The sequence below is a fragment of the Vipera ursinii genome, assembly GCF_947247035.1.
Source record: "Vipera ursinii genome assembly, chromosome: 2".
NCBI classification, from domain to species: domain Eukaryota; kingdom Metazoa; phylum Chordata; class Lepidosauria; order Squamata; family Viperidae; genus Vipera; species Vipera ursinii.
The window spans coordinates 207,055,471-207,343,828 of record NC_139513.1 but is presented as its reverse complement, the minus strand read 5'-3'; the positions used below and the strand labels follow the sequence as shown (position 1 = coordinate 207,343,828).

The following is a 288,358-nucleotide window of genomic DNA, read 5'->3' as shown; positions in this document are numbered from 1 at the left end:
CCTTTTCGTGAATCCACAAACTTTCCATTAAGACTCGCCAGGCTGTTAACATTTTTGGAGGTGCTCGAGGAGGTTCGTGGAGCCATTCTCCAATTTTTCTCCAAGTCCCTGTTTTCAACGAGCCCTTTTCCGGATAAGCCGGAGTATTTTCCCAAATATATTCCATTAAAGCAATCAACTCCTTTCTTGAAACTGCTGGTAATTGTTTGCCACTACTTTTATTGAAAAGTTTTAACATACAATTTTTCTTTAAGAATCCCCCCTCCCCCTCCCTCCTCCCTCCCCCCTACCTCTCCCCCCTCCCCCCCTCCCCCCCCCGACTTCCCAGAGCTAAATACAAGGTATATATAAAAAAACAATCATAAACAACCATATACTAACAACCATAAACTCTAGAATCCATCACTCTCTAGCTTATATAAGATAAGACAAACCTTAGTAATATTAAATATATATAAAGAAACTAAAGTAGAAAAAGAAAAAAAGAAAGAAGACTTATTCAAATGCTACATGAAACTTCTTGACCCTATACTTGTTCTGGATAAACTCAATCCATTTTCTCCATTCCATAATATAACGTCCTTGCGAGTGATCTTTCAAATAGGCCGAAACCTTCGCCATCTCTGCCAGGTCGGAGACCTTTAAAGTCCACTCTTCTATGGTCGGCAGTTCCTCTTTCTTCCAATACTGACCTATCAAAAGTCTTGCTGCCGTAATTAAATTTAACATCAACTTAGTGTCCACAACCATAGCATCCGTAATTATTCCCAACAAAAAGAGTTGCAGACAAAACTTTATCCTTTGCTTAAAAATCTTCTGCATATTCCACCAAATTTTTATCCAAAAAACCTTGATCTTTTTACAAGTCCACCATACATGAAAATATGTTGCATCTTCATCTCCACATCTCCAGCATTTTGGCTGATAATTCGGATACATACTTGCAAGCTTTTTAGGATCTAAATGCCATCTATAAAACATTGTGTAAAAATTCTCTCTTAGATTTTGAGCTTGTGTAAATTTTACGTTCCTCACCCAAATCCTTTCCCACGTATCCATTGTAATAACTTCTTGGATATTTTGGGCCCATTTAATCATACAATCTTTAACAAGCTCTGTTTCTGAGTCAATTTCTATCAATGCAAGATATATCCGTTTGATATGTGCTGGACCCTGATTTCTAATTTGCTTTATCAAATTTTCATCAGTCATTGTAAAACCAATTTTCTGGTCTTCTTTCCACCTGGCCCGTAGCTGAATATATTGAAACCAAGTTTGAACAACCTTCTCTTCTCGCAAGAGGCTATATGATTTCAAACACCAGACATTTCTTTCCAAGCTCAGAATCTCCTTGTACGTAGTCACATCCTGTTTGAAACCAGCATGTATATTTTCTATTGCGTGTTTTGGAATTGCCCACAGTGGTATCTTGCAATCTAGCTTATGTCTATACTTCTTCCAAACTCTCAACAATGCCTGTCTTAGAATATGCACTCTAAACACATTGTCTGCCTTCTTGTCATACAACAAATATGCATGCCAGCCAAACAACAAATCGTGGCCCTCAAGATTTAATAATCTCTCTTGTGTCAAATTAATCCAATCACTTATTCCTACTAATGCAGCAGCTTCATAATATAGTTTAAGATTGGGCATTTTAAGACCACCTCTCTCACGAGTATCCTGCATAATCTTAAGTTTAACTCGTGGCCTTTTCCCTGCCCAAACAAATTTATTGATACCTCGCTGCCATTCCTCCAAATTAGAATCTTTCTTAAGAATCGGTATCATTTGAAATAAAAATAAAAAATTAGGCAGGACATTCATTTTCACTGCTGAGATCTGTCCCAACAAAGACAATTGCAATTTTTCCCAACTCTCCAATTCTTTTTGAATTTTCCCCCATAGTTTTTCATAATTATTTTTATATAACTTTGTATTAGAGGGCGACAAAAGCACCCCCAAATATTTAACCCTTTTAACAATCTCAAATCCAGTTAATCCTTCTAAGAGAGCCTTTTGCGAAACTGTCATATTTTTGGCCAGAATTTTGGTTTTCTGTATATTAACTTTAAATCCAGAAACCTTCCCGTATTGTGTTATTATCTCCATCAGGTCCACAACAGAGTTCTCTGGCTGGGTCACTGTAACAACCAGATCATCTGCGAATGCTCTCAATCTATAATCCTGATCTCTAATTTGTATACCCTTAATTTTTTCCGAATTCCGTATTTTAACCAATAATATCTCTAATGTTAACACAAATAACAAGGGAGATAACGGACACCCTTGCCTTGTGCCCTTCTCAATATTACATGCTTCTGTCAGACTATTATTAACTATAATTCGGGCAGTTTGTTTTTGATATAATGCCCTAATCAGTTGTAAAAAATTTTCCCCAAAATCCATTTTGTCTAAAACTTTCATCAAAAATTGCCAATTCAATTGATCAAAAGCTTTTTCAGCATCTAGAAAAATTAGCGCCGCAGGGATCTGGTTGTTCCTTTCCAAAAACTCTAACACATCAACTATATGCCTCACATTATTTTTCATTTGCCTACCACTAATAAACCCCGTTTGGTCCCCATGAATCACCTGTTGCAGAACCCTCATCAGTCTATTAGCCAACACCTTAGCAAATATCTTGTAATCTGTATTTAAAAGCGATATCGGTCTATAATTTTTAACTTGAGTAGCATCTTGGTCTTCCTTCGGAATCAAGGAAATAAAAGCTGTTCTCCAAGACGGTGGCACCTTTCCCCCCCTCTGAATTGTCTGGAACAGTTCCTTTAACGGTTTCATCATCTCTAATTGTAAATTTTTGTAATAAGCCGCAGACAAACCATCCGTACCTGGTGCTTTATCCACCTTCAATTCCTTAATTGCTATAAAAATTTCTTCTTCTGTAATTAATTGATTAATCCCCTCTTTTTGTACTTGCGTAAGAACCGGGATGCTAGCATTCTCCAAATATATATCAATGTCTTTTTCATTAATCTTCTCCTTAGCATATAATTTAGAATAAAAATCCACAAAAGCATCCTTGATAAGGTCCTGTTGAAACACAACCCTTCCTTTATGCTCAATTTTGTCTATATTAGAAGCCCTTTGCTTTTTCCTCAATCTATAAGCTAACCATCTACCTGGTTTGTTAGCATTGCAAAAGGTATTATGCCTGGCAAACCGCAAATTGGTTGCCACTTGGTCAGCCATTAATTTATCAAATTGTCCTCTTAACAATTTAATAGCCTCCTTAGTCTTCACATCCTCTGAATTCAAAATCAAAGCCTTTTCTTTTTCCTTTATTTCATTCTCCAGTTCTTTCCTCCTAGCTTCCACAGCACGTCTATGTTTATTATTCATATATATCAACACCCCTCTCATATAGGCCTTACTAGCATCCCAAACCATGTCCATAGAGGTGCCCTTATTCATATTAATTTCAAAAAAATCCTTCATCCGCTGTTTGCATTCTTCCACATTTCTCTGATTTCTAAACAAATTCTCATTTACGCGCCACGAGCGCCTATCTCTATTCTCCTTATCAATCTCTAACCAAACTGGGCTATGATCAGAAATAGTTCTTGCACAAATCTTCACCTTCTTAGTCCTTAAAAAAAAATCATTAGTCAACAAAATAAAATCGATCCTGGAAAAAGATTGATGTCTGTCAGAAAAAAAAGTATAATCCTTTTCCTGCAAATGTCTCTCGCGCCAAATATCTCGCAGTTCCAAGTCATCCTTCATTTCAAAAAAGGATTTAGGCAGTCTAGCGTGACTTGGGACGCGCTTAAAAGCTCCAGCCTTGTCCATCTGTACATCCAAAACACCATTCCAATCCCCCATAAAAATAAAAGATTTATAATCCAACTGGGTAAGCTTTGTATGAAGTAAACTAAAAAAGTCAGCTTGTTGTTGATTAGGAGCATATAATCCGACTAAAAGCGTCTTTTTACCTTCTAGCAGCAACTCTATCATAACGTATCTTCCATGCTTATCTGCTTCAATTAAGTCTGCTGTTAAAGCACTTTTAACATAAACAACCACTTCATTTTTCTTATTCATTGCAGAAGCAACAAATTGCGTACCCAACCTTGAGTTCGATAAATACTTTTGATCCACAACCCTAATATGCATTTCTTGCAAACATATAACATCTATCTTGAATTGTTTTAAATATTGAAAAACTTTCTTCCTCTTCTGTGGTGAATTTAGTCCATTAACGTTCCAAGTTAAAAATTTAGTTGCCATGCATATCATCCCAAAGCTCTTGGAGCACTGCTTTGATAGGACTATCTTTTTTAGGTCGTGCCCCTCCCACTGCTTGGCTGTAAGTACGTTGTGGAAGTTCCATAGACTTCTGCTGATCTTGTTCTTTTATTTTTTTTTTGATCGTTTTAAAGCAGCACGCGTCACCCTCTGCTCTCTAGGATCATCCAAAGAAGTTGTAGCTTGATCTCCTCCAGCACCGTTCTCCTCTGTCTGTCCATCTTCAGCCTCTTGATGTTCTCCTTCTCCAGATCCCTTTGCAGCTTCCAGAAGTGATAATGGGGTTCCTTTTAAAACATTATTGTAAAAATCACGCGCCTAGATCACAGTAACCAGACGGTACCTTTTACCTTCATGCATCACCATCAACCCAACTGGAATCTCCCATCTGAACCTTATATCTCGTTGCTTGAGCTCTTGCACAAGAAATGTAAAATCCTTCCTTCTCCTTAAAATCTTTGGAGGGATTTCTTTTAGAACCAAAACTTCTTGATCAGCAATCACAACTTTAGTATCATAGGCAGCTTGTATAACTTCATCTCTAATTTCCCTCTTTGCAAAATAAACCACCACATCTCTAGGCAGCTTTCTCTGTCTAGCAATCCATGAATTCACACGAAACACTTTATCCATGCCTCCCTTTATTTCAGATGCTGGCTGATTCAATACCACTTCCAGAGCCTCAGAAATCAGCTGCTTTAGATCTTCCTTAATATTCTCTTTTAAGCCTCTGATTCTAACAGCAAACTGCATCTGGTAATATTGAGCAAGACTCAGTTCTCTGTCCATTTTGTCTCTTAAATCTTCATTCTCCAATACTTTTGCTTCTAATATGGCATTCTTTTGAGTCAAATCTTCCACTTTTTTTTTGCCACTACTTTTGAGTAAAATATTAGAAGTTCTGACTATTTCCTCAAGCTCTTTCAGGTGCGCTGCCTGTTGCTTAGAAAATTTGTTCCCCATACTCACGAATGGATCGTCGTCGTGTGCACAGCCTATTCCAGGCGATGAGTATGGAGACCGTCAGAGACGTATCCACTCGCAGCAGATCACGTCGGGATGCTGGGAACCCGTTGCTTGAAGCAGCCGGGTTGCTGGGAACCTGTTGCTGGGAACCTGCTGCTAGTGAACAGCCAGGTTGAGCACGGCCACCATCGGGTGAATGAGGATGGACGACTGAAGACGTATTCTGCAGAATCACGTCGGGGTCACCAGTTGTGGGTTTTTTCGCACCCTGCGGGCTCCTCATGAACTTGCCGATGAATGAAGACACGTGTCTGAGCTTTCTCGGGATGAGGGCCCAGACCGAAGTCCCAAGCTCTCTTTTATTGAGATACCAGCAACGCATAAGCAACAAGCAATTAGCAACAAACAATTATCTAAGCGTTCAGCTATCCATGAAAACCGTTATCTTAAGGTTGCGAATGGTTACATCTCAGCCATGCACTAAGCAATTATCTCAAGGTTATAAATCAGCTACATATCTGTATGGAATGTCTTTGTTCTTCTAACTATCTTGTATGTGTTACTTTCTTGTACGTGTTCCAACGGGTGTCAGTCTACACGTAGCAAGGTCATCTGATTTTTGGTAAAACACAACTTATGAACAGAAACGAAACTTATCTCTGCCCTGAGCCAGACCTGCGCCATTTTATGTGAGCCTAAGGTGGAAATATGACAGGTTTCCTACAGGCTTTTATACCACCTTTGGGCTTTGTACTTGAAGTTCTTCCTGTTCTTGTGTCATGAACTTTGACTTGAGGTTCAGCGTGCCCATTTGGTATTCTAATGGTGGTGGATTAATCCTATTATGTCCTAAAGGATATGACTTTAGATTTTGGGTGGGGAATGTAAATTTTAGGGGTCTTTGTCTTCCTAATCCCATCAGCAAAAACCTTCTAGGCCGTAGTTTTCCTCAATGAAATTCCAAATCTGCATTTCTAAAAGCTGATTTCTGCTCGGGGCAGAGAGGCATGGGGGGAGGGATGGTTTGTGCCTAAGTTTTTTTCTATTATTCCTTTGGAGCAAATATACTTTTCTGGCTTTTTAATATTCTCCAAAATATTTCTTTCCTGGTGGGGGGATGCTGTCTTCTACACTAAGAATTAAGAATATAAGAAGATTACAAAAGTTTGTTCTTCTGCCTTACAACTGTTTCTCAGAAGCTCAAAAATATAGTTTGCTTTAGATTGGCTGTAGACTATGCACCACCTAGCTGACAATTGTTTTCTAAGGATCTCTGGCACTTCAGAAATAATTTAAAAAATAAACCAAAGATGTCAAATACTGAACTCTGCGTCTAAATATGCTGTGCCGTTACTAAACCTGGCAAATCTGCCATTTGAATTCATGCCTTTCTCCAGTACTACCACAGCAGAGTACAACACATTGACAGGCACATTGATAGTGCACCATTGTGGAGGTGCAGAAAGCAGCCGAGATATGAATGTGCTGCTTGAAATTACTTCACTTTCTGGGTGAAATGATGTACAAAGTGGGCTAAATAAATTCAGAAAGAAATTATTTTCTCCATATGTGGGGAAAAATTCAAGGGAGAATAAGTCATATATTCCTCTTATTTTAGTTCAGTTGTTGTTCCCGTTTGGGGACATGAGTGAGAAGAAGGCTACCCAAGTAGTCCTTGTTTAACAACTGGTCTCTTAGCAATGTTTGAGGTCACAACCGAACCCGCAAAAGGTATTTATGACTTGGATTCAAAGGCTGCCATCTCCCCCATCTGCACTCATGCATTTGCATTGTGGGCACTCGGCAAGCAGACCACATTCACGGCTCTTTGCAGCATCCCACGATCGGGTGGCTACAATTTGCAATGCTATTGCTGACAACTGACTTCCAGTTTCTAGTAAAAAACGCCCATTGAGAACAATGGGTCCAGTTAACGACTGCAGCTTTCATTTAATGACCACTGCAAACACTGTTGTAGAATAGGTTTGGTCACATGATGACCTACTGAATCACCACTAAGACTTACCGCCTTAATTACAGGCTGGTATTAGGTGCCAAACGGTAATACACGGTTTTTTAAAATATATGAACGATTCTCAATAGATGTGCATCTACATCTGCAAAACCGCTTTTCAATACAGCTCTGCAGGTCAACCCCTCTGACTGACTTTTTCAGGAGAAGTGAGCGTGAATCCCACACTGCCCATTTCTCTCCATGCAAATGGCTTACAGCCACTGCAATCTGACCGCTTAGAGAGGGGCACCCATTTCATCTGGCACAGGGAAACACTTCTCACCCTCCCAAACAAAGGTACAGGTAATCCTCGACCTACGAGCACAGTTCAGCACGAAATTTCTGTTGTTAAGTGAGACATTTGTTAAGTGACTTTTGCCACATTTTACCACTTTTCTTGCCACAGCTGTTACGTGAATCACTCCAGTTCATAAGTTAGTAACCTGGTTGTTAAGTGAATCTGGCTTCCCCATTGACTTTGTTTGTCAGAAGGTCGCAAAAGGAGATCACATGACCTTGGAACACAGCAACGGTCGTACGTAGGAACTAGTTGCCAAGCATCTGAATTTTGATCACGTGACCATGGGGATGCTGCAATGGTCATAAGTGTGAAAAATGGTCGTAAGTCACTTTTTTTAGTATTGTCGTAACTGTAAATGGTCATTTAGTCTTGTAGGTCGAGGAGTATCTGTACTACTCCAGCTCACTCTTAACATAACCTTAGGTAATAAATGTAAAAGCTTGGCCTGTCAACTGAACAAAATGTAAAGGCAGCTATTATTTAGCAGCGAAGCAGAAAAGAAAGGGAAAATAAAGAGGATGAGGAAGAATTCTGTGGCAGGACAATTTAGAGAGGAATTGCATCAGGTCTCAACAACAGCAAACAGGTGTTTAAACAGACACAAACTGCGGGTTCCACGTCAAATTGTAGATCATATGAGGCTCCCTTGTAAACTGAGGACAAATACATTATCTCATTTTTAAATATAAACGATGCTTCGCTTCAATGCTTAGATGGCCTAGACATTGGTGTGGAACGTAGATCTTTCTCAAATTTATATTGTATTATTTTTTATTAGTCTTCAGATGAAGTGTCAATATATTTTGCTAATCCACGTATTATATGCAATTTGCTAAAGAAATAAACACACAAACGCAAACATAAACAGACAGACAGACAGAAAGAAAGATTTAAAGATTTGCTCCCAAATGGCAAATATCCAGAGTAACCATTCCTTCCAGTTACCTTGCCTTCTTTTGCCCTGCTACTTTATCACCACCATAATCCTATTCATACTTATTTAGGGAATTTTGTCTTTGCGCACAAGTGTCTTCACTGCAAACTTGTGTGGAAAGAATTGACAATACTAACTGTCTCAGCCCGAGAGGCGACTACGGCAGCACAAACCGCAGCGACTACAGACCTTCCTCAGCTCAGGCTGGATTTTTAGGCCCCAGGTTGGGAAAGGAGGCGGCCATTTCCTCTTGCCCAGAAATTCAGGGAGTGGGGATTGGATCTTAGCTTCATCAATCAAAGGACACTAACACTGGGTTCCTCCTCCTGGTCTATATTAGTATTTAGGTGTTTATATTCTTGGAGGGAAGGGATGTGAGAAATTTGGGAGCTGGGAGTGGAAGGACAGATGGGAGGAAAGCTCGGAGTCTAATCGCTTCAGAACTCTGAAGTCCATCCTTCAGAAATGCAGTCGTAAGGATATCTACGTTTCTTCCTGTTTGGGGCATTATATCAAAGTTAGATATTTTTATAAACTCAAAGAGGATACAAGGACACCATTTAAGATAAGAAAATAAATGAGAATTTCCCCAAATGGAGGAAGAAAAAGGATATCTATGTGAAACAATAGACATTTTGGAAGTAAACCTGCAAACCTAATAAAAAATAAGAATTTGTTCTCTTTCTGTGGAGCAGGTCGTTGAATCTTTCGCTATAACTGAAATATAAATTGTGAAGCTGGTTGCTTTGAACGTGGTGTTTATTTTTTCTTTTCGTTCCTCGTTGATGATATTTGGAAATTTAAAATACAATGCATTTGCTACTAGCAAGCCCATTCTTGAAGCAAGAAGAAATGCCTCCCTTTCTTAGGGCAGTGAATGCTTCACAATTTATTTAGAAGACATTAAAGTACAGCGTCTCTCTCCTGGTCATCACAAATCTGTAACTTTTTTCTCTTTGAGCCTGAAGTCACATTATCAGTACAGGTGGTCCTCAACCTGAGACTGCGATTGAGCCCCGAATTACAGTTGTATCTTGTTGCAGTTAAAAAGTGGAGACGTCGTGTGATTGGACCCAGCTTTTGAACATTTTCACAATAGATCTTAAGCAAATCCTGAAGTCATTAAGCGAACGCTGAAGGCTCAGAGTAACCCTTTGCAACAGGGCCGCTGGGGAGGTCATGCCTGAAGTCTGCCTGGCTTTGGAGAGAAAATATCTTCTGGGAAACCTGGCTTGACTGGCAACCTCAAGAAGAAGAGCCCCTTGGATTCCTGGAAAGACCTTTGGGGCTTGCCCTGGAAAGGTGACAACAAGTAATCCTCACCCCCATTGGTGTCCCTGGCACAATGAAGGGCTTGCACCTGTGAACCTCCTTCTGACGCTGCAGACCTCGCCGGCTTTGAGTGGTGCTCTGTGTAAAGAGTTCAGGGCCCCTTAAAGACCAATCTGAAAATGTATATTAGCAAAAAGAAAGGATATTTTCATCTAAGCAGACAGGATTGAGACCTACTAACAGGTCAGCAAGACATGCCAGCTTGTGCTGGCCGAAAGGCTCATGGAGGCCCAAATGGCCCAAGAGGCCCAGCAGAGAAGCAAGTTGGCTTCCAGGGCCCCTTGAAGAGAAGAACGAGGGGAGACATGATGGCAGGCCACAGGGAAGAGGGTGTGGATTCTCCATAGGAGCTGAAGGAAGGACACGGAGCAGTGGGTGGAAGCCCATCAGAAAGAGATCCAACCCTGGAAATAAGGAGGAATTTCTTCCCACTGAGAACCGTTAAGCAGGGGAACACTTTCTTTCTCAGAGTTGTGTGTGCTGCGTTGGGGAGATTTTCAAAGAAAGATTGGACAATCATTTGTCTGAGATGGTAGGAGGAGCCCTTCCTTGGGCAGGGAGCTGGATTAAAACTCCCATCCACCCTTGGATTGTAGGATGCCTTTGTGCTTTGTGCCACAATTATTGTGCTACTCTGTTGTTCATGAACAACTTCCCACATGAAAGGCAGAGACCAAAGGCCACCAAAGGAATCAGCCACTGGGCTAGCCAGACACTCCTAGACCTAGGTGAGCTGCCCACCTTGGGCAGCTTTAGAATGTGGCCCTTGTGTACCTGGTTGCCAAGGCAACCTGGTTGACAGTTTCCTTGAAAAGCCACCAACTGCGGCCCAACTGCCCATTCTCCCTTCGTGCAGTGAAAGGACCAACAGCTGCTTGGGGTCATGGCTGTACGACGGTTTTTTAGAGTAAGTGTGGCCATCTCAACTGCCAAGAAACTGGCAGTAGTAGGGGAGAAACTCACACTTCCCAAGTCTTCTGACTGGTACATGTCTCTCTCTCTTCTCTTCACAGAACATCTGGAAAAGATGTTCGTTGCTCTTCTGCTGCCTCAAGAGCAACGTAGAGGAGCTCCCTCAGCCTCCAGACAGGTACCACCTCCTTCTCCTCAATCCCTGGGCATGGTGGGGCACCATCGATGGACCGCAGGGTCCCTAAGAGCCTCTCCCCAAGAGGGCTTCTGATCCCCAAGGGGCTTGCAGAGGCAAAATGATGGGCAGGCTGAATGACCGGTCTTAGAAAGGAGAGCAGAGCTAGATGGAGATTCTTTGACATGTCACCTTCTTCTTTTGGTCAGGACTGTCGAGGCACAAAAGCAGGACGACCAGCAGGGAGAATGGAAGACACATCTTATTGTGTCTTATGGAGAAACAACTTCCTTCCCAGGGGTAAGGAGGGTTATGCGACATGGCCAGTCAGGGTCCGTGCCTCAAAAGCGGCAGGGAAAAGCCTGGAATTCTCACTTGGGAGAAGCTGGCCAGTCTAGCAAAGTCAAGAGGAGATTTTTGGATTAGTGGGAAGTCTTGATGGCTTGGAGGGGAAAGGAATGGGAAATACTAAGGAAGAGCCATTCTGAACTCTTTGTTACTCGCAGGGTTTGATGGGTGTTCCTGCCACCACCTGGAGCCCCAGGAAGGAAGAGGTGATGCCAGTTCTCATTTCCATGAGGTAGGTGTTCTCAGCTGTAGTACTCTGAAGCCCCCCCAAAGGGGATTGCACTAAAGCCCTTAAGAGAAGGGCTAGAAGAAGCGTTTGCGGAGGGGAGGCATCGAATAGCTAGTTTTGATAACTTTGGCTCTTCATTCGCTCCCCAGAAATGAGAACATATCGAAGTGGAGGCCGCAGCTGTCAAGCATTTCGGAGACCTGCACTGAGTCGGTAAGGCCAGACCAGCTGCTCCCCACGGTAATGGCACAAGCCCTTTCGCTGCGGATTTGTTGATATGCCTACAGATGTAATACTTGCATTGTTATTTCAGGATTCGTCGGAAGAATGCCGACCAAGGGACGTGCAGAAGGAAAGCAGTGCCTGCCTATCAAGGTAGGTAACACCCGGGAGGGTGAATCCTTTGCAGAGGGGAGGCATCTCTGCCCTCTGCCTCTGCTAATGGCAGAATGACTCAGGGCAACCCCTTTGGCAGGCCAATCCCCTTGGCAGGACAGCTGGAAGGGTTCTTAGAGCCTCCACGTGACCACTTTTTAAAAAAGAGTGGCCCGTGGCTCCTCTTGATCTTTGGCCCCTTCGTTTCTCTCCCCAGCAAGGAAGAGGAAGAGCACTGGAGGCTGCGTCTCTCCCCCATTGTGGAGACCTGCAGTGAATCGGTAAGGCCTGAACAGCTTCTACCCCGCTCAAAGAAGAAGGCCTTACTCTGAGGATTTGTGGAGATGCCGACAGAATCTTTCCATTGTTATTTCAGGACGAAGAAGACCTACCGGCCGAAGAGCAGCTCTCACCTATTGGGGAGAAGACGCGCACCTCGGAGGTAAGAAAGTCTTGGCAAAAGGGCTGACGGAGGCTCTCTTGCTGTTGGCACACAGAGCCAGAACGTACCCTGTTCATGAGCAATCTTATTGGGATTTAGCCTCGATACTGTCATTCGCAGTCTTCAATGGAATTCCAGGTGGGCTCTGGAAACAACAGCCTGGATGATTTCAACTCCATATCCGCCCTCTTGAATGAGGAGTCTGAGGGGAGCTGGGAGCAGGCTGCCGAAGCTTTGGAGGCCAGCCTTTCGTCCAGTGCGTGGGTAAGAAAGACAAAGCGTTTTCTCTTGGGGAGGGATAGAGTCCCTTTATTCAGGTCTCCTACAGTGAGTGAACTTTGCTGGAGGACTCGGGGCAGTGGGCCTCTGTTAGGAATTCTGAGTCTCTTTTCACTGATGGCTAAAGAGGAATCATTGTCATTCACAGGATTCTCCTGAAGAAGGGGAAGACACGCTGGACAATCTCAGCAGCCTGGAGGAGGACCTCAGTCTCTAATTAAAAGAGGTACCTATTTTAGCCCCTTTGTGGATCACTGCCTTCTCGTGTAGAAGTTTTACAAAGCTCAACGAAGCAGTGAGCTCTGCCGTGCAGGGTCACCCAACTCAGACAGGCCATAGTGCAGAGTGCTGGCACAACGTGGTCCACTGGAGAAGGAAATGGCAACCCTCTCCAGTGTCCTTGCTAGGAAAACCCCACAAAAAGTATCAAAAGTAACTCCAGAAAGAACAAAGTGTTTGTACTTTTATAGAAAGCGTGTGGTTCGAAGAAAATCCTTTGCTTTCTTCCCCAGATGGAGGTGATGCTGGGAACAATGGGGTCATGACTACGGGGTTGGGGTAGGAGACCTCCAAGGTCCCTTCCAACTCTTGTTATTCTGTTCTGTTATTCTTCCTGCATATAGATGGATGGCAATAGATGGCGGAATCAGCCCCAGCGGTGAAGCCCTGCGAGGAGCCACCTTGCCCCAAGGATTTTTTTGTGTTGTTGTGGTTGTTGTTCTTGTTTTTGTTCTACTTTTTATAGTTGTTCTTGTACTTCTTGTTGTTTTTCTTGTTATTGTTCAAAAATAAAACTAAAAAAGACTTTGTATACAGTAATTTAGTTTTGGCCTATTTTCATTACACTTTTGTTAAGAGTAGAGTGAACTGTTGAATAAATGCAGAATTTCAGAAAAATTCTTTGTCCTAGTTTGGTCCCATTTTTTTCCGCCATCTCTGGGGATACAGCAAATTAGTATTCAGTTACAATATTAGTGGATACCTGAGAATTCCAGACATTCCTCAGTTACATACAGGTAGTCAACTTGCCACAATTAATCCCCAAATTTATGTTACTAAATGGAACATTTGTTAAGTGACTATTGCCCCATTTTACGATTTTTCTTGCCACAGTTGTTAAGTAGATCACTGCAGTTCTTAAGACAGTAACACAGTTTTAAGAGAATCTGGCTTCCCCATTCCTTTTTCTTGCCAGAAGGATGCAAAAGCTGATCACATGACCCCAGGTCACTGTTACCATCATAAACATCAGTCAGATGCCAAGTATCTGAATATTGATCACTTGACCGTGGGGCTGCTGCAACAGACGTAACTGTGAAAAAAGATCACAAGGAATGTTACAGAACAATACCCACGTTACAGTGGCTAAGAGGCTATAATTTCTTGCAAGTCATGCTAGCTTGTTGCTACAATGCATACACTAGCAAAATATGTATATAAGATAAACAAATGGGACATCTAAAATGGCAGGGAAAGTGTATGTCCTAACCTGACACGAACAATTTCCATGCAGTGATTTCAATTAAACTGTAAATAAAATTATCACGTAAAGGCAACGTAGCATACGTTACTTTGATATTCTCCTCTCAGTAAACTTGTTAATCGGTACTACATTTTCAATTTAAAAAGAAGTATGCTTCAACTTTACTAATGTTGAAAGAGAAATCTTCATCAGGGTGCGGTGCAAGCTGGGAATAAACAAAATGGAGACTGTTTGAGAAAGAATCTTCTTGTTTATTCGAGAGCAGAAGCACAATGGCATGTGGCTCTAGAGCAGCTTGCAAAATGGAGCTGTGAGTGGTGGGCTTTTATACCACCTTTGGGCTTTGTACTTGAAGTTCTTCCTGTTCTTGTGTCATGAACTTTGACTTGAGGTTCAGCGTGCCCATTTGGTATTCTAATGGTGGTGGATTAATCCTATTATGTCCTAAAGCGGGGGTGTCAAACTCAATTTCATGGAGGGCCGCATCAGCATTGCGGTTGCCCTCAAGAGGCCGGGTGGATGTGGCCTGGGTGGGCGTGGCCTACTGGGTGGGCGTGGCTAGAGTGTGTATGGCCTGCTGGGTGGGCGTGGCCAGCTCTACATCGTTCGCATCAAGGGTGCCTATGGGGGCCTGGGCAGGAGTGGGACAGATCTGAGGGTCTCTGGCAGAAGGAGGGTCTCTGGGCCAGGGCCAAGGCAGTGGGGGCCGTTCCCTCACTGTTTCCAGGATGGCTTCACGGGCCGCATGAAACCACTTCACAGGCCGGATCCGGCCCCCGGGCCTTGTGTTTGACATGTCTGTCCTAAAGGATATGACTTTAGATTTTGGGTGGGGAATGTAAATTTTAGGGGTCTTTGTCTTCCTAATCCCATCAGCAAAAACCTTCTAAGCCGTAGTTTTCCTCAATGAAATTCCAAATCTGCATTTCTAAAAGCTGATTTCTGCTCGGGGCAGAGAGGCATGGGGGGAGGGATGGTTTGTGCCTAAGTTTTGTTCTATTATTCCTTTGGAGAAAATATACTTTTCTGGCTTTTTAATATTCTCCAAAATATTTCTTTCCTGGTGGGGGGATGCTGTCTTCTACACTAAGAATTAAGAATATAAGAAGATTACAAAAGTTTGTTCTTCTGCCTTACTCACAACTGTTTCTCAGAAGCTCAAAAATATAGTTTGCTTTAGATTGGCTGTAGACTATGCACCACCTAGCTGACAATTGTTTTCTAAGGATCTCTGGCACTTCAGAAATAATTTAAAAAATAAACCAAAGATGTCAAATACTGAACTCTGCGTCTAAACATGCTGTGCCGTTACTAAACCTGGGAAATCTGCCATTTGAATTCATGCCTTTCTCCAGTACTACTACAGCAGATTATAACACATTGACATATACATTGATAGTGCACTATTTTGGAGGTGCAGAAAGCAGCCGAGATATGAATGTGCAGCTTGAAATTACTTCACTTTCTGGGTGAAATGATGTACACAGTGGGCTAAATAAATTCAGAAAGAAATTATTTTCTCCATATGTGGGGAAAAATTCAAGGGAGAATAAGTCATATATTCCTCTTATTTTAGTTCAGTTGTTGTTCCCGTTTGGGGACATGAGTGAGAAGAAGGCTACCCAAGTAGTCCTTGTTCAACAACTGGTCTCTTAGCGATGTTTGAGGTCACAACCGAACCCGCAAAAGCACAAAAAGAGGAGATTAATCAATTGATTACAGAAGAAGAAATTCTTACAGCAATTAAGGAATTGAAGATGGATAAAGCGCCAGGTACGGATGGCTTGACTGCGGCTTACTACAAAAATTTACAATTAGAGTTGATAAAACCGTTAAAGGAATTGTTCCAGACAATTCAGAGAGGGGGAAAGGTGCCTCCGTCTTGGAGAACTGCTTTTATCTCTTTGATTCCGAAGGAAGATCAAGATGCTACTCAAGTAAAAAACTATAGACCGATATCACTTTTAAATACAGATTACAAGATATTTGCTAAGGTGTTGGCTAATAGATTGATGAGGGTTCTGCAACAGGTGATTCATGGGGACCAAACTGGGTTTATTAGTGGTAGGCAAATGAAAAATAACGTGAGGCATATAGTTGATGTGTTAGAGTTTTTGGAAAGGAACAACCAGATCCCTGCGGCGCTAATTTTTTTAGATGCTGAAAAAGCCTTTGATCAATTGAACTGGCAATTTTTGATGAAAGTTTTAGATAAAATGAATTTTGGGGATAAATTTTTGCAACCAATTAGGGCATTATATCAAAAACAAACTGCCCGAATAATAGTTAACAATAGCTTGACAGAAGCATGTAATATTGAGAAGGGCACAAGGCAAGGGTGTCCGTTATCGCCTTTGTTATTTGTGTTAACATTGGAGATATTATTGGTAAAAATACGGAACTCAGAAAGAATTAAGGGTATACAAATTAGAGATCAGGATTATAGATTGAGAGCGTTCACAGACAATCTGGTTGTTACAGTGACCCAGCCGGAGAACTCTGTTGTGGACCTGATGGAGATAATAATGCAATATGGGAAGGTTTCTGGATTTAAAGTTAATGCACAAAAAACTAAAATTCTGGCCAAAAATATGACAGTATCGCAAAAGGCTCTTTTAGAAGGATTAACTGGATTTGAGATTGTTAAAAGGGTCAAATATCTGGGGGTGCTTCTGTCGCCCTCTAATACAAAGTTATGTAAAAATAACTATGAAAAATTATGGGGAAAAATTCAAAAAGAAATGGAGAGTTGGGAAAAATTGCAATTGTCTTTGTTGGGGCGAATCGCAGCAGTGAAAATGAATGTCCTGCCTAAATTTTTATTCTTATTTCAAATGATACCGGTTCTTAAGAAAGATTCTAATCTGGAGGAATGGCAGCGAGGTATCAATAAATTTGTTTGGGCAGGGAAAAGGCCACGAGTTAAACTTAAGATTATGCAGGATACTCGTGAAAGAGGTGGTCTTAAAATGCCCAACCTTAAATTATATTATGAAGCTGCTGCGTTAGCAGGAATAAGTGATTGGATTAATTTGACACAAGAGAGATTATTAAATCTTGAGGGCCACGACTTGTTGTTTGGTTGGCATGCATATTTGTTGTATGATAAGAAGGTAGATAATGTGTTTAGAGTGCATATTTTAAGACAGGCATTGTTGAGAGTTTGGAAGAAGTATAGACATAAGTTAGACTGTAAGATACCATTGTGGGCAATTCCAAAACACGCAATAGAAAATATAAATGTTGGTTTTAAACATGATGTGACTACGTATAAGGAGATTTTAAGCTTGGAAAGAAATGTCTGGTGTCTGAAACCATATAGCCTCTTGCGAGATGAGAAGATGGTTTTACAATGACTGATGAAAATCTAATAAAGCAAATTAGAAATCAGGGTCCAGCACATATTAAACGGATATATCTTGCATTGATAGAAATTGACTCAGAAACAGAATTTGTTAAAGATTGTATGATAAAATGGGCCCAAAACATCCAAGAAGTTATTACAATGGACACATGGGAAAAGATTTGGGTGAGGAACGTAAAATTTACACAAGCTCAAAACCTAAGAGAGAACTTTTATAAAATGTTTTATAGATGGCATCTAGATCCTAAAAAGCTTGCAAGTATGTATCCGAATTATCAGCCCAAATGCTGGAGGTGTGGCGATGAAGATGCAACATATTTTCACATATGGTGGACTTGTAAAAAGGTTAAGGCCTTTTGGATAAAAATTTGGTGGAACATGCAAAAGATTTTCAAGCAAAGGATAAAGTTTTGTCCGCAACTTTTTTTGTTGGGAATAATTACAGATGCTACGGTTGTGGACACTAAGCTGATGTTGTATTTAATTACGGCAGCAAGACTCTTAATAGGCCAGTATTGGAAGAAGGAGGAACTGCCGACTATAGAAGAATGGACTTTAAAGGTTTCTGACCTGGCAGAGATGGCAAAGATTTCAGCTTATTTGAAAGATCACTCGCAAGAACGTTATATTATGGAGTGGAGAAAATGGATTGAGTATATCCAGAACAAATGTGGGAATAAAAAGTTTCATGTAGCATTTGAATAAGTCTTCCTTTCTTTTTTCTTTTTTCTTTTTTTTATATATTCAATATTAATAGTGTTTGTAGTTTTCCTATATGAGCAAGAGAGTGATAGATTTTAGAGTTTATGGTTGTTAGCATATGGATGTCTATGATTGTTTTTTTTTTTTTGTTTTTATACCTTGTACTTAGCTCTGGGAAGTCGGGGGGGTAGGGGGTGGGGGTAGGGAGGGAGGGGTAGGGGAGGAGAGGGGGGACTGTTAAAGATAAAATGTATGTTAAAACTTTTCAATAAAAAAAAAACCACACACAAACTGCGGGTTCCACGTCAAATTGTAGATCATATGAGGCTCCCTTGTAAACTGAGGACATATACATTATCTCATTTTTAAATATAAACGATGCTTCGCTTCAATGCTTAGATGGCCTAGACATTGGTGTGGAACGTAGATCTTTCTCAAATTTATATTGTATTATTTTTTATTAGTCTTCAGATGAAGTGATAATATATATTGCTAATCCACGTATTATATGCAATTTGCTAAAGAAAGAAACACACAAACGCAAACATAAACAGACAGACAGACAGACAGAAAGAAAGATTTAAAGATTTGCTCCCAAATGGCAAATATCCAGAGTAACCATTCCTTCCAGTTACCTTGCCTTCTTTGGCCCTGCTATTTTATCACCACCATAATCCTATTCATACTTATTTAGGGAATTTTGTCTTTGAGCACAAGTGTCTTCACTGCAAACTTGTGTGGAAAGAATTGACAATACTACCTGTCTCAGCCCAAGAGGCGACTACGGCAGCACAAACCGCAGGGACTACAGACCTTCCTCAGCTCAGGCTGGATTTTAGGCCCCAGGTTGGGAAAGGAGGCGGCCATTTCCTCTTGCCCAGAAATTCAGGGAGTGGGGATTGGATCTTAGCCTCATCAATCAAAGGACAGTAACACTGGGTTCCTCCTCCTGGTCTATATTAGTATTTAGGTGTTTATATTCTTGGAGGGAAGAGATGTGAGAAATTTGGGAGCTGGGAGTGGAAGGACAGATGGGAGGAAAGCTTGGAGTCTTAGCCCTAGGAAAACTACTAAGAGTTATACTGGTAGTTCTTGACTTATGACCGCAATTGAGCCAATGTTTCTGTTGCTAAGCGAGAGAGTTTTGCCCCTTTTACGACCTTTCTTGCTACAGCTGTTAAGTGAATCAAGTTGTGAAGTTAGTAACACGGTTGTTAAGTGAATCTGGTTTCCGCATTGATTTTTCTTTTCAAAAGATTGGTAAAGGGGATCACGTGACCTTTGGACACAGCAACGGCCATAAGTGAACCAATAGCCAAGCATCTGAATTTTGATCACACGATCATAGGATTGCTACAAGCATCGTAAGTGTGAAAAACGGTCATAAGTCACTTTATTTAGTGTCATTGTAACTTTCAACCTGTACTATGTGTACTAATCCTGCTTCCAATATTTTTCCTCAACCTTCCTTTGAAATTTCTCTAATCGCTTCAGAACTCTGAAGTCCATCCTTCAGAAATGCAGTCGTAAGGATATCTACGTTTCTTCCTGTTTGGGGCATTATATCAAAGTTAGATATTTTTATAAACTCAAAGAAGATACAAGGACACCATTTAAGATAAGAAAATAAATGAGAATTTCCCCAAATGGAGGAAGAAAAAGGATATCTATGTGAAACAATAGACGTTTTGGAAATAAACCTGCAAACCTGATAAAAAATAAGAATTTGTTCTCTTTCTGTGGAGCAGGTCGTTGAATCTTTCGCTATAACTGAAGTATAAATTGTGAAGCTGGTTGCTTTGAACCTGGTGTTTATTTTTTCTTTTCGTTCCTCGTTGATGATATTTGGAAATTTAAAATACAATGCATTTGCTACTAGCAAGCCCATTCTTGAAGCAAGAAGAAATGCCTCCCTTTCTTAGGGCAGTGAATGCTTCACAATTTATTTAGAAGACATTAAAGTACAGCGTCTCTCTTCTGGTCATCACAAATCTGTAACTTTTTTCTCTTTGAGCCTGAAGTCACATTATCAGTACAGGTGGTCCTCAACCTGAGACTGCGATTGAGCCCCGAATTACAGTTGTATCTTGTTGCAGTTAAAAAGTGGAGACGTCGTGTGATTGGACCCAGCTTTTGAACATTTTCACAATAGGTCTTAAGCAAATCCTGAAGTCATTAAGCGAACGCTGAAGGCTCAGAGTAACCCTTTGCAACAGGGCCGCTGGGGAGGTCATGCCTGAAGTCTGCCTGGCTTTGGAGAGAAAATATCTTCTGGGAAACCTGGCTTGACTGGCAACCTCAAGAAGAAGAGCCCCTTGGATTCCTGGAAAGACCTTTGGGGCTTGCCCTGGAGAGGTGACAACAAGTAATCCTCACCCCCATTGGTGTCCCTGGCACAATGAAGGGCTTGCACCTGTGAACCTCCTTCTGACGCTGCAGACCTCGCCGGCTTTGAGTGGCGCTCTGTGTAAAGAGTTCAGGGCCCCTTAAAGACCAATCTGAAAATGTATATTAGCAAAAAGAAAGGATATTTTCATCTAAGCAGACAGGATTGAGACCTACTAACAGGTCAGCAAGACATGCCAGCTTGTGCTGGCTGAAAGCGTCAAGGAGGCCCAAATGGCCCAAGAGGCCCAGCAGAGAAGCAAGTTGGCTTCCAGGGCCCCTTGAAGAGAAGAACGAGGGGAGACATGATGGCAGGCCACAGGGAAGAGGGTGTGGATTCTCCATAGGAGCTGAAGGAAGGACACGGAGCAGTGGGTGGAAGCCCATCAGAAAGAGATCCAACCCTGGAAATAAGGAGGAATTTCCTCCCACTGAGAACCATTAAGGAGGGGAACACTTTCTTTCTCAGAGTTGTGTGTGCTGCGTTGGGGAGATTTTCAAAGAAAGATTGGACAATCATTTGTCTGAGATGGTAGGAGGAGCCCTTCCTTGGGCAGGGAGCTGGATTAAAACTCCCATCCATCCTCGGATTGTAGGATGCCTTTGTGCTTTGTGCCACAATGATTGTGCTACTCTGTTGTTCATGAACAACTTCCCACATGAAAGGCAGAGACCAAAGGCCACCAAAGGAATCAGCCACTGGGCTAGCCAGACACTCCTAGACCCAGGTGAGATGCCCACCTTGGGCAGCTTTAGAATGTGGCCCTTGTGTACCTGGTTGCCGAGGCAACCTGGTTGACAGTTTCCTTGAAAAGCCACCAATTGCGGCCCAACTGCCCATTCTCCCTTTGTGCAGTGAAAGGACCAACAGCTGCTTGGGGTCATGGCTGTACGACGGTTTTGTAGAGTAAGTGTGGCCATCTCAACTGCCAAGAAACTGGCAGTAGTAGGGGAGAAACTCACACTTCCCAAGTCTTCTGACTGGCACATGTCTCTCTCTCTTCTCTTCACAGAACATCTGGAAGAGATGTTCGTTGCTCTTCTGCTGCCTCAAGAGCAACGTAGAGGAACTCCCTCAGCCTCCAGACAGGTACCACCCCTTTCTCCTCAAACCCTGGGCATGGTGGGGCACCATCGATGGACTGCAGGGTCCCTAAGAGCCTCTCCCCAAGAGGGCTTCCGGTCCCCAAGGGGCTTGCAGAGGCAAAATGATGGTCAGCTGAATGGCCGGTCTTAGAAAGGAGAGCAGAGCTAGATGGAGATTCTTTGACATGTCACCTTCTTCTTTTGGTCAGGACTGTCGAGGCACAAAAGCAGGACGACCAGCAGGGAGAATGGAAGACACATCTTATTGTGTCTCATGGAGAAACAACTTCCTTCCCAGGGGTAAGGAAGGTTATGCGAAATGGCCAGTCAGGGTCCGTGCCTCAAAAGCGGCTGGGAAAAGGCTGGAATTCTCACTTGGGAGAAGCTGGCCAGTCTAGCAAAGTCAAGAGGAGATTTTTGGATTAGTGGGAAGGTCTTGAGGGCTTGGAGGGGAAAGGAATGGGAGATACTAAGGAAGAGCCATTCTGAACTCTTTGTTACTCGCAGGGTTTGATGGGTGTTCCTGCCACCACCTGGAGCCCCAGGAAGGAAGAGGTGATGCCAGTTCTCATTTCCATGAGGTAGGTGTTCTCAGCTGTAGTACTCTGAAGCCCCCCCAAAGGGGATTGCACTAAAGCCCTTAAGAGAAGGGCTAGAAGAAACGTTTGCGGAGGGGAGGCATCGTATAGCTAGTTTTGATAACTTTGGCTCTTCGTTCGCTCCCCAGAAATGAGAACATATCGAAGTGGAGGCCGCGGCTGTCAAGCATTTCGGAGACCTGCACTGAGTCGGTAAGGCCAGACCAGCTCCTCCCCACGGTAATGGCAGAAACCCTTTCGCTGCGGATTTGTTGATATGCCTACAGATGTAATACTTGCATTGTTATTTCAGGATTCGTCGGAAGAATGCCGACCAAGGGACGTGCAGGAGGAAAGCAGTGCCTGCCTATCAAGGTAGGTAACACCCGGGAGGGTGAATTCTTTGCAGAGGGGAGGCATCTCTGCCCTCTGCCTCTGCTAAAGGCAGAATGACTCAGGGCAACCCCTTTGGCAGGCCAATCCCCTTGGCAGGACAGCTGGAAGGGTTCTTAGAGCCTCCACGTGACCACTTTTTAAAAAAGAGTGGCCCGTGGCTCCTCTTGATCTTTGGCCCCTTCGTTTCTCTCCCCAGCAAGGAAGAGGAAGAGCACTGGAGGCTGCATCTCTCCCCCATTGTGGAGACCTGCAGTGAATCGGTAAGGCCTGAACAGCTTCTACCCCGCTCAAAGAAGAAGGCCTTACTCTGAGGATTTGTGGAGATACCGACAGAATCTTTCCATTGTTATTTCAGGACGAAGAAGACCTACCGGCCGAAGAGCAGCTCTCACCTATTGGGGAGAAGACGCGCACCTCGGAGGTAAGAAAGTCTTGGCAAAAGGGCTGACGGAGGCTCTCTTGCTGTTGGCACACAGAGCCAGAACGTACACTGTTCATGAGCAATCTTATTGGGATTTAGCCTCGATACTGTCATTTGCAGTCTTCAATGGAATTCCAGGTGGGCTCTGGAAACAACAGCCAGGAGGATTTCAACTCCATATCCGCCCTCTTGAATGAGGAGTCTGAGGGGAGCTGGGAGCAGGCTGCCGAAGCTTTGGAGGCCAGCCTTTCGTCCAGTGCGTGGGTAAGAAAGACAAAGCGTTTTCTCTTGGGGAGGGATAGAGTCCCTTTATTCAGGTCTCCTACAGTGAGTGAACTTTGCTGGAGGACTCGGGGCAGTGGACCTCTGTTAGGAATTCTGAGTCTCTTTTCACTGATGGCTAAAGAGGAATCATTGTCATTCACAGGATTCTCCTGAAGAAGGGGAAGACACGCTGGACAATATCAGCAGCCTGGAGGAGGACCTCAGTCTCTAATTAAAAGAGGTACCTATTTTAGCCCCTTTGTGGATCACTGCCTTCTCGTGTAGAAGTTTTACAAAGCTCAACGAAGCAGTGAGCTCTGCCGTGCAGGGTCACCCAACTCAGACAGGCCATAGTGCAGAGTGCTGGCACAACGTGGTCCACTGGAGAAGGAAATGGCAACCCTCTCCAGTGTCCTTACTAGGAAAACCCCACAAAAAGTATCAAAAGTAACTCCAGAAAGAACAAAGTTGTTTGTACTTTTATAGAAAGCGTGTGGTTCGAAGAAAATCCTTTGATTTCTCCCCGAGATGGAGGTGATGCTGGGAACAATGGGGTCATGACTACGGGGTTGGGGTAGGAGACCTCCAAGGTCCCTTCCAACTCTTGTTATTCTGTTCTGTTATTCTTCCTGCATATAGATGGATGGCAATAGATGGCGGAATCAGCCCCAGCGGTGAAGCCCTGCGAGGAGCCACCTTCCCCCAAGGATTTTTTTGTGTTGTTGTGGTTGTTGTTCTTGTTTTTGTTCTACTTGTTATAGATGTTCTTGTATTTCTTGTTGTTTTTCTTTTTATTGTTCAAAAAATAAAACTAAAAGAGACTTTGAATACAGTAATTTAGTTTTGGCCTATTTTCATTACACCTTTGTTAAGAGTAGAGTGAACTGTTGAATAAATGCAGAATTTCAGAAAAATTCTTTGTCTCAGTTTGGTCCCATTTTTTTCCGCCATCTGTGGGGATACAGCGAATTAGTATTCAGTTACAATATTAGTGGATACCTGAGAATTCCAGACATTCCTCAGTTACATACAGGTAGTCAACTTGCCACAATTAATCCCCAAATTTATTTTACTAAATGGAACATTTGTTAAGTGACTATTGCCTCATTTTACGATTTTTCTTGCCACAGTTGTTAAGTAGATCACTGCAGTTGTTAAGACAGTAACACAGTTTTAAGAGAATCTGGCTTCCCCATTGATTTTCCTTGCCACAAGGACCCCAAAGCTGGTCCCATGACCCCAGGACTGCACCAGAAGCACAGCAGACAAATGAAGGCGATGCTGGGAACAATGGGTTCATGAGTACGGGGTTGGAGTAGGAGACCTCCAAGATCTCTTCCAACTTTTGTTATTCTGTTCTGTTATTCTACCTGCATATAGACGGACGGCGATGGACAGCGGAATCAGCCCCAGCGACGAAGCCCTGCGAGGAGCCACCTTCCCCTAAGGATTTTTGTGTGTTGTTGGGCTTGTTGTTCTTGTTATTCTTGTTGTTCTACTTGTTATAGTTGTTCCTGTACTTTTCATTGTTGTTCTTGTTATTGTTCAGATAATAAAACTAAAAAAAACTTTGTATACACTAATTTAGTTTAGACCTGTTTTCATTACACTTTTGTTAGGAATAGGGTAAACTTTTGAATAAATGCAGAATTTCCAAAAAAATCTTTGTCTCAGTTTGGTCCCGTTTTTTTCCACCGTCCGATGGGATGAACTGAATTAGTATTCAGTTACAATATTACTATTACCCCATTTTACGATTTTTCTTGCCACAGTTGTTAAGTAGATCACTGCAGTTGTTAAGACAGTAACACAGTTCTTAAGAGAATCTGGCTTCCCCATTCCTTTTGCTTGCCAGAAGGATGCAAAAGCTGATCACATGACCCCAGGTCACTGTTACCATCATAAACATCAATCAGATGCCAAGTATCTGAATATTGATCACTTGACCGTGGGGCTGCTGCAACAGACGTAACTGTGAAAAAAGATCACAAGGAATGTTACAGAACAATACCTAAGTTACAGTGGCTAAGAGGCTATAATTTCTTGCAAGTCATGCTAGCTCGTTGCTACAATGCATACACTAGCAAAATATGTATATAAGATAAACAAATGGGACAGCTAAAATGGCAGGGAAAGTGTATGTCCTAACCGGACATGAACAATTTCCATGCAGTGATTTCAATTAAACTGTAAATAAAATTATCACGTAAATGGCAACATAGCATACGTTGCTTTGATATTCTCCTCTCAGTAAACTTGTTAATCGGTACTACATTTTCAATTTAAAAAGAAGTGTGCTTCAACTTTACTAATGTTGAAAGAGAAATCTTCATCAGGGTGCGGTGCAAGCTGGTGTTCTGAACCAGCCCTCTTCTCGCAACCCCTATTCAAAAAGAAGAGTCTGGAGAGCGTCCAAGGCTAAAAGGCTTCTGCCAAGATTTAATTACGCAGTTAACAAAAACACTAGAGCTTGTCTTCTCAAGCGGAAAAGTTGCTTTCAGCAACCAGCCCCTCCCCAAACACTCCTTTTATAGAGAGCTCAGGGCGTGGTCTCCCTGTGCCTCCTCCCGAGGAGTCTCACAGCCTTTCTTTGTTTGTTCCTGCTCGACTGCCTCCTGCATCGGGCGTCCTTGAACAGGGCCAGCTGTGGGTCATCTTCCTCCGCACTCTCGGGCTCACGCAGCTGAGAAGAGGTCCCCGGCTGAGGACTCTGCAAAGCCTCCAAATCATCATCAGCCGGTTCGTTTCCCTCCTCCCCCACATCTGAGTCCTCCGATACATCGGAGCCGGCTGTCGGACCCACAGGCTGGCCCTGAGTCACAACAGCTGGGAATAAACAAAATGGAGAGTGTTTGAGAAAGAATCTTCTTGTTTATTCGAGAGCAGAAGCACAAGAGCATGTGGCTCTGGAGCAGCTTGCAAAATGGAGCTGTGAGTGGTGGGCTTTTATACCACCTTTGGGTTTTGTACTTGAAGTTCTTCCTGTTCCTGTGTCATGAACTTTGACTTGAGGTTCAGTGTGCTCATTTGGTATTCTAATGGTGGTGGATTAATCCTATTATGTCCTAAAGGACATGACTTTAGATTTTGGGTGGGGAATGTAAATTTTAGTGGTCTTTGTCTTCCTAATCCCATCAGCAAAAACCTTCTAAGCCGTAGTTTTCCTCAATGAAATTCCAAATCTGCATTTCTAAAAGCTGATTTCTGCTCGGGGCAGAGAGGCGTGGGGGGGAGGGATGGTTTGTGCCTAAGTTTTGTTCTATTATTCCTTTGGAGAAAATATACTTTTCTGGCTTTTTAATATTCTCCAAAATATTTCTTTCCTGGTGGGGGTATGTTGTCTTCTACGCTAAGAATTAAGAATATAAGATGATTACAAAAGTTTGTTCTTCTGCCTTACAACTGTTTCTCAGAAGCTCAAAAACATAGTTTGCTTTAGATTGGCTGTAGACTATGCAGCACCTAGCTGACAATTGTTTTCTAAGGATCTCTGGCACTTCAGAAATAATTTAAAAAATAAACCAAAGATGTCAAATACTGAACTCTGCGTCTAAACATGCTGTGCCGTTACTAAACCTGGCAAATCTGCCATTTGAATTCATGCCTTTCTCCAGTACTACCACAGCAGAGTACAACACATTGACAGACACATTGATAGTGCACCATTGTGGAGGTGCAGAAAGCAGCCCAGATATGAATGTGCAGCTTGAAATTTCTTCACTTTCTGAGTGAAATGATGTACACAGTGGGCTAAATAAATTCAGAAAGAAATTATTTTCTCCATATGTGGGGAAAAATTCAAGGGAGAATAAGTCATATATTCCTCTTATTTTAGTTCAGTTGTTGTTCCCGTTTGGGGACATGAGTGAGAAGAAGGCTACCCAAGTAGTCCTTGTTCAACAACTGGTCTCTTAGCGATGTTTGAGGTCACAACTGAACCCACAAAAGGTATTTATGACTTGGATTCAAAGGCTTGATGTCTGCCCTCTCCCCCATCTGCTCTCATGCATTTGCATTGTGGGAACTCGGCAAGCAGACCACATTCACAGCTCTTTGCAGCATCCCACGATCGGGTGGCTACAATTTGCAATGCTATTGCTGACAACTGACTTCCAGTTTCTAGTAAAAAACGCCCATTGAGAACAATGGGTCCAGTTAACAACTGCAGCTTTCATTTAATGACTACTGCAAACACTGTTGTAGAATAGGTTTGGTCACATGATGACCTACTGAATCACCAGTAAGACTTACCGCCTTAATTACAGGCTGGTATTAGGTGCCAAACGGTAATACACGGTTTTTTAAAATATATGAACGATTCTCAATAGATGTGCATCTACATCTGCAAAACCGCTTTTCAATACAGCTCTGCAGGTCAACCCCTCTGACTGACTTTCTCAGGAGAAGTGAGCGCGAATCCCACACTGCCCATTTCTCTCCATGCAAATGGCAGCCTTACAGCCACTGCAATCTGACCGCTTAGAGAGGGGCACCCATTTCATCTGGCACAGGGAAACACTTCTCACCCTCCCAAACAAAGGTACAGGTAATCCTCGACCTACGAGCACAGTTCAGCACGAAATTTCTGTTGTTAAGTGAGACATTTGATAAGTGACTTTTGCCACATTTTACCACTCTTCTTGCCACAGCTGTTATGTGAATCAGTCCAGTTCATAAGTTAGTAACCTGGTTGTTAAGTGAATCTGGCTTCCCCATTGACTTTATTTGTCAGAAGGTCGCAAAAGGAGATCACATGACCTTGGAACACAGCAACGGTCGTACGTAGGAACTAGTTGCCAAGCATCTGAATTTTGATCACGTGACCATGGGGATGCTGCAATGGTCATAAGTGTGAAAAATGGTCGTAAGTCACTTTTTTTAGTATTGTCGTAACTGTAAATGGTCATTAAGTCTTGTAGGTCGAGGAGTATCTGTACTACTCCAGCTCACTCTTGACATAACCTTAGGTAATAAATGTAAAAGCTTGGCCTGTCAACTGAACAAAATGTAAAGGCAGCTATTATTTAGCAGCGAAGCAGAAAAGAAAGGGAAAATAAAGAGGATGAGGAAGAATTATGTGGCAGGACAATTTAGAGAGGAATTGCATCAGGTCTCAACAACAGCAAACAGGTGTTTAAACAGACACAAACTGCGGGTTCCACGTCAAATTGTAGATCATATGAGGCTCCCTTGTAAACTGAGGACATATACATTATCTCATTTTTAAATATAAACGATGCTTCGCTTCAGTGCTTAGATGGCCTAGACATTGGTGTGGAACGTAGATCTTTCTCAAATTTATATTGTATTATTTTTGATTAGTCTTCAGATGAAGTGTTAATATATATTGCTAATCCACGTATTATATGCAATTTGCTAAAGAAAGAAACACACAAACACAAACATAAACAGACAGACAGACAGACAGAAAGAAAGATTTAAAGATTTGCTCCCAAATGGCAAATATCCAGAGTAACCATTCCTTCCAGTTACCTTGCCTTCTTTGGCCCTGCTATTTTATCACCACCATAATCCTATTCATACTTATTTAGGGAATTTTGTCTTTGAGCACAAGTGTCTTCACTGCAAACTTGTGTGGAAAGAATTGACAATACTACCTGTCTCAGCCCAAGAGGCGACTACGGCAGCACAAACCGCAGGGACTACAGACCTTCCTCAGCTCAGGCTGGATTTTAGGCCCCAGGTTGGGAAAGGAGGCGGCCATTTCCTCTTGCCCAGAAATTCAGGGAGTGGGGATTGGATCTTAGCCTCATCAATCAAAGGACAGTAACACTGGGTTCCTCCTCCTGGTCTATATTAGTATTTAGGTGTTTATATTCTTGGAGGGAAGAGATGTGAGAAATTTGGGAGCTGGGAGTGGAAGGACAGATGGGAGGAAAGCTTGGAGTCTTAGCCCTAGGAAAACTACTAAGAGTTATACTGGTAGTTCTTGACTTATGACCGCAATTGAGCCAATGTTTCTGTTGCTAAGCGAGAGAGTTTTGCCCCTTTTACGACCTTTCTTGCTACAGCTGTTAAGTGAATCAAGTTGTGAAGTTAGTAACACGGTTGTTAAGTGAATCTGGTTTCCGCATTGATTTTTCTTTTCAAAAGATTGGTAAAGGGGATCACGTGACCTTTGGACACAGCAACGGCCATAAGTGAACCAATAGCCAAGCATCTGAATTTTGATCACACGATCATAGGATTGCTACAAGCATCGTAAGTGTGAAAAACGGTCATAAGTCACTTTATTTAGTGTCATTGTAACTTTCAACCTGTACTATGTGTACTAATCCTGCTTCCAATATTTTTCCTCAACCTTCCTTTGAAATTTCTCTAATCGCTTCAGAACTCTGAAGTCCATCCTTCAGAAATGCAGTCGTAAGTATATCTACGTTTCTTCCTGTTTGGGGCATTATATCAAAGTTAGATATTTTTATAAACTCAAAGAAGATACAAGGACACCATTTAAGATAAGAAAATAAATGAGAATTTCCCCAAATGGAGGAAGAAAAAGGATATCTATGTGAAACAATAGACATTTTGGAAATAAACCTGCAAACCTGATAAAAAATAAGAATTTGTTCTCTTTCTGTGGAGCAGGTCGTTGAATCTTTTGCTATAACTGAAGTATAAATTGTGAAGCTGGTTGCTTTGAACCTGGTGTTTATTTTTTCTTTTCGTTCCTCGTTGATGATATTTGGAAATTTAAAATACAATGCATTTGCTACTAGCAAGCCCATTCTTGAAGCAAGAAGAAATGCCTCCCTTTCTTAGGGCAGTGAATGCTTCACAATTTATTTAGAAGACATTAAAGTACAGCGTCTCTCTTCTGGTCATCACAAATCTGTAACTTTTTTCTCTTTGAGCCTGAAGTCACATTATCAGTACAGGTGGTCCTCAACCTGAGACTGCGATTGAGCCCCGAATTACAGTTATATCTTGTTGCAGTTAAAAAGTGGAGACATCGTGTGATTGGACCCAGCTTTTGAACATTTTCACAATAGGTCTTAAGCAAATCCTGAAGTCATTAAGCGAACCCTGAAGGCTCAGAGTAACCCTTTGCAACAGGGCCGCTGGGGAGGTCATGCCTGAAGTCTGCCTGGCTTTCGAGAGAAAATATCTTCTGGGAAACCTGGCTTGACTGGCAACCTCAAGAAGAAGAGCCCCTTGGATTCCTGGAAAGACCTTTGGGGCTTGCCCTGGAGAGGTGACAACAAGTAATCCTCACCCCCATTGGTGTCTCTGGCACAATGAAGGGCTTGCACCTGTGAACCTCCTTCTGACGCTGCAGACCTCGCCGGCTTTGAGTGGCGCTCTGTGTAAAGAGTTCAGGGCCCCTTAAAGACCAATCTGAAAATGTATATTAGCAAAAAGAAAGGATATTTTCATCTAAGCAGACAGGATTGAGACCTACTAACAGGTCAGCAAGACATGCCAGCTTGTGCTGGCCGAAAGGCTCAAGGAGGCCCAAATGGCCCAAGAGGCCCAGCAGAGAAGCAATTGGCTTCCAGGGCCCCTTGAAGAGAAGAACGAGGGGAGACATGATGGCAGGCCACAGGGAAGAGGGTGTGGATTCTCCATAGGAGCTGAAGGAAGGACACGGAGCAGTGGGTGGAAGCCCATCAGAAAGAGATCCAACCCTGGAAATAAGGAGGAATTTCCTCCCACTGAGAACCGTTAAGCAGGGGAACACTTTCTTTCTCAGAGTTGTGTGTGCTGCGTTGGGGAGATTTTCAAAGAAAGATTGGACAATCATTTGTCTGAGATGGTAGGAGGAGCCCTTCCTTGGGCAGGGAGCTGGATTAAAACTCCCATCCATCCTCGGATTGTAGGATGCCTTTGTGCTTTGTGCCACAATGATTGTGCTACTCTGTTGTTCATGAACAACTTCCCACATGAAAGGCAGAGACCAAAGGCCACCAAAGGAATCAGCCACTGGGCTAGCCAGACACTCCTAGACCCAGGTGAGATGCCCACCTTGGGCAGCTTTAGAATGTGGCCCTTGTGTACCTGGTTGCCGAGGCAACCTGGTTGACAGTTTCCTTGAAAAGCCACCAATTGCGGCCCAACTGCCCATTCTCCCTTTGTGCAGTGAAAGGACCAACAGCTGCTTGGGGTCATGGCTGTACGACGGTTTTGTAGAGTAAGTGTGGCCATCTCAACTGCCAAGAAACTGGCAGTAGTAGGGGAGAAACTCACACTTCCCAAGTCTTCTGACTGGCACATGTCTCTCTCTCTTCTCTTCACAGAACATCTGGAAGAGATGTTCGTTGCTCTTCTGCTGCCTCAAGAGCAACGTAGAGGAACTCCCTCAGCCTCCAGACAGGTACCACCCCTTTCTCCTCAAACCCTGGGCATGGTGGGGCACCATCGATGGACTGCAGGGTCCCTAAGAGCCTCTCCCCAAGAGGGCTTCTGGTCCCCAAGGGGCTTGCAGAGGCAAAATGATGGTCAGCTGAATGGCCGGTCTTAGAAAGGAGAGCAGAGCTAGATGGAGATTCTTTGACATGTCACCTTCTTCTTTTGGTCAGGACTGTCGAGGCACAAAAGCAGGACGACCAGCAGGGAGAATGGAAGACACATCTTATTGTGTCTCATGGAGAAACAACTTCCTTCCCAGGGGTAAGGAAGGTTATGCGACATGGCCAGTCAGGGTCCGTGCCTCAAAAGCGGCTGGGAAAAGGCTGGAATTCTCACTTGGGAGAAGCTGGCCAGTCTAGCAAAGTCAAGAGGAGATTTTTGGATTAGTGGGAAGGTCTTGAGGGCTTGGAGGGGAAAGGAATGGGAGATACTAAGGAAGAGCCATTCTGAACTCTTTGTTACTCGCAGGGTTTGATGGGTGTTCCTGCCACCACCTGGAGCCCCAGGAAGGAAGAGGTGATGCCAGTTCTCATTTCCATGAGGTAGGTGTTCTCAGCTGTAGTACTCTGAAGCCCCCCCAAAGGGGATTGCACTAAAGCCCTTAAGAGAAGGGATAGAAGAAACGTTTGCGGAGTGGAGGCATCGTATAGCTAGTTTTGATAACTTTGGCTCTTCGTTCGCTCCCCAGAAATGAGAACATATCGAAGTGGAGGCCGCGGCTGTCAAGCATTTCGGAGACCTGCACTGAGTCGGTAAGGCCAGACCAGCTCCTCCCCACGGTAATGGCAGAAGCCCTTTCGCTGCGGATTTGTTGATATGCCTACAGATGTAATACTTGCATTGTTATTTCAGGATTCGTCGGAAGAATGCCGACCAAGGGACGTGCAGGAGGAAAGCAGTGCCTGCCTATCAAGGTAGGTAACACCCGGGAGGGTGAATCCTTTGCAGAGGGGAGGCATCTCTGCCCTCTGCCTCTTCTAAAGGCAGAATGACTCAGGGCAACCCCTTTGGCAGGCCAATCCCCTTGGCAGGACAGCTGGAAGGGTTCTTAGAGCCTCCACGTGACCACTTTTTAAAAAAGAGTGGCCCGTGGCTCCTCTTGATCTTTGGCCCCTTCGTTTCTCTCCCCAGCAAGGAAGAGGAAGAGCACTGGAGGCTGCGTCTCTCCCCCATTGTGGAGACCTGCAGTGAATCGGTAAGGCCTGAACAGCTTCTACCCCGCTCAAAGAAGAAGGCCTTACTCTGAGGATTTGTGGAGATACCGACAGAATCTTTCCATTGTTATTTCAGGACGAAGAAGACCTACCGGCCGAAGAGCAGCTCTCACCTATTGGGGAGAAGACGCGCACCTCGGAGGTAAGAAAGTCTTGGCAAAAGGGCTGACGGAGGCTCTCTTGCTGTTGGCACACAGAGCCAGAACGTACCCTGTTCATGAGCAATCTTATTGGGATTTAGCCTCGATACTGTCATTTGCAGTCTTCAATGGAATTCCAGGTGGGCTCTGGAAACAACAGCCTGGAGGATTTCAACTCCATATCCGCCCTCTTGAATGAGGAGTCTGAGGGGAGCTGGGAGCAGGCTGCCGAAGCTTTGGAGGCCAGCCTTTCGTCCAGTGCGTGGGTAAGAAAGACAAAGCGTTTTCTCTTGGGGAGGGATAGAGTCCCTTTATTCAGGTCTCCTACAGTGAGTGAACTTTGCTGGAGGACTCGGGGCAGTGGACCTCTGTTAGGAATTCTGAGTCTCTTTTCACTGATGGCTAAAGAGGAATCATTGTCATTCACAGGATTCTCCTGAAGAAGGGGAAGACACGCTGGACAATATCAGCAGCCTGGAGGAGGACCTCAGTCTCTAATTAAAAGAGGTACCTATTTTAGCCCCTTTGTGGCTCACTGCCTTCTCGTGTAGAAGTTTTACAAAGCTCAACGAAGCAGTGAGCTCTGCCGTGCAGGGTCACCCAACTCAGACAGGCCATAGTGCAGAGTGCTGGCACAACGTGGTCCACTGGAGAAGGAAATGGCAACCCTCTCCAGTGTCCTTACTAGGAAAACCCCACAAAAAGTATCAAAAGTAACTCCAGAAAGAACAAAGTTGTTTGTACTTTTATAGAAAGCGTGTGGTTCGAAGAAAATCCTTTGATTTCTCCCCGAGATGGAGGTGATGCTGGGAACAATGGGGTCATGACTACGGGGTTGGGGTAGGAGACCTCCAAGGTCCCTTCCAACTCTTGTTATTCTGTTCTGTTATTCTTCCTGCATATAGATGGATGGCAATAGATGGCGGAATCAGCCCCAGCGGTGAAGCCCTGCGAGGAGCCACCTTGCCCCAAGCATTTTTTTGTGTTGTTGTGGTTGTTGTTCTTTTTTTTGTTCTACTTGTTATAGTTGTTCTTGTACTTCTTGTTGTTTTTCTTGTTATTGTTCAAAAATAAAACTAAAAAAGACTTTGTATACAGTAATTTAGTTTTGGCCTATTTTCATTACACTTTTGTTAAGAGTAGAGTGAACTGTTGAATAAATGCAGAATTTCAGAAAAATTCTTTGTCCTAGTTTGGTCCCATTTTTTTCCGCCATCTGTGGGGATACAGCGAATTAGTATTCAGTTACAATATTAGTGGATACCTGAGAATTCCAGACATTCCTCAGTTACATACAGGTAGTCAACTTGCCACAATTAATCCCCAAATTTATGTTACTAAATGGAACATTTGTTAAGTGACTATTGCCCCATTTTACGATTTTTCTTGCCACAGTTGTTAAGTAGATCACTGCAGTTGTTAAGACAGTAACACAGTTTTAAGAGAATCTGGCTTCCCCATTCCTTTTGCTTGCCAGAAGGATGCAAAAGCTGATCACATGACCCCAGGTCACTGCTACCATCATAAACATGAGTCAGATGCCAAGTATCTGAATATTGATCACTTGACCGTGGGGCTGCTGCAACAGACGTAACTGTGAAAAAAAGATCACAAGGAATGTTACAGAACAATACCCACGTTACAGTGGCTAAGAGGCTATAATTTCTTGCAAGTCATGCTAGCTTGTTGCTACAATGCATACACTAGCAAAATATGTATATAAGATAAACAAATGGGACAGCTAAAATGGCAGGGAAAGTGTATGTCCTAACCGGACACGAACAATTTCCATGCAGTGATTTCAATTAAACTGTAAATAAAATTATCACGTAAATGGCAATGTAGCATACGTTACTTTGATATTCTCCTCTCAGTAAACTTGTTAATCGGTACTACATTTTCAATTTAAAAAGAAGTGTGCTTCAACTTTACTAATGTTGAAAGAGAAATCTTCATCAGGGTGCGGTGCAAGCTGGGAATAAACAAAATGGAGACTGTTTGAGAAAGAATCTTCTTGTTTATTCGAGAACAGAAGCACAATAGCATGTGGCTCTAGAGCAGCTTGCAAAATGGAGCTGTGAGTGGTGGGCTTTTATACCACCTTTGGGTTTTGTACTTGAAGTTCTTCCTGTTCTTGTGTCATGAACTTTGACTTGAGGTTCAGCGTGCCCATTTGGTATTCTAATGGTGGTGGATTAATCCTATTATGTCCTAAAGGATATGACTTTAGATTTTGGGTGGGGAATGTAAATTTTAGGGGTCTTTGTCTTCCTAATCCCATCAGCAAAAACCTTCTAGGCCGTAGTTTTCCTCAATGAAATTCCAAATCTGCATTTCTAAAAGCTGATTTCTGCTTGGGGCAGAGAGGCGTGGGGGGGAGGGATGGTTTGTGCCTAAGTTTTTTTCTATTATTCCTTTGGAGAAAATATACTTTTCTGGCTTTTTAATATTCTCCAAAATATTTCTTTCCTGGTGGGGGGATGCTGTCTTCTACACTAAGAATTAAGAATATAAGAAGATTACAAAAGTTTGTTCTTCTGCCTTACTCACAACTTTTTCTCAGAAGCTCAAAAATATAGTTTGCTTTAGATTGGCTGTAGACTATGCACCACCTAGCTGACAATTGTTTTCTAAGGATCTCTGGCACTTCAGAAATAATTTAAAAAATAAACCAAAGATGTCAAATACTGAACTCTGCGTCTAAACATGCTGTGCCATTACTAAACCTGGCAAATCTGCCATTTGAATTCATGCCTTTCTCCAGTAATACCACAGCAGATTACAACACATTGACAGACACATTGATAGTGCAGCATTGTGGAGGTGCAGAAAGCAGCCCAGATATGAATGTGCAGCTTGAAATTTCTTCACTTTCTGGGTGAAATGATGTACACAGTGGGCTAAATAAATTCAGAAAGAAATCATTTTCTCCATATGTGGGGAAAAATTCAAGGGAGAATAAGTCATATATTCCTCTTATTTTAGTTCAGTTGTTGTTCCCGTTTGGGGACATGAGTGAGAAGAAGGCTACCCAAGTAGTCCTTGTTTAACAACTGGTCTCTTAGCAATGTTTGAGGTCACAACCGAACCCGCAAAAGGTATTTATGACTTGGATTCAAAGGCTTGATGTCTGCCCTCTCCCCCATCTGCACTCATGCATTTGCATTGTGGGCACTCGGCAAGCAGACCACATTCACGGCTCTTTGCAGCATCCCACGATCGGCTGGCTACAATTTGCAATGCTTTTGCTGACAACTGACTTCCAGTTTCTAGTAAAAAACGCCCATTGAGAACAATGGGTCCAGTTAACGACTGCAGCTTTCATTTAATGACCACTGCAAACACTGTTGTAGAATAGGTTTGGTCACATGATGACCTACTGAATCACCAGTAAGACTTACCGCCTTAATTACAGGCTGGTATTAGGTGCCAAACGGTAATACGCGGTTTTTTTAAATATATGAACAATTCTCAATAGATGTGCATCTACATCGGCAAAACCGCTTTTCAATACAGCTCTGCAGGTCAACCCCTCTGACTGACTTTCTCAGGAGAAGTGAGCGCGAATCCCACACTGCCCATTTCTCTCCATGCAAATGGCGGCCTTACAGCCACTGCAATCTGACCGCTTAGAGAGGGGCACCCATTTCATCTGGCACAGGGAAACACTTCTCACCCTCCCAAACAAAGGTACAGGTAATCCTCGACCTACGAGCACAGTTCAGCACAAAATTTCTGTTGTTAAGTGAGACATTTGATAAGTGACTTTTGCCACATTATACCACTTTTCTTGCCACAGCTGTTACGTGAATCACTCCAGTTCATAAGTTAGTAACCTGGTTGTTAAGTGAATCTGGCTTCCCCATTGACTTTGTTTGTCAGAAGGTCGCAAAAGGAGATCACATGACCTTGGAACACAGCAACGGTCGTAAGTAGGAACTAGTTGCCAAGCATCTGAATTTTGATCTCGTGACCATGGGGATGCTGCAATGGTCATAAGTGTGAAAAATGGTCGTAAGTCACTTTTTTTAGTATTGTCGTAACTGTAAATGGTCATTAAGTGTTGTAGGTCGAGGAGTATCTGTACTACTCCAGCTCACTCTTGACATAACCTTAGGTAATAAATGTAAAAGCTTGGCCTGTCAACTGAACAAAATGTAAAGGCAGCTATTATTTAGCAGCGAAGCAGAAAAGAAAGGGAAAATAAACAGGATGAGGAAGAATTCTGTGGCAGGACAATTTAGAGAGGAATTGCATCAGGTCTCAACAACAGCAAACAGGTGTTTAAACAGACACAAACTGCGGGTTCCACGTCAAATTGTAGATCATATGAGGCTCCCTTCTAAACTGAGGACATATACATTATCTCATTTTTAAATATAAACGATGCTTCGCTTCAATGCTTAGATGGCCTAGACATTGGTGTGGAACGTAGATCTTTCTCAAATTTATATTGTATTATTTTTTATTAGTCTTCAGATGAAGTGTTAATATATATTGCTAATCCACGTATTATATGCAATTTGCTAAAGAAACACACAAACGCAAACATAAACAGACAGACAGACAGACAGAAAGAAAGATTTAAAGATTTGCTCCCAAATGGCAAATATCCAGAGTAACCATTCCTTCCAGTTACCTTGCCTTCTTTGGCCCTGCTATTTTATCACCACCATAATCCTATTCATACTTATTTAGGGAATTTTGTGTTTGAGCACAAGTGTCTTCACTGCAAACGTGTGTGGAAAGAATTGACAATACTACCTGTCTCAGCCCAAGAGGCGACTACGGCAGCACAAACCGCAGGGACTACAGACCTTCCTCAGCTCAGGCTGGATTTTTAGGCCCCAGGTTGGGAAAGGAGGCGGCCATTTCCTCTTGCCCAGAAATTCAGGGAGTGGGGATTGGATCTTAGCCTCATCAATCAAAGGACAGTAACACTGGGTTCCTCCTCCTGGTCTATATTAGTATTTAGGTGTTTATATTCTTGGAGGGAAGAGATGTGAGAAATTTGGGAGCTGGGAGTGGAAGGACAGATGGGAGGAAAGCTCGGAGTCATAGCCCTAGGAATACTACTAAGAGTTATATTGGTACTTCTTGACTTATGACCGCAATTGAGCCAATGTTTCTGCTGATAAGCGAGAGTTTTGCCCCTGTTACGACCTTTCTTGCTACAGCTGTTAAGTGGATCAATTTGTGAAGTTAGTAACACGGTTGTTAAGTGAATCTGGTTTCCGCATTGATTTTTCTTTTCAAAAGATTGGTAAACAGGATCACATGACCTTTGGACACAGCAACGGCCATAAGTGAACCAATAGCCAAGCATCTGAATTTTGATTACACGATCATAGGATTGCTACAAGCGTCGTAAGTGTGAAAAACGGTCATAAGTCACTTTATTTAGTGTCATTGTAACTTTCAACCTGTACTATGTGTACTTAATCCTGCTTCCAATATTTTTCCTCAACCTTCCTTTGAAATTTCTCTAATCGCTTCAGAACTCTGAAGTCCATCCTTCAGAAATGCAGTCGAAAGGATATCTACGTTTCTTCCTGTTTGGGGCATTATATCAAAGTTAGATATTTTTATAAACTCAAAGAAGATACAAGGACACCATTTAAAATAAGGAAATAAATGAGAATTTCTCCAAATGGAGGAAGAAAAAGGATATCTATGTGAAACAATAGACGTTTTGGAAGTAAACCTGCAAACCTGATAAAAAATAAGAATTTGTTCTCTTTCTGTGGAGCAGGTCGTTGAATCTTTCGCTATAACTGAAGTATAAATTGTGAAGCTGGTTGCTTTGAACCTGGTATTTATTTTTTCTTTTCGTTCCTCGTTTATGATATTTGGAAATTTAAAATACAATGCATTTGCTACTAGCAAGCCCATTCCTGAAGCAAGAAGAAATGTCTCCATTTATTAGGGCAGTGAATGCTTCACAATTTATTTAGAAGACATTAAAGTACAGCGTCTCTCTCCTGGTCATCACAAATCTGTAACTTTTTTCTCTTTGAGCCTGAAGTCACATTATCAGTACAGGTGGTCCTCAACCTGAGACTGCGATTGAGCCCTGAATTACAGTTGTATCTTGTTGCAGTTAAAAAGTGGAGACGTCGTGTGATTGGACCCAGCTTTTGAACATTTTCACAATAGGTCTTAAGCAAATCCTGAAGTCATTAAGCGAACGCTGAAGGCTCAGAGTAACCCTTTGCAACAGGGCCGCTGGGGAGGTCATGCCTGAAGTCTGCCTGGCTTTGGAGAGAAAATATCTTCTGGGAAACCTGGCTTGACTGGCAACCTCAAGAAGAGCCCCTTGGATTCCTGGAAAGACCTTTGGGGCTTGCCCTGGAGAGGTGACAACAAGTAATCCTCACCCCCATTGGTGTCTCTGGCACAATGAAGGGCTTGCACCTGTGAACCTCCTTCTGACGCTGCAGACCTCGCCGGCTTTGAGTGGCGCTCTGTGTAAAGAGTTCAGGGCCCCTTAAAGACCAATCTGAAAATGTATATTAGCAAAAAGAAAGGATATTTTCATCTAAGCAGACAGGATTGAGACCTACTAACAGGTCAGCAAGACATGCCAGCTTGTGCTGGCCGAAAGGCTCAAGGAGGCCCAAATGGCCCAAGAGGCCCAGCAGAGAAGCAATTGGCTTCCAGGGCCCCTTGAAGAGAAGAACGAGGGGAGACATGATGGCAGGCCACAGGGAAGAGGGTGTGGATTCTCCATAGGAGCTGAAGGAAGGACACGGAGCAGTGGGTGGAAGCCCATCAGAAAGTGATCCAACCCTGGAAATAAGGAGGAATTTCCTCCCACTGAGAACCGTTAAGCAGGGGAACACTTTCTTTCTCAGAGTTGTGTGTGCTGCGTTGGGGAGATTTTCAAAGAAAGATTGGACAATCATTTGTCTGAGATGGTAGGAGGAGCCCTTCCTTGGGCAGGGAGCTGGATTAAAACTCCCATCCATCCTCGGATTGTAGGATGCCTTTGTGCTTTGTGCCACAATGATTTTGCTACTCTGTTGTTCATGAACAACTTCCCACATGAAAGGCAGAGACCAAAGGCCACCAAAGGAATCAGCCACTGGGCTAGCCAGACACTCCTAGACCTAGGTGAGCTGCCCACCTTGGGCAGATTTAGAATGTGGCCCTTGTGTACCTGGTTCCCGAGGCAACCTGGTTGACAGTTTCCTTGATAAGCCACCAACTGCGGCCCAACTGCCCATTCTCCCTTCGTGCAGTGAAAGGACCAACAGCTGCTTGGGGTCATGGCTGTACGACGGTTTTTTAGAGTAAGTGTGGCCATCTCAACTGCCAAGAAACTGGCAGTAGTAGGGGAGAAACTCACACTTCCCAAGTCTTCTGACTGGTACATGTCTCTCTCTCTTCTCTTCACAGAACATCTGGAAAAGATGTTCGTTGCTCTTCTGCTGCCTCAAGAGCAACGTAGAGGAGATCCCTCAGCCTCCAGACAGGTACCACCTCCTTCTCCTCAAACCCTGGGCATGGTGGGGCACCATCGATGGACTGCAGGGTCCCTGAGAGCCTCTCCCCAAGAGGGCTTCTGGTCCCCAAGGGGCTTGCAGAGGCAAAATGATGGGCAGGCTGAATGGCCGGTCTTAGAAAAGGAGAGCAGAGCTAGATGGAGATTCTTTGACATGTCACCTTCTTCTTTTGGTCAGGACTGTTGAGGCACAAAAGCAGGACGACCAGCAGGGAGAATGGAAGACACATCTTATTGTGTCTTATGGAGAAACAACTTCCTTCCCAGGGGTAAGGAGGGTTATGCGACATGGCCAGTCAGGGTCCGTGCCTCAAAAGCGGCTGGGAAAAGGCTGGAATTCTCACTTGGGAGAAGCTGGCCAGTCTAGCAAAGTCAAGAGGATTAGTGGGAAGGTCTTGATGGCTTGGAGGGGAAAGGAATTTGAAATACTAAGGAAGAGCCATTCTGAACTCTTTGTTACTCGCAGGGTTTGATGGGTGTTCCTGCCACCACCTGGAGCCCCAGGAAGGAAGAGGTGATGCCAGTTCTCATTTCCATGAGGTAGGTGTTCTCAGCTGAAGTACTCTGAAGCCCCCCCAAAGGGGGTTGAACTAAAGCCCTTAAGACAAGGGCTAGAAGAAACGTTTGCGGAGGGGAGGCATCGAATAGCTAGTTTTGATAACTTTGGCTCTTCATTCGCTCCCCAGAAATGAGAACATATCAAAGTGGAGGCCGCAGCTGTCAAGCATTTCGGAGACCTGCACTGAGTCGGTAAGGCCAGACCAGCTCCTCCCCACGGTAATGGCAGAAGCCCTTTCGCTGCGGATTTGTTGATATGCCTACAGATGTAATACTTGCATTGTTATTTCAGGATTCGTCGGAAGAATGCCGACCAAGGGACGTGCAGGAGGAAAGCAGTGCCTGCCTATCAAGGTAGGTAACACCCGGGAGGGTGAATCCTTTGCAGAGGGGAGGCATCTCTGCCCTCTGCCTCTGCTAATGGCAGAATGACTCAGGGCAACCCCTTTGGCAGGCCAATCCCCTTGGCAGGACAGCTGGAAGGGTTCTTAGAGCCTCCACGTGACCACTTTTTAAAAAAGAGTGGCCCGTGGCTCCTCTTGATCTTTGGCCCCTTCGTTTCTCTCCCCAGCAAGGAAGAGGAAGAGCACTGGAGGCTGCGTCTCTCCCCCATTGTGGAGACCTGCAGTGAATCGGTAAGGCCTGAACAGCTTCTACCCCGCTCAAAGAAGAAGGCCTTACTCTGAGGATTTGTGGAGATGCCGACAGAATCTTTCCATTGTTATTTCAGGACGAAGAAGACCTACCGGCCGAAGAGCAGCTCTCACCTATTGGGGAGAAGACGCGCACCTCGGAGGTAAGAAAGTCTTGGCAAAAGGGCTGACGGAGGCTCTCTTGCTGTTGGCACACAGAGCCAGAATGTACCCTGTTCATGAGCAATCTTATTGGGATTTAGCCTCGATACTGTCATTCGCAGTCTTCAATGGAATTCCAGGTGGGCTCTGGAAACAACAGCCTGGATTATTTCGACTCCATATCCGCCCTCTTGAATGAGGAGTCTGAGGGGAGCTGGGAGCAGGCTGCCGAAGCTTTGGAGGCCAGCCTTTCGTCCAGTGCGTGGGTAAGAAAGACAAAGCGTTTTCTCTTGGGGAGGGATAGAGTCCCTTTATTCAGGTCTCCTACAGTGAGTGAACTTTGCTGGAGGACTCGGGGCAGTGGGCCTCTGTTAGGAATTCTGAGTCTCTTTTCACTGATGGCTAAAGAGGAATCATTGTCATTCACAGGATTCTCCTGAAGAAGGGGAAGACACGCTGGACAATATCAGCAGCCTGGAGGAGGACCTCAGTCTCTAATTAAAAGAGGTACCAATTTTAGCCCCTTTGTGGATCACTGCCTTCTCGTGTAGAAGTTTTACAAAGCTCAACGAAGCAGTGAGCTCTGCTGTGCAGGGTCACCCAACTCAGACAGGCCATAGTGCAGAGTGCTGGCACAACGTGGTCCACTGGAGAAGGAAATGGCAACCCTCTCCAGTGTCCTTACTAGGAAAACCCCACAAAAAGTATCAAAAGTAACTCCAGAAAGAACAAAGTGTTTGTACTTTTATAGAAAGCGTGTGGTTCGAAGAAAAGCCTTTGATTTCTCCCCGAGATGGAGGTGATGCTGGGAACAATGGGGTCATGACTACGGGGTTGGGGTAGGAGACCTCCAAGGTCCCTTCCAACTCATGTTATTCTGTTCTGTTATTCTTCCTGCATATAGATGGATGGCAATAGATGGCGGAATCAGCCCCAGCGGTGAAGCCCTGCGAGGAGCCACCTTCCCCCAAGGATTTTTTTGTGTTGTTGTGGTTGTTGTTCTTGTTTTTGTTCTACTTGTTATAGATGTTCTTGTACTTCTTGTTGTTTTTTCTTGTTATTGTTCAAAAAATAAAACTAAAAAAGACTTTGAATACAGTAATTTAGTTTTGGCCTATTTTCATTACACCTTTGTTAAGAGTAGAGTGAACTGTAGAATAAATGCAGAATTTCAGAAAAATTCTTTGTCTCAGTTTGGTCCCATTTTTTTCCGCCATCTGTGGGGATACAGCGAATTAGTATTCAGTTACAATATTAGTGGATACCTGAGAATTCCAGACATTCCTCAGTTACATACAGGTAGTCAACTTGCCACAATTAATCCCCAAATTTATGTTACTAAATGGAACATTTGTTAAGTGACTATTGCCCCATTTTACGATTTTTCTTGCCACAGTTGTTAAGTAGATCACTGCAGTTGTTAAGACAGTAACACAGTTTTAAGAGAATCTGGCTTCCCCATTGATTTTCCTTGCCACAAGGACCCCAAAGCTGGTCCCATGACCCCAGGACTGCACCAGAAGCACGGCAGACAAATGGAGGCGATGCTGGGAACAATGGGTTCATGAGTACGGGGTTGGAGTAGGAGACCTCCAAGATCTCTTCCAACTCTTGTTATTCTGTTCTGTTATTCTACCTGCATATAGACGGACGGCGATGGACAGCGGAATCAGCCCCAGCGACGAAGCCCTGCGAGGAGCCACCTTCCCCCAAGGATTTTTGTGTGTTGTTGGGCTTGTTGTTCTTGTTATTCTTGTTGTTCTACTTGTTATAGTTGTTCCTGTACTTTTCATTGTTGTTCTTGTTATTGTACAGATAATAAAACTAAAAAAAACTTTGTATACACTAATTTAGTTTAGACCTGTTTTCATTACACTTTTGTTAGGAATAGGGTAAACTTTTGAATAAATGCAGAATTTCAAAAAAAATCTTTGTCTCAGTTTGGTCCCGTTTTTTTCCACCGTCCGATGGGATGCACTGAATTAGTATTCAGTTACAATATTACTATTACCCCATTTTACGATTTTTCTTGCCACAGTTGTTAAGTAGATCACTGCAGTTGTTAAGACAGTAACACAGTTCTTAAGAGAATCTGGCTTCCCCATTCCTTTTGCTTGCCAGAAGGATGCAAAAGCTGATCACATGACCCCAGGTCACTGCTACCATCATAAACATCAGTCAGATGCCAAGTATCTGAATATTGATCACTTGACCGTGGGGCTGCTGCAACAGACGTAACTGTGAAAAAAAGATCACAAGGAATGTTACAGAACAATACCCACGTTACAGTGGCTAAGAGGCTATAATTTCTTGCAAGTCATGCTAGCTTGTTGCTACAATGCATACACTAGCAAAATATGTATATAAGATAAACAAATGGGACAGCTAAAATGGCAGGGAAAGTGTATGTCCTAACCGGACACGAACAATTTCCATGCAGTGATTTCAATTAAACTGTAAATAAAATTATCACGTAAATGGCAACGTAGCATACGTTACTTTGATATTCTCCTCTCAGTAAACTTGTTAATCGGTACTACATTTTCAATTTAAAAAGAAGTGTGCTTCAACTTTACTAATGTTGAAAGAGAAATCTTCATCAGGGTGCGGTGCAAGCTGGGAATAAACAAAATGGAGAGTGTTTGAGAAAGAATCTTCTTGTTTATTCGAGAGCAGAAGCACAAGAGCATGTGGCTCTGGAGCAGCTTGCAAAATGGAGCTGTGAGTGGTGGGCTTTTATACCACCTTTGGGTTTTGTACTTGAACTTCTTCCTGTTCCTGTGTCATGAACTTTGACTTGAGGTTCAGTGTGCTCATTTGGTATTCTAATGGTGGTGGATTAATCCTATTATGTCCTAAAGGACATGACTTTAGATTTTGGGTGGGGAATGTAAATTTTAGGGGTCTTTGTCTTCCTAATCCCATCAGCAAAAACCTTCTAAGCCGTAGTTTTCCTCAATGAAATTCCAAATCTGCATTTCTAAAAGCTGATTTCTGCTCGGGGCAGAGAGGCGTGGGGGGGAGGGATGGTTTGTGCCTAAGTTTTTTTCTATTATTCCTTTGGAGAAAATATACTTTTCTGGCTTTTTAATATTCTCCAAAATATTTCTTTCCTGGTGGGGGTATGTTGTCTTCTACGCTAAGAATTAAGAATATAAGATGATTACAAAAGTTTGTTCTTCTGCCTTACAACTGTTTCTCAGAAGCTCAAAAACATAGTTTGCTTTAGATTGGCTGTAGACTATGCACCACCTAGCTGACAATTGTTTTCTAAGGATCTTTGGCACTTCAGAAATAATTTAAAAAATAAACCAAAGATGTCAAATACTGAACTCTGCGTCTAAACATGCTGTGCCATTACTAAACCTGGCAAATCTGCCATTTGAATTCATGCCTTTCTCCAGTACTACCACAGCAGAGTACAACACATTGACAGACACATTGATAGTGCACCATTGTGGAGGTGCAGAAAGCAGCCCAGATATGAATGTGCAGCTTGAAATTACTTCACTTTCTGGGTGAAATGATGTACACAGTGGGCTAAATAAATTCAGAAAGAAATTATTTTCTCCATATGTGGGGAAAAATTCAAGGGAAAATAAGTCATATATTCCTCTTATTTTAGTTCAGTTGTTGTTCCCGTTTGGGGACACGAGTGAGAAGAAGGCTACCCAAGTAGTCCTTGTTCAACAACTGGTCTCTTAGCGATGTTTGAGGTCACAACTGAACCCGCAAAAGGTATTTATGACTTGGATTCAAAGGCTTGATGTCTGCCCTCTCCCCCATCTGCACTCATGCATTTGCATTGTGGGCACTCGGCAAGCAGACCACATTCACGGCTCTTTGCAGCATCCCACGATCGGGTGGCTACAATTTGCAATGCTATTGCTGACAACTGACTTCCAGTTTCTAGTAAAAAACGCCCATTGAGAACAATGGGTCCAGTTAACGACTGCAGCTTTCATTTAATGACCACTGCAAACACTGTTGTAGAATAGGTTTGGTCACATGATGACCTACTGAATCACCACTAAGACTTACCGCCTTAATTACAGGCTGGTATTAGGTGCCAAACGGTAATACACGGTTTTTTTAAATATATGAACGATTCTCAATAGATGTGCATCTACATCGGCAAAACCGCTTTTCAATACAGCTCTGCAGGTCAACCCCTCTGACTGACTTTCTCAGGAGAAGTGAGCGTGAATCCCACACTGCCCATTTCTCTCCATGCAAATGGCAGCCTTACAGCCACTGCAATCTGACCGCTTAGAGAGGGGCACCCATTTCATCTGGCATAGGGAAACACTTCTCACCCTCCCAAACAAAGGTACAGGTAATCCTCGACCTACGAGCACAGTTCAGCACAAAATTTCTGTTGTTAAGTGTGACATTTGATAAGTGACTTTTGCCACATTATACCACTTTTCTTGCCACAGCTGTTACGTGAATCACTCCAGTTCATAAGTTAGTAACCTGGTTGTTAAGTGAATCTGGCTTCCCCATTGACTTTGTTTGTCAGAAGGTCGCAAAAGGAGATCACATGACCTTGGAACACAGCAACGGTCGTAAGTAGGAACTAGTTGCCAAGCATCTGAATTTTGATCTCGTGACCATGGGGATGCTGCAATGGTCATAAGTGTGAAAAATGGTCGTAAGTCACTTTTTTTAGTATTGTCGTAACTGTAAATGGTCATTAAGTGTTGTAGGTCGAGGAGTATCTGTACTACTCCAGCTCACTCTTGACATAACCTTAGGTAATAAATGTAAAAGCTTGGCCTGTCAACTGAACAAAATGTAAAGGCAGCTATTATTTAGCAGCGAAGCAGAAAAGAAAGGGAAAATAAAGAGGATGAGGAAGAATTCTGTGGCAGGACAATTTAGAGAGGAATTGCATCAGGTCTCAACAACAGCAAACAGGTGTTTAAACAGACACAAACTGCGGGTTCCACGTCAAATTGTAGATCATATGAGGCTCCCTTCTAAACTGAGGACATATACATTATCTCATTTTTAAATATAAACGATGCTTCGCTTCAATGCTTAGATGGCCTAGACATTGGTGTGGAACGTAGATCTTTCTCAAATTTATATTGTATTATTTTTTATTAGTCTTCAGATGAAGTGTTAATATATATTGCTAATCCACGTATTATATGCAATTTGCTAAAGAAACACACAAACGCAAACATAAACAGACAGACAGACAGACAGAAAGAAAGATTTAAAGATTTGCTCCCAAATGGCAAATATCCAGAGTAACCATTCCTTCCAGTTACCTTGCCTTCTTTGGCCCTGCTATTTTATCACCACCATAATCCTATTCATACTTATTTAGGGAATTTTGTGTTTGAGCACAAGTGTCTTCACTGCAAACGTGTGTGGAAAGAATTGACAATACTACCTGTCTCAGCCCAAGAGGCGACTACGGCAGCACAAACCGCAGGGACTACAGACCTTCCTCAGCTCAGGCTGGATTTTAGGCCCCAGGTTGGGAAAGGAGGCGGCCATTTCCTCTTGCCCAGAAATTCAGGGAGTGGGGATTGGATCTTAGCCTCATCAATCAAAGGACAGTAACACTGGGTTCCTCCTCCTGGTCTATATTAGTATTTAGGTGTTTATATTCTTGGAGGGAAGAGATGTGAGAAATTTGGGAGCTGGGAGTGGAAGGACAGATGGGAGGAAAGCTCGGAGTCTTAGCCCTAGGAATACTACTAAGAGTTATATTGGTACTTCTTGACTTATGACCGCAATTGAGCCAATGTTTCTGCTGATAAGCGAGAGTTTTGCCCCTTTTACGACCTTTCTTGCTACAGCTGTTAAGTCAATCAAGTTGTGAAGTTAGTAACACGGTTGTTAAGTGAATCTGGTTTCCGCATTGATTTTTCTTTTCAAAAGATTGGTAAACAGGATCACATGACCTTTGGACACAGCAACGGCCATAAGTGAACCAATAGCCAAGCATCTGAATTTTGATTACACGATCATAGGATTGCTACAAGCGTCGTAAGTGTGAAAAACGGTCATAAGTCACTTTATTTAGTGTCATTGTAACTTTCAACCTGTACTATGTGTACTTAATCCTGCTTCCAATATTTTTCCTCAACCTTCCTTTGAAATTTCTCTAATCGCTTCAGAACTCTGAAGTCCATCCTTCAGAAATGCAGTCGAAAGGATATCTACGTTTCTTCCTGTTTGGGGCATTATATCAAAGTTAGATATTTTTATAAACTCAAAGAAGATACAAGGACACCATTTAAAATAAGGAATTAAATGAGAATTTCTCCAAATGGAGGAAGAAAAAGGATATCTATGTGAAACAATAGATGTTTTGGAAGTAAACCTGCAAACCTGATAAAAAATAAGAATTTGTTCTCTTTCTGTGGAGCAGGTCGTTGAATCTTTCGCTATAACTGAAGTATAAATTGTGAAGCTGGTTGCTTTGAACCTGGTATTTATTTTTTCTTTTCGTTCCTCGTTTATGATATTTGGAAATTTAAAATACAATGCATTTGCTACTAGCAAGCCCATTCCTGAAGCAAGAAGAAATGTCTCCATTTATTAGGGCAGTGAATGCTTCACAATTTATTTAGAAGACATTAAAGTACAGCGTCTCTCTCCTGGTCATCACAAATCTGTAACTTTTTTCTCTTTGAGCCTGAAGTCACATTATCAGTACAGGTGGTCCTCAACCTGAGACTGCGATTGAGCCCTGAATTACAGTTGTATCTTGTTGCAGTTAAAAAGTGGAGACGTCGTGTGATTGGACCCAGCTTTTGAACATTTTCACAATAGGTCTTAAGCAAATCCTGAAGTCATTAAGCGAACGCTGAAGGCTCAGAGTAACCCTTTGCAACAGGGCCGCTGGGGAGGTCATGCCTGAAGTCTGCCTGGCTTTGGAGAGAAAATATCTTCTGGGAAACCTGGCTTGACTGGCAACCTCAAGAAGAAGAGCCCCTTGGATTCCTGGAAAGACCTTTGGGGCTTGCCCTGGAAAGGTGACAAGTAATCTATCCATGCCCAAGATGGCGGACGTACTTGGCTGAGCTCCACGAAGAGCTCCAGCTATTTAGGCAATCCTAGGAGCCCTACAGAGGTGTTTTTACCCAATGTATTGGGGTTAAAACACGCTGACAGAAGGTTTTTATGTTGCCGCTTTTTCAGCAGCGGCAGAGCCCTCCGTATCAGAAATCAGCTCCGAGATTTCCAGCGACCTTCGGAACGGCCTCGACAGAGCCTGGAAGAGCCTGGAAGGCCCGGAAGAGCTGCAATTTATATAGCGACGATCAGCTGATTATCGGAGCCGATGGAGCTGCAGCTTAGAACGGCGCTTGAAATGCCGAAATATCGGAAGAATGACAACAACGTCTGGACCGGCTGGCGGGGAGGAGAAATGCCCCGGCCACTCCGACATGGGGATCCACAGCCCAGTGATGGAATGCAGGCAGTTTGAGCCGCAGACCGTTGGGCGACACAGCTCATCTTTACATCGTTCGCGCTCCGTGAGGCCAGCTAAACCAAATGGAAGATCTACGGGGATTTTAATTTTTCCCCCTACTTGCCCTAATAAATCCAGAGACACAGGGTTTGGTGAGCTGAATGTGGACCTGTTTAGTTCATTTAGTCCATTTAAACTAGCACTGACCTGCCAACTATACCTGGGAGCTCTGGTTTTATGGCTCCTTTACCATGACGGGGCATGCTGGACTCTAAGCTGTTGGTGCTCAGCCAGCCGATTTTGGTTCCACTTATCGCCTAACCCTCTCCTGATACGGAAAAGAATATGTGCAGCCGGAAGACCTTTCCATTTTATTATTCAGCTGGCTGTTATGCCTTTGACCAATAGCTGCTTAATTCCTCTGTCTGACATACCCCCAAAGGACTCAGAAAGACCCAGGTATAAAGTCACTGTGAGAGAGTGGCTTAGACTTTCCATCTGCTACCCCCCTAGATGTGAGAGACCTATGGGGGTATGCCTTACCCTGGGCGTATATTCCAAGCCGCTTCCCGGATCAGGCCTATGACCGTCGTGAGAGGACGGTGGCTGACCTGCTCCGGAGATTTAACCAGCTTGAGTGGCAGTGGAGCTGGTTTGACGGTCTGGATATCTGCCCACTTTCTGACTTTAAATCCTCCTGATCAATCATGGAATCGCCTATTGCTGGACCTTATGAACAATTATGGCTCGCCTTTGTTACGCTAGCACAGACTTATTCGCTCTCAGGGGTGCCCCCTCTTCCTGGGTGCGACCTGCCTATTTCTCTACTTCTCCTCTTGATGATGGACCCAATTATTGGGACCCCGAGAGATGGTTGGGCAGGGACAGGGACCTCCGATATAAATCCAATAAGAGATCCCTGGTTTATTTTTTAGCTAAATTTTTTGTGGGGTTAGGGAGAGGGGAGGGATTACAGGTTCGGCTGGATACTGGGGGTTGTCCACCAACCGCTATTCAGGCCAGGCCTGAGATTGATCACGCTGAGATGGAGCCTGGACTGGCTACCCCCGGGGCCCCGAAGCGGGGTGTGGGATTACCTATTCCCACGTTAGGGAATGGCAGTAGGTGTACAAACAGAGGGCCGCATCAACATCTGGGAGTGCGTCCCCGCTATCTTCAAGCGGTGATGTGCTCCGACCCTCTGGTTTTGGCCTGTGGTTCCGGGAGCGAAGATAATCAACCACCTGAGCTCAGGCTTATATATCTTAACGCCAGGTCCGTAGTTAATAAAGCTCCTCTCATCCGGGATTTGGTTGAGGGAGAATATGCGGATCTGGCTTGCATTACGGAGACCTGGTTAGGACCAGAGGGTGGTGTCCCTTTGGTGGATCTTTGCCCACCAGGTTTCCAGGTGCTACACAGGCCTCAGGCTCAGGGAAGAGGCGGGAGAGTGGCGGTAGTGGTGAGGGAGAACCTATATCCGCGGGAGGCCACTGTTGTCCAAATAGCCGGGTGTGAGTCTCTCCTCCTAAGATGTGGCCCTAAGGCTTAGTTGGGCTTGCTGCTGGTGTACCTTTCACCTAGTCGCATAGCGGCAGCCATGCCTGAGCTTCTTGTCATCCTCTCGGGACTGGTGGTTGAGTTCCCCAAATTTATGATCTTGGGTGACTTCAACCTACCATCCCTGGGGGGATCATCTGAGTTAGCTCGGGAGTTCATGGCTTCCATGACGGCCATGGACCTGACGCAGGTAATCCAGGGCCCAACTCATGCAGGGGGTCACACGCTCGATTTGATTTTCCTATCTGGACAGTGGTTAGATGATCTGGGTGGGGGTTCCCCAATTGTTACGCCCCTGTCATGGACTGATCATCATCTCCTGCGGCTGACCTTCCATTTCGCCACCCCCCGTCGTGGGGTTACTGAACCAACGAGATGGTACCGCCCCAGATGCCTAATGGACCCTGAGCGGTTCCAAACAGCACTTGGGTCCCCACCTGCCTCCTTTGCTCATAGCTCGGCCGACGCCATGGTGGAAGCCTGGGAAAAGGCAGCCACGGAAGCACTCAACCAAGTTGTACCCATGCGGCCCCTGACCCGGTGCAGATCCCAGTGGGCTCCATAGTTTTCTAAGGAGCTCCGGGAGATGAAACGTTGGAGACGGGGCCTAGAGAGCTGTTGGAGATCCAGCCGATCCGAATCCGACCGATCACGACTAAGGTCCTTTACGAGGTCTTATCTCGTGGCGTTGAGGAGGGCAAGGTCTAATTACTTTGCTACCCTTATCGCGTCCGCAGATAATCGCCCGACCGCCCTGTTTAGGGTGACCCGCTCCCTCCTTAATCAAGAGGTGAGGGAGGATCCCTTACAGGGTTGTGCCAAAGAATTTAGCCAACATCTGCTGGACAAAATCGCTCGGATCCGGACCGGTTTGGATTCCGACTGGGCAGAATCTGACGATGAGAACATGGACAGTCTTGTTGATGTTATCTGGGAAGAGTTCGATCCTGTGACTCTGGACGAGGTAGACAAGATCATGAGGAAACTGAGCTCCACTACGTCCTTGTTGGACCCGTGCCCCTCCTGGCTGGTTTATGCGGCTCGGGATGGGACACAAGGCTGGATCCATGCAGTGATAACTGCTTCATTGAAAGAGGGCAGTTTTCCCGCCGCCTTGAAAGAAGCGGTGGTGAGACCCCTCCTTAAAAAGCCTGTCCTGGACCCAGCTGTTTTAAACAACTTTCGCCCGGTCTCCAACCTTCGCTTTCTTGCGAAGGTTGTTGAGAGCGTAGTGGCGCATCAACTTCCTCTGTTCCTGGAAGATGCTGATTATCTAGACCCGTACCAATCGGGTTTCAGGCCCAGACACAGCACGGAGACGGCATTGGTCACTCTGATGAATGATCTCTGGCGAGCTCGGGACAGGGGTTGTTCCTCTGTCCTAGTCCTATTAGACCTCTCAGCGGCTTTTGATACCATCAACCATGGTATCTTACTGCAGCGTCTCAGGAGGTTGGGAGTGGGAGGCACTGTTTTTCAGTGGTTCTCCTCCTACCTTCTGGAACGTTCACAGTTGGTGTTCGCGGGTGGGCAGAGATCGACCCCAAGACCTCTCGTTTATGGAGTTCCTCAGGGGTCGGTCCTCTCACCTCTCCTGTTTAACATCTATATGAAGCCGCTAGGTGAGATCATCCGTGGTTTTGGAGTGGGGTATCATCAGTATGCTGATGATACCCAGCTTTTCATCTCGACCCCAAACCACCCCAGTGATGCCCTCGACGTGATGTCCCGTTGCCTGGAAGCGGTCCGGGTCTGGATGGGGAGGAACAGGCTTCAACTCAACCCTGACAAGACTGAGTGGCTGTACATACCGGCATCTCAGGAAATTCAGATTATTCCATCTCTTACTCTTGGGGGTGAGTTACTACCCCCCGTAGATAAGGCTCGCAATTTGGGTGTCCTCTTAGATTCACAGCTCTCCTTAGAAGATCATATAGGAGCTGTGACTAGAGGGGCCTTCGCCCAGGTTCGTCTGGTGCGCCAGTTGCGACCCTATCTGGACCTTGATGCCTTGTGTACAGTCACTCATGCACTTGTGACCTCTCGTTTAGACTACTGCAATGCTCTCTACATGGGGCTGCCCTTGAGGACCACGTAGAAGCTTTAGCTGGTACAGAATGCAGCCACGCGAGTTCTTTTGGGGGTCTCCCGATACTCCCATGTTACACCTCTGCTCCGTGAGCTGCATTGGCTTCCAGTTGCCTTCCGGGTGAGATTCAAGGTGCTGGTGATGACATACAAAGCCCTACATGGCATGGTTCCGGATTACCTACAGGAGCACCTACTGCCGGCGTCAACTTCCCTCCATCCTGTACGCTCCCACAGAGAGGGCCTCCTCAGGGTACCACCAGTCAGAGAATGTCGACTGGTGACCCCCAGGGGGAGAGCATTCTCAGTGGGCGCACCAGTCCTTTGGAACCGCTTACCGGCTGAACTACGGTTGGCCCCCGACCTTCGCTCCTTCCGGCGTGATCTAAAAACTTATCTATTCGAACAAGCCGGCCTGGTCTGATGAGTTTGGGGTTTTAACATTATTTTTAACTAACTTACTACATTGGGCACAATCATTTAACTTTAAATCTTGTATCCTGTATTCTTATTTTATTGCCCTGTACACCGCCCTGAGTCCTTCGGGAGAAGGGCGGTATATAAATCAAATAAATAAATAAATAAATAAATAAATAAGTAAATAAATAAATAAATAAATAAATAAATAAAATAAAATAAAATAAAATAATCCTCACCCCCATTGGTGTCCCTGGCACAATGAAGGGCTTGCACCTGTGAACCTCCTTCTGACACTGCAGACCTCGCCGGCTTTGAGTGGCGCTCTGTGTAAAGAGTTCAGGGCCCCTTAAAGACAAATCTGAAAATGTATATTAGCAAAATGAAAGGATATTTTCATCTAAGCAGACAGGATTGAGACCTACTAACAGGTCAGCAAGACATGCCAGCTTGTGCTGGCCCAAAGGCTCAAGGAAGCCCAAATGGCCCAAGAGGCCCAGCAGAGAAGCAAGTTGGCTTCCAGGGCCCCTTGAAGAGAAGAACGAGGGGAGACATGATGGCAGGCCACAGGGAAGAGGGTGTGGATTCTCCATAGGAGCTGAAGGAAGGACACGGAGCAGTGGGTGGAAGCCCATCAGAGAGAGATCCAACCCTGGAAATAAGGAGGAATTTCCTCCCACTGAGAACCGTTAAGCAGGGGAACACTTTCTTTCCCAGAGTTGTGTGTGCTGTGTTGGGGAGATTTTCAAATAAAGATTGGACAATCATTTGTCTGAGATGGTAGGAGGAGACCTTCCTTGGGCAGGGAGCTGGACTAAAAGTCCCATCCATCCTCGGATTGTAGGATTCCTCTGTGCTTTGTGCCACAATGATTGTGCTTTTTTGTTGTTCATGAACACACAACTACCCACATAAAAGGCAGAGACCAAAGGCCACCAAAGGAGTCAGCCACTGGGCTAGCTAGACGCTCCTAGACCCAGGTGAGTTGCCCTCCTTGGGCAGCTTTAGAATGTGGCCCTTGTTTACCTGGTTGCCGAGTCAACCAGTTGACAGTTTGCCTGAAAAGCCACTAACCGGGGCCCAACTGCCCATTCTCCCTTCGTGCAATGAAAGGAACAGCAGCTGCTTGGGGTCATGGCTGTACGACGGTTTTTTAGAGTAAGTGTGGACATCTCAACTGCCAAGAAACTGGCAGTAGTAGGGGAGAAAGTCATGCTTCCCAACTCTTCTGACTGACTCTGGCCTGTATCTCTTCTCTTCACAGAACATCTGGAAAAGATGTTCAGTGCTCTTCTGCTGCGTAAAGAGCAACGTAGAGGAGCTCCCTCAGCCTCCAGACAGGTACCCGTCCCTTCTCCTCAAACCCTGCGCACGGTGGGGCACCATTGATGGACTGCAGGGTCCCTAAGAGCCTCTCCCCAACCTCTTCCGGTCCCCAAGGGGCTTGCAGAGGCAAAATGATGGTCAGCTGAATGGCCGGCCTTAGAAAGGAGAGCAGAGCTAGATGGAGATTCTTTGACATGTCACCTTCTTCTTTTGGTCAGGACTGTTGAGGCACAAAAGCAGGACGACCAGCAGGGAGAATGGAAGACACATCTTATTGTGTCTTATGGAGAAACAACTTCCTTCCCAGGGGTAAGGAGGGTTATGCGACATGGCCAGTCAGGGTCCGTGCCTCAAAAGCGGCTGGGAAAAGGCTGGAATTCTCACTTGGGAGAAGCTGGCCAGTCTAGCAAAGTCAAGAGGAGATTTTTGGATTAGTGGGAAGGTCTTGATGGCTTGGAGGGGAAAGGAATTTGAAATACTAAGGAAGAGCCATTCTGAACTCTTTGTTACTCGCAGGGTTTGATGGGTGTTCCTGCCACCACCTGGAGCCCCAGGAAGGAAGAGGTGATGCCAGTTCTCATTTCCATGAGGTAGGTGTTCTCAGCTGAAGTACTCTGAAGCCCCCCCAAAGGGGGTTGCACTAAAGCCCTTAGGACAAGGGCTAGAAGAAACGTTTGCGGAGGGGAGGCATCGAATAGCTAGTTTTGATAACTTTGGCTCTTCATTCACTCCCCAGAAATGAGAACATATCAAAGTGGAGGCTGCGGCTGTCAAGCATTTTGGAGACCTGCACTGAATCGGTAAGGCCAGACCAGCTCCTCCCCACGGTAATGGCAGAAGCCCTTTCGCTGCGGATTTGTTGATATGCCTACAGATGTAATACTTGCACTGTTATTTCAGGATTCGTCGGAAGAATGCCGACCAAGGGACGTGCAGGAGGAAAGCAGTGCCTGCCTATCAAGGTAGGTAACACCCAGGAGGGTGAATCCTTTGCAGAGGGGAGGCATCTCTGCCCTCTGCCTCTGCTAACGGCAGAATGACTCAGGGCAACCCCTTTGGCAGGCCAATCCCCTTGGCAGGCCACCTGGAAGGGTTCTTAGAGCCTCCACGTGACCACTTTTTAAAAAAGAGTGGCCCGTGGCTTCTCTTGATCTTTGGCCCCTTCGTTTCTCTCCCCAGCAAGGAAGAGGAAGAGCACTGGAGGCCGCGACTCTCCCCCATTGTGGAGACCTGCAGTGAATCGGTAAGGCCTGAACAGCTTCTACCCCGCTCAAAGAAGAAGGCCTGGCTCTGAGGATTTGTGGAGATGCCGACAAAATCTTTCCATTGTTATTTCAGGACGAAGACGACCTACCGGCCGAAGAGCAGCTCTCACCTATTGGGGAGAAGACGCGCACCTCGGAGGTAAGAAAGTCTTGGCAAAAGGGCCGACGGAGGCTCTCTTGCTGTTGGCACACAGGGCCGGAACGTGCCCTGTCCTTCAGCAATCTTATTGGGATTTAGCCTCGATATTGTCATTCACAGTCTTCGATGGAAGTCCTGATGGGCTCCGGAAACAACAGCCTGGAGGATTTCGACTCCATATCCGCCCTCTTGAATGAGGAGTCTGAGGGGAGCTGGGAGCAGGCTGCTGAGGTTTCGGAGGCCAGCCTTTCGTCCAGTGCGTGGGTAAGAAAGACAAAGCGTTTTCTCTTGGGGAGGGATGGAGTCCCTCTATTCAGTTCTCCCAACCTGAGTGAACTGTGCTGGGGGGCTCTGGGCAATGGGCCTCTGTTAGGAATTCTGAGTCTCTTTTCACTAATGGCTAAAGAGGAATCATTGTCATTCACAGGATTCTCCCGAAGAAGGGGAAGACATGCTGGACAATCTCAGCAGCCTGGAGGAGGACTCCCCTGACCTCAGTCTCTAATTAAAAGAGGTACTTATTTTAGCTCCTTTGTGGATCACTGCCTTCTCGTGTAGACGTTTTACAAAGTTCTGCGGCTAGACAGCCCTGAGGCTTCTGGTTGGGAAAGCAGGAAGCTGCAGATGGTTAGTTTGGAGGAGGAACTGCTTTCTGCACTCATCCCAGAACAGGTAGGGCAGACAAAAGGCAGAAGCTGCAAAGGCCAGCTCTTTTACTCATGAGGAGGCAGTCTCGCCCTCCTTGATGGGCTGCACCAGAAGCACAGCAGACAAATGGAGGCGATGCTGGAAACAATGGGTTCATGAGTACGGGGTTGGAGTAGGAGACCTCCAAGGTCCCTTCCAACTCTTGTTATTCTGTTCTGTTATTCTACCTGCATATAGACGGACGGCAATGGACAGCGGAATCAGCCCCAGTGATGAAGCCCTGCGAGGAGCCACCTTCCCCCAAGGATTTTTGTGTGTTGTTGGGCTTGTTGTTCTTGTTATTCTTGTTGTTCTACTTGTTATAGTTGCTCCTGTACTTCTCGTTGTTGTTCTTGTTATTGTTCAGATAATAAAACTAAAAAAAACTTTGTATACACTAATTTAGTTTAGACCTGTTTTCATTACACTTTTGTTAGGAATAGGGTAAACTTTTGAATAAATGCAGAATTTCAAAAAAAATCTTTGTCTCAGTTTGGTCCCGTTTTTTTCCACCGTCCGATGGGATGCACTGAATTAGTATTCAGTTACAATATTACTATTACCCCATTTTACGATGTTTCTTGCCACAGTTGTTAAGTAGATCACTGCAGATGCAAAAGCTGATCAAATGACCCCAGGTCACTGCTACCATCATAAACATCACTCATATGCCAAGTATCTGAATATTGATCACTTGACCGTGGGGCTGCTGCAACAGACGTAACTGTGAAAAAAGATAACAAGGAATGTTACAGAACAATACCCAAGTTACAGTGGCTAAGAGGCTATAATTTCTTGCAAGTCATGCTAGCTCGTTGCTACAGTGCAGAGAGGCATGGGGGGAGGGATGGTTTGTGCCTAAGTTTTTTTCTATTATTCCTTTGGAGAAAATATACTTTTCTGGCTTTTTAATATTCTCCAAAATATTTCTTTCCTGGTGGGGGGATGCTGTCTTCTACACTAAGAATTAAGAATATAAGAAGATTACAAAAGTTTGTTCTTCTGCCTTACTCACAACTGTTTCTCAGAAGCTCAAAAATATAGTTTGCTTTAGATTGGCTGTAGACTATGCACCACCTAGCTGACAATTGTTTTCTAAGGATCTCTGGCACTTCAGAAATAATTTAAAAAATAAACCAAAGATGTCAAATACTGAACTCTGCGTCTAAACATGCTGTGCCGTTACTAAACCTGGCAAATCTGCCATTTGAATTCATGCCTTTCTCCAGTAATACCACAGCAGATTACAACACATTGACAGACACATTGATAGTGCAGCATTGTGGAGGTGCAGAAAGCAGCCCAGATATGAATGTGCAGCTTGAAATTTCTTCACTTTCTGGGTGAAATGATGTACACAGTGGGCTAAATAAATTCAGAAAGAAATTATTTTCTCCATATGTGGGGAAAAATTCAAGGGAGAATAAGTCATATATTCCTCTTATTTTAGTTCAGTTGTTGTTCCCGTTTGGGGACATGAGTGGAAAGAAGGCTACCCAAGTAGTCCTTGTTCAACAACTGGTCTCTTAGCGATGTTTGAGGTCACAACTGAACCCGCAAAAGGTATTTATGACTTGGATTCAAAGGCTTGATGTCTGCCCTCTCCCCCATCTGCACTCATGCATTTGCATTGTGGGCACTCGGCAAGCAGACCACATTCACGGCTCTTTGCAGCATCCCACAATCGGGTGGCTACAATTTGCAATGCTTTTGCTGACAACTGACTTCCAGTTTCTAGTAAAAAAACGCCCATTGAGAACAATGGGTCCAGTTAACGACTGCAGCTTTCATTTAATGACCACTGCAAACACTGTTGTAGAATAGGTTTGGTCACATGATGACCTAAGAGCCTTGGTGGAGCAGTGGGCTAATGCCTCCTTAAGTAACACCAGCTGCCTGCAATTAGTACAGATTCGCATCCCACCAGGCTCAAGGTTGACTCAGCCTTCCATCCTTCCGAGGTAGGTAAAATGAGGACCCAGATTGTTGGGGGCAATAAGCTGACTTTGTAATAATGCCGCTTGGGGTGTGTGTGAAAGCCCTAACAAGCAGGCATATACATAGAATGAAGGCTACTGCTAAGCTTGTAAGCTGCCCTGAGTCTTCGGAGAAGGGCGGGATATAAATGTAATAAAAATAAAATAAAATAAATAAATAAATACTGAATCACCAGTAAGACTTACCGCCTTAATTACAGGCTGGTATTAGGTGACAAACGGTAATACACGGTTTTTTTTAAATATATGAACGATTCTCAATAGATGTGCATCTACATCGGCAAAACCGCTTTTCAATACAGCTCTGCAGGTCAACCCCTCTGACTGACTTTCTCAGGAGAAGTGAGCGCGAATCCCACACTGCCCATTTCTCTCCATGCAAATGGCAGCCTTACAGCCACTGCAATCTGACCGCTTAGAGAGGGGCACCCATTTCATCTGGCACAGGGAAACACTTCTCACACTCCCAAACAAAGGTACAGGTAATCCTCGACCTACGAGCACAGTTCAGCACGAAATTTCTGTTGTTAAGTGAGACATTTGTTAAGTGACTTTTGCCACATTTTACCACTTTTCTTGCCACAGCTGTTACGTGAATCACTCCAGTTCATAAGTTAGTAACCTGGTTGTTAAGTGAATCTGGCTTCCCCATTGACTTTGTTTGTCAGAAGGTCGCAAAAGGAGATCACATGACCTTGGAACACAGCAACGGTCGTAAGTAGGAACTAGTTGCCAAGCATCTGAATTTTGATCACGTGACCATGGGGATGCTGCAATGGTCATAAGTGTGAAAAATGGTCACTTTTTTAGTATTGTCGTAACTGTAAATGGTCATTTAGTCTTGTAGGTCGAGGAGTATCTGTACTACTCCAGCTCACTCTTAACATAACCTTAGGTAATAAATGTAAAAGCTTGGCCTGTCAACTGAACAAAATGTAAAGGCAGCTATTATTTAGAAGCAAAGCAGAAAAGAAAGGGAAAATAAAGAGGATGAGGAAGAATTCTGTGGCAGGACAATTTAGAGAGGAATTGCATCAGGTCTCAACAACAGCAAACAGGTGCTTAAACACACACAAACTGCGGGTTCCACGTCAAATTGTAGATCATATGAGGCTCCCTTGTAAACTGAGGACATATACATTATCTCATTTTTAAATATAAACGATGCTTCGCTTCAGTGCTTAGATGGCCTAGACATTGGTGTGGAACGTAGATCTTTCTCAAATTTATATTGTATTATTTTTTATTAGTCTTCAGATGAAGTGTTAATATATATTGCTAATCCACGTATTATATGCAATTTGCTAAAGAAAGAAACACACAAACGCAAACATAAACAGACAGACAGACAGACAGAGAGAAAGATTTAAAGATTTGCTCCCAAATGGCAAATATCCAGAGTAACCATTCCTTCCAGTTACCTTGCCTTCTTTGGCCCTGCTATTTTATCACCACCATAATCCTATTCATACTTATTTAGGGAATTTTGTGTTTGCGCACAAGTGTCTTCACTGCAAACGTGTGTGGAAAGAATTGACAATACTACCTGTCTCAGCCCAAGAGGCGACTACGGCAGCACAAACCGCAGGGACTACAGACCTTCCTCAGCTCAGGCTGGATTTTTAGGCCCCAGGTTGGGAAAGGAGGCGGCCATTTCCTCTTGCCCAGAAATTCAGGGAGTGGGGATTGGATCTTAGCCTCATCAATCAAAGGACAGTAACACTGGGTTCCTCCTCCTGGTCTATATTAGTATTTAGGTGTTTATATTCTTGGAGGGAAGAGATGTGAGAAATTTGAGAGCTGGAAGTGGAAGGACAGATGGGAGGAAAGCTCGGAGTCTAATCGCTTCAGAACTCTGAAGTCCATCCTTCAGAAATGCAGTCGTAAGGATATCTACGTTTCTTCCTGTTTGGGGCATTATATCAAAGTTAGATATTTTTATAAACTCAAAGAGGATACAAGGACACCATTTAAGATAAGAAAATAAATGAGAATTTCCCAAATGGAGGAAGAAAAAGGATATCTATGTGAAACAATAGACGTTTTGGAAGTAAACCTGCAAACCTGATAAAAAATAAGAATTTGTTCTCTTTCTGTGGAGCAGGTCGTTGAATCTTTTGCTATAACTGAAGTATAAATTGTGAAGCTGGCTGCTTTGAACCTGGTGTTTATTTTTTCTTTTCGTTCCTCGTTGATGATATTTGGAAATTTAAAATACAATGCATTTGCTACTAGCAAGCCCATTCTTGAAGCAAGAAGAAATGCCTCCCTTTCTTAGGGCAGTGAATGCTTCACAATTTATTTAGAAGACATTAAAGTACAGCATCTCTCTCCTGGTCATCACAAATCTGTAACTTTTTTCTCTTTGAGCCTGAAGTCACATTATCAGTACAGGTGGTCCTCAACCTGAGACTGCGATTGAGCCCCGAATTACAGTTGTATCTTGTTGCAGTTAAAAAGTGGAGACGTCGTGTGATTGGACCCAGCTTTTGAACATTTTCACAATAGGTCTTAAGCAAATCCTGAAGTCATTAAGCGAACGCTGAAGGCTCAGAGTAACCCTTTGCAACAGGGCCGCTGGGGAGGTCATGCCTGAAGTCTGCCTGGCTTTGGAGAGAAAATATCTTCTGGGAAACCTGGCTTGACTGGCAACCTCAAGAAGAGCCCCTTGGATTCCTGGAAAGACCTTTGGGGCTTGCCCTGGAGAGGTGACAACAAGTAATCCTCACCCCCATTGGTGTCTCTGGCACAATGAAGGGCTTGCACCTGTGAACCTCCTTCTGACGCTGCAGACCTCGCCGGCTTTGAGTGGCGCTCTGTGTAAAGAGTTCAGGGCCCCTTAAAGACCAATCTGAAAATGTATATTAGCAAAAAGAAAGGATATTTTCATCTAAGCAGACAGGATTGAGACCTACTAACAGGTCAGCAAGACATGCCAGCTTGTGCTGGCCGAAAGGCTCAAGGAGGCCTAAATGGCCCAAGAGGCCCAGCAGAGAAGCAGTTGGCTTCCAGGGCCCCTTGAAGAGAAGAACGAGGGGAGACATGATGGCAGGCCACAGGGAAGAGGGTGTGGATTCTCCATAGGAGCTGAAGGAAGGACACGGAGCAGTGGGTGGAAGCCCATCAGAAAGAGATCCAACCCTGGAAATAAGGAGGAATTTCCTCCCACTGAGAACCGTTAAGCAGGGGAACACTTTCTTTCTCAGAGTTGTGTGTGCTGCGTTGGGGAGATTTTCAAAGAAAGATTGGACAATCATTTGTCTGAGATGGTAGGAGGAGACCTTCCTTGGGCAGGGAGCTGGATTAAAACTCCCATCCATCCTCGGATTGTAGGATGCCTTTGTGCTTTGTGCCACAATGATTGTGCTACTCTGTTGTTCATGAACAACTTCTCACATGAAAGGCAGAGACCAAAGGCCACCAAAGGAATCAGCCACTGGGCTAGCCAGACACTCCTAGACCTTGGTGAGCTGCCCACCTTGGGCAGATTTAGAATGTGGCCCTTGTGTACCTGGTTCCCGAGGCAACCTGGTTGACAGTTTCCTTGAAAAGCCACCAACTGCGGCCCAACTGCCCATTCTCCCTTCATGCAGTGAAAGGAGCAACAGCTGCTTGGGGTCATGGCTGTACGACGGTTTTGTAGAGTAAGTGTGGCCATCTCAACTGCCAAGAAACTGGCAGTAGTAGGGGAGAAACTCACACTTCCCAAGTCTTCTGACTGGCACATGTCTCTCTCTCTTCTCTTCACAGAACATCTGGAAAAGATGTTCGTTGCTCTTCTGCTGCCTCAAGAGCAATGTAGAGGAGCTCCCTCAGCCTCCAGACAGGTACCACCTCCTTCTCCTCAAACCCTGGGCATGGTGGGGCACCATCGATGGAGATTCTTTGACATGTCACCTTCTTCTTTTGGTCAGGACTGTCGAGGCACAAAAGCAGGACGACCAGCAGGGAGAATGGAAGACACATCTTATTGTGTCTTATGGAGAAACAACTTCCTTCCCAGGGGTAAGGAGTGTTATGCGACATGGCCAGTCAGGGTCCGTGCCTCAAAAGCGGCAGGGAAAAGGCTGGAATTCTCACTTGGGAGAAGCTGGCCAGTCTAGCAAAGTCAAGAGGAGATTTTTGGATTAGTGGGAAGGTCTTGATGGCTTGGAGGGGAAAGGAATGGGAAATACTAAGGAAGAGCCATTCTGAACTCTTTGTTACTCGCAGGGTTTGATGGGTGTTCCTGCCACCACCTGGAGCCCCAGGAAGGAAGAGGTGATGCCAGTTCTCATTTCCATGAGGTAGGTGTTCTCAGCTGTAGTACTCTGAAGCCCCCCCAAAGGGGGTTGCACTAAAGCCCTTAAGAGAAGGGCTAGAAGAAACGTTTGCGGAGGGGAGGCATCGAATAGCTAGTTTTGATAACTTTGGCTCTTCATTCGCTCCCCAGAAATGAGAACATATCAAAGTGGAGGCCGCGGCTGTCAAGCATTTTGGAAACCTGCACTGAGTCGGTAAGGCCAGACCAGCTCCTCCCACGGTAATGGCAGAAGTCCTTACGCTGCGGATTTGTTGATATGCCTACAGATGTAATACTTGCATTGTTATTTCAGGATTCGTCGGAAGAATACCGACCAAGGGACGTGCAGGAGGAAAGCAGTGCCTGCCTATCAAGGTAGGTAACACCCGGGAGGGTGAATCCTTTGCAGAGGGGAGGCATCTCTGCCCTCTGCCTCTGCTAACGGCAGAATGACTCAGGGCAACCTCTTTGGCAGGCCAATCCCCTTGGCAGGACAGCTGGAAGGGTTCTTAGAGCCTCCACATGACCACTTTTTTAAAAAGAGTGGCCCGTGGCTCCTCTTGATCTTTGGCCCCTTCGTTTCTCTCCCCAGCAAGGAAGAGGAAGAGCACTGGAGGCTGCGTCTCTCCCCCATTGTGGAGACCTGCAGTGAATCGGTAAGGCCTGAACAGCTTCTATCCCGCTCAAAGAAGAAGGCCTTACTCTGAGGATTTGTGGAGATGCCGACAGAATCTTTCCATTGTTATTTCAGGACAAAGAAGACCTACCGGACGAAGAGCAGCTCTCACCTATTGGGGAGAAGACGCGCACCTCGGAGGTAAGAAAGTCTTGGCAAAAGGGCTGATGGAGGCTCTCTTGCTGTTGGCATACAGAGCCAGAACGTACCCTGTTCATGAGCAATCTTATTGGGATTTAGCCTCGATACTGTCATTCGCAGTCTTCAATGGAATTCCAGGTGGGCTCTGGAAACAACAGCCTGGAGGATTTCGACTCCATATCCGCCCTCTTGAATGAGGAGTCTGAGGGGAGCTGGGAGCAGGCTGCCGAAGCTTTGGAGGCCAGCCTTTCGTCCAGTGCGTGGGTAAGAAAGACAAAGCGTTTTCTCTTGGGGAGGGATAGAGTCCCTTTATTCAGGTCTCCTACAGTGAGTGAACTTTGCTGGAGGACTCGGGGCAGTGGGCCTCTGTTAGGAATTCTGAGTCTCTTTTCACTGATGGCTAAAGAGGAATCATTGTCATTCACAGGATTCTCCTGAAGAAGGGGAAGACACGCTGGACAATATCAGCAGCCTGGAGGAGGACCTCAGTCTCTAATTAAAAGAGGTACCTATTTTAGCCCCTTTGTGGATCACTGCCTTCTCGTGTAGAAGTTTTACAAAGCTCAACGAAGCAGTGAGCTCTGCCGTGCAGGGTCACCCAACTCAGACAGGCCATAGTGCAGAGTGCTGGCACAACGTGGTCCACTGGAGAAGGAAATGGCAACCCTCTCCAGTGTCCTTACTAGGAAAACCCCACAAAAAGTATCAAAAGTAACTCCAGAAAGAACAAAGTTGTTTGTACTTTTATAGAAAGCGTGTGGTTCGAAGAAAATCCTTTGATTTCTCCCCGAGATGGAGGTGATGCTGGGAACAATGGGGTCATGACTACGGGGTTGGGGTAGGAGACCTCCAAGGTCCCTTCCAACTCTTGTTATTCTGTTCTGTTATTCTACCTGCATATAGACGGACGGCGATGGACAGCGGAATCAGCCCCAGCGACGAAGCCCTGTGAGGAGCCACCTTCCCCCAAGGATTTTTGTGTGTTCTTGGGCTTGTTGTTCTTGTTATTCTTGTTGTTCTACTTGTTATAGTTGTTCCTGTACTTCTCGTTGCTGTTCTTGTTATTGTTCAGATAATAAAACTAAAAAAAACTTTGTATACACTAATTTAGTTTAGACCTGTTTTCATTACACTTTTGTTAGGAATAGGGTAAACTTTTGAATAAATGCAGAATTTCAAAAACAATCTTTGTCTCAGTTTGGTCCCGTTTTTTTCCACCGTCCGATGGGATGCACTGAATTAGTATTCAGTTGTAATATTACTGTTACCCCATTTTACGACGTTTCTTGCCACAGTTGTTAAGTAGATCACTGCAATTGTTAAGACAGTAACACAGTTCTTAAGAGAATCTGGCTTCCCCATTCCTTTTGCTTGCCAGAAGGATGCAAAAGCTGATCACATGACCCCATGTCACTGCTACCATCATAAACATGAGTCAGATGCCAAGTATCTGAATATTGATCACTTGACCGTGGGGCTGCTGCAACGGACGTAACTGTGAAAAAAGATCACAAGGAATGTTACAGAACAATACCCAAGTTACAGTGGCTAAGAGGCTATAATTTCTTGCAAGTCATGCTAGCTTGTTGCTACAATGCATACACTAGCAAAATATGTATATAAGATAAACAAATGGGACAGCTAAAATGGCAGGGAAAGTGTATGTCCTAACCGGACACGAACAATTTCCATGCAGTGATTTCAATTAAACTGTAAATAAAATTATCACGTAAATGGCAACGTAGCATACGTTGCTTTGATACTCTCAGTAAACTTGTTAATCGGTACTACTTTTTCAATTTAAAAAGAAGTGTGCTTCAACTTTACTAATGTTGAAAGAGAAATCTTCATCGGTGCGGTGCAAGCTGGGAATAAACAAAATGGAGACTGTTTGAGAAAGAATCTTCTTGTTTATTCGAGAGCAGAAGCACAATAGCTTGTGGATCTGGAGCAGCTTGCAAAATGGAGCTGTGAGTGGTGGGCTTTTATACCACCTTTGGGTTTTGTACTTGAACTTCTTCCTGTTCCTGTGTCATGAACTTTGACCTGAGGTTCAGCGTGCCCATTTGGTATTCTAATGTCCTAAAGGATATGACTTTAGATTTTGGGTGGGGGATGTATATTTTAAGGGTCTTTATCTTTCTAATCCCATCAGCTCAAACCTCCTAAGCCGTAGTCTTCGTGAATGAAACTCCAAATCTCCATTTCTAAAAGCCGATTTCTGCTCAGGGCAGACAGACGTGGGGCGGGGGCGGGATGGTTTGTGCCTAAGTTTTTTTCTATTATTCCTTTGGAGAAAATATAGTTTTCTGCCTTTTTAATATTCCCCAAAATATGTCTTTCCTTGTGGGGTGTGCTGTCTTCCTACTCATGGGTCCGGAGTACCTTAGGGAGCACCTGCTGCCGGCATCAACATCCCTCCGCCCTGTGCGCTCCCACAGAGAGGGCCTCCTCAGGGTGCCACCGATCAGAGAATGTTGATTGGTGGCCCCCAGGGGGAGGTCCTTCTCTGTGGGTGCCCCGGAGCTATGGAATCGGTTGCCGGTTGAGCTCCGGATGGCGCCCGATCTTCGCTCCTTCTGTTGCGATCTGAAGACATTCTTATTTGAACAAGCCGGCCTGGCCTGATGGGGGATGGTTTGGGTTTTTTATTCTCATTTTATTATATGTATTTATTGTTTTTAGCTGGGCACATGTTTAATTCTCTTTTTAACTTTTGTATTTTTTTTAATTGAAAAGTTTTTCAATACATTTTATCTTTAACAATCCCTCCCCCCCTCCCCCCACCCAACCCTTCCTAACCCTCCCTAACCCTCCCCCCTCCCCTTCCCCCCCTCCCCCCTCCCCGACTTCCCAGAGCTAAATACAAGGTATAAAGGTAAAAACAATCATAAACAACCATATGTTAACAACAATAAACTATTAAGTCTATCGCACTCTAGCTTATGTAAAATGACTACAAGCAATACTAATATCACATCAAAACTTATACAAATGCTAAATGAAACTTTTTAGTCCCATACTTGTTCTGGATGTAATCAATCCACTTTTTCCACTCCATAATATAACGTTGTTGCGAATGGTCTTTCAAATAAGCCGAAATCTTTGCCATTTCCACCAGGTCAGAAACTTTTAGAGTCCATTCTTCTGTAGTCGGCAGTTTCTCCTTCTTCCAATATTGACCTACTAAAAGTCTTGCTGTCGTAATTAAGTTCAACATCAACTTAGTGTCCACAACAGTAGTATCAGTAATTATGCCCAATAAAAACAATTGCGGACAAAACTTTATCCTTTTCTTAAATATCTTCTGCATGTTCCACCAGATTTTAATCCAAAATGCTTTAACCTTTTTACAGGTCCACCATATGTGAAAGTACGTTGCGTCTTCGCCACCACACCTCCAACATTTAGGCTGATAGTTCGAATACATACTTGCAAGCTTTTTTGGATCTAAATGCACCTATAAAACATTTTATAAAAGTTCTCTCTTAAATTTTGAGCTTGCGTAAATTTTACGTTTCTCACCCAGATCTTTTCCCAAGTATCTATTGTAATAACTTCTTGAATATTCTGAGCCCATTTTATCATGCAATCTTTAACAAGTTCTGTTTCTGAGTCAATTTCTATCAATGCAAGATATATCCGTTTTATATGTGCTGGACCTGATTTCTAATTTGCTTTACCAGATTTTCATCAGTCATTGAAAAACCAATTTTCTGATCTTCTTTCCACCTGGCCTGTAGTTGAATTCCCAAGACTCATGGTCTTGGGCGACTTTAATCTACCGTCCCTGGGAGGATCGTCCGAACTGGCTCGGGAGTTCATGGCTTCCATGACGGCCATGGACCTGCTGCAAATAATTTCTGGGCCGACTCATGAGAGAGGCCACAACCCAGACTTGGTGTTCTTGTCTGGACGGTGGCGTGATGATGTCGGTGGGGGTGCCACAACTATTACGCCCCTGTCATGGACCGATCACCACCTCCTGCGGTAGACTTCCCCCTTGCCACCCCCCACCGTGGGTGCACGGTGCCAGTCAGATGGTACCGCCCTAGGCGCCTAATGGACCCTGATAAGTTCCAGGCAGCGCTTAGGGACTCGCATGCACCCCCTGCTCACAGCTCGGCAGAAGCCTTAGTGGAAGCCTGGGAAAAGGCAGCCACGGAGGCTCTGGACCGAGTTGTACCCTTGCGGCCTCTGACCCGGCGCAGATCCCAGCGAGCCCCATGGTTCACCGAGGAGCTCCGGGAGATGAAGCGTCGGAGACGGGGCCTAGAGAGCCGTTGGAGGTCCAGTCGATCCGAATCCGACCGATTGCGACTAAGAATCCTCACCAGGTCTTATCTCGCTGCGATAAGGGTGGCAAAATCCAACTACTTTTCCACCCTCATCGCGTCCGCAGATAATCGCCCGGCTGCCTTGTTCAGGGTGACTCGCTCCCTATTAAACCAAGAGGTGAGGGAGGAACCCTTGCAGGGTCGAGCCGAGGAATTTGGTCAATATCTGCTGGATAAAATCGCTCGGATTCGAACTGGTCTGGACTCCAACTGGGCTGAGATGGAAGAACAAGACATGGACAGTCTTGTCGACGTCATCTGGGAAGAATTTGATCCTGTAACTCCTAAGGAAGTGGACAGGATTATGAGAAGGTTGAGCTCCTCCACATGCTTACTGGACCCGTGCCCTTCCTGGCTGGCCTATACAGCTCGAGAGGCGACACGAGGCTGGTTCCTAGCGGTCATCTCTGCTTCTCTGAGTGAGGGTCACTTCCCCACCGCCTTGAAGGAGGCGGTGGTGAGACCTCTCCTCAAGAAGTCCACCTTGGACCCATCCTCTTTGAATAACTTTCGTCCAGTCTCCAATCTTCGCTTCCTTGCGAAGGTTGTTGAGAGCGTGGTGGCGCACCAACTTCCTCAGATCCTGGATGAAGCGGTTTATCTAGACCCGTACCAATCGGGTTTCAGGCCGGGCTACAGCACGGAGACGGCATTGGTCGCTCTGATGAATGATCTCTGGAGAGCCCGGGACAGGGGCCATTCCTCTGTCCTAGTCTTATTAGACCTCTCGGCGGCTTTCGATACCATCGACCATGGTATCTTGCTGCGACGCCTCAGGGGACTGGGAGTGGGAGGCACGGTTCTACGTTGGTTCTCCTCCTTTCTCCAGGGTCGCTCGCAGTCGGTGCTGACAGGGGGACAGAGGTCGACCCCGAGGCCTCTCGCTTGCGGAGTCCCTCAGGGGTCGGTCCTCTCGCCTCTCCTGTTCAACATCTACATGAAACCGCTGGGTGAGATCATTCGCAGTTTTGGAGTAGGGTACCATCAGTATGCTGATGACACCCAGCTTTTTATCTCAACTCCTAACAATATCAGTGATGCCCTAGACGTGATGTCCCGCTGCCTGAAAGCGGTCCGGGAATGGATGGGGAGAAACAGGCTTCAACTGAACCCGGACAAGACTGAATGGCTGTACGTACCGGCAAGCCAGGAGAGTCAGAACGTCCCACTGCTTAACATTGGGGACAAGTTACTTCCCCCGGCTGATAGGGCCCGCAACCTGGATGTCCTCCTAGACTCGCAGCTCTCCCTGGAAGACCACATTGGAGCTGTGACCAAGGGGGCCTTCTCCCGGGTTCGACTAGTTCGCCAACTACGGCCTTATCTAGACCTGGATTCCTTACGTACAGTCACCCATGCCCTTGTGACATCTCGCCTAGACTATTGTAACGCTCTCTACATGGGGCTGCCCTTGAGATCCACTCGGAAGCTTCAACTGGTGCAAAGTGCGGCGGCACGGACACTCTTGGGAGCCTCCCGATACTCCCATATCACACCTCTCCTCCGTGCGCTGCACTGGCTTCCGGTTGCCTTCCGTGTGAAGCTCAAGGTGCTAACAATGACATTCAAAGCCCTACATGGCATGGGTCCGGACTACCTACGGGAGCACCTTCTGCCGATGTCAGCACCCCACCGTCCTGTGCGCTCCCACAGAGAGGGCCTCCTCAGGGTGCCACCGCTCAAGGAATGTCGGCTGGTGGCCCCCAGGGGGAGGGCATTCTCAGTGGGTGCGCCAGCCCTCTGGAACACCTTACCTACCGAAATCCGGATGGCCCCTGACCTCCGTACCTTCCGTCGCGACTTAAAAACTTTTTTGTTCCAGCAGGCTGGCCTGGCATGATAGCGTTAATTGGGGTCCCAGTTTGTGTGCATTAGTGTTTCTTATTATTTTATTGTTCGGTCTGTATACCTTCCCTTCCTCTGTACACCGCCCCGAGTCCCTCGGGAGAAGGGCGGTTTATAAAAACTAATAAATAAATAAATAAATAAATATTGAAACCAGGTTGGAACAATCTTCTCTTCTCTTAAAAAGTTATACGGCTTCAAACACCATACGTTCCTCTCCAAACTTAAGATTTCCTTATATGTAGTCACATCATGTTTGAACCCAACATTTATGTTTTCTATTGCGTGTTTCAGTATTGCCCATAAAGGTATCTTGTAATTAACTTATTTCTATACTTTTTCCAGACTCACAACAAAGCATGTCTTAAAATATGCACCTTAAACACATTATCTACCTTCTTATCATACAATAAATATGCATGCCAACCAAATAACAAGTCATGGCCTTCAAGATTTAATAATCTCCCTTGTGTTAAATTAATCCAATCACTTATCGCTGACAACTCAGCAGTTTCATAGTATAGTTTAAAGTTGGGCATTTTAAGACCACCTCTTTCACGCGTATCCTGCATAATCTTAAATTTAACTCGTGGCCTTTTCCCTGCCCATACAAATTTATTGATACCCTTTTGCCATTCCTCCAAACTGGAGTCTTTTTTAAGAATGGGTATCATTTGAAATAAGAACAGAAATTTCGGCAAAACATTCATTTTCACTGCTGAGATTCTTCCCAGTAATGACAATTGTAACTTTTTCCAGCTGTCCAATTCTTTTTGAACTTTACCCCATAGCTTTTCATAATTATTTTTATATAACTTTGCATTTGAGGGTGACAGATAACCCCCCAAATATTTAACCCTTTTGACAATTTCAAATCCAGTTAACCCTTGTAAAACAGCCTTTTGTAATACTGTCATGTTTTTAGACAATATTTTAGTTTTTTGTATGTTAACCTTGAATCCAGAAACTTTCCCATATTGCATTATTATCTCCATCAGGTCCACAACAGAATTTTCTGGCTGGGTCACCGTAACAACCAGATCATCTGCAAACGCCCTCAATCTATAATCCTGATCTCTTATTTGAATTCCCTTAATTTTTTCTGAATTCCGTATTTTAATCAATAATATCTCCAATGTTAAAACAAATAATAGAGGTGATAACGGACACCCTTGCCTTGTGCCCTTTTCAATATTACATACTTCAGTCAGACTGTTATTTACTATTATACGGGCTGTTTGCTTTTGATATAATGCCCTAATTGGTTGTAAAAATTTATCCCCAAAATTCATTTTATCTAATACTTTCATCAAGAATTGCCAATCCAGGACTTCGGGTGGCAGCGCGGCGCCGAAGACAGCCTTCCCGGGCTGCCCGCGGCTCAGCTGTGTGTTTTTTCGCCCGAAACAGCGCCAATCAGCTGTTCGGGTGAATTTGAAGCCCCCTCCTCGGGAGAAGAGGAGGGGGTGAGGCCCCAGGTAGGGGTCGAGTTCTCCGGGGCCGCCTGAGCTTGGAGCTTGGGCGGCTGAAGGATTGAACTCCCCCGAAGCCTGGGTTGCTCCCAGCTGGCCAGCGTCTCTGCTCCGAACTTCTTGGAGCAGAGCCAGGCGTCTGCGAACCATCCCTGCCTGAAGAAAGGACTATGATTTAAAAGAGCAGGCAGAGCGGTACAAGAGGGAAAAGGTGAAGAGGATTATTTTACTATACTCTCGAGTTTGTTGGACTTTTTAAACTTTAAGTGAAAGTGCGTCATAATTGAGGAGTAAAAGATGGCGGCTAAACCTCCCCCTAAAACTCTTCGGAGTGGTGGATCCTCGCCGGTGCAACAATCATCACTACAGGCATTGCACCCTCCTGAAGTGCTGACATCGAAGGATTTGCGAGAGGCTTTGGAGAAACATGCCCAGGTACTTTTGGAATCAATTAATCAATCAATTGCTGACAAATTTGCACAGATGGAGGAGAAATTGGAGAAACTGGAGGAGAGAATGGAAGAGAGGATGGAACAGAAGTTCAGCGTGATGAAGGTAGACATTTTGTCTTCAGTGCATAAAGTGGCGGAATGTGTGGAAGATTTAGATGAAAAAATGGATGATCTGGCTCAAAGGAATGCAATATTAGAAGTAAAAGCACGGGAGAATGAGAATGCAAGAGACAAAATGGAAAGGGAGTTAAGCCTTGCCCAATATTACCAGATGCAGTTTGCTGTCAGAATCAGAGGTTTAAAAGAGAATATTAAAGAAGATTTAAAGCAGCTGATCTCTGAGGCTCTCGAAGTGGTATTGAACCAGCCAGCATCTGAAATAAGAGCAGCTATGGATAAAGTGTTCCGGGTGAATTCATGGATTGCCAGACAGAGAAAGTTGCCTAGAGATGTGGTGGTTTATTTTGCAAAAAGAGAAATTAGAGATCAAGTTATACAAGCTGCCTATGATGTTAAAGTTGTGATTGCTGAACAAGAAGTCTTGGTTTTAAAAGAAATTCCTCCAAGGATTTTAAGGGGAAGGAAGGACTATACATTTCTCGTGCATGAGCTCAAGCAAAGAGATATAAGGTTCAGATGGGAGATTCCAGATGGGCTGATGGTGATGCATGAAGGTAAAAGGTATCGGCTGATTACTGTGAAGCAAGCGCGTGATTTCTACAATAATGTCTTAAAAGCAACCCCATTAACACTTCTGGAAGCTGTAAAGGGACCTGGAGAAGGAGAACATCAAGAGGATGAAACAGAGGAAAATGGTGTTGGAGGAGATCAAGCTACAACTTCTTTGGATGATCCTAGAGAGCAAAGAGTAACGCGTGCTGCTTTAAAACGAGCAAAGAAAATAAAAGAACAAGATCAGCAAAAGTCCTCAGAATCTTCACAACGTACTCATAGCCAAGCTGTGGGAGGAGCACGGCCTAAAGAAGTTAGTCCTATCAAAGCTGTGGTCCAAGAGCTTGTGGAGGATATGCATGGCAACTAAATTTTTAACCTGGAATGTTAATGGATTAAATTCACCACAGAAGAGGAAGAAAGTTTTTCAATATTTAAAACAATTTAAGATAGATGTTATATGTCTGCAAGAAACGCATATTAGAGTTTTGGATCAAAAGTACTTATCGAACTCGAGGCTGGGTACGCAATTTGTTGCTTCTGCAGAGAACAAGAAAAATGGTGTGGTTGTTTATGTTAAAAGTGCCTTAACAGCAGACTTAATTGAAGCAGATAAGCATGGAAGATATGTTATGATTGAGCTGTTGTTAGAAGGTAAAAAGACGCTTTTAGTTGGATTATATGCACCTAACCAACAACAAGCTGACTTTTTTAGCTTACTTCACACAAAGCTTACCCAGTTGGATTATAAATCTTTTATTTTTATGGGGGACTGGAATGGTGTTTTGGATGTACAGTTGGATAAGGCTGGAGCTTTTAAGCGCATTCCAAGTCATGCTAGACTGCCTAAATCTTTTTTTGAAATGAAGGATGACCTGGAATTGCGAGATATTTGGCGTGAGAGACACTTGCAGGAGAAGGATTATACTTTTTTTTCTGACAGACACCAATCTTTTTCAAGGATTGATTTTATTTTGTTGACTAATGATTTTTTTTGAGAACTAAAAAGGTGAAGATTTGTGCAAGAACTATCTCTGACCACAGTCCACTTTGGTTGGAGATTGATAAGGAGAAAGGAGATAGGCGCTCGTGGCGCGTAAATGAGAACTTGTTTAGAAATCAGAGAAATGTGGAAGAATGCAAACAGCGGATGAAGGATTTTTTTGAGATTAATATGAATAAGGGTACCTCTATGGATATGGTTTGGGATGCTAGCAAGGCCTATATGAGAGGGGTGTAGATATATATGAATAATAGACATAGACGTGCAGTGGAAACTAGAAGGAAAGAACTGGAGAATGAAATAAAGGAAAAAGAAAAGGTTTTGATTTTGAACCCAGAGGATGTGAAGATCAAGGAGGATATTAGACTGCTAAGAGGACAATTTGATAAATTAATGGCTGATCAAGTGGCGACCAATCTGCGGTTTGCTAGGCATAATACTTTTTGTAACGCTAATAAACCAGGCAGATGGTTAGCTTATAGACTGAGGAAAAAACAAAGGGCCTCTAATATAGATAAGATTGAGTATAAAGGAAGGGTTGTGTTTCAACAGAATCTTATTAAGGATGCTTTTGTGGATTTTTATTCGAAATTATATACCAAAGAGGAAATTAGTGCAAAAGATATTGATATATACTTGGAGAATGCTAGCATCCCGGTTCTTACGCAAGTACAAAAAGAGGGGATTAATCAACTGATTACAGAAGAAGAAATTTTTATAGCAATTAAGGAACTGAAGGTGGATAAAGCACCAGGCACGGATGGCTTGACTGCGGCCTATTATAAAAATTTACAATTAGAGATGATAAAACCGTTAAAGGAACTGTTCCAGACAATCCAGAGGGGGGGAAAGGTGCCACCGTCTTGGAGAACAGCTTTTATCTCTTTGATTCCGAAGGAAGACCAGGATGCTACTCAAGTTAAAAATTTTAGACCGATATCGCTTTTAAATACAGATTATAAGATATTTGCTAAGGTTTTGGCTAATAGACTGATGAGGGTTCTGCAACAGGTGATTCATGGGGATCAAACGGGGTTTATTAGTGGTAGGCAAATGAAAAATAATGTGAGACATATAGTTGATGTGTTAGAGTTTTTGGAAAGGAACAACCAGATCTCTGCAGCGCTAATCTTTTTAGATGCTGAAAAGGCTTTTGATCAATTGAATTGGCAATTTTTGTTGAAAGTTTTAGACAAAATGGATTTTGGGGAAAATTTTTTACAACCGATTAGGGCATTATATCAAAAACAAACTGCCCGAATTATAGTTAATAATAGCCTGACAGCAGCATGTAATATTGAGAAGGGCACAAGGCAAGGGTGTCCGTTATCGCCCTTGTTATTTGTGTTAACTTTAGAGATATTATTGGTTAAAATTCAGAATTCGGAAAAAATTAAGGGGATACAAGTTGGAGATCAGGACTATAGATTGAGAGCATTTGCAGATGATCTGGTTGTTACAGTGACCCAGCCAGAGAACTCTGTTGTGGACCTGATGGAGATAATAACACAATATGGGAAGGTTTCTGGATTTAAAGTAAATATACAGAAAACCAAAATTTTGGCTAGAAATATGACAGTTTCACAGAAGGTTCTTTTAGAAGGATTAACTGGATTTGAGATTGTTAAAAGGGTTAAATATTTGGGGGTGATTCTATCACCCTCTAATACAAAGTTATATAAAAATAATTATGAAAAATTATGGGGGAAAATTCGAAAAGAATTGGAGAGTTGGGAAAAATTGCAATTGTCTTTGTTGGGACGGATTGCAGCAGTGAAAATGAATGTCCTGCCCAAATTTTTATTTTTATTTCAAATGATACCGATTTTTAAGAAAGATTCTAACTTGGAGGAATGGCAGCGTGGTATCAATAAATTTGTGTGGGCAGGGAAAAAGCCACGAGTTAAACTTAAGATTATGCAGGATACTCGTGAGAGAGGTGGCCTTAAATTGCCTAATTTTAAATTATATTATGAAGCTGCTGCATTAGTAGGAATAAGTGATTGGATTAATTTGACGCAACCGAGGTTATTAAATCTTGAGGGCCATGATTTGTTGTTTGGCTGGCATGCATATTTGTTGTATGATAAGAAGGTAGATACTGTGTTTAGGATGCATATTTTAAGACAGGCATTGCTGAGAGTTTGGAAGAAGTATAGACATAAGTTAAGCTGCAAGATACCATTGTGGGTAATTCCAAAACACGCAATAGAAAATATACATGCTGGTTTCAAACATGATGTGACTACATACAAGGAAATTTTAAGCTTGGAAAGGAATGTTTGGTGTTTGAAATCATATAGCCTCTTGCGAGAAGAGAAGGTTGTTCAAACTTGGTTTCAATATATTCAGTTACGGGCCAGGTGGAAAGAAGACCAGAAAAATGGATTTGCAATGACTGATGAAAACTTGATAAAGCAAATTAGAAATCAGGGACCAGCACATATTAAACGGATATATCTTGCATTGATAGAGATTGATTCAGAAACAGAGCTTGTTAAGGATTGTATGATAAAATGGGCCCAAAACATCCAGGAAGTTATCACAATGGACACGTGGGAAAAGATTTGGGTGAGGAACGTAAAATTTACTCAAGCTCAAAATCTAAGAGAGAACTTTTACAAAATGTTTTATAGATGGCATTTAGATCCTAAAAAGCTTGCAAGTATGTATCCGAATTATTAGCCTAAATGTTGGAGGTGCGGTGATGAAGACGCAACATATTTTCACATATGGTGGACTTGTAAAAAGGTTAAGGCTTTTTGGATAAAAGTCTGGTGGAACATGCAGAAGATTTTTAAACAGAGGTTAAAGTTTTGTCCGCAACTTTTTTTCTTGGGAATAATTACCGACGCTACAGTTGTGGACACCAAGTTGATGTTGAATTTAATTACGGCAGCAAGACTTTTGATAGGCCAATATTGGAAGAAAGAGGAACTGCCGACCATAGAAGAGTGGACTTTAAAGGTTTCCGACCTGGCAGAGATGGCGAAGATTTCGGCCTATTTGAAAGATCATTCGCAAGAACGTTATATTATGGAATGGAGAAAATGGATTGAGTTTATCCAGAACAAGTATAGGGTTAAGAAGTTTTATGTAGCATTCGAATAAGTCTTCTTTCGTTTTCTTTTTTCTTTTTCTATTTTAGTTTTTTTTATATATATTTAATATTGCTAAGGTTTGTTTTATCCTATATAAGTTAGAGAGTTATGGATTTTAGAATTTATAGTTGTTAGTATATGGTTGTTTATGATTGCTTTTTTTTATATATATACCTTGTATTTAGCTCTGGGAAGTCGGGGGGGAGGGGGGGAGGGGGGAGGGGGGGAGGGAGGGGGGGAGGGAGGGGGGGAGGGAGGGGGGGAGGGGGAGAGGGAGGGGGGTAGGGGGGAGGGGAAGGGGGCTTTTTAAAGGAAAACTGTATTTTAAAACTTTTCAATAAAAAAAAAAAGAATTGCCAATCCAGTTGATCAAAGGCTTTTTCAGCGTCCAGAAAGATCAGCGCTGCAGGGATCTGGTTGTTCCTTTCCAAAAATTCCAACAAGTCAACTATATGCCTCACGTTATTTTTCATTTGTCTACCACTAATAAACCCAGTTTGGTCACCATGAATTATCTGTTGCAGTACCCTCATTAATCTGTTAGCTAAGACCTTAGCAAATATCTTCTAGTCCGTATTCAAAAGTGATATTGGTCTATAATTTCTTGCTTGAGTGACATCCTGATCTTCCTTCGGGATCAAAGAAATAAAAGCAGTTTTCCAAGACGGAGGCACCCCTCCTCCCCTTTGAATTATCTGAAACAATTCCCTTAAAGGCTTTATCATCTCCGACTGTAAATTTTTATAATACACCGCAGTTAATCCATCCGTGCCTGGCGCTTTGCCCACTTTCAATTGTTTAATTGCCCAAAGAATTTCTTCCTCAGTTATCAATTGATTCATCTCTTCCTTTTGCTCTTGCGTAAGAACCGGAATATTAGCATTCCTCAAATATGCATCAATATCTGCTTCATTAATCTTATCTCTGGCATATAATTTAGAATAAAAATCAACAAAAGCTTCCTTAATAAGGTTCTGTTGATACACAACCTTACCCTTATGTTCTATTTTGTCTATATTAGAAGCCCTTTGCTTCTTCCTTAACATCTACCTGGTTTATTGGTATTACAAAAAGTATTATGTCTAGCAAACCGTAAGTTAGTTGCCACCTGATCAGCCATCAACTTATCAAACTGTCCCCTTAATAGGTTAATAACCTCTTTAATCTTCGCATCCGATGGATTCAAAATTAGGGCCTTTTCTTTTTCCCTGATTTCGTTCTCTAATTCTTTCCTCCTAAGTTCCAAATTATGTCTGTATTTATTATTCATATATATTAACACCCCTCTCATATAAGCCTTACTAGCATCCCAAACCATATCCATAGAAGTACCCTTATTCATATTAGTTTCAAAAAAGACCTTCATCTGTTTTTTACATTCTTCCACATTTTCCTGATTTCTAAACAGGTTCTCATTTAGACGCCAGGAGCGCCTATCTCTGTTATCCTTATTGATCTCTAACCAGACTGGACTATGGTCAGAAAAATCGTTAGTGATTAATATAAAGTCAATCCTGGAAAAAGATTGATGTCTATCAGAAAAAAAAGTATAATCCTTTTCTTGTGAATTTCTTTCTCTCCAGATGTCTCGCAACTCCAAATCATCCTTCATCTCAAAAAAGGATTTAGGCAATCTAGCATGACTTGGAGTACTCCTAAAAGAACTACTCTTGTCCATTTGTACATCCAATACACCATTCCAGTCTCCCATAAAAATAAAAGATTTATAATCCAACTGAGTGATCTTGCTGTGTAATAAACTGTAAAAATCTGCTTGTTGTTGATTAGGAGCGTATAGTCCAACCAAAAGCGTTTTTTTCCTTCTATCAGCAAATCTATTATAACATATCTTCCTTGTTTATCTGCTTCTATTAACTCCGCTGTCATAGTATTCTTGACATAAATAACCACTCCATTCTTCTTATTCATTGCAGAGGCAATAAATTGTGTACCCAGTCTAGAGTTCAATAAGTACTTTTGGTCCATAGCCCTAATATGTGTTTCTTGTAAGCAAATAACATCAGTCTTAAATTGTTTTAAATATTGAAAGATTTTCTTTCCCTTCTGTGGTGAATTTAAGCCATTAACATTCCAAGTTAAAAACTTTTGGAGCGCGTCTTCCAGAATCCCTTTGACGTTCTTAGGCCGCGCCCCTCCCACAGCTTCGCTATAGGTACGCTTTGGAGGTTCCATGACATTCCTCTGGTTCTGTTCTTGCTCTCGTCTCATTCGTCTCAAAGCAGCACGCATCATCCTCTGGTCTCTGGCATCTTCCGATGAAACTGTAATTTGATCCACTCCTGTAACTTTCTCATCTGTCTGCGTTGTTCCTTCAGCACCTTGAGGCTTTCCCTCGCCATTCTTCTTTGTAGATTCTAAAAGTGGTAAGGGGGTTGCTTTTAAGACATTACTGTAAAAATCACGTGCCTGCATCACTGTAATAAGACAATGTCTCGTGCCTTCATACATCACCACCATACCCACTGGTATCTCCCATCTAAACTTGATATCACGTCTCCTGAGCTCTTGTGCTAAAAAAGCAAAGTCCTTTCTTCTCCTTAAAATTCTCGGAGGGATCTCTTTTAAAACCAGGACTTCTTGCTCAGCAGCTACAAGCTTAGTATTGTAAGAAACTTGGATGATTTCATTCCTGATTGCTCTCTTTGTAAAATAAACAACCACATCTCTAGGTAATTTCCTTTGTCTTGCAATTCACGAATTAACACGAAAGATTTTATCTATGTCTCCCACAATTTCAGCTGTTGGCCGTCCCAGTACCCCTTCCAAAGCCTCAGAGACTATTTCCTTCAAATCTTCTTTAGGATTCTCTTTTAAGCCCCTGATCCTGATAGCAAACTCCATCTCATGGTACTGGACCAAGGTCAAGTCGCTGTCAATTTTATCCACCACATTTTCAGTCTCTGACATTTTTGCTTCTAATCTGAAATTGTTTTGACTAAGATCTTCCACTCTTTCGTCCAAGCGTTCAATACATATAGCCATGCCTTGAAGTGCAAGCAAGATGTCCGCCCTTATTTCTGTTAACTTCTCATCCAGCTTTTCATCCATAACTTCAATTAACTTTTCTGTCAGCTTCTCATCCAGCTTTTCATCTATAATTTCAGCTATTTGCTGTGAGTGCTTTTCCAAAGCATCTTGCAAATCTTTGACTGTCAGTGCAAGAGTAGGTGCAGGTGCAGGGGGCAATAAAGCTTGCAACGAAGATTGCTGCACCGGGGAAGCCCCCGCGCTCCTAAGAACTTTGGAAGATTTAGCCGCCATTTTCCCCCACTATTACTTGCTACGCACTTTCACTTTCAAAGTCTACAAAGTCCTTTGAGCTAAAGAACAAAAGTCCACTTTCACCTTGATCTCCTGTATCGCTCTGCCTGCATCCTCGCACTCCAAAATCCTTTCCTGCTGGCAGGGATGGTTGCTAACGCCTTGTTCTGCTCCCAAAAGCACGGAGCAGAAACACTGCGCAGCCCGGAGCAAACCCAGGCTTCGGGGGGGGCTCAATCCTTCAGCCGCCCGAACTTTAAGCTCAGGCGGCCCTGGAGAGCTCAACCCCTACCTGGGTACTCACCCCCTCCTCTTCTCCCGACGAGGGGGCTTCCGAACCGCCGAAACAGCTGATCGGCGCTGTTTTCGGCGGTTCTACAAAGCCACGGAGCGGACAGCCTGGAGATGGCTATCTTCGGCATCACCTCGCAACCCGGAAGTCCCTCTCTTTGTTGGTTTTAAACCCGCAAAAGCCCCAAACTCATTTAATTTCCTCTGAAAACATAAGCTGAAATATGTCAAGTTCCAGGGATCTATAGAGCAGTGATGAATGCCTCTAAAAGAAGTCCAAGCAGAAATAGATACATAGGTAGAACACATCCTCTGCATGGGAAATCTTGTAGATAGAGTCACATCAAAGTTATTAATGGTTTGATTACAAAAGAGCACGGGAAGTTTGTTTTAAGGTAGGCACTGCTCAAAGCCTGAGAAAGAGCCCTGATTGGATAGAGACTAAAAGACTATCAGGGCCACATCAGCTTCTCAAAGCAGCAGCTGAGCACCACTGTGACTCACAGCACATCACATGAAAAGCATGGTTGTTTTTCCAACTTCTGTCTCCTCAGCTTGCTCATAAAACTGACAATGTTTTTTTTCCCTATTTTTCATACTTTCCAAAATTCTTGCTCAGTGTGCAGGGAGAATGCGCCACCTGCTGGCCATTTCCAGGATAGATGATTAATCTTAGCCTTTTCCCATCAAAGAAAAATCTTTTATGTTTATGTTTATGTTTATTGGACTTATATACCGCCCTTCTCCCATAGGACTCAACAGGTAGTCCTTGACTCACGACCACAAAGGTTTTGTTGCAGAATAATAATAATAATAATAATAATAATAATAATAATAATAATAATAATAATAATAATAATAATAAAGTTGGAAGGGACCTTGGAGGTCATCTAGTCCAACCCCCTGCTCAGGCAGGAAACCTTATACCATTTCAGGCAAATGGCTGTCCAGTCTCTTCTTAAAAACCTCCAGTGTTGGAGCATTCACCACTTCTGGAGGCAGGTTGTTCCACTGGTTAACTGTTCTAACTGTCAGGAAGTTTCTCCTTAGTTCTAGGTTGCTTCTCTCCTTGACTAGTTTCCATCCGTTGCTTCTTGTCCTGCTTTCAGGTGCTTTGGAGAACAGCTTGACTCCCTCTTCTTTGTGGTAGCCCCTGAGATATTGGAACACTGCAATCATGTCACCCCTCACCCTTCACATTAAACTACACATACCCAATTCCAGCAACCGTTCCCTATATGTTTTAGCCTCCAGCCCCCTAATCATCTTTGTTGCTCTTCTCTGTACCCTTTCTAGAGTCTCGACATCTTTTTTACATTGTGGTGACCAAAACTGGATGCAGTATTCCAGGTGTGGCCTTACCAAAGCATTGTAAAGTGGTATTAGTACTTCACCTGATCTTGATTCTATCCCTCAGTTAATGCAGCCTAGCACTGTGTTGGCTTTTTTGGCAGCTGCAGCACACTGCTGGCTCATATTGAAGTGATTGTCTACTAAGACTCCGAGATCCCTCTCACAGTTACTACTATTGAGCAAGGTACCACCTATACTATACCTATGCATTTGATTTTTCCTTCCTAAGTGTAGAAGTAAGACATTTGTAAAGCAAGTTTTTCCCAATGTACAGCCTTTCTTGCCACAGCTGCTAAGTGAATTGTTAAGTTAGTAACAAGATTTTAATCGAATCTGAACTTCCCCATTGGCTTTGCTTATCAGAAGATTGCAAAAGGAGATGGTCACATGACCCTAGAACACTGCAACCGTCCTAAATAGGAGCCTGTTGCCAAGTGTCCGAATACTGATGACGTTGTAATGTATTGGGCTTTGTTTGACTTAAGTATATCACGTGGGGTTAATTGCTGGAAGGTTGCTCAAGCAGGGAAGCTGGCTAACAGCTCCCAGCTCCTCAGACAACCCGTCTCCAGTGCTGCCATTGGCTGCCTCTAGGGTGGGAATAGGTTGTTTTAAACCTATTGGCCGCCGCCTAGAGGCCAGGGTATAAATTGCTGCATTCGCAGCCCTGTTTCCCAGTTCAGTTCCTGCAATCAAATATGCAATGATCTTTGCTGAACTCACTCACCTCGTCTCGTCAATCAAGCATCGAACCCAGTATCTAACAGATGTAACCATGGGGATGCTGCAGTGGTCCTAAGTGTGAAAATGGACATGTTAACAGCATGTATGACCTGCACTTATGCAATTGTCCATTCAACCATTTTTTCATGCCCTTCTCCTACCTTGTAATTCCAATTTCCCAAAGAAAAAAAATAACATGAATATTGTTATGTATGCAGGAATCTGCATAGCAACAGCCATCAGGGGGCGTTGGCTTGGACAGTTTCGGCGGGAAACCTAGGGCCAACCCCATTGGCTGTTAGCTTACCTGGCCAGGTATATAAGGAGGCCAGGTAGCCCTCATTCCTCAGTTCACTTCCCCTTCCAATAAAGAGCTGAACTCACACACCGGCTGGCGTCTCTCTTGCGTCGGACCCACTACACAATAGTGGCGACGAAGGTGGGATTGCTGCTGACCAAGAGCTGAAGTCACTGGGGAAACGCTCCGCGAGCTGAAGGGAAAGGCATTTTTCCTTCTTCCCCCCACGACCGCCAGCCGAACCGGCAACGCCAAGCGCCACATCCACGACCAACTGCCGCCATGGCTAGAGACGGACAACCCTGCGGATTCAAGACCCGCCGCCCCGAAACCTGGACCTGTTACCTGGCTCACGTTGAACTGTGCATGCGGTTCAATCAGATATCGGAGGACGGTGCAAAGGCGGCCGCCCTGCTCTGCCTTGGGGGACCAGCGCTGCTGGAAGTCGCCGCGAACCTGTTCCCCCAGGAGGCCATCAACACCGTCGCGTACCGAGACCTTGTGGCCAGGCTCAACGCACATTTCAGGCCCCGGCGCTCCAAGGTGGCCGCACAGTCACAATTCGAGAAAAGGGACCAGCGCCCCGACGAGACCGGCGCCGACTTCCTCGCCGCCCTACGGGAAGCTGCCGTCACTTGCAGGTTCACAAATTTGGAGGAGCGACTACGGGACCGGCTGATTTGCGGCCTACGCGACAGGCGGTTGCAGGAGCGCCTGTTCGAAAGAGAGGAGGTCTCTCTCCAGGAAGCCGAGGACGCCATCCTAGCCCACGAAGCGGCCTGCGGGGCCGTCCAAGCCTGCCAGGGAACCCGGCCCGGCAACCAGGCAACCAGCATCCACCGGCAAGGGGCCACAGAGGAGGACGACCTGAGCATCGACCTCCTCCAGCGGAAGTCGACCCCCGACCAGCGAGCCAGACGCCCAGACAGGCCCAGGCCTCCCAGCAACACTGCTGTTCCCCAGAGGTGCACAGGGTGTGGTGGGAACCACATGCGCAGCCTCTGCAAGTTCCGGTCCGCCACGTGCCGGGCCTGCAAGAAAACAGGCCACATAGCCGCCATCTGCCGTAGCCGCCACCCCCGAGAGGAGATCCACGAGCTGCAGCCAGAGGAACCACCGTTCGAAGGTACTGGGGCCCCCACCAAAACAAAAATTGGCTATGTCGAGAGCCAGCTGGCCATTAACCACACGGGTAGCCGCCAGCTGCTCAAACCCAAAATTAGATTAACAATCTGTTTGCAAGGTGTCCCTTGCAGCATGGAGCTTGACTCCGGATCAGCGGTCTCGATTATTTCGGACGAGACCCTTAACCACATAATTAGCCGGAGCAAGCAACGGATTAAATTACGGCCTACTAAATTAACCCTGACCGATTTTCAGAATTCGCCGGTCAAGGTGAAGGGGGAGGCCACCATTTCAGTGGGGTTTAAGGGTCGCGAAGGGCACCTGGATGTTGTAGTGGTAGAGGGCCACAGAGCCAGCCTGGTCGGGCTGGACTGGTTTGAGGCCCTGGGATCTCAGTATCCGGGATCCATCGGATCCAGGGCGACTCCGTTGAGGCCCTGGATTGGGAGTTCGCCGACGTCTTCGACGGGTCACTAGGCAAGTACACCGGGGCCCCCATATCGTTCAAGCTTAACTCGAACGTCTCCCCCGTTAGGGTCCGGCCACGGCGAGTCCCGTTTGCGCTCAAACACAAAATCGAGCGCGAACTAGACAAGTTGGTGGCCCAGGGAATCTTAGAGCCTGTAGATGAAGGGGAGTGGGAAACCCCCATCATGACCCCCCTCAAATCCAACGGGGAAATAAGGATCTGCGCCGACTATAAGTGCTCGGTGAACCGCGCCCTAAACCCGCACGCTTACCTGGTTCCCGCGGTCAGCCACGTTCTCGCTTCCCTCCAAGGCGGCGCCATTTTTGCAAGGCTCGATCTTGCACAGGCGTACCAGCAACTCACGGTCACTAGGGAAACAGCTGACATCCAAACCATAGTAACCCATAGGGGGGCGTTCTGGGTGAACAGGCTGCAGTTTGGAGTCAGCGTTGCTCCCGGCATTTTCCAGGAGGTTATGGAAAAGACACTCAAGGGCATTCCAGGAGTCTGCCCCTATTTTGATGACATCCTGATCGCAGGAGCATCAGCAGAGGAACTGGCAGGGAGGCTTAGGGAAGTGCTGGCAAGGCTGCGCACAGCTGGCCTCAAACTCAAAAAGGAAAAATGCAGCATAGGCGTTCCTTCCACAGAATTTTTGGGGTTCAGAGTAGACGCCAGGGGAATCCACCCCCACAGAATCCAAGGTGAGGGCCATCAAACTAGCACCCACACCCAAGAACAAAGCAGAGCTTCAGGCATTCCTGGGTCTGCTGAATTTCTACCATACATTCCTCCCACACAAGGCAGCCATCGCTGAACCGCTCCACAGGCTGCTAGACAAACAGGCAACATGGGCCTGGACGGCCACCCATGATCAAAGCTTCAAGGCCCTGAAGGCATTGCTGTCGGACAAGTCCACAGTAACCCATTTCATCGAGTCCAAGCCCATTTGTATCGCCTGCGATGCATCCCCTTATGGTGTGGGCGCTGTCCTAAGCCACCTTGAGCCCAACGGGGCACAAGTCCCCATAGCATACTATTCTAGGACACTGTCTGGAGCAGAAAGAAACTACGCCCAAATAGACAAAGAAGCCCTGGCAATCGTGGCAGGAATCAAGAAATTCCACGATTACTTATATGGCAGGGAGTTCACTGTCTTCACGGACCACAAACCACTCCTGGGCCTGTTCACCACAGACAGGCAAACCCCCCAGATTCTGTCCCCCAGGATGCTCCGGTGGTCCATCTTCCTTGCAGCATACAATTGCAAGCTGGTACACAAGCCAGGGAAGGAGATGGGCCACGCAGACGGTCTAAGTAGGCTCCCCCTAGACACACACGACCCAGACCCAGCACCAGCCACACAGATCCTAGCCCTGCAGGAACTACCCGAGTGCCCAGTTCTTGCCAAGGACATTGCCAGCCACACAGCCACAGACAACATCATGGGCAGGGTGCACTCATGGGTTTGCACAGGGTGGCAGGACAAATCCCTGGGACCAGAGTTTCAGGCCTATTTCATTAGACGCGATGAAATCTCCACACACAAAGGGTGCCTCCTTTGGGGTAGCAGGGTCATCATTCTATCCGCACTACGCACCAGGGTATTGGACTCCTTACATGAAGGGCACCCGGGGGTGGTCAGGATGAAGGCACTGGCTAGGAGCTACCTCTGGTGGCCCGGGTTGGATAAGGAGGTTGAGGATCGGGTCAAGGCCTGTTATACGTGCCAGAGATCCAGGCCAGAAGTGCCACATGCACCAGTACACCAGTGGGAGGCCACACACACGCCATGGTCCCGCATTCACATTGACTATGCGGGGCCATTCCAGGGTCAACTATTTTTAGTAGTGGTGGACAGTCACTCCAAGTGGTTAGAGGTAGTCCCTGTCCCCAACATAACCTCGGGGAGGACAATCCAGGTGCTCAGAGCTCTCTTTGCCACACACGGCCTCCCCGACGTAATTATGTCTGATAATGGGCCTCAGTTTACTGCTGCTGATTTCCAGGCGTTCTTGAAGGCGAACTGGATTAGGCACGCCACCTCTGCGCCTTTCCATCCATCTATCAACGGGCAGGCCGAACGGATGGTAAGGACGACCAAAGACGCACTCCGGCGCATCATCAGCGGGGACTGGCACCACAGACTGGCCAAATTTTTACTAGCCCAACACACAACACCATGCGTGGCTACCGGCAAGAGCCCAGCAGAACTGCGATGGGGACGGCGCCTCATCACCAAGCTGGACCGCCTACACCCAGACCGGGTAGCAGCCGAAACCGGTAGGGCAACATCACCATCATCACCATCATCACCAGCATCACTACCATCACCATTGCCATCATCACCCACACACAGGGTCCTCAACCTGGGGGACCTGGTCTGGGCAAGGAACTATGGGGCTGGACATCCTTGGGTTCCGGGGACAGTGGTCGGGAAAACAGGACCCCTTTCGTACATTGTAGGGGTGGAGGGGGACAGACGCATAAGGCGACACATCGATCAGCTCAGAGGAAGAGTCCCTGAGCACGTCACACACACCCCTGAGCGCGTCACACACGTCCCTGAACTCAATGCACACGATCAACAGGAGGACCACACTCCAGGAGGGGTCAACCCAGCTGAGGACGTCACAGGGCAGGGACCAGAGGAGGAGGAATTCCTGATGCCGGCTCCTTGCAGCCCTGCACAAAGGCCTCAGGAACCCACGGTCCAAGCCCAGGGGCCAAGCACACCCAGACGATCCACCCGTCCACACAGGACACCAGCCTACCTGTCGGACTATGTGTGCAAGTGACCCTCACACAAGGACACCACTGTTTTTTTTATATATATACTCATAGTTATAGTAGTTGCATGTTGTTGTTGTTATGTGGGTCTTCTCTAAGGGGGGAGGGGTGTTATGTATGCAGGAATCTGCATAGCAACAGCCATCAGGGGGCATTGGCCTGGACAGTTTCGGCGGGAAACCTAGGGCCAACCCCATTGGCTGTTAGCTTACCTGGCCAGGTATATAAGGATGCCAGGTAGCCCTCATTCCTCAGTTCACTTCCCCTTCCAATAAAGAGCTGAACTCACACACCGGCTGGCGTCTCTCTTGCGTCGGACCCACTACACAATAAATATACTGTTGATTTTCTCCTTGAGCACTTTTTTTTATCCAAGTTCCAATGAATGCCAGTGTCACATCCTTAAAAATGGTGCTCATTGCTGTTTTTAAAAATTGATCAGGTGCCCAGGGAAGAAAATTCCTGATGCCTGGAGTAGGGATGTGAGTGCCGTGACGCGAAAATTAGGACAAAATAGCAATAAATTTCTAGATTTCTTTGCAGAATTGTACCATCTTACAATTGTACCATCTTACACACGGTGGCTCAGTGGGTTAGAACACTGAGCTTGTCGATCAGAAGGTCGGCAGTTTGGCGGGTCGAATCCCGAGTGCCGCATAACAGAGTGAGTACCTGATACTCGTCCCAGCTTCTGCCAACCTAGCAGTTCAAAAGCACGTAAAAATGCAAGTAGAAAAATAGGGACCACCACGGTGGGAAGGTAACAGCATTCCGTGCGCCTTTGGCATTTAGTCATGCTGGCCACATGACCACGGAGACATCCTTGGACAAGCGCTGGCTCTTCGGCTTTGAAACGGAGATGAGCACTGGCTCCTAGAGTCGGAAACGACTAGCACGCATGTGCAGGGGAAACTTTACCTTTACCTTACAGATGAAAATAACCAATAGGTTCACCAGAGGTGATTTATAGCTAGCCATTAGTGATACTAATAGCCCGAGAGGGCTCCAAAATTTGTCAAAGCGCCAAGGAGTGTAATATACAATAGCTAATGTACTTGGTTGGAAAGTGAGTGAACAAGAAAAAAAAGTACATTTTATAAAATCATTTTGAATGTGTACATATTCTTACTGTTCTACCAGAACATCCATAGGCCTGATTACCTCAGGAAGTAAAGTTGTATGATGTGGAACATTACTAAAACGATAATACATTTCAAAATAAGGAAGAAAAGAATAACTCAGTGAAAAATAAATGTTTTTCTTTAATAATCAAGTGATCATCAAAGTTCTGTAAACATTTCTGCTTAACTGCTTTCTACCAATTATTTCTTAAAATCGTACGTCAAAAACTACATTTTTAAAAAATTCTAATGACAAATGCATCTCAATTAGAAATTCCATGGATTGGAGAGTAGGTTGAAATATATTTTCCAATTTGCCCAACGTTTTCTTCCATGGAAGAGGCTTGTCTTTTCTCTTGCACTTTGCTTGTAAAATTCTTTTGTGTTTTTTTTTCTATTTTGAAATAATTTTACTTTTGAACAGAAAATGCATTTTTTGTTTTTTTGTTTTTTTTTACAGATCATTGAACACTAGGGGTAAGCTATTTGCAGCACAAAGCTACAAAACTTCTAATCTGAAAAACCCTCTGAAAGATATCCCATCATAATTTTAAGTGCAATCTGAGAAGCAGGGAGGCTACAAAATACTGTAGTTCTTGCTAAATGAAAATTTCACCAAATTTTGCTTCTTTGCAAAATATGAAAGTAGTAAAATTTTCCGAAAGTCATGAGAAATGGTAAAAAAAATCAAACATCCTAACTTTTTAGCTTTGCCCCATTAAACAACTCAGTAGAAATGAACACCTACTGAGTGGATGCAAATTACAAAAGTAAGGATAGATTCTATTGAAATAAAGGGAAAAGTCCTCTTGATTTCAAAAGAAAACAAATTCAACTTTACATGATTTTCGGAAATGTGTATTTCTGGTTTTAACCTGGGCCTCTAATATAAATGTTCCATTTTAGTTTTGAAAGAAGAGTTACTAAAGGTTCTTATTTAAAAAAATATTCAGTAATTCCCCATCCAAAAATAAATTCAGTGTCTTAACGTGAACTGAAACAGAAGATACACAGGTTTGCTATGGGTGTAAAATGGGTATGTGTGTAAACAAATATAACAAGCTTCAGGACTGAAAACTACATGAAGAAAACAAGATATCAAAACCCATTTTCTAAACGGGAAGGCAGGAGATGGTATTTTGCATATGGATTTCCTCCTCTTGAGCACTGAAGGATTGCTCCGTATTTTTGTGTCTTGTTTTTATTCTCTTCCAAATGATCAGGAGTCGTACCCATTAGATAAAAGCATTTGCAGAATTCGTTTGCAGAATGCATTGCTTTCCTGGGCGGTATTGATAGCAGTTGATAAATATCCAGTCTATCAAAAACATTTCCTTGGTGGTTCAGCTGGAGGTGAAAGTGCTGCTGCAGAAAAACATCGGGGAAAGGTTGAAAAAAGTTAAGCACAGTCAAACCAGTTGAAGCACAGAAATACAGAAAATAAGACAGAGTAACTAGGACAGTCATTTAGTTAAATGGAAATGTAGTTAACTCTGATATTTTGAGCAGCTTAGCTTTCTCAGCAGGAAAATTTGCCATGTTTGTTTGGCACATTGACAAATATATAATCTGTCTGAATGCCTTATAAAGTGGCAGAATATAATATTTCTGGTGATAAGGTTTTACAAGATTCACACAAGTAATAATTTTGAAAAAGTCAAACATACAGGCAGATCCTATTAAAAGAGTTTTTCATGAATATATACTTTTATAATACACTAGAAAAATCAATAGGTAAATCTTTACAGTTATTTATATTGCTCTTCAGGGTAGTCACATAATATTATAGTTTGATAGATTAGATAGATAAAATATAGATAGATATATAGATACAGATAGATATAGATATACAGTAGTATACTGCATATATTGTATATTATATATTGCACAGGTCAGAACGAGAACTGAGTAGTTATTTACAGACCCCTCACATCTTGGACATAAACTGCTTTGACTCTTCCCCTCGGGATGGCGCTACAGGGCACTGCATGTCAAAACAACAGGGGCAGGTTTTTCACTCAGACCATCAATCTGATCAGCACCTAATTCTCATAGTGCTGTCTAATGTCTATGTATAGTTGTGGTGGCACAGTGGTTAGAGTGCAGTATTGCAGGCTAACTCTGCTGGCTGCCAGCAGTTCGATCTTGACCGGCTCAAGATTGACTCAGCCTTCCATCCTTCCTAGGTTGGTAAAATAAGCACCCAGATTGTGGAGGCCATAGGCTGGCTCTGTAAACCGCTTAGCGAGGCTGTAAAGCACTATGAAGCGGTATATAAGACTAAGCGCTATTGTTATTGCTATAGTTACACATGTAGTATGGCTGTAGCATTATCATTTAGTCTTCTTATTATCTTCTTTACTCCACCCTATTATTGAGATGGTGATGATGATGATGATTCTATTGCTTTGCATGTAGACTGAGAGCTTCTGCACTGGAGACAAATTCCTTGTGTGTCTAATCACACTTGCCAAATAAAATGTTTTATTTTATTCTATTCTATAAAATATTAGCAACATTTACAAAAGTATTGAGGAAAAAATAGATAAAAGGAGCAGTGAAATCCAAGACAGTTAAAGATGTGAAAAAATGGCTTTCCAGTAATTCCATTGTTAATAAGCAGGCAAAAAAGCTTTTCAGTTTCCTACCTTTCCCCAACTATTCCCTAGATAAGAGATTCATTTTGCAGCAAGGAGACTTAGGACAGGGCTTTTCAACCTTTTCACCCATTGTGCCACTTTTAGAATATGGCAACATCCGAGTACCACCAGTCGCCTAGCAAGGTGTCAAAAACTTGATGACCAAAAAAAGTGATGAAGTACAGGTAGTCCTCGACTTACAACAGTTCACTTAGTGACTGTTCGAAGTTACAATGGCACTGAAAAAAGTGCCCCCCAAGCCACAGCCGAGCAAGACACCTGCCTGCCCGCCCGGTGGCGCTCTTCCTCCTGTCCAAAGTTTTCATTGTTGTGAACACTCCTGTTCAGGATTGGCAGTGGGGGTGGGGTAGGGGGTGCTTGGTTTTTATTTTCCCCCCCCTCTGCTGGGTGGTTGCAGGAGGTTTTGATCACTTCATATGACCCTGGGACACTGTCACCGTCATATAGGTGATGACCTATAAAGCCCTAAATGGCTTGGGTCCGGGATATCTGAGGGAACACCTGCTGCCGGCACCAAGCTCCCTTCGTCCAGTGCGCTCCCACAGGGAGGGTCTTCTCAGGGTGCCACCGGTAAGAGATTGCCGGCGGACGACACCCAAGGATAGGGCCTTCTCAGTGGGGGCGCCTGCCCTTTGGAACCAGCTGCAAGTGGAGCTGAGGACTGCCCCCGACCTCCGTTCATTCCGCCGGGACCTGAAGACCTGGCTCTTCGAGCTCTCTGGCCCAGGCTGAGGATTAATCTTATTTTAACTGGGGTTTTATTTATGCAGGGACAAATATAATTTTTTTAAAAATTTGTTTTTAACTTTTGTATCTTGGTTTTTTTATTCACCCTGTAAACCGCCCTGAGTCCTTCGGGAAAGGGCGGTATATAAATGCAATAAAATAAATAAATAAATAAATAAATAAATATGAATCAGTTGCCAAGCATCTGAATGTAAATCACAAGACCCTGGAGATGCTGCAACATTCCAGCTGATCGGTGCTTCTTCTGGGCTCTGACTGCTCTGAAGAAGCACTGATCATGGCACTTCCGCTGAGCCCTGACAGCCCTGCAGCTCCAGCCATCTCTCGCTCAGGCTTCTGCGGTGCTGCCACCGTTCAACTCATTCCCCTCCCCCGTTACCACTTTTCTAGGATGGTTGCAAACCACCTGCCAGGTGCCAATGTACCATAGATGGTACCCATACTACTGGTTGAAAAGCCCTGACTTAGTATTGTTCTTTCTTGTTTTTAATAATTTGAGTGGTGAAAAGCATCAGTGACATGGCCAATATACTACTCCTGAACATTTTTCTAAGGAAAATATATAAACCAGCTTTCGCATTTTTTGCTAACAGGATTTAATTATATGACTGCTGGAGAATTTTATCTTTATAAATCAATTATTGCTTATTTGATTGAATGCATTGTGAAAGGAATAACTGGTTGACTTTAAATAAACTATAATTTCAAGTAAGTCACGTAATGTTACCTACCATGCTAGGCTGAGTAATAATAAAAAGATGGTACTGATAGCAGCAACTGAGCTTAAAATAACAATAGTCAAATGCTGTATTGGGAATGATATATCTGAAAGAAAGAAAAAATAAAACACCATTTACCAATTGTAAAACATGTAATAAAGGAACTCAGAAAATAAGAGTCTGTAACCATTTGAAACACACACACACACACACACCTTATTCTTTGTTTTCTCACACTTTGCAGTGGGAATTGCCCAGAAATCTCCCCTTTGATCTGCAATTTGCACTGGACAAGCTGGACAAGTCAAGTACAAGCAAAAAACTATCATCAGATCTGCGTGTAGCTCTTTAGTCGTTATTAAAAAAAAATAGGAAGAATATCAGAGATGAAGGCAAAGCTAAATTGAGACACTCCTTGTTCTTACATGAAGGCCATCTCTTACATACAAAGATTAGATGCAATTACCTCCAAAAACAAACAAAAAACAACAAGTCAAAAACCTGAACTGTTTTGGGCGTGGGGGGCAGGAAAGTTCATGAAGAGATAAGCAAATGACTTCAGGATTTGCAACCACGACCAAATTACAACTTGTAATTGCAAACGGTCCTCCATAAAGAAAAAAAAAACATGCCAGCAATCCACAAAAGATCTGTCCACTGACAATTTCATTCTCATCCCAATTTCAATCTTACATCAGTTAAGCCACTCGGCTGCTTCTGACAAAGCGAGCTATGCCTTTTAATAATGTTTGTTAGTTAGACAAAGGTGCCGCCAGACTCCTAATTTTGGTATACGACAGGCTTGTAGCTTTCCTCCTACAATTAAATGTGACACATCATGGTCCATATTTAATAGACTGAGGGGAAAACCTTGGATGATGAGGGAACCAGTTTTCAGAATAGATTTCTGTTGACTGGGGTCATTCAAGACATCTCAATTACAAAGCATCATTTGTAAAACACTCAAGTTATGCTACACACTACATCCTAAATTAGCAAACCACATTTTCACTTAATGTGTTGTGTAGGCCTAGGCCTCAGTGTTCAGTTGAATGTGATTTGCATATCATCATTTTAGCCATCGTCTATCCACTGCAGGGTGAAGGCTTCTCCTGCATGTTTCCAACCTTTTGCCAATTGGGCCCTTACTTTTTCACCACTGAATTTCATTTTGTTTGATAGCGCCCAATGTTCAAGTCTGTCAAAATCCTTCTATATCTTAAGCCTATCTTCTGGAGTATTGGCTATTCCTGCCAGCTTGGTATCGTCTGCAAATTTGATGAGTTCCCCATCTATCCCCTCGTCCAAATCATTGATAAAGATGTTGAAGAGTACTGGGCTCAGAGCACACTGGGGCACCCCACTACAAACTTCCCTCATAGGAATGTAGCTTGTTTAGAAATTTGTTATGGTGTTATTGTTGTTAATGTGTCTAGCTCTGAAATATAGATTTGCAACAGTGTGGAGTGATAATAAATTTAATAGTAGTTCACTTGACAATTTTTTTCCCTGTCATTTTGTCTCCTTGCCTCAACAGTGCAGCACTTTTTTTTCCCAGCAGAAAACCTACCTCTAATATGGGCCCATATTACACAGGACTGTGTTTTCATCTGAGGGAAAAACACACACATAAATTTACATTATTTTTTTCTCAATACATAAAAACTCTAATTCTCAATAAGGTTGGGCAGATCTTTAAATTTTAGAACACAGGTGCTCCTCACTTCTTATATATCATCTTACATTTTTCTATCCGGTTTCACAATTTAAATTTAAAACTATTTTTTTAAAAAATAACAATATTTGCATGCATTTCACAGAATTTCTACATTTTTGTATGGCACTCTGCCATAATATGCAAATAAAGCAATAAAATGCTATTTTTACATATTCTTTTCTCCACCTTTTGGTATGCAGTTTTTCTTAGCATACAATACATATTCATTAAAATGAAAATTAGAATTGATCTGATCCTTAGTTCTACCTGACCGCAGGATGCTGAGATCATAGTAAAAGTGTGCCAGTTGCAATTCTGGTCTGACACCATGATGAGACAGATGAAAGAAACCGGGGCTCCGGCTTCTTAGCCCAATTTTGTTTGGTCTGGCGACCCCAAGGGGTTGGAAAGTTGCCCTGGAGGGGCAACGAAGAAGAAGGGAAGCTTCGGGAGTCTGGACCAGACAGCAGTCGGTCCAGATGGACTGAAGAAACTTTTCTAAAGGACAGAAGAAAGGCTGCCTGGTAAGCACAGGCAGCCCAAGTCATCGTCAGCCAGGAAAAAAAGCGAGGAGCCACGGTGCTCCGCCAAACAGCTGATTGTCAACAGCTGAAACTGGGTGAGCCTGTTTTTTATTCCTTTTCCTTATGGACTCAGAAATACTGATCCCCTGATTGGGAAAAATCTACGAAGGACTAGGGGAGAAGAGAGTTAAAAGTGGCGAGAAATTACAAGAGGGGGAAGGAATGTAAGGAATATTTAAAAAATACCTAAAAATGGAACTTAGATCGACTTAAAGAAAGACTGTTTAACCTCTGGAACGTGGGAAATCTTTTTGGATTTAATTCCCAGGGTAAATAACTTACAAAGAATTTAAAAGAAAAGTTTGTAAAAAAAAAAAAGCCAGATATAGACAATACAGTGTATGCGGACATCTACTGGTGAAAGGAGATATTACAGTAATACCAAATAATAAAAGAATTTGAAAAGTGTTTGACCTTGAAACAACACCTGGTGTAAACAAAGTGACTTTGCAAGAGAAAAGACTCTCTACCATTATATCTGTTGACTCTGGATATAACCAAAACAGGAATTATTTGGAGACAGCGGGCATTTTACATTTGTGGTTTGACTGGAGGATTTGGATTTAGCCTAAAGTAATTGGCTCGATTTTATGGTTGGATTTTAGCCTAAGACAGTTGGCTTTTTTCTCCTTTTTTCTTGTTTTTTCTCCTTGAGAATTTGGATCTAGCCTAATGTACTTGGCTCTTTTCATGGTTTGGATTTTAGCCATATTTTTGGCTTGAAGAATCACTGCATCAAATCTCACTAGACGTATGAAAAAAAAAAACATCCTCTGCACCTTCTTTTGGAAAATCTAGCCCAGCAAGCCAGGCATCTATTGAAACAAGTTGCAGCATGAGAAAATAAGCACTGCTCAAACTGAGATGCAAACTACATTAAAATTAATTCAAGATTCAATACAGAGAAACCATGAAGTGAAAAAAAGTAATTTTGATAAATTAAATGAATGTTGGCTATAAAGACACAATATGAACCTCATCAGCAAATGACTGTTAAAAATGAACAAAGAATTCAGAAAATGGAAAGTAAATCAGATGATATTGACAAAAAATGGAAGTACTAATGCAAGAAAATGAAAAATTAGAACAAGCAAATCAAAATCTAGAAGGGGCAGTGGCAGTTTTACAAATGGAGAAAGTGGAACACTATTTAAGATTTCAAAATATTCCTGAAGACAGAGAAGAAGATATAGCAGTTGTGATTATTGATTTACTGGCAGAGGCTATGAAAGCAGACCAAGCAGAGATACAAATAGAGATAGATGAAATATTTTGAATGAATTTAAGCCATGCAAGGAAATATAAACTACCCAGAGAAGTTCACGTAAGATTCATAAAGAAAACAACAAGCGATGAAATACTAAGAAAAGTTAGATGAGACATTACAAGAATAAAGAAATTGTGGTGTTAAAGCAGATCTCAAGAGAGTAAGAGACACCCGAAGACAATATCACTTCTTAACTACAAAGCTAATTGCAAAAGGTTAAACTTCAGATGGTTAATGTCAGAAGGGATCTTAATCAACCGGAATAATACAATATACCGACTGGACTCAGTTTGGAAGGCACATGACTTTGATGAAAGAAATCAAGCATTTTTAAATGAAGGAGAACAATATCATCAAGAGGAGAAAAAAGACCAGAAACAAACAAAAGAAACAACTGAGGAAGCAACGATACAAACAGAAGAACAGGAGAAACATGATCAAGAGAGTGAGGGAATACCCAGAGAACAGAGGGCTATGAGATCAAGAGACACATAAAAAGACAATATTACAAACTGCTGGAATACCCAAAAATTGGAAACTTTTACCATGCATCAGCGCAGCAGAAAAAAAGAGGTGTAGCCATATATATAAAAGAGACAATAGACTCTAAAATGATTTATTCCGATGAAGAAGGAAGAACTGCGATGGTACAAATATTTCTACATCAAAACCAAACATTGCTGGTAGCAATATATGCACCAAATAATAAACAGGAAGAATTTTATCAAAATCTCCATAGAAAAACAATAGAAATCTAAGTATCAAAATATTTGCTTAGCAGGAGATTTCAATGCAATAGTGGATGGGATATTAAGACTACAAAAGTAGCAAAACAGGAAAAAGTGGAAGGAAAAGATTATCTAAGACTTTTTTTAATATGGTAGAGGAAATTGGGGTACAAGATGTCTGGAGGGAAATTAATCCAGGAAAATTACAATACACATTTTATTCAAACAGTCATAAATCCTGGTCCAGAACTGGCATGATTTGGATGACATCTGAATTGAGGACAAGTATGCTTGAGATAGAACCAGGTACAAGGGCAGACCACAACCCCTTGAAAATGACAGGGAGAGGAATACCAAAAAATTGAGATGGACTTTGAATCAATCTATATTAAAAGAAAAAGAATTTATAGAACTAGCAGCAAAAGAAATGGAGTTTTTCTTGAAAGAAGACAAAAAAGAAGATACAACATTACAAAACCTAGAATCAGAACTGCAAATGAATTCACAAAAGAAGATTCTGAAAAGAGAAATGGAAACAATAAAACATAAATTAAATTTGTTGGATTCATAAAAATTGGCACAGCAAATAAAAAGGGCAAAACAAAACTTTTTTGAAAATGCAAACAAACCAGGAAGATGGCTAGCTTACAAACTTAAAAAACAGAAGAAGAAACTGATAAATAATTTAGTAGATGAAAAAGGTTGCCTACAATTTAAAAATGAAGAAATAAAAAAGATAATTAAAGAATATTATAAGAAACTGTACGATATAGAAGAAATTCCAAGGGAGAAAGTGATTCAATATCTGGAAGAAAATAAATTTTCCAAAAATTTCAGAAACTGTTAAAACTATGCTAGAGGAAAAAAGAACAATGATGGAAATAACAGAGGCTATAAGAAGACAAACAAATGAGAAAACACTGGGGCCAGATGGACTACCGGCAGAGCTGTATAAATCTTTACAAGATACATTAAGTGAACCGTTGAAAGACTTGTGCAATGAACTTTTGTTGGAGGCTAAACTCCCAAATACATGACAGAAGCAAATATTACCGTAATACCAAAAGAAGATACAGACTTGACACAGATAAAAAGTTACAGATAAAAAATTACAGACCGATATCATTATTAAATGTGAATTATAAAATTTTTAGAGTTAGCATAATAAGTTGGAAGGGACCTTGGAGGTCATCTAGTCCAAACCCCTGCTCAGGCAAGAAACCCTATACCATTTCAGACAAGTGGCTGGCCAGTCTCTTCTTAAAAACTTCCAGTGTTGGAGCATTCACCACTTCTGGAGGCAGGTTGTTCCACTGGTTAATTGCTTTACTTCGAAAGCAAGTAAAAATGCAAGTAGAAAAATAGGGACCACTACGGTGGGAAGGTAACAGTGTTCCATGCGCCTTTGGCGTCTAGTCATGCTGGCCACATGACCATGGAGACGTCCTCGGACCAGTACTGGCTCTTCGGCTTTGAAATGGAGATGAGCACTGGCCCCTAGAGTTGGAAACAACTAGTACGCATGTGCGGGGGAACCTTTACCTTTACCTTTTTATCATTATTAAATGTGAATTATAAAATTTTTACTTCAATAGCAGAGACTGAAAGATTTTTAACTGAATTTATGCATTCAGACCAAAATGGTTTTTTTACCAAAGAGACAAATTAAAAATAATTTAAGAGTGATAATGGATATCTTGGAATATTATGAATTATATCCAGGGAAACGATTGGCACTAATATTTTTAGATGCCCAAAAGGCATTTGATAAAGTTTCCTGGCAATTTATGATTCAGCAATTAAAAATAATGGACTTGGGATAAAACTTTATAAATATGATTAAAACAATATACAATAAACAGTGAAAGTGATTGTGAATGGAGATTATACAGAACTTTGAGATAACAAAAGGTACAAGGCAAGGATGTCTATTATCTCCATTGTTATTTATTTTAACCTTGGAAGTTTCTAAATAGAAATATTAGACAAGATACAGAAATTAAAGGACTAGAAATAAAAGGTGAAACATACAAACTACAAGCATTTGCATATGATTTGGTATTTATTTTAGAACAGACATGTCAAACTTGCGACGTCATGTGATGTCACGCAATGTATCGTTTTTTGCCATTGCCGGCAATGGGGTGGGCGTTGTTTTCCAATGACACGTCCGGCCTACAGGCTGGCATTTTGACACCCCTGTTTTAGAAGAACCCTTGGAGATGATTCCTAAACTACTGGAAAAGATATAACAGTGTGGAGAAATAGCAGGACTGAAAATAAACAGAGAAAAAACTAAAGTAATCGTTAAAAATCTTTCAGATAAACAAAAAAAAGTCAGAAAACATAGAACTACAATAGTTAAAAACGTTAAATACCTGGGAATATACTGAACAGTAAAATGTTCAACGATAAAAGAAGATAATTATATAAAATTATTGAATCAAATAAGAGCGGATTTGGAAAAATGGAAAAACTTGCAATTGTCAATATTAGGAAGAATTGCTACAGTGAAGGTGAATATATGACCAAAATTTTATTTCTATTCCAAACAATACCTATAAAACCTGAGAAAAATCCATTAATTTTGAAATTTATTTGGCAAGGAAAGAAAGGTAGAATTAAGATGAAAATATTACAAGATGCCAAGGAAAATGGAGGTTTTGGTTTACTAGAGTGGGTTTTATATTATCAATTATCTGTATTAACATGGGTAAAAGAATGGATAATTCTTAATTGGGGTGGATGCTTTCTTATGGTACAGGAAAAATAAAATTCATAAATACTTTCAAAATCACCATATAAGAAATGCATTATTAACAACATGGGGGAAAAATAAAATGTAAAATTATCTGAAAATTCCAGGGTGGCTTTCAACAATGGAAGCATTTGTACACCCAAATTTACTGTATTTTCTGGCGTATAAGACGACTTTTTAACCCATGAAAATCTTCTCAAAAGTCAGGGGTCGTCTTATACGCCGGGTGCTGAAAATTTAGGGACAGGGCTGGCTGGAAAACCTGGAGCGGATCTCCCATTTAGTCTGCGCAGGGAAAGCAGGACCAATTGGAGAAGAAGCTGCAGTCTGTGATTTTTTACAGGGTTTATAGGGTTTCCTGCCTTAGCAGGGGGTTGGACTAGATGACCTCCAAGGTCCCCTCCAACATTATTATTATTATTATTATTATTATTATTATTATTATTATTATTATTATTATTATTATTATTACTATTATTATTATTAATTATTATTATTATTATTATTATTATTATTATTATATTATTATTGTTGTTGTTGTTGTTGTTGTATCCACTTGCACTGTTTTATGTTTACATGTTTGATGACAAACAGCCTTATGTTTATAAGTGACAGTTTTCCTACTAAGCACCTGCATGTCATAAGCATTTGAATTAAAATTACCATATTAAAATCAAATCTGATGTTTTTTAATTTTTATTTGGTGTGCGTTGGAAGAGGGATAGTCTTATACGGCGAGTATAGCCCAAACCCTATAATTTAACAGGAAATGTAGGGGGTCGTCTTATACGCCCAGTCATCTTATACGCCGGAAAATACGGTAGTTGATTTTGAAAAAATCTGGACATACAGATTTTCTAAACTCTGAAGGGAATTTAAAATCTAAACAAGAAATGGAAAATCAGGGTATCAATTTATCATGGTGGGCACATTTACAAATGCAAGTTAGATATGATAAAGATGTTAAACTGTATGGATTTTACAAAGAGCAAACTTTGATAAGATATTACTATTCTCATATTCTGATGAGAAACTAATTAAGAAAATTTATAATTTTCTATTAACTTTGAAAATGGAAAGCAAACAAGTTAAAGAAACAATGATAAGATGGGCAAAAAATTGTATACAATATAGAATTAGAAAAATGGCAAAATTTGTGGGAAAGAAATTATAAACTGACAATGTCAACTTCTTATAAAGAAAATTTATATAAAATGTTTTATAGACTCCAGCAAGGCTAGCAAAAATGTTTAAAAATATGTCAGATAGATGTTGGAAATGCAAACGTAAGTCAGGCACTTATTACCATGTTTGGTGGACATGTACCAAAGCAAAGAGTTATTGGAAAAATATACAGTACATGCCTGGCTAGAAAACATGCTGGGAGAACACATAGATTTTAAACCTGAACTTTTTTTATTAGGTATAATGCCAGAAAAGACCGATAAACAAAGCATATATTTGACTTTGCATGTTTCGAAAGCAGCAAGAATTATATTTGCGCAGTATTGGAAAAAATGAAAAAATACCATCAGATGAAGAAATAATTAAAAAAATATTAGAATGCACGGAGATAGACTGACTGTGAGGCTGAAGGAAAAAGAAGAAACGAAATATTATCAAACTTGGGACTTATTTTATCGAAGCTTTGAGGAAAGAATAAAGGATTAGGAACTAAATATGTATTAGCGAATGTAAACTCAGACTGCATGTTTGTTGAATAGATACTATTGAATGTATGGGGAAAAATCAATAAAAATCTTTTTTTTAAAAGGTGTGCCAGTTGCAAAACGCTCAGTATTTTGCAATGATGATGTGACTGCAGAATACTGCAACTGTCGTAAACCTATGTCAGTTGCAAAATGCCTGAAAGGCGATCACAGGAATATTATGAGGACCGATCATAAACTTACTTTTCCAGCTGCATCACAACTTTAAACGGTCACTGAATGAGGTAGATGACAAGTGAAGAACTACACCTACCATCATAAATGTGTTGATCATTGAGCTTCTTTTTTTCCCCCTCTATAAAATACCGTATTTTCCAGTGTATAAGACGACTGGGTGTATAAGACGACTCCCTACATTTCCTGTTAAATTATAGGGTTTGGGCTATACTCGCCGTATAAGACTACCCCTCTTCCAACGCACACCAAATAAAAATTAAAAAAACATCAGATTTGATTTTAATATGGTAATTTTAATTCAAATGCTTATGACATGCAGGTACTTAGTAGGAAAACTGTCACTTATAAACATAAGGCTGTTTGTCATCAAACATGTAAACATAAAACAGTGCAAGTGGATTAAACTTTTCCTAATTCACTCTAAAGCTTTCCCAAATGGGAGATCTGCTCCAGGTTTTCCAGCCAGCCCGCCCAGTTCCTGAGTCAAATGTGTCCTTAGAGCTAAGCAGCTGCTCTGACTACTGCATTCCCCACCTGCCTTTCAAGTTGGGATAGACTACAGCTGCTCTTCAACTTTAGAAGGAAAGACGCCCAGACCCCAACCTGTAAAAAATCACAGACTGCAGCTTCTTCTCCAATTGGTCCCGCTTTCCCTGCGCAGACTAAATGGAAGATCCGCTCCAGGTTTTCCAGCCAGCCCTGTCCCTAAAGTTTCAGCACCCGGCGTATAAGACGACCCCTGACTTTTGAGAAGATTTTCATGGGTTAAAAAGTCGTCTTATATGCCAGAAAATACGGTAACTTTGGAAACAATCTTACTTGATCACACACACATGATCTCTATCTGGAATCTTAAAAACAGGTTGCATCGCATTTCCTGCCCTTTACTTCTGAATTTATTTATTTATTTATTTACCAAAATAAGGAAATTATACAAACCGGTCAATACAATATCCCAATATATCGAGTTGACTAACTGATCAATTCAATATCATCTAAATTTAACTTTGAGGGATAGGGGAGAGGTCTTATAAAATGGGGGGAGAAACATGGCCCTGCTCTTCCTCCCGCACATCCCTGACAGGAAATATATTCAGAGTCTTAAGGATGCTGGGATTGACGGTTTGATTGGTGATCCATTTGGCGGTCATGCTCTAAGCCAGGGAGAGGACACGAGGCTGGTTCCAGGCGGTGATATTTGCTTCTTTGAGTGAGGGTAATTTCCCCACCGTCTTGAAGGAGGCGGTGGTGAGACCTCTCCTCAAGAAGCCTGCCTTGGACCCAGCTGTCTTGAACAACTTTCGTCCAGTCTCCAACCTTCGCTTTCTTGCGAAGGTTGTTGAGAGTGTGGTGGCGCATCAGCTCCCTCTGGTCCTGGATGAAGCGGATTATCTGGACCCGTACCAATCGGGTTTCAGGCCCGGGTACAGCACGGAGACGGCATTGGTCGCTCTGGTGAATGATCTCTGGAGGGCCCGGGATAGGGGATATTCCTCTGTCCTGGTCCTATTAGACCTCTCGGCGGCTTTCGATACCATCGACCATGGTATCCTGCTGCGGCGTCTCAGGGGATTGGGAGTGGGAGGCACAGTTCTTCGGTGGTTCTCCTCCTATCTCCTGGGACGTTCGCAGTCGGTGTTGGCAGGGGGGCAGAGATCGGCCCCTAGGTCTCTCGTTTGTGGAGTTCCTCAGGGTTCGGTTCTTTCGCCTCTCCTGTTCAACATCTACATGAAACCGCTGGGTGAGATCATTCGTGGTTTTGGAGTTGGGTATCATCAATATGCTGATGATACCCAACTTTTCATTTCGACCCCAAACCACCCCAGTGATGTCCCGTTGCCTGGAGGCGGTTCGGGTCTGGATGGGGAGGAACAGACTTCAACTCAACCCTGACAAGACTGAGTGGCTGTACATTCCGGCATCCCGGGACATTCAAAACGTTCCATCACTTTCTATGGGGGGTGAGTCTTTACCCCCCGTAGATAGGGCTCGCAACTTGGGAGTCCTCCTGGATGCACGGCTTACCTTAGAAGAACATGTAGTAGCCGTGACGAGGGGGGCTTTCGCACAGGTTCGCCTGGTGCGGCAGTTGCAGCCCTATCTAGACCGGGATACCCTGTGTACGGTCACTCATGCGCTCGTGACCTCTCGTCTTGACTATTGCAATGCTCTCTACATGGGGCTTCCCTTGAAGACCACTCGGAGGCTCCAACTGGTACAGAATGCGGCCGCGAGAGTTGTCTTGGGAGTTTCCCGGTACTCCCATGTTACATCTTTGCTCCGCGAGCTGCATTGGTTACCAGTTGTCTTCCGGGTGAGGTTCAAGGTCTTAGTGATGGTTTTTAAGTCCTTACATGGTATGGGTCCGGAATACCTCGGGGACCACCTGCTGCCGGCGTTGACTCCCCTCCGCCCTGTGCGTTCCCACAGAGAGGGCCTCCTCAGGGTGCCTCCAGTCAGAGAATGTCGACTGGTGGCCCCCAGGGGGAGGGCCTTCTCTGTGGGCGCTCCAGCTTTGTGGAATCAGCTGCCGGTTGAGCTCCGGATGGCACCGGATCTCCGCTCCTTCCGGCATGGGTTAAAGACCCATTTATTTGAACAAGCTGGCCTGGCCTGATGGGGAATCACTTAGGGTTTTAATATTTATATATATTTTTTATTGTTTTTTATTGTGGGCAATAATTTAATTCTTTTTTAACTTTTGTACTTTTGTAGTTTTAAGATATGACCTGTTCACCGCCTGAGTCCTTCGGGAGAAGGGCGGTATAAAAATTTAATTAAATAAATAAATAAATAAATAAATAAATAAATAAATATTGATTTTTTTTTTTAAAAAATCACTTCATTTACCAACTACCTCATTCGGTGACCATTTGAAGTTATGATGACGTTGCAAACGTCGGGGATATGTCCGGTCCCTCAACCTGTGGCTGTGGCAGTGCTCCTTGAGCTAATATCATTTCAATTTAACTGAAATTTTTAAAAATTTAAAGGTAAAGGTAAATGTAAAGGTTCCCCCGCACATGCGTGCTAGTTGTTTCCAACTCTAGGGGCCGGTGCTCATCTCTGTTTCAAAGCCGAAGAGCCAGCGCTTGTCCGAGGACATCTCCGTGGTCATGTGGCCGGCATGACTAGACGCCAAAGGCGCACGGAACGCTGTTACCTTCCCACCGTAGTGGTCCCTATTTTCCTACTTGCATTTTTACGTGTTTCGAACTGCTAGGTTGGCAGAAGCTGGGACGAGTAACAGGCGCTCACTCTGTTACGCGGCACTCAGGATTCGACCCGCCAAACTGCTGACCTTCTGATTGACAAGCTTAATGTCCTAACCCACTGAGCCACCGTGTCCCTAAAAATTTAAAAGAGATAGGTAAATATCTTTCTATATTCTCAGACTTTCTTATCCTCCGTAAATTGTTTCAATTGTTTTGCATTCTTCTAAATACTATTGTACTCTTTTTGGCATGGTCATGTTTGAAAGCGTTTGTTTTCAATTTATTTCATTACCAACGTCTATTTTGCCAGCTGTCCCGGAATCTGTTGAAATGCAAATATAAATGGAGCAAAAGAATGGGAGGGATTTTAACCGTATTCTTACCCCGTTCCACTTGCTGACAGTCCTAAGTACAATACAATAGGCTTTGCTTGGTTTCAAGGGAGCGTTGTAAAATCCTCCATAATACAGTCGGTCTCCAGGAACAAAGCTCAACCTGTTCTCAGGAATGCTCTTGGCAGGGAATTCAGCTGTCACATAGCTATCAGATTCTGAACTTTTGCTGAAGTAAGAGAGGTTGGTCAAGGAGTAGCAATTAAAGTTGCAGAGTGGAATCCCAGGAATGACAATCACTTGGTAGGAACTAGAAATACGAAGATAAAAGCATCAAGTCATGCTAAGAACTGTTTTTATTGCTACTGGATTTTGCTGACTTTCTTCAAGATTGCTCAGATGGCCAACATTAAATGGTTTGTGTACACCTGATCCATCTTATGTGCAAGGGCCGCATTCCAGCCCTAGCCACAAGAGACAATAATAGCTTGACTAAATGTACTTACTGCACAAACAAAAGCCATCTGCCTTTTGTGCATGTGCAAAGTAACAAAAACAAGCGAAAACGTATGAACATACGAAAAACTCTATTGTGGATATCAGGTTGCATTCTCTTTTTTTAAAGTGTGGATATATCAGACGTGTCAAACATGCGACGTCACGTGATGTCACACAACATATCGGAGCCATTTCGCCATTGCCAGCAATGGGGTGGGCGTGGCTTCCGGATGACGTGTCCGGCCCATGGGCCGGAAGTTTGACACCCCTGGGGTATATAAAACTGCAAGTAATAGAACAGTAGATAACATTCTAGTAAAGCAATCTAAAATCCTTAACCACCTGACCAATACATGTAGTCCAAGACTTACGATCACAATTGAGCCCAAAATTACTGTTGTTACATGAGACATTTGTTAAGTGAATGTTCTCCATTTTACGACCTTTCTTGTGACAGTTGTTAAGTGAATCCCTGCGGGTGATAGGTTAGTAACCCAGTTGTTAAGTGAATTTGGCTTCCCCATTGACTTTGCTCGTCAGAAGGTCATAAAAGGTGATCCCATGACCTTGGGATATAGCAATGGTCGTAAGTATGAACCAGTTGCCAAGCGTCTGAATTTTGATCACATGATCATGGGGATGCTGCAAAGGTCATAACTGTGAAAAAAATGGTCATGAGTCACATTTTTCAGTGCCGTTATAACTTTGAATGGTTACTAAACGAACTCTTGTAAGCTGAGGATTGTCTGTACTAATAAAAGCCAATTAAGGATTTGCAAAGAACAAATAATTGTAGAATGTTCACTTGGAAAGGCCCTGGGCTACAAAAGCTCACATATTACTGGATATCTATTTTGCGTAATGCATTTAAAGTGTCCAAACAGAAATACGATCCATCTCTCTGTTCTGAAGGCCTAACCCATGGGTAGGCAACCTTGGCTCTTTTATGACTCGTGGACTTCAACTCCCAGAATTCCTGAGCCAGCATGGCTCAGCTTGGAAACCTCTCCCTTTCCCCTCAGCGTGGCTGGCTCAGGAATTCTGGGAGTTGAAGTCCACGAGTCATAAAGAAGCCAAGGTTGCCTACCCCTGGCCTAACCCTTAACTGAAGGCTGGAGTACTTGGTCCCTCAGTGATGCTTAACATGCAATGGCTACAATTTTGGACACAGACCGAGGAGATTAAGCATCAAATCAATTAAGAAGCTAAAGAAAAAGATGCATTAGAAAATTTTGATTTCAGAAATGTGCTTAAAGAAAAGTTTAGCCATTTAAAAAGGGTAAGAAGAAAAAAAGAGCATTTTCCCCTGTAAGGTCAACGAATCTGAAAGGATACAGTGAACCTTGTTAATAAAAACAGTGATAGTTCACAAAGATTGTTAGGTGCAAACAGAGATACACACTATTTCCATAGCAAGGAAGATAAAGCAGGAATGATTACACTGATCGTTTTATTCAAAGAGGAGAATATATTTAAGTACTTTTTTCACCTGTACATCACTTCTGGATTTTGGGCTTGTGGTGAAATTAAAAATGAAATTTTGACTTTAGTTTTGTCGATTAGATAGCTTTGTCGTTATGGAAATGGCTAGTTATATACTAATGCAGGGGTCCCCAACCCCCAGTCCTTGGACCGGTACCAGGCCGTGGCATGCTAGCAACCGGGCCGCACAAACGGCAGCACACAAAACCACACCCCCTCCGGTCCCTGGAAAAACCTCTCTCCACAAAACCAGTCCCTGGTGTCCAAAAGGTTGGGGACCTCTGTACTAATGTGTAAAAGCAAAAAGTTGAGGCTGGATCATTTTTAATCTTAATATTGTGCTAAAAAGAGTTGGAAGTCAATGTGGGTTTTTTTGCCCTTTGTATCTCACCTTTTTTCTCTCCCTCTCTCTTTTTTCCTTTCCCTAATTTCTTATTTCTATTTTTCTTTGTATTTTATATATTAAATAAACATAAAAGATTAAAAGTAAAAGGATCAAATCAATTATGAACCTCAAGATTAAATTCCCTACATCCACTTTTGCAAGAAGCAACCTTGCCCTTAATCCGGTAGCCAGCACTGCTAAGAAGCATTCTGAGACGATGATGCCAGCTTACCCATTTCAACAACACCTCACAGAAAACAGCCCTTCTTTTTTGAACGCTGCCCAGACTTCATGCAATTACACTGAGGCTGGACAGCCCATATCTAAGGCCTTCAAATGGAATTATGAATGGGGAGAGACTCCTCTCTTTTCCAAATCAAACAGCTTCCTTAACGCAAATTAAATGATCCGTCAGCGCTGCTTATCTTCAAAAGCTTCCCAGAATCAATGTTTCCGACTATGGTGAGAAATGAAAGTTCCTGCCTGCCTCTGAACAAAAACTCAAGGGTCAACTGAATTAACCAACAAAAATGATCTTGTATGCATCTCTGGACTGTGGGATGTTAAACAGCAATCCGTATGCAAGAGGAACAAATCTGTTCCTGTGCCTTATGCAGGTGGTCCTCGGCTCACGACCACAATTGAGCCCAAAATTTCTACTGCTACGCAAGGCTGTTGTGACGTGACTTTTGTCCCACTTTATGGCCTTTCTTGCCACAGTTGTTAAGTGAATCATTGTGCTTGTTAACTTAGTAGCACAGATGTTTGGTGAACCTGATTCCCCCCACTGACTTTGGTTGTCGGACGTCAGCTGGGAAGCTTACCAAACTCTGGGACAGGGCGACGGTCAAAAATACAGGCCAGTTGCCCAAAACCCAAATTTTGGTCACGTAAACATAGGGAAGCTGCAATGGTTGTAAATGTGAAAAACAGGTCACTTTTTTCAGTGCCATTGTAACTTCAAAAGGTCATTAAATGAATGGTTGCTAAGTTGCGGATTTAACACTTCCTTGAACGATAGTGATATTTGAAAGAAGAGGAAACAAAATAATCAGAGCAAATAACATTAAAAAAAAACCAAAACAATTACATGGAAGTAAGTGTTGTTGGGTGTCTGAAATATGTAGCGTAAAAGCCAGAGACCTGATTGGACCGTTTCTTCCTTCAGCTTTCAGAAAGCTCAATAATGGTATAAAGTCTTGTGCTGACCTGAATTCTACTTGTGGCGATGGTGGATCTAAAAAAGAAATACACGGTCCTTATTATTATAGAATTTTTAAAAATTTATTCCTTCAGCACTGATTCATTCATTCTTTTTAAAATTTCACACACTTCTTCATTAGGAATCCAAAGCAACTTGCAAGCAGCAAAATTAAATCATACCAGATCCGGCAACAATAAAATAGAACAAAAATACCGTTAAGAGAAAATTCAGCTTTATTTATAAAAATGAGATTAGTCGACTCTACACCAAAAGATTTTTTTTAAAGCCATTTTTTTAATCTGCTGGCTGAAAAAGCCTAGCCTGCCGGCACTTTTGGCAACTACTGTCTATTCTCCCAAAATGCTCATCTCCTCATAAAAGGCCCCAAACCTCAGTCCTTAAACTGTATCTGAAGGAAAAAAAAATGATGAATATTTCTCCTCGACCAGAAGTTTTCCCATTGTGCTTTTAAAAAAACCCAAACAGGTTTAAATTACATTTGACATTGGGAGAGAGCAATCAGTAATGTTTTATATACCTTTCTTAGTACATAAAATGCTGCCAGTATGCATTTTATCATTATTTGGTCCTTGTCCTATAAATAAATTACTGACCACCATTAATTATGTTTTATGTTAATAAATTTTATCCATAGGGCACTCTAGAAAGACTCAATATTAATAAGAGAGGAGGAAGGACTGTTCAGCAATAACGCTCCACTTTTATTAACTTTTAAAGATCTTCTACCTTGCTTATGTACAAATAAGATTCCTGGTGAGAACAGGTCATGTTTGAGGTCTTATTTGTGCAGAAATATTGAAAATTTGACTGTGTATAAAATTATTTAATCAAACATGGATGCAGGGCTCTGAAGAATGTCAAGTATATTCAGTTGCTGTAGATTCTCATACTGAAGGAACAACCTTGGGATAAGAAAAAAAAGGGGGGGAAAGTGCAAATCGAGGCATTACCTGCTAATGGGATGCTCAAATGGAGGGGGACACTATGATTTAGGTCAGCAGTGGAGATATTTACAGTGTAATTGCTGCCTGAAGATAAATTGAGGCACAATTCTGGATTCCATGAATTTGTGGTAAAGTTAAGAATCATTTTATGACTGAAATCCTCCTGATACCAGCGTAGACCCACTAGGTGAATCTGTAACAAGAAATGCATCATTAAACATATCTGACACTGTGGATTATGCTGTGAATTAAACAGGTAGGACACTAATGGACAGTCTAAATATAAGTGTACTGAAAAAATGTCTAATTTAAGAAAAATTGCATACAAGGCATGATGGGTAAGAAGCTTTCCGTAACCTGATGCTTCCTGATCAATTGGGACTACAATCCCCAGCCAACATGGATCATTCCAAATCATCTGGAAGGTATGGATTGAGGAAGACAGGGCTAAACTAGATAGCAATAGCACTTAGACTTATATACCTCTTCATAGTGCTGTACAGCCCTCTCTAACAGGTTTATAGAGTTAACATATTGCCCCAAACAATCTAGGTCCTCATTTTACCGACCCTGGAAGAATGGAAGGCTGAGTTAACCTTGAGCTGGTCAGGATCAAACTCCTGGCAGTGGGAAGAGTTAGCCTGCAATATTGTACTCTAACCACTGCACCACCATGGCTCTTGATTAATAAATAATCCATGCCTTGGGCCTTATTTCAAAATTCTTGAAAGTGATTTTTTCAGACTTCTGGCAAGAACAATTTGCCAGGCAGAGAGGAAAAAGTAAAGAGATCAATTTCACAATCCATGATATGCATGCATGAGCAAGTTAAAGGCTGCATGTGCAAATCATTCACCAGACCCAGGAAGCACACAAGGCCACTCCATTCCCCCCTTCACATGTTTCTGTGCCAAGAGATAGTCTTGTTCTTTAAAGGCTGGCGGGTGCTATTGGGATCTGTAGTTCTGCAACAACTGAAGGGCCCCTGCTTTATACCTTATAGCAGGGGTGTCAAACTCAATTTCATTGAGGGCCGCATCAGCATTGCGGTTGCCATCAGGGGGCCGGGTGGGCGTGGCCTACTGGGTGGGCATGGCTAAAGTGCGTGTGGCCTACTGGGTGGGTGTGGCCAGCTCTACATCATTCGCATCAAGGGTGCCTATGGGGGCCTGGGCAGGAGTGGGACAGATCTGAGGGTCTCTGGCAGGAGGAGGGTCTCTGGGCCAGGGCCAAGGCAGTGGGGGCCGTTCCCTCACTGTTTCCAGGATGGCTTTGCGGGCCACATGAAACCACTTCATGGGCCGGATCTGGCCCCCGGGCCTCGTGTTTGACATGTCTGCCTTATAGAGCTATACAAATCTTGATACAATTTATCACAATTTATGAAGGAAATAGGCATAACATAATAGTTTTTCATAATAGATGTAAGAATACTTGTAATACGCTATTGGACGAAAAAGACTTCAGTCAAAATGAAATGTCTTTCCTTAAATAAATCTACATTACTCCTACGAGTTCTCAACTTATGACTGGTCACTTAGCAACTCTTTGAAGTTTTGACGGACGTAGGAAAAGGAAGTTATGACTTGATTCTGTTGGTTGCCCCCATCTCCCATGTGACTACACTTCTGCTTGGTATTTGCAGAAACCTGCAGTCATGTGTCTATGTCTTTATGAGGTTTTGCCATCAAATCACACCATAGTGTGGTTTGCTTAAAGACACTTGTGTTCATTTAACAATCACTGTAAAAAAGGTCACAAAATTATCACATAACAACCCAATTTATGACTGTAACAACATACAACCGTAACGGGCAGGCTCCATTAAAGTTGTATGTCAAGGACTAAGTTTAAGTTTAAGTTTATTAAATTTTTATACCGCCCTTCTCCCGAAGGACTCAGGGCGGTGACTACCTGTATTTCCACTTCAACTTCTGAAGAGGCAGCTAAAGAGCTACCAAAATCAACAAAGCCTATGAATCTGAAGAGATAATGGGCCAGTCTGTATATTTCAGACAACAACGTCACCGTCAAAAGATGTGTGAAAACAGTATTTCTCAGAGCTTTTCCATGATTTTCCATTCGATTACAACTGCGCCTAACTTACTAGGTAGGTTTCCTCAGACTGTGTTCTTCCTGGGACTCTCTGCCATTTAATACAGGTGTCATTAAATATGGAAATGTTGTTGAATACAGTCTTTTCTGGAAAGAAAAAGGGAAGGAGAAGACACTGAAACTAAATACAAATCTTATTTTTATTGGAATTATTTATTAATATTATTTATTAATATCTTTATTTATTAATAAAGATATTTATTAATAAAGATATTGCATTAGGCCTTAGGTCAAAACAATTGGTAAGTTAGAGCTACTCTTCATGATTCTCATATGTCTTTTCAGATCAAAACACTGAAGTGCAGAGAAGATGTTACTGAAATATAATTCCCAAAATTCTAGCCAAGACATTCCCTATTGGCTGCTTATCTTACCTGATTATTTCTGGATCAAAAGAAACTGCCCTTCCTGTCTCTAAATACCACATACAGTATATTATCCTCCAGTCCTATTTGCTTTGTTTTGCTCTACGGTTTTCTCAGCCTTTCTGTGAATGTAAGTTTTGATCCAATATTTGAAATGCTCTTTTCCCTCTCTAAATCATATTCTGAATATTTGGTTCCTGATCAGAAGTAGTACTTGTTTTTTAAGTAAATCTCTTACATGATCCTCTTCTCGTTCAAGTCCCAATTCTAACTTCATTGAAGCATCATTACTTCATTATTGTTGTGCATAGTGCTTTAATTTTGCAATTTCTCAAGATTTCTTTTCAATCCACAGCTTTCAAGTAACTTTTTAATTCTAGTTCCATTCACTCATTGAAAGTTGACCACAAATTTTAGTTCTTACATTAAATTAATGGGTTGATTTAATGCATTAAGTGATTGCATTAAATTAATCACTGATTAACAATTCACCATTCAATAGACAAGAAAAAGGATAGGATAGGATAGGATAGGATAGGAGAGGAGAGGAGAGGAGAGGAGAGGAGAGGAGAGGAGAGGAGAGGAGAGGAGAGGAGAGGAGAGGAGAGGAGAGGAGAAGAGAAGAGAAGAGAAGAGAAGAGAAGAGAAGAGAAGAGAAGAGAAGAGAAGAGAAGAGAATTTCTCCCATTTGCACATTTTCTGCAAGCAAACAACCTTGCAGGCTTAGACAATATCAAGGATTGCACGGTTTAATATTAAGTTAGATATTCTCTTTTTTTAGAACCACATATGAGCATCAAATGCTTCAGAAAGCATGCAAATGAGAGAAATTTGCATGTAAGCAAACTTGCATCAAGGAACAACTATTCTTTTTGCATAAATATCTAAATAGAGAGCAAAGCCCATAGTCACTGAAGATGTTACCTAGCTGGATAATAAAATGTCTTCAAGCAAACAACCAGTTTCAGAGAACACCAAGAACTCCACAATTCACTACCCAATTTTGCACTGTAAATTCTATAGCATATTTCAGCCAAACTAAGCACCACCTAGCTAATTAATCTTGGTTGATCTTGAAAAGCACTGGACATGGGTTAATACCAGGATAGGAGATTACCAAGATGTACCAGGTCTACAGCGTGCATTGGAAAGTTGAGAAAACATCCAAGTCAATGGCAAATCACAGGAGGAAAGCATGATTAAATGCAAACGTTACATTTAACTTTTAATTTTGTTAGTAAAAATGTTCATGTTCTTTAAACAAAAACAGTGTTGCTTGCTAAATCTTATTTGGTATCCTCCAGAAGTGATAGAATTGCACAACAATATCTGGGTTATTTGGAAACACTATATTAATAAACCTTGTTATGTGATTCTTGTCACGTTCACAAAGCTTTTTTTTTCCCTTCAAAATTATCTTAAGAAATATTCATGCTACAAATGAATTGATGGAATAGTTGCTACCATTTCCCAAAGAACTCTAGAAATTATAGCCTTAGAAATAGAATCTAAAGCTCTCTAAGAGACATAGACTTCAATTTTCCAAGGCAATTAATTATTTAAAACTGTCCCAAATTGCACAGGTATGTAAAAAAAATCAAATATGAGATCATCTTTTACATACAAATTTAAGAGCATGGGTTCTGCTCCCTCCCAGGCTGCTTCCTTTATCTATTTGCTTCTAAACCACTTTGTGTCATTGTATGTACATTTCAGAATCACATTTCTACACAACACAAACATTTTTCCCCCTGAGAGAAGTATCAACATCAGTGCAATATAATGGGAAAAACCGAACTTCCTTTTCTTTCTCATTATCCCAAGATCTGGAAGAGTAGTTTGTGTTCCACAATAATAATTTAAGACAATTTTTCTATTTATTACTAATGTTAATATCTTCTAGAAGTACAGAACCTACCAACCACTGGATGAATTACTGGGTGTGCTATTCTCAACCGTAAAAGCAAATTAATGGAGTCTGCAATAATTTCCACAGTGTAATTTGCGTGTTGCTGTAATTGCAAACACACATTTACAGCCAGCTCAGTGGCAGGAGGCTTGATCAACATATCTGTCATTTCCTTTGGTTCATTTCCTAGCATCAACACAGTAACCTGTTAGCAAGTAAAAAAAGAGAAATAAATTCTAAAAAGCAGGAGTCTACGGTCTATCTCTATAATGTAATATTTTTTAAATTTCAATTCCAAATCTCCAGAGAATTCTAGAGATTGTAGTTCTGCAAAACTAGCATCACGATACAGGTTCCCAAAGTTATTTGAAGAGAAAAGTTATGGCAATCGGTTAAATTGTGTGACACTGAGTTGGGCTCCACATTTGGTACATACATGGATGAAGGTTCATCATCTCTTTCTGTAATCTGCTTAACCCTGTCCACTTGCTATCTTCCCCTTTCTCAAATTCTCTCAGCCTTGTCAAGCATAGTCACTATTTTCACACCATCTGCCCAAAAGATCACTATGGGTTTGCTAGGGGGTGGGATTCAAAACGTGAACAACCGGTTCTCTCTGTGTGGATGCCGCTTCTGGAAGTCCGTTCTAGGCCTGGGCAACAAAGAATGAGCTACCATTTCTGCTGAAGTGGTGCAAACCGGCTGAATCCCACCACTGGGTTTGCTTCATGCCTTCCTTTTGTGCTCCTACAAGCAAGGGTAACTGTATCAGAAGCTCATACTCCTGCTGGCATCACTCCCAGAGCTACCCTTATGACATTGAACCCTCTTACCATGGAATGGGACAACTCGCCCGCAGCCAACTCGCTGTGGCCAACTCGTCACGGTCAACTCACTGCGGGTCAACTTGCCACAGGACAACTGGCCATGGGACAATTTAACAATTCAATTTAATTATTTAAAATGTTTTTTTTTAAAAATATTGATTTAAACCAGACATGTCAAACTCGCAACGTCATGTGATGTCGCACAATGTATCAGAACTTTTTTCCCATTGCCGGCGCGGTTTCTTTGTGACGCGTCCAGCCCGTGGGCTGGCAGTTTGACACCCCTGATTTAAACTATTTATTTAATGAAAAAAATGATAGACAATGTAGAGTACTGGAAATTTCACTTTGGAAGACCATAAGAAAACGTATACAAGAAGCAACGTGTCAGTTTAGTGTGAAGTTTGTGAAAAAGGCAACTGAAGAAAACAAAGAGATCCACAGAGCAAAATGCAAGCCTATAAATATATGAAAGGTTTTTTGCATTAAAACGTGAAGATGGCTTTGTGTGCAGAACAAGACAGGAAATGTTAAAAATAATTTAAAAAATTCTATACACAGCTATACAAAGATCAAGATCACTCAAAAGTAACAACACCCACAAAAGAGGAAATGCCAGCTATCCTGGTGAAGGAAGTATCAAGTACCATAAAATCAATGAAAAATGGCAAACCTTCAGGAAATGACTGTGTTACGGTTGAAATGCTGAAAACTGGTGATCGCAATTTACACGATACTAGCGAAATTGTACCTGAGATGCCTCAGAGAAGAAAAAATACCCCAATACATGGAAAAATGCTGAAGTGATTCTTATACACAAGAAATGAGCCTAAGATGATTTAAAGAACTATAGCCCAATAAGCCTTCTTTCAGTCATCTCTAAGGTTTTCATCAATATAATAGCAAAAAGAATATTGAGAACATTAAATGATGCACAACCAAAGGAGCAGGCAGGGTTTAGAAGTGGCTACAGCACAATGGATCACATCCAGATTGTTCAGCAAGTCATTGAAAGGCACGTACACCATGTCTCTGTGCATGGCTTTCATCGACTACAAAAAGCTGTTTGACTCAGTATTCCAGCAAGCAATAATTAATGCATTGCTCAACCAAGGCGTAGACACTGCTTACAAAAAATTTACTACAATCAATATATGAAAAAACACTAGCAACAATTTGCCTTAATGATCCTAAAGTGGAAATCAACAAGGAACAAGGTGTACAACAAGGCGATAAAATATCACCTATCCTTTTCTCAGCCTGTCTTGAAGAAGTATTTCGCAAATTAGACTGGGCAAAAGATGGAATAAAAATTAATGGTGCCTATTTAAATCACTTAAGATTTGCAAGTGATGTTTTTTCTCTTCTCACAGGACCGAGAAGAGCTACAAAGACACATACAAGAATTGTACAAAGCAGGAGAACCATTTGGCTTAAAAATAAAGCTGAAAAAGAGCCAGGTTATTTTTAATAAATCACCAAAAGAAAGAAAGAAAATTATATCTGGAGAATTAGACGTAGTAGACCATTACATATACCTGGGCCAATGAATCTCAATGGAAGGTGATACAATAAAGGAAATTGAATGACGTTTAAATGTGGTTGGCAGGCATTCAACAAGCTAAGCATAATTTTCAAGAACAACCTCCCCCTATGCCCGAAGAGAAAAATTTTCGATCAGTGTGTGCTACATGTTCTAACATATGCCGGTAAAACACGGATACTAACCTTACAATCAATACAAAAGCTACAAGTGGCGCAAAGACTCGTGGAAAGATACATGCATGCATTAAAAGAGAAGACTGAAAGACCTGCATATGGATTAGAGAACAAACAGAAGTATATGATATCATCAAGAAAGTAAAAGAATTGAAATGGAAATGGGCTGGTCACATAGCAAGAAGACCTGATGACGGGTGGACCAAGGCAGACACAGAATGGATCCCACTTGATAAAAAGTGTCCACGAAAGAGACCTAAAACAAGATGGATCGATGACATCGAAGAGTACTGCAGGCCCAATTAGCAAAAGAAAGCTCAGGCCTTGTGGGTTGAAAACATGTGGAAGAGGCCTTCAGCCTGCAGTAGATAGATAATGGCTAAAAAGATGATGAAATAAAAAATATTTTAATTGTTGTCATTCACATTTCATTTTGTCCCTCCTTTTGCATCCTTTCTTTAATGATTCTATTCCACCATGTCTTTGATATTAGTGTAATTCTTGTCCCACAGCAAGTTGTCTTTGTGGCAAGTTGCCCGCGGTGAGTTGGCTGTGGTGAGTTGGCCGCTGCGAGTTGGCTGTCCCTGTCCACATGGTATGGCACATGGTATGGCATGGCAATTAAATTGGCAAAAAAATTAAAGGGTTTTATAATGTAGATATATTTTTATAACTCTGAAGACAGCAAGAAACTAGACCAAGATAGTAAATCTGCATTAAAAATGGGTTTTTTTTTACCAAAGCCTCCCAGTTTAAAGTACAATTGTCTCCAGAAAATTTACGATGAATGCAGAACGATGCTATCCATTGCCCAGCTAGAGAAAATTATAGCCATCCAAATAGTTTCATTTAAAAAATTACTTGCCTATATAACCAGCATTTTCATAAATGTTTATACTGTATGTAGAAAGTCTGTAGGTATGAGTGTATAAAGTGTTAGTAAGTAACAATGACAATTTTATCTTTTAAAGACAGAAAAGATCAAATGTCTCACAAACTTGATAGGTTTCATTTACTCCAGCACTTCCGTAATGTCTCTTCCATGACACACAAGGATCTTTCCATGTAACATTAACAAAGTCTTGCACTTCTACAAGACAAAAAAAAGCATACACATTACTTAGAAAACTTTTAAGAAAAAGTCATTTATCAACCCAATTTCTTATTTTTATCATGTACTGCTAACCAATTGTAAATTAAAATGGCAAGAATGTAAGAAGAGCAATCAAAGCCTTATCTTGTCCAGTATTGTTATTTTTTTCTTCTTTTTATGACCCTGTAGTCCTTTAATTCAGGGTAGAGTCAAGGCGATTGGATGGAGCTGAGCATTTATTGATTGGATATTATTTTCTTTGCACCCTAAGACAGAAACATCTGCTGCTACCTAGGATTAAACAATCAACCTTCCAAGTGGGAAGCAAGCGTCTTCACAACTAGGCCACCACGCCGTTCGTTCAGTATTCTGTTATTACTGATTATTATTACTAATTAAACTCTTCCAACCAAATGCCTACTAAAAGCTGAAAAGTTATAGTTCTCGACTTACGACCACAATTGAACCTAAAATTTCTGTTGCTCAGTGAATTTTGCCACATTTTATGACCTTTCTTGCCCCAATTGTTCTATGAATCACTACAGTTGTTAAGCTAGTAACAGTTAGGTGAATCTAGCTTCCCTATGGGCCCCAAGAGACTGCAACCATCATAAATATGAATCTTGATCTTTTGTCCCTTTAAATAATGTAATATCTTTTAATTTTTTTCTTTGCCCATTTTCACAAAATTCTTGAAAGCTTTAACAAGCTTATTTTGTTAATCCAATGTAGGAAAGTTAGCCAGGTGACTGTCTTAGTTATTACTTGTATATGCCTTTTAATTATTGAAACATGAGCTGATTTCTTTTGTATGTTCACTGTAACATTTCTCCATATCATCCTTGTAGTCTGTCATTCTTAAATCCACTTTCAAATCAGTCTCAATCATCTCAGGTAACACTTGTTCCTCTTCTCTAGCATCTTTTAAACACAATTTTCTATAGAGGCAAAAACTCTTAAAATTAATTTCTGGCTCCATTGTTGAAAAATTTCCTTTAATATGTCCAATGTTAAAATATTTTGCTTCCTTCAGCATTTGTAAGTTTGAGTATTCCTCTTCTTTAATTGTAATCTTTAGTTCCTTCTACTTCCCTCTATTGTGTGAGTTTTTAAAGCCTTATCTTCTTATGTTTTTTAAAGAATTCAAAACAAAACCACCATTTTCCTATAGGAAGGATTTTTTTATAATTAATTCCAAAATCTTATTTGAAATTTATCTGGACCCTTAGATTGTTTGTAACTTTCTAAAATCAAAGCTACAATCATCCTTTTGCTATTTATTCCAGAAAAAAAAATAGTCCTTAAACTTGTATTTAAAGCTTATTTTGCTAAGGACTGAAGGAAACTTAACAATCCCAGCATGGTTAAACTTGTCAATCTAAAGTTTCCTAATATATGAAAAGCAGTTAACAAACAATCATTGAAAGTAATTAGAACAGGAAGTAGGTGAACCCAGTGTCTGTTCAAAGGTGCAGACCGCAAGATAGCAAGATAGCTATTCCCTTGCCTCCTAGAGTTCTGGAGACCGTTGTCTTACAGTCTCCCCAGAAGAAGAAGCTGTTTGGAGCACTTGTGAGTGATCTCAAGTTCTTTCTTTGTCCAGGGAGGAATTACAAAGAGCCGATCTACGTGCTGGCTTTTTATCCCACTGCAGTTTTCAGTTAGCTTTTCATTGAGCAGTCTTCAATTCACCATTTCTTCCAACATGACTGAAAATAATGTTCAGTCACTTTTTCATGGTGATTATTAAGCAAATGCTGTGATGATTAAGTGAACCCATTAATTTGAATGAATGCTTTTTGCTGAAACTGCCAAAAAATGCCAGAAACTGGTCAAAAAAAAATCACAAATCACGTGACTGCAGCACAGTATAAGTTATAACGCTGACTACCCAACATGAGTCTTGTGATTCTGTGCAACCGTGTACAATGGCTAGGGTTGCTTTATGGCAAGGTAAGTGAGTCCGGCACGACAGGGAGGGAGGGGGAAGCATGCGGTATCTTAGTGCTTCCCCCTCCCTCCCTGTCGTGCCGGACTCACTTACCTTGCAAAAATCCTCTCTGTCGCTGTTTCTCCTCTCTGCTGCTTTGAGGGAGAGGAGAGGAGATGGAACTCCTGGGTGCCCTAATATTGCGCGAGTTCAGGCACCCATCCTCTTTTGCAGAGAATGGGTGCCTGAACTCTCACGAGAGCATGGACCCCAGAAAGTTTGATTTTCAGGGTAAAAAGTGTTTGGGATGCCTGTCTCCTGCTCCCCCTCCCCCGCAACCTTTCTGCCACTGCCAGAACACTTTTTACACGGATGGAAACCTTGGGGAGGCTGGAAGCTCCATCTAGCTGCAAATGGGGTGTTTTGAAACACAGCGTTTCAAAGCACCCCTTTTGCAGCTAAACAGAGCTTCCAGCCTGCCCAAGGTCTCCATCTGGCTAAAAAGTGTTTGAGCATCCATGGAGCGCTTTGAAAAGGAGCAAAATAGAGCGTTTCAAAGTGCTCCATCAGCTCTCAAATGCTTTTTACCCGGACGGAGATCTTGGGGAGGCTGGAAGCTCCGCCTGGCTGCATATGGGGCACTTTGAAACACTCCGTTTCCAGCCTCCCCAAGGTCTCCGTCCGGGTAAAAAGTGTTGGGCCTATGGAGCACTGCGAAACAGAGTGAAACGGAGCATTTCAAAGTGCTCCGTAGGCGCGCAAGCATTTTTTAGCCAGATGGAGACCTTGGGCCAGCTGGAAGCTCCATCTGGCTTTCAAATGGGGTGCTTTGTAATGGAGCGCTTCAAAGCGCCCCATTTGCAGCCAGATGGAGCTTCCAGTCTCCCCAAGGTCTTCATCCAAGTAAATGTGTTTGTGCGCCTGTGGAGTGCTTTGAAACAGAGCGAAATGCAGCATTTCAAAGCGCTCCGTAAGCACTCAAACACTTTTTAGCCCGACGGAGACCTTGGGGAGCCTGGAAGGTCCATCTGGCTTCAAACGTGGCGTTTTGAAATGGACCGTTTCAAAGTGCCCCATTTGCAGCCAAGCGGACCTTTCAAGGTCTCCATCTGGGTAAAAAGTGTTCTGGCGGTGGCAGAAAGGAATTGGGGGGGAGAGGGGCAGGAGACAGGCATCCCAAACACTTTTTGCCCCGAAAATCAAAGTTTCTGGGGTCCGTGATCTCGTGAGAGTTCAGGCACCCGTTCTCTTCAAAAGAGAATGGGTACCTGAACTCACACAATTATTACGGGACCCAGGAGTTTCCATCTCCTCTCCTCGCCCTCAAAGCGGCCGAGAGGAGAAACAGCGGCCGAGAGGATTCTTGCGAGGGAAGTGGATCCGGCACGGCAGAATGGGAAGGGGAAGCAGTTGTGGGGAACTGGGGGGGGGGGGACTAGAGTAAATGTTGCAGAGCCTCTGCAGTCATTTGTAAGGGCGAAAAACTGCTGCGGTGCTGCAACATTCATAATTTTGGGAGTTGCTCGTAAACACTAGGGGGCGCTTATTGTGTAACTTCGAACGAGTGCTAAGTGAATGCTCCTAACATGGGGATTACCTATATAGAATTTTCCTTCTCCCTTCACCACTCACATGCACACAGAAGAAATATGTCTTAGATACTGCAAGAGTTTGGAAATCACTTCAAACTATTTCCATATTTAGGAATATAAACTTCAAGTATACTTTACTGCAATAATTAATAATAATTTACTACAATAATTAAATTGATTAAACAAAAAAAATCAGTAAAGATGAAGTTATAATGCCAATTAGTAGTATTTAAATGCAACATGCATTAAATACATAACTTAAAAGCACATTCTGCTTCAGTTTGTAAATAAGTAATTAATTCGTATCTTCCAAATCACTAATCTAAAGCACAATATCAAACACCACAATTTCTTCCAGATCAAAAAGAAGTTCCAATAGGCACAGACAGGGCTTTTTTTCTCATAGAACGCTCAGAACGGAGTTCCGGCACCTTTTTGGGATGGAACCTTGTAAGGTAGGCAAGGCGGGTTGTATGACATGTGTGAGTTCCGGCACCTTTTTCTTTTACAAAAAAAGCACTGGGCACAGATATATGGCAAAATATAAGCTTCACTTTTCCCCACTACAATGAATGTGAACCAAAAGCTTTCCTCTGTGAATTATTGAAAATGAAGCTCTTGCAAGACATTGGAGCTCCTGAAGAATCATATTCTCATTATGTCTGTGCCCTGTTTAGTTTCAATCTGCAATACTGGATTTATCGTCTGCCTGCTGTTAATAAAGAAGGCCACTGGATGCCAGTATTGTTCTATTAAAATGCAAAAGCACAAAACTGTACCATTTAAAAACTAAACAATCCTTCTTTTCAAACTAGTCTTATAAAGAGATTAAGAAGAAGAGTGACTGGGTGAGAAAACCAAAAAGTTTAGATGGTTTTAAGTGAAATTTTAATGGAAATGTTAAGCTTGGGTCCAAGAAGTTCTTGAACTTTACAATGGAAATAAAAGGTACTATTGGAGAGGAAGAAACCCTACTGAGTGAAATTGAAATGGACTTTAAGGTGGATTTAAAAACTACACCTTTTAAGAAAGAGATGGAAATACTGGATTTATAAATGAAATTGAATTATGAATTTAAAATGTTAAAAGATACACAAATAATAAACCAAAAGAAGGATGCGCATTATTTTTTAGACTGGACTTTGTGGGAGAAGTTTTCAGTGGAACTCCATAACGATTTTAATAAAGATGACAAGAATTCTGAAAGAGGCAAAGATACTATAAGAAAGTAGATGTTGGAACTGTATTGGTGAGACTTAAAGATCACGGGTGGAAAGAAATAAAAATGCAAAATTGGTTTTACCTGATTGCCATTAAAATAATGGCCTGTTATCCCTGGTTTTTTCCTTGACAGGGATTGGATGATGATTGTTAGTTTTGGTAATGTTTAATAGAGTGGAATGGATTCATTTGTAAAACTATCTATTACAATATTTAATTGTTAGTTGGGGTTGTACTTTGAATATAGGAAGAGATAGTTGGGGCGAATTTGCTTAAGTGGAGAAATATAAATATTTAAGTTATTATTTCTGTTAACTCTTGGTGGACTCTTTCTGATTAATAAGGGCAATTGAAAATTTAGAGATGGGTTTATAGAAAATTGTGTCGGATATGGAATGTTGAAGTGTTTTGAATTTTAAGAGACAGTGATAAAATGTTAATGTTGCTAGAGATGAAGGGGGAAGTTGTTTCTTCCAATATTTGCTCTCTCTGTATGCGTGTGTGTGTGTGTATTTCTGCATTAGCTTTTTGTATTTCCTTTGTTTCTTAAATGTAATTTTTAATAAAATTATTGGGGGGGGGAATTTGGGATGGCAAATGTGTCACTGATAATACACTTCATTTCACTGTAGCTTAACTTAGTGGTCCCCTCTACAGTATATCACAGTGTAAAGTAATCTAATAAATTAATATTAACCCTGTCCTTAGGATATTGTTATTTAAAATTTGAGAGTCAGTGCTATAAACTACTAAATAGATTTTTAAAAAGAACTAATTATAACCTAATCTGATAACTGTTCTTATAATTCAACATATTATATAGCATCAGGCTCTGGGGAGGTTTTTTCTAAATATGCACCTCAAGTTCTACTGTTTGTCAAGAAGATTTTTGTTAGAATTACACATATAAATTACTACGTCCTTATGCATCTTAATTTGGGACTGTATAGGCCTGCCTTTCCTAAACTGGCTGACTGAGGAAGTTCAAAAGAAAAGACAGATTTATCCTCAAGTCAAGCTCAATTCCTGACAATTAATACGAACTCAACCAAGCAATTCCTTTTCAGGATGTCTTTTCTATTTCACAATCTGGGCTCCAAAATCCTAGAATTCTCTGGTGAATTTCCATCAAAACACTAACCAGGTCTAACCTAGCTTAGCTTCTGAATCTAAAAAGATCAGTCAAGGGCTGCCAGCTGCTACACACACACACACACACACACACACACACACACACACACACACACACAAACGGGGGGGGAGAGAGACAGAGAAAGAGAGACTGTAAATGAATTCTGGGGAACTGGAAGATCTCTTACAAAAATTTGAAATTGTAGCTCAGATATTTGGGAATTCAAACAAATTGCTTCTGTTCTTAGATCAGGAAATAACTGAAATATTGTTCTCCTTCTGTTTTCAGAGTTTTTTCCCCACGGTAACATTGTGAATGTAACAGGGAAGTAAAATAAATCATGTACACAACTTCTAGAACAACCATACTAAGGATTTCATTAAGCACTTACTTTTACATCTTAAATCTAACATTTCCCAAGATCCATTTCTGGTGCAAACAGAATGACTTTTTGTCCCCGTGGAATAGAACCCTTTCACGCAATTGTATTTTACGGTGCTTCCTGGATGAGTAGATCCATCCCATATCATGTTTGAGAAAGACAATACAGGAGGTCGGCCACAGGTGATTTCTAAACGGGATGAGAAGGAATTTTTATTAAGTAATACGGTTGGCAATACTGTACTACATCATGAGGGTTTATTCCTTTATTTTAAATGGATTCTTTTTTAAGAGTCCAATGTTTAGACTATGTTCTATAATTTGTCTCGAATTCCCACTAACGGTGGCAAGCAGGGTAAGGTGGAGAGACCGCTACTATAAAACTCCCTAATTCCCAGTCAATGGACTATTAACAGTGGTGGCGAATCTATGGCACGGGTGCCAGAGGCAGCACTCAAAGCCCTCTCTGTGGGCACCCACGCCATGCCCCGGAGGTGGGAACTGTCCCTCTTCAACCAGCCGCCTGCTAATTCGCCGAGATCCCACGTGGCTGAATGCATCCGGCACGGCTGGTTTCCCTCCCCTCCATCCTGTCCCTCCTGGCCTTGCATGCTCTCCTTTTCCCAGGCACGACCCACTGCATCACCTCCTCAGCTGTTGGCTGACCATCCATCTCAGAGGCGGCTTCTTTGAACTGCTGGTGACGGGCTGCGGAGCCCCAGAGTCTGCCTGTCAAGGGGCCGGCAGGCTGTGGCTGACAGAATACCACTGGCCTCCATACACTCGCTGGCCTCTGTGTACGGGGGCCGATGGTGTCAGGCAGCAACTGCCCCAGCCCTTGGCTTGCCCCATGGCAATGGTACCCCCACCCTGCCTCACCTTTTCCCACAGGATGAGCCTCCTGCCTACCGCCACACCTACCAGACGCCTGGAGCTCCCCCAACCCTGCCCACCCCCCACAGGTGTCCCTCCCCATGAACAACACTGAGGTGACCACACCCACCTTGGCCACACCCACCCAATCTTCCATGACCACAGCCACACCCACCCAGTGGGCCACGCCCACCCGGCACCCAGCAATAAATAAGTGGGTTTTGGGTTGCAGTTTGGGCAATCGGTCTCTAAAAGGTTCACCACCACTGGACAATATAATCAGCTTTGGGCAAGAATAAGCTTCCTACTTTGGGGATTGGTTTTTAAGGATAAAGTGGAAATAAGACAGTAAGTAAAATGAATAATATCTATGAAAGGTGCACCGTTGTCTGTAATTTTATAGCCCTGATCTGGTGACCCTAATATTAAAAAAGGTAAAGGTTCCCCCGCACATGCATGCTAGTTGTTGCTCATCTCCGTTTCAAAGCCGAAGAGCCAGCGCTTGTCTGAGGACGTCTCCGTGGTCACATGGCCGGCATGACTAGACACCAAAGGCGCACGGAACGCTGTTACCTTCCCACTATAGTGGTCCCTATTTTTCTACTTGCATTTTTACGTGCTTTTGAACTGCTAGGTTGGCAGAAGCTGGGATGAGTAACAGGTGCTCACTCTGCTACACGGCACTCGGGATTTGACCCACCAAACTGCCGACCTTCTGATCGACAAGCTCATCGTCCTAACTCACTGAGCCACCACGTCCCTGACCCTAATATTAGCCTCATTTAAACATTTATTACCTGGAGCCTTCAAAACCACCAAATAAAACTCCCCTGCAACCAGTATCATTTCAGTGGCACTGGCCACCTAGACACGTACATTCGGCATAAATGTTTGCAGCACTGAAGCTACATTGGGTTTCATGTGAAGTGATAGAGAAAAGAGTGTATGAACACTTGTATACGTGAAGGCTTCCATGTTGCAAACACTTATATTCAGTGGGTAGATGGCTGCAGCAGTTAATGCTTAACAGTTAAACAATTAATGTAATGTTGGCAGGAAAATATGGTTGTCTGGATAAGGAACATCTGCCTACAACCAAAGATAAAATGGAAACTATGAATTAGCCATTAGAATGGAGGGGATGAGAGTCATCTGCCGAAAATGTACTTTTCATGCCACCATTCTGATTCTAGACTACTGGTCATGTTATCAGGAATGAACAACTTGACAATAATAATGAGACTTTTTCCCCAGAAAGAAAATTTTATTTATGAGGTAAAAGCAGCCTTCTGGTACCATGGCAATGGACAGGATGTGGGCAAGGTCACGTCACTATGTAGTGGGAAATGAATTTTCTGTTTTTTTCCTATTGAGGAGGAGGGTGTTTTTATATATTCGAAATATTAACCTTTGTTAGGGTATATGCTGCAGTTTTCAGCATTACTCTTTCAAGATTGTGTCACCCATTTTGGGCCGTGTGGTAAGAAGCGGCTCCAGAGGCTGCAGAAAAGGAATCAAATATGATCCTAGACTTGGGGCTGATATCTGATTTTATTCACCCATAAAGAATATCTGAACAAAAGTAACAGATAATATATTTACCTTTGCACTCAAAAGTAATGTTTTCCCATTTGTGAGATATTTTACATTGTGAAAAGTTATGTTCTCCAAAAGACTGAAATCCAACTTTGCATTTATAGTATACGGTGCTTCCTAAAGTTGTGCCGTTATCCCAGATAATGTCTGCATTTGGCAGCCTCGGTGGTTTTCCACAGTCTATTTCTAAAGGAGATAAAACAAAAATGTGAGTATTGAAAATGGAATGCATATCAAATAGTTTAATAAGAAACTACATGTTACATTGATTTATATAATTGACTTCACATAAGTAGACCCTTGCCACTGCAATGGGACTTCTGTTTTCCATCTCTTGCTTCCCAAGACTGTTCACAAAAACTGAGTCATGAGAGGGCTGAAGGGAGGCATGTCGCCAACATTATCCACGCCACTGATAAACAATTACCAATGGATATAAACTTTTGTTTAACTATTGTTTTCATTTAAGGAAATGCATTTATTTAGTGACTGTACAATGGCGCTGAAAAGGAACAAAGAGAAGAGTATCAGAAGAGCAACAAAGATATAAAGAATGGTTGCTGGAATTGGGTATATCAAATTTAATGAAAAGAAAGACTAGGGGTGACATGATAGCAGTCTTCCAATATCTAAGGGGCTGCCCACAAAGAAGAGAGAGTCAAGCTATTCTCCAAAGCACCCAAAGGCAGGACAAGAAGCAATAGATGGAAACTAATCAAGGAGAGAAGCAACCTGGAACTAAAGAGAACTTTCCTGACAGTTAGAACAATTAATGAGTGGAATGACTTGGTCCCAGATGTTTTGGGTGCTCCGACACTGGAGGTTTTAAAGAAAAGATTGAACAACCATTTTTCTGATATGGTACAGGGTTTCCTGCTTGAGAAGAGGGATGGACTAGAAGACCTCCAAGGTCCCTTCCAACTCTGTTATTTGGTTATCGTGAAAAAAATGACTTATGACCAGTTTTCACACTTCTGACCTTTGCAGTATTTGCAGCATCCCCATGGTCACATAATCAAAATTTGGGCACTTGATAACTGGCATGTGTTTATGACAGTTGCACTGCCTTGGGATCATGTGATAACCATTTGTAATCTTCCCAGCCAGCTTCTGTCAAGTAAAGTCAATGGAAGAAGTCAGATTTGCTTAATGACTGCATGATCCACTTAACAAATAATTCGCTTAACAATTGTGGGGGGGAGGTCACAAAATGAGTCAACACTCATTTAACATCTTAAATGTTGGGCTCAGTTGTGCCCCTAAGTCGAGGACTACCATAGCTGCTTTTCAATTGATGAATATATCATTTATCATAATCCTGAATACAACTTTGGGCCATTGTTCTATCTATCACAAAAAAAACACCTACATTTTTTCCTCTTTTTTAAAAATTCATTTTTAACAAAGATAATAGTTAGAAGTTGCTTTTATTTCTAGCTTCTGGGTACAATGACATAACCAGATCAGTGCTGAGGCAAAGGCCTTTTCCATGCCAAAAACATCATGGCCAGCCAGCAGGAGATATCTTGAAGGACAACATGTCAGACTGAGACTATCGCTTAGTCAGTGGGAACCACAGTCCTGTTTGAATTCCAGAACTTAAAAATAGAACTTAAAAGAACACATGGAAGAAAAGATTTAATAATTGGAACTGGAGATCTTAAAAAAAATTAATTGGGAAAGAGGAGGAGAAATGAAGCTAGAATTTAAAAGACTGGGTACAGACGCGGTGGCTCAGTGGGTTAGGACGCTGAGCTTGTCGATCAGAAGGTCGGCAGTTTGGCGGGTCGAATCCCGAGTGCCGCGTAACAGAGTGAGCGCCTGTTACTCGTCCCAGCTTCTGCCAACCTAGCAGTTCGAAAGCACGTAAAAATGCAAGTAGAAAAATAGGGACCACTACGGTGGGAAGGTAACAGCGTTCTGTGCGCCTTTGGCATCTAGTCATGCCGGCCACATGACTACGGAGACGTCCTCGGACAAGCGCTGGCTCTTTGGCTTTGAAACGGAGATGAGCACCGGCCCCTAGAGTCGGAAACGACTAGCACGCATGTGCGGGGGAACCTTTACCTTTACCTTACAGACAGAGAGAGAATAAGCAGCATGCTTAACAGATAGAGAGGCTGAGTTGCTGAGTGTCTTTCTACTACAACCAATTCAATACAGTACTCAGAGCTGTCAACATTTTTAAAGGACTTGCCACTATGGGGTGTGGGGGGGAGGACAGGTGGTCCAGATGCAGTACAACTTCAAGTATATTTAAGGGACGGTAAGCAGTGTGTGATGCATTTTCAGAGACCTTTTAAAGACGCCAGTGATCCATAGGAACCATGAGGCAAAGTGGATTCTGTAATGCAGGGATAGTGTCTACCACATACGGACGGATACAGTATATGTTCCTTTATTGGCATATTCTCTGTTTAATGTGTGCATGTCAAGTTTAAACATGATTGCCTACTTCACAAGTACTCCTAAATGACATCAAGCCAGTTGACCTGTTATATCTCTTTTTTTGAAAATGGGCTACAGGTTCTGTCTGCAGTTTGCACAAGCTGCTAGCTCAGGCACAGAATTTCCATCTTCTTAAACAGAGTGCTTCTTAGCCCTTATTGTCTCTTCTGGTTATTTCTTACAGAAATAAGATATTTTAGGTCAACTCAGCTTTCCTTTCTATTTCCTCCTCAGGCTGTGACCAAGTTGATTTATTGCTTTCTTCATTAATATCTTGTGGCCTGAAATACAGCAATAGCAATAGACTTATATATTGCTCTATAGTGCTTTGCAGCACTCTCTGAGCAGTTTACAATGTTATTATATTGCCCCCCCCAACAATCTGGGTCCTCATTTTACTGATCTCGGAAGGATGGAAGGCTGAGTCAACCTTGAGCCAGTCAGGATCGGACTCCAGGCTGTAGGCAGAGTAAGCCTGCAATACTGCATTCTAACCATCTAGAAGCTGTGTCTCTTCTAATCTTGTTTTTTTTCTTCTTCCATTTTTACCTTTTAGTCACCGTAAGAGGCAGCAGAGAAACGAAGAGCTGTAACTGTCACACCCAGCAGGTTCAGAGAGAAGTTGCCAGGATAGGCACACAATAAGAGTAGAAATGGTGGCAGTGTGAACTACCAAGCAACTGAAGGCTAAAAGCCGGGCTAGGATGTGAAGTCTCAGAAGGTTTCCAAAAGAGGAGATTCGATTCCAGAAGCTCAATTATGCCGTTATACCCATTACTTCGATATAAATGGTATAAAGTTTCAGAAAGCTGCATGAAATATTCTGAAAGTAGCTTAAAGGTAAAGGTTCCCCCGCACATGCGTACTAGTCGTTTCCAACTCTAGGGGCCGGTGCTCATCTCCGTTTCAAAGCCGAAGAGCCAGCGCTTGTCTGAGGACGTCTCCGTGGTCATGTGGCCGGCATGACTAGACGCCAAAGGCACACGGAACGCTGTTACCTTCCCATCATAGTGGTCCCTATTTGTCTACTTGCATTTTTACATGCTTTCGAACTGCTAGGTTGGCAGAAGCTGGGACAAGTAACAGGCGCTCACTCTGTTACGCGGCACTCGGGATTCGACCCGCCAAACTGCCGACCATCTGATCGACAAGCTCAGCGTCCTAACCCACTGAGCCACCGCGTCCCTTAAGAAAGTAGCTTAGCACTAGCCATATTCAGATACCATGTTATGAAATGCCTGTTATATTTTATCAGTCCTCTCTCTTCTATTATAGCTATAATTAGGTATTGGGGAAATTCACTTCTGTTGTGATTAACCACAGCTTGTGTAAAAATTGGTTCTCAGACTGATAAAGATTCAATTGACTGTTAGGTAAATAACTAGCTGTAGACTTCACTGTTATCAAGAAAGGGAGCCACCATGCCTTCAGTTCACAATAAGGTTATGAGAAAGAGATTCAACAAGTCTATGTCCTGATATACACAGAAAAGAAATTGGTTCCACATTGAAAAATTAGTTCCCCCGCTGGAACTCTTACATCCCTATTCCTTTCGTTCAAATAAATCTTGCTAAGTGAACTCTCGAGAATTATGTTTGGGAAAGAATCATTTTCAGTTCACGCAGTCAGGCATATTTGGAACAATAAACCATTAACTATTGTTAAAAAGTTAAATGTTGCGAACTATTACTCATTAAAACAAAAGCTTATGAGTTGAAAACACCCTGGCTCTATCAGTAAAAACAAATTCCAAAAAGGCCGCAGAGTAGTTGTGTAACAATAACAACCAGTATGAGAAGGTATGCTTTATGCATATTTATTTGCTTTTTTATCTGTAGTATATTAAAAAAAATCAAAACAGCTACTTTTATAGTTAATATTTAAATGCCCCAGGAAAAGGGTTTTTTTTCCCCTTAAGCTTTTTCGATCCAGTTTTAATCCCATTAGCTATTTTATACAGATTTTGTGCTTTATATAGGTTTAGGGATTTTTTTATATACATTTAATTTTTTTTTCTACTTTACAAAAACCACCGTGAGAATTTAACTGAAGCACAATATGAAAACAGTATGAAAACAAAGCAAGCCTGGATCAGTATGACAGAGCCAAAGAGTATACCACGAGATATTCATTAAAATTAATTTTAAAATAACATAGTAAAAGTTGTTTTTAGAAATAAAGATAAATAAATAGAGCTGATGCTATCATTAGGCAGAGTGAGGTGTTTGCCTCAGCTGGCTGATGCCAGGAGCAGGAAGAAAAGAAATAGATCATAAAATGCCATCTCTGACCTGCAGAGGCAGCACAGTTTCAACCCTGCCAATGGGGAAGGGTTGTCTCCTGTAGGAAAGGTAAACGCCTCTATTATCATTACATCACAGAGAGATGCTGTCTAATGGCCAGCACACTGAACTAAAAGTCAACTTCCAAATTGTTTTGCTTCTCTAGGAAAAATTTGGGGGAACTCTCTCCTTCGCATTATAGTCTTAGGACTTAGGCTAACTAGCCTAAGCAGCAGACTATCAAACAACAACAATCAGCCAAGATTAAAATAGGGCTGTCCAACCTTGGCGACTTTAAGATTTGTGAACTTCAACTCCCAGAATTCCCTAGCCAGCCCTCCTGGCTGGGGAATTCTGGGAGTTGAAATCCACAAGTCTTAAAGTTACAAAAGTTGGACACGCCTATCATAAAACATCTATGGGGAAAAATTGTGTTTCCAGCACTGAACGCATGGTTTTGTTTATAATCTCTACCCCTATTATAAATTAAGAATAACGTAAGAGGCTCACTGCTTTAAATTATATATTAAACAGGACGGATTAAAAATCCAATAATAATAGGTAAATTAAAAATATATATATCTAGGGGACCTGGGGAGCATTGTATGGTTTTCCTGGGCAGGTACAACACAGAAAATCTTGGAATTATATAAATTTGGCTTTGATTTCTATGAGGTTTAAAGGAACCATTTTTTTCCCAAATAGACTGACAAGGGACTACTCTCATGGGAACAATTAGATTTATCAATGGATTTTTCAGATGCTCTCTTTACCTTTACACACCATATCTGCACCTTCCCATTTTCCTTTGGCATTGCAAACCGCAGTTGAGTTCCCACTTTCAAGGACATAATTAGGCTGACAGGTATAAAGGACTTGGTTTCCATAAGTGGTTTTATCCACAGGAGCTGACAGAGCATTTGGAATATAAGGTGGAGGTCCACAATCCAAAACTGCAGTAAAGTGAAAGGAAAAATAAAATTTGAGATGCTTCTCCCCAATTCCTTTGACTTCCCGAGATCTATCAACTGGCATTCTTTGAGAGAAAATATAAAACTCCAAGTCTCATTTTCCTCAGAATCAAATCCTTGGAAAGCCACCAAGTGAACAAAATTGGAAGAATTTCACTTGCTTAAGAAGAAAAGCAACTTTGAAGGAAATGGCATTCCCTTCCCATTTTTTTTAGTTATTCCCATGTGAATAGTTCTCTCCCCTACAGGATTCAGATCTGTAGCAGACTCAGACTAATTGTGAGAAAAATACTGCTTTCCTTGCTAATACAAGCAAAAATAAATTAAAAATTAAATTAAATGGAGTTTTATGCAGTTTTAAACCAATATATTCTAACTTCATAAGTTTACATAACTGATAATCAGTAAATGTAAGAAATGTGTTATTAACAGATGAGGAATGCAAACCTTAAGAACAGAAAGGTGATCTAATAAGGGAAAAAGAAATGAATACACTTAGTGTGGTTTATTCTGACACATCCAAAAAATAAATAATATATTAATTTTAGCAGAGCTAAGTAGTGTTCCATAAGAATGATCCATGCAATGCCAATACTATACATTTTACTGTTTCTGCTAAATATTGCAGATGTAAATTTAACTTGCCCTACATTCACTGTTTAATCTATTAATTATATGAGACTTTAAGAGAATCAGACACAAATGTGTTTCGCTCACAGTTTAAAATATACACAGTGAAAACAATCCATAGCTGAAAACCAAAACTAATTGTACCAAGTGCTCTTTAAATTAAAAAAAAACAGAAGAAGTATGATTTATCATTGCGGTACTTACCTATACATGTTGTGCCATCATTAGGAATAAATGTTTCATGTTTATTGGAGGCCTGAAAGCCTACATGGCAAACACAGTAATAGCTTCCGTGTGTATTATGACATACAGCGTGCTCTCCACAAATGCCAGAAAGGCATTCATTTTTATCTGACAACATATTTAAAATATATAACAGAGATTAATCAAATTAATAAAGAGTACAACTAGTATTATATAATAAGACCAATAATATTGTTCTACCACTCTAATAATGGATGAAAATATCCCGTGTATGTGTGTCAGTATAATATATATACATGTAATCTGGAGCAACTAGGCAATATTATTTTGTTACAATTAACATGAATTAACAAGTGAAATGAAACTATGCAAATTGTGAGACTGCAAAACTAACTGAAAAGGAGATGATACAACAGATCTGAATAAAGAGTCTGATTTTTGGAAGTGGAATTGATAAACACGTTCAGGGAAGTGAACGTTTAGGCTTAATTATGAATGAAAGGGCTAATACGGATGTTAGAAATTATAAACTAGATTCACCTGAGCTGTCATAGGGACGTATCTACAGATTGGTGAATGTTGATAATGGAAGAACCGGATATGAGTTTGGGGGGAAATTGTGCAAGATGCTTAACAAATATGATCCAGAGAAAAACTGTTAGCTGAGGCAAACGTATGGAAACGTTTGAAGACCCAAGGGTAAGATAGGTGACCGGGGAGCATCTTTAAAAAAAAATCTGTTTGTTTCAAGCACAGGTACAGGGGAAGCTTCAAAAAAGATAAGATAGCAAAAGATATGTTCTGATACAAACCACAGACTGTTTGTCCATGTGAATAAAAGTGCAGGGATCTTCTCCTCCTTGGACATTGGTCCCTTGAGTATTAGATTGCTCGCATGATACAAGTAAAATAAATACATCAAAGCACAAGGCGGTTGTGCTTGACAGGAAGAATATCATAACTTGGTTACAAAGATCTTGCTGGCCATAAATGGCAGCAAGGAGATAATAATAATAATAATAAAGTTTTCTCCATCTCTTTTCTGCCATCTAGTGGTGACTGGGCTCTTGCAGTTCAGATAAGAGGCATCTATTTTAATCCCTTCTTGATTAATAAGCTAAATGATACTAGACCAGGGCTTTTCAACCAGTAGTACGGGTACCACCTGTGGTACATTGGCACTTGGCAGGTGGTACGCCACCATCCTAGAAAAGTGGTAGCGGGGGAGGGGAATGAGCTGAACTGGTGGCAGCACCGCACAAGCCTGAGCGAGAGACGGCTGGAGCTGCAGGGCTGTCAGGGCTCAGCGGAAGCGCCAGGATCAACACCAAGCTCCAGCTGGAGCTCAGTGCTGTTCCTGGTGCTTCTACTGAGCCCAGAAGAAGCGCTGATCAGCTGGAATGTTGCAGCATCTCCAGGGTCTTGTGATTTACATTCAGATGCTTGGCAACGGATTCATATTTATGATGGTCAGAGTATCCCAGGGTCATGTGAAGTGACCAAAACCTGCTGCAACCACCCAGCAGACCAGGGGAATAAAAAGCAAACTGGTGGTACTCGGATGCTGCCATATCCTAAAAGTGGTACAATGGGTAAAAAGGTTGAAAAGCCCCATACGAGACAACTCATCACCTGTCAATCTAACTGATGTCTCAGACTGGCGAGAATAAATGTTTCTGTGTATGTATGAGGATAGCATCAGCACTAGCAATAACTTTCATTCACTGAACTTAGAGAGACTCTTTGAGGCTCGTTAAAATCCTGACCACAATGCATGAAAAATGGTTCAGAAATTTTGTCCCATCAAAAGTCTGACTTACACCCTATTTTTAGATCCATATTGTATTAACTTGCCTATCTTTCTAAGAAGAAGCGGCAATTTTAGGAAGTGATGACATAGTGAAATAAATAGCTGAAAACTGCATGCCAGAAATGATTACCATGCAATTTGTTCAGCAAAAAACATTTTAATGTTGGACACTGAGAAAACACCAGCAATGTGGCCCTCGGCAAGGCCGGTAAATAAAAGAAGAAATGTCCGCCACCATCACCAAAGCCTTACCAAAGTTCCAATCTTGAATTTGCTTGTCCATTTGCAGGTGGTCCTTGACTTACAACAGTTCATTTAATGATTATTCAAAGTTACAATGGCACTAAAAATGTGACTTATGATCATTTTTCGCACGTACCACCTTGGCAGCATCCCCATGGTGACATGATCAAAATTCAGATGCTTGGCAACTGGTTCATACTTATGACCGTTGCTGTGTCCCAAGGTCATGTGATCTCCTTTTGCGACCTTCTGACAAGCAAAAGTCAATGGGGAAGCCAGATTCACTTAACAACCGGATTACTAACTTATCAACCACAGTGACTCACTTAACAACGGTGGCAAGAAAAATAGGGCAAAACTCACCTAACAAATTTCTCACTTAACAACAGAAATATTTGGGCTCAGTTGTTGTGGCTGTAAGTCGAGGACTACCTGTATTCATGTCAGAAGCATCACAATTAAAATAAGGCTTACTATACAACATAAAATTTAAAATATGAAATACAAAATTAAAATATGTACAAGTTAAACAGATCTTGCCCAGAAACTAACAACATTAATGGCGTGGTGTCGCGCTGCCATGAGGTCCTCAAGTATGCACTGATAAAGACACAAAGGACAGATATACATATGTCACATATACATGTATCAAGCTAGGGTGAGTGAGACTCTTCCCTTCGTTCCATCCGTTTCACTTGGCATCGTTTGTCTTCTACCTTCACCTTTTACCTTTTACTGATTTTAATGTAATTTTTTTTTTACTGCTGTGAACCGCCCAATTAAAATTGGGAGCACAGACCACTATTAAATTATTATTATTTTAGAAATCTTCAAAAGGGCTTCACGACATGACACGAGGAAGTACAAACAAAGCACCTCTCTTCAAATGGTGAAAGTAGCCACTTTCTTCCCAAGTTCACCGTGGCAGCTTGAGAAGCTGTTCCTAGCTGTCTTTGCTTGTGCAGCCACGCATAGCCTCTGATCTAGGGCGGGGGGGAAGGAAATCCAAAAATGTGCATGGATAGGCAGTGCAGAGATCCGTGGGAGCAGCTCCCGAAGCAGAAATGTAAACCTATAAATGTGCCTGCTTTGATGAATGAAAGAGAGGAGTTTTATTAGGACACCTGCATATTGAGAGAGGCTTCGTAGGAAGGATTTGCAAAGCCGTCTTAGGAGGCAGGCAGACGTTGAACTTGCCAGATATATAATCAGCCCTCTAATCACATCATTACCTCCTAGCCTCCCCAGGGAATGGAGGCTGCCGAAGATCTATACGGGTAGTCCTCGACTTACGGCCACAATTGAGCCCAAAATTTCCGTTGTTAAGTGAGACATTTGTTAAGTGAGTTTTGCCCCATTCTATGACTTTCCTTGCCCCTGTTGTTAAGTGAACCGTTGCAACTGTTAAGTTAGTAACACGTTTGTTAAGTGAATCTGGCTTCCACGTTGACTTTGCTTGTCAGAAGGTCTCAAAAGCTGATCACATGATCCCGGGACACTGCAACTGTCATAAATACGAACCAGTAGCCAAACATTTGAATTTTGAACATGTGACCATGGGGGGGGGGAACAGGTTGCTGCTGCAAGGGTTGTAAGTAATGTTTTTCACTGCTTTGGTAACTTTGAAGGTCACTAAATGAACTGTTGTAAGTCGAGGACTACCTACAGTTGAGTGTAGAGCAGATGCTCTGAAAAAGGACCCATTTCCTCCAATATAATAGCCCAGGCTAGAAAAACTTTTTAGATCAAAGATGGAAAACAAATTACCCTCACAATCCCCAGTGCCTGGAAAAGAAAAAAAACAGCCCTTGTTTTTGCCTTAGGAACATATGGGAGAGGGAGTTAAGGGGAAATGGGTCTTAAAGGATCAATTCCAATGTTTAAACAACAATGGATCAGGTTGATCTCATTCTTACTATTTGCTGGGAATCTACATAACAAAATGGGCACAGGTAGTCCTTGGCTTATGACCACAACTGAGCCCAAATTTCCATTGCTAAGCAAGGCAGTTATTGAGTTGTGCCTCATTTCAAGGCACTGTTTGCAAATACTGTTGTATTTAGCAAATCACTGCAGTTGTTAAGTGGATCACATGGACATTAAGCAAAGCAGGCTTCCTCCACTGACTTTCATGGTTGGAAGCCAGCTGGGACGATCACAAATGGTGATCACATGAGCCAGGACAGCGCAACTGTCATGAATACATGCCAGGTGCCAAGCACCTAAATTCTGGTCACACGGTCATGGGAATGCTGTGATGGTTGTGTGATCGTAAGTCAGTTTTTTCAGTGCCGTTCTAACTTTGAAGGATCCCTAAATTAATGATTGTAAGTTGAGGAATACTTGTACATTTAGCTCAAGGTTTAGAGCAGGGGTAGGCAACCTTGGCTCTTTTATGACTCATGGACTTCAACTCCCAGAATTCCTGAGCCAGCATGGCTCATCCGGACGCATCATCCGGAAGCCATGCCCACCCCATTCCCAGCAATGGCAAAATAGTCCCAATACGTCTCGCGACGTCACGTGACGTCACGAGTTTGACATATCTGGTTTAGAGTATACTTTTGATCCATACACCCCATGATGATGCTGGCTAAAACTAGGGCCATCCCTGGGAGGCCAAAATTGCTGTTATTGTAGTCCCTAGTTGCAAGGCAGTGGTCTGTGCTTCCATGAGCTGACTTTCATTTTTAATATATTTAAAAGCATATTGCAGTAGAACTCTCTAAGTTGGATGCAGTTTGCAAATATTCACCTACCATGACAGATTGTTCTCCCATTTCCAATAAATCCATAGTTGCATTCACAGATATCTTTGCCATCTTTTTGTACACATGTGGCATTTGGATGGCAAGTAGCACAAACATCAAAAATTACATCTCTGGTGTTTTCTGCAAAAAGGGGGGGGAAAGGGGGGGGGTAAATTAAGATGGGAAGATAATCTGTTTAGTAACCTAGACCACATTTTTCAAACTTTTCCACAGAACCTTAGGATCCCAAAAAAGAGACTTCTGATGAGGGACTTCTAGGCGCAGTAATTAACCGACTGTACCCTAAGAATAGGCTAAACCTGAAAAACCTAAAAAAACAGGGTGAACATGGAAAGAGTAGCAAAGAAGAGAAAAAGCAGGCATTTATTTTAAAACGCATTAGAATAAAATGCTTTCAATTGTTAGAATTTTTAGTGTTCTGTACATTGATTTGGGCTCAATGAAATGAAGGATTTAATTTCATAAAGCAGTTAAGAGAAATGCACCCAATCTGTAATTAGCAGGGGATACTGACACACAAGGGATTCTCAGATTAGGACTGTCAATCCCTCATGGGCCGGTTGCTTTATCGCAGTCTAAGTTATTTCATAAGGCTGCTGTGAGAATAAATCATATCATGTTAGTGAGAGTTAATAACAATACAATGCACGGATTATGATCCTTCAATCTAAAATCAGCAATCAGCATGCCAAAAGGCTATCCATGCTAAATTGTAGTGAAACACGTTTGGAAGAAAGATGACCTACACCAGTGTTTCCCAGACTGGGTTACTTCCAGATATGTGGACCAACTCCCAGAATTCCCCAACCAGCATATTTGTTGCTGAGAATTCTGGGACTTGAAGTTTACACATCCAGAAATCACCAAGATTGGGAAATAGTATCAACTTAAAAGGTGTGCACACTAGGAATCATTAGAATCACCTAAAGAAACAAGGGAAGGAGGGAATTTTGGCATCCTCTGTTAGTGAACTGCAACTCCCAGCATCCTTCACCGCTAGATGATCTAGCTGGGTCTGCTGGAAGCTCCCCATATAAATCTTTGCAGACTGGGGAAGTTTTGCATAACATATCTAGAAGAAAATTTTGCAACTGGGCATGAAGTACTAGGTGGCTTCCACCCACTTTTTACCATGCAGAAAATAACTTCCACACATGCAAGGCAACATCCTCATTTTGGAGATGTTGGGCAAGCTCAATGCTTCACAAACACCTCTCTCTCCACATAGTTTATTTATTTATTTATTTATTTAATAAATCCACATAGTTTGCCATTGCTATATTTGGGGTTTCTTTCTATCGAGATTAGGGCCCTTCTCGTGAAAAGGGAGACACTGTTGTGTTCTTTAAGAGTACTTTTACTCACTGAACAGAAGGATGCTTGAAAGTTAGAGGGAAAATAGAATATGTGTGTGTGTGTGGTGGGGAAATGTAATGAAAAAGTAGAAATCATTGTTATATACTACTCAGATGGGCTTTCCCTCCAAAACCACAGACACCTGATGCATTCTTGAGCCATTTATCCATGTGCATTCTACACATGACCAGAGATACTCTCTCAGCACTATTCAGTCAGACAGCAGAAGAGTAAGCAGATGACTGGCCTTGATTTCACATCTGGAAGTCAACATCTGGGTTGCTTTATCATCTTGTTCCAGGGACTTGATGCAGCCCTGCTTAGTAACAGAATAACAGAGTTGGAAGGGACCTTAGAGGTCTTCTAGTCCAACCCCCTGCTCAGGCGGGAAACCCTATGCCACTTCAGACAAACGCTTGTCCGATCTCTTCTTAAAAACTTCCAGTGTTGGGAGCAGCCACAACGTCTGAAGGCAAGGCGTTCCACTGACGAGTTGTTCGAACCGTCAGGTGGGGCAAAAATTATTTTGCCACCTTGGGATAACTTGCCTCAGCCTTTTTACAGCAAGTGGGGGAAAAAGCCGTAACCGTAGCGAGGAATATTTCTATGAATTAGGAAGGAGGGAGGAGAGAGAAGCAGCAAACGTTTCGTCAAAATTTACCCCCTGGCTCCTTCTGTAATTTACCCAACCTTCCGCCGAAGCCGGCCTCGGCTGCTACCAAAGCCAAGATGATGTGGGGGAGCCGGAGCGCTGCTCCGAATTAAACGCTAACCTGAGCCGAAGCGTTGGATTCAAGGCGAAGGCTTACCCCGTTTCTTCTCTTCCGCCGAAGAGCGGGTCAGAAGCAGCAGCAGCAGCGCCCACAAGACCAGCAGCAGGGAGCCGGGAAGCGGACGGCCCTGCCTCGCCCCGACAGGCCCCGAGTTCATGTCGCCTCCTGCAGCCGCCGGCTCCCGCCTCGATTCGCTTCGGCTCCGGGAGGCCCTGGCGCAGGAGAAAAGCCCGGCCTAGGCGCGGTCACCTTCTACTTCCTCCTCCCTCGGCTTCAATCTGCCTTCGCCCCCTTCCTCCCTTTGCTTGTCACCCTTTGTGGGTTGCAGGGAGGAAGCGCCCAGGCCCGCCGAGCGCGGGGAGTTGTTTGGCTCGACCTTTCCTGCCCCTTCCATTTGGGTGCTCTCCTTAAGACCCCCTCACCCCATCCTCCTGGCATCCGAATTGCTCCCCATCGCCACTCAAGTACCCCCCACACACACACACACACTCCGGGCCACTGGGAAGGTCACACACACACACACACACACACACACACCCTTTCCCCACTTTGCCCACAGCTGGAGTGGGAAACTGAAATTAGTAGGCTGGGAACTGGCTGCACTGTTTTCACTGTTTTCACTTTTTATCCTATATAGCATATTTGCAACTGCCTTTTGGGGAGCTTCGTCCTATATATACAGTATATAGGATCGATTTGAGATGCAAAGTCTTTTGAGGAGGCCATCAATGATACTGTTTCTAAAGTTGAGAGTGTTGGAGCGGAGACTATTGGAAATTCTCACCTTTCAGCAGAATTAAGCAGCTGGAAAAAATAAGGACGAAGCTCCCCAAAAGGCAGTTGCAAATATGATACAAGTCATTATGTAAATTCTCCCAAAGATGCCAGCTAAGGGTTTAAACCACAAAATACCGTATCTTGATTTGGGTGCTCTCCTTAAGACCCCCTCACCCCATCCCGAGCCCTCCTGGCATCCAAATTGCTCCCCATCGCCACTCAAGTACCCCCCCACACACACACACACTCCGGGCCACTCTCCCGCCTCCCTTTTGTGGCTTCTCTTTCTGTGAGCCCCCAACCAGCTTAACTGCTGCCCGTGGGTCTGCAGCCAAATTAAAAAAAAGCCTTTTATAGTTTGCAGAATTGAAGCTCTGGGAAGGTCCCACACACACACACACACACACACACACACACACACATTCCCCACTTTGCCCACGGCTGGAGTGGGAAACTGAAATGAGTAGGCTGGGAACTGGCTGCAACTGTTTTCACTTTTTATCCTATATATCACATTTGCAACTGCCTTTTGGGGAGCTTCGTCCTATATATACAGTATATAGGATCGATTTGAGATGCAAAGTCCTTTGAGGAGGCCATCAATGATACCGTTTCTAAAGTTGAGAGTGTTGGAGCGGAGACTATTGGAAAAACTATTGGAGGGGGTTGGGAGGGGTTTTGTTTTGTTTTCTTATAAATAAAATGTACTGTAAAACTTTTCAATTAAAAAAAAAGAAATTCTCACCTTTCAGCAGAATTAAGCAGCTGGAAAAAATAAGGACGAAGCTCCCCAAAAGGCAGTTGCAAATATGATATAAGTCATTATGTAAACTCTCCCACAGATACCAGCTAAGGGTTTAAACCACAAAATACCGTATCTTGATCTTTCAGTTCTGAACTATTTTTTCGATAGGGTCATTCTATCCAAGTGGCTGTACTGATAGGAGTATCAGTTGACTTTACAAGGGAGTAGTTACTTTCTTTTTTTTGTTTTTATTGAAAAGTTTTAACATATAGTTTATCTTTAACAATCCCCCCTCCCCCTCCCCTCTCCCTCCCTCCCTACCCCTCCCCCCCTCCCCCCCCCACTTCCCAGAGCTAAATACAAGGTATAATAAAAAAAACAATCATAAACAACCATATACTAACAACCATAAACTCTAAAATCCATCACTCTCTAGCTTGTATAGGATAATACAAACCTTAATGATATTAAATATATATAGAGGGGAAAAAAAGAAAGAAATAAAGAAAGAGAAAGAGAAGGAAGACTTATTCAAATGCTACATGAAACTTCTTAACCCTATATTTGTTCTGGATATACTCAATCCATTTTCTCCATTCCATAATATAACGTTCTTGCGAGTGATCTTTCAAATAAGCCGAGATCTTTGCCATCTCTGCCAGGTCGGAAACCTTTAAAGTCCATTCTTCTATGGTCGGCAGTTCCTCTTTCTTCCAATACTGACCTATTAAAAGTCTTGCTGCCGTAATTAAATTCAACATCAACTTAGTGTCCACAACCGTAGCATCTGTGATTATTCCCAACAAGAAGAGTTGCGGGCAAAACTTTATCCTTTGCTTGAAGATCTTCTGCATATTCCACCAAATTTTTATCCAGAAGGCCTTAACCTTTTTACAAGTCCACCATACATGAAAATATGTTGCATCTTCATCACCACACCTCCAACATTTTGGTTGATAATTCGGATACATACTTGCAAGCTTTTTAGGATCTAAATGCCATCTATAAAACATTTTATAAAAGTTCTCTAAGGGGAGTAGTTACTTTCAGCTAGCAGCCAGAAAGAAGATAGCGCAGGGGTTTCTTATATGATTTCATACATTTCATTGCTGTATGATTTTTCTTTTAGCGGGTACTGTAATCCCTTTTTCAGATAGATATTTCAACAACCAAAAAAATGTTAATACGGTCAGGGACTTTTTAAAGGCTTGGGGAGTATTTCTAGCCTCTTTAACCTTTTCTCCAGAAGGTGCAACTGATAATAGTATGATTTAGAGCAGAGTTTTCAAACTGAGCAAGAAAGCAGCACGCACTGCCTTGTATGTTAAAAAAAAACCCCACCTTCAATAGTGCAGTTCTAATCCAATGAAAGGAAGCGGGGGATTCTGATGTAACACAAATAAACAACTTAGAGACTTCTAATGTAATTTGCTCACGGATCTCTTGTGTTGCCTTTGGCAACCTCCTTTCCCTTTACAAGTGTGGAAACAGCTTTTGCATTTAATTTTTACAATCAGTACCTAAATATAGCTTATGTTGACAATCTTACCTGTAAAGATAGAGGCGACATTAACTACACTCAATAGACGAGAGCGGAAAATCAACTCCACAGTTAGAGTAGAATTACACTTTATGGAGGTAGGCTTTGATGACAGAATTTTCAAGTCTGCCTCCAGGAATCCTGGAGGGAAGGAAGTCAGAGAGGCATTTGCCTAAACTGCTTCTGAATATTATTTTGTTTCCCAGATTTTAAAAAATGCTCCAGCCGCCTTGACTAAGTAACAGTTCCTACATACTTCTGTCAGGGTTACCTCCCTTATTCTCTACAGGTAGGTAGGTATCTGAGGACTAGCTGTCCAAGAAGGATCTGCCTACAATCAATGTTTGCAGAGGCATACTGTCATTTCCTGAATGGTCCAGCGAGGATTTTGCTGAGTATCAAAACCCAAGAATTCCCCACGTAGTTCAACAAAGTGTGAGACAAGGGAGTTACAAATGGCCTCCCCAATCTGGCCTTGCCTATTATTAATATGTTTTAGTTTTAGTCAGGTGGTCATCTGGAACAGCGTTCCAGATAAATCTACAAATTACAGCTTGCTTTCTTGCTTAGGTACCATCAAGTCAGTGCTAATTCTTAGCACATGGATAGATTTATTTTCTCTCCAGGAGGATCCGTCCCCAACTTATCCTTCAGGGGTTTGAATGGTGCACCTATCCCAAGGCTTTTCAACCAGTGGTATGGGTACCACCCGTGGTACATTGGCACCTAGCAGGTGGTACGTGACCATCCTAGAAAAGTGGTAGCGGGGGAGGGGAATGAGCTGAACTGGTGGCAGCACTGCACAAGCCTGAGCGAGAGATGGCTGGAGCTGCAGGGCTGTCAGGGCTCAGTGGAAGCGCCAGGATCAGCACTTCTTTGAGGCTGTCAGGGCTCAGTGGAAGCGCCAGGATCAGCGCCAGGCTCCAACTGGAGTCGGCGCTGATCCTGGCTCTTCTGCTGAGCCCAGAAGAAGCGCTGATCAGCTGGAATGTTGCAGCATATTTATGACGGTCACAGTGTCCCAGGGTCATGTGAAGTGACCAAAACCTGCTGCAACCACCCAGCAGACAGGGGTAATAAAAACCAAACACACACCCCCAGCCCACCCCCGCTGCCAATCCTCAACAGAAATGCTCACAACAATGAAAACCTCGGACAGGAGGAAGAGCGCTGCCGGGCGGGCAGGCAGGTGTCTTGCTCGGCTGTGACTTGCTGGGGCACTTTTTTCAGTGCCTTTGTAACTTCGAACAGTCACTAAGCAAACTGTTGTAAGTCAAGGACTACCTGTACTTCATCCCTTTTTTGTTTTTTTTTGGTCATCAAGTTTTTGACACCTTGCTAGGCAACTGGTGGTACTCGGATGTGGCCATATCCTAAATGTGGTACAATGGGTGAAAAAGTTGAAACGCCCTGACCTATCCTATCCCCACTGTAGTTGAGTCCATACATTTTGCTTTTGGCTGCTCTCTTTTCTTTTCTTTCAAGATAGCCAGCATAATAGATTCTTCCAGAGAGGTAGGTCTTTTTAAAGTGTGTCTGATATACGAGGCCTCTGAAGTATGATACTGTAGCTGTGGAGTGATTTGTTTGTTTTCTTAACTATCCCGTGGTATTCTCAGCAGTGTTCCCCAGCACCAAAGTCCAAAATCACCAGCACACTTTCTATTCTGCTTCTTCAAATGCCCAACTTTTGCTCTCACAGAAAAAATATGGATTTCAGATTCTCATTTCGCTTTGAGTTACGGTATGTTTTTTCTAAAACCCAAGTGCTATTCCGCTGCGAGCATTGGAGAGCATAACCAGACTGCCTTTTACTCCTGTAGTTCGGATGGTTGCTTTTGATTTGTTCGATCTACATCACGAGTACAGAAGTGGCTGTGACATTTAGGATGGAGGAAGGGGAGAAGGAGAAGAAAGACATGAGAAGTGTGCTTAAAAATAAAAGCAATAAAATAATGCTTCTGAAGAAGCTCTTACAAAACCGCTAGTTCCAAGGCCTAAAATTCTAAATGGAAGGATTGATTTCTGTATTGGGAGAAGAACTAGTTAAGCGGGGAGGGGGGAATAAGGCAATGTCCAAGGAGGAGAAGATCCCTGCACTTTTATTCGCATGGACAAACGGTCTATGGTTTGTATCAGAACAGAGCTTCTGCTATCTTACTCACCTACAGTTCACAGCAGCCTCAGCCAACCTAGTTACCCTTAAGAGATGCCGAGTGTGGCAATTTAGGAATATTAGGAGGTACATGTAATGACAGGAAATGGCCATACAACTGGCCTTGGTGGTCAAAATCGGTTGTTATGAATCTGACATTATCCCCTCGAGGTTTTTTGTTTCACCTTGTAAAGAATTATAAATTCCACAGGCCGAAAACTAGCTAACAGCTTTTGCAGCCCCATTCTGGCGAGAAGTTCCTGAATGGGCTCCTTTTTACAAGCCAAAAACAAGGGGATGTAGGTGGCAAAGTAGTGATATGGTGTCACAGGCAGGGCGTGGGTGGCAATATTTTGCTTGGGGGTGTGTTTGTTTGTTTTTAAAGAAGTTTGAGAGAACTTTTATTTTTCTACCAGCTAAACCCCCCAGTTTCAGTAGAACATCCCGTAAAGCCTTCCTATCCTTCATCAATACTGTTAGAAATGAAACACAACCGTCTTGTGTCGTGACTCGTGACATATTGCACTGGAGCAGAATTATTTGACTTTGCTCACAACTTTATTGATTAGCCCTTGGGCCATATCAAAGTACAAAGTTCCAGCAACAAACCGTCACCAAAACTAGATAAAAGCAATCCGAAATGGAATTTGATATAATACAATTTAAAATGGAATTAAAATACAATTTAAGTTAAAATAGTAATAAAATACAAATTTAAGATATAGATAAAATATGGTAACATTATATTTCGGAGTCGCCCTTACAATCTACCCCAATCAGTCCCACATATGCAGATCTTAACCGGATCATTTTGTTTAAATACTGTGCTACGTTGAATGTTATTTTCAAGTTCTGGCCGGACATAAGATAAGTTATTTTGATATGGGGATCCCAATGGGTCATTTGTTTGGTATATAGACCAAGATACCTGTCTCTCACCCTCTTATACAAACAACAGTCAAATAGGATGTGAGCCAGGTCCTCTACCTCTGCTGCTCCGCAAATGCAGAGACGCTCATTGTACGGTATAGCATGAAATCTCTTTGCTAACACTAATTTGGGGGTACCTGTATATGCCACTCCCTCTATTAACACAAACGTCTGGTAATCTTCCATCTGAGACGCGGGTAGGAAGATCCCTTGGTGCTCTCTGAACTTGGTTGTTTTCGTGTAGCTGTAGATCCAAGCTAGGTAACGACATCAGTGCTACTAAGGAGTGGGGTTTACTCTCAGTTTGCTGAAATGACCCTATGATGTCCCCACCGATAAACACTGGTCATTCTGAAATCAGTCTTAGGAGAGCTTCAGCACTGAAATCTGCAGAAAACCTTTTGTTCAAACATTACAGTCTTGTCTTTAAAAGGATAATACAATATTTTACATTCTTCCAAGCAAAAACAAACTAACAAACAAACAAAAAAAGGCATAAGTGTCTACACTGCAAGCTACCAAATAAATACGAAAGACACGGATGGTTTGGGCAGCAGTTGCCTTTTCTTAAAATAATAATAATAATATTAATATTAATATTAATAATAATAATAATAATGATGATGATGATGCAATAAAAATTATTCTTCTCTAACTCAGATAAATGGAAGTGAGCCCAGAGCCCCAGTGAATACAGATTACCCATTCACAATGGAACTTAACATTCATTTTTATACGCTGTGCTGTCGCTTGCTTCCTGCTGAAGGGCTGAGATGAGAACGGTGGAGCCTGATGAGAGAGGACTGCCATTGTGCACATGAAATAAAGAGCAAATACTGTCCTTCTGGCTTGGTTGTAATCAGATTAATTAACAATCGCCTCCTGGTTTGCTGATTAGACAAACAGGCAAGCATAAGCAATAAAGTGTGCTGGAGCAGATAGAAATGAAAAAGTGTGTGTGTGAGAGAGAGAAGAAAGAGTGGTGGGGGGGAAGGGAACCGGCTGGAGTCTCTGTTCCCATCCGAATGCTTCAGTGGTTATTGTGATGCTTGAGCATTTTTCCTGTAATAACATTGACTGCAAAGGGAATACGGCACCCGTTATGATGCAGCTGTTGTGCTAAGATTTAACTTAAACTGTAGAAATAGCCGTCAAGTGAAACCAGCACACTACAGGAGAAAGGAGGCGAGCGATGCTACAGTACATAGGAATATTAAGCAAAGCCAGACACAAACAGCAAAGCTAAGACAAGGATACGTGGCTAAAGTTAGCATCTAAACACACTGTGTCCAAATAAAAAACGTGGGACAGAATTCTGTAAGCACATTTCAAATTTCCTCCTCTCTGTTTACACCAGAGGTCTTCCTCTCTCTCTCTCCCAGAGCCTGGAGAGTTGGGTTTTTTTTTTAATGATGCTGATGCAGGAACTGTAACTATAGAGACTTCTAATAGGCTCCCTTAACACTTATTGTTTCAGCCTTTAGAATTAAAAGCAAGAAATGGTCCTTTCCCTTGTTATACCTGCTATCTGTGGGACCCCAGTGTCTGTTCTGAAGATATACTTCAGTTACCTAAGTCTCAGACAGTTACTCTCCTTTTTTACTGTCGTTATTTTTTAAAGGAATATTACATTTCAATACAGCAATACGCACCTGCACAGCTAGTCCTCCACCGACAGCTATTTGTTTAGTAACCATTCAAAGTTACAATGGCACCCCCCCCAAAAAAAAGTGACTTAAAACTGGTCTTCGCGCTTCCGGCTGACTTCCAACAAGCAAAGAGGAAGCTGGATTTGCTTAACAACTGCAATGATTCCCTTAACGGCCACGGCAAAAAAAAAGAAGTTCATCAAATTGGGGACAACTCACTTAGCAGGGGAAATTCTGGTCCCAACGATGGCCATACATCGGGGATTGCTTGTATGAAACACTAACCATTGACCCGTTTTCCTTTTCCCTCTTCGTCTTCATTCCTCTTGTGTGATTTTTTTTTTAAGTTTAGAAGCCCAATAGCAGAAATTGCTGGCTGTTTCTAACATCGTAAGCTGCTCTGGAATCCTTTTGAACAGATGGAAAATTCTGCGAGTTGAAATTTAGCCAGTCTAGAAAATGATGCCCTCCAGAACAATTACACACAGTGGTGGGATTCAGCCGGTTCGCACCAGTTCGGCAGAACCACTAGCTAATATTTTGATGCCCAGGCCCAGAGTGGACTTCCGGAAGCGGCATCCCACGCAGAGAACCGGTTGTTCCCATGTTTGAATCCCACCACTGGTTACACATGAATATAGGGGAGAAAATAGGAAAGGTACTCTTGCATAGTTTTAATGTATCTGTCTTTCAGTTAGGTTCACTAGATATTTTTTTACCCATTTCCTCAATTAATCATTGTTTTTATATATATAATTTCATCAAAGGTGTTGTTTTTTTTTTTAAAAAGATAAAAACTAAGAGAAACTAAAATGAAGTAAGAAACAAAAAAAAGAAAGAAATCAAAGAAACTTCCTGACAGTTAGAACAATTAACCAGTGGAACAACCTGCCTCCAGAAGCGGTGAATGCTCCAACTCTGGAAGTTTTTAAGAAGAGACTGGACAGCCATTTGTCTGAAATGGTATAGGGTTTACTGCCTGAGCAGGGGGTTGGACTAGATGACCTCCAAAGTCCCTTCCAACTTTATTATTATTATTATTATTATTATTATTATTATTATTATTATTATTATTATTAAGGTAAAAATTTCAAGAAAGGAAAAAAGTAATGGAAAAATAGAATTTGAAAAGACACAAGGAAGTAGCTTTACAGCACCTTCTTTAGAGGGCATTCCTTTCCTTTTTTTACGTACAGGTAAAAAGCACGTACATCTACTGCAACCAATTGGTTCAGAGGCTGTTCATTGAACTGATTAAACGAGTGGCCTTTGTTTAAAATCTGCAGCAGAGGCATAGTATGTTTTCACCTTAAAAAAATAATACAGAACTATATTTGACTCAATGTTCTTTGGATGACCTCTTATTTTGTAGTGGGGCAGAATGCCACTCTTGTATATATTCACTAGGATGTCTTTATCTCTCAGTCTCTGAAGACAACACCAATATTGATCTTTTGTGTTTGGTGAAACTGAAGGCAATTAGCTCACATGGTGTAACAAGATGGTGGGTTTGTTGTCACTGTGAGTTGTGGTGGTGGTGGGGGCACGAAGGAAGGCTCAGCCAATTTCAATGTATACATGGTTGTACTTTGACAATAAAGGTTCATTCATTCATTCAAGGCAGCAGGTAAGCAGGTGTTGATCAAAAGCATGGGGAATAGGACACATGGTGTCAGGGCTGTCATCCTGCCACATCAGTCACGCTTCGCCAGAGGCCAGTCTGCCATAAATCATAGGGGGAGGGAGTTGCGGAGAGGTGAAGGGGAGTTGGAATAAGGGGAATCAAAACTACAGCTCTTCCATCCTGTGACAGCCAGCGGCTGTTCCAAGGTCATGGAATGGAATGTGCCACCATCCAGCCCTCCAAGCCCAGGATCTGTTACCAAAACAATTTGTCTGAATGTAGTTGGATACTTTGAGATAACCAAGGGAAAGGTGGGGAGAAAGGAAAAGTTAACTAGATGCTTTGGGTGCAAAACTTCAGATCCTGCTTTGCTACTCTGTAACCACTTGGCTTTAGTAAAAGAGGCTTCTTTTTCTTACAGACCAAGTTGGGAAATGGCTTCCATTTACTTATTTGAATCCTGCAAATAGTTCCACGGCAGCAAACATATCTGGTGCACCTTCCTCCTCCTGTTTTCCCCACAACAACCCTGTGAGGTGGGTTGGGCTGAGAATGACTGGCCCAACTCATGGCCTCCCACTTTCTAGCCTGGTGCCTTAAGCACTAGCCCAGAGGTAGGCAACCTTGGCTCTTTTATGACTCATGGACTTCAACTCCCAGAATTCCTGAGCCAGCATGGCTCAGCTTGGAAACCTCTCCCTTTCCCCTCAGCGTGGCTGGCTCAGGAATTCTGGGAGTTGAAGTCCACAAGTCATAAAAGAGCTGAAGTTGCCTAGCCCTGCACTAGACCAAACTAGCTATCAACAGAGGCAATCAATCATGCTAAATACAGAAATATCCCTTATTCGACTTTCTCACAGAGAATTCCTTGTCTCTCCGGAGGTTATTCAAAGTGATGTTGGGTCAAAAAGCACATGTGTGCAAAAACAGGATAATTCATCAGTTTTACCTTCCGATATTCGACTTGTAGATGTAGTGAAAGTGCCAAAACTTGTATAATAATTTATGAAGGCTAGAACAACTGAACTAAAAGGAGAAACCATGGTGTTGTCCTCTTCTCAAAAAATGGTGTCCATCAATTCAGCTATTGTCGGAACAAGGGCTGTATTGCAGAAGTGTCCAGTTGTCTCTTCTTATTTTCTACCACCTCAGCCGAGGTCACTCAGAAAAAGGCCCCAGTATCTAGAACCCCTCCCCCCCATGCACCTGAAATCTCCAATTGACTACTAAACAACCTGTGACCTATTGGGTCATCATTTCAGAGATATTTCTTTACCTAAACAGAAAAAAAATGGATTTACTTATTTTCTAATCATTATAAATATGTAACATATGCCCTTAAGTGGCATAAACCCCTTCCTCTCTGGCACACATCCGCTTTGTTTTAAATCAGATCTGTCTTCTGCCCTTGAATTGGGCTTGGTATGGTGTGCAGATAGCTCTGCTCTGGGGGAGAATGGAGGGAGGCAATGCTCAAATTGGTGGAGGGGGTGCTGTGGTGCACGCTGGGAAGGTCCATGGTGCTCGTGAGCACAGGAAGGGCAGCAAGGATTGCTGGTGGATCTGTGCACGTGTGAGAACGCAAGGGGACTGGGGAAAGAAAGCACAGCATGGATGGATGGGAGTGCAGAAAGGCCTGGAAAGGAAGGTGCTGGTGGATGTACATGCAAGTGCAGGGAAGCTTATCAACTATGATTATAGGGTGCATGCGAATGCAAGAAGGGCCCACGAGCACAGAGGAGCCAAGAAAGGAGGGTGCTTGTAGGTGTGTGTGAACTGTGGGTGGCTAACATTAAAGCTAACATTACTACTTCAGAATTAGCAGAAGAATAGTGGATGCATTCTAACTGGATGATCCAACATCGCAATTTAATCCCGGTCCCCATTTTCATATAATATCCAGTAGACCATTGGAAGTTATTTAGGGACCTTAGTCATAGAACATTGACAAAAGGAAAATAGAGGTTTATTCTTTTTTTCATTTTTTTTTCTTTTACACTTTGCAAAACTTTCACAGCTTTCCCACAAGTTAAAGGAGCTGGAACATACTGGGCAGCTTATGAAAGCCGGATGCAATTGTTACATCACTGCCCGCTCTCATCAGGAACCTCTTGTGCAGTGTAATTATTGCCCCATCATGCTTAGCTTTCCCTCCCCCCACCATCCCTAACTTTTCTTAATGCAAAGTTAACATCTGGAGTGCAAGATGCTGAACATGCTTCAGCACAACTCTGAACTTCCAGTTCTTGATATTTATATCACACCTTTCCTCCTTCTCCAAAGAGCTTGGAATTATTATTTTATCACAATTTTTGAATTGCCCATCTCCCTCACAGGGATGCTGTAAAAAGCCCTTTCCGATGTCATCCTCAGTCAGCCTCTTAGGTAGAATGAGCGAAGACTGGGTTACCTAGTAATTTCAAATTAAAGTAGAATTTCAAAGGTCAAGTTACAACTAGTGAATTAGGAAAGAAATAAGCATTAACACATTTGTAGCAAAGGCTACTTTTAAACGGTGATTAGGGTCTGTGTGCAAGAGCTTGGACACATAAAAATGTTGAGAAAAGAGATAATGGGATGCGCCAGGGGACAAACAAATGGGAGAGATTTATGTAATTGCTGCATTGGCACGATGTCACTCCACATATGTCATCATTGCAGTCTCCTGTGACCACAGCTGGATAATGCAATGGCATTTGATAAATTCCTAGCTAGCTTGTCACTGTTAACAGTTTTGCAAATGCTTTCATGACCTTTGGAATATTCATATAATAAATTAATCAGCTATTCTTGTGTGCTTTAACTACACAGCATCGGTCTACAGCAAATACAATAGCATGACTTTGGACTAGCGGAATGGCAAGCCAATCTGGTGTCCAAAGAGAGAGGGACAAGAATATAAAATAATCTCTGTTGGGACTTCGCTAAATGTCAATGCAAAGAAAATATTTGCCCTATTTTCCTCCAGCCACTGCCCCAAATGAAACAGATTAGAGTTAAGAGGTTGGTGATGGAATTCTGACTTGCTGAAATGAACAAGGACTAAACAGTTCAGAATATTTTACTGGAGGCAAAATGTTTCTCATGTTCGCTGGCTTCAGGTGGCAAGTGATAACTTGTAACGGGTGACCTATCTGCTGTTATAGCGGTTAAGTAGGCTCAGATGGCGTGTGAACTAAACTGGATAACTATTTTTTTTCTAAAAGTATTTGTCCCAGAACAAATTAAAACAGTAAATTATTTGTCTTATATTATATATTACTTTTTATAAGGTGGTTTTGTGAAAACATGATTATCAAAGACTTGAGACAAAATCCAAAGAGAGCAAGTATAGGTGGCCAATAGAAGAAAGAAACACAAATAAAGAGACAGACATTAGCGTAACAATTAAAAAGGGAAATCTAAAGTAATAGACAAGAACGCAGAAAAATTTGAGAGTACAGATGTCATGACATTTATTAAGAGGCATGCTACAACTAGAGTTTTAGAAAAAGAGTTAGGTAGATACTCAAGTAATAATCAGCAAGTACACAAAACTTAAAAGAAATGGAATAAAACGGCAGTGTACAGAAATTCAAATTAACCATGCACTACACAGTTAGAAAATAGGTTTCTTTAATATTTCAACTTCTTTGCATTTATAACATCAAGTCATCTCAACAACACGGAATCCTTTCTCCCTTCCAATGCCACAAGCTGCTTAACAAACAAAAGCTGGTACTGTTGCTTATCAAAATATACAAGACAATTGATGTTCTTTTTATTAATAATATAAAACCATTTTATACTTGTTCCCAAAAACCTTTTTTTTTTGCCAGGTAAAAAAATGTTGTTACAAATATTTACAGCATTTTCTTGTGTTAGATGAATATTTTTACAAACTTAAAAAGGGATTTGTGAACACATGAAAAATTAGGGAATGTCTGGCTCCTGTAATTGTGTGCCTTTATTTGTCTAAATATACCCCCTTCCCTCAGATCATTTTATTTGGTTCACATTTTTAGAAAATCTTGTCTCTCGTTTCATTGATTAGTCTGTTCATCACCCACAATCACATAAAAAGGCCACTTTACACGGAGTCTTTCAAGAAAAATACCTCAAGGACAGAACTGGCAAGATGTTTCAGTAAAACCAGAGCAAGCAATCTTTGGTCATTGCAAATGAGGTGACAATCTATTCTAATGCAACATTTTGTTTGGTCAGCAACCGTATCTTGAGAAAGTGGGAGGATTGTTCCTCCAGAAACTGGAGATCGAATTGGGGAAGAATGAAAACACAATTAAAGAGATGAATTAAAAGTATAAGTGACTGGATTGTTTTCCTCCTATCCTCACTAATTAATAATGCACATTAATCCAAGAATGGGAATTTCTGCAAGAGCTCCCTTATAAAATGAGGATGAAGTATCCTCCTTACTAATTTATTATTTTCCAGGTTAAAACTTAACTGTGAGAACTGTAAAGCCAGATGTCTTGAACTCCTATATGGTGCGGCATGGTTCATGTTACAATGGTAGACAGCAAAAGAGTTTATAAACTGAAACAGTAAGCAATCAACTGCACGTAAGGTCATTATATGTTCATGGGTCATTTGGTATTTTAGTCTATATAAATACACATTTCCTTGAACACAAGAGTACTGATTTTAAAGACTGAGAGAGATAGCAAAGAAAAAAAAATACAGAATCTACTGAAGGCACATAAACTTTGGTCCCATTTTGTTTTCTTCTTTGTAAAACCCTGAAATTAAGATTTAAAGAAGCTTTTGTTTTTTAAAAAATAATTCCTAATTGTTAACAATTTGCTTTAAAAATGAAGAACAGTTTCATAGACTACATACATATTTTTGCAAAGACAATTAGGAGTTTGCTTCAAAAAACGCATTTGTGCAAACTTCAACAGTTTTCAGCACAATAATTCAGTTCTGGCAGTTATATAATTAAAATTACCAGTCCACAAAAGTGTCAAGGCAAACAAAATGGCTTTAATAAGAGTTATCTACTCAGGTCTGCTCCTTTGAAAATAGCAATATTATATATTTGTAACAAGATGAAGACTGCAATGGCACAGCTCAGATTTGCTATTCCCAGAAGTACCACTATGGTCTTACTCGGACATACTTAAATAGGCAGCAATGGAATTGGTTCACAAAATGCCCCCTACGTGCTAAACTTTAGAGTAAGTATCCATTGCAAGTGGAGCCTTTTAGTCTGGAAGAAGAGGTGCGACACAGACAACTCAAGGCTACTTTTGAAAATATAGGCACACTGAGCCTACAGAGTATCCTACAAACACAGTCAGAGTACAAAAGGTGAGAAAAGAGACAGGCACCCCAACTTCGAGCAAGGCTTCAAATTAATGTTGTTTTGACATTCGGAAACCTGCAAATATGTTGGATAGGGCAATACTGAAATTAAACCATACTAAAACTTGGGCATGTATATATCAATTATTACTAAAGACAGAATGCATGGTACGAAGACACTGTAAGAGATTGCAGCTCTGCCGGCATACTGCAGTTATCCTTCTTGAGCCAGTTTTGAAAGAAAAAAAATAAGTCTATTTTTCCCCCTAGTTTATAGTCTAAGACAGGGGTCCCCAACCCCCAATCCATGGACCAGTACTGGCCGCGGCATGGCAGCATCCGGTCCGCACAAACAAGCAGGCAGCATACAAAACCACACACCTTCCGGTCCGTGGAAAAAAACTATCTCCACGGAACCGGTCCCTGATGCCCAAAAGGTTGGGGACTTCTGGTCTAAGATATCCGGTTTGCATTTCATTGTTAAACTATGATGGCTTTACCTCTAGGAATAAGAATCCTAAGGACTGTGGGTAATTACTTGATTGAAAACTTGAGCCACTACTGTTTCAAATTAGCCCGTCTACAGCCCTGAGGTTTGAACCTGGTTGTTTCTGAAGGCATTTTAGCTCTGATGCATTGTTATCAGATGAAGAATGTGCTGCAATTCCCTATTTAGAAAGCATTTCCATCACAAATGTTGATTTATGGAACTGCAAATCCCTCTTCATAAAAGGCGCTAATCAGTTTACTAAAAGGGCACCTTTGCTACTGCTCTTATGTATAAATATGCTCTATACATTGATTAAAAACCAATTACCTTCTTCAATCCAAATACTAGAGGTCACAAAAATGCCTAACAAGGAAGATTGTTACTTCAACTGCACTTCCAAAGGAATTGTAAGGGCCACAGAGCTTTACAGCTTAAGAGAAAATAAAGGATAAAACAACAAAAAGTGATGAGAATGAACAAATAATTTGAAAAATTAATTTCCTGTACTCGGGTGCTTGATAAGGCAATATCTGCAAAAAAAAACAACCATGTTACCCAATAACCACATCCTTAATTAAGTCACTTGCTATTCTATGATAACATTTGTTGCTAATGTTCAACAGCAAACGAATAAAAGGACAAGAAAATGGTAGTATCTGTTTTTATCTTAATCCAAATTCAAGAGGTTGCCTTCCAAAACATTCCACAGGAGAAAACTAAGCTAACTATTGCTATAAATGGAATTCCTGTTTTAAACGCAAAGTCTGTACTGCCTTTTCTTATATTTGCAACTCATGGAAAAAACAAGCTTGACACATAAAACCAAACTCAAAATGTTAAACACACAAACACTACAACCATGATTTGCACAGAATATAATAAAATTATGATGAGACCTCACTAAAAGAATATATCCAAAACAAATTCCAAAACATTTGCCAGCATGTAACTATAATTGTAGGTTTAAAAACTCAAGACTGAAAGTAGGAAGTTTTATAGGAACTATGGTATTTTTTTTTTAAATCTTAAATTGACCATTTATTTCCCTTAACACTACAAAGTTGTTTTTAAGATTAGTAAAATCAATAAATTAAATGCTTGCAATGTTTATCAGCATAAAACATAAGGTATTTCACATACAACATGCGCGCGCACACACACACACACACAAAACACTCTTGATATTGTACATGTTAATGCTCACTCTCATTTTTTCCTGCTTCAGTTACATTCATCAAGTCCCTCTCTGTAGCAGCATTAAACACATGGTGACCAAGCCTAAAAATAACTTAGCAAGTTACAATACAAGGCAAATTTACTGGTTCTCTAATCCAAGAAGCTATTTAATGGCTTAGGGGGCTGTCGTCCTGAATATACTTAGAGCCGTGGTTCGTTAAAATTGATAGCATGGAAGGGAAATACTAAGGCTCATGTGCCATACCAGAATCAGGCACTCCTTTCAATCACTTTGCTAAACTAAGAAAAATGTGTTGCTGCTCTAGAGTTGGCTTGTTTTAATAATAGACTTATTATTTTCAAATAGCTGCAAGTCATAGCTAAAATGGGATCAGATCTCACTGGACACTAATGTAGCTTTACACGAAGAAACATACATGTTGACAAAACAAAACATACACATGCTAATCAAGTGTCCAAACTGTGATTATCAACAATCTTCCACGCACAACTATATAAATTTAAGGCAGCCAGTGTCTCTCACTGCGTATCCTTTCATGCTACAGCAATGTTAGTAAGAAACTTGCATTTCAAAAGTAACTTATAATTTTATCAGCTTAAAGGAGTTTAGAGATTGGTCTAAAGCTGTGAAATTCTTTTTGCCAAGCAAAAGCTGGTATTCACAGAACGATCTGACCTACCAAACCTTCCAACGACAATGAGCACACTTCATATCGTCACGTTCCATTTCTTTTTTTTAAAAAAAATCTTTGTCTCCATTTTCAAATCAATGGAAAGGATTAACCATCCTTATTGACGGAGAGGAATATTTTATAAAACAATGCATTTTTTTTCAGTAGACGTAACATCTTGAGACCCCCTCTAAAAACATTGTATTACAATCATAGAAATAACTTGAGTATACCTATATTTCACACAAAAAATAGTTAAAGATTGCATCTTTCTCTCCAAAAAGGAGTGAACATTCAGTCCTGAAGTTTTGACATTTATGAATGTAAGCCCATCTGCATTGAGCACAACAAGCCCATTGCTGTTGGGTGAAAAGAATCCTGAGACAAAATATTCTCAGAGTCAATAACTCAACAGTTAGATATCAACCGGAAACTGAGAACATTCTCTAAAGCCCAACAAGGGCATCACTCAACTGCAACCCCTAAAATATTGTGAAGGGGCCTAGAAGCAGGTGCACTGAGTTATCTTCATTCCCAACCTACCCATCCCTATACCAAAGCACCAAAATCTGGTTTGACTATTACTTATTTAAAAACATCTTTAAAATCACCAAATGTTTAAAAACTAAAGACAAAGGGGAAAAATTTCACAAAGCCACAATACAGTTAAAGATACTTCAGATAAAACTCTAAACTATTATATCATTTATAAGCACGTAATAAGGCACATAAGAAATTAAGTAAATACACAGTAATTCTGATTTAAGTATTAGAGATTATAGTGGTACAAAAAAACCCTTGAGGCTTAATTTTCTAAGTTTAAACAAGACCTTACCAAAAAAATAATTTTTCTAAAAATTTGTCAAACCATATGACAGACCTGATTTTTTTTTCCTTAGGAGTGTAAACAATTATTTTTCTGAAAGAAATGTACAAAACTTTGAAATCAGGACATATTTCTTCTTTCATTTTCTCCAATATCTCATTACTCTTCATCTCACAGTAACAACAGTTATCTCTCATACCGTGATTTAATGCCTAGTTAGAACTGTCAACAGGGTCACCTTAGGACAATTTATCTGTGTGGGTTACAGAATTTATTGGATATCATAACATTACTCCAATGAGAAATAAGGCACTGCCTTTCCTCCAATATTTTCAATAGAGAACGATTAAAACATTAATTGGTAAAAAAAAACTATTCCCACCAAAATATTTTGGATGTAACTGATGAATAAAGTAATTTGCCAAAATTATTTTTAAAAACATTCCATCGAGCGCATTGTTTGATATGGAACACAAATATTGTCTGGGAATAAAAGCTTAGATGATGTTCCTGAAATCACCCCCCCCCCACCACCAAAAAAATGGTTCTGCTAAAGAAGGTAAGATTATCAACAGAAAAATTTGTGGAGGACCATTTGCCATTACAGCAAAAGGTGAACCCACAATTTGTTACAATGTACAGAATTACACATGACGCACACAAGTTTCGTTGTTCAAGGATGCCGCCTTGGTTTGGCCTATTATGGTCTCTGCCTGAAAGTTTTCACTGGAACTTAACGGCAACGCCTTGAACTCCTCAATGCATCAGATTCAGATTGTAGATTTAGAAAAGGAAACTCTGAGGTGATGATTTTCTCCAAGATCGTGATTATGAAGCTCAGTCAGGGCTTGGATTGCTTCTTCCATAGTGCCCAATTGGATAAGAGCCATTTTGCGGTCTTTTCTGGAAACAAAAAGGGTAACAAGTTCATATATTTGTAATGCCCCATTCTGCCTGTATAGTACTTATTTCTAAAAATCTTCAGAGGTTCTTCATTCTGCTTACATTGCAAGAGAAAAAACAATGCTAAAAATCTTGGTTGTTAAGACTACTTCTGATTCTCCCCCCCCCTCTTCTATTTCAGCAACCTTTCAGGGTTATTTTTATTTATTTTTTATTTTATTACATTTATATACCGCCCTTTCCCGAAGGACTCAGGGCGGTTTACAGGGTAAATTAAAAACCAAGATACAAAAGTTAAAAACAAGTTTAAAAAGAAATTACATTTGTCCCTGTATAAATAAAACCCCAGTTAAAATAAAATTAATCCTCAGCCTGGGCCAGAGAGCTCGAAGAGCCAGGTCTTCAGGTCCCGGCAGAATGACCGGAGGTCGGGGGCAGTCCTCAGCTCCACTGGCAGCTGGTTCCAAAGGGCAGGCGCCCCCACTGAGAAGGCCCTATCCCTGGGTGTTGTCCGCCGGCAATCTCTTACCGGTGGCACCCTGAGAAGACCCTCCCTGTGGGAGCGCACTGGACGAAGGGAACCTGATGCCAGCAGGTGTTCCCTCAGATATCCCGGACCCAAGCCATTTAGGGCTTTATAGGTCATCACCAGCACCTTGAATCTGGTTGGCGGCCTGGGTTGGCGGCCTGGGGGTAGGTGGGGGGGGTGGAGGCACCTTTATGCGTGCGAGCACGCGCCCGTGCAAACGAGGCCGTGCACGCACAAATGGGGCCGTGATTGTGTGCGTAATACGAATGGTGCCACGAGCGCCCATGAGATGCTCGGGAAATGCTAGCGCCCATGAATGCCGTGATGGTAGCGCGAATAGGGAGGTTGTGCTTGCAGTGACAATAGTGCCGGCATGATGCCGCATCGCTAGCTTGAGTGGGAGAAGGGTTGCTGGTGGCGATGCTAGCACCCGCTTGACGCTCACAACATTGCTAACGCCTACGCGACGTCACGACACTAGCATGAGGGGAGTACACTCATGGCAACACTAGCAACCACCCGATGCTCACGGCATTGCTAGTGCCCATGCGATGCCACAACGCTAGTGCGAGTGGGGGGGGTGCAAGCGTGCACATGCGTGTGCGCTGGCCAGCCACTCACGCAGCCCAGTGGCCAACAGCCCATGGCCCAATAACAGGCCGCGGACCACAGGTTGATGACCCGTGCTAAAGCATGCTACTGTTAATTCTGTTAAAGCAAACTCTTTTCAGCTTCCCAGTTCTATGCTTTTAATTTCAGTAAAGGAAATTCAAAGATACAACCAAGCTTTTAAGTTTATGTAACTATGTTCCTTCCTCTCTTCCTGAGATCAACCAATATTAATTCAATATCATATGATCTTTTCCTATCCTTATGGATAGCAAGAATGCATTCTTTACACAATGTACAACTTACGGAAAGAATTTGAAGGCTTTCACAGTACACCCAGTACCAGCAAAAAGATTCTTCAGGTCATCCACTGTGATAGAAGGCCTGTAACATAGAATTAAGTGCCCAACGTTAGCAAATATTCATGGAATCTAAAAAGAAAAATATTCTTCCCATTTGCACTGAACAATAAGATAACCTTGTGCTGATGACACCAATCTCCCACTTTTCCTCAGGATATTCTTATCTCATTAGATAAGCCAGCCCATAAGTAAGGCAAGTGTGAGCAGAACCAGTATAAAAATTCTATTTTCAGCCTCCTCCTTTAGCAATATCTAAATACAGTTTCAAGGTACATAAAAACATTACCAATTATCATGGAGCCAGGCGTGATGGGATGTGCTGGCATGGCCCATCTGCTCAGGTCTCTAATCAGCCTGCACTGCAGCTATTTCTCTCCCAGCTCTTGCTCTGCCTATGGTGCTTTTGCTTTCCGAATGCCTTTCGTATCTTTCACCCCCACCTCCATTTTTGAAAACTCCTCTCCAGGCTTTCAACAAGGACAGGGACAACTATTTGATTTGGGGAAAGAAGAAGGGATTCCGCCCCCATTATTCCCCTTTAGCATTTTTACTTTCAGAAGCAGCATCTCCGCTGTTTCTCCTTGCAGTATCCAGAACATAAGAAATGTAAATTGGGCTTTTGGGGGGGGGCTTATTTTGTTGTTGCCTCCATTTGTCAGTTTCAATTACTCATGTGCAAACAGAGGCAGGGACATCTTAACCCAGCTAGTTCATTTTTCTGCTTTGACAGAATTTAGCTTGTTGCACAATCAAGGCAGAATCTGACTCTTTTCTCCCAGAAGCTACCCTGAACAGCGGAGAAGTGAATTTCAGTGATACCCAGCAAGACTCTGTCCAATCTTGCTGCAGATTGGTGGATATTTTCCCTCCAGATTTGTGAGTTACGGAAAGAATAATCATCTTGCCTGTAAGAATTGGCCCGCTCATAGTTCAAAACAACCTCCAGCACTAACTCAGAAAAGTTCAGTATAGTGATAGGGATTGCCTAGGCCAGGGGTAGGCAACCTCGGCTCTTTTATGACTCATGGACTTCAACTCCCAGAATTCCTGAGTCAGCTGGCTCAGGAATTCTGGGAGTTGAAGTCCATGAGTCATAAAAGAGCCGAGGTTGCCTACCCCTGGCCTAGGGCGATGTTTGCCAGCCATGGCAACTTCCAGATATATAGATTTCAACTCTCAGCATTCTCATTAGTGGCCATATTCGCTGGGGAGTTGCAAATCCTTACATCCGGAAATGGCCATGTTTGGGAAATGCTGGTCTGGGGGACAGTATATGTTCTATCCGCATTGTTTTGGGCCAGCTGAAGGATGAGTAGATAGCACTTTAATTCAGAGGTCCATTACAGTATCAGGTGCATCAAGTGACACCAATCCATGACTGTTTATGACACAATAGAGCAGGGGGTCTTCAAACCTGGCCCTTTTACGACTTGTGGACTTCAACTCCCAGAATTCCTCAGCCAGGCATGCTGGCTGAGGAATTCTGGGAGTTGAAGTCCACAAGTCGTAAAAGGGCCAAGTTTGAAGACCCCTGCAATAGAGGGTTAGTATTAAAGTTGTCAAGAGGATTTTTTTTTTGGTCATTGCATCAAATGAATACATTTCCCTCTGAAAATAAAACAATAGTCTTTAGATTATGAAGGCCAAGAATGGAAACAATTTTATTCTTGCAGGAGTCAAATTACCTTGAGCTAAGGCACTATGCCTTATGTCCCTCATTCCATGCCAAATGTACCCCTTTGGCTGGAACTGGGCTGTGTCTCTGGGTAAACCAGCACGAAAATGCAATACAGACTAACATGGATTTTCTGCTATAGGTCCTTTATTCCGTTAATGCTTGTAGGTGCATTTGCCTCCTGGAAAAAGGTATAACCCCAGATTTGCCTCACAGCGGCTTTCAACTCAATCCCTGCTAATATTTAGACTAGGGAAACAGGTCAAATTATATTTGATTTGGATATGTAGAATGATAAAGTCCCAGATTACAAATGGGGCCTATAGACTTTTTGCTATTCCTAAAGTTTTCTCCACCAGTCTCTCCTATTTTAATATTTACAACAAGGCTTAAGATTTTGCCATTACATGTTTAGTATAAAAGGTATCACACACTACTGGCCATGTTTGAATGAGATCATTGCAACAATTTTAAATGTCTTATTGTGCTTCCCTTGATATCATAGGAGCACTTGACACTCCAAGTTAATATTTCCCTACTTACTAACTGTACAGGTTGGCCTGATATTGAAGTTGCACACCTTTTCCTCAGATATCGATCTAGTGAGATCTCTATTCTCAAAAACTTGTCAAATTTTGTTCAAGTGCAATTGCTGTTAGAAGATGCTGGATTTGAATTATGCTCAAGCTTGGATGTTCTGGCTAAATATGTCTTGCACAGAAGACTGTCAATATTTATGATTGTCACTACATCTACCATCTCTAATATGCTAATTTTTCATCTAGTTTTATTAGCTAATAGTTTTTACTGCTTTCCCTTTGGTCCCTAACTGTAACCAAATAAAACTCTCACAGATAATTAAAGCTTTTTATAGGCCTGTGGCATTATAAATACATTTTATGGTACAACATTGCGATGCGACAGCGCTAGGTCGTATTTAGGGCAAAAAAGAAAAAAAGGTTCTTGTGATTACTGCACCACTCTGATGTTTCTAATCTACTCTACAAATTATTTAATTTATGCACACGAAACTACAACTTATAAACAGGCACAAGAATTCTGTGATTCAGATACCAGTAGATTTCAGAAACAGCTTTCCTCTCATGTAGAACAAACTGCTACTGGCAAAAAGAAACTTCAGAAAAAACGACCCCGTGTGCAAATTTATAAATTCAGGGTTGTTGCTTTTGTTGCTGTTGTTTTGCAATATTATCATATCCTAGTAATAAAATTGGCAGGACAATAATACAATGGACTCTGGATGCCCCAAATGTAATGAGAAACACCTTTTTTTTCAAAATGTTCTCTTCAAACTCAGAAGTGGGAGTTTTTGCCACTATCACAAACTCAGAAGCGTGTGCCATGACCAACCTCTCAAGTCAGCTACTCCTATCCTGAACTGGCCTATAATGCAGCAGATTCCCTCAAGCATCTGATGAAGAGGGCAACAAATCACATTTTTAGGCTTGAGAGGAAAGGAGGGAGACACAACAGCCCTCTTGAGCAAGCCTTCCTTATATCTGGACGTACTTACGGAATGTTGGAGAGGTGAAGAGTGGCAGATGGAGGGAAGATATTTTGGAAATTTTTGGAGCCAGGCTTCTTAAAGCGATGCAAAGGGCTATTGCCATAGTCCTTGGTTAGGCCCTGGTCCTCTTGACCCTCACGAGGGAGCTGTACTGTTTGATGCTTTGAGAGTGTAATACGGAGTGTTTTCCCATATAGTTTTTGTCCACTTAAATGATTCATGGCTGAAGTATTTAAGACAATGAAGTTAAGATTGGGGAAAATTAAATAAAAAGATACTGTACCAAGGGGTACTTTTAAAAGATCTGTTCCAATAATCAGTTAGTATATTAGAGTCACTTTTTGCTAATTTTCAACTACGCTGATTTCCAGTATGCTATTTGCAGCAAAAATAGCAATAGCAACAGCACTTAGGTTTATATACCATTTCATAGTGCCCCCCCAAAATCTGGGTCCTCGTTTTACCAGCCGTGGAAGTATGGAAGGATGAGTCAACCTTCAGCCGGTCAGGATCAAACTCCTGTCAGTGGGCAGAGTCAGCCTGCAATACTGCATTATAACCACTGCACCACCATGTTTGTTTCATTTTATAATGTTTCTGAATTAGGATCAGGTGTACTCTAGTTATTATTTACAAGAGAAGCAGATCACTATGCACAATTAATAAAGTATAGCAAATGAAGCATGCATTAACTTCACATTGAAGAATCTTCAGTTGAAAAAAACCAAATGAATTTTTAATCAAATGAAAATCAATATCTTGTTGCAGAGGTAAAAGCAGCAGTAACATTTAACTTCAATTCTTAAGAGTTTTGCTGTTTGTTTTTGAAAAAAGAAAAACTATAATGTTTACTATAAAGTAAATGAAATAAGCAGTTTATACAATGCAATCACACTATATTTGATTAGCACTGTTCATACCTAGTTGGGCTTGAGTTGCATCTGCCATTTGAACTAAGGCATTTTCCTTCTTATTAAACATGATTTTTACACGGTGGACATCACCATAAACACCTGCAAAGTAAAATGCATTTGAATTCACATATACAAAACAACACAGATATGAAAATCTACAAGTCAGATAGATTCTAATTATTATTTACAAAAGAATCAGGTTCCTATAAATAAACAAATATACAGATGTCACCCAATATTTTTAAGAACACAAAGCAATTACAATTTGTATTTCAACATGAAATATTAGCTTCTCAAGAGAATGTTATGTATTTTTGTATATAGAAACTAAACTTACCAAACAAGATAAAAAGCCCATCTGGTGTGATTGCCTGCACAGAATAACAAGACAACCATTTTGTAATATGTAATTTGTAAATCTGGAATTATCATATAGTTACTGTGTATGTTTGTTTCAACATATTCTATACTGTAGTACTGTATATAATTCACATCATTTAGCCATGTTTCTTATTGGTTAAGACCATATGATTGTTTAGATAGCATAAATCAGGAGGTGAGGGAGGATCCCTTGCAGGGTCGTGCCGAGGAGTTTAACCAACATCTGTCGGACAAAATCGCTCGGATTCGGACCGGTCTGGACTCTGACTGGGCAGAGTCTGACGATCAGGACACGGGCGGTCTTGTCGATATCACCTGGGAGGAGTTTGATTCTGTGACTCCGGAGGAAGTGGACAGGATCATGGGGAGGCTGAGCACCACCACATGTTTATTGGACCCGTGCCCTTCCTGGCTGGTCTATGCAGCCCGGGAGAGGACACGCAGCTGGTTCCAGGCAGTTATATCGGCTTCTCTGAGTGAGGGTATCTTCCCCGCCGTCTTGAAGGAGGCGGTGGTGAGGCCTCTCCTCAAGAAGCCTGCCCTGGACCCAGCTGTATTGAACAACTTTCGTCCTGTCTCCAACCTTCGCTTTCTTGCGAAGGTTGTTGAGAGTGTGGTGGCGCATCAGCTCCCTCTGGTCCTGGATGAAGCGGATTATCTAGACCCGTACCAATCGGGTTTCAGGCCCAGGCACAGCACGGAGACGGCATTGGTCGCGCTGGTGAATGATCTCTGGAGGGCTCGGGACAGGGGGCATTCCTCTGTTCTAGTCCTATTAGACCTCTCGGCGGCTTTCGATACCATCGACCATGGTATCTTGCTGCGGCGTCTCAGGGGACTGGGAGTGGGAGGCACAGTTTTACAGTGGTTCTCCTCCTATCTCTTGGGACGTTCGCAGTCGGTGTTGGCAGGGGGGCAGAGGTCGACCGCGAGGTCTCTCATTTGTGGAGTTCCTCAGGGGTCGGTCCTCTCGCCTCTCCTGTTCAACATCTATATGAAACCGCTGGGTGAGATCATTCGTGGCTTTGGAGTTGGGTATCATCAGTACGCTGATGATACCCAACTTTTCTTTTCGACCCCAAACCACCCCAGTGATGCCCTCAACGTGATGTCCCGTTGCCTGGAGGCGGTTCGGGTCTGGATGGGGAGGAACAGACTTCAACTCAACCCCGACAAGACTGAGTGGCTTTGCATACCTTCATCCCGGGTCTATTCGGACATTCCACCTCTGGCTATGGGGGGTGAACTATTACCCCCCGTAGATAGGGCTCGCAACTTGGGAGTCCTCCTAGATTCACGGCTCACCTTGGAAGACCATATAGGAGCTGTGACTAGGGGGGCCTTCACCCAGGTTCGCCTGGTGCGCCAGTTGCGGCCCTATCTTAGCCGGGATGATTTGTGCACGGTCACTCATGCGCTCATGTCCTCTCGTCTGGACTACTGCAACGCTCTCTACATGGGGCTGCCCTTGAGGACCACCCGGAAGCTCCAACTGGTACAGAATGCAGCCGCGAGAGTTGTGTTGGGAGTCTCCCGATACTCCCACGTTACACCTCTGCTCCGTGAGCTGCATTGGTTGCCAGTTGTCTTCCGGGTGAGATTCAAGGTACTGGTAACGGTGTTTAAAGCCCTCCATGGCATGGGGCCGGAGTACCTTAGGGAACATCTGCTGCCGGCATCAAGCTCCCTGCGCCCTGTGCGTTCCCACAGAGAGGGCCTCCTCAGGGTGCCACCGATCAGAGAATGTCGATTGGTGGCCCCCAGGGGGAGATCCTTCTCTGTGGGCGCTCCGGAGCTGTGGAATCAGCTACCGGTAGAGCTCCGGATGGCGCCCGATCTTCGCTCCTTTTGTCGCGATCTCAAGACATTTTTGTTTGTACAAGCTGGCCTAGCCTGATGGGGATCGGTGGGGTTGTTTTATCTTTGGTCTCTTAATTTTATCTTGGGGTTTTTAGAATTGTACTCCTATTGTTTTAACTAGGGCAACTGTTTAATCTCTTTTTAATGTTTGTATTTGGTATTTTATTCTGCCCTGTGAACCGCCCTGAGTCCTCAGGGAGAAGGGCGGTATATAAATGTTATTAAATTAAATTAAATTAAATTTAATTATAATAGTTGGCAGTTCAACTAAGTGTAAAATGAGATACTGGGGGCTGCAATATTATTAAAATCAGCTTTGGCATATATCTATGGCTGAATTTAAATGTATTTTTATTGGGAAAAGAGAATTGTTCTGGCACTAGAAAGTTTAATATCTTTTTATACAACCTGCCATAACTGTATCAGATAGTCCAGATCATAAGGAAGTACAGTACAAGGAACTGGAATGTCTGGTACACCAATGTAATAAAGGCAATTCTGGCCATATGTCATGTTATTATACATTTACAATTAATTACAAAATACTTTTGCATGTCACAACTTCTTAAGAAAAAAGTGGCAAGTTCAGTTAATAGTAAAAATGTAATGGGTTATTAACAATGGGGATATGTATTATAATATTTCCTTTTGAAAATCAGTTACTTAATATACTGATTTTGTTCTGAAAGAATCAGTGGTTTTTGAGGATGCTTACATTCTTTTACCAGCTATTCAGAAAGTAACAGGAAGACAATGGAAAATGTCACTGCTTTTATAGACACACGCGCAGACACAAACCTTGATAACTACAGGGTTGGAATGACTCTCATGTTCAGTGAATTATCCAATGGTGTGAAGACCTTACCTCTTTTTCTTTATTTGAGCAAATACTTCAGTAGGAGTCGAACTTGGAGGATTACTTAATATTTGTATTTATTAAGTTTCTATGTTTAATTACCCCCTTTCCTTGTTTTCAAGTGCACTTGACAGAGGTTAATTAAGGACATGAATGTCACATTAGCATGCATATATATATATATATATATATATATATATATATATATATATATATATATATATATATATGTTTTCTGAGGTTTTCGCGGGTGTTTGTATGTGTGTGTGTGTATACACATATGTATATGTGTGTATACACATATACATATACACACATATATACATACACATACATATATATATATATATATATATATATATATATATATATATATATACACACACACACACATACAAATACACACGTATATACACATGTATACATATACATACATACATACACACACACACACGGATGGGTTTTTTTGTTTACAATGTAAGATATATATTCTTTTTGTGGGTTTGTGACTTTTTTCTTTTCCAAAAGAATAAAAACGATTAAAACAAAAACTATGTTTGAGCTGGGGCATATGCACGTGTGTGTTAGCCTTACATCAGGATTAAGATTGCTAACAAGTAACACAGAATTTCCAGGCAATCCTGTAACTCCTGAGAGACCCATCCGCCCAGTCATTGCAGAGGTGGAAATTGCAAGAGGACCAAGTGCGCCAGGAACAGCCGAGACCGATAAACCTGGAACAGCCAAGAGTTCCAAAAAAGCATTTCAGTAAAAACAAAGGTAACTTCATTTTTTTATTTCTCATATTAAAAGTACATTTAATCTGGAAATGCACAGCAATCTATTTCTCCTCACTGGATTAAATATCATAGCTTATGTCTAAATTCCATTTTGAAACAGCAAACTGAATCAAATCAAACTCTCATCCCAATCTTTTAAACTTCTCCCCATGCTTTATGGAAGAAGGATTCCTTCAAAATGCCATATTACTCAAGACTTGGATTCTCGTGTTTCCTGCTAGCAGTTATATGTGGATAAAACACTCTCTTATACTGACCTGCCCGATTACAATCGAATAACTTAAAATTTTCTAACTGGAATTCAAAACATCAGGTACAGAAAAATAGTCAAGCAATATCAAAAGCTATATTTTTAGTGCTTCATTAATGCGCTGTTAAATAAAATAAAATAACACCACGTGACCCACACTATTAAAAAGCAGCCAACACATTTGTCGGCTTTTGGTTCTAATAAATATTTAACAAACCGAAACGAAATATTAAAGGAAGAAAAATCAGATATTTGCTATACTAAGAAAGACTTTACCTGCAGCTTGGGGGAAGCCAATGGCAGGAGCAAAGCCAGCTGCCCCTGCGTATGGTGAGGAGATGATACTTGGAGTGCCTGAAATAAGGAAAACAAATTAGCCCAGATTGCAGAAGGTTAATTTCTAGAGAAAGTAAAAAGTTACTCAACTCCTAAAGGAAAGATTTTTGTCTTAAGACTTATTGCATGGGATGAATATATCCCCTGTTCAATTCAGTTTGTGTGATTCTCTGCTCTGCTTCTATTTGAAGCCTATACTGTCAATTAAGTGATGAATAACAGCTGTACAATCTTCTTCCTCAAGATGGGTATAATTCCAATAGGCATTTTAGGATCCGCTTCTCTCACAGGACACTGAAGAACCAAAAACCCAAGTGCAAACAGCATGTACACATGTTAACCTTTGTCTGTAGTTTATTAACAAGGGCCATGTGCTTCATTTTTCTTTTTATGTTAAATTAGACGATTAGATTCATTTCCCACCCCCCACCTCCAATGAGATAGCAGGAAAAATACAGCAGCTGCTTTATGCTATCAAACTGCTTATTCTCTGAAGAGAATATTAAGTTATTCTCTTAACTGATTGAAAGGTGGAACCATGGCATTAAAAACAATTGCAGCAACTTATACACAACGTAGAATATGATGTGTGGAAATAAGCACTGAGCAAAGAAATCAAGCAGGCTCTATTTCATGAGACCAATTCACATGCTACAGCTATGGTGCTTTGGAAACAGCAGGAAATTGCCACATTCAGGACTACAACCTTTCATGTTGTCTGAACTCAACAGCTTCCTAAACCTCTTATCTTTAGTCACAATATGGCAGTTACACAAATACTGCAAAACCCTGTATATTTTATAGTTATAATACAGCATGCATTGGTATTGTGACTTGTATTTGGCAATATAGGCATTCATCATTTAATTTACACTTCTGCTCTCCATTATAATTCATTATGCAAACATTCAGCAACAAAGAGCTTATTCAGCCAGATAGGGCCTGCGTGAATACTGATATCAAATACATACAATACCTTGTATTTCCACCCAAGAATAGTAGAGTTTTCGCATACAGCATGTAAACTCCCTTTGCAGGATCACACAAATAGATATCTTAACAAATTAATTAGTCCACTTGACACTGGGTCAACATATGGCTGCTTGAAAGAAAAAGTGAGTATGTTTTCTCGTCTTAATACTGCCATTTACCTGTTCTTCTAATTCTTTTAAGCTTAGGTTCAGAGTTTACTGTATTTCAGTAATACTGTATTTCAGAGTTTTGTGTATTTAGATAGTTAGTCATAGAAACAGCTGAACAGGAGGAAAGGAAATTCACAAAATCCTGCATTCATCTATTGTGAGCAAAAATGTCTGGGATCAGAGTGCACCTTGTTCACAAAAATACAAATGCAAGGTTTGGGAAATTCTTTCCAGGACAAATTTCTGCCAGAACATTGCTCATCTGGTGCTCCCAACTGAGCAAGCCTGTAGCAATCAATTACCTGCCTGGATGAATACCTGAGAAAACTACAAAGCCCAGGCTAAATTTGAGATAAATATAATTCTCAAAAATCTGGTTCTGTTCCTAGTTCTGAAGATTAAAGTCCTAAAGCTCCTGTTTTAGTTCCTGAGCTCAATTCCTGATGGGCTATCCCTAGAGAATATCACGGCTAACCAGAAGAGAAAGACCTAAGTGTTGTGACTCAGGGCCAGCCTGTGGGCCCGACAGCCGGGTCCGATGTATCGGAGGACTCAGATGTGGGGGAGGAGGGAAACGAACCGGCTGATGATGATTTGGAGACTTTGCAGAGTCCTCAGCCGGGAACCTCTTCTCAGCTGTGTGAGCCCGAGAGTGCGGAGGATGATGACCCACAGCTGGCCCTGTTCAAGGACGCCCGACGCAGGAGGCAGACGAGCAGGGACAAACAAAGGAAGGCTATGGGACTCCTCGGGAGGAGGCACAGGGAGACCACGCCCTGAGCTCTCTATAAAAGAAGTGTTTGGGGAGGGGCTAGTTGCTGAAAGCAACTTTTTCTTTGAGAAGTCAAGCTCTTGTATTTTTGTAACAGTGTAATTAAAACTTGGCAGAAGCCTTTTGATCTTGGACGCTTTCCAGACTCTTCCTTTGATTAGGGGTGCGAGAAGAGGGCTGGTTTAGAACACTAAGAATATCTTTCTACAGAATAAAAGATATAAAAGAAATAAGAATAGCTTTCTGCAAGGGGGAATGGTTTCCACTGCACTTTTAGAAGAAAGGGTTAAGAGTTTTTTTTTCTCTGCCTACTTTAGAAATACTCAGATTTTTTTTCAAAAAAAAAAATGTTTTATTTGAGCTATCTTGAGATCAATACGTTGAACCCCAATATATTAAATATAACTAAAATACAGTATATTGATTATTTTCAAAAGTACCCTTTCTGGGCAAGGCTGACAGTGGTTACTACTTAGCACGGAGAATGTATGGATAAAGATAAGGTTTGATACAGCTCCAAAAGCTTTTGAGTTCAACGCTGGACTCAAGTTCTTGTTTCAATTGGAGATGGGGCAGGGACAGCAAGGACCCATCAGTGCTTCTGTTCCAAATTCTACAACAATAATAATTACCCTCTAGAGTACAGTAACATTATTGTAAGATTATAGCCTCATCAGAGCTGTGTAAAGAGTCAGTGTCCTTCGCTTTTTACAAATAAAATTTCCCCTGAAATAAAAGGAAACAAAATATATCTTCGTTGTTTTTTTTCTGGGTTAGCTAAGGAAGAAAAAGTTTGGTGGCGATTTCCAACAGATGCTGGCAAAAGGTTGTGCAAGAATGAACAAAGCAAAGTTGTAAAAGTGAATTTTTGCCCGTTCCTTCCAAATACACAGAGGAAAATGTTCCTTTCTTTTTTTCTTTTTTCTTTTTAAAAAGGCCCAAATTTGACAAACTCTCTTTCGCATCCTCAGTGATGCATAGGACACAAAAAGTACGAAGAGAATCTCAACTTTGGCTCTTAACAGTTTCATAACTGAGATACCTTTCATAAGCAGCAGTGCTACAATTAAAAAAAAACATAATTATTAATCTAACATCATAACCTATACCAGGGGTAGGCAACCTTGGTTCTTTTATGACCCGTGGACTTCAACTCCCAGAATTCCTGAGCCAGCATGGCTGGCTCAGGAATTCTGGGAGCTGAAGTCCACGAGTCATTAAAGAGCCAAGTTTGCCAACCCCTGACCTATACTATTTTTTTATTTTTTTTTTATTTTAATTCCATTTATAACCCGCCCTTCTCCGAAGACTCAGGGCGGCTTACAAGCTTAGCAGTAGCCTTCATTCTATGTATATGCCTGCTTATTAGGGCTTTCACACACACCCCAAGCGGCATTCAGCTTAATTGCCGCCAACAATCTGGGTCCTCATACTAACAATAAGTATTTTTCAAAGCCACTTCTTCCACATCACGGGAGACACATTTTATCGCTATCTATCACAGCACGTCTCTTTGTGTAAAGAAAAACTTCAGTAGCCCCATGGTAAAAGGCAGGAGCCATTTGTTCTACCTCCAACGACAAAGGAAGAGTTCTTACCAAAAGCAGCAGCCATATTAGGGTCAAGTGAAGGCTGCCCATCCCCTGAAGGAAGGTCCAGACGTGTGAAGTCTCTGCTCTTATCGTTGTTATATTTTACATTAAGGCTTGTTAGCTTGGAGAAATCAATGCGAAGAGTGCAGCAAGCATTATAGATATTCTGACCATCCAGAGCCTATGGAGACATAAAGGTAAAGGTAAAGGTTCCCCCGCACATGCGTGCTAGTCATTTCCGACTCTAGGGGCAGGTGCTCATCTCCGTTTCAAAGCCGAAGAGCCAGCGCTTGCCCGAGGACGTCTCCGTGGTCATGTGGCCAGCATGACTAGATGTCAAAGGCGCACGGAATGCTGTTACCTTCCCACTGTAGTGGTCCCTATTTTTCTACTTGCATTTTTACGTGCTTTCGAACTGCTAGGTTGGCAGAAGGTGGGATGAGTAACAGGCGCTCACTCTGCTACGCAGCACTTGGGATTCGACCCGCCAAACTGCCGACCATCTGATCGACAAGCTCAGCGTCCTAACCCACTGAGCTACCGTGTCCCTTATGGAGATATATATGTATATATATATATGTATATGAATGTGTATGTGTGTATGTGTATGTGTATATGTATGTTATTAAATGTTTGTTAAGCATTCAGAATACACTTGCTTAGTCCCAGACACGGGACAAATCTTATTTCCTGTTTCAGCCTAGCCCAAGGCCATCTACAGGCAGTAGCCACAGCAGTGGCAGCTCATATTTGTGTAAATATTTTGGTTTGCTCCCTTTATTCTTTGTTAGCAAGCCAAAATATTTACACACACACACACATGCACACACACGCGTATATAAAGTTGAGGTTGTGAAATGTTTCCAGGAGTTTTGGGAATTTAGATCACATAAACACATGAACAGTTGCAGTGTGAACATACATTCTGGTTGAAGCAAAGGGCAAATGAGTTCGTATTCTCAATGTTGCTTTGGCCCGTTGTTTTATGTGCTTTGTAAACTAAAGGGACCATATTGCCAGAATTTTGTAACTCTGTTATACTTAAATTATACCCCAAGTATCGTTTTGAAATTGGATTTCTTTGAGACTACACACCATCATGCTTAGGTTGCATCACTGATGCTATCAAGTTAGTAAAATGTAGCTATTAAATGATACACAGCTCTTATCAGAAGATTTGAATAATTAATCAAATAGCCTTCGTGGTGCACCTGTTTAGAACTTGCACAGCTGTTCTGAAAAGTTTTTACTATCGGTCCTAAAGGCTTGCCGGAGTAATCTTTCAAAACTGGAACAATCACGCTAGCATCTGCTTCTTTTTACAGCAGTGGTAAAGGGGAAAAAAGGATGGGAGAAAATTGTAGGCACCCCTGGACAGCCAATGAAATAGGCCTTTGGAAAGCTGCATTCTACATATTGCCCTACCAACGTTTCAATGAAGGATGTTTATAATGCACAATTATGTCCCTTCATCTCACACAAATGTTTATGCAGTCTCTGAATTTCAAAGAATTATATTATACCGTAATGCAAAGAAATAGCTATATGAAATGATTTTTGCACATTATTTCTGTACTGTAAAACTGCAGCACAATACTTGTGTCACATAGCACCAGAAAAATAAGGCATTTCACATGCAGTAAACTGTTACAATGCAAGCATATTAGGAGTCTATTCGCAAAGTTACCATTTTGGCATACTGTGCATTCAAAGGATCAGCATACTGAAGCAAGGCCTGGAACTGATTATTCTTTGTAAAGGTTATGATCTTCAAAACTGTTCCAAACTTGGAGAAGATCTAAATAAAAAGTTCAAACAAGTCAATTCATGCATTAATACTTTCTTGGGAGTTTGGGATATAATGATTATTTCAAACAATCTAAATTTACACGCATGGGGATTTTTATTGTAATTTGGAAGTGTAGCACCCTGACCATGGTATTAATGTTAAGAATGATACCCACTGGGGGTTATAACAAATTTCATAAGTGAAACAGTTCTCTCAATAAACACAAAAATAATAAAGACTGATTTTTCTTCAATATGTGCAAATTATATTTAAACATCATTTAGTTAAACTGGCCAGTTACATTACTGTTTTTGCTGCAAGGAAAATACCACCTAAGCTTGAAAGGCTACCCCCCAATATTTAATGGAAATAAGGTAAATAATCACATTAAAGAAACAATAAAGACTAAAGAGTAGCACAGTTCCGACAGTATGTACAAATGACAAAACAAGGCTGCATAAAGCATTTGAAAGGGTTGCTTTGCAACACAAAACATAGAATCTCTTTGAATTGCTAAAGCAGCTGTGTCCTTTGCAAGCCTCGTGCAGGTGTTTTGGAAGTTATTCCTAGCTGTTTCCATATGTATGTGTGTGAACATCTGTTTGGCTTCATTGGGGTGGGTGGGGGAAGCAGCTTTCCATTTTGTAAAGCAAACAAAACAAACAGGCAGAGATGATCAGAAATGGCTTTCAAAGCAGCTTATGCAACCCTTGGCCATGGCCGCCGTAATCATCCAAAGAGAGGTGTTATATTTGCAACCTGGCCATTCAAAAGCTTTCCACCACCATAATAATCCACAATGATGTAGTATTGGGATTAAATGTACCCTAAAGCTACGATCTAACAAAATTTATTCATTCCAGTTTCTCCTTTCAATTCTACAGAATCGCGTTATTATGTATTCACTGTGCTCCCTGACTTGAATTCAATTCATAAGTCAATACTTAATCTGGAGTGTACAAGAAACAGAGAAGGAAACAGATAGGCACGATCCTGCTGGCTGAATCACTAGCGCTGTCTGTGGTATTGTTACAGCACGCAAGTTACTCTCTAGTAAATAATTGGTTTGTGTTACTTTTTCATTTGAATTAGAGGAATTAGAGGAAGGACAACCATTCTGGGCTTAAGATATTTGGTAAGGGGAAAAACACAACTAATAGCCAATATTTTAAGGCTAAATGTATCCAAATAAATAATTACAACAAGAAGGAACATTTGTTTATACCTGATATAGCACTTCTAGAGTAACAGGGTAGAAGAGATTTTCCACAATAATTCGAAGAACCGGACTCTGACCAGGAGGCAGCCCACCGTCAGTCATCGGAGCACCCGTGAGGGCCATGCCTCCAGACTGTACAGCATTCACTGCTTGCAATGCAGCTTGAGTTCTCTGAGAGGGAGATAAAAATTTTGATATGTCTAATATATATATATATATATATATATATATATATATATATATATATATATATATATATATATATATATATATATATATATATATATATATATATATATATATATATATATATATATACACACACACACACATTAAATACAGATTATACACACACACACACATTAAATACAGATTATGCCCAGAACAAAATCCTACAGGAATCAGTAGGACTCCAGGAGATAGTCTTCTTCTTCTTCTTCTTCTTCTTCTTCTTCTTCTTCTTCTTCTTCTTCTTCTTCTTCTTCTTTTGCATCTCCCTCAGTAATAGTGCATTTTTCATTCTGCTGCATCTCAAGTTTATGGAAACATCCAAAACATGTTCTAAGCTTTTGGAATAATTGAATAGCTATATAAGGTAAAGTAAGACTTGCTCAAAGGTTTATTCAACTATGCCCTATCGCCACCATTCTCCTACATCAACCTCATCAGCAAGACACAAGGAAGTAAGTCGTAAGAAATACGTCTACAGATGATAAGAGTTGCTGCTCTAGCTAACAAATAGAACAGAGGCCTGCTAGACACTGTTCTGTTTCCATGTTGAGTTCCAAATATCATCTTGAAAAGCTATATGAAGACTGCTACGATCCACCATCTTCAAGTGGTTTCTTGCCAAAAGCACTTGCTGCTATAAGACAATTACTCCAGCAGAATATGAATTTTAAGGCTATCTCAAACTGACCTGCAAATTCCATTTTCTCTTGCATTGGTGGGATAAAACTACAAATAACAAAATTTCCTCCAGCGGAATAGTTAACTATGCTTCACTTTAGTTCCCCAAAATATGGAACTTCATCGTTCCATCAGATTTTTTTCACCATAGCCAAGGCACAAATTTTATCTAAGGTTGAATAAGAATAAATTGTTCCTGAACAGAAACATATGCAAAGCTCCCTGCTCAAATTCCACATTTATTCTGTCACTGTTCCTCTTGGTATTTCCCAATACCAATTATGCAATATTGTTGTTTCTCAAAGTCTAATATAACAGAGGCCTAATGGGTGTAATACAGGTAGTCCTCAGCATAACCACAATTGAGCTCAAGATTTCTGTTGCCAAGTAAGGCAGTTAAGTGAGTTTTGCTCCATTTTACAACTTTTTTTTTTGCCACAATTGTTAAGTGAAGTGCTGCAGTTGTTAAGTGAATCATACTGTCATGAGGCGAATCTGGCCTCCCCTACATTGACTTTGCTTGTCAGAAACCAGCTGGGAAGGTTACAAATGATGATCACATGACCACAGAACGACGGAAGTCTCATAAATACATGCCAGTTGCCAAGTGCCCAAATTTTGATCACATGACCATGGGATGCCACCCATGGTCGCAAGTGTGAAAACTGGTCATAAGTCACATTTTTCAGTGCCGTTGTGACTTTGGTCACTAAACAAAGGGTTGTAAATCAAACTACCTGTATTTAAGGTGTTGGGATGACTGTCGGTAAACCCACATCAAGTCCATACAGTCATGGAAGCTCACTGGGTGGGCCAGTCATTCTCTCTCAGCCCAACCTACTACCCCATAATAAAGTTGCTGTGGGAAATTAATAGGAGGAAGCAATTCACATGCCACCTTAAGCTCCAGAATGAAAGGTGGGAGAGTATACTAACAAATGAACAACACTTATACATAAAAGATCTATACAGTGAAAAAGACAGAATTCCTAAGAATGCTATTAGAACCTTCACCCTTGAATTGAAAGAAAATTGTCTTCTTGATTAATTCACTGCTTGCTACTTTCAAGTCTTTCAAGTTTTTGTCTGTTTGCCGTGTTGAATAGATAATGTCCATGCAGTTTGCTTTTAATATGTGGCAGGGGTAATTGGAGTTGAGCTGTTTTGAGGGCAAAGATGATCATCCACATATAGGAACTGGATAATATGGGATGCTCCAGATCACATACATAAATTTCTTGTAGGCATTTGATTAACATTTTATTCTCAGACCAGCTAAAGTGGAATTTCTCCTGAGGCAAGTATATTCCCCAAAAGCAAAACTTTCACAAAGATGTTCACTTCCAGGTTCAAGTAGCTACGTCTTTTCTCTTCAATTGTCATCCATTCGAGAGGGCAAAGTGTATTTCTCTTTTATGTAATTTGCCAGAATTTGGATTGAACAAAACTGAATATATATTGAACAGATAATTTGAGAAGAAAAAAGGACAAGAAAGACTGTTGTTGTTTTTGTTGTTGTTAGCTGCGAAGTTGTGTCCAACCCATCACGACCCCATGGACAACGTTCCTCCAGGCCTTCCTGTCCTCTATCATCTTCTGGAGTCCATTTAAGGTCACGCCTACTGCTTCAGTGACTCCATCCAGCCACCTCATTCTCTGTCGTCCCCTTCGTCTATTGCCCTCAATCTTTCCCAGCATTAGGCTCTTCTCCAGTGAGTCCTTCCTTCTCATTAGGTGGCCAAAGTATTTGAGTTTTAGCTTCACGATCTGGCCTTCTAAAGAGCAGTCAGGGTTGATCTCCTCTAGGACTGACCGGTTTGATCGCCTTGCAGTCCAAGGGACTCGCAGGAGTCTTCTCCAGCACCAGAGTTCAAACACCTCGATTCTTTGGTGCTCAGCCTTTTTTATGGTCCAACTTTCACTGCCATACATTGCAACTGGGAAGACCATAGCCTTGACTATATGCACTTTTGTTGACAGGGTGATATATCTGCTTTTTAGTGTGTTGTCTAGATTTGCCATGGCTTTCCTCCCCAGGAGCAAGCATCTTTTAATTTCTTGGCTACAGTCCCCATCTGCAGTGATCTTGGAGCCCAGGAAAATAAAATCTGTCACTACCTCCATTTCTTCCCCATCTATTTGCCAGGAATTGAGAGGGCCGGATGCCATGATCTTGGTTTTCTTAATGTTAAGTTTCAATCCAAGTTTTGCACTCTCCTTCTTCACCTGCAACAAGAGGCTCTTTAGTTCTTCTTCACTTTCTTAATTCCAACGTTTGATTCATCTAGTCCTGCCTTTCTCATGATGTGCTCTGCATATAAGTTAAATAGGCAGGGCGACAGTATACAGCTTTGCTGGACTCCTTTCCCAATTTTGAACCAATCAGTGGTTCCGTGTCCAGTTCTCACTGTTGCTTCTTGACCCGCATATAGGTTTCTCAAGGGACAAATAAGATGGTCTGGTACGCCCATCTCTTTAAGAACTTGCCACAGTTTGTTATGATCCACACAATCAAAGGCTTTAGCATAGTCAATGAAGCAGAAGTAGATGTTTTTCTGGAACTCTCTAGCTTTCTCCATGATCCAGCGTATGTTGGCAATTTGATCTCTAGTTCCTCTGCCTCTTCGAAATCCTGCCTGTACGTCTGATAGTTCTCGATCCACATATTGCTGGAGTCTAGGATTTTGTAGGATTTTAAGCATAACTTTACTAGCATGAGACATGAGTGCAATGGTGCGATAGTTTGAACATTCTTTGGCACTGCCTTTCTTTGGAATTGGAATGTAAATTGATCCTTTTCCAATCCTGTGGCCACTGTTAAGTTTTCCAAATTTGCTGGCAAATTGAGTGTAACACTTTTACTGCATCCAAGAAAGACTATATATCTTGAATTCCATAATGAAATATTACTGTTACATCAATTAAGGTATTTGGAACAGGAAGCAAAAATAATTACACGAAATATCAAATAGTATAATTTCCCAGTTCCATAAGCAGTTAGAGTAGCAGAATTACCACTTCTTGATAATTCATAACCCTTTTGGTAAGCTGAAACCCTATACACACACACTTCCAAAAAAAAAAGATGAAGTTTCAATAATAATGATAATGATAATGAAGTGGGTCATCCTTAGTAATATAAAATCAAAGGCATCTGCTGGGGTGGTGGAAATGATGAGAAATGCATGACTTTACTAGCACACTAACAGCATAAATTATCAGAAATTAGAATGCAAGTATATAATGGCAACACCTGTATGATGGTGTCATGTTTGTTGTCATTCTGACAGCACTGCAGTTTGCCGAGACATCACTGCATTTGAAGGTCATATACTTTACTCGCAAGTAGCATACTTACAGCATGGTTGGGTAGATTGTCAGTCTTAAGTTCTCTATGATTGGAATACTGAATATAAACAGGCTGACTGCGAAGGTGAGGTGTAACAGGAGTGTAGTAGTTCACCATAGTAACAGCAGCTTCTTCTGAAGCCATTTCTAGAAAAGCCTGAAAGACACGAGAAATATCTTGACTGGAGGACCACTACCGTAACTGGGGAAGTATGTCATACATATAGGTGCCACCTGCAGTACTGTCATGCGTGACACTGTTTTGCTCTAAGGTACCGTAAGTCAATACAAATTACAGCAGTTCATGAAGGATAGAAATAAAGTAGCGAACACTGCACTGGTATTACCATCAAGCCTTCCCCAAAGTTAATTTTATTTTTTCTCACTTAAAAATGTAGTTGCCTAAAAGAAAGTTGGGGAGGGGGGGAGTTGTTGGGGCTGAAAGTCTGGCTTTGAGTCAGGGTTGATTTCTGGTGACTACCTGAACTAGTTCCTGCAGTTTTCAGAGGTAGTTTGCCATTGCTTCCTTCCCAGGGCTGGCAAAAAGGGGCTGGCCCAAAGTCACACAGCTGGTTTCCTGCCTAAGGCAGAACTAGAACTTACAGTTTCCACGTTTCTAGCCTGATGCTTAATCACTACACCAAACTGGCTGTCAGTTCTTTATTAGTGATGTAAATAATAAACGTTGTAAAACCTGACCAAGCCAGTATTTGATTGTGCCAAGCAGACATCTAGCAAACTGATGTGGCCACATAAGCCTGCTTTTATGGAAACACACATTTATAAATGCATAACTAAATCCAGTTTACTTTCACACCTCAATCCTAAATGCATAATATTATGCTGCAAAAGGGCATTGCTAAAAACTAATGAAAGTGTTTTTTTTTTAAAAAAATCAATTCTAAATGGTAGAACAACAGCAGGAATGATTTTACAAAACTTTTTTAATTTGCTGCAACAGAAAACAAAAAAACCTAGGTTTCCTCTTGTTAGAAATACTGAAGTGATGGTACTTTATTTTATAAGATGGTGTCTTGTAAGAAATACTGAACTCCGTGGTTTTCATCTACTGTAGACAGGAAGAAAAAGTAACGTTGGAGCTTTTCATTTTTAATTATACCAATCAAATTTCATGTGACATCTAAACCAGGGGATTTGGGATTTGTTCAATACTAAGCTTTGGAGCGCATGAATTATATGAAACCACATTTTCTCATTTTGTATGAAATCTACCCAGTATTTTGTACATCCTAATTAACATCTTTCATAACTAGAAAACAAAATACACTTCGCAATTATACCAGTGGAATGCTTCAAATCATGAATTATGCTTTTTTTTTTAGTTGAGACACTGAATATTTTAAATACAATTAAATAGTTCATGAAGCTGGTAGCTGTTAACTTTTAGCAACAATAAAAATCTTTACAAATTAGATGTAACAAGCAGTTAATAGTTTTAATGGAACTATATTCCAGAAGAATAAACTTTATGGGATTATTTGAAGCAGTGCTGAATTCCGATCCCTTCTTAGGTTAGCTTTTGGCTTAATTTGGAAATAGATTTAAAGTTCTTGACACATTTGATTGGGTATAGCAGTGTTTTTCAACCTTGGCAACTTTAAAACATATCGACTTCAACTCCAGAATTTCCCCAGCATGCCAGTGGAGAATTCTGGAAGTTGAAATCCACATTTTACAAAGTTGCCAAAGTTGAGAAACACTGGACTAGAGTATATAAGCATCATTTTCAAAATCAAGTAATTATGCTGAAACTGATACCTTTTGACAAAATCGAAACGAACGTTTGGGTATAAATCAGGATCCAGTCTCCTCCAAATAAATAAGGCAGTGTGAAGCACATGAAAGATTTGGTTCTCTAGGCATTGGTGAAGTTGCCCCTTTCAAACATTAAAGGAGCTAAATCCTTTAGCAGATTTGCATGGATATTTTATTGGGTTGCCTGAGACTACCATCAAATTGAAGAAGCTGGGCACTTCACACATACTGCATGTACTAAGAATCAATGAGAAACTTTAAGGTACCACAGAGCTTTCCAAAAGATGCAACTTCTTCAATGCTTTGAAAAAGGATCTTTATTCACATTAATACAGGGGGTGTCAAACTGCCAGCCCACAGGCCAGATACATCATAGCGAAATCGCGCCACCCTATTGCCGACAATGGCAAAAAAGCCGCGATACGTTGCAACACGTCACATGACGTTGCGAGTTTGACACCCCTGCATTAGTAAGATTTGCAAAGCACCTTTTCATTTGCAAACCACCTCCACCACCCTGGCACCATGCGCTCCACATAATAGCCTTATAGTTGCTTAATGACTACAATGAGGAGAATCAGGATTGCAATGGTTCAGCAAAATGGATGTGTGAGTGTCTTACAACTTACAGCCAAAATTTTGGCTTCAAATAGGACCGTAAGTTGAGGACTACCTGTAGACAGGAACCAAGTTACCTGAGGACTGTCTTCTCTCAATTATTTCTATCCGCCCAATCCAGTCTGGCAAGATGGGCATACTCCAAGTCCAGTCAGCCAAGGAATGTCAGCTGGCAGGGACCAGGAAGCATGTTTTTCTGCTGTGGCGCCTTCCCTCTGAAACATTCTCTATCTGGATATTAGGATGGCCCTGACCCCTTTGGCCTTTTGTAATGCCTTAAAAACCACTAATGTGCCCAAGTGTGGGGTTCCACATATGTGAAAGGCCCTGTTTCCTGGTTTTCTTAATATATGCAGATTGAAATTATTTTTCTTGGCTGCTGTATGTAATTTAATTTTTAGGATTGTAGTTATAATTCAGATTTTGTATATGTATGTATATATATACATATATATGTAGATCTAGAGTCTCGGGTTTCTTCCCGCGTTCCTTTCATCTTCAGAAAGTTGTGGCGACGTTTCGACGAAATCCCATCCGTCATCATCAGGCCGGAGTGTTCCTCCTGCTGCTTCCAGGAGCAATGCGTGGTCTGGCTGTTCCTTTCCTTCCAACTGCCGGTGGGGCTGTGTTCTGACTGGGTGGAGGCGTGGCTGCTTTCTGATTGGGTGGGGGTGTCCTCCGACTGGGTGGAGGCGTGGTGGTCTTCTGATTGAGTGGAGGCGTGGCGCCTCCACTCAATCAAAAGACAACCACGCCTCCACCAAGTCGGAGGACACCCCACCCAATCAGAAAGCAGCCACGCCTCCACCCAGTCAGAACACAGCCCCACCGGCAGTTGGAAGGAAAGGAACAGCCAGACCACGCATTGCTCCTGGAAGCAGCAGGAGGAACACTCCGGCCTGATGATGACGGATGGGATTTCGTCGAAACGTCGCCACAACTTTCTGAAGATGAAAGGAACGCGGGAAGAAACCCGAGACTCTAGATCTACACATACAGACACCCGCGAGAATCTACGAAAACATACATATATATGTATATATATACATATATACATATATATGTATATATGTATATGTATATATGTGTATGTGTATGTGTATATATATATATATATATATATATATATATATATATATATATATATATATATATATAAAATAAACTTTCATTTACAAGTTATTTCTGAGTTTCAAGTAAGAATATTTAACTTCTATCTGAGCCAAAACCTACGTTGTGCTGATGTGATAGTGAAAACTAATCATTCCAAAGGTATCAGACAAATTCATCACATTATTATACACTTTATTTTCTGTGGTGGTGTATATGACGAGAAACATTACACATACCTGGCTTTTTCCTTTCAACATCAAGAGATTAGTTACTTTGCCAAAAGGTACACCTAGAGAAATTACTTCTGCTTCAGTGACATCATTTGGAATTTTACGAAGATGAAGAACACGAGAAGGTGAGCAGGGAGATCTGTCTCCTTTAAATTTCTTGCTGTCATTCCCATTAGCTGAAACATATATGCAAAGTGTTTCAGCATATAAAGTATACCTAGTACAAAGTGTGATCGCTGTGTGAAGTCCAAAATTTAAAATTAGTCCAAATTAACTAGAATCAATAATAGTAACTTGTACCTTGTTTGTTCATTAATCTCCTGTTTGTTCACTTTTTTTTTTGCTTTAGTGTAGGAAAAAAATTAACACAAGAAATTTACAATTCTAGTTATGATTAGTTAAGCAGCATAGCATATTTCACTGAACTTCTGTTTTGTTTTGGCATGTTTGCAAACAGAGACTGGACCAACAGTCAGAAGATTTATGAAAGCAAAATCATCTTCTAGTAGTCTTCTTCTACAGAAATATTTACAAGTATAGGATCTAGTGATCTGATTGTCTTCTGGGGACTTATTCATAGGTATAGGAATAACAGTGCTGGGGAAAAATCAAAGCGATTGAAGTGATTAAGAATGAGAAAACCAAAAAATATTTAACTGTGATTAAGCAATGTTATGACCATTTGCTAAAATATACAGTAGTATGGCTATACTAACAGATAAGGTTTTGTGCATCTTGAAAAAGAATACAATAGCAGGCATTGTCCAGTTTTGGCCAGAAATGCATAATCCAGATCCCTTAGTTGGCACATGCACAGTAATCACAGGTTGCATTTGCAGGAAATAGCTTGCCATTACTAAGGTCTCCAATTTAAATGAAAATGACTCCCTTTTGCTGCTCAACCTGCCTAGGAAACTGGCTAGCAAATTACGGAGAAAATACAATAATTGGAAGTGGTTTATACATGCGTCTGACGGTATCAGACTAATCTGTCCAGGGATCAGACCAGGAACTTTAGAAACCATTTTGTGTCGAATTTTAACGTTCCAAATGGTTAACCGAGAGGATTCAAAACGTAGCATTTGCTACATGTGAAGATGCTTTTCAATGCTTACATTTTATTATAACAAGGTTCAAATGGATCAGACACTTTCCTTCTCTCTCATTTAATTTGCAAGGTTAAAAAACAGCCACTTTTCCCAAATTGAGTGCCTTCAAAATTCTGACAACTTCAGCATACAGAATTCTCAAAGCAACATTCCATCTCCCAGTAATTTCAAGGAAACGAATCCTCATGTTGTGATTGTAGCTTGCACAAGCTGTGAGCACAGAAACCTATATGCATTTCCCTAGGCTCATATGTACAACAGACATTCCCTTTGGGGAGAGATGCACACTCAGGGTCCTGTATAGAGTCTGGTTACCTCTGCTTTTCTGCTGGGGAAAAAATAAGACTTGTCCTTTTACTAAACCAGGAGCAGAACTGAAGGTAAACACTTTGTCATGAATCTGTGGACTGAAGTTGAATTTAACGGGGTACATCGTCTCCTTTCGCAGCTTCTGCTTAAAGAGGAATCTCCCTCAAAAGCTGCAGGACATTCAAACAATGAAGCAAGATAAACTTTTGCTTCGGCAAATTGCTATTTTGGCAGTGATCTAATCAGGAATTTCAATTAGATTCTTTACTTTGTGATATTAAGTCAAGGTGGGTGTTTATATTGCTCTGTATATATATCCTCACCTCGTCCCATTCTTCAGGGTGAGCATGAAGATAATTATTTTATTTACAATCTTTCTGTTCCTTGTAATATTAAACTGCGGTATCTCCTCTCTCAAGGGAGAATCTGCCATTTGTATGCAACCATTGCTATCTGAAGGGACGCGGTGGCTCAGTGGGTTAGGACGCTGAGCTTGTCGATCAGAAGGTCGGCAGTTTGGCGGGTCGAATCCCGAGTGCCGCATAACAGAGTGAGTGCCTGTTACTCGTCCCAGCTTCTGCCAACCTAGCAGTTCGAAAGCACGTAAAAATGCAAGTAGAAAAATAGGGACCACTACGGTGGGAAGGTAACAGCGTTCCGTGCGCCTCTGGCGTCTAGTCATGCCGGCCACATGACCACGGAGACATCCTCGGACAAGCGCTGGCTCTTCGGCTTTGAAACGGAGATGAGCACCGGCCCCTAGAGCCAGAAACAACTAGCATGCATGTGCGGGGGAACCTTTACCTTTTTTATTGCTATCTGGGGGTCTGCTGAGACCACTGTATTCACTTCTGTAGTTTTTCTTTCAAGCTGACAATTGGATCACTGGGATATAAACAGCTATGCCATTTATATCTACCAATATTAATTATTTGCATTTTCATACTTAAAAGTTGAAACGGGAGGATTACATTCCACTTCTTTAAAAAAAATAAATATCTCTGTTGCTCTGTCCTCCCAGGAAAGAAATGTGAACTGAGGTTTCTAGGCAAGTGTCTCCATGTTACATGACCACAGTTTACACTATTGAAGTAATTTTGCTTTGTTTACCTTCTAATAATCAGAAAGGCACTAGAGGCTGTGGTAGTTCTCTGACTCATATACACTGAGGTTAGGGAGAGGATGCCAGATCACTGCTCCCTGGGAAGCAGATGGGGAAAGCAGGAACTACTAAGCTGCTATCGCAAACAGGAGACATAAACAGGATGTGAAGAGGCAGAGGCTTCCGGGAGTGGATCTGGAGACGTCTAGCCTTCCACTCTATGGGATCAGCTGTCTGCTACACTGGCCCAGCTAGTTCAATCCATGATTAACCTCTCATAAAAGAAAGAACTGTGATATGTTCCTCTTGCAAAACCTAAGAACAAGCTACAGTCTGCCAGACTTTTCAGCTTATATAATGGAATAAACAAACAATGGATACATGCAAACACAGTCACTGATTTATTCTTGCGGGGAAGACATTTTCCCCATAGTTCTAACCCACCTGCTTTTTTTTTTTTTTTTGAAAAAAATGTTGCAACCATCCTTACCTGTCCCTACACTAACTCATTGAGAAAACATTTATAGGAGCATGTACAAAATGCATTCTTAAATCATACCAGTAGCAGGAGTAGGATTGCTCATCGTAAGAGTCCCGTATGTGATGCCAGAAGGAAGAAGCTCATCAGATCCACGCTGTAAAGAAAATTGTAAATATATTTGATACTCATTCTGGTATTTACAGAATATATATTTTTGCCAAAAGTTAATGCCTAGACATTTTTGTTGGAAATACAATTTAAAAAGACATTAAAGGCAATTTAACATAAATGGAACATCTATTTTTATTCCATTATGTGTTGCATTATAAGTTAAGTAGGGTGCTGAGCTGAAAAATACGTTATATGAACAGTAGGTAAAAGCAAATACTTTAGGAGCAATACTTGCTAAATAGGTTCCATATGCATATATTTTTCCTATTTCCTGGTTCAAAATAACTGACCATTGCTTTATATTTTCAAACAAGCTGGCTGCCCCACCTACACATCTGATACCACGTTCTCTTTTCACTGGTCCCATTGACCAACTTCTATACATGATTAAGTAGGTCAAAACATTCTATAACTATTTCTATTTCAAAATTGTTTTCTAAATGACTGAGAACCTATTTTTACCAAAAATTTTTTTACCAATACATCTGATCAGGAGAAAACTCAAAGGGATCTCAGTACTATTAGTGACCCATATGAAGTGTAACCATATGGGTAACACTTCATATAAAAAACAAGATATACAGAGATATGGTGCAATACTGACTCATTTGGTTTACTAGTTTTACAAGTAACTTTATCTGGTACAGTATATGCACTACTAGCAGTATTTAACTTTATGGGAACTGCCTATCCTATAAAACTGGATATTCCATAGAAATATGCATATCCACTTGATATAGCAAGACAAAGCATTACTATGAAGTACAAAAAGTTGATCAATATCAAGTAGACTGAGATGTAGCTATCATTTTATGACACAATTACATTCTCTGTAAGAAAACATTCCTTCAATATCTTGATGCATCAAAATTCAAACCAAATCTTCTGAATGTTTTTTAAAAAAGTCTTTTATTTGCAACTCTTTAGGGAAACAGAAACAATATATCATGTGGCATGCCAAGTGATGAAATCTATTATACAATAATAAAATCTAACTTCGGATGCTAAGAGAAAGGAAAATCAGCACGAGAGAATTAACTTCTGACAGTTCAGCTGCTGCTGTACCTACTTATAATGTTGTAAGTCATCTTTAATTCTTACTGCTATGAATTTTAATAAAAAAGAAGACAGGTATTTCAAATGTCACATGCCATGGATTTTTTTTAAGTCCTCAAAGGGAAAGGGTTCAATGCCCCAAACTAAAATTACCCATATGCCAAATTCACCAAGTAGCAACAAACCACAATACATGATACCTGTGGTGCCCATATGAAAATTATGGATTGATTTTCTATTGTTATTATTAAATACAAATTATAGGCATTGCTTAACATTTCAGAGAAAATTAAGGTCATAATAGATTTGCTCTTGAAGGATGCCATTAAACTTAGAAGAGGAAAAATCCAGCTTCCCTTGTTGCAGATTCAAGGAGTGGCCCATTCGAGGTTCTCCCACAAGGACAACTGAATAACAGCACCACAAAGAAGCCAAACAGAGTTATTCCTAATCATGTATTATTAGCATCAATATACTTTCAAAAGATTTGGTAATGAGTTATCTATTGGATCTCAATAAATTAAGAAAGGCTTTGGGATAAAATCTTGTTGTTTATTAAATGGTACGGAGGTGACAATTACAATTAATGCACAGATAAAAATCTATAATCCTAAAATCATTCATACACACACACAAAGAAGAATCCCCAGTGCGTCCCAAACAAGACCTAAAGATGGGCGCTCAGATCCAGCAAAAAGGGGGGGACGCAAAACAAGAGCAGCCAGGGAGCCAACCTATGGGGTACTCGGCCACGCACCAGGTGGGCAAGGAGAGTGACTAGGAGTGAGGGAATGACTCTCAAACTTACAGATGGATGCAGGACAGTTAGAAAGTATACAGTCAATTGGGGCAGGTAGACCGGTGACCCACTCAATGAGCAGGGCGCAGAAACAACTGGCCTTATAAGCAACCTCCCAGAAATCCAGCTTTTACTCTGACAACGTCGGCAGTTAGCCGACAAAAGCTAAGAGTATTAGTCTATTAAACAGTTTTGTTTATATTTTATCCTGGTGTTCAATTTTTTTTCTTTTTGAGTGCGTGTGTGTGTGTGTGTGTGTGTGTGTGTTAAAAAGATTCTGATATTATACAACTTTTAAAATTAAAAATGCATAACCATCTCCATCTGAGCAATAAGTTCAGCCACAAAGGGCTCAACTTTCACTAAAGTACTGAGATTTGTTCTCAAGACCACAGAAATTATTTTGAAGATCAAAATCTTATCTGATGAACATGAATTTGTTTTAGAAATCTAAATCCTAACTGAACATACTTCAATTAATTTTATTTTTTTAAAAAAATATAGCACTAATCTTAAAAATAAAGAGCGGATGGTATTATTTTTTTTGCCATGCTAGGTTTGATAAAATTCCTAGTTTTCATAGCTAGACCTCTTTCTCTGGCCAGCTGCTTCAACTTTCTCCTGGTTAATAATTACATCTGATTATCATATTGCCATGTTTTACAGCACTACTTATTATACTGTGAGTATGTATTTTTTTTATTAAGAATCTCCAAAGTCATGGTTTCTGTCCATTTTGCAAACAGAAAACTTTCAGCTTTGATGTTTTAATGTAATGTCTGTAAGATTTATAGAATTTAGATGCAAAATATCAAATTTACAGTCAGCATAAGACTTGTAAAACCTTCCACTACAATAAGTAATGAATAATATAATGGATGTCCTCCTTTTAGCAACCTGTAAACCAGAAGTATTTTCTCCATTCTGTCTGGAATTTGGCAGGCATGTGTCCATTAAGTAATGATGCAACTGCTACACATCCATTTGGCTGGGAAACACCAGAGTTACGAATGGTGGAAGGTCAAATGGTTGCCCATCAAAATTGACCAGAAAAGTTTAAGTTTTAAAAGAATTAATCTGCCTAAAGAACATTGCTTTAAATAAGATTAACCCTCGGTTTCCTATTGATACTTCATATAATTTCAGTCATCATGGCTAAAGGCAGAAGAACAGAAGCTGGAATGATTGAACAGCAATCACCAGACAAGCCAGCATTTGAAAGAATTATAGTTTAGCATTATTTGCATATGTAGCTATAGATTCTTTCTTGGCCTACAGAAATAATACAGAATCTGCAAGCATACTCGTTTTCTTTGGTTTTCCAATATTTGCTTTTTTTCCAGTTCTATCTTGGCCCATCCTCATTCTCTGAATGAGCAACACTGATAGTCTAAAGTAAGGTCTGAATTATTTAAACTCATTACTGTAGTTTTTAAAAATGAGTTTGGAAGCAAAATCAAGAATAGGGAATTTGCTGGTCAACTGTAAAAGCAGTCAGGGACAATATGACTAATGGTAAAGAACATGGGATTTATTATGTAATCACAAGCCCACAGGCTCACAACCCTCATGAAAATGTTGCTATCTGAAGAACAATTAAACTGGTCATAGAAGACCCTCTTATAATTCAATGTATTTAACAAAAGCACTTGTTTTATATAGCGTTAATTGTAAGGATAGTATACTAACATTTCCAGATTTAATAGAATAAGTATTGTTTGCAAAATGTTACTTTTAATTGAAAGAAATCCAATTTAAAATGAACTAATATATACAGTCATGGCCGAAATTGTTGGCACCCCAGAAATTTTTCCAGAAAATCAAGTATTTCTCACAGAAAAGTATTGCAGGAATACATGTTTTGCTATACACAGGTTTATTCCCTTTGTGTGTATTGGAACACAACAAAAAAGGGAGGAAAAAAAGCAAATTGGACATAATGTCAAACAAAACTCCAAAAATGGGCCGGACAAAATTATTGGCACCCTTTCAAAATTGTGGGTAAACAAGATCGTATCAAGCATGTGATGCTCCTTTAAACTCACCTGGGGCAAGTAACAGGTGTGGGCAATATAAAAATCACACCTGAAAGCAGATAAAAAGGAGAGAAGTTCACTTAGTCTTTCCATTGTGTGTCTGTGTGTGCCACACTAAGCAAGGACAACAGAAAGAGGAGAAGAGAACTGTCTGAGGACTTGAGAACCAAAATTGTGGACAAATATCAACAATCTAAAGGTTACAAGTCCATCTCCAGAGATCTAGCTTTGCCTTTGTCCACAGTGCGCAACATTATCAAGAAGTTTGCAACCCATGGCACTGTAGCGAATCTCCCTGGTCGTGGACAGAAGAGAAAAATTGATGAAAGGTTGCAACGCAGGATAGTCCGGATGGTGGATAAGCAGCCCCAAACAAGTTCCAAAGAAATGCAAGCTGTCCTGCAGGCTCAGGGAGCATCAGTGTCGGTGCGAACTATCCGTCAACATTTAAATGACATGAAACGCTATTGCAGGAGACCCAGGAGGACCCCACTGCTGACACAGAGACATAAAAAAGCAAGATTACAGTTTGCCAAAATGTACTTGAGTAAGCCAAAATCCTTCTGGGAAAACGTCTTGTGGACAGATGAGACTAGGATAGAGCTTTTTGGTAAAGCACATCATTTTACTGTTTACCGAAAATGAAATGAGGCCTACAAAGAAAAGAACACAGTACCTACAGTGAAATATGGTGGAGGTTCAATGATGTTTTGGGGTTGTTTTGCTACCTCTGGCACTGGGTGCCTTGAATGTGTGCAAGGCATCATGAAATCTGAGGATTACCAAAGGATTTTGGGTCGCACTGTAGAGCCCAGTGTCAGAAAGCTGGGTTTGCATCCGAGATCTTGGGTCTTCCAGCAGGCCAATGACCCCAAACATACGTCAAAAAGCACCCAGAAATGGATGGCAAGAAAGCACTGGAGAGTTCTGAAGTGGCCAGCAATGAGTCCAGATCTGAATCCCATTGAACACCTGTGGAGAGATCTTAAAATTGCTGTTGGGAAAAGGCGCCCTTCCAATAAGAGAGACCTGGAGCAGTTTGCAAAGGAAGAGTGGTCCAAAATTCTGGGTGAGAGGTGTAAGAAGCTTATTGATGGTTATAGGAAGCGACTGATTTCAGTTATTTTTTCCAAAGGGTGTGCAACCAAATATTAAGTTAAGGGTGCCAATAATTTTGTCCGGCCGATTTTTGGAGTTTTGTTTGACATTATGTCCAATTTACTTTTTTTTCCTCCCTTTTTTGTTGTGTTCCAATACACACGAAGGGAATAAACCTGTGTATAGCAAAACATGTGTTCCTGCAATACTTTTCTGTGAGAAATACTTGATTTTCTGGAAAAATTTCTGGGGTGCCAACAATTTCGGCCATGACTGTATTTCTTTTGTTCCCCAAAGAAAAAAAACTGTTGCAAAGTTGCTAATAAATAATGGCTCCCTATTTATATCTAAAGAAGCAATTGACTTTAATATTGAAGCACGAGTCATTCTTGAGCAGCACCATAAAATCTACTTGGGCCGAAATCTGCCACACATACATACATGATATTAGCTTGATATTAGCTTTACCAAACAATAATTTGTTTAATGTTGACCAAACATAATGCTAGTGCACATTGTTATTGCCTACTCCTCTCAAGATAAGCAAGAACCACCAAGGCTTTGGATTTAACATTCCTCTCCAGCTTTCCCTGACAGATACAAATAAGAGTTCTGTGTACTGTGTACACAGCAACCAGTAAGTAGCAATTCTATTTGCTAAAGGAGTAGGGTTTGATATTGAGGATAAATACTAAGCAAAGTTGTGGGTTAACTTGCCATCCAAACATAATCAAGGAGAAGGATTAAGTTTTGTTGGGTGGGGGAGGATATAACCTACGCCTAACCTTTTAATATGGTACAGGCCAGTGATGGCGAACCTTTTAGAGACGGAGTGCCCAAACTGCAACCCAAAACCCACGAATTTATCACTGGGTGTTGGGAGGGACGTGGGTAGTTGAGGAGGAGCTCCCCGGTTCCCAGCCTCGCTATGCGCTATGCCCTGGAGGATGTCTCGAGTACCTGGCCCATAAGAGGCCAACCTTAAGATGCGGCAACCACACCAACGCCGGCCCCGGCTGCGCTCGGGATGCCCAGAGAGAAGAATGGCCACGGCAGCAACCTGCCTTCCCTCTTCACAGCTGTGGACGTTTCCCTCCAATTGGTCCAACACAGCCGAAGGGGAGAGGGGTGGGAGCCGCCAGGTGGAGGCTGCAAGAGGAGAGGACCCTGGAGCGGGCGGCGTGGGGCCGATTCCCCGCCCGGTAGGTGGGATCACAGACCAGTCCAGGGCAGGGAAGCCACTGTCCCTGGCTTTGGCCGGGTGGCACAGCAGCTGCCAGGCAGAAGCCACGAGAAGAGAGGACCCCAGAGCAGGCTGTCAAGGCCCGTGGGCTTGTCACTTCAGGGAAGGGAAAGGGAGACAGCCGAGGGAGCCCGCGGTTGGACGGTAAGCTGCTGATGTCATTGCCTGACAACCAGGGAATCCCCCTTTGCCCGGAAATTCCTCCGCCTGGAGCTCCCGGCTGCATGCTGACTGCTCTCTCCGGCCGCTGAACAGCTGAGGCTCCTGGCTGCATGCTGGACTACTGGAGATGACACTGGAGGGGGGAGGCGGAGGCCAGCAATGCTGGTTTTAGGGACGGGCGCCAGATGCTGGCTGGTTGGATGGGGGGTGGAGCTAAGGGGATTGCCTGTATATAAGGCGCTGGGAGCAAGTCACTCCCGGTGCTGACTTTATTTGCTGTTATTTGCTGTCAATAAACACTGGTCAGAACATTCCTGCCTAGCCAGCTACCTTGTTGACCATCATTTATCATTTGTGGAACCAGGGCTGGTAAGGACTCTGACACGGGCAATGCAGGGCTGCACGATCTGCCGATTCCCCGCCTGGCAGGTGGGGGGTCATGGGTCGGCCAATGACAGCAGGGAAGCTGTCGTTGCAGTGCCAGCAGCCGCACATCACCGAGGAGAATGGAGGAGGAGGGCTGGCTGGGGACAGGCTGCCGGTGTTGTGATCCAGGGTCAGCCTGTGGGTTCAGCAGTTGGGTCAGGCGATTCAGAGGAGGAGGAGGAGGAGGAGGGGTTTGGAGAGCCTGCAGAGGACAGTTCTGAGGCTTCGCAGAGCTCTCAGCCAGGCCCCTCCCATCTGGTTATGACGCAGACCCAGCTGTGTGAGCCTGACAGCGTGGATGAAGATGACCCACAGCTGGCCCTGTTCAAGGACGCCCGACGCAGGAGCCAGTCAATCAGGAGTAAACAGAGGAAGGCAATGGGGCACCTCGGAATAAGGCAGAGAGAAGCCACACCTTGAACTGTTTAAAAGGGGAATCTGTGGGAGGGCTGGTTTGCTGAAGGCAACCGTTTGAATAGCTCCTGTTTTAGTGGTTTGTATTTTGTTTTGCTCAGTTTGCTCTGTTTTGGATCTGTTTTGTGTAAATAAATTTGGCGGGCTTACTTCCAGCCTTTTGCCTTTTGTAAAGGGGTTGTCCCTGCCTTTTCTGCAGGGCCGGTAGTAGGCTGGAACAGAACAGCCGGCGGGCGCAGCACTGCCATGAGGGGAATCTGACCAGCTCCAGCCTGGAGGGGGGGACAGGCCAAGGGAGCCCGAAGGGAGGCAGGCACCATGCTCGGGTGTAGCCTCTCTCCCCCCTCCCCCCGCAGAAGAGCTGGCTGGCTTCAGCATCACCTGGGCAGGCCTGGCCGTGCATCTGCCCATAGGTGCTGGTGGGCCCGGCCTTCTCTCTCTCTCTCTCTCTCTCTCTCTCTCTCTTTCTCTCTCCAAAGTCCAAACTCACATGTCCTCCTTCCCCCGCTAGCATTCTGCAAAGCGCGCCAAATGGACACCACGTCCTACTTGTCTTCTCCAAACTCATGCCCACCATCACTTCCAAAGGCCGTCTGCTCACTCTCTCGCTGCACTCCCACCAAAACCTGCTTTTATACTGGTTCCCCTCTCAGCTCTCGCAGTTGTTCCCGCGAGAACGCTGCTGAATTCGGTTTCCCTGCCCTTTCCAGTTCCCACTAGTCAGGTGCACGTGGAGAGGGGGAGGAGAGCATCCCTGTGGCACGTGTGCCGACAGAAAGGACTCTGCGTGCTCAGTCTGGCACGTGTGCCATAGGTTCATTACCACGGGTATAGGCTGTAGGTACAAATAGGACAAAGAATTAAGGCCTGCAATACCACCCAACTTTCCCAGGGACATCAGAGGCTGAGACTGAGAAAAGGACAAGAATAAGCAGATAAGCCACGTGGGTTATTAAACATCTTCCAACTTAAGATGCAGAATTATGCAAAGTTAACTACAAAATTCTGCACTGATTGCTTCCTCCCACCCAATATACACATACCCCAACTCCAAAGATAGAAAAAAGAGTGGAAATTATCTGGCTAGTATACTAAAAGTACCTGAAGAATATTAAATGTACAGAGTGAAACAGACAATCTCCTATTGGCTATGAAGAATTAGATATAAACTGCTACAAATGCCTTTGGCTGCAGCATCCAAATAGTGTGTACGATGCCATTTTGCTTGGAAAAATCTGGGGGAAGATCTAATCACTACGGTCTTTAGCTTTATTGATTAATTCATTAAAAGTTACCAATTCTTGTTGCTGGCACTGATAAATAATGAAGTGCAACACCATTCCATAAAGCTTACAAAGCATTATTTCTAAATAGTTATACTTAAAAGTCTTACAATTTATAGTCTGATATGTTGTCACAAAGAAAATTCTTACAATCTCTTGCCAAGGGGTCAAATTCTTTCTAATTTTAGAAATTTTATATTCAAGAAAAATATATAGTACACATAAATTATTAGTTACAGTTACTTTTTTCTTATTTCTTTTGCTCTAAATAATCTACATTCAATTAGCAGAGAATGTCACTTTAAGGTTTGCAATTTCTATTACTGAAGATTTAATTAACTTGGTCAAAGGCATAACTATTTCTTAAAATGTAAACCAAACATAACTTATTGCTAACTAGCCCTGCAAAACCACCACAGATTACTGCTACACCCTGATTTACAATAAGAGTCACCTGGACCACCACAAGGCATACATGCTTCTATAATATATTTAATACTTTAGCCAGCAGAGTTCTAGCAGCAAGTATCTTGCATACTTTGATTAAAAGAAAAAAAAACCATGTATGTCCAAAGAAATTGAACTGATTTTATGGAATTATTTTAAAAAATATGAGCTAAAATAATGTTCCAAGATACTCCGATAAAAATATTTTTGGAGAAAAATTTTGGAGAAAAATTTAGTAAAAAATAATGTAGGTTTCCATGCTATGTCCTTTAAAAAAATGGCATGTGTATCTCAAAATTTATACTCAATAAATAAAATGATAGGAGATATACAACAGCAACCAGTACTGCCAGGATTTCTGTTGCTAAGCTAATTTTGTCACGTGACGCTGCATTTTACAGCCAGAGCACTTAAATCATGGGAAATCATGGTCCCAACTATCATCATAACCCAAGGACTATCTGTATATATAGGCATAATTTCCCCCCCCCTATTTAGAACTTTAAAAATTACGAACATTTCAGTATTGCTCATGGTATTACATTTTCAATTTAAGAAAACTATCAGTATCATTTTTCATGATTCCTAAAACAACTTACCTCTGACAAAGAAGAATCAGAACAATTCCATATACATATGTATGTATGTATATGTATGTATGTGTGTGTGTGTGTGTGTGTGTGTGTATATATATATATATATATATATATATATATATATATATATATATATATATATATATATATATATATATAATCTGCCTAATGTTTATCATCTAAAAGTTTACAATTTATAAAACAATCATTATACTGCAGGAATGCCAATGGATTATACAAAGTATCAAAGAAGCTCAGTTCTCACTGTGTTCATTTATAGACTTCTTCTATGTGTCTTAAATCCACTGTCAAGAAATATCCATTTTAGCAAGTTTTGTTCTGTAATTGTTGGAACACTTGTATAGAATGCAAACAGCCAAACCCCCTTTTCAAAATTTATGCACCATATCTCACAAAGCTATTATTTATTTAATTAATTTAAGGCAGAAAGGCATACTATGTATGCCATCCTGAGCTCCTGAAGAAAAGGCAAGATATAAATCTAGTAAGTAAATATGGTTGGATTGAAAAATTCCATCTTCACTAATCTTTGTACCATTTGAAGGACAATTGGAAACACTTTGTAATGAAATAACTTGACACATGGTAAACAGCTTCCAGTGTTACTTCCACAGATATACACATTTTGTATAACGAAATTTGGTTCAGCCACAAACTTAGCAAATCATAGTAAATCCTACATATGAGAATGCCTAACTGATTTTATATTTGTTTTACTATTTTGTAAACTGCACAGTATCACTTTATCATGAGGGAGGGAGGGAGGGAGGGAGGGAGGGAAAGAAAGAAAGAAAGAAAGAAAGAAAGAAAGAAAGAAAGAAAGAAAGAAAGAAAGAAAGAAAGAAAGAAAGAAAGAAAGAAAGAAAGAAAGAAAGAAAGCTGTTCAGAAGAAACAAAATTAAACTGATGTCAGTTTACAAGAAGGGCCAAATGGAAGCACATTCAAGTATTTGTACAGATTCAATGAAAAGGGAAATCATTTAGGATTACATTCGGCCTTAGTGACTATATACAGAAAATGTTTAGAAACAAAATATTGTGGAAGAGCTAAACTTATGCAAAGAAAGCAATTGCACTACACCAGACCACTTGAAATAGCATCGAGCCTCACAGAACAACCAACAACCCATTTTACTGCGGGTTCAGTGAGTTTAATCTCCCTAGAAACAAGGTTCTCAGTTTAACACAGGGAGTGAGCAGCTGTTTCAGCCTTCTTTCTCACTGGCACAGTTTGCATGCAGCTAATTCCATTGTCTAATGTATCAATTACTGGAGCTTCCTGCTAGATCAGTATCAGGATCTGGTATGTCTTAAAACAGACACACAGAAAATATGACAATCGCTGAGGGAATGAATTCAGTATCCATATATTAAACTAGCAGGATTAACAAAATCAAGGTACTTTATCCTCAAGAAATTCTTACCAGACGGTCAATCACAAAGAGAAAATATTCTTAATATTTCTCTTTTTGCCAAATTGGTTAAGATAAGAAACAAAGAAGTTTCTAAATCAGTGGCATAAATGGATTCATGAAGTCTCCAAAAGTAACTTCTGTGCTTTGCTTAACTGGGAAAACCAATAGCATCCCAAATGACTGCTCTAGGTTCAGCCTTACCCCCTTTTCATTGTTATGAAGGCCAGAAAAGGGAAGCCAGGAGATTGCATAAACTGTATTAATTGCTGGCTGCATAGACTATATATTAATATAGTTGCCTGCTATATAGATTTACATAGATTTTACACAATAGATCTTTGCAAGGTATCAAATAATCAATGTAAAGAGCTGAGATAATGAATTTTTATATGGGTACAACTGATTATTTTAAGAAATAATAAAAATATGTTATATTAGGAGTGAATATGAAAATATTCATATTGTTAATTTTAAAGGAGAGATAATTAACTTGTTTACAACTATTATAAACTTTTAACCCTTTAAACATTTTTCCTACTTTTTCTTTTACCTCTTCCCTTAATTTCACTGTATATAATTTCATGTTTATCTTTTATTTATATGAAAATCTTTCATAAAAATTATATTAAAAGATGGATGAAAACATACTCTTCAAATAGCTATAGCTGTAACTAAGTAAATACCAAATTAAAAAAATATATTAATCTCCAAACAAAAACACAAAATTCCACATCCAATGGAAACGCCTTTTTTTCTGCAAAAATTTTCACAAGAAACGCCATGACAGGAACTGAACTTTTCCCAGATGGCTGCATACGAACATAGTCTGCAACTTCATTTAAAATTTTATTAATTATAAAATAAGAAAAATTCTAAACATCCAACACCATCACTTTCTAATTAAATTCTCTCTTAAGCACGCATCCACTTCTTTCTGACAAAGCTTTATTACTTAGTTTAGGAGGCAGAAACCATTTTTGTTATTTGGTTTTAAACCATGGTATTTGGAAATCACAAGAAAGATAACCTAACACATCTTTCCACAGAATTGTGTTATCAGCTGCAGAGGGGAGAAGCAGAGACCCAGAAAAAGATAAAAAGCTCCTCTCCTTTAACAGTGTTTGTGACAGCTGAGGTATGCATCTCTGCACATCTCCAAATCTGTCGGACAAAATCGCTCGGATTCGGACCGGTTTGGACTCCGACTGGGCAGTATCGGACGATCAGGACACGAGCGATCTTGTTGATGTCATCTGGGAGGAGTTCGATCCTGTGACTCCGGAGGAAGTGGACAGGATCATGGGGAGGCTGAGCTCCACATGTTTATTGGACCCGTGCCCTTCCTGGCTGGTTTATGCAGCCCGGGAGGGGACACGAGGCTGGTTCCAGGCGGTTATAGCTGCTTCTTTGAGTGAGGGTAGTTTTCCCGCCGCCTTGAAAGAGGCGGTGGTGAGACCTCTCCTCAAGAAGCCTACCTTGGATCCGGCTGTTTTGAATAACTTTCGTCCGGTCTCCAACCTTCGCTTCCTTGCGAAGGTTGTTGAGAGTGTGATGGCGCACCAGCTCCCTCTGGTCCTGGATGAAGCGGATTATCTAGACCCGTACCAATCGGGCTTCAGGCCTGGGTACAGCACGGAGACGGCATTGGTCGCGCTGGTGAATGATCTCTGGAGGGCTCGGGACAGAGGATACTCCTCTGTTCTAGTCCTATTAGACCTCTCAGCGGCTTTTGATACCATCGACCATGGTATCTTGCTGCGGCGTCTCAGGGGATTGGGAGTGGGAGGCACGGTTCTTCAGTGGTTCTCCTCCTATCTCCTGGGACGTTCGCAGTCGGTGTTGACGGGGGGGCAGAGGTCGACCGCGAGGCCTCTCGCTTGTGGAGTCCCTCAGGGGTCGGTCCTCTCGCCCCTTCTGTTCAACATCTACATGAAACCGCTGGGTGAGATCATTCGTGGTTTTGGAGTTGGGTATCATCAGTATGCTGATGATACCCAACTTTTCATTTCAACCCCAAACCACCCCAGTGATGCCCTCGACGTGATGTCCCGGTGCCTGGAGGCGGTCCGGGTCTGGATGGGGAGGAACAGGCTTCGTCTCAACCCTGACAAGACGGAGTGGCTGTGCGTACCGGCGTCCCGGGATATTCAGGATATTCCACCCCTCATTATGGGGGGTGAGTCATTACCTCCTGTAGATAGGGCTCGCAACTTGGGAGTCCTCCTAGATTCACAGCTCTCTTTAGAAGACCATATTGTAGCTGTAACTAGGGGGGCGTTCGCCCAGGTTCGCCTGGTGCGCCAGTTGCGGGATGCCTTGCGCACGGTCACTCATGCGCTCGTGACCTCTCGTCTTGATTACTGCAACGCTCTCTACATGGGGCTACCCTTGAAGACCACTCGGAGGCTCGAGCTGGCACAGAATGCAGCCGCGAGACTTGTGTCGGGGGTCTCCCGATACTCCCGTGTTACACCTTTGCTCCGCGAGCTGCATTGGTTGCCAGTTGTCTTCCGGGTGAGGTTCAAGGTGTTGGTAATGACCTACAAAGCCCTCCATGGCATGGGTCCAGAATACCTTGGGGAGCACCTGCAGCCAGCGTCAACTTCCCTCCGCCCAGTACGCTCCCACAGAGAGGGCCTCCTCAGGGTGCCGCCGGTCAAAGAATGCCGACTGGTGGCCCCCAGGGGGAGAGCGTTCTCTGTGGGTGCACCGGACTTATGGAACCATCTTCCGGTAGAGCTCCGGATGGCGCCCGACCTCCGCTCCTTCCGGCGCAACCTTAAAACCAATCTCTTTAAGGAAGCGGGCCTGGCCTGATGGGACGGGGTGGGTTTGTTATTACGACTTTAATTTTAAACTTGTACTATGGGCATTGTTTAATCATGTTTTAATAATTTTAACTTTTGTATCTGTTTTTTACGTATTGCCCTGTTAACCGCCCTGAGTCTCTTGAGAGAAGGGCGGTATATAAATAAAATAAATAAATAAATAAATAAATAAATAAATAAATAAATAAATAAATAAATAAATAATATGCCCTTTCAATCTCAACCACTACTTTGAACTACAATTTGCTGGAAGCTCATTAAGGCTTTTTTTTTTTTACAAAAGGATTTTTCAAACAATTTCAGGTTGTTGAACCTGTCCGTTAAAAAGATTCCTGGAAGCTCTCAGGAGATGCAGTTTGAGTGATTTTCCCCTCTCAGAATCCCATCAAGTTCTTCTAGGGGTCTGCAGAAGTCTGAAAAATCCTGCCTTACAGATTAACAATGGCGATTTTTTTTTTTGGACAAGAAAAAAACAAAATGCTGAAAATTTATCCATCCACACGTACTTATAATAGATTCACTGGGCACATTTGCACTTCTAACTATATATACCAGTGGTGGCGAACCTATGGCACACGTGCCAGAGGCGGCACTCAAAGCCCCGCGGCCCCCTCACCAGCAGCCTCCCACAGAGAAGAGTCGTCCCGGGCACGGCCCGCACCAAGCAGCACAGCCAAGGACATGGCAGCCGGGCAGCGGGGACAAGACTCTGCCTTCGCACCTCATCCTCTGCAAATGATGCTGCAGGGGGCGGGCAGAGGGCGTGGCTGCCATGGCGACCTGCGGCGGGCCGTGGAGGCAGTGGGTGTCCATGCAGGCAGGCGGAACGGGGGCAGGGAAGGTGCGGGATGGGTGGCGGGAGGTGGTTTTGGGGCACTCAGTCTCTAAAAGGTTTGCCATCACTGATATATACAATACTAAAGTCACACTGAGAACTTTCAGCTAATTTACCCTGCCACCAGAAGTGGCATGTGTTTTCCAGGTGACTGCACTGTATAAACCATAATCCCTTGCTACTGGCCCTGCTATTTTGGCATGGCACAAGTCAAATTCTAGGAGAACCCTGGAGTATCAGTTTACCTATTCCTTCTTCAGGAAGAGCTCCAAAATAGTCCGTGCCATCAGAGAGTTCTTTTACAAGTTAGGACGCAATAAAGCTAACAATACTGAACGACCCAATACTAAAGGAGGTGGCAACTTTGCCAACAGAAGATAATGAGTGCTTATGAAAATACTAGTGCTAGAAAAGAACAAAGACCTTTTATGATGTTCACTGTTCCATATTAGTTGTTAAGATGTGCACATTATGATAAATCTTTTCTACAAACAAGCAAAAGTGATGAGGCAGATTACAAATGGATTGAAGAACATCGGCAAATCTAGAATGAAAATGTATCTTTAAATCAAATAAAGTTTAAGAAAAAGATAGAACCTATGTAATTAAAAGTGTTAGACTAGATAAAATAAGCTTTTAAGAAATTCTGTTCAGCAAGAAAATAAGATTTTTTAAAAAGCCATTGTATGTAATCTGTATAGCGTTCTATTGTTTATTTTTCTGAATTATTATATCCAAAAGTTGACTTTCACCTAGTATGCCTAAACAAAAGGTCAAGATACTTATTTGTAATAAATTACCATCATTTGAAAGGCAGTGCACTCTACACGTGAAACTCGAAAAATTAGAATATCGTGCAAAAGTTCATTTATTTCACTAATGCAACTTAAAAGGGGAAACTAATATATGAGATAGACTCATTACATGCAAAGCAAGATAGTTCAAGCCGTTATTTGTCATAACTGTGATGATTATGGCATACAGCTCATGAAAACCCCAAATCCACAATCTCAGAAAATTAGAATATTGTGAAATGTGCAATATTCTAGGCTTAAAGTGTCCGACTCTAATCAGCTAATTAAGCCATAACACCTGCAAAGGGTTCCTGAGCCTTTAAATGGTCTCTCAGTCTGGTTCAGTAGGAATCACAATCATGGGGAAGACTGCTGACCTGACAGTTGTGCAGAAAACCATCATTGACACCCTCCATAAGGAGGGAAAGCCTCAAAAGGTAATTGCAAAAGAAGTTGGATGTTCCCAAAGTGCTGTATCAAAGCACATTAATAGAAAGTTATGTGGAAGGGAAAAGTGTGGAAGAAAAAGGTGCACAAGCAGCAGGGATGACCGCAGCCTGGACAGGATTGTCAGGAAAAGGCCATTCAAAAGTGTTGGGGACTTTCACAAGGAGTGGACTGAGGCTGGAGTCAGTGCATCAAGAGCCACCACACACAGACGGATCCTGGACATAGACTTCAAATGTTGTATTCCTCTTGTCAAGCCGCTCCTGAACAACAAACGTCAGAAGCATCTTACCTGGGCTAAAGAAAAACAGACCTGGTCTGTTGCTCAGTGGTCCAAAGTCCTCTTTTCTGATGAGAGCAACTTTTGCATCTCATTTGGAAACCAAGGACCCAGAGTCTGGAGGAAGAATGGAGAGGCACACACTGCAAGATGCTTGAAGTCCAGTGTGAAGTTTCCACAGTCTGTGTTGATTTGGGGAGCCATGTCATCTGCTGGTGTTGGTCCACTGTGCTTCATTAAGTCCAGGGTCAACCTAAAACCTAAACCTAAACGTAGCTGTCTACCAGGAGATTTTGGAGCACTTCATGCTTCCTTCCGCAGGCGAGCTTTATGGGGAAGCTGACTTCATTTTCCAGCAGGACTTGGCACCTGCCCACACTGCCAAAAGCACCAAAACCTGGTTCAATGACCGTGGGATTACTGTGCTTGATTGGCCTGACCTGAAACCCATAGAGAATCTATGGGGCATTGCCAAGAGAAAGATGAAAGACATGAGACCGAACAATGCAGAAGAGCTGAAGGCCGCTATTGAAGCATCCTGGTCTTCCATAACACCTCAGCAGTGCCACAGGCTGATAGCTTCCATGCCACGCCGCATTGAGGCAGTAATTGCTGCAAAAGGGGCCCAAATCAAGTACTGAGTACATATGCATGCTTATACTTTTCAGAGGTCCGATATTGTTCTATGTACACTCCTTGTTTTATTGATTGCATGTAATATTCAAATTTTCTGAGATTGGATTAATACTACGTGTATGAATATTGGCAAAAGGAAGCATTCTTGATTTCTGATTTATCCTTCTTTTCCAGGTCCCGATTACTTTTGCTTGAGGGGGAAAAGAAACTCTTGCTCTTAATAGATGGACCTTGAATTGGGGGGGGGGAATGGTGTGACGATCTGCCACTTAGCACTTTTGCCTCTTGACCCAATGAAAGATCTGATATTATATAGCGTTATGTAACTTGAAAGCGGTAGAGACCATATACATGAAAGGCAGACTTTGAAAAGTTTTCTTGTTTGTTTTAAAGACAGGTGTTCTTCAAACGTACGACAACAATTGGGACAGGAGACAGGGATTTTCATCAATCGCCGATGTGATTGTAAAGCACGCCCACATCGCTTAGCAACAGCAATCTCTGCAGTCTTGGTTGCCATCGTTAACTGAATCCCAGGGTCATTCGGCAAGACAACTTCCTGCTAGGCACTCACAACTGAGAAGTCCCTGGGGAATTTGCTCATTGAAGGCCCACCGTGGAGGGAACAAGGGAGAGTGCAAGGAGATGGTGTGCAAGAGGATGTGTGGAGAGGATGTGCTAGGGAAGAGTGGAGGGGTGTGTGTGAGGGTGCGGTGGTGGTGGGGATGCATGAGAGGCACTGCACGAATCAGGGAGGGCTAGGGAAAGACTGCAAGGGGGTGCAGGAAGCACTGGGCAGGGTAACAACAGTGTGAGTGAGGTACTGTGTGGATGAGGAAGAGTTGGGGAGGGTATGTAAGAAGCACGATGATGCATGCATAAGGGTGTGCAAAAGAGGCACTGTGCAGGTCAAGGAGGGTGTGTGGGGCTAGGTAACCCATCATGGTGCAAGCACAAGAGTCTGGGGATGATGTGCAAGTGCGGGGAGACTTACCTCAGAGAAGAAGTCAGCAGGGAAGGTGACAAATGGCAATCACATGATTTACTGGGTGCCTGGCAATCAATTTCTACGTGTGAGAGTTATCAAACACCGGATCACAATCACATGAACACAGGAGTGCTGGGACGGCTGGAACTCTTGAGGTCTGTTTGTAACCCCCATTCAGCCTGTTGTAACTTGGAATGGTTGCTTGATGCATGGTTGTAGGTCGATGACTACCTGTACACTACAAGAGGTCCTCACTTAATGATTGCCCTGTTTAGCAACCATGGTAGACTACCACAGGTTTTCAGGTATTTCCTCTGCTACTAATTTTTAGCAATAATAGTGAGAGGATCAACAGAGCTTGCGGCTATGTATCACTGCTGCTAACTGTAAATAATGGGTGGTGTCCTCAACACACATAGTGGAAAGGTAAAATTTCTCAGACACAGATGACAACTTCTACAAGCCACAAGAGGACTGGAAATGGTACTACTTGTCTGTCGCCCGTTTTTGAAAAGACAAAGGACTATTTTAACATTTCAGTAATATATTGCTACCAAAAATAAAGAAACAGCTGGACTTCTCTTCACACAAAAAGTTGCTTACTCGAAGCCATTGCACACTTTTTCTTATTAAACTCAAGCATATTTAGAAAACTGTGCCTAAATATATGCTTCCTATTTTGGAATTATGCTATTCCACCTTTCGGCAACAATCCAAGACATTTTCAATTCTGGATGCAGAAGGTTCTCATAAGGCTTCAGAACTATTCTCTCAGATCTACAGCTTTTTGTCAGGCACAAGCAACCAGACAGGCCCAAACAGAGACTTAATTCTTCTTGATCACCTGTATTACAAGAGTCGCACCAGATTGTCTGCCTTCACCTAAGAGCGAGCAAATATAGACCTATAATCGTTTTCTCCCCTGAATAGACTCTAAGCTGGAATGTTTCTTTACTGTCCCCGGCGGGGGTCCCTCCCCTTCAACTGGTGGCTTCCCCACATTTTTCCTCTCACTTATAAGCTAGAAAACTCAAATGTCTGCTGTTTGTAGTATTACTCCTTCCCCCGCCCCCCAAATTCAAATGGATATAGTATTTGTTTAATAATGTTAATTGGAACTGGAATTTCCATCGTTAAGTGATGCAGCTATAAAGCGTGACATCAGGTGACTGCACTGCTTAGTGATGGCAATTCCAGCAGTCCCCAGTTACCATTGTTAAGTGAATACCGGGTCATTAAGCAAGGAATTTAAGTGTTTATGACTTCTAAACTTCCTGCCAGCTTCCCTGTGGTTTTTATTTGTGGGAAACCAGCAGGGGAGTTTGCAAATCATGAACATGTGACTGCAAGGGCATTGTATCTGCCCGAACTTTGATGACCAATCATATCCACCCTTCGTTCAGCATCTGGTAACTTCAAACCATTCAATGTAAAGATACATTCAACCTAAATAATTCATCTCTGCTATAACACACTGTTAACTTCCTGGGGTGAATATATAACAAGGGAAAAATAAAAGTAAATAGAGGGTTTTATCTCTGTGTCTGTCAATGACACTGCCCGATGTCTGTAGTCCAGAGACATACGCATTCACCAAACCCTTTGTCGACAGCGTATACTGTATAAACCCCTGGAATTAAGGTAATTTCAGCATTCAAAGGGTGCCGTAATGGTATATGCATCCTAAAGAAGGGACTATTTATGTGGTTGCTAATATTTAACAAGGATCTGATGACACAATCATGCATGCAGCCTTCCATTGAATATCTATTTAAATACAAAAATATCCCTATACCACCTGAACATTTGTGCTTTCATTTGTGTGTAAATATGTCATTTTCTGTAAAGCTATAATTGTAACACAAAATATTAAATGAAATCATATTACTCATTAGCAGTACTATAATATTTATATTTCAGTACAATGTCTAATCAACTCTCTATAGCTCATGATGCATGTCTTTTTGACTTCAAACTGTAGTAATTATCAGAATTTAGTTTTGTTTTCAAATCCTATGCTCTATTAAATTAAATCAATGATGTAACAAATTATATTTATGTACTAAACATTATCTGCAAAGAAAATTGCTATAAACTCCTAATAAAAACATTATTTCTTTAATGCATAATTTCTTTTCATTCATCTCTTAAGAATGCTTTTGACAGTAACATATTTCATTTTCCAAAACTTCAGTTTATAAATTGCTTCACTTTCTTAAACAGCTTAAACAAAATTTAGCATGCGTTTAGTTTATGCTTTTATATTAGTCATAACACATGTTTAAGGCCACAAATCTATTGTATCTGATGATATGCCTGTTTTGTATTTATATTTCATATTTCTTAACCACTCATCTCTCTCAATTAGTTCAACAAATAAGTGTATGTCTGTGTGTTTATATATTGAGTTATTTAACTGAAATGCTCCCGTAAATTATGTATAGAAATTTTCCTGAAAACATAGGATAGATAAGGGGATACAGCCATACATACACACTATCCATTTGCATTGGCTATGCTGATTTAAATAATGGTATTTTATAGTTCATTGGATTAATGAAGCTCATAATGATGCTTTTGTGTTGTATTTTTGTTAGCTACATGGAGCCTTATTTTTTCATTTTTTTATTAGAAGGGCAGGGTAATCCATTGAACATGTAAATAAGTAAGTAAATAATAAATAAATAAATATCTGGAAGGTACCAGTTGCCTGTCCCTGCTTCATAGCATTTAGCAAAGATTACGATGCAAATAGTTTTTGTGTACTTCAAAATTAAAGCTCACAATAGAATTTTCACAGTATATGGTGCTTAAGTATTTCAATGCTATTCTAGAATTTTCAACAAGAGTAGTTGGAGAAATATTCGTCATGTGGATCTACAAAACATTTGAAAACAATGCTTCACAAAAAGTGTTGCCACAAAGAAACCATCCATTTTTAAAACATTAATTTTAATATTTTAAAACATTTTATTTCTATGGTGAATTCCATTATTTATTTATTTAGAAACATTTATTTTTAGGGTTTTAATGTTTTAATACTGTAATCCACCCAGAATTATTTCAATAAGAGATGGGCAGCAAATAAATTTAACAAATAAACCTTTGCAAAGCTCACATTTAATCTGAACACTGTCCTCCCGTTATCTTTGTATGCATGCCCAGAAACACTTCAGCTGGGACTACAAAAAAACTGAAGGGGCTGTGCACATGAACACATGTGAAGACAGCTAGAGACAGTTTTCCAACAACCACATAAACCTTGTAAAGGTCTTGGCTACTTTAGTACTTTGAAAAGTAAGATTCTGGCTAATGTGCTCCACATGCACCTTTTTTAATGCTTTGGACTGCTTTATTCAGCAGAGTTTAAAAATGGGTTGCAACTTTTTATGACTTACCTTTGAACAGCATTCCAGCACAGGAATGGGGTTAAATGTACATATGCATTCTAAGTTATTAATATCCTTAGCTGAATTGGAAGGAACATAAATTATGAACTCTTTTAAGAATTAAAGAGTTAAGATCTACTTCATAAAGAAAGAAACTGGATGGAAATAAAGCAATGCCATAAGAAAAAAAAATGATGCACAAGTTTCAATGTGTTATCCAGAAATAATAAAAATGTGGATAACAAGTTTATATGAAAGGACAGAAAAAGATTCCTACCTTTAAACCGACTGCTATAAGATCTGTAACAACACTGTGTGAAAACAAATGGGAGAAAATGGAAAAGTTAGAAAAGCAGTTATTGTACAGGCAATGATAAATAAAGCTAAAGGAAGAAAAAATATAAGAATGAAATGAGTTATGGAATGTTTTTGCAAAAGAAATGGAACAGTTTAGTAACATACAATATGAAAAAGAGAGGCTTAGACAGAGCAATCAGATAAAACTTTCTACAACTATTGTTAAAGGATTCCCTTTTTGAGACACAGACAATACAAAAAACCTTTCTAATTTACCTGCCAAGCACGTACATAGATAAAATATGCCATACTTTTTTTTTGGGGGGGGGGAAAGTCTCTACATTCATATATAAAGAATCAGAAGAACTAAACACTACTCATCTAATGAACTATGAAAATAAGATTGCACATTACAGTTTCAAGGATGGTCCCATTTACTAGGCAGAAAAAGTACAATTTCTTCTATGTGTTATCTATAAGTTGAATTACTACCAGAATATACATTTTAAAAGCTAAGGTAGATATAAATAATAGGACAGAGGTAGTAATACTCTATTAGGGAGAACGTTTTCATAAAAATAACAGATTAAGAGCAATGTCATACAATCTTCTCCAAAGAGCAGGGCAGTCCCCAATACATCCAAGCCCAGACTGAGAAAATATATTTCAGTAGAAATCAAAAACCAAGTCAATGCTGGCTGAGGTTGTAGTCCCATTCCCCTTTTGGGAGTTGAGAAAAGACTGAATTATAGTAAGCTAAACAATTCAACTACGGTATATTAAATATCATTAGAAGTGTAATTATTTCTGAAATAATTATTTCTGGTTTTCTTACACCCAGATATAACTAATTTAAAATGGAGACAATACTATTAACAATATGCTTTTATAAATAAAATTAACTATAGTCAGCACTAGTACCTTCAGACATACTTTAGTTAGACTGGCCCATGGGCCGGAAGCCACACCCACCCCAGCTCCGGCAAGGGGGAAAACGTCACAATACATCGTGACACGTCACGTGGCGAGTTTGACACCCCTGAGTTAGAATATCATCATCTGAAGTTGAAAATCTAACACTTGAGCTGCTGTAATATGATCCAATATCAATCAACTAACTCCCTTCTATTAGTCATAGATACAATATAAATCACCATAACAATGCAGTGCTACTGAGATTGCTAAGCAAGAAATTTGATTTAAGAGGATTATCTGTTCCCGGTATGCAATTATTGGATTACTAACAAAATAACTATGCTTTATTGGATAAAAATGAATATTTCTGAACAGGTAACATCAAACTGTGGTGGTCTTCATTCTTCCAATTATTTCTTTCATAATCCCTAGCTATTAGCCATTCTGTCAGGAACTCATGGGACCTTGTCAAGAAAAAAATCAATTTAAAAAAATCTCAAGGTCGACATAAACTAAAGCAAATTTAACACAGTATCTCAACAATACACTTATTAAGTCAGGAGAGTCTATAGATAGGTTAATAACTAAATAGGTTAATAACAAGCTTAGATGAATCATAACAAATGAATACCAAAAACTGTAGTGCACACAACACAGTAAGTAAATTCAGGCTTGAATGGAAAGTTGGAATTAAAACATAAAAGTTGCTGTGTGAGAAGTGTATTACAGGTAATTTCAACTAATAATCAGAACTGAGCCAAAAATTTCTGTTGAAACTTGTTAAGTGAATTTTTCCAACCTTTCTTGCCACAGTTGTTAAGTAAATCACTGCAGTTGTTAAGTTAGTAAAAGGGATGTTAAGTGAATCTGGTTTCCCCATTCACTTTGCTTGTCAGGAGGTCTCAAAAATGATCACAGGATTCCAGCACACTGCAACTGTCATAAACACATGCCAATTGTCAAGCATCCAAATCCTGATCAAGTGATTTTGGGGATGCTGCAGCAGTTGTGAGTGTGAAAAACGGTCATAAGTCATTTTATTCAGTGCCAATGTAGCTTCGAATGGTCACTAAATGAATGATTGTAAGTCAAGGACATGAATTTGCAATTTGCTCTTGCCACCCAAAATTAAAGGATTTAAGAGACATACATATATACCAAGAGTTCATATGGCAAAACAGACATTTCTATAGCCAAAACTGAAAAAAAGATTAGTTCCATAAGCACTCAAAATGTTCTTTTTCATATTATCAAAATATAAGAAGAGAATATTAATAATACAACAATGTATTTTAACAGAATCGGGAAATACAGAGATTTAAGCATGATAAAGAAACTAAAATTAAAGAAAATAATCCATATAATATTAAAGAAATATTTACTGTGTGACTACACTATCAAAAACTTCTAGAAGTGCTGCAATAATTGTCAGAAATTTGATCATTTGTCCAGAGTTAGAACTAGAAATTTAAGGAAAAGTGTGAAGTTATGACTACAAGCCCAACTAGCAAATAAGATTTGGTTCTTCTGATATTGCTATTTAAGACTTGTACAAGGAAGTAGCAGCTAAATTCTCTCAGTTAAAGTATTCAATAGTCATAAATTACAGACAGATATTTAATTCTTAATCTACACTGCTTACATTTGAAAAGTTTTAAGTGTGGACTTTGGAGTTAGAATAGACCTTATTAGGAAGAGAGCTGTTTAGCATACAGTGGCAAAAAGGCTTCCAACCAGAACACCCTACCAAATTTCTCATCTATAACCAGGCTCCATACTACAACCAAAATTTATTCTGACCCACTTGACCCAGATGTTTGATTGACAGAATCAAAAGAGGCATTCATAACAGTGACCCACTCAATGAGCTAAGTAGACAAATCAATAGAGCTAGATCAATTTCAAAGATGACCTATTAAAAGACAGAGCACAGAAAACAGCACTGCTTGTCACCTGCAGCTTACAGCTCAAGCCACTCAAACATTATTTATAAGCTACACCAGGGATCCTCAACCCCCAGTCCGTGGAATGGCACCAGTCCGTTGCATGCCAGAAACCGGTCCGCACAAACAAGCAAAGCCCCATCCGCGGGATGCAGACAGTACATGAAACCACACCCCCTCTGGTCTGCGGAAATCCTCTCTCCACGAAACCGGTCCCTTGTGCCCAAAAGGTTGGGGACCTCTCAGCTACACCCCACAATGTACAAATGGCATTGCACTTTCTTGGGTGGCACTAGGTGGCAGACCCATATTGAATACAGACAACTCAACTCAACTCACAAGCAACCAAAAAAATACCAGGACAATGGTGCCAACGTGGAAACCAGATCCTGCAATACACCCAGATGTTTTGCTCCCACAGGCCCCAATAAGTACACAGATAAGTGCCTTTGCATGCTTTTCCTCCGATATATACCATCATATGCCAGTCATGTCCCTCTGAATTCTACATTGGACAAATCATGGAATTGTTGTGCAAAATAATATCACAGCATTTCAACCGTTCAGAACAGTGTATGGCAAAATTTTGAAGAATCATCTTTGGATATATGGGACTTGTAACAACACCATAAGGGAGAAATCGATGAACTCACTTACTTAAACATGTTTTAGGCAAACTCGAAAGGTCTTAACAAACTCAAAAGATCTTACCAATTGTTAATTGATAAAGTATTTATAATCTGTCTCATGTGTAATGTGCATTTGAATAACCAACCTTTCTCTCCCCTCACCCCAATTCAAATCTGATACCAGTCTAGCCATTCCATGCATTTGATGAAGTGACTTGCCATTCATGAAAACTCTGCCTTTTGGTAAAGCCAAAAAAGACTTGAGTAATTTTAAATTGTTACTGGGTTAACAAAGTCATACAGTAAGCAGAAGAGTTTGTATTGGGGAGTAGTCCCAAACCGCCCAAAACATAAAATATATCAGTTCAGTTAATTCAGAAGGTCAGGTATAGCCTACATAGAAATTAATCAAAGTGGGGGGAAAATTCCTCTGGATTTGTCTTCTGAATGAGGAATACCAATGTACCAATTATTTAAATCGGTATACAAATATATTCACCACTTTGCTTATACTAACTAAATATTTAATTCTCTTTCACTCTAACATATTTCAAAGGTGAACTGAGAAGAATAAAACATGGAAGCTTCAGTCCATGCAACACAGAAACCTTTGGGAAAGGAGAAAGGAGATAAACTGTAATATTTGTATTATCCTTATTCTTTTAAAGTTCATTTTGTCATTCAACATTTGCAGTATCCTATTTTCCTACATTTTATTAATGTCAATGGATTGTGGGTTTCTAAAAGCACCCACTAAGTATAATTACATTTTTCAACAAATATTTACTATTTCACAGGAACCAGATGGCATGTTTTGGCCATCAAGGTTTAAATAAATAATTTTAAATATTTTCATGAAACTTATGACTTTAAATACTTAGGAACTATTTGTACTACAGAGTCATTTTAATGGCATATGCATTCATACTATTACATTATTATAATGAAGATTTTACTATCTTGGAAACTATCTGACACACTGAACAGTTTCCTCATGCCTAACTAATAATCATATTGGTTGGAGGGCTCCACTTTATATTGGAGGAATATAAATCATATTGTTAGCCTTTTGAAGCTCATCTTCTCGTGAGATCTTTTTTTTTCCCATGAGAAGTTGGAAGGTCTGACTGAAGTTTTTTAGTTTTAGTTTTTTTAGCGGAGCTTTTTGCCGTTACTCCCTCCTGGCTCCGAAAATGCGGAGGGGGGCCAGGCCTATCCCACCTAGCCTCCATAGCATGGTAGTCCAGCTGGAGAGGGGAGTGAAAGGGAAGGTCGCCAAGCAAGGAATGGCCTGGCTTGGGGGGGGGGGCTGAAGTAAGCGTGTGAGGGGCATGTGGGGCAGCACTACCCTCTTCACCTGCCTTGCCTCGTTGTTGCGGCAGTGGTGCAAAACACACTCTCCTGCCCTATTGCAGCAGCGAGGTGGGACAAAGTGGGCAGGGTCCTAACTAAGGCTTATTTTTGGGTTGGGGCTTACATTAGACCCACCCACAAAAATCAGAGGTCTTATTTTCGGGTAGGTCTAATTTCCAGGGAAACCACAGTATGTGTGATTAACCTATTAACCTAAAATTGGTTCTGATATTGCTGTTTTACTAACCTGACAGCTTATTCTAAACAGGAAACCTTCATTTTGTTTGCAAATAATATTAAAGATTTTAAATAACAGCAAGAATGAGTCCTTACATTTAAAGAGCACCTGTCATTTCAGACCCATCATGGCAGTGGCTGTTAGCGGGCATCCACTCACCTGCTGCCCGCCACGTCCCTCACCTTGTTGTGTCACTGCCGCATCACCAGCCGTCCCATTAAAGTGAATGGGACTGTTGGTGAGTCAACTGCGGGTCAGAGGAGGAGCTACTGCGGGACAGAGATGGCAGCTGCTCTTTAAAAATTATGATTTAAATTGAGATGATTTAAATCAAGCCTTTTTACTAGTGATTTAAATCGTGATTTAAATCAAATCCACCCTGATTGTAAATCTAACCATGTTGCAAAATGTTTAGTGTACTAAATTAGTTCAATTTTGCTAGCTAGTTTGAAAATAAATTTCACTGAATATATTGGCATGTTAAATATAACATACTTTAAATATCATTTCATTTTCACAACTATATTTTGCTCTAATATAATCACTTTAATGTGATTATGTGTATTATTCAGATATGTTTAATTTTATAGAGCTATGATTATGAGACTTGGTAGCAGGGTGGATTTGATTTAAATCAAGTCGATTTAAATCAATTTAAATCCACACATAGTTGGAAAATTACTCAAATTCTTTTATTTAACTAGAACACTTAGAGCCTGGTACAGATGCATTTCTCTTCAAACAATGATAGTTTGTAATGTACACATATTTGCAAAACAATGGGATAAAGGAATATTCCTGAACTTTGTTTTATGATTTATCTCATGGTTACTGTAAAATTGTGTGAATGCACCAATGCAGTGCATGTTATCTCAGCGTGCAAAGCTTGGATTCATTGAATGAGTTTACCAAATACTGCAGAATATGCAGCTTCATGCTACATAACTTTAGCTCCATTTCATGCTGAATAAACTAAGTTATTAATATATATTAAATAGAAAACTATGTTTAAATTTTTACTCCAAAAGCATTTTATTAAACTAAATTTGATAAAAATAAAAAAACCGATTTTTTTATTTATTTAAAAATCGATTATTATCCACCCTGTTTACAATCTTATAAGAAGCAGCTGCATCCTCAAGCTGCTCATCTTTTCCACCTAGCTGCATTTGAGGAAGGTAAACTGCAAAACCTGTTTTTCCAGATCAGTTAGAATCAACTGACATTTTTTGCCAGAATGACCTTCACAGGAATAATGCACTGGATCCCTGTAAAATCAGTTTAAGAATTTTAAGAACTCGTGCCTGGATTTGATTGCTTTCAAACTCTTTGCACTTTTACTATTAGATTATAGGCTCAAGGCAAGGATTGTCTTTAAAAAACAACAACACTGCATAATATGTTTTCAATATCTGTATTTGTGCATTCTGTTATTTATGTCACTGTTAACCGCCCTGAGTCCTTAGGGAGAAGGGCGGTATACAAATCAAATCAAATCAAATCAATCAATAAATAAATATTTGAAAATACAGGTAAGTCCTCGACTTAGAAGAGTTCGCCTAGTGACCGTTCAAAGTTACAACAGTACTGAAAAATATGACTTATGACTGTTTTTCCACACTTACAACCGTTGCAGTATCCATAGTCACGTGATCAAAAATTGGATGCTTAGGGACTTAACTCATATTTATGACAACTGCAGTGTCCCAGGGGTCAGATGTTCACTTTTTAGGACCTTCTGACAAGCAACGTCAATGGGGAAGACAGATTCACTTAACCTCCACGTTACTAACTTAACAATTGCAGTGATTCACCTAAGAACACTGGCACAAAAGGTTGCAAAATGGGGCAAAATTCACTTAGCAAATGTTTCATTTAGCAACCAAAATTTAGGGCTCAATAGTGGTTGTAAGTTGAGGACTACAAACCCACACACATCTCCTCGGGTCCGCAGAAAAACCTCTCTCCATGGAACCGGTCCCCAGTGCCCAAAACGTTGGGGGCCGCTGAGCTAAGGAACAGCAGTGAAAGGAATCTGCTTGAATTAGTAGAACAGTATACAGGCCGTGCAGAAAACCCAGAATGGTATCAAATTGGTACAAATCATTTGTATAAGTTTCAAATGAAAATACACTTTGGATTTATGAAAGGGATGAAGAAAAGAATAGACAGTGAAATATAGAATACACATTTGCCTGCAGTGCAGAAAGAAATTTCTAGCCCTGAAGTTAGCTTTCTATTTGACTAAAACCAAATCGAGGTAGCAGGTCATAAAAGAGATCACTTTTAGGAAACTGTAATAAATATGCTGCTTATGTGGTGACACAGGGAATTGCACAAAAGAGCAAATAATGGAGCAATGAAATAGTAGGACTGGATGCTTGAATGAAGTAACTTAACCCCAAAATGTTCAAAAGTTTCAAGGACTAGGCTCAGCTTACTAAACATCTTACATCATTCTATTTTTAAGGAGTATCTTTTCTGGTTGTAATTTTTGGATGGGTTTCTCAAGGTACTAACTGGAAATCTCACGTCTGAAAAAAATACCCATTATTTTGTTTAAATCAAAACAGACAGAAACAGGAATTTTACTATTCCACTTTGAACAATGTATGTATTTTTTAATAGTGAAAACACAGGTCCCTAGTTTCACTGCTTTCTTTTGTTTGGATGAGCCTCTAATTATCTTGATTACCTCCACACCACTTTCAATATTGATCAATTTTTATTAAGGCTGTATTTCCCTCCAAACCTGCCGCTAAAGCTCTTTGGAGGTTCAGGGTAGCTTCTCTAAAACCACATTCATCTTCTGAGCATACATGTGAATGAACAGAACACCTTTCTACTGAAATTGCTGCTTCAGTCAAGTGGAGCCTTATTGTCTTCTATTTCAAAGTTATCTGATAGCAGTATTCCAGCTACATCACCTGTGTCAGTCAGATGATGAAGTTTATCCTTCTAGCTGAAAACAGAAAATCCATCTTACAGAAGCAAATATGAATAACACTGTAATAAAATTGTAGCACACACTGTAGTTCATGAAAATACTGCTTGGTTTGATTATAAACCAACTCTCCAGATAGTTGAAATTGCAGATTTCATTGACAGGGTTCAGTCAATTCACCCAGCAGAGTATATACTGCAGAATACTCATCAGATAAATGTAAGGAAGAAATCAAAGAGGTCAAATATCTAGTGAATAGTAGCTAACCTGTATCTGGATGGGTAGAGCAATATCCATTGTGACATTGTCCTTGTCTATCAATCAAAGCACCAGCTTCTTCCTTACCGAAACGATCAGGAAATGCACATGTTGCTAAATATTTACAGAAAAGACTGTCACAAATTCTCACAAGTCATTTTAAATACCTAATACTAAGCTTATCATGGAGAATATTGCCAGTGTACAAAAGATGAGAATACATTTACAATTAGGAAACTAATATTCAGGCTAATGGAATATATTTGAGGTTACAGGTCATGTAAAAGGGAAAATTATATTCCAGAAGTTCTGCCCAACCAGTGTTATTCAGCCGGGGCAAAGAAATAAAATCCAAATGTTTTGATTGTTCCAGGTTTTCGCCAAAATCCAGATGGTTCCCAGTGATTTTATGGAATGGGTAGAACAAGGCTGTACAGTGCGAACACACCTTCCTCTCCTGTCTACCCAATTTCCCAGCCTCTTCCTTTCCTGCCTCCCCTCAGACACCACCGATGTCCAATGCATTACTTATCAAATCTACCCAGTGCCTTCCCTTCTCTTGGCTACCAATCTGTTGGGACTACCAATCTCCACACATATGATTGCCAAAGGAAACCCCTGAGCCTTGGCTTTTTCCTGCTCCCCTCATCCAAAACAAACTCTTCTGCCTGCATCCGTTGCATTTTGATCTGCTTCTGGAAGAAAACAGTACAACACTATTTTATTCCTCACAACTGAAGCACAAAATGGTTGGATCACAAAGCACCCCAAAACAGTTGTTCTGTATGCAGAACAATTCATGCCCAGAATGTTTTATGCATCCCTAGTTGTAGTGCTTATATTAGGCACCTCTCTTATACGGATAACTCAATGCTCTAGAAATAAAAGACAATGTAGTATACATTGAAAAAAACTTCACAATAATCATTTTGCAGCAGCTGTTCAGAAGAGAGCACAGAGAACTTAATTGTCCCAGAAGATGCCCAACAGGACACATTAGTGGATTGCTTGAAATGCTATTACCAAAAACTAACCTAATCTAATGAATATTTGTAAATGAATTTGTGAAGAACTGAAAATAAGAGCACCAAAATTCTTCACACAGATCAAATAAACTGAATATTGGATAACAGTGCCCAAACCTATTTATGTAGCCTTGAATAGTACAAAGAAAAATATGTTTTATTTCAGATGGTGTGAAAGTTATGTAACCTTGAAATCATAAAAAGGAAATAAATGACAGTTTGTTAACTACATTACCCTCATAAAAACAATCCATGAAGCATTCCATGTGCAGGCTAATCTATTCTGGCAAAAGTGTTTTGGAGGAAGTGAAAAAACTAACAACAGCAACTAAGCGGCGGAAGGCTAATGGTCAAGCCACCACATAGGACAGACATGTCAAACACAAGGCCCAGGGGCCAGATCCGGCCCGCGAAGTGGTTTCATGTGGCCCCGGAAGCCATCCTGGAAACAGTGAGGGAACGGCCCCCACTGCCTTGGCCCTGGCCCAGAGACCCTCCTCCTGCCAGAGACCCTCAGATCTGTCCCACTCCTGCCCAGGCCCCCCACAGGCACCCTTGATGCGAACGATGTAGAGCCGGCCACGCCCACCCAGCAGGCCATACACACTCTAGCCACGCCCACCCAGTAGGCCACGCCCACCCTGGCCATACCCACCCGGCCCCCTGAGGGGAACCGCAATGTTGATGCAGCCCTCAATGAAATTGAGTTTGACACCCCTGACATAGGATGTACAGAAGAGAAAGTGTCAAGTTACCAATGGTCAAAGGAAGGTAGGGAAAAGAAGACACTGAGAATATCAGCAAATGGGCAAAGGCAATGGCGGGGAGGAGGGGCAAGGTACACTAGTCTTATTCTATTCACTCAGTAAGATGCTTCCAGATTTTGTTTGGCCTAAAACAAAAAGCACCCAAAACATTCTGGGTTTCAGTTTTATGAAACAGCAAGCTTATCCAGCTAGGTTGACAGAACTTCTAAAACACAATGTGTCTACTTCAGCTTTGAGACGAAGCATATTTTTTCTAAGTGAAAAAATTGAATTCAAGTTAATCAAATACAAAGATTTTATAATTAATTGATTTAATTTGAATATAACATGTGAATTCCTTGACAAAGAATTGCAAAGCACCTTGTGTTCTGTATATTTATTAAAGTGTCCTAAATCATAGAAGGAAAAAATCCTCCTCACACAAATTTTAAAGCACATTCATAAAAGGAAAAGATTTAAAATTTATCTGCTCATCAGTCATATAGTTGAGGCTTCTATACTTATTTAGGATTTTCAGGAAATATTGGGACACAGTCTCAAATAGACTGTCAAAGTACCAGAGTTAGTAAAATAAATATTTGTTCTTCATAAATCATGTTTAATCATCATTATCAGAAAGTTCTATGAGGTTACTTATGGTTATTCACCATTTTAGAATGAGCCACCTAAGCAAAACTAGTACCATTTTAGGCATTTCCTGCTTTAGGCCAATTCCTCTTTGCATGGACCACAGTATATCTATATATAAAGGCACAAGCAACATATTCTAATCCATTAGACAACCCCTCCCCAAGATAAAGCACTACACATTTACGCAGATCCTGAATATCCCAGCTTCCTTTGCTTTAAATGTATTATTTATTAGATTTAATATAACTTCCTTGTCAAGTAGCCTCTGGATTGCTCACAGAGCATAATTAAAACATGCATGGTATATTTTTTTTGCCATATTACATACATGGCAAGAAAATGCAAGAAAGACAGAGGAAAAAAGCAAGGAAAGAAGTGTGGGCTAATCTTATTAGTGTTTTCTATTTCCTAAAGAAATGTTTACATTAATATTAAACACAGCTGACAAAGGAAAATGCCACATTGCAAAAAACATTGGGAATCTTTTTAGAAATGAAATTCAACATGGTCTAATCATATAATTGATATATCTCCTTAAAATTTCCAAAATGGTATTTTATGTTCAGCTTCTCAGAATATGAAATACTATCTTGTTGCAATACAATGTTCAACATGCTCAATGAAAAAAAAATGCAATAAAGGTAACCCAGGAATTTCAAACTGTTATTTAAATGATAATAAAATCATATATCTATCTCCTTGGACATCTCATATTACATAATTAGTTTCTCAAGTAAATTATTTTAGCAATAATTTACGATAATACGATACACAATATTACTATATTCAGCAAGGCTTGAAAATAAATTTTCACATTTGTTTAGACCTAATGGTCACTACCAATAAATTCACAATTCATTATACTTAACATACTTCCCTGCTTAGATAAATTTGAAAAGAGGTTGTAGTATTACCGAATCAGAACAGATCAACTATAGAAATGCTTCTAATCCTATTTTCTTGCCGAAACTGTGACACCTCAGGCAAACAACCTTCAACTCAAATATTAGTGTGAAAATTATGTTCAGAATAATAGAAATCCTATCTCAGAAAAAGGTACCTAAATATATTGCTTATCAAAAACCACAGAAGTTAAAATACATACTTCAGTGAATTTTAAAAACAGTCAATAGAGTGGAAGTTATTTTTTGGATGTTTTTATTAATTTATTGTCTTAACTGTTTTAGAATTGTCTCCTCACTTGGCCGAGATGTGGAGCTTTAGAAATGGAATAAATAAAAACACTGGCACGTCAAGACACCAGCACAAAGACCAAGGTACAAGCAGCTCTCCTTCAGTCATTATTGAAACATTTGATCAGCCCAAAGTACAAAAAAAAAAACAAGGTCTAGTTTCACGGCGATGAGCGACCGGAGTGCCAATCAATTAGTTAACAGACTTCATCAGTTCCAAAATCAAGATCACACCGGCAAGCTTTGTCAGTTGTCACTCGCGGCAGTACAAATACACTAAGTACGGAAAGCTACCGTTCACTTTCGGGGGAGGAAAAAAAAACACAACAACAACACCGCACGCTTTAAAAGATTGGAGTTTTGCAGCCTTTTTTCTCGGGCCCGCCCGCCACCTTTAACTTAAGGCGGCGCTCTCGATTTCCTGGTGTGTGTGTGTGTGTGTGTGTGTGTGTTTCTTATTCCTCCCTTCTCTGGTGGTTGGAAAGGCGTGTGACGCGCTTCGACAACAACTCTGCTGGCTCTCTCGGTGGGAACCTCCCATCCTCTATATACCCCCATTTCGGCTGCTTCGCAAACTGCTTCCTCCACTCCACCCTACCCCACCCCACCCCACCCCCCTTTTTCCAAACATTTTGTTTGCACCTCTGGGTTCCAAGCACGCAACTCCGAAAACGATCCCACCACTGGCAACTCCCTAGCACCGTAGGCAAAAACTAAAGTCGAAGCCACACCTGACAATCGGGGAGGGGAGGGGGGGAGGAAGGAGGAAGAAACCAGCGCACCCTTCGCCCTTTTATTGTCGCAATCGAAGAGGCAGGAGAAAGCGGAGTGGGGAGGGAAAAAGAGAGAGAGAGAGAGAGAGAGAGAGAGAGAGAGAGAGGGAGGGAGGGAGAGAGAGGGAGTGAGAGGGAGAGAGAGAAAGGGAGAGAGAGAAAGGGAGAGAGGGAGAGAGAGAGAAAGGGAGAGAGAGAGGGAGGGAGGGGGAGAGAGAGAAAGGGAGAGAGAGAAAGGGAGAGAGGGAGGGAGGGGGAGAGGGAGAGGGAGAGAGAGAGAAAGGGAGGGGGAGAGGGAGAGAGAGAGAGAGAGGGAGGGAGAGAGAGGGAGTGAGGGAGAGAGAGAAAGGGAGAGAGAGAAAGGGAGAGAGGGAGGGAGGGGGAGAGGGAGAGAGAAAGGGAGGGGGAGAGGGAGAGAGAGAGGGAGGGAGGGAGGGAGAGGGAGAGGGAGGGAGGGGGAGAGAGAGAGAGAGGGAGGGGAAGAGGGAGAGGGAGAGAGGGAGGGAGAGAGAGAGAGAGGCTCTTCCCACCCCCCTCCCCACCCCCTCACAGCTGGCTTTTCTCCTACGGAGACAAAAGGCCACCGAGGGACCCTGTTGCAAAATGCGCGAGAGAAGTTTGGGGCTGGGTTCTTGAGCGCCGGCCGGCCGGCCAGACCTGAGGAAAGTTTTGAAGAGCGCCTCGGATTTCGCCTCGCCCTCTCCTCAAAGGAGGAAGGAAGGAACGAACGAAAAATAACCGTGGAAAGCCCCGCTTTCTTTCTTCCTGGCCTTCGCACGCCTCACCCGGGAAGCGGCCAACTCGGGATGGCTCCCCGGTTCGCTGGGCGAGAGAGGAAAGGGAAGAAAAGAAGAGCTGAAGGAGGGGCGGCGGCGGAGGAGGAGGAGGAGGAGGGGGGGCACTTCCTACTCTGCTCCCGACTTAAGTCCGGTTCCCGGGTGAGGGTCCGCAAGCTTCCCTTTTCGACCCGACCCGAACCCCTCCCGCCTTTGGGGGAGTGGACGATGAGCACTGTAGTCCAAAGGAGCCGAGGGCAGGGGGACGACACCACCCCCTCCCCTCCTCGTTTCGTTTTTTTCCTCGCCTAGTTTCGCTCCCTGGCGTCTTACTCTTGCCTGCCCCGCCGCCAGCCCCCCTCAGGCTGTGCGCGATGTGAGGCATCTCCGGAGCCTCCCTAGCCGCTGCCGCCGCCGCCGCCGCCGAATGCGGGACGGCCAGGCGAAAGTGAAGGAGAGGGAGGGAGGGGTCCTTTCGCCTCCTCCTTCTCCTCAGCGAGCGAGCGAGCGAGCAAACGAGCGAACGAGCGGCGGGGAGAATCCGCCCGTCCGCAGCGGACGGGGCGAGGCAGGTACTCACCCATCCATGGCAAGACAGGAGGAAGGAAGCGGCGAGGGACGGGACAGGGTGAGGGGGAAGGGAAGGGAAAGGGAGCCGAGCAGCCACTCTCTCAGGAAGAAAACGAGAAAAAGGAGGGGCGGAGGAGGAGGCGGGCTTGCCGGCGACGCGCATGCGTGACAGATGTTCGACGCCCTGGCTTGGTCTCCGCCCTCTTCTTTCCCCCGCCCCTCCGCCGGGCCTTCGGGGATCAGCGCGAGAGCGTCGGGGGCGGGGCGGGGCAAGAGGGGAGCACGCAAGGAAGGCGCGCGGGCTGGCTTTGCCGGCCGCTTTTCGACTGTATAGCGGGCGGCCCTGCGAAGAGCGTGTCTTGTGCGCGTGACTGAACGTGCCCGAGAATGCGAAGAAAAATGCAAGGAGATGCGCGCGGCTGCCTGGGAGGTCGCTTCGCCTGAGCGCTTCGGAGGCAGCAACAACAGGCGGCAACCACAGTAGCGAGGGGGGGGCTAGTGGGGGGGTGCGATCTAAAGGCATTGCTTTTTTTTCCTCTGGGCGTTGGATTTTGAGGATAGATAGATAGATAGATAGATAGATAGATAGATAGATAGATAGATAGATAGATAGATAGATAGATAGATAGATAGATAGATAGATAGATAGATAGATCAGCGTTTCCCAACCTTAGGAACTTGAAGATGCGTGGACTTCAACTCCCAGAATTCCCCAGCCAGCATAGCTGTTAGCATAGCTGGCTGGGGAATTCTGGGAGTTGAAGTCCACGCATCTTCAAGTTCCTAAGGTTGGGAAACACTGAGATAGATAGATGAAAGATAGATGAATGATAGATAGATAGATAGATGAATGATAGATAGATAGATAGATGATAGATGAATGATAGATAGATAGATAGATAGATAGATAGATAGATAGATAGATAGATAGATAGATAGATAGATGAAAGATAGATAGATCAGCATTTCCCAACCTTAGGAACTTGAAGATGCGTGGACTTCAACTCCCAGAATTCCCCAGCCAGCATAGCTGGCTGGGGAATTCTGGGAGTTGAAGTCCACGCATCTTCAAGTTCCTAAGGTTGGGAAACACTGAGATAGATAGATGAAAGATAGATGAATGATAGATAGATAGATAGATGAATGATAGATAGATAGATAGATGATAGATGAATGATAGATAGATAGATAGATAGATAGATAGATAGATGAATGATAGATAGATAGATAGATAGATAGATAGATAGATAAATAGATAGATAGATAGATAGATAGATAGATAGATAGATAGATAGAGCAGACGGCAAAAAAAAGAATCCTCAGCAGTGAGGACAGAAATGTACACTACAGGAAAACACATTCTTCTGAGTAGACAGCTTAAGTTGTGTCGCAACGTTTATCTTGAAAGTTTTTCCACTGTTGCACTTATTTTCCGACTGAGTAAATTTTGTAAATGCGCGCGCAAGCAATTTTCACACTTTTGTATGCTTCCAAATCTTGACCGCTCACAGTATTAACTACACATTGGAATACGTTAAAAATACAATATCTTTTTGGTCTGCTACTAAAATGCAACAGAATTTTAAAGAAAACCTCAAAGCACCGCATTTTCTCATAATTACAGTACACAACCATCACTGTTTAAAAACACATCCAAGTTGTGACAAAATTTGCATCATTCTTGTAAAGCCCTCTGCAAAAGCTGAGTCTTTAGAGGTTTCTGGTGGGCTATTGGAGAGGGGAACGACATTATTCCTAGAAAGCATCTGCAATGTATTATTTTTTTAAGTAATATAATATGCTCACACTAGTCAACAAGCAGTTTGAACCAACTGCAGTTTCCAAGTGATCTTCAGAGGCAACCCATCCAAAGCACAGGGCAGAAGTTTAATCAAGTAATGATACAGGCATGAGTCACTTGCCAGATCCTGCTGCTTCAGGAATGGCTCCTGTTGGCACATCAAAGCTAGGCAAAACCACTTCTGATCATGGGCTTTATTGGCCCATCTAGCAGTAGCTGTGAGTCCAGGAGAATTCACAAGTCGCAGGCCTGCTTCCTTGGGAATAGCACAATCCATTTGAGAGATCATGCAAACTGACAAAAAATGTAAGGAACAAACAATGCGGTCTTGCCTGGATCTGGTTTAACTTATTTTATCCCATCCTGATTTCAACAGCCTCTAGTCCAGGGGTGTCAAGCTCGCAACATCACGTGACATGTTACGACTTTTTTTGCCATTGCCGGCAATGGGGTGGGTGCGGTTTCACTATGACGCATCCGGCCCGTGGGCTGGCAGTTTGACACCCCTGCTCTAGGCACTCAGAAAGCAATTCGGCTGGGTCCAGAGTGGTAGTTTTTTTAAAAAAGCATTATTAGCATATTGATGGTATCACCCCCTGAAGTGCCAGATGACCTGTCCCAACAACTGAACTCCGAGCACAAAAAGATCTACCGAGGGCACACCACAAATAGCTGATCTCTCCTCCCCCAGTACCAGAGACTGGAATTGCTCTAGTTAGGAACAAGACAGGGTCCCCAATCCCCAACTCTCATAGGCAATCCAGAAGGATACCGTGGTTACGAACTGCAGAGGCATACAGTCCCTTTATCAAGGTCCCAACAAAATTCAGCTAGAAAAATTGATAGTGTTCCTGCATTATGCCTGGACCTAAACCATGTCTGAAGGGGGCCTAAGTGCTTCCACTAGAGAACTCTTGAATCATTTTATTTACATTTTCCACACAATACCTTAAGTTATAGTTTGTGAGAGACAGAAATTGAGTTTGTGTATCATGCTAGATAACAAAGCATGGTTTATGACAATAGCTATTCAAATAAAATTAGGCAGATCCATAGGTTACTATGTTACGATCACTGAAATATTATGATCTACTAAAATGTAACAGAATCTTAATTTTCACATTTATGATAAAATAATATAAATGTCTTAAATGTATATAAATGATAACATAATAAATAAAGGACACAATAAAACGATAAAATAACTAAAATGAGAGTCCAGTAGTGGAATATTTAAGGAGCTGACCTTGAAATCAGGAGACTGTGAGTTTTAGTCCTGCCTTGAGATGAAAAGCAGCCTGGTGACTGGTTGGGCCAGTTTTTCTTCCTCAGCCCAGCTCACCTTGGAGGGTGTTCTTGGTGGAGAAAACAGAAGGTGGAAGAAGTATTAGTATGTTCATTACCATGAGTTCTATATGAAAAAGGCAGGATAAAAATCTGGGGAAAAAAGCAGTCACCATTCTCAAGTTCAGTCAAGAGTTTAAATTTATGTACTGTGTTTTGATGGGCAAACTGACATTATGTATACAGTATGCAGTATGCAGTTTGATAATGTAGTCTAATACTTAGCAGTGAAATAGCTCTAATGAAAAGAAGGACTAGGGGTGACATGATAGCAGTGTCCCAATATTTGAGGGGTCACCACAAAGAAGAGGTCAAGAGGAGGTCAGCAATGGATGGAAACTAATCAAGGAGAGAAGCAATCTAGAACTAAGGAGAAACTTCCTGACAGAACAATTAACCAGTGGAATAACCTGCCTCCAGAAGCAGTGAATGCTCCAACACTGAAAGTTTTTAAGAAGAGACTGGACAGCCATTTGTCTGAAATGGTATAGGGTTTCCTGCCTGAGCAGTGGGTTGGACTAGATGACCCTCAAGGTCCCTTCCATTATCATCATCATCATCATCATCATTATTATTACTATTGCTATTATTATTACCTATTTTCCAAAGCACCAGAAGGCAAGACCAGCAACAATGGATGGAAACTAAAAAACAATGGAAGGAGAGAAACAACCAAGAACAATTAACCATTGGAACAGCTTGCCTTCAGAAGTTGTGGGTGCTCCATCACTGGAACTTTTAAGAAAAGACTGAACAGCCACTTATCTGAAATGGTATAGGGTCTGCTGTTCGAGCAGGGGGTTGGAATAGAAGACCTCCAAGGTCCCTTCCAACTCTATTATTCTGTTAAAATATTTTCATCTGAATGCTATATTGGCTGGAAATTCTAAAAGAACAATAGCAAGACATTTCAGCTGTTGCTTATATGCTTTGCAAACTATCCTGTCCTGGTTTATACAACACTGTTTTTTTTAATTTGCTCATGAGATTTTTTTTTTACACCATCATTCTAATAGCTGCCACCCATCCCCCAATTCAAAATTCTGATGGCTGCCACCTCCCCCCCCTAAAAAAAATGTGATTGCACTTTAAGCACTTGGCAACCAGCCCTCACTTATGGCCATTTGAGTATCCTGTGGTCACATGACCAAGATTTATGAGGCTGATTTATGACCAACCATGGTGATTCATTTAATTCATGTTGTAAATTGTAAATTGTAAAATGATAACCCACTTAACGACTGGCACATTTTACCATAATTCTGGTTGAAGTTGAGAACTTTGCAAACTATAATTTTATATATTGTGAGAACCTAACCAATGAAGGCATCGTGTTTGAAAGTCTGCTAAAAAGTCTTCCAAGTTTTGTACAAAAATGCTGTTTAATAAAAAGATTCAAAATGGATAAGTTGAGAAGATAAGTTGAGAAGTTTCCATGTTGTCATAGATCAAGGTTGTTAAACTGCCGGCCTGTGGGCTGGATGCGTCATCAAGGAAGCTGTGCCCACTTCATTGCCAGCAACGGCGAAAAGGCTCCAATACGTTGCGTGACGTCACGTGACATCGCGAGTTTGACATGTCTGTCATAGATAATACTGTCTATTTTTTGCTTGCTTTGTTTCCCTGAGATTGCTCTGCTTGTTTTTCAAATGCATGGGGAAGAGAATGCACAAGGATTTGCATAACCACATGTGAAAGAGCTATGCTAGGCTGAAAGAAATGATACAAAGACAAAAGAGTTTTTTGAATAATTTTTAAAAATATTCTTCTAACAATTTAGTTGCAATTCTATACTTGCTTTGGTTTTGGGTCAAACAGTAAACATTAATTGATTGGTTGATTGATTGATCATGCTTGCATTTTTCATATTTGAATATTACTCCAATAAAAAATTACTCCTGGCTCTAGGTCAGACATGTCAAACTTGCAACGTCACATGACGTCGCATAAGATATCGGGACAGTTTTGCCATTGCTGACAATGGGGTGGGCATGGTTTCTGGATGACGTGTCTGGCCCATGGGCCAGGAGCTTGACACCCCTGCTCTAGGTATTCTTGGGTGGGGGAGTGAATAAAGGGACAAGTGATGTGATAATGGTCTTGTGATGTCACCAATGTGCACTGTCACTTTTATACCATTTTGGCTAGATGCTCAGTCTATCCTCCTGACATTTACACAGACTTTTGGAATGGATTCACACACTGAACTCAGTTGTAACATTGTTTATGAGAATCTAGGCATTGCCATTTACAATGCATACTGTAGTTTATGCTATGTTATGAATCCATTCTTGGGATTGTGCCAAAAAAATATCACAATTAAACCTAGATTAATGTGTGTAAATGATCTGCCTGTGAAAAAGCAGCACAGATGATGGATTAAGAATCCTGTGAAATCTGTAGGATTCTTGAATCGACCATGAATAGAACCGTTGCAAGGTCCAACAATTATTGAGATGGCAGGAAACCTCATATGTGAAAATATTTCAAATGCATGTTAGTGTTGAGAGTCAAACTGTATTCACATAACTTTTTGTCCTTTCCCCCATGAAGATAACCTTACTGAATGTGAATATGGGGGCCATGCATTTCTGAAATAAGAGGAGAAATTAAATGAATATGGAAATTCTTAGTCATCAATGTCATGGTTGTTCCAAAGGTGCTTTTTCAAAAGGCAACTGGACTTTCTTTGTTTTTCCTTGAAGATGTTTCGCTTCTCAGCCAAGTAGCTTCTTTGGAACTGAACTGAAGAAGCTACTTGGATGAGAAGCAAAACGTCGTCAAGGAAAAACAAAGAAAGCCCAGCTGCCTTTTGAAAAGAACACTTTGAAAGAAGAAAGACTGTACAAGAGAATCCCATGGGCACTTAATTGCAGGTAGATGTCTGCCTAAGATCAAGAAAACAGAAGGAGATAGGAGCTTCAGCCTGAAACTGTTTTAGTTGTTGAAGCTGCCAGTTCTGTTTGTTTTGATAAGAGATGCCTAAGCTTTTATGTAAGAAAGGAAGATTGGGGCCTTGAATTTCTTCCATCCCATAAATATATTAGCATAGAATGGTTCCCACAAGATTGCTTAGTTTTCAGTATGGCCAGCCTCTTTTGGGTTCTAAAAATCTGAATCGTGTTTTCTTTAGTTTTCTTTTTAAATTGCAGCCATGCTTTAGTACTTAGAATATTTGCTGGAAGTTATTTTTTTATACCAATGGGCAATAAATGTTCAACAAAGCAATCATAACTGTGGTTCACCCATCATGCTAAACCAGGATTTGTTTTAAATAATGGTTTGTTAAACCATCAATACATGAGCCAAAGTAGGCTTGATTATAAGCCATGTACATAGTTATAGCAATAGGTATAAATATATGGCAATCATTTTTAAATTGTTTCTGATTTGCACCTGTGGAATGGGAAAGAATATAAAGCAAGGCATAAATTGATGTACACAGACAAACCAGGTATTCTTTTAAATCTAATCAGACAGGGTTTTAGCATCATCAGATGAGCAACATTCTTAATCTTTTTACACTATGGCACATAAAGGACATTCTGAACAACAAACACACTCAAACGAAGGACGTAGCTATGCATGCAGTTATCTACTTTCTTCTTCCCATGTTTAAAAGCATAAACAAAGCTGCTGACATCTTACTAAATAAAACACGGAAGCAGAGGTGAGTAATATTGCTTGACCAAAAATTGTTTATGCTTTTTCAAATGGGATCAGTTCAACAATAACAGTACTGTAGTGTAAAGGGAAACATAACACATTTTAGAGATTAAAAACATTAATGCTTAAACTAGTAATCGGGGAATACAACACCAGTCTTTGAATGGAATATCAGGGGTGCACTGCAAAAGCAAGCAGATTTTAAAAATAGGGAAAATAAGGTAGATATTTTTTTTGGTCAAACAACTGCATATGACTATATGACTATATATATTTGTGTATATATATATATATATATCCCAGGGCTGCAAATTAGGAGGTAATAATAATAATAACCCTAATAAAAATATTTAGACAAAAAAGTTCAAATATAGTCATATATATAGTCATATATATATATGACTATATATATGACTATATTTGAACTTTTTTGTCTAAATATTTTTATTAGGGTTATTATTATTATTACCTCCTAATTTGCAGCCCTGGGATACTTTGGCTGTTTCCCATCCAACCATAAACCATGGGCAACATTTTGTTAGCTTTTTCAGATCAATAAAAAGTGAGTGGGGAATACAAAATCAATAACATTACTGTATTATAAATTAATTAGACTGTTAAATATTGACATACCCAATTTCTTACCATATTCACACTCGGCATTGGTTATCACACTGTTTGCCAAAAGCAGATAAATAAAAACTGGTAATGAAAGCATACTCTATCAGAACAAAATGAGGATTGTGTAGATATAGAAACAAAATTAAGCACACTGTGGAAGGTGAATTTGATTTATTTCATTTTATACTTATGAATATTTGTAAATACATGGCTTGCACTTTGCATCTTTTCTGTTACAATATTTATGTGAATATTCTGTAGTTGTTGTTGCACATATGTCCTTACAACCCAACTTTATACATATTAAAAGAGGTTTTTTTTTACAAAGATAAGATAAAATAAAACAGGGAATTAGAAAACAAACATTTGCTTTCTTTACCTGGAACAGGATGGTCTGGAAAAGGACCTAAGCTGGTAGAACTATCTAGCTAATTATCTGTGTCCATTATCAGGCTGTAAGTTACAAATCAGAGCTTCAAAATTATTAGTACATAGGATTAAACTGCTGTGATGGACTATAGCATAATCTCCCTTTAGAAGTTTCCTCAAGAATGTGTAAATCTACATTTGTATTTCCTAATCTAAAACCTTTGATGTCATTATGAGCATTCCATGAAAACTCACAGTAGCAAGAGGCGGAGAAGTAATTGGTAGCGTTTTGTTCTTGCTCTTTTGGAGGCCCCTTCTAGTAAAAAAACCCCAGGGTTTTGACACTAGCATACCAGAAAAAGAAATATACCTCATCTCTGTATCTTTAAAAATATCTCCCTTAGAAGTTTAGCAAATAGACCTCAGATTTTTTTTAAAAAAATAGGGCACATATGTTTCTTATTAAGGCTAAATTTAAAAACTGACTTAAAATGTGGAGAATATTTCTATATTTGGTATATAAAAAGAAGTTGTCAATGCTCTCCAGCAAAGAAGCCAGATTAACTGTTATGTCCTTTTGGTATTTACTATATAGCTGCAGCTATAAGAAAGTACTTACTGTGTAACAGGCTATTGGGAAATATGTCCCATGAATTCAGTGGAGTTTTTCCGTCAGATAACTAAGCTGAGAGATCCTAACTAAGTTGGGAATAGTCAAAGAGAGAAGAGCTGAGAAATAATTACCCATGGATGAAGTAGATAGGCAAATAGATCAAATTTGCACACAGTCCTGATATTTCAGAATGCAAACAAGATAATACTGTCATTATTCAGAGAGAAGCAGGGAATTTATTTTTTTTATAAATAAATGTATTTATTCCTTCATTATAATTTTCAACTCAGCAGTTTCACTGGGGAGTTTGCTCCTTTAGGTATCTGTATTTAAAGAGCAGAGGGAAACTGATAAATGCATTTTTGTATAGCCCACTCAGAACCAAAGTAATTCAAGAGTTTAAAATGCAAAATATTTTTGCATTTTTGCAAATTATGTTTGATGATTAATAGTTATGCATATGTACAATTATACGTATTTTATACTGGCTTCAGTGGTCTAAAAAATGCTGACTGAAGTCCAGGTTTTTGGAAGATTCACCCAACTAACATTTGGGAAAAATTAGATGGGAAAAGCCAGGTACTTTTCTCTCCAGAACAAAGCAATATGAAAGAGAGCATTTCAAGAACAAATATACTATTGGAAGTAGAAGAAATTATTAAGGTTTATCGCACATTCAGCCAGTTGTTCAGACTCAATTTGGCATTTCTGTCCACGTATTGAGTCCTCTGAATGGACCTGGGATAGGCAGCTGCTGCCTTTTACAATTGACTGATGGCTACTTTGTCAAAGTAAATGGTTTTCAAGTGATACTCCAATTGTTTTGGGATTGCATCTAAGGTGCCTATTACTATTGGTACTATCCTCGCTTTCTACTGGAAAAGTGGTGGGATGGAGGGTTTGTTGTCACTGTGTGTTGGGGGGAGAGAGCACAGGGGGAGGCTCAGCTAATCTCAATGTACACATGTTGTACTTTGACAATAAAGGTTTATTAGTAGTAGTAGTAGTAGTAGTACCAATAGTAATAGGACGCAATCCCAAAACATCTGAAGCATCATTTGATCTAGTTCTATTTCTATTTTCAGTCCAGGTCACTGGACAGCCACTGGTCTGGAATGGCACAGAGTCTTCTGCTTGAGCAGAGGGTTGGACTAAAACAGGGATTGCCAACCTTTTCGGCTTTGCGGACCAGCAGGGGGGGGGAAGGGGTGATGGTTCAGTGTGCACGGCAGGGCAGGCAAGCCCATGCGCATGCAGTTCCATTTGTGCGAGCAGCGGGCATGTGCACCCACCATTAGCACTGAGCACACATGCAAATGGATGACATGTGCTCACCCACTGCTATGTGAGTGGGGATGCATGCGCTTGTGCACGCTCTCACCTGCCACTTCTGTGGACCGGTTCTGAAAGGCTCAAGACCCGGTAGTGGGCTGCAGCCCGAGGGTTGGGGACCCCTGGACTAGAAGACTTCCAAGGTCCCTTCCAACTCTTGTTATTCTGCTGTCTCCAGATACTGCCATAGCCACTATTGCAGACTTTTTTGTCTTTCTTATTGACAGTTGTTCCAACATATTATTTATAAGAAAACACCATTATATTTTCCCCAGTGGGTGCAAAACGTTTTTAGCATGGGGCAGAGAGGACTTTAATTTCTGCAGTGCAAGAGAATAAACATAGAGCCAATACAACATTGTTTAGCTTTATAGCCCTGCACATGAGAATATTTGGCTGTCCCTTGTCAGATGCCTCTGATTTACATTAGGTATGCTAATCTGCTAAAATATGACAAGTATATGCAATATGTGTGCTTGCAATGGAGGATATTGTTAAAGCTGTAAATTGCAATGCTAATTTAAGAGTTTTCTTCATTAAGCTGACACAGAGCAGCTGGTCTAGAATATTTAAATGAAGCATTGAAAGAAAGAAATTCTGAGTTCCTGCTGTACAGAATTATAGTATTTAACCAAAAACAAAAAAGCACCCCTAACCCCAAATTATCTGTACAAATGGTCAATTTCCAACTGTTTTAATCATTTACAATTAACTATGAGAGGGTAGGCTAATGTGACATGTTGCATTAAATAAATAATTTATGCAAGGTGTATATCTCTCAGATACGAGTACTTGTCACTTTTAAAAATGCATGTTGTCAGCCTCACATTTGGTATGGAAGAATTGGTATGAAAGAATTAGCATGCAAACAAGTGAGCAAGCAATAGAGACTGCTTCCTTTTAGCCCTCTATGCTTCTTTTGCAACTTATTCAATTTATCTCATAAAAAGTATAGGAGTCACTAGAGATTTGCAAAACTCTTGAGTTGTTTTTCTGATCATGGTATGGTTTATAATGAGATAAAGTGCAAGTAATATAATAATTTGATTTTAAAGTTGACCCAGCACAAACTGAAGATGTTTTTCATCACTAATGCCATGATTTGCAGAAGAAAATAATACGTAAGCATTCAAAAGCAGTATTTTCCAGCTATTAGACAAAACCATGTGTCCATTAAACATTTATTCACTAAATCTATTTCAAAATTTATTAAGATGAAAACTGTCTAGTTTTATTGTCTTGTTTTCCAGCTCCCAAGGAGTCTACAGGTCTAAGTTAGCAATCAGATTACATATTGTAAAACAAAACCTGTGCATTATTTGTTTCTTCATTCATGAAGCCTCTGTGTGAGGTAAATATATTTCAGCACCTCATACATTAAAGCCTACATTAAATGTCTGCAATCTACATGACTTCCATTCTTCGACTTCATACAAATGAAAATTTAATAATTTGAAAGCCACCTCTTTCTATTCCCCCATACTTGAGACCAGGAAAACTCAAAAGCTTATTCTGTATTTTATGAACCAATGAGCCAAATAAAGAGATTTTTCTATATGGATTCCTAATATTTAAATCCATCTGCAAAACATTTTCCCATTTGACCATCAATTTGCCTGTTGCAGCCTTGGAAAAATACCGTAGTTAAAATGCTACATTTAGCTTGATTCTATTTTCTTTTAATGTGGATCATTTGCTTTATTCAAAAAATTTCCTCTGAAGGAACAATATATAAAGGTAGTCCTCGACCTCTGCCCACAATTGAGTCCAAAATTTTGTTGAGAGATTTGTTAAGTGAGCTTTGCCCCGTTTTGTGACCTTTCTTGCCGCAGTTGTTAAGTGAATCTGGCTTCCCCACTGACTTTGCCTATCAGAAAGTGATCACATGACCCCTGGATGCTGCAACTGTCATAAATATTTATTTATTTATTTATTTAATTTATATACCGCCCTTCTCCCGGAGGACTCAGGGCGGTGAACAGGGCAATACATAAAAACTAGATACAAAGGTTAAAAATTATTAAAACGTGATTAAACAATGCCCATAATAAATTAATACAGATTAAAAATTGAAGTCCATTTATAAAAATCCCACCCCGTCCCATCAGGCCAGGCCAGCTTGTTTAAAGAGATGGGTTTTAAGATCGCGCCGGAAGGAGCGGAGATCGGGCGCCATCCGGAGCTCGACTGGAAGATGGTTCCATAAATCCGGTGCACCCACAGAGAAAGCCCTCCCCCTGGGGGCCACCATTCGGCATTCTTTGACCGGTGGCACCCTGAGGAGGCCCTCTCTGTGGGAGCGTACTGGGCGGAGGGAAGTTGACGCCGGCTGCAGGTGCTCCCCAAGGTATTCCGGACCCATGCCATGAAGGGCTTTGTAGGTCATTACTAACACCTTGAACCTCACTCGGAAGACAACTGGTAGCCAATGCAGCTTGCGGAGCAAAGGTGTGACATGGGAGTATCAGGAAACTCCCAATACAACTCTCGCGGCTGCATTCTGTACCAGTTGGAGCCTCCGAGTGGTCTTCAAGGGTAGCCCCATGCAGAGAGCGTTGCAGTAATCAAGACGAGAGGTCACGAGCGCATGAGTGACCGTACGTAAGGCATCCCAGTCTAGATAGGGCCGCAACTGGCGCACCAGGCGAACCTGGGCGAAGGCCCCCCTAGTCACAGCTACTATATGGTCTTCTAGGGAGAGCTGTGAATCTAGGAGGACTCCCAAGTTGCGAGCCCTATCTGCAGGAGGTAATAACTCACCCCCCATAGTGAGGGGTGGGATATCCTGAATATCCCGAGATGCCGGTACGCACAGCCACTCAGTCTTGTCAGGGTTGAGTTGAAGCCTGTTCTTCCCCATCCAGACCCGGATATGAAATATGAACAAGCTAGTCAGATATATGGTAGAACCCTGATAAACATTCAGTTCTATTAAGAAGAATTTGAAGGGCGTGCCTGTACAATTATTTACAATTCTTTAATAAAACATCCTCTGCTAGGGTTTACTATGCTATGCACTGGTCTATAGATTATTCTTTATGCTACATGTATGGAAAGCCTGTGGGCATCCTAATGCTGCTGTACACTACTCCAAATACTATTGTTCCCAAGCAAGAATGGGCAATAGAGGAACCCATTATATATAGTAGCAGAACAGTGAAAGTAATAGTCCCTTGCTGACATTTATCAATGATTAAGAAGTCCATGTCTTTTACCTTATTTTTATACATTTTAAATTCATTTTCAAAAATCTTCATTAGAGGATCAGCAATTTCCTTCTATTTCTTATTACCTGAACTAAATTTAAAAGTTCCCTACATCCCTAATGCCTTCCAGTAACAAAGATATGCAGTAAGATGAATATAGATTAGGAACTGATGGAAAGCTCAGCATTTTTCTACTAACTAGACTGATTCAGGCCCTACGCCCTTTTGCAAATTGGCTTGAGCTGCCACAATTCCTTCAGCTGCGTTTCTCCTTCATTCTTCTGTATAATCCAATCCACAGGCCATAATCTTCCTGAGGGGAAAAAATAACTTGCAATTGTTAATTTTAATATTGTAATGTAACTCTAAAAGGGATATGTATATTTTTATCTTCTGAGATAGTTATGGTTTACATTAATACTTTTGGAACATGCCCATTTCACTAAAAAAATTGAAAAATCGAATGTTTACTTTAGGTGTCTTGAATAGGGCATCTGTGCTTTTGCCACCAAAGGGTCAAACGTGATTGACTGAAATTTATATTTCTTCATTTTTTTTCTTTAAAAAACAAATAAACAAATCAAAACAATGCCCAAGAAGTCAAACAGTCTAAACTGAATTAAATAAAATGAAAAATAAAAGAAGTTAATAACGAATCATTTTAAAACAGTCTTAAGATTCCTGAAGCTGCAAGTGTTTCAAACCAAAGCAAAAGGTTGTTTAGAGTTTCAGTTTTCTGCTGAGGGAATACTAATCCTTAGCCAAATCATCGCGTTACTATCCTGTCAGCAAACCTAGAGCCTTAGAATTTCTCATTTCACAATTCGAAATTCCTATGAAAACCCTTACCTTCCTATTAAGCTCTGTTCCTCTTTTCTATAAACTGGAACCCAACAACCACTCTTTCAGTAGTGTGGTGGTCTTCCTCCTCTTGAATTGCACTCCATAACAGCAAACTGTTATGCCAACAGTGGTTTTGTCCATGTATTTATTTAAACTGAGAGATGAACAAGATTTTAGAAAGTGAGCCACACCTGTTCCGTTTTCTTAAATGATCCCGTTCTCAGAGCCCAATGTCTGTCTATGGAGATTCTCAGTCATCCAGGTCATAGTTATCCCAAAGATGCTTTTCCACGAGGCAGCTGGACTTTTTTTTTTCTTTGAAAACGTTTCGCTTCTTGGATGAGAAGCGAAACGTCTTCAAAGAAAAACAAGGAAGTCCAGTTGCCTCATGGAAAAGCATCTTTGGGATCTCAGAGCCCAAGTTATGTTATTTGCAATATGTGATACTATTAAACTGAAAACTTGTATAGTTTGTTCATGAAAAAGCACTTAGCTTTTCAAAATACAAATGCCAATAACTATTCTCATATAAAGAGCATAACATTTGTCTTTACTTTATGACTTAGTAAAGGCCTAGAATTTCAGTTAAGACAAAATACAACTATGAAAGTAACCCCTTTTTGCAAACAACCATTGACTCTCATCTCAAAACCTGCTGTTTTGTGAGTGTTTTATTTTTAAATACTGTATATTTCTATAACAGTAACAATTGTATGTTCCTCTGTTTGTGTGCATGTGTATGTATTCCTTGCACCACCATTTTCTTTTTGTGTTTCTTTTTTTAAGATTGTAAGGTAGGAAAATTTTTGCTTTTTACTGATCTATAAACTGTTCTGTGAACCATTCTGGCCATATAAGCAACATATACATTTAAAATAAATACCTTTCAAACCAATTTCAATTACTGGAGTACAAAGAAAATCTGGATCTATTTTTTAAAATTAGAATTGAATAATTATCTCTGATGAAAGTCGTCCCCAATCTGATGCATATGCCCTAAATGTTTACTGTTAAATATTATTTTACTTATTCATGTATTATCAGATTTATAAATTCATAAATTGCCTCACCCCAAAGGTCTCCTGTTCAAGTAGGAGGTTGGATCGTTATAAGAACTCCAAGGTCCCTCCCAACTCTATTATTCTATGTTCTAAAGGGTTAGATATTGTAAATGAGGTTACAATACAAATGCAATAGAATACAAAATAAACAAAAGCAGTATCACAGTATTGTAGATCTTAACTTTAGCTGTTTACTCTCCAAAGGCTTTCCAGAACAGCTTGGCCTTAACTATTATCTGTAAAGCCATAAAGAGGGGAGGTGATTGTTGCCTTGAAGCATAAGGGAGCAGTCAAGAATACCTGACTGTATGCCCTTCTCATTTAATCTTCCTGAGATACCTCTTAATAGGAGGGGACTTTCAGCTGCTCCCTAATCACCCAGGATGGAGGGGCAAAATATCCTTGGGACAGGCAAAGATGCTATATTATCTATCTAGAGATAAAAGAATAACTAAGATATCCAGAAGCTGGGCCATATAAGACTTTCAAGATGTTGCTAAATATATTTGCTTTTGTTGTATTCTGATAACTTTAGCAGATATCTCTAAGGTTATTGATAGTGATGCAACCAGGATTCTACTGGGACATTTTCTCCTTTCAACAGCAATAGCACTTAGACTTATATACCAGTCCATAGTGCTTTACAGCAGTTTCTGAGCTGTTTGCCATGTCACCACATTGTCCCAGTAGTCTGGGTCCTCATTTTATCGACCTCGTCAAGATCGAACTCCAGACTGTGGGCAGAGTTACCCTGAAATACTGCATTCTGACCACTATGCCACCAGGGCTCTAATAACCATTGCCAAATATTCCACTCCCAGCTCTGAGGGTGACTAACTGATCTGCTAATTATTCATTAGGATTTTGTTACATTTAGGATATTTTGAGGTGTCCTAAAAATCTAACATGGCTACAAATTTTAAACAAGCCTTGGGTGACAAACAACAAGGCATCTCGGAGTTGCAGTTAGGGGTACATGCAATATAAACAGAGTTCCCAAATTGCATAATTGTGCAACAACATCAGAACTACCCAATCAGATTGCTATGCCTCAGTTAATATTTCCCTACTGGATGCTGAAGAGGTAAAGCAAAGCTAGAAGGAAAGATCAATAATCTTGCCTCTATGATCAGAATACCCACAAATAAGGATAATATAAGGGACGTGGTGGCTTAGTGGGTTAGGACGCTGAGCTTGTCAATCAGAAAGTCGGCAGTTTGGCGGGTCAAATCCTGAGTGCCGCGTAGCAGAGTGAGCACCTGTTACTTGTCCCAGCTTCTGCCAACCTAGCAGTTCGAAAGCACGTAAAAATGCAAGTAGAAAAATAGGGACCACTCCGGTGGGAAGGTAACAGCATTCCGTGTGCCTTTGGCGTCTAGTCATGCCGGCCACATGACCACGGAGATGTCCTCGGACAAGCGCTGGCTCTTCGGCTTTGAAACAGGGATGAGCACCGGCCCCTAGAGTCGGAAACGACTAGCACGCATGTGCGGGGGAACCTTTACCTTTACCTTAAGGATAATATGATCCAGGAGACAGGAAAGCAGTTGATGATGCAGACATAGTTTTGCACACACAGAAGTGTGTAGTGCTTAACTCAATACTGGAGAACAGGTTTTAATCTCCTTCCTTTATCTCTTCTTTCTCCTTGTGCGTTAATTTGCAAGCCTGATAGCTGAGTCCTCTCTTTTTGTTAATGATATAAAAGCTTCAGAATATGTCTGAGAAGGGGAATAAAATTATAATCATTAAGTTGATGAAAATATTATTTGGAAATGTATATGATATGCCAATTGCAGATGTTTTAAATAACATTGTGTACAAAAGAACAAAATCAAGAAAAAAGTGTTATTATATTGTGAGCATATATTGTGGTTTCTCCCTAGTAAATTTGAAAGTCAAGGGGCCCCATCATCATATCCTTCAGCAAATCATTTCTTGCCAAGTAGAATGTTGTGGTTAAGATATTGGACTAGAATGTGGGTCTTCTTCAGCCATGGAAACTTAGTGGAAAGGTGACTTTGGGCCATCAACGTTGTGAGAACAAAACAAAGCAATGATTTACTAAATAAGCCACCCCTTGCATACCATGGAAAAGCCTAAATCAGGGCTTTTCAACCAGTGGTATGGGTACCACCTGTGGTACATTGGCACCTGGCAGTTGGTACGCGACCATCCTAGAAAAGTGGTACCGGGGGAGGGGAATGAGCTGAACCGGTGGTAGCACCGCACAAGCCTGAGCGAGAGATGGCTGGAGCTACAGGGCTGTCAGGGCTCAGCGGAACCGCCAGGATCAGCGCCAGGCTCCAGCTGGAGCTCAGTGCTGATCCTGGCACGTCTTTTGAGGCCAGAAGTAGCGCCGATCAGCTAGAATGTTGCAGTATCTCCAGGGTTTTGTGATTTACATTCAGATGCTTGGCAACTGATTTATATTTATGACAGCCACAGTGTCCCAGGGTCATGTGAAGTGACCCAAACCTGCTGCAACCACCACCCAGCAGACGGGGGGGGGGGGAGGAATAAAAACCAAACACCTCACCCCCACTGCCAATCCTCAAGAGAAATGCTCACAACATTGAAAACCTCGAACAGGAGGAAGAGCGCCATCAGGTGGGCAGGCAGGTGTCTTGCTCGGCTGTGGCCTGGGGGGGACCTTTTTTCAGTGCCATTGTAACTTCAGTCACTAAGCGAAGTGTTATTTTTTTTTTTTGATTATCAAGTTTTTGACACCTTGCTAGGCGACTGGTTGTACTCAGATGTTGCCATATCCTAAAAGTGGTACAATGGGTGAAAAGGTTGAAAAGCCCCGGCCTAAATCATGAATTATAAAGTCCAATAGCTAGGATTGCAACCTTAAGCCAAAACTTGAAAAGGTGATTCCTCCCAGTTTAGCTACTAAGTACAGGGGTAGGCAACCTCGGCTCTTTTATGACTCATGGACTTCAACTCCCAGAATTCCCGAGTCAGCATGCTCAAGAATTCTGGGAGTTGAAGTCCATGAGTCATAAAAGAGCCGAGGTTGCCTACCCCTGTACTAGTAGGTTTTACCTATTATTGTGATAGGGTTGTGTTGTTGTTTTGTTTTTTTTACTAGGAACAAGGTAATCGTTTTGCCCTTTCACCTTTTTCTTGCAAATGGGAGGCCAAGTCCTACCCTTGGCAAATCCAATAAGGAGTTTAGGTCTCCCCCATCCGCCATAAGACGCGTTGCCTTTTAAGAAGAAAGTCACTGAAGGACAGGCGAGGTCAAATTCTTTCGCTTCACAACAAGCGTCTTTAATGATGATGAATACTTTAATGATAACTTTATTGTCACTTTGAATGTAACACCAACCGACATACATCCAAATGAAATTTCGTTGCATACAGCTCTCACAAGATACAAAATATCTTGCCGAGATCCTCTCTGGGTGAAAAAGAAAGAAAAAACAAACGACTGAAGATCTCTTAAGGCAGGGGGTCTTCAAACTTGGCCCTTTTAGGACTCATGGACTTCAACTCCCAGAATTCCTCAGCCAGGCATGCTGGCTGAGGAATTCTGGGAGCTGAAGTCCACGAGTCCTAAAAGGGCCAAGTCTGAAGACCCCTGTCTTAAGAAAAGCAAAGCGTAGGAAGACAGCCTTCCCGCCCATTCTTCGGCCGACCGCCTCCCAACCTAGCCGTGAGAACGAAAAGGCCCGGTTACCCTCCCCTCCTCCCTGAATGGCTTCCCCGAATCACGTGGCTCGGACGGGCTGAGCCTTGAGCGAGCGGTTGCTAAGGACGCGCGGGAGGAGGAGGAGGAGGAGGGGGAGGGGGGACTGAGCCAATGACGTCAGAGCGGGTTCCGGTGGGCGGGGTCAGAGAAAGCGAAGCCTGGTGAAGGGCGGGGCTCAGAGGAGGCTTCTCTTTCCCGCCTGGCAAAGCCAAAGGGGCGGGGCCCGAGGGAATCGATCTCGATTGTTGCGCCCTTTGCTCTCTAAGCAGTCTAGTTGAAGATTCCAAGCAAGCGCAGGAATCTGAGCGGCCTTGCGAGGCACCAAGGCGCTGTCCCGTCCCACCCGGGCCTGAAATCTGCCCGCCGGTCCCCGCTTTAACCTTCGTCGGACCTGGCCATGCTGCCCAACACGGGGTAAGGAGAGATCACGATCCAGGGGTCTTTCCTTTTCCTTCGGGGCTTCCGATCTCTGGGTGAAAGTGGCTTTCGAGGGGCTTGGGGATAAGGGTGACAATTGGCCAAGGTGACCTACTTCCGACAATCGCTGGGGTAGGCAACCTCGGCTCTTTTATGACTCATGGACTTCAACTCCCAGAATTCCCGAGCCAGCATGGCTGGCTCGGGAATTCTGGGAGTTGAAGTCCATGAGTCATAAAAGAGCCGAGATTGCCTACCCCTGGTCTAGACTAGAGAAACTTCTCACGCTGTCCTCAGAGCCCACGAGATACGTGACACTTCCCATTCCCATTATCGCGTAGGTAGGTAGATCCGTGAAAGCGGATGTGGTTTGTTTTAGAAGAGGGCCAAGATTTTTGGTTGTGATGCAATAGCCTACTATAACTCTGATCTGGAAACCGTTTACCAGGGTAGGGAACAAACTTTTCCACCCACCCCCACCCCAGAATGCAAAAAAAAAAAAAATCCAAATCGTGAAACTTGTATATTGTCCTGAGCTATTCAGAATCAAGCAAAAAAGGTCGGAGTGCTTGAATTCTGCGGCTAGGAAAGCTGCATGGATGTTAAGTCACAGCTGAGTTGGGTCAAGGCTGCATAAGACCTTTAGAACAGCGTTTCCCAACCTTAGGAACTTGAAGATGCGTGGACTTCAACTCCCAGAATTCCCCCGCCAGCTATGCTGGCTGGGGAATTCTGGGAGTTGAAGTCCACGCATCTTCAAGTTCCTAAGGTGGGGAAACACTGCTTTAGAATGATAAAATCTGTTCATTCCAAAACAGTACATCTTGGACTATTGGCTGGCTAGTTATGTTGGAAACCCGTTATGGTAGGATTGTAGAGGAACTTTTAGTCTGAGCTAAAACTACTGTTATATTCTAATGCGCACAAAGGTTTTTTGATTAAAAGAAAACAAATCACTTAAAAGGTTAAAATTGTTTGCATATACAGCAAACGGTTTAGTTAGTAAGCAAGCAAGCAAGCCCCCCCCCCCAACCATGGCTGATTTTCATGGATTGCTAGGCTGAATGTAGAATGTAGATCTGTAATTGCGTTCACCCAAATAATTTTCTTGGGCTCCACAAGGCATTTTAAAGGGTGGCTTTGTAAAACAAGTGTACAGGAAACAAAGCAGTTCTTGATATGTTAAAAGCCTTTCTAATTTCTGGAAAGCTCAGAGGGGGGATAGTTCAGAGTCTTTCCTCAGTTGTTTCCACAGGTGTGTACATACCCAGCTACTTTGTTTCATTAGTGATCTCAATAAACAAGGGGCTTTCAAAGCAGCCATGTTAAGACCTTTCTGGGATGCCTTCCTCAAACTTTTTCCATACCTTAATGATCTTTCTTCAGGACTTTTTACTCAGAGTGTGAAAGATGGCATGGATTGAGGAGGGTATACAGTTCTTGTGTCTTTCAGGGCTGAATGCCTGCATACATGTTCTATTAGTATGAAAATACAGCTTTGCTCTTGGGCTCTTTGCTCCTTGAAGAATGTCTTTAGTAAATTTGGGGAGGACTCTAAGATAAAATAGGCCAACCTTCATGAGCTAAGTGCTTATAAATTGTGAGGACATGTTGTGGGCATTCCACATTATATGGAGGTGCAGGGTTTCACAAATGGCCACTTATCAGAAAGCAGACAGATGAAGTTGTTCTCCCTCATATGAGTTCTAGTCTTTCAGATATGTTCTTTATTACCTCAGCTTACTTTCCTTTGGGGGAGCTGATAGACACGGTTCTAACAAAGTACTAAACTTGAGCCAACCACCTATGATGCCTCCTTAAGTAACACCAGCAGCCTGCAATTAGTGCAGGTTCGAGTCCCACCAGGCTCAAGGTTGACTCAGCCTTCCATCCTTCCGAGGTAGGTAAAATGAGGACCCAGATTGTTGGGGGCAATTAAGCTGACTTTGTAATAATGCCGCTTGGGGTGTGTGTGTGAAAGCCCTAGTAAGCAGGCATATACATAGAATGAAGGCTACTGCTAAACTTGTAAGCCGCCCTGAGTCTTCGGAGAAGGGCGGGATATAAATGGAATTAAAATAAAAATAAAAATAAATAAAGGCATTCTTCGGAGTAAAGATATGTAGGAGGGCATTTTGCTTAGCAGCATGCTAGCCTCTGTTCAGTTAAAAATAATAGTTTTCAAAGAATTAAAATCTGGTGTGGAATGAAGTTTCTTGAGCAGCAAGGAAGATGTTTATAAATACTTTGACATAGGACACCTCTAAAACAGAAGTACTGTAGGAGAACAGATTTTTTTTAAAAAAATACTAATATGGCAGACATCATGCTGGCACTTGCAAATTTTCTGGAGCACTTGTGAAATATTCAGTTAAAGGAAGATTAAGAAATCATCCTTCTGCTGTGAATGAAATATGTGAAAGGTAAAAGCAATCTCTGATTTCAGGGACTGTTTCTGTCTTTTTTTCTGTCTTGTAACCTATCTAAGCTATGATCTCTTAGATGTACATTGGAAAAGTACCAAGTAGAGTTAGTTCTTTATAATCAGGAGCAAAGCATTTTTCCCTTGGGAAATACGTTGCATGAGCAGCTGCCCTTGATGTATTTTCTCCTCCTACTCCTTGCTGTAATTAAACTCAATTCTAGGTATGAGTTTTCAGTATTTCTAAGCATTGTACAAAGTTCATTGTAGACTGGTTGAACACAAATTGGATCCAACTATTTCACCTCTCACAGTAATTATCTTAACAGTTTTCCTACAGTGCAGAGACTTGTCTGTCAAAGGGCTGCCATTAGTCTGGCCCCATGAGCTGTAGCCATCTTGTCACTTTCATCTGCCACTTTACACCTGGGTAGATCAGCATTGAGGTATTCCTGCCCTTGCTATTTGCAGAGCTGGCAATGATGCTGAATTGGAGATTTGGGTGTTTTCTCTGTTTTGTAACTGTTGTTGCTTAATATCGGTCAGCCTGTAACATGATTCCCTCATCCCCATCTAATCAAGGAAGAGAAAGAAGGCTGCCTTTGCTTGCATTTCTCAAACCTGGCTGGGCACGGAGGGAGAGGTTATTTTCTTGGAGATATCCCACTGGGTTTCATGTATGTGAACCCTGGGCTGGCAATATATCCATTGTTATCCACAAGATCCTGGTAGCTTCTAGGGCTGCTGCTCAACAGGTAGCTTGGTAGTGAGACCCTATTGTGAAGTGTTCAGCCACAGAGCTTAGAAGGCACGGTTGCTCATGTACCAGCCTTCCTATATGGCAACCTCTCTACCTGAGCTGCTAAGGTTTGTAATCAGGTAGAGGAGTTTCCCCAACTTATGGTTCTGGAGGACTTTAATCTGCTTGCTGTTCCTGGGTGCAGACCTGGAAGCCACTCAGGAGTTGATGGCAGCTGTGGACATGAGTCAGGCTATCTTTAGCCAGCTTCTGGCTAGGGAAGGGGTTTTTTTTGCAACACACGTAATGGGTCAACTCGCCACATCTAACTTGCCATGGAACAACTTGCCACAGCCAACTTGCAGAACAATTCAACAATTCCAATTAATTAAAATAATTTAAAATGATTTTAATTTTTGTCATTCACATTTCATTTTGTCCCTCCTTTGGCACCCTTTCTTTTACTGATTCCATTCCAACACTTCTTCGATATTAGTGTAACCAGGGCTTTTTTTGTTATAGAATGCTCAGAACGGAGTTCCGGCACCTTTTTTGGATGGAACCTTCTAGGGTAGGCAAGGCGAGTTGTATGACATGTGTGAGTTCCGGCACCTTTTTCTTTTACAAAAAAAGCACTGAGTGTAACTCTTGTTCCACGGGAAATTGTCCCATGGCCAGTTGGCCATAGTGAGCTGTCCCACTGAGAGTTGGCCGCGGTGAGTTGTCCTAGACCTGCCACACATTGGACTTGGTTTCTTTTTTTCTTGTAGTAGTGGCATTGTGATCTGGATTTGGAAGATAGCATTTATCCCTTGTGAAAATATTGTTTCCTTTTGGGCTTGGAGTTTTCTGAGATTGTACACCTCTGCCGAGACGCATACCTGTTTGATTTGTCCCTGCCAGAGATCCTACAGGGTTCCGGGGGAAGCTTGGGTTTATTCCTGGGACGATTGAGGCCTTACTCACCACTTGGGTTTTATTGCCCTTGAAGGATTCTGTACACATTCATGCTCACTGCAGGAAAACAAAACAGTCTTTCTTAGGCCACAAGGACACCTGTGGATAACTGGTCTGTGTGATCCTGATCAAAGTGATCCAATCATTCCTGGGCAGCGAAAGTTTTGGGGAAAACTTAGGGACCATCATAAGGATTATTCCAGGCATCTCTCAAATAAAATCACTTGAATTTGTTCAGAGTTGGACTGAATTGCCTGAAATGAGGCCTTGCCAGTCACCTGGCATGAGTCTGAACTGGTTGGTTCTGATGAAATGGACAGGGTACTGGTGAGCTTGACAACCTGTGTTTTAGATCCCTATCCTTTCTGCTTGTCTAAAGCCTCATGTAATGGACTGTAAAAATAGCCTTAAGGAACAAAAGGAAGAGTTGAAATAAGGAAAGTAATGATCAGATAAAAGAAATGTAACCCCAAAGCAGAAGTGTAATTTTGGGGGGAAAAACAACACCCTCACATTTGACCTTCCCTAGTTCAAGAGGCAGGGAAAGAGGAGATGGATTCAGAATTGGCTGTTTGGATAAAACATTGTAAAGAAAGAGAGAGGGGGCTTTCTTTAAATTTTAAAGAAGAACGTATTGCTTCTGAATTCATAGTGTGCTTTCATCAGGTCACACCGGTACCGGCATTACTTTCAGGTAGCGAGAGTATTGGTAAGAAAATGAGTTGGAGATAGTGCTTTTTTTTTGGTTGGTTTGTTTCTGCTTGGAATTTGTCATTTTTTTATTGTTCTTTTCAAGGTTTGGCTTGATATTTCTTACGAACTTTGCAGTAGCCAAGAACGAAATAGCTGTTTCCCTTTATTTTGCTCTGGAGCACTGAAATCGAACTTCCAGAAGCCACTATGACTATGGTTTTATGTGTTTTGGCTGTTTTTGCTTATATTTTGCTTTATCTGTTGATGTTTTTTAATTGTTGGGACCTGCCCAGAGTCATATACGTGAGACATACGATTGCGTAAGTTGACCCAATCAATAAGCATACGTTCTGGCAGTGACAGGTCCATCTGCTCCATCAAATAAACACTTTTAGTATATTACTGGTTTTTAAAATGTGTGTTTGTGTGTACCTTCAAGTCAGTCTTGACTCCTGGCAACTGGATGGATTACCTCCCTCTAGTTCTACAGTTCTCTATGGAGTCACATAGACTAGTCGGCATTTAGAGTTAATTTCCCACTTTAAAAAAAAAGTTTTAAAACTGTTTCTAACTTTTTTAAATAATGCATCGCTTGTATCAGCTGTTTTAATAAGGGAAATCAAATCCTTCCTTCTATTGGATCATTAGGGATATTGTTCCACTCATCAAAATTCGGGCAAACAACTTCTTTGGACATTTGATAATAATAATAATAATTTAAACAACACTTTTTTCTTATGTGTTTTATCATCAGCCCCAAGATAGATGCTTTTGTTGATGGATTGTGTTCTGCTAGGGACGCGGTGGCTCAGTGGGTTAGGACGCTGAGCTTGTCGATCTGAAGGTTGGCAGTTTGGCGGGTCGAATCCCGAATGCTGCGTAGCAGAGTGAGCGCCTGTTACTCGTCCCAGCTTCTGCCAACCTAGCAGTTCGAAAGCACATAAAAATGCAAGTAGAAAAACAGGGACCACTACGGTGGGAAGGTAACAGCGTTCCGTGCGCCTTTGGCGTCTAGTCATGCCGGCCACACGACCACAGAGACGTCCTCGGACAAGCGCTGGCTCTTCGGCTTTGAAACGGAGATGAGCACCGGCCCCTAGAGATGGAAACGACTAGCATGCATGTGCGGGGGAACCTTTGCCTTTACCTGTGTTCTGCTGAAATAAGTAATCCACTTCATTGAAGAAAGGGGGGGGTTATTGCAGAAGCAAATTCTGTATGTTATTTTCATTGATAATCTGTTGCTCTAGTCCAGGGGTCAGCAACCCGAAACAGCAAAAAAGCCACTCAGAACCGGTTCCGTCATACACACAAAAAAGTGGGAGCCGCAAAATGTGTGCGCGCATGTGGGCACGCACGCGCATGCGCAAAGCAAGCAAAAAATACACCACCCCCTACGCCCGCACCGCATCCTGAGCTGCACGCACCTGTCGCTGCCCAGTGCCGCCAGCTTACGGGGGGGGCAGAGACGGACTCACAGGCGACGGGCACTGGGTTGCGGCGGCGCCTTCAGCCCGGGCACCGCTGGAGCCACCCGAGCGCCCTCCCCCCTTCCGGGACCTCCAAACCTCTGCGTTTGATGAATGCAGCAACTCTTCAAATGTGGAGGCGGAGGTTTGGGGAGCTGCGGAGCTCTCTAAACTGCCGCCACCCCGTTTGCAGAGCTGCTGCATTCCTCTGCGTTTGAAAGAAACACGAACGAACGCAGCAGCTGTGCAGAGGACGGTAGCAGTTTGGAGAGTGCGTGCGCACCTCTCCAAACCGCCGCCGTCCCATTTGGAGACCTGCGTTCGTTCATGTTTGACGAGCGCGGCAGACCTCTGAACGGGATGCCAACGGGATGGTGGCATGCACCTCTCCAAACCGCCACCGTCCTGTTTGGAGACCTGCCGCGCTTGTCAAACATGGACGAACGCGGCAGCTGCGCAGATGGGACGGCGGTAGTTTGGAGAGTGTGCACGCACCTCTCCAAACCGCCGCCGTCCCGTTTGGAGACCTGCCGCGTTCGTTCATGTTTGACGAGCGTGGCAGACCTCCGAACGGGACGGCGGCGGTTTGGAGAGGTGTGCGTGCACTCTCCAAACCGCCGCCGCTCGTTGGGAGACGCTGCGCTCGCCAAACATGGACGAACGCGGCAGCTGTGCAAACGGGCCGCGGCAGCTTTCCCAACGAGCGGCGCCACTGCCTGTTCGGGTGGAGATGCGCGCGCACCTCTCCAAAGGTTTGGAGAGGTGCGCGCGCACCTCTCCAAAGGTTTGGAGAGGTGCGCACGCACCACTGCCCGTTCAAAGAGGTGTGCGCGCACCGGGAGACTGGGAGCCGCAGGAGACGGCTCAAAGAGCCGCATGCGGCTCCGGAGATGCGGGTTGCCGACCCGTGCTCTAGTCTACTATTTTTTAATGAAAGCCTATTTATGCCTATTCATTGGTGACAGAGGGTAAAGGTGTGATGTGGTGAGGGAGGGTATCTTATAGTTGCAGGTCTCTCATTTTTTTGGCAGCTTCGGGGTTTTTCTCACTTAAACAGTAAAGATGACATTGTACGTAGACAGTCATCTAAATCCCACATGCTTTCTCCTGACATAAAAGAAGTCAGTGTAACTGATCTGTACTGCTCTTTATTATCACTCATGGTGGGATGTCTTGAGCAAAATGAAATTATAAAATAAATATTTCTACTCTTATCTATCTTGTTTTATTTTATTGCAGTTTTATTGCAAATGCACTGAAGTAAAATTACTTATTAAGTCTTGTTAACGCGTCTCTAATGAGTCTTATTAAATAAAGAAACTGTTCAAATAGCTAAGAGAAACTCTTCTGAAATCTGTGGACATCAAAAATAAGCCTATATTTCTTTTAAAAAGTTATGTGGTAAAAATAGTTATTCTGGAAAATTCCTGTGTAATGCACACATGGTCGCTACAGTATTTTCAAAGGTGCGTAGTTTGTACATGCCGTTTCATGGAGTCAGTCAAGTTTTGCATTTCTTTGCATTCATAACTGCAGGTACAGGAGCTTTGACAAATTGTTCCCAGGCTAGAACTTATTTATAGTCCTCCAATAATTTTATCTTTTGTTTATGAGAGTTAATGGAGCACACTGAGATTACATTCCTTTTGAGCACTATGAATGCCTTCTGCGTACATTCTGTTTTAGTTTATGCTCATCTCTTCCTTCCATTAGGGACGCGGTGGCTCAGTGGGTTAGGACGCTGAGCTTGTCGATCAGAAGGTTGGCAGTTTGGCGGGTTGAATCCTAAGTGCCGCGTAACAGAGTGAGCGCCTGTTACTCGTCCCAGCTTCTGCCAACCTAGCAGTTCGAAAGCACATAAAAATGCAAGTAGAAAAATAGGGACCACTACAGTGGGAAGGTAACAGCATTCCGTGCGCCTTTGGCGTCTAGTCATGCCGGCCACATGACCATGGAGATGTCCTCGGACAAGCGCTGGCTCTTTGGCTTTGAAACGGAGATGAGCACCGGCCCCTAGAGTCGGAAACGACTAGCACGCATGTGCGGGGAAACCTTTACCTTTACCTTCCTTCCATTGAAAGGGACTACTTAGTTTTAGTTAAAGTTATAGAGTTAGGTTACTCTTAAGAACTTGTTCTCAGAGTTAGGGTTGTTCTTAATGATAGTTTCTTTGAGCTTTCCTCTTCAACACATAGCAATAGGAATAGCACTTAGACTTGTATACCGCTTCATGGTGCTTTACAGCCCTCTCTAAACACTTTGCAGAGTCAACATATTGCCCCCAGCAATCTGGGTCCTCATTTCATCAACCTCGGAAGGGTGGAAGGCTAAGTCAACCTTGTGCCTGTCAGGATCGAACTCCTGGCTGCGGGCAGAATTAGCTTGCAACACTGCGTTCTAACCACTGCACCACCAAGTCTCATGGTATCAAGTTGGTGTCAGCATTTAGTGACCACACAGTTATTCTTTATGATTTTATAGTAAACTATATTTTAACTTGCAGTATGTTAAATTGATCCTGATAGCGCTGGGATAGTCTTTATTTTTTTTAAGGAGTAAAATGATATTACCATCCATACTATAAAGCTGGCTCTAGGAGAAAGTTAACAGGAGCACAGGACTTAAAGGAAGAATGTTTTTGAATAAATGAAGTGTAAAGTTTGAAGAGAGCACAGCCCTAATATCTGCCTGATATCTGCTTGTCCAGAAGGTTTCAAGCATCCTAGTTTTTTTTTAAATCCCATTTATATCCCGCCCTTCTCCGAAGACTCAGGGCGGCTTACAATTTAAAGCTAGTTACCTTAATCAGAAGAAAGTTTGAGGGTTTCCCCCCAAAAAACAGTTATCTGTGAGCTACCTGTGCATCTGGGGTGGGAGGAGCAGAAATGAAGAATAGTTTGACATTTGGTGAAAATAGAAGATACTTTGTGTAAGTGCAAATGAGAAACAGATTCATAGGAAGATTAATTTTCAGTCCTGGATCTTTTTGGCATTTAGCTTCTAGCAGTGCATATGTATGCTCATGCTCATTATTCTTGATAGTGTTTCTAAGGCCACAAACAGTTCCTATGATTTCTTGGGTTTAGGATTGAAGCAAAGATCTCCTTAAGTCTAAGAAGTCGACCATATTCCATATTCCATACCAGATTCCATTTTTAATATTGCTAAGTAGGATTGGGAAAAGCCCTATGTAAAAAAACCTAGGAGAGCACAGGTCAGTCAAAGTAGACAGAGCTGAATTAGATGGTCCAGTGACAAGATTATAAGGTGAGCTCTAGTTGTGTTGGGGTAACTTTTTTAAAGGTATTGGGATGAGTTTGAATTGGTGATGTTCGTGGGGTGAAATTAATACACTGTCCTGAAAATACTCCAGAAGATAGGCTTAAGATACAGGAGGATCTGGACAGACTCGAACACTGGGCGCTATCTAACAAAATGAAATTCAGTTGTGAAAAAAGTAAGGTTCTACATTTAGGCAGGAAAAATCAAATGCACAGGTATAGTATAGGTGGTACCTTGCTCAATAGTAGTGACCATGAGAAGGATCTTGGAGTCCTAGTGGACGATCACTTAAATATGAGCCAGCAGGGTGCTGCAGCTGCCAAAAAAGCCAACACAGTGCTAGGCTGCATTAACAGAGGGATAGAATCAAGATCACGTGAAGTATTAATACCACTTTACAAAGCCTTGGTAAGGCCATACTTGGAATACTGCATCCAGTTTTGGTCACCACGATGTAAAAAAGATGTCGAGACTCTATAAAAAGTACAGAGAAGAGCAACAAAGATGATTGGGGGACTGGAGGCTAAAACATATAGGGAACGGTTGCTGGAATTGGGTATGTGTAGTTTAACAAAGAGAAGGGTGAGGGGTGACATGATAGCAGTGTTCCAATATCTCAGGGGCTGCCACAAAGAAGTGGGAGTCAAGCTATTCTCCAAAGCACCTGAAGGCAGGACAAGAAGCAACGGATGGAAACTAGTCAAGGAGAGAAGCAACCTAGAACTAAGGAGAAACTTCCTGACAGTTAGAACAATTAACCAGTGGAACAACCTGCCTCCAGAAGTGGTGAATGCTCCAACACTGGAAGTTTTTAAAAAGAGACTGGCCAGCCACTTGTCTGAAATGGTATAGGGTTTCCTGCCTGAGCAGGGGGTTGGACTAGATGACCTCCAAGGTCCCTTCCAAATAATAATAATAATAATAATAATAATAATAATAATAATAATAATAATAATAATAATAATAATAATAATAATTTTACTGGAAATTACACTATCAGTGTTCTTTGCCATGTAGTTAATGCTAAAAATCTAGGTAAATATGCATATTTGCCCAATTCATGCAATACATGTGTTTACTGGCTGGATGCCCTTCCTGACAGCTATGTGAAGTTCTCAGACAAGCAGTGCAATATTCCCAGTTACTGGATTTGAATCTAGTTGCGAAATTAAAATTTTCAGACGCGTACCAACTTGAAGCAACTGAGATTTAAGATTCTCTATTTTTCTAATGTTTAAATAATTTTTTTTTCTGCATGCGTGGATACATCCTTCTTTCATTCCTGATTTTTCTATTTTTCTTTCTTTTCTTTTTTTTTAGGAAGTTGGCTGGATGCACTCTCTTTATAACAGGTGCAAGCCGTGGCATTGGAAAAGCGATTGCCTTGAAAGCAGCAAAGGATGGGGCAAATGTTGTTATAGCTGCTAAGACGGGAGTACCACACCGCACACTCCCAGGAACAATCTATACTGCTGCAGAAGAAAGTAAGCCTTGAGAAAGAGACATATGGGCGATCTGAGTTCCGCTGAGTTCTCCAAATCATTTGGGAACTTGATCTGTCAACTGAATTGACAGATGGACAGACATGGCCAGTTTGTTTCAATTCTGTTGGTTCCTCAAGGGGCGTTTTCTGCTTAAATCAACCCAGAGTTGAATGCTGTGGTATAACTCAAAGCCATTCTTCCCTTCGCTCTATTCTCCTCTATCCTCCCTGCCTAAACTATTCATAAAGTGTAATTGTGCGATAGGTTTTATTGATCTGCAACAAAGAACAAAGTGTGGGCTTATGCTTAAGGTGTTGCACTGGGGAGTTCACAGGTGTAAGCCAAAGGATGACCTTGAAATTATCTCTATTGGAATTAAATTTTTTCCCCTGTCATAACTCCCAGTTTAGGAAATAGGTGCAAAGGCTAAATACATTTGATGAATACACATTTAACAAGATAGGCATACAAACAATGCAGGTCATTTCATTAAAACTGTATTAGCAACATGGCAAAGTCTACAGTAAGAATTTATGCTAGGCATAGAATACTGAAGTTTCTTTGTCCCAGGTAGTTATAAACAAAAGGCATGCATACAATGCACATTGCAACAACTCAATCAGGCAGGACTAAGAAGAATAAACCCCAAATAAGTCACAAAGGGATGCTTACACAATATCTAGTAAACATCCCCTATACATAACTGCAGGGACGCGGTGGCTCAGTGGGTTATGACGCTGAGCTTGTTGATCAGAAGTGCCGCGTAACAGTGAGCGCCTGTTACTCGTCCCAGCTTTTGCCAACCTAGCAGTTCGAAAGCACATAAAAATGCAAGTAGAAAAATAGGGGCCACTACGGTGGGAAGGTAACAGCGTTCCGTGCGCCTTTGGCGTCTAGTCATGCCGACCACATGACCACGGAGACGTCCTCGGACAAGCGCTGGCTCTTCAGCTTTGAAACGGAGATGAGCACCGGCCCCTAGAGTCGGAAATGACTAGCACGCATGTGCGGGGGAACCTTTACCTTTTATACATAACTGCAGATTACAGCTTCTCACGGTTTGGCCATATCACGATGAGTTATAACTAAGCTTGTGATTAACTTTAAAAGTAATCATGTTTATTAACTTTGAAAAGCGATTCCTTTTCTGATGAACATATTTTTGGATATACATCCCCCCCTCTTCTCATCCTTGTTATTCATTCATATATCTGTCACTTGACAATGCTGTCTATATATGCACACACAACACAACACACAACATACTGTGGGAGAAAGAATAACAATAACCAGACGGCTGTGGTAGTGACAGATGTTGTATTGCCAAGTGATAGTAGCATTAGAAAGGAGTATGAAAAGCTAAAGAACTACCAGGACCTGAAGGGAAAATTTGAGAGGACGTGGAAAGTCAAAGCCAAAGTGGTACCAGTGATGGTAGGAACACTTAGGCCTGTGACTTCTAAGCTGTGGAAGTGGCTCCAGCAGATCCCAAGAAGAACATTAGAGATCTCTGTCCAGAAGAGCGCAGTGTTAGGAACAGTTAAGATACTCCACAAAACTCTGAAATTCCTTGGACCCTGGCAGAGGATTTGAGATTGAGGAAGACACATAGTGGTGAGAAGGGCCCTTTTTTTTACACAATAAATAATGAATAGAGATTCTGAATAAAAATGCTAATTAAAGGTCCCTTTAGCCAGAGGCAAGATAGCCTAGTGTGCACACACTTGATAAAATCTAAACAGAATTAGAAGCATAAGTTTAGCATAGAAGTGGAATCTGGAAAGAATGATGTTGCTGTCAAGCAAAATAAGGAGTTGCTCAAAGTAGGAGCCTTTAGCAGGTCACAGAGCTTATGTGCCTCCTCCGTCAGCCAGTGAGGGCTGCCAACTACAAGAAATACAGGGAAACCAACACTTCCACATTCCAAATCTGAAACAAAATGGGCTAAAGGGATCAGAGAAAGCAAACATAAGCCAAACCACAAGAAACCAGAGATCACAAATATTTATGAGCAAAAAAGATAAGGAGTTCATGCTTTACAAACAAAGGAAGCAGATATCAAAGTTAGAAGGTTCTAAGATAAGCTAAGAAACTAAACACAAAACAAGGTCTGAGCAGCAACAGAACCATCTTGAGATTATGTGTTGTCTGGAAGAAAGCAAACAGTGATGTTCAGCAATAAATGGATCATCGGTCAGATTTCCAAGACCAGGAATTTACACAAACACACACACACACACACACACACACACAAACACACACACACACACACACAAATCCTTTAATCAATCTAATAAGAAAGACAAAGCATTAGTCCTATAGGCCAAACACAAAATTGGAAATGCATTTCTCAAGCAATATTGTGTTGAGCTACATCTGGGGTGAGTGAAATGTCTGAATTGTTTGCGGTACAGATAGAGTAAGGATTTTTGATGTTTAAACTGTTGCCTAAGTTTTTAACTATTTAGTCTCAGGAAAGTATAACTATTTTCTTTTTTAAGCTACTTTATTGTAAAGCAGAGACCCTATTTTCTATTCAGATTGGTGCCAATTCTGAGAAACCTATAACTGCTTTCATTAGTGACAAAAAAATAGGTATTAATTTGAAAATTTGATAATTGTACACCATCACTGGACAAGCAGAGCTTTGGGCTTGAAAATTCCTATTTCATCCAATGAATCTGCCACCTTCCGTCTTGGATTTATTTTATTATTTTATTATATTTTTAATTTTCTAAAGAACCAGAGTTCTCTGAGTAGATTAACAAATAATTTCAAACAGGGAAACATCAATGCATCAATCAATTTCACAAGAGAAAAGCATAACGATACATATAAATATACATAAGCTGTAGTTCATGGACTTGACTTGTTTCACGTAGTTGTATATAAAGCTAACTCCTGTTTAACATTTGGGACTTGCATTAAACTGGGGATAACCTAGAGGAGGAAGTAAAGGGAAAAGTGCTGAAATCATGATTTATGGCAATTGAATCTCCAAGAATTCTGTAATCTCAGAGTTCTATTTTCTTTGTTTCCAAATTTGAGGTGTAACATTAAAGCTCTGGAGAGTTTGAAGACTTTCTTTCAAAATCCAGTTAAATTTGCATTTTTTTACAGCTGGTTGATTCTTTTTTTTTAAGTTGACTGACTATATTGATTTTTTTATCAGTTGAAGCAGCTGGAGGAAAGGCTTTACCATGTATTGTTAATGTAAGGGAAGAAGATCAAATTGCGGATGCAGTAGTGCTGGCTGTTCAGAAATTTGGAGGTAATGGCTTGTGTTCAGTCCTGAAATATATACTAAACGTATGCATTTATTAAAAGCTTATTTAAACGATGAATGCCTAATAGACAAATTGCTAGATCGAAAGATGAGTTCTCAGATATTAACTTGATTTGTTTTTAAAACTAGGAATTGATGTTCTTGTGAACAATGCAAGTGCTATTTCTTTAACTGGAACGCTGGAGACACCTACGAAAAAAGTGGACCTTATGATGAGCGCTAACACAAGAGGAACTTACCTTACGTAAGTTATTTTATTATTATTATTATTATTATTATTATTATTATTATTATTATTATTATTATTTATTGAATTTTTATACCGCCCTTCTCCCGGAGGACTCAGGGCGGTGAACAGGGCATATAAATAGAAATACAAAAGTTAAAAAAAAGATTAAATAATTGCCCAATTAAAACAATCAAAATATAAAACCTATTAAAACCCTAAGGTTCCCCCATCAGGCCAGGCCAGCTTGTTCGAATAAATGGGTCTTTAACCCGCGCCGGAAGGAGCGAAGATCCGGTGCCGTCCGGAGCTCAACCGGCAGTTGGTTCCATAAAGCCGGGGCGCCCACAGAGAAGGCCCTCCCCCTGGGGGCCGCCAGTCGACATTCTCTGACCAGTGGCACCCTGAGGAGGCCCTCTCTGTGGGAACGCACAGGGCGGAGGGGAGTCGACGCCGGCAGCAGGTGGTCCCCGAGGTATTCCGGACCCATGCCATGTAAGGACTTAAAAAGTGATTGTGGATAATGCCTCTTTTGAAATATTGAGATTTATGCACCCAGTTTATTTATTTTTTTAATCCCCCGCATCTAAACGAGAGACATTACAAATGAAACATGTTTCTGGTTGACTCCGTTGCTCCTTAGAGACTGCTTCAATGTTTGGTTAGAAAGAACCTGAATTAAATGAACGGCTTGAGAAAATGTTCAGATGATACAAACTAGGAAGGGCAAGGAAGACTGTTCTGTCCTTACTGCACGTTACTGTGTGTGCATCTCGACATGCAGCCAAACCTACCTATCCTCCAATAAAACAGACTGTGTTCGTAGATCTGAATGCTTTATTAAAGGAATAAGTTGGGTGACATGAAAAAAAAATAGAAATGCATATAATAAAAATCCAAATACAAAATAAGCAGTATTGAGTTACTGGTGGACATAACAATCAACAAATACAGATAAATCTAAATCTCACCAGCAGTGCTGTGTGTTTGGAATGTGGTTTTTGTCCTCAGATGAGCATATGCCACAGATTAGGCTGGATTCTTTCTGGTATTTCTGTTTCCCTCCAAATGCTAAAGGAAATGGAATCTGGCTTCCCAGCGTGCACTTGTTCTGGGACACACACACACGTACACCCACACAAACACACACAAATCGTATGCTGGGGCACGACAAAAACAATCTAGAAAACTAGTAAATAAGAGCCTCGTTGAGCAAGTGGTCAAACTTACCATGGCCCTGAAAAAGTAGATTTAGTCTTCCAATTTATCACATTTGCAGCATATCTGCCCTTGTGTGATTTCAATTTGGGCTTTTAATAACTGAGATTGCGATTAAGACTCTTGATAACTGGAGCATACTTAAAACAGTCACGGTACAGGTAGTTCAGAGTTACAGCCCATTAAAAAAGTGACTTACCAGATGACCAGTTTTCACACTTATGACCGTTGCAGCATCCCTATGATCACATGATCAAAACTCAGGCACTTAGCAACTGACTCATATTTATGACGGTTGCACTGTTCTGGAGTCATGCTATCAGCTTTTGTGACTTCCTGACCAGCAAAGTCAATAGGGAAGCTGGATTCACGTATAACAGCCACATTACTAACTGAACAACTGGAGTGATTCACTTAACAACCATAGGAAGAAAAGTCGTAAAGTGGGGCAAAATTCACTTAACAACATAAATTTTGGGCTCAATTGTGGTCGTAAGTCGAGGACTATCTGTATGTATCCCACAGTTCCAAAATAGCTATTGGTGACCTTCAGACCATCTTCCAACAAGGAAAGTCAAAGGGGAAGCTAACTGGAAGTCATAAGTCATGTGACATTGGGCATAATGACCTGTGGTGATTCACTTATTGACCACAATGGAACTCACACGTCAGGCATGTCAGGTGATGCTTCACTTAATGACCACATTGCTTTGAGACAGAATTGCCAGCCCCAATTGCAATTGTTAAGTGCGGCTTTGAAATTGGAGGAAGGAATGTCTCTTCTCCCATATATTTATATTTGAGCTTTAGAATCTTTAAAGTCCTTGTTCCAAATCTCCCTATGTGCTGAGGGGCACCAAGTGACTATATGGAGATAGGAATTTTCAGTTTACAGTATTTTTCCCAGAGATGTTGATCTAAGGTTGCCTTTGTTTTGCCTTTTAGAGGTCAGACGAAGACTTTTTTTTTGCCTTGAGTCTCTTTTAAAAAAAACCTGCAATATGGCCTCCTAATCAACCTCTTATTTCTGGTTAACAGCTGTCAAATTATTGCTTTAATTTATTGCTGATGTTTCTGTGTGTATTTTTAGCTAATTTTTCTTCATCACTCTTTGCCTTGCGGCTTTGAGATGACTAATATGTTTTGGCAGTAAATAAATGAAAACACATTTTGGAGAAACTCTTTCCACATTTCCTTGCTCCACCCTCAGACACGAAGTTTAGGCAATTTACAAATGAAATGGCGATTTAAGAGAATTGTAGAAATAAATATTTTCAGGTATAAAGGTTCTATTTCAGGACTGGATAACAGTGACTACCCAGATTGCTAAATCAATGCCTTTAACAATGTGAAGTTGTTGTTGTTTTTTTGATGTCGCTTCATCTGCCAGTCTCTTATGCCTTCCATACTGGAACCATCCATTTAATTTTCTTGGCAACAGTCCAAAACTTGTGATTTTTTTTAAAGGATTTTTTTCAGTTCCCAGTGTGCTTTTAATTCCTGGTAATTTCCCATTCAAATATTAAATACTGTAGGTCCTGTTCTTAGCTTTCTTCTCTTCCTACCTTCCTATCCAGATTTCTAGAAAAGTTTATCTTTGCTGATTTTCCTTTTCTGTTGCAGCCCATTGCCACCACTACTGCTGTTTTAGTCGTGTATCTCTTTGTATTTTCAGAGAGGAATAAAAAGCCAGTAAGGAAAGAACATATTATAAATATTTATTTTTTTTATTTATTTTTTTTAATTTTAATTCCATTTATATCCCGCCCTTCTCCGAAGACTCAGGGCGGTTTACAAGCTTAGCAGTAGCCTTCATTCTATGTATATGCCTGCTTATTAGGGCTTTCACACACACCCCAAGCGGCATTATTACAAAGTCAGCTTAATTGCCCCCAACAATCTGGGTCCTCATTTTACCTACCTTGGAAGGATGGAAGGCTGAGTCAACCTTCAGCCTGGTGGGACTTGAACCTGCACTAATTGCAGGCAGCTGGTGTTACTTAAGGAGGCACTAGCCCACTGCTCCACCAAGGCTCTTTTTTGCCAATGTAACCGGTGTTGGAAGCATTTTACAAGGAAAATAGGAATCTTTTATTCATACAAGGAATACCTTGGCTTTCAGAATCGTGTCTTAAGATATCATTGTTACCTAAGTTTCTAAAAACACTTTCTCCTTAATATATTGTTCTTTATGCTTTCTTCTAGCTTACTACATTCAAAATGTACAAGGCATATTTTCACATTTCTTAAAGGAAGTGGTTTCTTAAAAAAAAAGCGTTGCAGGTCTGAAAAGGATTTTGTACGAAAGAAATATAAATCATCGATAATTAGTGAGAAAAAAACGGTGGCTTTACAGTGTTGACTACATGTTTCTCAGAATAAATTATCTTGGAAATAAAATAACTTTCCTGTGTGAAAATATTTCAGTCGATACTTTTGTTCACACTTCTTGGTTTTTCTGTGTGGGAAGCATTTATTGTTATATATTTTTTTGTGCTAGTGATACATTTTCTCTGTGATTGTGTTCAGAATGTTATCACTAGCAAAAAAGTAGCATGGATACTTTTATTATTGTGGAGCATCAATATTAATTTTATTTTAATTCTGTAATATATTAAGTGGTGAAGGGATCTTTTTTCCTGTTATTGCAGAACAAAAACTGAGGAGAGAAGAAGGGAGACTGTAAATGTAATTTTATACAATCCACTAAAATGTTCTCAAGCAGCTTTAAGCAATTTAGCACAATTTTACTCAGGTTTCTTTCAGCAATGCAGTTTAGGCAGCATGAATTCTGTCCATCTCTTTCTTAGAAACTTTTTGGGGAAAATTCTGAAATTGCATTAGGCCGTTATTTCTCATCCCTTGAAATAAAGTTTGCAATATGCTTGCTCGCTTTTCATATATTTGCACTGGACCTTTTCCAACTTTTATTTAATTTTTATTTAATGCTAATATTTCTGCCTCGATTTTTATTATTTTTTTTAAATTGTTTGTTTGTTATGACCTCCAAAAATATAATGTTGCAACCGCTATGGATGAGGAAAATTGTTACAGATTAAGAGAAGAGGTTTGATTCCCCAAACGAAGCAGGAGATCAAGTCTGCACGTGATTATTTTATTTTATTTTTTATTTTTGTTTGTTTGTCATGACCTCCAAAAATATAATGTTGCAACTGCTATGGGTGAGGAAAATTGTTACAGATTAAGAGAAGAAGTTTGATTCCCCAAACGAAGCAGGAGATCAAGTCTGCACGTGATTATTTTATTTTATTTTTTATTTTTGTTTGTTTGTCATGACCTCCAAAAATATAATGTTGCAACCGCTATGGATGAGGAAAATTGTTACAGATTAAGAGAAGAACTTTGATTCCACAAACGAAGCAGGAGATCAAGTCTGCACTTGATTATTTTATTTTATTTTTTATTTTTGTTTGTTTGTCATGACCTCCAAAAATATAATGTTGCAACTGCTATGGATGAGGAAAATTGTTACAGATTAAGAGAAGAGGTTTGATTCCACAAACGAAGCAGGAGATCAAGTCTGCACTCATGCAATTATGGACAGAGAATATTAGGGCAAGTCAAATATTAGACCCATGCTAAATGGGTTGGCAACATTTTTATTGTGAAAGGATAGAAAGTTAATTACTTAAAATAACTTCCCACATACGTGCAATATTGAACCCTCCTTACGTGGGAGAGAGATCTCATACTTAATTTGTTATTGGTGTTCTTTGATTCTGCTTACACATGGATTCCAGCAGACCTTTTGGAAAGAAGGAAGTCAGAAGCTCTACTGCTTTTAAGATGTCACAAATGGATAATGATGCTCCCTTGTTTTCATTCTGCTCTCAAATGTTTGTATTTATTTACTTTCGTGCCTAGAAAGAACTCCTAAAGCAATTCTTTTTACGATTCTTTCTTAATTACTAAACTACAACAGTTATTATGAATTTGCTTATTTTTATTTTTATTTTTATTTTTTTTTAAAAAACAACAACAGGATGCATAATTTAAACTCATCCTTCTCCAACCTGGAACAAGAATAGTAGCAGTGGTAGAAAGGTAAAAATCTGACCAGAGTTCCAAATCTTTGTTGTGTCTTTTTTTATATCCTCAGATCTAAACTCTGCCTTCCTTATTTGAAAAAGAGTAAGATCGGTCACATCCTTAATATCAGCCCACCCATCAATTTAAATCCTATCTGGTTCAAAAACCATTGTGGTAAGTACACTTTTACTGCTCACTGCTAGTAATTTTTTTTTCTATATGAAGGAAGCAGTTGTATACCTGGGCGTGAGGTGACAAAAACTTTCAAGGAGGCCACTGTGATTGCATAATTGAAGCTATTTGTTCATGTGTTCCCAGACTTCCCTAGCTAACAAAATCCTTGCTGAGAAACTAGAAGTTGCTGTAAGAAAATAAATGGCAGAGCTAGGGGGAGAAGTAAAAAAAGGGAGCAATTTAGAGTCATTACGTAATCCCAAATGTACTAAGTCCAATCCCACTTGAGTGGCGTAGACCCTTGTCTAACTCTAACCAGGTACTGGCTGTTAATTGAGAAGATTCCTTTCCATAGGCTTTTAGCAGAACCCTGGTGGTGCAGTGGTTAGAATGCAGTAGTGCAGGCTGACTGCTGACTGGTAGGAGTTCGATCCTGACCGACTCAGCCTTCCATCCTTCCGAGGTCAGTAAAATGAGGACCCAGATTGTTGGGGGCAACATGCTGACTCGTATAAACTACTTAGAGAGGGCTGTAAATGACAAGGCTGCCTACGGTCATACTACCCTTGTATTATGACAGTTTCCTGTTACCTGTTCAGGTGTGAAGTACCCTCTCTACAAGAATGCAGCTTGTTTGATCTTTTATTATGGTTATATTTTTATAGTCAAGATTTCTGCTAAGTATACTTTCCAAGGGATGCGGTGGCTCAGTGGGTTAGGACGCTGAGCTTGTCGATCAGATGGTTGGCAGTTTAGTGGGTCGAATCCCGAGTGCCGCATAACAGAGTGAGTGCCTGTTACTCATCCCAGCTTCCGCCAACCTAGCAGTTCGAAAGCACGTAAAAATGCAAGTAGAAAAATAGGGACCACTACGGTGGGAAGGTAACAGCGTTCCGTACGCCTTTGGCGTCTAGTCATGCCGGCCACATGACCACGGAGACATCCTTGGACAAGCGCTGGCTCTTCGGCTTTGAAACGGAGATGAGCACCGGCCCCTAGAGTCGCAAACGACTAGCACGCATGTGCGGGGGATCCTTTACCTTTACCTTTATACTTTCCAAAGTACATTTTAACATTTAAAATATATGTCATAATGTTGCAATATAAAATATATAACCTCTCCCTCTCTCTGTCTCTTACAATCCTTTATGATCTAACCATGCATATATACCCAAATACTTTTCTGGACTTAAGCTAAATGATTTTCTTATATGTGGGATATTATTGGCAGAGACTCTAAAGTCACCAGTGAGATTTAATTTCTTAGTCAAAAGGTCAGAAGATGTTTTGTTTTTTCTTTCCCCTGTATGGAATGGCTCGACCATGTACTGTGGCACACCCCAAAGCACTCCAATTAATAATCTAGGAGGGAGCTCCACCTGCCTTCTTTTCACTGATAGCCTTGGTTAAGCTGTCACGCTAATTGTTATTTTTCAGAGATAAATGGCAAACCGCTTTTAAAGCTGGATTACTTGCTGATGTAATTGCATCATCAGCAGGCAGCATTATGATTAGGAGATGCGTTTACCCAATTTTCAGAAAGATTATACTGACTAGAATAATATCTAGGCAAGATCTGTATCTAGGACACGTGGGTGTGTTTGAATTAGCACTGACTCCTGGCTACCGGCTGGACAAGTCCCTGAAATTTTCTTGGCCAGGATTTTTGGAAATTGTTTTGCCACCGTGTCCTTCCTGGAGTTGAGCGGGAGCGACTGGCTCAAGGTCACCTAGAAGGGGTTTGTGCCTCCTGGTCTCATGATGTCAAGCCTGTAACCTTAATCATTACATGGACTGACGCTCTAGCTAGAACATAGAAATGTTCAAATCATGCTGCTTTTGCAAGGATATGTGTTGTGACTCAGGGCCAGCCTGTGGGTCTGACAGCCGGGTCCGATGTATCGGATGACTCAGATGTGGGGGAGGAGGGAAACGAACCGGCTGATGATGATTTGGAGGCTTTGCAGAGCCCTCAGCCGGGGACCTCTTCTCAGCTGCGTGAGCCCGAGAGTGCGGAGGAAGATGACCCACAGCTGGCCCTGTTCAAGGACGCCCGACGCAGGAGGCAGTCGAGCAGGAACAAACAAAGAAAGGCTGTGAGACTCCTCGGGAGGAGGCACAGGGAGACCACGCCCTGAGCTCTCTATAAAAGGAGTGTTTGGGGAGGGGCTGGTTGCTGAAAGCAACTTTTCCGCTTGAGAAGACAAGCTCTAGTGTTTTTGTTAACTGCGTAATTAAATCTTGGCAGAAGCCTTTTAGCCTTGGACGCTCTCCAGTCTCTTCTTTTTGAATAGGGGTTTGCTAGAAGAGGGCTGGTTCAGAACAATATGTTGCTGAGTGAAGCTGTCCTCTTCATTTTGTACTTTCCTTGTTTCCTTCCTCCCCCCAGCAACTTGCCTTGTCTCGGGAAAGGCTTCTGCCATAGCAGAAGGATGTCCTTAGTCTTACAGGGATGATGTATCCTATGCGGTGATAGAAAGAAGGAAGTTGGTGAAGGTTGAGAGCCAGGCAGATCAGCCAGCGGTTATTGCAAAATGTTGCTGCTTTTGTTGGCTTAACACTCATGTTCTTGAAGCATGTACAGGGAGCACTGAGGTTAACAGCGGCACTGAGAAAAGTGACTTGTGATAGGTTTTTGTTTGACACTCATGACCATTGCAGCCTCCCCTTGGTCACGATCATAATTCAGAGGCTTGGCAACTGACTCCTATTTATGATGACCGCAGTGTCTTCGGATCGTGGGATCAGGTTTTGCAACCTTGCGACGAGCAAAGTCAATGGGGAAGCCAGATCCATTTGACAACCGCCTTGCTAATTTAACAGCTGCAGTGATTCACTTGACAACTATGGCAAAGCAGCTAACCTGGCATTGGGGCCAGTTGGTCTAGGTATAATTAGTCCTCGACTTATGACCACAATTGAGCCCCACATTTTTGTGGCTAAGTGAGACAGTTGTTAAGTGAAATAGAACGGTTAGTGTGATTGCCATTTGTGACCTTCAACCCCAGATTCCAATAAGCAAACAAGCAAAGTCATTGGGGAAGCCAGCAGGAGCTTGCAAATAGGGACGGCATGATGTTGCACTTCAGAATGGCGCAGGATTTGCTTAATGACCTCAATTGAAAGTGCCAGAATTTCCATCACTAAGTGGGGGCCAAGTGACATTGCACTTTACAGCTGTGTCACTTAATGCAGCGACCCCCAACCTTTTGGCCACCAGGGACCGGTTCCGTGGAGGGAGGTTTTTCCATGGACCAGAGGGGGCGTGGTTTCACATGTTGCCTGCGTCCCGTGGATGGGGCTTCGCTTCTTTGCGTGGCCCAGTTTCTGGCATGCCGTGGCCCGGTGGCGGTCCAAGGACCAGGGGGTTGGGGGACCCCTGACTTAGCACTGCAATTCCAGTCCCAATTTCCATTGTTAACAAAAGGCTACCTGGAAGAGTACATGGGTCAAGAGAAAGGGGAAGATTGTGAAAGAGGAAGTCAGTGAAATCCACCGAACGAGAGAACACAAAAGGAAATGCGTGACATGCAGTGTATAGACATGATGAAAGCAGGAATATTTTTCAATTAGAGAAAAGAGTAGAAAATTGTAGCAAATGGTGTTGTGTAAATTAGGTTTAGCTATGTTTCTTTTTTCCTTTTCTTATCAGATATGTTCCTTTTGGTGGCTTATTGTTTCTTACTTGTTTATTGTACTTTTCACAATGCTGCTTATCCCAAAATGGAATTGTGAGTATGTGTGTTTGTGCTCAGCGATACAGTCATCATCTGCTCCCTTGGGTTTAGTCTCTTTTTTTTCTATGTGCCATGTAGTCAACTAGCCAGAATATTTAGCGCCTATCTAGTGCAGGTAGTCCTCGACTTGTGACTATAATTGAGCCCAAAATTATTAATATAAGCCATAGCGTTCGTTAAGCGAGTCATTGCATGACTGTGTCTAATTTTACCATCTTTTTGTGGTGGTTAAGCAAAAGTGGTAGTTGTTATGTGAAACCATTGTTCATGGTGGAGTTTTTTTTATTGAAAACCAGAAGTAAAGACCAGTTTCGAAAAAAGTTGTAAATCACAGTCATGTGACACTGGGATGCAGCAAATCACCATAAATGGGGTCCAAACTGCAGTTGTTGTATGTGTGCGTGGGGGGCAGCCGTCAGAACTTTGAATTCTGATTATTTTCAGTATCCATTGTAACTGTGAATGTCATAAGTTGAGGACTACCTGAAATTGCAATTACAAAACTGGGCTCCCGTGTCAAGAGTTAAATTCCTTTCATTAGGATAGTTGGTAATATTTTTTTAGACTTGCATACAGTATCAAGGAGCATCCATTTATGGCAGGGTTCTCCAACCTCTGGGCTGCGGCCCCCTAGTGGGCCGTGAGCTGTTTGCAACTGGGCCATGGAAACAGCGAGCTCGTGCACATGTACATCCCCACTTGCCCGAGCAGCGGGCAAGGGCCTGCAAGTGCTCTCCATTTGTGTGAGCAGCGGGCACACATGTGCGTGCCACTTGCGCAAATGGATCTGCGCATGCGCCACTCGCACGGAACCATCTGCTCCTTCCCCCCGCCGGTCCACAGAGCTGGAAAGGTTGGGGAACTCTGATTTATGAGATTACATTCTGTTTACTGTATTCCCATAAAGTGGAAAAAAAAGCAGATAAGGTATCCTTGGTGGATCACATCAGAAGTGGGTCTGAGCCAGCTTTTTATTTCCCACAGTGACAAAGCAGATGCCTCTGCTTCATTTTCTATCTTTCTCTCCCCTCACAGTGGGATTTTGTTGTTGTTGTTGTTTTATGAAATATAGCAGGCTGTGTCTGGGTATAAAGGAAATTAAACTTTCAGCCGTTGTAAAGGACTGAATCTTTGTGATCTGTTTTTAGCCTATACTATTTCTAAGTACGGAATGTCCATGTGTGTGCTGGGAATGGCGGAAGAATTTAGAGGAGAAGTTGCTGTTAATGCTTTATGGCCTCAAACAGGTACGAGTCTTTATTATTATTATTATTGAAAGGTTTACCGATTGGCTTCTGATTTTTAAAGTGCTAAGTAAGTTTGGATTACAATCTCATTCCTTCATTCAACTCCATTTGACTGTTCATGACCTGATGGAAAAAGAACCATGGTGGCGCAGTGGTTAGAATGCAGTATTGCAGGCTAATTCACTGCTCACTGCCAGCAGTTCGATCCTGACCGGCTCAGGGTTGACTCAGCCTTCCATCCTTCCGAAGTCAGTAGGATGAGGACCCAGATTGTTGGGGATAATACAGTATGCTGACTCTGTAAACTGCTCAGAAAGTGCTGCAAAGCACTATGGAACGGTATGTAAGTCTTAAGTGCTATTGCTATTGGACATCATTTCTCCATTCGTTGAGTTCTTGTATGCTCCTATTTGTGTCATCTATTCTTGTACCAGGCCAGTTTTATCTTCCATCTATCTCTTTTTTTGATTGCCCTCCATTTTTGCAAGTATTGGGAGTCACACTCCAAGTTTGGTCCAGTTGTTTTTTGTTTTCAGAGTGTTATCCTGCCAGTGGATGGATAGGATCCTGAACGTCTTTACATAATTTCTTTCCAATGTACTGATGGGAGTGGAAAGAATAATCATTATGAAATGGAGGTGCCCAAAACAAACTGTTCTTGGAATTGGGCCTGGTAAGATCCCTCTCACAGTTGCTACTATTGAGCCAGGTACCACCTATACTGTCAAAAAAAAACCATTATTAAACCAACCTCTTCATTCCTCTGTGTTTTTAGCTATATACACCTCTGCAATGGATATGCTGGGAGGAGCTGGTGTGGAAAAACAGTGCAGGAAAACGGACATTCTAGCAGACGCTGCCTATTGTATTTTATCAAAGCCCAAAGATTTCACAGGCAACTTCGTTATTGATGAGGTTTTATTGAGAGAAGAAGGGATCAAGAATTTTGATGTATATGCAGTTGCTCCAGGTAACGTGGCTGTAATTTTTAATACATTGACTTGTGTGCTACACCAAAATGACTACAAATTATGTCACGCCCCTAAGTGACACATAATGGCTAGCATAAATCACATTGATTTCACTTGTTCTGCTTTTGTGTATTGCTAAGTCTGTACCTAACCCAATACATTTCTAGCTGCATCACCTCGATTATATCAATATTTTCAATTTACCCCCCCCCCCCAAAAAAGACTTTTAATTACACCAGTTTGCTTAGTAACCGCTCAAAGTTATAACGGCACTGGAAAAAAAAAGTTACAATGTTCACACTTACAACCGTTGCAATATCTCCATGGTCATGTGATCAAGATTCAGACACTGGGCAACTGGCTCGTATTTACGACCGTTGCGGTGTCCCGGGGCCATGTGACACATTTTGCAGCCTTCTGACATGCAAAAGTCAAATGGGGAAGGCAGATTCACTTAACAACCACGTTACTAACTCAACAACAACACGTGATTCGTTTTGGGATATGTAGGGGATCATTAATATCTTGAATTGTGTCTGGAAGCCTTCTAGCCACCAATGAAGTTCCTGCAAGATAAGCGTCATTCTATTACACTAGTTAGTAGCAATCGCTCAACCTCCATGTTCAATTCTGGCTTTTGGAACATTAGGGCAACCCAATGGTAGACCAAACTGCCCGGCTTTAATTGAGATGCAGCAAGGGCATCATGGGTCAATGACTCCGGTGCCTTAGGAAACCCAGGAAAGGTTGCGACACGTGACGGAGCTGGAGCTTGTCAAAAGTTCTCCTGGGCTTCATCTGCTGCTTTAGCAGGAGCCAAGTCCCAAGAAAACCTCCCCCACTGTCAACCTGTTTGGGGTGAGCTTTTTGTGAGTTCTCACGATTTGATGGAAGTCGAATTTGAAAATGCTTTTTAAATTGCTTTACTAACACAAGCAATATGTATGGCCTGGTATCAATTACATTCTTCGGCGAGGGGTTAAGCGAGGTTACTTACACTAGGTATGCCCTGTTTGGAGTCTCCTCTTTTCTCTCCATTTTCATTGATAACCAGCAGGAAAGGAATGAAGTACAGCACGAGATTTAAAATCCCTGGGGGGAAAAAGTGTATCTTCCTTCTATTGAATGCCATGCAGCTTGTGTGCTCCTTGGTGGCGTAGGTATCCCTCTGTATGATATTGGTTGAACGTATTGGTACACTGCTATATTTCTGAAGTCCAAACGGATAATCCACTTGATCCACGATCCATTTGCTCCAAAATTCTCTGCCCGAGCGCTTTCTCAACAGTGTTCTCCCCAGAGGGAAAGTAGGGATTGAATGATAACTTTCCAGGACTGAAGTGTCCATCGACAGCTTCTTGAGAAGCTTTCAAGGCTGAAGAACCATCCCCTCGTTCGAGGAGATATTGTATGGACCCACCCATCTCCTGAGCACCTTAACAACTCAGGAGGGAACTGAAAAACCTCGTTTGTGATATACGACCATAACGGTGCCTGCCGGTAGGGATCATATGTCACGATGGTTGTAGGTCATGTGACAGACTTGATTTTATAATCTTTTTTGCGGTGGTCATTAAGCGAACACCACAGTCATTAAACAAACACGAGGCCGGCACAAATGTGCAAGCAGCTCATGCGAGTGGTAGGCAGGCGCCCACGTGCATGTGGCTCCACTGTGTATGTGCCTGGGCCACCGCTCTTGCGAGTGAGCTGCATGTGCGCCGGCTTGCCGCTTGCATGGCCCGGTTCTGGATAGGTCATGGCCCGGTAGTGGGCTGGGTGTTGGGGACCTTTGCGTTATGGCACAGTTTTGCTGAAAAACAAAACTGCCAGTTTTCAGCAAAATATGGTCATGTGACCACAGGATGCTGCAAACAGCTGTAAATGCAGTTGTATTGCTGATACCCAGCAAGTTTTCCCCAAACTTGCATCTCTCCCATGAAATTCTGTGTCCTAGACAATTGGTTCAAAAAATAATTCTGATGCACTAGCGGCTTCCATACATTTGGAAATCATAGCCCATTCTGGTTTCTGAAATGGATCTTTGCAAATATTTAAAGATGTGTATGCACGTATGATTGCACTTTGTGTGTTTGCTTTAAATAACAGCAATAAGTGCCACAGCAGATTTAAATTATTAGTTTGATATGAACGATAATTTTTTTTAAAAAAAACCTATTATTTCTATCTGCATTTTAGGTTATCCTTTGATACCAGATTTTTTTTTAGACGTGGATCCTGATACAATAGCAATGAAAATGGAACCACAAGGTGAGAAACTACTTCGTCTCTTATCACTTGTTAGCCCAGGATTGAAGAGGGGGAAGTGGGAGGGGCCTCGCCCTGTTCCTCATCGTTTCCATTCTTCTCCAGATCAATTCTGGAAAGATTTCTGGAATTATGCAGAACGTGTAAAAATCTGCAAGACTTGGGGAAAAATGGATTGGTTGTATCAAGACTTTGGCCATTGAACAAACTCATTTGGATTCAACCCAGTGGCTGGATTCGCAAAGCACAATAAACCATAATGTGGTTTGTTTGGGTTTTTGTTTTAGCGTATTTTGCTAATTCAGACAATATTGTAGAATATCCTTTAGAACAGGAGGCACAGTGGCTTAATGACATTGGAGATGGTCAATAGACATTCTGAGAACGCTCTTGAAAATGAGGAGAAAATCTTGGTCCTGAATACAGAAGGGTAGAATCAGACCAAATTAAGAATAGGTCTCTCTAGAGATTTTAAACCATCATCTACTAAAACACAGGCACTAATTTTACTTGTTGCTGATGGTCCTATAGGAGCTTCTCCAACCTTCAAAGAAGAAAAAAAACTAGATGCTGTAAAAAATGAAGTTCCCGATAAAACGAAGGCCGAAGGTCCTGATAGAGACAAACTACATGTACACTTTGCTACAGAAAAACCAGCAGGGGCCGTAGCAGAAACATTTAAACTTATAAAAGGGATGATAAACGAAGATATTGTAAAGGCAACTCAAGGAGTTTATCAATTTGAATTATCCGGTAAGGATTCTGTACCCATTTTAAGACATTGCATTGCACTGGATGGCCTGAGGTTCCTCATGTAACTAAGAGTTTAGGAATTCACTAGACAAATCTATGTCCCGGTGGGTCACTTCCAAGATATTTCCTTAACTAAATAGGGTAACAGAAAGACCACATGTAGGCAAAAGAGCCGTGGGAGCAGGCATGTCCTCTGTCTTCCTGCCAGCTTCCCCATTTACTTTGCTTGTGGTATGCTAATGAGGAGCTAGTCTGGGGAAGCCAGCAGGAAACTGCAGGTTCAAGGCCAACAGGCAGGTTGATAGCCACCGCCAGGAGGGGAAGGGAGCAAGGGGATGTGGTGAGGTGTGGGTCAGGAATTGAGGTGTAATGGTAAACATGAGATGCTGCTCAGATTTGGAAGGGCGTGTGGGGGTGTGCCAGAGATGCTGTGTAGGTCAGTAGGCCGTGTGGGGAAGTGGAACTGTTCAAGAAAGTTGCGTGAAGATTATGGGGCTGTGTGAGGGATGCCCCATGGTTTTAGGGGGTGCAGGTAGAGAAGGGTGCCTGGGGGTGCTTAATGTATGAGAGGTACTGAGCAAGTCGTGGACATTGTGTGGGGGGGCAGCGTGGGTTGGGAAGGGTACATTGGGGTAACTAATAGGTGTAACATGGGTTGGGGAAGGCATATGCAGGGCAGCACGGATGGGAAAGAGCGGGGGGGGGGTTTGTGCAAGAGAACCGTATGGTTTCAGTAGAGCATGCGGGAGAGGTGCAGGTCAAGAAGGGTGCATGGGTGGGTGGGTGCAGCAGTTGCTAAACGAAGCTGTTGCTAAATGAGGACTTCCCGTATGGTGAAATCAGTAGTAATTTACGGCTGACTTAGATGCCGCTGATGTTTGTGTACCTATCCCGCGTGACTGAATTTGAACCAAAGTCTATTTGATTCCTGCTCTTTTTTTAAATAACACTGTTGCTTAAGTAGCTGTAAAGCTTACATAAGCTGGCCTGAAGCGGAGAGGAAGAGCAGGATACAAACCTAGATTACAAAGGGAAATCAAAAGATGCGAGTGGAAAGTGATGTAAAAGCTATTTAAATCATTACCGGCAGAAGAAGGATCGCATATAATTGGCTTTTAGTTATGTTCTCTTTTTTAAAAAACAACAACAGGTATTGCGTTGAAATATATTGAAGTTATCCAGTTTGTAAATGAAAGAAACGTACAACTAATTTATCTCGTATACGTGGATTGTTATTCTTGCTTTAGGTGAAGAAGGAGGGACGTGGTACATTGATCTAAAGAACAAAGGCGGCTGTGCAGGGATTGGTGAGCCACCTGGGAAAGTGGATGTGATTATGAGCATGTCTGGTAGTGACTTTGTAAAAATGTTTTCAGGTAAGTATCTTGACAATGTTTATCCTTGTTAAATCAGGTTTCCCCCCCTCCAATTCTTCCTTTGGGTTATTGCTTTTTGAAATGGCTACTATTTTTAGAGGCAGCTAGCTATACAGTGGGAATAGTATTGAATTTGATGTTCAGTTGATGGAGGTAGTCAGAGGTAGGACTGGCTAGTACTAAACTCATCTTTTGGTTTCTGTTCAAAACCCTTTGCTAAACATTTGGCACCATTTGTTTTGCCAAGCCTGACTTTTGTACTTCCCCACTTGATGATGTACAGGCATTCAAATGGAGAATTAATGGGTGGTGGTGAGGGGAAATACCTACTCTAAAACAACAGTGGTGTGTGGGATTCAGAGACCAGTCATTTGGTCCCTTTTGTTTTGTTTTTGTCCCTGTTCAGACACCAAAATGTGGGATTCAGAGACCAGTCATTGCAGGGTGTCCAAAATGTCTGCCTACGCAGAGTTTATTGTCTTTTATACAGTTTTAACAAGCAGGAAATAACGAACAGCAAAAGCATTGTTTGTTCGTGTACTCCCTAGTCAATCTTAGAGAACATCCCAGCATCCCAGCCAGGGCAGAGTCTCTCATATCTAGCTGGTTCCTGGCAGTCCTTGGCAGTGCTAATTGGAATGAGCTCATAGACATGCGGATAACAGGATACTAAAGCAGGCAGGCAGCTTTCTGCACACGGTCCCTTCATATCCTTGACCTCCATCTCTACAGTGGTGCTCTAGTTACTCAAAACTAACATCAACTTCGCTTTTTACCAAAATTCTACTTTTGTACCCATCATCCTCTGGGTGACAGACAGGACCTAAGGCAGGGGTAGGCAACCTTGGCTCTTTTATGACTTGTGGACTTCAACTCCCAGAATTCCCGAACCAGCATGGCTGGCTCGGGAATTCTGGGTTTTGAAGTCCACAAGTCATAAAAGAGCCAAGGTTGCCTATCCCTGACCTAAGGTTTTAAAAAAAGTTACCCTCCTTCAGTTGAAGGTAAATTGTTGGAAACCAACAGATCAAAGTTAACCCTTAACAAGAAAGCAGAAGCACAAAGAACTTTGCTACATATGGGAAGACGCCTACTTCAGTCTCCGAATACGTTTCTTAGAGGAGAGAAGGGGGCCTTCAGCCTTCGGCCTTGACGTTCTCAGATTTCCTATCCCAAGCGCCTTAACTTGATGACTGAAACCATCTTTTTCTCAAGGCACTCTGCCACCACAAAAATCTACTTGTGAACACTCCCGGGCCCCCCACGTTTCAAAGATGGTGCAGGAGAAGAATATAGAGGAAAACTGAGCAGGGTTCTAGAATTCTTAATCTTTTAGCCTGGAAGAGGGAAATAATTGCTGAAAATCCACCCAGATATTCAATTTAATAGAAGGATTCAGGGAGGGAGAGATTCCAAATGTTTTATGGCGCCTTGAAGTATTTTATCCTTTTTTTCCCTCAGGCAAACTAAAGCCAACTATGGCTTTCATGTCCGGAAAGCTGACAATCAGGGGCGATGTGGGCTTAGCAATCAGACTGGAAAAACTGATGTCTCAATTCAATGCCAAACTTTGAAAATAAATGGGGGAAATTGGTATCACGCTGAACTTTCAATAAATACGTAATGCTTTGCTGTTGAAGATAACGTCTCTTATTTAGCATACTTTGATTCAGTGTGTAATTTTCCAGATGGATAATGTTTGCATAATAACTGGACCATTCCTAACCAGGTTTGCTTGGAATTAAAGACTCTTGATTAAAGCACATATTTTGCTGTAATCGCAGCACACCTGACAAGAATTAATGGGCCATCGACTGACAATAAAAACACTGATTTGTTTTAATTAGACCATTAGAGTATTTCTACTTTATTCTATTTTATATTTTAGAAAACATCGCCATTTGGGGGGTTTTTTTCTGGGATTTCTGTGTTTTTCTAAATTGAAGACGCTATAAGCAAGAACTTTAATACCGTGCGGGAAGCTTCAGTTCTGTTAATACTTTTGAAAAGTTGACATATAAGTGCAAATTTTTATAAGTAACTATTACTTCTGGTGAGAGGTGTTTTTTTTTGTTATATTATTAATGCTTGGAAGGACAAGTGCCTTTTAGATTTTTTTCATATGTTTCAATAATTAAATGTAACATTTGGGGTGTGTGTGTGTGCAAAATACTAATAACCCAAAAGTGACAGAGGAAAGTTAATGTTTTCTGTCTCTATCTCTCTCCGTCCACTTATCAGCCATCTAGATTTTTTGCAGTCCAGCTTGGTATCTCTGCAATAATAGAATCATGTATTTTATTAAGGAGTTTTACCTCTCTGGAAATACTCAGATATTAATGATCAAAAGATTTCTATGACCTGGTAAGATTGCCTCAGATAGTATTTTGAAATAATAACTTTTTAAAAATACTGACTGCTGTCATGGCTTGATTTCTGTCAAACTGTAACTACAGAAATAGTGGAAATAAAATAAGTTTATGTGTGTATGCGTGTTTAAATACATGGATCGTATACGATGCTTATGTTTCTAAGCATGAGAGACAGTTTGGTGTAGTGGTTAAGGCATCATACCAGAAACCGGGAGACTGGGAGTTCTAGTCCCTCCTTGGGCAAATCACTTTTGAAACACATTGCCAAAAAAACTGCAGGGTCTTGTCCACGCAGTCCTCAAGAATTAACCATGATTGAATGGGACCAAAAAAAAATGTTTGTAAGCATTTCACTAAACACTGAGGCTGCAGAATGAGGAAATGATTCTAGCATATTTTTCTCTTTCGATATCACTGAAATATCATACGTTGTATTACTAGCCTAAAGTTAGAACATATTAAGAAGCCTGATTTCTACAGGGGTAGAAAAGGAGACGTATAGCAATAGCATTTAGACTTATATACTGCTTCATAGTGCTTCACAGCGCTCTCTAAGTGATTTTCAGAGTCAGCATATTGCCCACCCAACAATCTGGGTCCTCATTTTACTGACTGTTCTGTACCAGCCTGCTACCGGCCCTGCAGAAAAGGCAGGGACAACCCCTTTTACAAGAAGGCAAGAGGCTGGAATTACGCCTGCCAAATTTATTGCTACAAAAACAAACGGAACAAGACAAACCAAGAAACAGGAGTTTTAAGAAACAGGAACTATCCAAGCGGTTGCCTTCAGCAAACCAGCCCTCCCACACATTCCCCTTATATAGAGTTCAGGGCGTGGCTTCTCTCTGCCTCCTTCCGAGAAGCCCCATTGCCTTCCTCTGTTTACTCCTAATTGACTGCCTCCTGCGTCGGGCGTCCTTGAACAGGGCCAGCTGTGGGTCATCTTCATCCACGCTGTCAGGCTCACACAGCTGGGTCTCCGTGGTGACCAAGTGGGAGGGGCCTGGCTGAGGGCTCTCAGCAAGATCTTCAACCCCCTCAGCAAGGTCTTCAACACCCCCCTCCTCCTCCTCTGAGTCGTCCGACCCAACTGCCGAACCCACAGGCTGACCCTGAATCACAACACTGACCTCGGAAGGATGGAAGGCTGAGTCAACCCTGAGGCGGTCAAGATCGAACTCCTGGCAAGTGAGCAGTGAGTTAGCCTGCAGTACTGCATCCTAACCACTGCGCCACCACGGCTATGCAGTAGATAAATGTTTTCTTCTGGCATAATACTTGTATTATTCCCTGTTAATGAATAAAATGTGCCTTTTCATATATAACTGAGTAGAGGAAGTCAGTTGTACCTCAGCATTTTGGACAATGTCGACTTAATACAATACATTTGGACCAAAAATTAGCAGAATGTTGGTTAGGAAACGTTTCCCTTCTTCTACATTCAAACATTTTAGCCAGCCAATCCCCCCACTGCAAAGGCCTGTGGGCCAGAAATTCTCTACTGCTTGAAAGGGCAAAGCGGTTGTGCTTGGCCTTTGAAATGCCACGACATTACACTGCTTGTAATGGAGTCCGAGAGAACTAGAGAAGAGATAATGGGGTTGTTGTTTTTTCCTTCCAAAGTTTCGTTTATTTGAGAAGCTAATAACAGAAAGCATCGATGGAACAATAATTAAGTGTGGAAATACAGATTGAGATTGTGTTTGTAAATACGTTTTCTAAGTGATATGCTTAGAATAGAATAAGGTCCCAAAGGGACCTTCTAGAATAGGGGTAGGCAACCTTGGCTCTTTTATGACTGGTGGACTTCAACTCCCAGAATTCCTGAGTCAGCATGGCTGGTTCAGGAATTCTGGGTATTGAAGTCCACCAGTCATAAAAGAGCCAAGGTTGCCTACCCCTATTCTAGTCCAACCCCCTACTGAGGCAGGTAACCCTATACCATTTACAACTTCCGGAGGCAGGTTGTTCCACTGATTAATTGTTCTAACCACTGATTGAATGTAGATTCCTGAGCAAGCATTTATAGGTTTACATGCCTAGGGCTTAAGACCCTAAGGTCGGGTTGTGCAATTTCCCCATGTTTGTAAGTGTGTGTGTGTATTCCTCTGGACTATGGTTTCCAATCAAATCCACCAGTTTGGAGGCACATTTACAGCTAGTCTTCAGCCTATAACCATTTGTTTAGTGACTGTTTGAAGTGATTTGAAAAAGTGATTTAGGACATTTTTTTATATTTATGACCGTTGCCCCATCCCCATGATCATGTGATCGAGGTTTGGATATTTGGCTCATATTTATGACAGTTGTTGTGTCCCGGGGTCATGTGATCACCTTTTGCGACCTTCTGACAAGCAAAGTCAACAGCCAGATTTCACTTTCGCAGCCGTGCTACTTAACTTGACAAACTGAAGTGATTCCCTTAAAACAACTTGTGGCCAAAAAGGTCGTAAAATGGGGCAGAACTCACTTAACAGTTAGCAACAGAAATGTTGGGCTCAATTGTGGTTGTAAGTCGAGGACTACCTGTAAATCTCTCCATCTGTCCTGATTTTCAGTTCTCAACTGGAGGAGCATCTTAAAAGATTAAAAAAAAAACTTAGAAAATTTCATTTCCTTCTTTTCCCTCACTTACTCTCTCTCCCCCGCCCCCAGTCTTCAGCTTCTACATTACTGAAGAGAGTAAACGTTAAGCGTTGGGTCAGTAATCTTAAGGGTCCAATGTTTTGTTTCATTTAAGCAATTTATTTATTTATTTTAATTCCATTTATATCCCGCCCTTCTCCGAAGACTCAGGGCGGCTTACAAGCTTAGCAGTAGCCTTCATTCTATGTATATGCCTGCTTATTAGGGCTTTCACACACACCCCAAGCGGCATTATTACAAAGTCAGCTTAATTGCCCCCAACAATCTGGGTCCTCATTTTACCTACCTCGGAAGGATGGAAGGCTGAGTCAACCTTGAATGAGTTCCCTGATGGACTAAATCAGTGGCAAAGCCCTTCTCTTTCAGATTGTTAGGTGTAAATTCTTCTCTGTATGAGAAACAAAATCCCTATAAGAGAAACCAAGGTAAATTCCAGAAAACCAATGAGGAAAAGGCCACTTTTTTTGGATTCCCTTGGTTTTGTAAAAAAGAAAAATTCCAGTTGCTAAGGTGAGCAGGTTGCTTTAATAAATACATTCAGACTATTCAGAATTTGATAATTTGTCTGGTGACTTTTTTTTCATACACAGGACAGTGTGTTAAAATCTGCCCATCCGATTCCGGCTGAGCCAAAAACTGCCTGCATTCCTTCCCGCCCCCCCCCCCCTTTCCTAGTGCAAAGTCGGCCCGGTCTAGTCCTAGAGCTATTTGCCAAAAGGTGTTTTTGTATGATGCAGTTCAGGCTGCTTTTACGGGTTTTTTTGGTTTTGTTTTGTTTTTTGTTTTGCATCACAAAGCCAGTCCCAATCCAGCCTAAGGGTGTGGTGCAAAGGGGGGCATTGGTGCAAAAAGCAACCCCTGAGGCTCAGCTTAACACAAGGCCCGACCCTCAGCCTGTATGGCAGCCAGGCTGGGCATGCCTTGTCAGCAGCAGGAGCAAGAAGGTAGTAAAGGCCAGTTGGAGTGGAAGGGGGGGTCTCAGAGTCCGGGGTGGGACTGGGCTAGGGCAGCTGTAGCTTCCTGGGTTGTGATAAGCAGTCCCAGTGCCTTGAAGTTCTGGGACTGCTTGGTGTCCAGAAGGCTGGATGTAAAGGCAGCCAAAAAAAGCAGAGATGGAGGGCGGATTAGAAACAGGCGGGTGGAAAAAGTTGGAGGTCCTCCCTTACCTTATTGGGACTCAGGGCCGAGAGGGACCAAGCCTGGAATGGCTTGGATTGTGCTGGGCTTCTGCTAACAAGTGGTAAAATTCACTTAACGACATAAAAGGATTGCTGGGAATTGAGGTTGTTAAGTGATCTGCTGATGTGACCTCTTGCTTTCCGGATTGCATCAGCTGGCAACTGAAATTCCAGCCTCAACTGTGGGATTGCCATAATTCAAGAGTGCCTGTATTTCTCTGTCTCAGTTTCTTCATCCCCAGTACCAAACAATAATAATATTGATCTATATTTCAGGTTTATTGTTCTCTGTTAACATGTGAAGTAATCTGAAAACTTGAGAAACTCCTTACTAAAAATCAGGAGTTTTTAAGAGGCTGGAATAAGAAAGATAGGATAGGTCAGGGGTAGGCAACCTTGGTTCTTTTATGACTCGTGGACTTCAACTCCCAGAATTCCTGAGTCAGCTATGTCCATGAGTCATAGAAGAGCCAAGGTTGCCTACCCCTGGGATAGGTACTTCTCTGAAAGCGACTTTGTTTCCATGTGATTCATCCTTCCATAGAAGTGCTTTCTCCAAACTCTGAGCTGGAAGTTATAAAAGATGAAGGATAAGAAATGTGTGATACACTGTTTAATTTAATTTCTATAAGGCTTCAGCAAACTGAATGGACTCCATCTGGAATATTTATTTATTTATTTATTTATTGATGGGATTTATATCCCGCCCTATCTCCCGAAGGACTCAGGGCGGCTAACAACAAAACATATAATAAGTACAGAAAATAAGATAAAAATAAAATTAAAATCATCTGTGCAATAAATTAAAATTAAAACTGAAAATAAATTAAAAATTGTAAATATAATTAATTAAAATGCCTGTCAGTCTAGGTCAGCCTGGTGGAAAAGGAGTGTTTTGAGGCTGCGGTGAAAGGATTGGAGATTTTGGGCCATCCGAAGCTCAGGGGGGAGCTGATTCCATAGGGCTGGCGCTCCCACAGAGAAGGCCCTCCCCCTGGGGGTTGCCAGCCGACATTGCCTAGCTGACGGTACCCAATGGCCGCGGCAATATGAGGGCCGGGGAGAGTCTTGGGACCCAGGGGGATGGGATAGGGATACCGATCCCCACGGTAATTGGGAATGGCAGCAGATGGATGAGCAGAGGGCCATATTGTAATCTGAGATCACGCCCCCGCTATCTTCAAGCTGTGGCGCGCTCCGACCCTCTGGAATATGCCGCGTGTTTTTTTTCCAACACGGAAGAAATTATTTAATCACATTTATATAGTTCCCCGTCTGACATATTACAGTAACTCTGGGTACTGGACATAGCAAAATCCAAACAAACAAAACACCATTCAAAAGCAATCAATTTAAATTAAAAAGGCTTTTTGAAAAAGTTAATAAAACAAGAACAAAGGCTAAATGGCAGAAAAGCACACTTGTAGAGAGAAATTAAATGACGATAAGATATTTCAGTCTACAAAAGAATGCTTTTTTTTATTGAAAAGTTTTATCATACATTTTATCTTTAACAGTCCCCCCTACCCCTCCCCTATCCCTCCCTCCTTACCCCTCCCCCCCTCCCCTCCCCCCCACTTCCCAGAGCTAAGTACAAGGTATAAAAAACAAAAACAAAAAACAATCATAAACATCAATATGCTAACAACCATGAACTCTAAAATCTATCACTCTCTAGCTCATATAGGATAACTACAAACACTAATAATATAAAATATATAAAAAAACCAAAAAAAAGGAAAAAAGAAAGGAAGACTTATTCAAATGCTACATGAAACTTCTTAGTCCCATATTTGTTCTGGATATACTCAATCCATTTTCTCCACTCCATAATATAGCGTTCTTGCGAGTGATCTTTCAAATAAGCCGATATCTTTGCCATCTCTGCCAGGTCAGAAACCTTTAAAGTCCATTCTTCTATAGTCGGCAGTTCCTCCTTCTTCCAATACTGACCTATTAAGAGTCTTGCTGCCGTAATTAAATTCAACGTCAACTTAGTGTCCACAACTGTAGCATCTGTAATTATTCCCAACAAAAAAAGTTGCGGACAAAACTTTATCCTTTGCTTAAGAATGCTTCTTCTTTTTATATATCAGATCTTATATTGTCCCTGTCAGTCATCACACCCCGCAAAAGGCGATAAAATAAACTGAACTAATTCTCCACAGAGGGATTATCTCAAAATAGTAGTAGTGTGCCTTTTAAAATTGGTGCATGTGTTGTTTTCTGTAGTCAAAATGCTCGTGTTGGGCCAGACTGCCAGTCATTTATTTAAAGAGACACATTTGGAATGTGTGTGTTTACAGTAAGTTCCCTCCCTTCAGGTTTTATTTTATGATTCATTTGGAATCTATTAGCTTCTGCGATATTGCAACATAAAGTACATCCTGAATGTGTGATTGTATATATTTTCTTCGCAGCTGGGTTTTATCTGGACCAACCCCTACCATTTCCCTGTTGGAAACTAAAGCAAACAGTTCATACTAGTGTCAATTTAGAGGCAGTGGTAAACAGCAGTGAGAGAAAGAATAAAGGAAGAGAAATAATTAGCACCTGCAAAAAATATAATGAGATTGCCCTTTATTGTCTCCAATTAAATGTATAGATGTACTCAGAGCTTCTGTTAGGAGGAACTTTTAGATCTTAACCTCCATCTCTCTATTTTCTTCACAACTGAATGTTAGACCGTCTTATTTATGGGGATAATATTCTAGCTGTCAACAATGGGTATGAAAACAATAAGCCTATGGGAATTCAGGTGCTTGAGTGCTAGAAAATGATTGAAAAATAATCAAAAATACAAGAAAAAGCAAGAGCTGTGAGACCTAATATAATATCAGATAGGTGAACGTGAGCCAGTCACTTTATCACAGCCCTAAATGGCAACCCACTTCCAAAAATCTTGCAAAGAAAATTAAACTCAACCAGAGTCAATGCTCAAAAGCTCTCTCTCTCTCTCTTTCTCTTTGTTTCTCTTTCACACACTGTCTGTCTGTCTGTCTATCTATCTATCTATCTATCTATCTATCTATCGATCGATCGATCGATCGATCTATCTATCTATCTATCTATCTATCTATCTATCTATCATATGAAGAAAAAGCTGCAGTAAGTCCTGTATTGAATCTTGGTCAACCACTGTACCTCTGCTTGTATTTTATTTTTAATAAATAAATACTGTTTTATTCAGAGTAAAGAAAATAAGTTTCTCCATTCTCAGACTTGCAACAAAATCAAAATAAATAATAAAAAAGCTTTGTTGAGCATTGTATCACTCCAAATTTCTTCACTGTTTGACAAAATCAAAATAAGACAGAACAAGCTCCACTGGATAAAACTGCAAAGTAGCTGATGGAAGGTGAACTTAAGGATTGTAAAATAGCCTTCAGCTGTCTTTTGAACTTGAAGCCACACTAAAGTTCACTATGTTTCCTTAGGCAATTCCCAAACTTCTCTTTGTGGAAAGAGCCGGGAAAATAGCCTTTTTTTAAAAAAAATCTAGGAACACTCAATAGATGAAAGTGGAGTCTCAGAAGGCCCCAATATTGCAAGGAAACCTTTTATTTTTAATGGTGAGATTCTGTACCAACCTTTCTCAAATTCACAAGAAGTTGTGCAAGAAATCTTGACGGAAAAAAGGCAACACTGTGTTTTGATGTTTGATATACCATGAATTGTAGATAAGGTAATTGTTCAGCAGAGGTTCTCTGAAATTTATTTTGAGGGTAAAAAGTTTGAGAAAGGCTGGTCTGTCTAGCCAACTAAGTCTATTACATGGACTTTGCGTCTATCAATATTGTTTTCTTGGGAATTTTTTTTTTAAATTCTGTAGATGTTTTTGTCACAGATAATCCCAATCAGAGCTTCTGTGGGTAGCTTGGACTACAGTCCCACCAATCCTTTGAAATCCCCTGAACCTGATTTTCATTGCCATGCTTTGTGGCCATTGGCTGGGGAGGTGGGGGGGGGTCAACATTTGGCAGGAAAGTAATGCCTTTTCTTTCTCACAGTTTTATTCATTAACTACCCATTGAAGCACTAGAGAAAGTGCATGAATTAGTTTACTATGATGAAACAGAAATAGATTTTAGAGTTCTGATCCTGCATGAATAAACTTGTATCTGTTCAAATGTAAGAGTAGGTGAAAAGCTACAGTAGGCATAGCTGTCAACAAGGGAAATCATCGTTCATTCTTTGCAAGAGGAAAACAATTGACGACATAATCCTCAAAGCGTCATCCTTTGTTTTTTTTTTGTTTTTAAGAAAAATGTATTTTGAGATGTGGCTAATATATACCTTTTATTTTTCTAATTACCAGCTACCTACAATAAAGCGGATAATTTTTCTGCATTTTATTCTAGTAGTCGCTTCCCATCAGCCATAAGAAGGAATAATGCATTTGTTTTGGAGAGATTGCTGCATAAACCCAATGCTAACACCAGGTGTCACTGCTGACTCATTCCAGTTATTTCTTATTTTGGACCATTGGGGGAAAAAATCCCTCTTTTGAATAGTGAATTATGTGTGTGAATTATGTCAGAAGAATTTTGAAATGTTAGTCATGCTTGCCCATGTGACTAAGGAGGCAGTTACTGGGTATGACTAATGTACACACAACGGCAAACTCTTTTGCTAGAAAACATGTTGCTCCCAGGAAATATCCAAGGAAGAAATTAAATTATAACTAAATAAGTCTGTAATCCCTGTCTCTAGTCTACTGAGTTCCTGTAGGCACAACCATGTATCTATCCAACCAACTCATTTTTTATACAGATTGAGCGATTGTAAAAATAACTTCAGTGGGGCTTGCAAGCTGAACATGAATTCCAGAGGAATATTCACTCTTCAATGGTGGCCATGCTAGGTGGTGGTGGTGAAATATATAAAAAAATGCAGCCATAGGCATTCACCAGGGAAGCAATGGAGGTAAGCAGAGAAATATGCAGCACAATGCCACTGTGTGAATGTCATTATCATGTCATTAATTATTGTTATTTTAGCGACTATTGTTATTTCTCACAGCAGAAATCCAGGAGCGCAGTGCAGTATTTCTCAGATAGAAAAAAAGAAGTTTACTTATTCTTTTGCTGCCAAGCGTTATTGCCCCAAACGTCTTCCTGTTTACACTTTATCATTGATAAAGTTTTCTTTTGCTGGTTAATTTGTTTGTTTTTCACCCCTTCTTGTGGATTGATTTAAAAGCGAAAAGAGTATGTTGTTCTTTTGACTAAAAATATATTAGAACAATTTTTCCCAGCCTATTTTATATATACAATTTACATTTTATAGAAACAATTTAACTGTGGTGGAAAGTAAACTTTTGATTCTGTTCCTCTGTTCTGTGAGTTTACGGTGCCCTCTGAATTCAAACATACCTAGGAAAAAAAACAGAAATTAAACAGTTCGTTTTCTATTCTTTCATTTCGATAACATTTTTTTAAAAAAAATTATCTATCTGTATTGATAAAACCTTTGAGAAAAGTATACCGACTAAATTGATACTTGCCCCAAAGTTAATTTTAGATATTTAAAAAGATTTAATTTAATTTAATTTAATAATTTGATTTCTATACCGCCCTTCTCCCGAAGGACTCAGGGCGGTGAACAGGGCAATACACAATAAAAATCAAATACAAAAATTAAAAAGCCATTAAACATCATGCCCATAAAATCAATACATATTAAAGTTAAAACTAGTTTTAAAAACCCAACCCCATCCCGTCAGACCAGGCCAGCTTGTTCGAAAAAGAATGTTTTGAGATCGCGCCAGAAGGAGCGAAGGTCGGGGGCCATCCGGAGCTCAACCGGTAAGCAGTTCCAAAGGTCTGGCGCGCCCACAGAGAATGCCCTCCCCCTGGGGATCACCAATCGGCATTCTTTGATCGGCGGCACCCTGAGGAGGCCCTCTCTGTGGGAGCGCACTGGACGGAGGGAAGTTGACGCCGGTCGCAGGTGTTGCCGTAGGTAATCCAGACCCATGCCATGAAGGGCTTTGTAAGTCATAACTAACACCTTGAACCTCACCCGGAGAGCAACCGGTAGCCAATGCAGCTCGCGGAGCAAAGGTGTAACATGGGAGTATCGGGAAACTCCCAAGACAATTCGCGCGGCTGCATTCTGCACCAGTTGGAGTCTCCGGGTGGACCTCAAGGGCAGCCCCATGTAGAGAGCATTACAGTAGTCTAGACGAGAGGTCACGAGCGCATGAGTGACTGTGCGCAAGGCATCCCGGTCTAGATAGGGCCGCAACTGGTGCACCAGGCGAACCTGGGCAAAGGCCCCCCTAGTCACAGCTCCAATATGCTCTTCCAAAGAGAGCTGTGAGTCTAGAAGGACCCCCAAGTTGCGGGCCCTATCTACGGGGGGTAATAGCTCACCCCCCATGGCCAATGATGGAATAATCGGAATTTCCCGGGATGCCGGCACGAACAGCCACTCAGTCTTGTCACGGTTGAGTCGAAGCCTGTTCCTCCCCATCCAGACCCGGACCGCCTCCAGGCAACGGGACATCACGTTGAGGGCATCACTGGGGTGCACTTTAAGCCAAGGAATAGAAAAATGGGGCAAAATTCACGCTACAATTCCAGAATACCACTTTCAATAGTATTCATTAAAAATAGGATTCTTTTAAACAACATTATTGGGTTGTTTTCCCTGTGTGTATTTTATCAGTGTTCTTGTGTGCAAATTGGTAGATTTTTTATTATATATGTGCATGTGTGTGTCTGTGTGTCTGTGTGTATACACACAGACACACACACATATACAAACACACATACATATACACATACACATTTATCACAAATTATATAATTATATACTTTTCTCCCATCCCCTTCAGAGGAGTGGTTGATCCTCTAAGGTAAAATATTGGAGGCTTTCAAGCCTTCTACCCAGAAGTCCTCTGGATCTTCACATCTGGTCCTCTTCTCTGCTTTGAAGCCTAATAATTCCTTCAGCCTCCACCTGTCTTCCAAGTGGCACCTCACTTGGCATTTTTCTCTTTATGCTGGTCACTTCTGGTGCTTCACAAGTAGAAAACGCAAGAGAAACGAAGTAATTGATATAATGGAATATCTTGGCAATATAACTGAAAAGGTGCATAGTTGGAAGTTTCAGCCTTTCCTTGGAAGATCAGACCAGCCTCAGAAAGAGTAAACCAAATCAATGAATCCTGAAAGATATGCTGCAGAGAGTTCAAACTTACTACAGCTGGTAAGATTATAAATTCAGATAATGTGGTGATGCTCAACTCGAAGAATAGATGGCAAGGATGAGGACACCTGCAATTTTTCTAATTTTGTACAGCACAATAAGAATTGCAGACTTGATAAATCTCTACACAGAAAAAGTATAATGAATTTTCTAGCTGGACCTTTTGCTCTCTCTGTATAGAAAATAGAGTGTATAGAAAATCTAAAGCAAAAGTTCATGCACTTCATTTTCCTGGACTTTCTTCAGATTTATGGGGCAGCTCCTGATTAATCAGAGGCCGCTATGAAGATGGGAAACCTAAAGCCCAGTTCTGAGCACCACGCAATGGGAAGAGTGCCTATTCCTGTCTCAGCTCCTGCCCATCTAAGCATGCAAATGCGAGTAGATTAATAGGTACCACTCAGGTGGGAAGGTAACAGCATTCCGTGCACCTTGGCATAGCCACATGACCATGGAAAATGTCTTCAGACAACGCTGGCTCCCTTGGCCAAGAAACAGAGATGAGCATTGCACCCTAGAGTCAGGCACCAATGGACAGGGAACATTTTTACCTAATAGGAAGATGACCTCCTAGTTTGGCCTAGGCTTTTCCCAAGTTCACTTTTGCTTTGTTCTTAAAAAACTCAACGCTTTCTACAGTATCTCTGACAGAGGGAAGCGCTAGGTTACGTGTGAATTTGTCAACAGGCATGTTGGATACGGTCACAACACCTCTGCTTAATCTTTAGAATAACTTGCAGAATAGGTTAGGTTGAGACTGGGATTAGTCCAAGATTTTCTTTTGAGCTTCAGCTGAATGGGGAGTGCACTTGAGTGTCGCCATTCACAGTTCTGTATTATACCTTTGTATAAGCTGCTAAAAATTAGCGATGGCTTCTTGCCACTGACTCAAAAATTGTAGCCCAAGTCTTAAAATAATTTTAACATGTTTCAGAAATAGCTCCCCAACCCTCAGAAAATCCTGATACAACAGTTTTGCACTCTTCTTCCTGGCGTGGTGCCTGAGCACCTAAAACAGGGGTCTTCAAACTTGGCCCTTTTATGACTTGTGGACTTCAACTCCCAGAATTCCTCAGCCAGTGTGAAGTCCACAAGTCATAAAAGGACCAAGTTTGAAGACCCCTGACCTAAAAGATGCTGAGTGAGATGAGATGGCCACGGCTTGCCAGTTGTGCCCCTGTCTGGACCAAGATGCTCTACGTACGGTCACTCATACGCTCGTTACCTCCCGTATAGATTATTGCAATGCTCTCTACATGGGGCTGCCCTTGAAGACCACCCGGAGGCTCTAGCTGGTGCAGAATGCGGCCACGCAGGTTGTGATGGGAGTATCCTGATACTCCCATATTACACCCCTCCTGCGTGAGCTGCATTGGTTACCGGTTGCCCTCTGGGTGAGATTTAAGGTGCTGGTTCTTACCTATAAAGCCCTACATGGCTTAGGCCCGGGATATTTGCAGGACCGTCTGCTGCCAGGAACGACTTCCCATCGCCCGGTGCACTCACACAGGGAGGGCCTCCTCAGGGTGCCGTCAGCTAGACAATGTCGGCTGGCGATCCCCAGGGGGAGGGCCTTCTCTGTGGGAGCACCTGCCCTGTGGAATCAGCGTCCCCTTGAGCTCCGGATGGCCCCAGATCTCCGGTCCTTTCGTCGCAACCTAAAAACATTTCTTTTCCATCAGGCTGACCTGGTCTGATGATAGGGTTTTTTAAAAAGAAAATGTTTTTAATATTTTATCACTGGGGCTTGTTAGTTTAATCTTTTTTTAAACATTTATATTATTGTGTTTTATTGTTGTTAGCCGCCCTGAGTCCTTCGGGAGATAGGGCGGCATATAAGTCCCAATAATAAATAAGTAAATCTAAAATTTTCTCCTACAGTCAACCACTGGCCACTATGACACTTTTTGTGGCAAAGTTTTGTTGCTCTCATAACCTCTTCCCTCCCTCCCTCCCAAAAATCTGATGTTTGATTCTGGCAATTTGATCTAAGAGAAAATATTTGTGTGAAAGTTGGGGAAGTTACTTTGTTTTTTAGTCATCAATATGTTTCATATACTTTATTTCAGTATGATAAAGAATAGAATATTATATTACAGTTAAGTGAACTTGTCCCCTCAGTGGAATAAAAATAAAAATCCAAAGGCATGGATGGGTAATAGATTTGGGTTAAAATCGAATGAAAAAGATTTATGGAGAGGCTATTTTCTCACTATAGAGAGGATATATATTGCTGAGTTACAGCTGTATATTGAAAAATGCAATAAGACTTAATCAGTATAAACTAATGTTGCATAGTTTGAAACATCTCTACATATTTAGTACATATTGCTGAGTTACAGCTGTATGTTGAAAAATGCAATAAGCCTTAATCAGTATAAACTAATGTTCCATAGTTTCAAACATCTCTACATATTTATTCTCAATCCACTAACAATGCACTCCTGTACACACAGTATTTAATAACTTCATTCAACCATCTACTTTTCATTAGGTCACCAGCTTAGCAAAATTGTAATTTTGTTCTTCATGATAATTATTACTAAGCACTCTTATCTACCCTTGACATATTCTTAGGTAACTACTTTCAAGGTTTTATCAGACACAGGAGTCAAGTGCAAAGCAAGAAAGGATCACAAAATAAACACATAAACGCCAAGTTTTTTTTTCCTTTAAGCTGCCTCAGCCGTGTTACTGTCACAATGTTGCAATCCATAACTGAAAGGCTCCAGTAATTGCAAAAAGCTTTAGCTTTAAAATTAAGCCTGTTCACCTTCAAAGAAAACTTTCTAAAAGCCATAGACAGACTCAAGATAAGGGGGTAAAACGAATTACATTTTTTTAAAGGGATTAAATTTATGAAAGTCAACACTTTGGACTCATTGCTAGCCTAAAATACAGAGTAAAATATTCCAATAACCAAAGCACACAAAGGAGCCTCTGAATTACAAAACGCTGTAAAAACTGTACAAAAATCTTTATGGTAACCCAATCAAGCTGCCAGATGATCCAGAACTAAATAAACCCACCTCCTTTCCGACATGCCGGCTTTTCATTTCATCAGCACTGATTGCATTCTTCTGGCTGGAGAAAATGAACAAGGGGACCTTTTCTTCCAGCAACAGCTACTTCTGCTTCTCTGTCCCTATTTCCTCCCTGCCTGCTAACCTCTCCTTCTTTTTCCCTGTTTTTTTCCCCCTTTCCCACCCAAACCACCTCCTTTTATAGCCTCTCCTCTCCTCTCCCCACTTTTTCTTCAGTTCACCTCCAGCTCTGTGCTGCTTCCGGAAGCGCCAATCAGCTGGAGCCAATTAGCTGGAGCTCTACCGACTCCTGGGCTTCTGCTGAGAGGAGACAGTTCTGCAGCTGCAGCTGCCTCTCCCTCAGGCTTGGCTTGCTTTGGCTCATTCCCCTCCCCTGCTACACTTGGCTAGCAGTCGTGTACCACCTGCCACGTGGCAAGTACCACAGGTGGTATGCATACCCTCCAGTTGAAAAACCCTGATCTAGAACACTATTAAAATAGAGCTTATTGTCCAATCTGGAAATCACTTTAATATGAAGGGGTTTCTCTCTCTCTCTCTCTCTCTCTCTCTCTCTCTCTCTCTCTCTCTCTCTCTCTCTCTCTCTCTCTCTCTCTCTCTCTCTCTCTCGTGTGTGTGTGTGTGTGTGTGTGTGTGTGTGTGTAAAAGACCTTTGTCCTTTGCTTAAGAATAGAAACTAGCCTCTAGACATATACTCCTATAGCCAGAATAGTGATTACATGTCCTACTCTTTGCTTCCAAGGATAGACATAACTTGGGCATATAAGGCTTCTATTGTGCAATTGCAGTGCCTTATGTCCAACATTTTAGGGGAAATCCATATGATATCAACTTCCATTTCTATTTTTATTTTTGCCCTTTTCTACTATCTATTACATTTCTGCTCTTTACAGAG

At 41.6% G+C, this 288,358-nt stretch overlaps 3 protein-coding genes across 7 annotated transcripts; 1 reads left to right on the top strand and 2 right to left on the bottom strand.

The window, feature by feature from the left end:
- Window positions 1-88,299: 88,299 nt before the first annotated feature.
- SUSD1 (sushi domain containing 1) lies at window positions 88,300-139,911 on the bottom strand. 2 transcript variants are annotated; one of them, XM_083353776.1, is made up of 15 exons: window positions 139,628-139,911; window positions 137,451-137,582; window positions 132,639-132,785; window positions 131,607-131,786; window positions 126,110-126,289; window positions 123,645-123,824; window positions 117,284-117,375; window positions 113,749-113,944; window positions 111,458-111,552; window positions 109,357-109,543; window positions 108,325-108,418; window positions 104,868-105,126; window positions 93,879-93,918; window positions 92,321-92,414; window positions 88,300-89,547 (listed from the first exon to the last, which is right to left on the bottom strand). In XM_083353776.1, exons 1-15 carry the CDS (start codon window positions 139,746-139,748, stop codon window positions 89,526-89,528), a joined length of 2,019 nt encoding a protein of 672 aa, XP_083209902.1. In that variant the 5' UTR covers window positions 139,749-139,911; the 3' UTR covers window positions 88,300-89,525. The 2 variants fall into 2 exon arrangements, with proteins under 2 accessions (XP_083209902.1, XP_083209903.1); XM_083353777.1 differs by lacking the exons at window positions 88,300-89,547; window positions 92,321-92,414; window positions 93,879-93,918 and having other exon boundaries at window positions 104,978-105,126; window positions 108,272-108,418.
- A 12,698-nt stretch (window positions 139,912-152,609) lies between these two features.
- On the bottom strand, window positions 152,610-221,800 carry PTBP3 (polypyrimidine tract binding protein 3). Of its 4 annotated transcripts, XM_083352866.1 has the most exons (16): window positions 221,697-221,776; window positions 215,962-216,066; window positions 207,653-207,686; window positions 186,090-186,165; window positions 183,017-183,186; window positions 179,284-179,430; window positions 175,023-175,187; window positions 173,696-173,806; window positions 172,015-172,189; window positions 168,443-168,520; window positions 167,711-167,850; window positions 164,357-164,390; window positions 164,026-164,118; window positions 163,112-163,328; window positions 159,847-159,924; window positions 152,610-158,402 (listed from the first exon to the last, which is right to left on the bottom strand). In XM_083352866.1, the coding sequence occupies exons 2-16, from the start codon at window positions 215,997-215,999 to the stop codon at window positions 158,270-158,272; spliced, it is 1,689 nt and encodes a 562-aa protein (XP_083208992.1). In that variant the 5' UTR covers window positions 216,000-216,066; window positions 221,697-221,776; the 3' UTR covers window positions 152,610-158,269. The 4 variants fall into 4 exon arrangements, with proteins under 4 accessions (XP_083208992.1, XP_083208993.1, XP_083208994.1 ...); XM_083352867.1 differs by lacking the exon at window positions 215,962-216,066 and having other exon boundaries at window positions 221,697-221,781; XM_083352868.1 differs by lacking the exons at window positions 215,962-216,066; window positions 221,697-221,776 and adding an exon at window positions 220,210-220,229.
- An 18,619-nt stretch (window positions 221,801-240,419) lies between these two features.
- HSDL2 (hydroxysteroid dehydrogenase like 2) lies at window positions 240,420-273,495 on the top strand. Its single transcript, XM_083351449.1, has 11 exons — window positions 240,420-240,653; window positions 251,539-251,702; window positions 254,875-254,973; window positions 255,118-255,232; window positions 260,553-260,656; window positions 265,542-265,640; window positions 266,416-266,610; window positions 268,811-268,882; window positions 269,411-269,632; window positions 270,880-271,008; window positions 272,470-273,495. Exons 1-11 carry the CDS (start codon window positions 240,637-240,639, stop codon window positions 272,580-272,582), a joined length of 1,329 nt encoding a protein of 442 aa, XP_083207575.1. The 5' UTR covers window positions 240,420-240,636; the 3' UTR covers window positions 272,583-273,495.
- The last annotated feature ends 14,863 nt before the right edge of the window (window positions 273,496-288,358 follow it).

Bases quoted from the DNA above. Each gene is read 5' to 3' on its own strand.
- SUSD1 (XM_083353776.1), bottom strand. From the start codon at position 139,748: ATGAACTCGGGGCCTGTCGGGGCGAGGCAGGGCCGTCCGCTTCCCGGC. The intron at 117,376-123,644 runs GTAAGTGCTTAA...TTTGTCTTGTAG, and splicing joins GTTAGATTTAAGATGTAAAA to AAGTGCAAGACTTTGTTAAT. The intron at 89,548-92,320 runs GTAGGTAACATT...GTTTTTCTGCAG, and splicing joins TTATTACTCAGCCTAGCATG to CAGCACTTTCACCTCCAGCT.
- PTBP3 (XM_083352866.1), bottom strand. From the start codon at position 215,999: ATGTCACAATGGATATTGCTCTACCCATCCAGATACAG. The intron at 175,188-179,283 runs GTAAGTATGCTA...TCTCCCTCTCAG, and splicing joins ACAATCTACCCAACCATGCT to AGAACTCAAGCTGCATTGCA. The intron at 163,329-164,025 runs GTATGAACAGTG...TAAATACTTCAG, and splicing joins TGCAACTCAAGCCCAACTAG to CCATGAATCATTTAAGTGGA.
- HSDL2 (XM_083351449.1), top strand. The intron at 260,657-265,541 runs GTAAGTACACTT...ATCTGTTTTTAG, and splicing joins CTGGTTCAAAAACCATTGTG to CCTATACTATTTCTAAGTAC. The intron at 266,611-268,810 runs GTAACGTGGCTG...TCTGCATTTTAG, and splicing joins TGTATATGCAGTTGCTCCAG to GTTATCCTTTGATACCAGAT.